At 39.4% G+C, this 288,358-nt stretch overlaps 8 protein-coding genes and 1 non-coding gene across 16 annotated transcripts in view; 7 read left to right on the top strand and 2 right to left on the bottom strand.

The window, feature by feature from the left end:
* The window catches only part of acap3.L (rfGAP with coiled-coil, ankyrin repeat and PH domains 2 L homeolog), a 145,888-nt gene extending 56,147 nt beyond the window's left edge, over positions 1-89,741 (top strand). Inside the window, exons 2-26 of one of the 6 annotated variants that reach the window (XM_018226039.2) lie at positions 18,955-19,012; positions 19,555-19,674; positions 24,113-24,166; positions 39,072-39,130; positions 41,561-41,744; positions 44,557-44,601; positions 46,409-46,504; positions 46,963-47,037; positions 49,756-49,767; positions 57,635-57,747; positions 59,280-59,331; positions 60,926-61,026; positions 62,930-63,041; positions 63,344-63,552; positions 63,872-63,941; positions 64,244-64,338; positions 64,774-64,982; positions 66,102-66,200; positions 68,698-68,799; positions 71,326-71,418; positions 72,987-73,207; positions 75,008-75,117; positions 76,423-76,533; positions 77,922-77,983; positions 88,989-89,741. In XM_018226039.2, coding sequence (XP_018081528.1) covers positions 18,955-19,012; positions 19,555-19,674; positions 24,113-24,166; positions 39,072-39,130; positions 41,561-41,744; positions 44,557-44,601; positions 46,409-46,504; positions 46,963-47,037; positions 49,756-49,767; positions 57,635-57,747; positions 59,280-59,331; positions 60,926-61,026; positions 62,930-63,041; positions 63,344-63,552; positions 63,872-63,941; positions 64,244-64,338; positions 64,774-64,982; positions 66,102-66,200; positions 68,698-68,799; positions 71,326-71,418; positions 72,987-73,207; positions 75,008-75,117; positions 76,423-76,533; positions 77,922-77,983; positions 88,989-89,095 — 2,569 coding nt within the window. In that variant the 3' untranslated portion in view covers positions 89,096-89,741. Of the gene's footprint in view, positions 1-18,954; positions 19,013-19,554; positions 19,675-24,112; positions 24,167-39,071; positions 39,131-41,560; positions 41,745-44,556; positions 44,602-46,408; positions 46,505-46,962; positions 47,038-49,755; positions 49,768-57,634; positions 57,748-59,279; positions 59,332-60,925; positions 61,027-62,929; positions 63,042-63,343; positions 63,553-63,871; positions 63,942-64,243; positions 64,339-64,773; positions 64,983-66,101; positions 66,201-68,697; positions 68,800-71,316; positions 71,419-72,986; positions 73,208-75,007; positions 75,118-76,422; positions 76,534-77,921; positions 78,065-88,988 lie in introns of all 6 variants that reach the window. The other 5 variants (XM_018226038.2, XM_041569361.1, XM_018226043.2 and 2 more) reach the window with 5 other exon arrangements.
* LOC121395856 lies at positions 43,276-43,470 on the top strand. The gene has a single exon (XR_005962735.1). It is a non-coding gene; the product is annotated as a U2 spliceosomal RNA (small nuclear RNA).
* A 3,761-nt stretch (positions 89,742-93,502) lies between the features above and the next one.
* LOC108705682 (speedy protein 1-B-like) lies at positions 93,503-102,977 on the top strand. Its single transcript, XM_041569362.1, has 8 exons — positions 93,503-96,163; positions 97,398-97,502; positions 98,608-98,648; positions 99,343-99,401; positions 100,259-100,344; positions 100,582-100,750; positions 101,773-101,955; positions 102,486-102,977. The coding sequence occupies exons 1-8, from the start codon at positions 96,153-96,155 to the stop codon at positions 102,552-102,554; spliced, it is 723 nt and encodes a 240-aa protein (XP_041425296.1). The 5' UTR covers positions 93,503-96,152; the 3' UTR covers positions 102,555-102,977.
* Positions 102,978-109,944: 6,967 nt separating this feature from the next.
* On the top strand, positions 109,945-117,752 carry LOC108705683 (speedy protein 1-B-like). Its single transcript, XM_041569364.1, has 8 exons — positions 109,945-110,488; positions 111,820-111,924; positions 113,279-113,319; positions 114,008-114,066; positions 114,902-114,987; positions 115,535-115,703; positions 116,764-116,946; positions 117,515-117,752. Exons 1-8 carry the CDS (start codon positions 110,478-110,480, stop codon positions 117,581-117,583), a joined length of 723 nt encoding a protein of 240 aa, XP_041425298.1. The 5' UTR covers positions 109,945-110,477; the 3' UTR covers positions 117,584-117,752.
* An 11,352-nt stretch (positions 117,753-129,104) lies between these two features.
* On the top strand, positions 129,105-136,611 carry LOC121395566 (speedy protein 1-B-like). Its single transcript, XM_041569363.1, has 8 exons — positions 129,105-129,343; positions 130,710-130,814; positions 131,919-131,959; positions 132,626-132,684; positions 133,557-133,642; positions 134,189-134,357; positions 135,629-135,811; positions 136,313-136,611. Exons 1-8 carry the CDS (start codon positions 129,333-129,335, stop codon positions 136,379-136,381), a joined length of 723 nt encoding a protein of 240 aa, XP_041425297.1. The 5' UTR covers positions 129,105-129,332; the 3' UTR covers positions 136,382-136,611.
* Positions 136,612-141,446: 4,835 nt separating this feature from the next.
* On the top strand, positions 141,447-142,812 carry XB5721641.L (provisional ortholog of lysophosphatidic acid receptor 6 L homeolog). Its single transcript, NM_001097150.1, has one exon. It carries the CDS (start codon positions 141,580-141,582, stop codon positions 142,606-142,608), a length of 1,029 nt encoding a protein of 342 aa, NP_001090619.1. The 5' UTR covers positions 141,447-141,579; the 3' UTR covers positions 142,609-142,812.
* Positions 142,813-145,696: 2,884 nt separating this feature from the next.
* LOC108696560 (integrator complex subunit 11) lies at positions 145,697-174,773 on the bottom strand. Its single transcript, XM_018226037.2, has 18 exons — positions 174,634-174,773; positions 171,096-171,192; positions 170,516-170,613; positions 170,311-170,384; positions 169,822-170,050; positions 160,538-160,636; positions 160,366-160,400; positions 158,519-158,657; positions 156,177-156,241; positions 151,915-152,104; positions 151,120-151,203; positions 150,796-150,885; positions 150,279-150,441; positions 150,046-150,153; positions 148,738-148,799; positions 148,393-148,535; positions 146,864-146,993; positions 145,697-146,090 (listed from the first exon to the last, which is right to left on the bottom strand). Exons 2-18 carry the CDS (start codon positions 171,121-171,123, stop codon positions 146,025-146,027), a joined length of 1,803 nt encoding a protein of 600 aa, XP_018081526.1. The 5' UTR covers positions 171,124-171,192; positions 174,634-174,773; the 3' UTR covers positions 145,697-146,024.
* A 92-nt stretch (positions 174,774-174,865) lies between these two features.
* Positions 174,866-180,580, top strand: cptp.L (ceramide-1-phosphate transfer protein L homeolog; the record flags this gene model as incomplete). Its single annotated transcript, NM_001096509.1, is given in 3 exon segments — positions 174,866-174,963; positions 179,425-179,594; positions 180,002-180,580. Coding segments are annotated over 2 exon segments (648 nt in total). The 3' UTR covers positions 180,525-180,580.
* Positions 180,581-190,488: 9,908 nt separating this feature from the next.
* On the bottom strand, positions 190,489-279,505 carry dvl1.L (dishevelled segment polarity protein 1 L homeolog). 3 transcript variants are annotated; one of them, XM_041569360.1, is made up of 16 exons: positions 279,113-279,505; positions 248,717-248,786; positions 247,613-247,734; positions 246,559-246,671; positions 216,122-216,257; positions 212,773-212,866; positions 210,394-210,463; positions 208,086-208,225; positions 206,641-206,717; positions 205,671-205,738; positions 203,830-203,979; positions 200,322-200,453; positions 198,097-198,264; positions 196,529-196,735; positions 194,258-194,305; positions 191,297-191,381 (listed from the first exon to the last, which is right to left on the bottom strand). In XM_041569360.1, exons 1-15 carry the CDS (start codon positions 279,280-279,282, stop codon positions 194,295-194,297), a joined length of 1,728 nt encoding a protein of 575 aa, XP_041425294.1. In that variant the 5' UTR covers positions 279,283-279,505; the 3' UTR covers positions 191,297-191,381; positions 194,258-194,294. The 3 variants fall into 3 exon arrangements, with proteins under 3 accessions (XP_018081523.1, XP_018081524.1, XP_041425294.1); XM_018226034.2 differs by lacking the exon at positions 194,258-194,305 and having other exon boundaries at positions 190,489-191,381; positions 279,113-279,504; XM_018226035.2 differs by lacking the exon at positions 194,258-194,305 and having other exon boundaries at positions 190,489-191,381; positions 203,902-203,979; positions 279,113-279,504.
* Positions 279,506-288,358: the final 8,853 nt, after the last annotated feature.

The raw sequence follows: 288,358 nt of genomic DNA, 5'->3' as shown, positions 1-288,358 counted from the left end.
TTGGCAAGAGACTGATTTGGACTGAATTTGCACTTGAGGACATTTTTGTGTTGATGAATGACCAACGTTTTCCTTTTCCTGTCCAATTTCCTCCCTTTCACTGTTCTTTGCTTGGCACAGTAGCCAGCATGGGTCATTTTTAGCAGCGGCCTGGAGCACTAAGCATCTTTTTCAGGGAGTGTGGGATACGAAGAGGAAGCAAGAACAGCTGTCTAGCAATGTTAGCTTTACATGCACTTCCTTCACACACACACATTGGCAAAAAATCAGGTCAACTTATATAAAACCTAATTTTTATTGATAATCAGGAACTGTGTAAGTTTAGTGTCAGAAAGCAAATAATATAAAGCACTTATAGGCAGCCTTTCTCCACTGTGCTGTCGCAGAGCTACTATTCTCAGACCTAATAGGGATATGGTGACCAATGAATTATGGGAAATACATTTTGCCAGTCTATTCTGGCACTGAACCTCTGGTAGAGCTTAGTGCAAGGAACACCCCACCTGCGGGCCTTCAGCTGTGAAATGTGGAAAGTGTATTACATCTAGAACTGCAGCACTTATGGGATTTGTCAGAATTGTACAGCATTGTACTATATACTGAAATGTGTCCCTAGTAGTGCTACTCCCCTGAGCAAGATTCAGTTGGGTTAAAGTGGACCTGTCACCCAGACACAAAAATCTGTATAATAAAAGTCCTTTTCAAATTAAACATGAAATCCAATTTCTATTTTTTATTTAAGCATTCATAGCTGTTGTAAGCTCATTTAAAAATTTCAGCTGTCAATCAAATATTGTCTGCCCCTCCTCTATGCCCGTGGCATAGAGGCGGGGCAGACAATTACTTTCACTTTCAATTCAGCACTTCTTAGATGTCACTGCTCCCCACACATTCCCCCAGTTCTCTTTACCATATAATTGTGTGGTCAGGGCATGGGGATGGACATCGGGTCCCCCATTCTGGTGCACAAACAAGATTCTGAGATGATACAAGGCTTTTCTTAATAACAGTGTCCACAAAATGGCTGCTGCCTGCTTGCTATAATTTTGAAATCCCAGACTGAAGGAATCAAGATTTAAATAATTTATATAGTGTAGTTAAAGTTCATATTCCTTGACTAATCTGATAAAATAGGATTTTGAATAATTTTTTTGGGTGACGGGTCCCCTTTAAGCAAGTAAGCCAGTAGACAGTGAGTGGGTTTTTTTTACATTGTGCACTGCAGCATCTAAATAAACACAGGAGATGGTGCCTATTAAAGTGTTTATGCTTATTAATATTAAGTCCTGAGCATTCTGGATAACAGGTCTCATACCTGTAATCCAAATGATTTCCTTTTTCTCTGTAATAATAAAACAGTATCTTGTTCTTGATCCAAACTAAGATATAATTAATCCTTGTTGGAAGCAAAACCAACCTATTGGGTTTATTTAATGTTTACATGATTTTCTAGTAGACTTATGGTATGAAGATCAAAATAACAGAAAGATCTGTTATCCGGGAAAACTCCAGGGCCTGAGGATTCTGAATAACAGGTCCCATAACGGTGGTAAACTAAAAAGGTTTGCATTTATTATTTGAGAACAAGAAATAATGCAAATCTACAATACATTGTTTCTCTTCTTATTGTAAGATTGGTTGTTGTTATTTATATTATTGTCACCTTCAATTAACCACTTTCACATTTGGTATTGACCTTCTTTTTTGTGGACCCATATCAATATATTTGTCACCATCCATATTAAAGTCATTTTTTTAGGGTATTCTGTGGCTCCACAGTCAGGTTTTTAGTTGTAGTCCAAGAACGGCCAAGCTTCAGTTTTTCAAGTTCTGTATACACATACCAGTCTATGCATAAAATATTTCATTGCCAGATATCCCACATAACATTGTCTCGCAGACGCAGTAAAAGTGGCCCCTGGTTTCCTGCGATCTGTCAGAGCTGGATTTAGACCAGAGGTAACCCAACAGGAATACTGGGGGGCCCAATTGTAAAGAAAAAAGGGAGACTGAGAATTCCAGAGAAAGCTGGAGGGAAGCAGGCTGGACGTAACTAGCATAAATATTAACAACGTCTCTGAATTAGTATATATGTAATATGACATTTGTAACATAACAAAAGAGACCCAGCCCTAAACCCAGCCCAGGGAAGAAGGATGCAGTCCCCTAGAAACAGCAAGGTTTCTGCGGCTATTTTTTGTGAAAATGTATGCCACAGAAATGTTTAAAATTATATATAGGAGAATGTACAGTTGGTAAAATCAAAGTATGAGGGGTTATATTTCATGGGTACAGAGGGCATAGGAGTGAAAAGTTGTGCCCTTCGGTACCAGCTGGTGCAAGGCACAGAACTCTGCTAACACAAGTGCAGGGTATGGGTTTACTTTTCATGGTGGGCAGTGCACAGTTTTTTGGGAAGACAGATCCAAAAGTAGGGATGCACCAAATTCACTATTTTGGCAGAATCTCGAATCTTTGTGAAATTTTGGGCCGAATCGGAACCCTAATTTGTATATGTAAATTAGGGAAAAGAGTGAATTAGGGAAAAGTATGCTTTAGTTCCTTGTTTGTGTGATGAAAAGTCAAGTGTTTTTTTTGGATCTGAATTAGGTTCAGCCAGGCACTTGGATTCGGAATCTTGCTGAAAAAAGCAGAATCTTGGCCAAATCCAGAAGCCATCACTTCACAATGGAACACTGTGAGGTAGAGGTTATATAACAGTTTGAGCCCAATAGCAAGTCCCTGCAAGCAGAGAGACACACTACCATGGTTTCCTTTCAATTAGGTGTGACTGTGCCAGGGAAATAACTACAGATGTTCAGACCGTATGGTTGCAGGGGGGGCCCAGCAGTGAAAAGGGCCCAGTAAGGCCGTAAAGGAGAAGGAAAGTCGTTTACCACTTGGGGGTGCCAAATGTTAAGTCTTTACTTTCCTGAAGCCCTGAGCCGGTGCTCCTATCAGCAGAAAACTGCACCGGCCCGGGGTTATTCCAGCGAGCACCTCTCTGCCATTGTAATAGAATGGAAGACCACAAAGATGTGATTGAAACATTGGAATTTCTTTTTTTTGTTTATTAAAATCAGTTACTTTGAGCCTTGTGAGTGCGGTATTTTTATATATACATATAATACACAAAAGCCATGAATATCTTGTAAATTATATCCTTATAAACGTTGAGTTCTGATGTCATCAGTTATAAACGGTGAGTTCTGATGTCATTTCTGTCACATGACTCACTGAAACTTGTGTATTATAATAAATAAAGTACTCCCAGTTGCAAAATATGAGGATATTAGAAGTCACCTCGGAGTTCCATGACCTGTATAAAAACACTCGACCTTTGGCCTCGTGTTTTTATATGGTCATGAAACTCCTTGGTAACTTATAATATCCTTATAATTTACAAGAGGGGGTACTTTATTCACTATATATATTATATATTTATAATATGTGGGTTAGGTGTCATTGACTTAATAAACTACGTGAAGGTTGGATTAGGATATATGTCAATATTTATTTGCATTATTATGTGACTGTTTACACCCATTAGGACATGTAAACCTGGAACTCTGATTTCTTGCATCACACAGTAAAAAATATTTCTTTTATCTCTCACCGCTGCTTTGTTAGCCCGCCTTAGTGTGTTTTGTCAGTGACTCAACCTCCTGTATTTAGCATCATCTATACTGTCATTTATTGAGCCCTTTTAACACCCACTAAATGGAACAGTGTGAAGCAAGTACAGATGTTGTTAGATTTGCTGTTGCCTTCTTGCACATTGAGCCATAAATTACAGGTGTGGACATGTGACACTGAAACTGAAAAAGCTCTGCTGATCCAATACAACAAATAAAGTTTAAGTCATTTATTTGGCTGAAACCTCTGGGGGAATCTGTAACTTCACAATGGGATTTCCCATGATAAATATAATGTGGTATATGCATTTCCTTCAAGTTTTTATGAAACAGCTGATCAAGTTCTCACTGCACATTACCATTCCCAATATGCTGTCAGTCTAAAGGGGGGAGATAATTGTTATGGCCTTTTCATTAGAACTAAGATTTGCTATTTTAGTGCTGTTCATGAAATGCTCTAATTACATGTGACAAGCCCCACCCCACGTACTTTATCTCTGTGCAACCTTGTGCCCCATTGCCCTTGCTTTAAATTTGATTGGGAAAGAGAGCTTTAACCTCTTATATGCCATGGCTCCTGCTTTAATGTTTTCTAATAAATTTGTGGTCATGCGATTATTTTCAGGCAGCATAAAAATATTTTCTTCTTCCAGAGATTCTGTTCATTTATCAAACAAAATTGGTGGAGCACTCTCAAGAATTAAGTGCATGTTTAACATTGAAATTGCAATAGAACATAACTTATGAGGTGCAATCATTACATAACACCATTAGGGATTTCTTCTCCTTTATGTTGAAATTAAGTTTATCTGATCACAAATCTGTTAGGAGGGATGGAATCAGAGAATGTTAAACTATATATTTATATTATTATAAAAATTAATGGTAAAATATGATTCTTGTGAAGTCAAAAATAAATCATTTGCATAATTAAAGAATTTATAATTATAAGCAACTTTCCCATATACATTCAATACACATTTTCACTGGCTTTAAAGTTGTTTGCAAATGTAATTGCTGTTGAAATCAGTATTTGTCTGTCCCTTTCTGCACTGCTGGTTCTGGCTCTTGAAACAATACAGTAGGTCAGCCCTCCTCCAACGAAGGCTCAAATTTCAACAGTGCTTTGCATGCTTCATTAGGCACAAAGTTATTTATGTGTTTATATCTCTCCCTGTCCCCAAAATAAATACGGTATTACATAAGGCTTGTCTTGCAGGAGCTTGCAAACCATTGTGTGCTGGAGGGATGGGGGTTAAAATTGGCACACTTGCTGATGCCTTACTACAACTACTCCTACTCATTTCTCTAGCTCCAATAGCTATCAACTAAGTAGGAGATACTGGCAGGGGGATCATATTTGATACTTACACACACACACACACACACAACGTTGCTCATAGCAGAACTTTAGTTTTGGTCTTCTGTAACCAGTTCAAAAGTAAAAACAAAGATTTGATTGGTTGAACTGCACTGGATCAATTTAACATCATCTGAATGAACCAGTTTCTTTATTAGGAATTATGCAAGATAAAAACAGTGGATAAAAAAAGACACCCAGATTTGCATACGTACGATGAATCACGGATAATGACTAAGACTGAAGTAAGGAATAAACAACCTACATAATTGTGGATTATGTAACCCTGTCTAGAAATCCAACCCATTTCCAGGCAAGGGCAAGTATATGCTGGATATACAGGTATGGGGACCTGTAATCCAGAATGCTCAGGCCCTGGGGTTTTCCGGATAATGGATCTTTCCATAATTTCGATCTTTGTACCTTAAGTCTAATAGAAAAGCATGTAAACATTAATAAACCCAAAAGGCTGGTTTTGCTTCCAATAAGGATTAATTATATTTTAGTTTGGATTAAGACAAATACGAGAGGTCCCCTGCACTCAAACCATTATCAATATATTAAGGACATTGAGACATTTTGTGCTTTAAACTACTAAAGTTGGTATTAAGTGCAAGGATTATTTACATAAAATGGAGCCTATGGGAGACAATCTTTCTGTAATTCAGAGCTTTCTAAATAACTGGTTTCTGGATAACTGATCCCATACCATATCTAACAGAGCCTTGCTGCTCTTGGCAGTCCATGACATTTGAATGGCTTGAAACCTGCAAATCCAGGATGGAGCAAGTGACTTCTAGCACTTTTTGAAGGCTTTTGAACAATAAATTGGTTGTATTGACTGACTATTATGCTAGTTGGTTATGGGTGTTATTAGCATATAGCTGTATATAAATGCTTGTGAAAAAGAATGTGGAGCATTTTCTGCCCCCACCATCAGTTGTAAAAAGTCTCTGCAGGGGATAACGTATCCTGTTGCATATTATGGCCCATTACATAGCTTCTTCCCAGCTGACATAGAATAGCTCAAATTGTCACAGATGAGCCCATGACACCCATAACTAATAGCTTACAAACAGATCCTGTTTGTTCCCTGTTGTTTTTTTCCTGGCCCTAAAACAATACTGCATCATATAGAGCCTCACAAAACTTGGCCACTTCAGATATTATTGCATATTCTTTTTGCCTGGGGGACTCCTCTCTAACCTTACAGCAATGCAGAGACTTTCTTATTAAGCCCTAACTGTCATGAAGACCAGTGCAAAGATGGAAATTCTTGACAGTTTGTAATAGAAGTAGAAGTCGGAGGCTTCCTCTGACCAAAAAAAATAGCAAGCTACATTAAAAATTATGGCTCATTAACTAAACAATTGCAAAATGCAAACAAATTAGTGCTGTTTCTTTTTTTAAAATTTTTTTGCCATTAATGCAACATTTTATCCCAGATATCTTCTTATTACCTGGTTAAGGAAGCTATAGTAGTATATAAGTAAATAAGTAGCTAAAGGTACCTTTTTGAATGATGTTTTAATGGGTAGCGCTGTGCCTAGAGATCAGAAATAAGCCTTAATATCTTTTTACTGATTATATCCTATTTTAGTTGGATTATTTACCTATAACATTAAGACATGTGCATGTGCTTAAGATAGCATGGCCATGATGTAGCATATGGCTTAGATGGGCACCCACCAGGTGTCCACAGTAGAGGAGATTTGGATTAATAAGATTTGCTTTAATAAGATTTGAGTTGGCTCTTTAAAAAGCATAGTTCATACACTCACACACTTAGGTTTAGGTTAATTTTTTTAGCTTCAGTCAATTTTACTGGGATGTTAAATTGCAGAGTTCCAAGAACCCAAGGCCTCTGGATAAAATGTAGCTGCGGATTAAAATGTCATCAAAAGTGTAACAGATTGCAAGCAGAGTAAAATAGATAGGAAATAAAGTGCCCCCTCTTGTAAAATACAAGTTTATTATAAGGTAACAAGCAGTTCAATGACTATATAAAAACATAAGGCTGTTTTTATACAGGCCATGGAACTCCAAGGTGACTTCTAATATTCTGATATTTTGCAACAGGGGTACTTTATTTGTTATAATACACAAATATATATATATATATATATATATATATATATATATATATATATAGAGAGAGAGAGAGAGTAAGGGACGCACACCCTAGGCAAAATAAAAACTTGGGTGCCAGTCTGGAAAAAATTCGATAAGCAATGCAGGATGACGGCACACCAAGAAGTTACAGCAACACAAACGTTTTGAAGATAAAAAAGGAGGTTTATTGGACTGAACCAACGTTTCAGTTCCTCACAGGATGAAAGTTCCTGTGAGGAACTGAAACGTTGGTTCAGTCCAATAAACCTCCTTTTTTATCTTCAAAACGTTTGTGTTGCTGTAACTTCTTGGTGTGCCGTCATCCTGCATTGCTTATATATATATATATATATATATATATATATATATATATATATATATATATAGATATAGATATAGATATAGATATAGATATATAGATATATATAGATATATAGATATAATATATAGATATATATATATAGATATATATATATAGATATATATATATAGATATATATATATAGATATATATATATAGATATATATATATAGATATATATATATAGATATATATATATATAGATATATATATATATATATATAGCACAAAAGGAGAGGGATAGAGACCCTTTTGCAATCAGACAAGTTGATAGCTAACATTACCTAGCATATTCGAATAAAACTTAATAAGTGCCTTCCTTTTTGTGAAGGTAGATGTGCTCAAAGGAAAAGTCACACATGTAAGCAAATATTCTCATCTAAGTGTGAGGGTTGTGTCATGGCTGATGACACAATATGATCATCGTGACCATCAGCATCTAAAAACCAGTTAAACACATACATGGGACCTCTCTGTAGAGTCGTGAACAGTAGTGACAGTTCGATTTATGTTTAAGTGTGATGGAAACAAGATTTATTGTGTGTTCCATCATTTGTTGTGTCCTCTTGTCCTACACGTATTGTAAAAAGTTTAGAAATAACTTTGCTGTCTAGTTGGACGTTCTGGGGTCAATTGTGACCCTCAAGTTCCTTTTAATTATGGCCCCCACACTCTTCATGGACTACACAGATGAATATATAATCTAGGTTTCAGATATATGTTGTCTAATATAATGTAACAATGTATTGTTATCACTACTTTTTTTTACTCATCTTTCTGTTCAGACCCTCTCCTATTCATAATCCAATCTCTTATTCATATCAATGCATGGTTGCTAGGGTAATTTGGGCCTTATATGTTGTCTAATATAATTGAAAGGGTTAACTTGTCTCCCATCAAAAGGTTCATCAGGTCCTGATTTAGTTCTTCTGCTCAATATCAGACTGCACACGATAGCACTTTATAAATCAGAACACATATCTATAAACTGTATTTCTAACAGCAACTGGGTTTGCAGAAATAAAGATTCCCAGTCAATAATTCCTCCGTTAATGTCTATATTGGCACAGGATTGGGCCCCAGCTGCCTCTCTTTTAGGAAGAACTTACTTCTTGGAAAAATAAAAATAAAATCCCAGACAGGCAAAAGTTCAGGGGAAGCTGGCTGTGTGACAGGTTTCACAAATTTCTTACACTGTGGAAGAAGTTCCTGAGAAGGAGACTCGCGTATCTCAAAGACTGAGAGCAGCAGCCATGCCAATCCAAGGTTGATGTTGGACAAACGTGGTTGGGTTGAGTGCTTGTAGACACATGATATTAAAGCCTGTGTGCATGCAACGGATATGTGTTAGTGTACATACAGACCAAAAATCTTTCTTAGCAAATGTGCATGTTTATGTTATAGAAATTCAGATGTACAAAAGCTATGCAAACACCTTTTAGTTCATACACATACATACACACACACACACAGCTGTGCACCTATACTACATATACCATTTGTACAGCATTAGGGCAGGTTCACATTTCTATTGCCGACAATGTTTTCTATACTGCACAGTGGAGCTGTGGACCTACAAACATATACTGTAAGCACACAGTTGTCCCATAAGACTAAATACTTTCCCATAAATATACCTAACATAGTGAATAATATATGAACTGCTTCAAAATAGTTTGATTTGTTTTCCTTTAATAGACACATATGCGCAGCAGGTTGTATTCCCCTAAAGCAGCATCTGTGCAAATTTGCAATTATAACTGAATGCTTCTTGCATTAGAAACCCATATTCTGAAACATCCAAGACATCACTCAGATCAAGCTTGGAAATGCAAACAGGCTTTATTACAGATAACACAAGATGTTAACCCTAGCACAAGAAGAATTTTTAATGTCTTTGTCCCCAAAATCCTTTAACATATATTAAAGAGATGGTTTACCTTTAAAATTTTATAGAATGGCTAATTCTACTTAAAGCAACTTTTCAATTGTCCTTCATTTTTCTTTTTTTATAGTTTTTGAATGTATTACCTTCTTCTAACTCTTTCCAACTTTCAAATGTGAGTAACTGACCCCATCTAAAAAGAAGTGCTCTGTAAAGATACAAATGTATTGTTATTGCTACTTTTTATTACTCATATTTCTGTTCAGGCCCATTCCTATTCATATTCCAATCTTTTATTCATATCAGTGCATGGTTGCTAGGGTAATTTGGACCTTAGCAACCAGAAAATTGCAAACTAGAGAGCTGCTGAATAAAATCTAAATAACTCAAAAGTCACAAATAATAAAAAATTAAAACCAGTTGCAAATTGTGTCAGAATTTCACTCTCTACATCAGTGGTCCCCAACCAGTGGCTCGTGAGCAACAATTTGCTCTCCGACACATTGGATGTTGCTCCCAGTGGCCTTAAAGCAGGTGCTTATTCTTCATTCTTGAATCCCTGTCCTAAAGGAAAGTTTTAGTTACATAAAAACCAGGTGTACTGCCAAACAGAGCCTCCTGTAGGCTGCCAGTCCACATAGAGGCTGCCCCACAGCCAATCACAGCCCATATTTGGCTCCCCCAGGGGGAGCTTGTGTTGCTCCCCAACTTTTTTTACATTTGAATGTGGCTCACGGGTAAAAAAAGGTTGAGGATCCCTGCTCTACATCATACTAAGAGTTAATTTAAAGGTGAACAACCCCTTTAAGGGTTAAAACGCACTGTTAGTCCTGCAACGTCTACAGATCCAAGGTTAAGAGACAGAGTTCTATGCCATGTCTCATATTATTCCTGATTTGAAAACCACCATCTTTGTAGGCTATATTAAATACACTGTATATGTACATGTATTTATAGCTTTATTGGATATAGTGCCCTATTGACTGTCAGGAAATATAGGCATGCCAGTGCAGCAGAACAAAGCCTTTTATTTGGATCAAGGATCACATTTGTAGTATTATTAAAAAAATATTAAAAATAATCTGATAAACTGATGTGTGTTTGAAAAAAAAAAAACCTCCTGCTATAGGAAGTTGCTCAGTGATTGTGCCTGGTTTGTCATTGCCATTGGGCAGACAGTGAGAAATCTGTCCTCGCTGGGACAAATCATGACTTGGCCTCAGGTACTGCTGCATTATCAGAAAAAGAGTTCCTTTCCACTTTGCTGCATTATACATAGTGGTGTAATTACTGTATATATAGTGGCAGGGTCGTCTAGAGAGATTTACCATTCAAAATAATTTTAATTACAGAAGTAGATCCTAGAAGTATGGACAGTGCAAGAATGCCTTTAATAAGTAATGCTATGCTAAAAGGCCCCTTCCTTTTATTAGGTTTAATAGCTAATGAAGTTCCTTCTGCTTATTGGGAATCTCTGCTGGCACTGATTATTGAATCAGGTTGAGTGGTTATTTACCGTCATACTTTTTTAGCATTTTGGGCAGCCATGATGGGTTGTTACATTTCACAATGCCTTACAGTGTATTAGCCTTTCTGTTTTACTCCTCCGCTGCCACACACTTCTTTGTATCGTCTCTCTCGTTCTACTGTTGGGCCTTGTTCGTGTCCTGGATGAATTAAGAACTGTTGACATAACACGGGGAAACCCAAGATGACCTTTGGAGTGGAAAAAGGCAGACATTAACGAATTGTGGTTGCCATGGATACTGTAGCCGTAGGAAATTGTTGCCATGGAAGCTCGTGTTCATACATAAGACCAAACAAAACTGAGATAGATGGGAGTAAATCGTTAAAAGTCTGTTTCTTGTAAGACTTTGAATGTTCTACAAGAAATTTCGGTATTTTCGATCTTCCTTTCTCAAAAACATCTGTAAAACAGAGCATGTATTGGATTGATTATCTGTTAACCTATTATGCAGAAGGTTCCAATACATGGTATTAACATTTCCTAATTGCGTTCTTTATTTTGGATACCTTGTGGGTTTGGGCAAGATTATCTTGTGACAAGCCTCAGCAGGGAGAAGGAAAGGTATAATCTAGAAACAACAAAATCATAAACCTCTAGTCTGTAGATTTTAATGACTCACCGTGTTCAGGTTCTCTTTACACTTGCCCCATAAAGAGCAAAATTAATCTTATATATATTACATTAAACAGGAAGTTTATCAATAAATTAGCATTAGCTTTGTAGCATTTTATTGCCTGTAGTCAGTTTAGCAATTGGTCTTTGTTTTTTTAATTGCAGTGGATAGTAATTATACTATACTGTCCGACTTTCTCCCAACCTTTCTGCTTTCAAGAAATCTCTTAAAACGTACTTCTTTCGAGAAGCCTACCCTCACTCTGCTTAACTACCAAACGCAACACCACATACAGTACCACATTTCTCACCCACTTGATTCGATCTTGCCCACTCCCACACCTTGTGTATTACTCCCTTCCTTTTAGAGTGTATGCCTATGCATAGGGCCTTCCTCACCTTTTTGTACCGGTATTGATTGTGATGTATGTAACTCCATATGTTCTATGTATAGAATTCATGTGATTTAGTTGTATAATCACATTTACTTTACAGTGCTACGCAATATGTTGGCGCTATATAAATACATGTTAATAATAGTACTATATTGGAAAGAGAGGGACAGGGAAAGGAAGTTTGCTATTATTAATCCAGGAGACGGAAGCAGGAACACAATATGTGTATGGGCCAGTGTTCCTGCCTGTGTTATGTATAAAAACTGTACATAACACAAAACCCCATAGTCGTCTGAATAAATAATGCTGGTTATAAAGAATGAGTATAGCAGCTCTCTCTGTTTTCTTGTGAGAAAAGCATATATACACCATAAGGAAAGACTTTATCATTTACCGTACATTTAGGGTAAAATAAATATAAATCATCCTAAAAATGAGTATACTTTCCTTTTCATCTAGGATTCGGCATTGCATACATATAGAACATATTTTTCTTTCATAGCCGACTGTGCGCAGAATTTGTGTATGTAATTCTATCTTTACGTCTGAAATGGCAATACGGCACTGCAGGACCTGTTTTACTGCTCTGTAATTAAGATAATCGCATGTGGCTCTTGTACTTAATGACAAGCCAGTCCCTGTAGCGTCCCATAGCTATACAATTCAGTGGGAAATATGTTCCATGTCGAGTTCTTTCTAGTTGCTGAGTGTGTCTATGTGATGATAACAAAGCTTTGGGAATGCATCCATTGTGTGAGGCTGCACGTTGGGACGATGTCCCCTTGTCTGCCAGCTATTGGGTACAATGTCCTGCCTCAGTTGGCAAAACACGAAACCGTTCCAAAATCACTATCAGCAACAGTTTAGCTGCCCCTCATCAAGTTCTCTTTCTGCTGACAGAAACAAACATACTGTACACTTAGGCCAGGAAATTTAATTTACATACTGTATGTTTAATAGATGACCTTGAAGCAATAAGACCTTACTGTGCAAGCACATTACACCGCTTCTTTATACTTGACCTTTAAGTGCCTCTTAAATGTGAATTATATAACAATGTAAACAATTACATATCTTGATAGATACATTTGTGTTAAATAGCTTGTCAGGCTTTATAACTCAAGAATGCGCCTAAACATTTCTACTGATTTTGCCTAATACTAACTAGCATCATATTTTGGGAATGGTCTTTAACGGAACAAAGCATCTCATTGTCTGTGTTCCCCATGAGTTATAATGTGGCTTCAGGCATCTTGTGCGTTTACAGCACAGGTATTTATCATCCTCTTCATAGAACAATTGTTCCTCTTTTTGCAATGGATTGTAGATTTATCAGTGAATTTCTCTGATGTATTTTTGCTCCAGGCAAGTTTAGTGTTTTACAAGACAAATGATAGACTTACTAATGTTTTATTAACATTTATTGTTGGCCAATGTGATAGGGCTGCTGTATGATTTTAGTTATACATGCCTGTTACAATAACTATATCTGTCTTTGGACCAGTGCTTTCTAATGTCCACTCCGGCCACTGCTAATGATTTGTACTTACCTAGTACAGGAGGGCTTCAAAAGAACCATGCTTGGGATTTGAAGAACAGAAGTAAAAAGAAGGGGCTTGGGAAAGGTTGCTTGATTATCATAGGGCCTTGTACTGCAATTATATTATATGGTCCAAAGCCCTGTGTAGAATTGCATTTTTAGTGTCAGTTGCCTCACAGAAACTTTTGCTAATGGTACTGCATGCCCACTTGGCATATAAAAGAAGTTTATGCCCGTTGCAGAAAACTATGCAGAACCCCGATTTTACGGTTTTCAGAGGACTGTGTGAAAACAGTGTAAAATCTGCCAAAGTGGTAAATCGGAGAGAGAAAAAATGCAGTAAGGGGGTGTGCAGTAAGGGAGAAATCAACAAAGCTACAGAATGTTATTCTTTTGTGCTTGTTTTCTACAGTGGCTTGCAGTCTTTATAAAGTACACAAATGGTGATACAGAAGCCTCTTGTATATTCAACATGTTACTGTCCAATACATTAAAAAAGACTCAAAGTAAATAATTACCCTGTTGAAATAACCGTCACTTAATGTTCATATGCTGTGTTCATCCGCAAATGCATGATCCAGAGTGACATTTTCAAACATGTAGATAAAGTGTTATTCCACTAGTTTTTTTCCTAAAGTGGTTGTTCACCTTTCAATTAACTTTTAGTATGATGCAGGGAGTGATATTCTGAGACAATTTGCAATTGGTTTTAATTTTTGCAGTTTTTAAGTTTAGATTTTTATTCAGCAGCTCTCCAGTTTGCAGTTTCAGCAATCTGGTAGCTAGGGTCCAAATTATCCTAGCAACCATGCATTGCTTTGAATAAGAGAGTGGAATAAAAAGTAGCAATAGCAATAAATTTGTAGCCTTACAGAGCATTTGTTTTTTAGATGGGGACAGCGACCCCCCTTTAAAAGAAGAAATGGGAAAATACTTAAAACTATAAATAATGAAATATTGCTTACTGGCCAATTTATAACATACTATAAGTTAACTTGAAAGTTATCCACACTTTTAAGTATCTTTTTCTACAAATATTTAGCATGGCTGTAACTGACGTGTGACGTGTGTAATTAAGGGCAGTGTTCTGGTTGGCCACAATTCCTGTTGACTGGGGTTGAGATTTAATACATCTAAATAATCAAATCTAATATTTTAATTAGGATTTTTGCCCATTCAAACATTCTGATTGGATGTTTGATGTGGACAGCCTTACATCCTGATTGCCTGGACAAATGAGGGCCCCGTTGTCTATGATTGGACAACTACCCAGTCATAGACACGAGGGGCAAATTTGATTTGAGCAAGCCTTTGGTGGTGTGGACTCCTATTTGAGCTAAGCCTGTAAATGTATTAATTAAATTCAGAGAATAAGCAGAGTTTAGTGTTTTTACACAGTAAAGTAAATCTGTCTCCCTCAGGAATTTCACGTTGTCCCAGTTCTGACCATTTCAGCTGACAAATGGGAATTTTTTTGCATGTCCAAAACAGTCTGGACATCATCTGTTCAGCCAATTTAGTAACGTAAATACAGTCATCAGTTTATTTAGTGGTTCTTCCTCTAACATCATAGGATTTAGCAATGTTTACATTCCTCTTGTTGCACTGATAGGAAGCTAAATCTCCGTGACTTCAAATGACTGCTGCACCCAATCTAACAGTGGTGCCATATACTTTAAAAATATAATTTAGAATGGATGCCTGAGCACTAGGATATTTTTAACTGTACATATAACAAAAATAGCTCTATTAATTAACTCGTAATCAGGTTGATAAAGGCATTAACATTAATTTTATAGCAATATGGCATTCATGCAAAGTAACATCATCATCCTTTACCAGGACTGAGCAATGTCACAATTGCACAATGACATCCACTTTATGAGTAATCTTAGCCCACACATGTAAGTATATATATTTCTGCAGGCCTCAAAGCACTGGGGCTTGCATGTTAGTGCCCAGATTAGCTATTTGTAATAAAAGTCTGATTTATTTTAGTAATGTTCCTTTAGAAAACATACCCATTGCACGGAAGACGGTTTCTGTTTAACATCCAGACTCCTGTTTGCACAGACCCATTGGCATATCATGAGGCCACAGTTATTATATTATATTTTTCCATATGGAGAAACGTGCAGAATTTATAACACCATACAGACTGGAGATAAGAAAGAAGGAAGCACTGGCAATGCGGCTATAATGGGGTCCTTATCTAAGGAGGTGGGAACATTGACAAAAAATTGGCATATCCAGCCTGCAGCCCTCATACAGTATGTTAACTTTTTGCATACCACCAACAGACAATGGCTGAAAATATCTAGCAGTCATTATACTACAAGTGCAAGGTTAAAACAAAAAGGGTGCAAACTTTTTTTTCCCCACTTTTGCACCAGCAATTTGCGCCACAGGTTCAGGTCTGCAGCCCTGCATTGCCTATTAATATAATGCTGCCAGCATTTGCAATTTCTGTTTTCTTGGGGGTGGGGGAGACAAGTAGGTGTCTTGTCCCCTGTACTGCCCCCAAAATTGTGCATCATTCAGATGCAGGTTGCTTAGGAGCCTTGTCCTTAAACCTTAACCTTAAGGTTAGTGTTTTTTACAAATATTTTGCTATAGGGCAGGCAGTAAGGACAGGGCTGCAACTAGTTCTGAATTTCATATCCGGCACAAGTTATAGAAATCAACACTGCATCAAACACAAACGCTGAGTAAATCCACATTAAGGGGACATGATGAATAAGTGCACTAACGCCTATTACTGATGCATTGTTAAATGGTCCCTCGTTGTGTTTTGTACATTTGTCAGCATTTTCATTGATCCCATCTGCAGCCACGGCAAATGCTGTCTCTGCAGCACCACCCTAAAATGTCAAAAATTCCCATCAGTCTAGTTGTGTTCTATACCCAGCAAACGTGCAAGATGAATTATCAAAAATCTCTGTACTTGTACTGTATTTGGAAAAAGCAATAGTTGGTACACCTGGATTAGTTTTTTTCTGCAAGAGCCTGTTTCATAGGTTAGTGCGTCAGTGTTACACTTATTTTGTAATGCTTGAATGTTGGACTATGCACTGTTGCACTGTCGGCATTCATAAACAGACCCTGCGGACAGACTGGCGGAATGGGCATCCAGGCATGGGATGAGGTTAAGCGTTTGCCAGTAATAAAGAAAAGTCTCTATCCAATTCCTGTGTCAAATGGCACATTTGAGGTTTACGATAGAAATATGACATGGTCTCTCTTCCTTTCTGCAGGGATCTGGTGATTAGGGATGAGTTAGGAAAGGAAGTAGCTATATATGATGCTATTGGATTGTTTGTATCTCAATGTGTATGTACAGTCTTTGTGCGAAGCGAAGTTACGCTAGCGATGGTTAATATGCATACGGCGCCAAATTCAAATTTCAATGGAGGAATATGTAGCAGCACTACAAATGGCTGGGAAACCTTTAAAACATCAAATAAAATTTTTATTTTGCCCAACACATGTGCCCACTGTATAGTTAAGTTTCCATGAGTTAGGAAATGTAGGGGGGAAGGAGGGGAGCCCCAAAAAATTTTTCGATCTTTTTCAGCCTATCACCCATAATATAGAAAAAACGCCAGCGGTTTTTGGGACTTAGAAAAATTTTTAACTTTTTTTGAAGAAATCCCTATCTACTCTATTGTGCTTTGCCTGGTCTGAGGTGGCGAAGGAAGTCTAGCGTAAAAGGTAGCATTCAGAACAATGCGCGCGTTAGTGAATTTGCATAGTTACGTCCGTTGCGCAAATTCGCCAGGCGTCCGTTAGTGAATTTGCGAAGTAACGAAAATGCCCAACGCTAGCGAATTGACGCTAGCGTTAGGCACTTTGGTGCATAGTAAATTTGCCCCAAATTGTGTTTATGTGTCAGTTATGCCAAATGTATGTGTTGTGTATAGGATACATGGTATAATTACAGCAAATGTCTCATTATCAAGTATTGTTTTAGGCAGTGTATGTGCAAAAAAACACTCTCCTGCAAAGTCACCATTGTAACTGCCCCCACCCCCAAATTGTAAATCACTTGTGCTTCTGTAGTACCACTGTTAATTTATCTCACAGCTGAAGGTGGTGAGAATATGGGGCCGATTCACTAACTTCGAGTGAAGGATTCGAAGTTAAAAAAGTTTTTTTTGGGCTACTTGGACCATCGAATGGGCTACTTCGACCTTCACCTACGACTACGACTTCAAATCGAAGGATTTGAAGTAAAAATCGTTCGACTATTCGACCATTCGATAGTCGAAGTACTGTCTCTTTAAAAAAAACTTCGACCCCCTAGTTCGGCATCTAAAAGCTACCGAAGTCAATGTTAACCTATGGGGAAGGTCCCCAACTTTTTTTGATCGAAGGATATTCCTTCGATCGTTGGATTAAAATCCTTCGAATCGTTCGATTCGAAGGATTTTATCGTTCGATCGAAGGAATAATCCTTCGATCGTACTATCTGCCCTAAATCCTTCGACTTCGATATTCGAAGTCGAAGGATTTTAGTTCCTAGTCGAATATCGAGGGTTAATTAACCCTCGATATTCGACCCTTAGTGAATCGGCCCCTATGTGTTAATGAATTACTTTTATGTATTGATTTCATTTGCCCTAAAGTCAATGAATCATGGCTGCTTTTTCAGTATTAAAGGGGTGGTTCACCTTTCAGTTAACATTTAGTATGTTATAGAATGGCTAATTCTAAGCAACTTTTCAATTGCCCTTCATTTTTGAGATAGTCTCCATGTATAGACTTTAAAGAGATGGGATTTACTGGAAGGTGGATAGTATTTGAGTAAGTTGAGAAGCAAAATGAGTTGGACATGGAATCCAGGAGAAATGGGAGCAATTACTTTACCATTTAATCTTTTAATTTTCGGCAAATCATTTAATCTTACTGTGGGCTCAGACCAGACTCTCTGAAAAAGCTGGAGAATCACTAAATACACACTGTTAATCAACAGAAATCATCATGATCAATTTTTCAGGCAAAACAACTTTTGTTGTGGTTTAAACAGGGTGGTTTTTAGGACCATGGAAGTAATATATTTTGTTTGTACATGCACAATGTTTGTATATTGTGTTATAACTTGTGTGTATGAGCATACTGCTAAGACGGAACATTGCACTTGATTGCCCTAATATTAAACACAATATCCAGTTGTTGGTTTAAATTAGAAACCCTATTAATAAGGTGGACAATCTGAGAATTTATGTCTTCTATTAGTTATCGTCAGTGGGCTTCTAACCTGTATCCCTTTTTTTATGCATTTTTTTTACAGTTGATATTTTTGGTACCTAATTGATGTAAAAAGAACAATGGTTGGGTTATATTATTTCTTAATTCCTCATTAAAGCAACATCCCTCTCTTTCTGTCCTTTCATGTCCTTTATGGTTTTCAACATTATTTGGAATAATGTTGAAATCCCAACTTGTGCCCTCTAGGGCAAGTGCATGAAGCGTGCATCTTTGTCCTGTGGGCACATATATTAACCAATTGTTTTCTTTTTCTCACAGGGCAGCAATAGACGAGGTGGAAACAGATGTGGTGGAAATTGAAGCCAAACTTGACAAGGTGAGAAATATGCTGTTGCGGAGCATCTCATGGTCAACAATGTCAATACTCCTTTACACTACAGCCTCAGTCTCACAGTGAACGAGCAGCAGACTTCCAGCATTGTCTCATCCCCTTAGCAAAGACAGTGTTAGCACCGAAACATTTTGGACCCAAACACATCTGCATCCAATGAGTGGAAAAATTCCTTAAAATGTTTCCAAAGAGATTTAGAGCATGTAGAAATGTATGCTGAGAGTGCATTCCCTGGCACACTTTCCTTAAGCATCCCCACAAGCTTTGTGCATCCACATATAACAGCCCACTGCAGACTTTCTCTCAGTCTGGACTCCAGATGACAAACTCTTCCCACGTCTACACACAACTGACACCCACATTCACTGGCTTTGACATGTACAGAATAGACATATCTAGAGAGAAAAGGCTTTAATCAGTTTGAACAGTTTAAATGTAGTTACCGCATTGTATAAACCCATTTGTCTCCTTTCTTGTTATTAAAGCTTTATTTGTGTTTTACCATGCTCTATTTGCTTTACTCCTAGTTGGTGAAACTATGCAGCAGTATGCTAGAAGCTGGTAAAACCTACCTTACAACCAACAAGCACTTTGTAAGTGGCATCCGAGACTTATCACAGCAGTGCAAGAAAGATGAGATGATCTCGGTAGGTGTATATTAATGTTTCCTATTAAAATTGCACACAAGCAATTTAGAAAAATCGCACACCCTCAAAAAGATCAGCCTGGTGCACAATATTAGAAGATCAGCAACCTCACAATTGTTCATTAAAAAAGAATATCGGCACACGAGGCATTAGTGTTGCAGGGAACACCCTGCTCGTTTATTGTGTGGTGAAGCAACGTTTCATGGACACTCCCCTTTGTTGTGATGCTTGAGTTCTTGAGTATCCCCGAAACGTCACATCACCGCACAATAAACAAGCAGAATGTTCCCTGCAACGCTAATGCCTCGTGTGCCGATTTCCTTTTTTAATGTCCTATTAAAATTGACCATACTTATTATATGTAGGGATGAGCAAAAGATTTTCTGCAATATAAAATGCACATAGACTCTAAGGTATAGTAAAAAAAAATGTGCCGTTTGGAAAAAGTTATTAGAAAAACCGCCCATTGACTTTGAGTTTGGCGAATTTCTTGCCGTTTCAAAATTTTTCAGTGAAGCAAAATGGGTAACACCTGTCCATTAAAGGTATGTGACCTGTACCCAGAACGCTCGGGATTTGGGGTTTTCTGGATAACTGATCTCTCCGTAACTTGGATCTTCATACCTTAAGTCTACTAGAATATCATTTAAACATTAAATTAACCCAATAGCCTGGTTTAGCTTCCAATTAGGATTAGATATATCTTAGTTTGGATCAAGTACAAGCTACTGTTTTATTATTACAGAGAAAAAATCATTTTAAAAAATTTGTATTATTTGGATAAAATTGAGTCTATGGGAGATGGCTTTTACGTAATTCAGAGCTTTCTGGATAACAGATCCCCTCCCTGTACTAATTATATGTCTTTAGATATACCAATGAAAACTGTGTAGTAAAGTTCCTCAGCAACAAATTTTCAGATACTTAATTGAGAAGCTCTGTGCAATATGTTGGCGCTCTAAAAATACGTTAATAATAATTTACATAGGTCCTAATTTTGTTCAGTGTACAAGGTACAGTATAATAGTTAGATTGGGTTGAAAAAAGACAAAGTCCATCAAGTTCAACACCTCCAAACGAAAATCCAGCATCCATACACACACCCCTCCATACTTTCACATAAATTATATATACCCATACCTATACTAACTATAGAGTTTAGTATCACAATAGCCTTTGATATTACGTCTGTCCAAAAAATCATCCAAGCCATTCTTAAAGGCATACTGTCATCGGAAAACATGTTTTTTTCAAAACGCATCAGTTAATAGTGCTGCTCCAGCAGAATTCTGCACTGAAATCCATTTCTCAAAAGAGCAAACAGATTTTTTTATATTCAATTTTGAAATCTGACATGGGGCTAGACATTTTGTCAGTTTCCCAGCTGCCCCTGGTCATGTGACTTGTGCCTGCACTTTAGTAGAGAAATGCTTTCTGGTAGGCTACTGTTTTTCCTTCTCAATGTAACTGAATGTGTCTCAGTGGGACATGGGTTTTTACTATTGAGTGTTGTTCTTAGATCTACCCGGCAGCTGTTATCTTGTGTTAGGGAGCTGCTATCTGGTTACCTTCCCATTATTCTTTTGTTTGGCTGCTGGGGGGGGGGGTGATATCGAACTTGCAGTACAGCAGTAAAGAGTGATTGAAGTTTATTAGAGCACAAGTCACATGACTTGGGGCAGCTGGGAAATTGACAATATGTCTAGCCCCATGTCAGATTTCAATATTGAATGTAAAAAAATCTGTTTGCTCTTTTGAGAAATGGTCTATTCGCGCATGTGCAGAAGCGTCTTTCCACGCATGCACAGAAGCGTCTTTTTCGCATATGTGCACAATCGCCTATTCGCACACAAGCGAACATCTAGCTCACGCGCATGCGTGCACCCAGACGGCGCAGCAGCCGGGCAGGCTGCCTAGGCACTGCTGTGAAGAACCACCTACGTTGCTTCAAATGAAATTTCCTTTCTTCTAATCTAAAGGGGTGGCCTCTGGTACGGCGATCCACTTTATGGGTAAAAAGGTCCCCTGCTATTTGTCTATAATGTCCTCTAATGTACTTGTAAAGTGTAATCATGTCCCCTCGCAAGCGCCTTGACAGTCTTCCCTCATAATTTAAGTCTTCCATCCCTCTAGACAGTTTAGTTGCACATCTCTGCACTCTCTCCAGCTCATTTATATCCCTCTTAAGGACTGGAGCCCAAAACTGCACTGCATACTCCAGATGGGGCCTCACCAGGGACCTATAAAGAGGCATAATTATGTTTTCATCCCTTGAGTTAATGCTCTTTTTTATGCAAGACAGAACTTTATTTGCTTTAGTAGCCACAGAATGACGCTGCCCAGAATTAAACAACTTGTTATCTACAAAAAAACCCTAGATCCTTCTCATTTAAGAAATCCCCCAACACACTGCCATTTAGTGTATAACTTGCATTTATATTATTTTTGCCAAAGTGCATAACCTTGCATTCATCAACATTGAACCTCATTTTCCAGTTTGCTGCCCAGTTTTCCAGTTTAGACAAATCACTCTGCAAAGTGGCAGCATCCTGCATGGAACCTATAGTTCTGCACAATTTAGTATCATCTGCAAAAATAGAAACAGTACTTTCAATGTCCACCTCCAGGTCATTAATAAACAAGTTGAAAAGCAAGGGACCTAGTACAGAGCCCTGCGGTACTTCACTAACAACACTGGTCCAATTAGAAAATGTTCCATTTACCACCACTCTTTGTAGTCTATCTTTTAGCCAGTTCTCTATCAAGGTACAAATACTATGTTCCAGGCCAACATTCCTTAATTTGACTCTATGAACCACTGCACTGGTATAATTTAGCAAAATCAGCCCCAGTGTGTTCTTCTCAGGTTGTGTGGAACTTAAAGGAACTGGGCTAAGGAGAGTATGACCAATTACATTTTGAAATTTTGCAGTTTTCTGTAACGTGTGTTCAGCACAAGCCTTATTCTTTTAACTCATGGTGAACAAGGGCTATATTGCCAAATTAATAATGTATAGGTATTTGTATGTTTTCCACATATCTACATGGGTTTCCTTCAGGTACTCTGGTGTCCTCCCACACTTCAAATGCTTAATAGTGTGTGTGAATGTGATAGGAACCTTAGACTGTAAGCTTCACTGGGGCAGGAACTAATGTGTATGATATATAATCGGGGGGCTCATTTATAAACACTGGGCAAAATTGCACCTGGGCAGAAACCCATAGCAACCAATCAGTGGTTAGCTTTTTTCAGTCAGCTGCAGGTTCAACACTGAAAGCAATCATCTGATTGGTCCAAATTACCCTAGCAACCATGCATTGATTTGAATAAGAGACTGGAATATGAATACGAGAGGGCCTGAAGTATCAGTAATAAAAAGTAACAATAACAATACATTTCTAGTCATACAGAGCATTTGTTTTTTAGAAGGGAATCAGTGACGCCCTTTCGAAAGCTTCAAAGAGTCAGAAGAAAAGGGCAAATAACTATAAAAAATAAATAATGAAAACCAATTGAAAAGTTGCTTAGAATTGGCCATTCTATAACATAATAAAAGTTCCCTTAAAGGTGAACCATTGTGCTAAGGGCCTGTGCTATTTATAAAAAATGCTGATTATATATTGAAATATGCTGCTAAGTAATGTATAAATACTTATCATTTGTATTTGGAACACAAACACTCGCAAACACACACTTACAATTATTCAGGTCGATTTTATTAGAAAACCTTCTTATTATCAGTATGTTAAAGCTTAGTGTTATTTATTACCACACAATAAAAAATGTAAGGCTCATTGTTTGGCTACATGTTCTAGCACCCCATAAAGGCAGCAGTGGTGAGCATACACCAAGAGAAGAAGTGTGCATTCAAATAATTAGATACCTCACAGCTGGAGGTAGAGAAGGGTTAGGCCTCCACAGAAGGCCAATATTTACATCTGGGATGTTCAGCCTCATACCCTTCAGCTGTTGTCTGGACTACAACTCCCAATAACAACAAGGGGAGTAGGAGTCCAAGCAAATGCCCTCTATTATCTGCTATAATATCATTTCTAAGCAAAACTGTTTTCGAACATCAAAAGTATTTGATGGACCCATTTTATTCTTTAAATCAGCAAAACACAAATTACAATGACTATACGACTTATTTACAATGCACCGCTAGTCAAGGGAGATGCTTATTATTGAGAAAAGGATACCATTCCGTCTTCCCTTGGCTCCCTAGTGGGGGCATAAACTCTTCTAAACTATGTTTGTGTATTTATATGCAGTACTTGTATATAAGGAACTTAACATTTTACAATATTTAACTGAACCTGTTGGATGCATAATGATTTCCTGTTATATACCGTTCCTTTAGCCTGAGCATGTATACATAAATAATACTACCATAATATGGGTTTTTATATTTTCTTTCTTTCCTTTACTTCTTGTCAGGAATGCCTGGACAAATTTGGGGACAGTCTACAGGAGATGGTGAACTACCACATGGTAAGTTCTTGGGTAACTTGCTTCATTACTCAAGCACACCTCAAGCTAGCTGCCAGAGGGGTTTGTTAGCTGAAGCTCTATGGTCATTTATAAACACTGTAAAATCTGCATATGGGCAATTACCAATGGAAACCAATTAGACAATAGCTTTCATTGTTCTACCTGAAGCTGACTGAAAAAATCTAATAACTGATTGGTTTTTATTGGGAACTGCCTTGGTGCAAATGTGTGCGGTGTTTTTAAATGAGCTTTGTCTGTGCCATTGCCTAAGCTATACTCACAAGTCGCTTGGGCAATGATAACTTTTTTTTTTGCTTTTTTTGGACATCAAACTCGCCACTATTACTGATCCTCCTTAGTTGGCACCTGGCAGTCCAGTGCAACGGATTGCTGTGTGTCTTCCCAAGATGGCAGATATTCTTTTTTTGCTGCATTTTTCTGCAAGGTACCCTATACTAAAATGTAGAATTGTTGTGGACCACTTCCAGTAATAATCATTAGGGATCAGTTAGTGTCGTACGTAGAATATATATACAATATAGGTATCACTGGATAAGTTGGATACTTATGCCAATGTGCAATACTCACAGGTACTTCTCTTTGATTATGATGGAAAGCAGTTTGTGATAGTTTGGCCCATTTTGACCCAGCACTTTCTCTGAGTAAAAAATCCTGGACATTAAAGAATTGCAAGCACAGTACTTTTTCTATATCAGGAATTCCTGCAATCATTAATATTTGAGACCAATGCTAAATTTTTGAGAACTTTATTATTAGTATTGTTCTTATTAACAATACTAATACATTTGTTCGTGATTATGTTACATCGTGTTATGACTAATGTTAGTTAATAGAAATATATGTCAAAACTCAACAGGCAGACGACACTTCTGGATAAGGTTTATTGGGATTGCTGCTGTAAACACCTAAGGCTATGATCAAGGGATACATTCCCGAAACGCGTTAGGTGTTTTACAGCAGCAATCCCAATAAACCTTATCCAGAAGAGCCGTCTGCCTGTTGAGTTTTGATGTATTTACAGTGGGGACACTGTTGCCGGAGCACCTGGGCAAAAGGAAGTGAGTGGTGAGCTGGAGCGGTCTTTTTTTGTGTTTTACCAATAGAAATATATGCATACATACCTATACCCGAGTATAAGCCGAGTTTTTCAGCATCCAAAATGTGCTGAAAGTCTACCTCGGCTTATACTCGGGTCAGCGGTACCCGACCCGAGTAGCTGAGATTGCAGTCACTTTTAATCATTCCTATACCAACAGTACACTTGGGGAGAGACTGCAATATCTCACACCCACTCAGGGCACTTAGAGCCCATGACTTAACCTACTTGACTTTCCTACCTATATACTATATTTGTATAATTATAAATGTAGAACTTGCACCATACACAGCCCACTGATATAATTGTTTTATGATATTTCGTTTTTTTCCTCTCTTTTCAGTAGTATTGAGGTTAAATGGGCAAGTGGAATTATGAGCTGTGCTTGTTGAAGCACTCATCTCATTTGCCTGTTGAGACTGGATTATTACAGGGATTGCTAAACACATCTGCTCAGTCCAGCTGGATGTTTAATAATCCCACAATGATGGGGTGCTAGAAGCTGCCAGATGTTATGGTATGCCCAGCCCAGAAAAAGAGAGAGACTAATATCACCGAGCTTTCTAGTTACTCACCCCAAATACTTCCTAATTTGTATAGAGGTGAAGGAATGTGAGCTACATAGAAATCTAGAATTTCATTGCTGAAGACCAATTTTAATGTTCCTAGTTTGTGTGTGTATGTTTAGCACATACAGGTACCTTCTAGTATTCATAATATCATGAAATATAGCATAATAAATGTACGCACACACATACGTATGTACATGTGAGTAGAATTATGTCATGCTTAATAAAACTCTGTATAAAGAAAATGCTCTTCTATAGTTGACGTATTTTCTTGTCCCTGCCCTTCTGAATCAATGGCAATATACTTGTCATTGAAGGAGAAATTCTTCTAGTATTTTTTTTTTTTCACTCAAGGTCATAAATATATGATGTTTCCTTTAAGTGGATACATATATTACATGCTGAAACAATATCTTCTTACTGTATTTTTCCATGTGCTGCTGCAATGATTTCCTACCTTCTGTTATTACAACCTGATCCATGGGCTCATTACTAAGCCGACACAACTACACAGCATCACTTTTGGGGTGAGGGGAGTTCATTCTTGTGCCTATGTGTGTGGCATGGGAACCAAGCTCATAATGATGTTGATTGGTATTGGCATGCACAGGGGCCCTTTATGTTATTCCAGCATAGAATGTATAGTAACTATAGGGTCTTTGTGCTAGGACAAGAACCCTGGTTCATTCATTTGACATGTATGAGTAATTAATGAAACAAAACAAGTTATAGAGATTGCATTATAGTCTTTTCCAATCTGGTTTGGCCTCATGTACATGATCATACTCTGCTCTCTGACCTGCTCCTAACTGACCTTTGGCCCAAGTTGACCGGGTCCCATCACTTAAATATGAATGCTAGTCTATGTCACGCCATTGCCTAGTCACTCTCTATTTAAAGCTCTATGATGTGGGGAGGTCTATTTATAAAAGGTTGAATTTTAGTGGTATTAGAGCTCTTTAAAACCATGGTTAAACTCTGTTTCTCTAAAACCACAAATGTCATGAAAGTTATTAAAAGATACAAAAAAAGTAGGTACGAAAAAAAGTGCTGAAAGATCTGAAAAAAAGAATATTTCAAAAACCTCTAAAAATTCACATGTTTTTAACAATTACAAGGGAAAAAAAATATCTGGTAACCTCTAGAAGTCTGAATGTTTAAAAACAATTACAGCAGGATCTCCACAGCTTTTATTGACTTATATGGGACCTTGACTGCTTTTACTTGTATTAGTTTTGTATTAGAGATTTTACACTTAATAAATCTTTAGAGAAAAAACATGATTCGTGAAAAATAGAAAATCTGAATGTTAATAAATAGGCCCCTAAGTGTGTGAATAATATGGTGTATGATTTCATATACACCCAGAAACTGGGGCCCATGGCAAAATTATTCTTGGACTGCATTTCATCCACAGGTTAGATTTTTGTGCAGATGTGAGTTTGTCTCCAAATATTGTTGCATGCGTTGGTAAATAGACTGTGCTGGTTGAACAAATCTGAAGCTCTGCTTGGAAAACTAGCCTAAAGTCAATTGATATTTGACCCTTAATATGTATCAAAATTCCAGATTATTTAGTTAGCTCCCAAGCACCATGCACAGGGTTTATGGATAAATAATTAATGCACACAAAAAATTCTCAAAAAGTTTGAGTTTGATGCTTCTTCTATGTACAGGGGTGGGTACATCTGTGTCTGCTGCATTGTAGCCATTGTGGCACATGTTGCTTCCTATACTGTTTCAGAATGAGAAATTGATAGGAAGTAGCTGCTTCTACAGCAGTGATGACTTGTTTTTGTTATAAAGCCATAGCAATTTTTGGAGCTTTGCCCTCATATTCTGCAGCTTTGTACAGAGTGTTGGCCATCATGCACACAGTATGGCAAACATAAACAAAACAATTTTAAATGATGGGGTAAATGTGAATGGAGACGTGGGTTCTACCTGTGAGAGTTGACACTCAGTGGCAGATGTTCTTCGCTATGAAATGCTCGCACTGCCGAAGTAACGCTAGCGAAAAGTCTCCAGCGTTCGGTGCCCAGGGCGCAACTTCACATATTAGTGAATTAGTGTATTGGTAGTGAATTTGCACCTGGCCAAGTGGTGCGATGTATGTGAACCGGTTGCTGGTGACAATTTGCCCTTTAGTGAATCTGCCCCAAAGAGAGAAGCAAACTATCTAAAACAAAAAAAAAACAGTGTTCTATAGTTCAGTCCAGTATACATCATGCTGTCTGGGCAAATATGCTATGCTGCTCAATCCACTGTCCTGTAATTAACCATAGTATACAGTACACTGACTTAGACTAAAAATACATACAATGCAGCATCCTCACTGTCATATACAGTAGGCACTGGAATGCAGTGCAGTATGCTTCAGTGCCTGAGAGAATCCTATTTCATTGTGATGCTTTAGTTCCCCTTTATTGTGACAGAAACCAGCCTGCTGCTTTGCAGTACATTGGTTGATTCCCATGTGCCCATGAGTCAAGACTCAATCACACAGCGATTGTAAAAATCTCAGAGCTTCATCCTTTTACGTCAGAATGAAGAGCTATATAGAGGCTTAGAGATGGAAGGCAGCGGAAGGTCAGACAGAAAATCCCATCTCATTTCCTGATGCCTTAAAGCAAAGAGTTTAACAGGAGAGTGCAGGCACAGAGGAGGAGGGAGGGATACAGGACACGGATGTCATGGGCTGCAATTTGCTTAGACTCAGGAAACATTAGGATAAGTTCTGTGCATTTACTGATCTTCCAAAGCTTTATCTCTCCTCAGAGCTCAGGGCATTTTACGGGAAGAGGTCTTCCCTATCTTGTCTCAGGAGAAATAATTTATGCAGCAGTGCATTGTGGGGGAAGAGAGAGACAGCTTGTGTGGAAAAGTGATGGAGGCAAATACTGAGGCATGAAATGATTTATTCAAAGGAAAAGCATATAATACATTGTGTCTGTGGGTCATATGTTAAAAAAGGGGGGCAGTGTGATATAAATATCATGATTAGTTGGCAGAAATCAATAGATGTGGTTACTGGGTGCCAAGGAAACAAGCTGCAGATGTTCATCCCTTTGTTTGCAAGTGGTGCACACCGGTACTACATTTCCCTAGAGTGATACTGGCCATAAAATGCTGGTTGCTGGGTGGTCTGAGCCGGGTAGAATTGATGACAACTGCTTTAAACGACAATGTCGAACGTCTAGAACCTCAGCTCATGTTAAAGGAGTACCATCACCCTATGAGACTCCCTTCTTATAAAATGGAAGATTTGAAACAAGCCTTAACTTTCTAAGCTTTCTTATCTGAATAATGCTGCTAAGTAATCCTGGGTGTACTATGAATGCTTTATTAATGCTCTTTATGGCTTTACATGGGCAAATATTGCCTTTAAATGCAGCAATTATAGAACTGTTGCATTGTGGGACAAAGATAGGCGACAGCGGTTACCTTTCCCTGTGCAAACTCAATAGAGATGATTACTTTTTCAGACTGCAAGTAAATATTTTCCCCACAAATGACTTTGGTTGAAAATTAAAATGATTTCAGACTAAAAATATATTTTTTTAGGTTTGATAATGCCCATTTTCTTAATCAGCAGAGAGCATAATTCACTGGCCAGTTTGTCAGGAAAGATGCTAAAATGCTTGCCTTACCTAATTGTAGGGTTGACTAAATGATCCTTGTATTCCTTTCTGCAGTGGGAAGTCCCGATAGGGCAGTAATCCTCAACCAGTGGCTTGTGAGCAGCATGTTGAGCACCAACCCGTTAGATGTTGCTCCCAGTGGCCTCAAAGCAGGTGCTTATTTTTGAATTCCAGGCTTGAAGGCAAACTTTAGGTGCATAAAAATCATATGTGCTGTCAAACAGAGTCTCATTTTGGCTTCAAATCCACATTGGAACTATCGGTAGCAAGTTATATTTGGCACCCCAGGAACTTAAACATGCTTTTGTTGCTCTCCAACTTTTATTTACATTTGAATGTGGCTCCCGGATAAAAAAGGTTGTGTCCCCCGCAATAGGGGAAGCTATAGTTAGTGGACATGGAAAGTTAGGTTTTGGCAAGTATAGGTGGTTCCCCATCCAGTAAGGGCTGTAGCTGAGCGGTATTTGGCTCTGATAAGGAGAGTAGAGGGCTAATGTAAATTCCTTAAAATTACTTTGGTGAGGGCAAGTGAGAAGCGACTTCATACCTGAGGGATGGAACGAATCAGGTAGTGCTTGGCCTTGGAAAATAGTACAAATGAAATGGTAGGGATCAGCACCTGGTGGAGATCTGTCTGAGAGTTGGTAAAACCCAGCAGTGGCGTAATGGCAGGTGGTAGTTGTGTCAAGTGAGAGGCAAGTGAGAGTTCAGGATTACTGAAGGATGCTGGGGTAATGAGTTTCTTAACCATTGGGAGGAAAGGCAATGTGAAGCAAAGCATTGGAGGTGTTGGTAAAACTCCCTGCAAACAAATGGCTTTTGAACTAGAATGCTCTTAGATATTGGAACCATCTTGTTTTACTTAACAAGATAATCTTGGCAAAATATATACTGTTTTTTTAAATGTAAACATAGGTAGTAGTGGGACTGAACAATATTATATTTTCTTGGAGGATTCTCAGTTATGCCTCTGGGGCTTCTGATTCATGGGTTTATTTAAAATATCCTCCCTTTACTGAGCAACCCCTAAGATAACAGAGTATATTCTGATGTCTGCAGAGTGTTCTGGGTGTCAGACTTTATTGTACATGCTGCTTGGTGTATGAAATCCAACTCGTAGTTGTTTACTTGGGGGTAATAAATTGTTAATTTAGCAAAGGGACGTGAAACTACAGCCCAAGTTCCTTTAAAAAGCTGATGCAGTTTTTAGATTCTGTGATTTGCAATTCATTAGTAACTTAAGTACCACAAGTTCCCTTTGAAGCAACCAAAGGATCAGGATGACAGATAGCAAAGCAGGAGGCACAGCATAGGATTCACTTAAAAAAGTCAGACCCAAACACTGCATGCATTAATTAGAACCGAATTGCAAATACACATGGTGCAGAGCAGCTGTTCGGTGCACCCTTGTGCCAACTGCATCTTTAATGGTGCATCAGTCATTGGGGCAAGGTGGAAGACCTCTACTTAATGCTGCCTTTGAGCAGGTGGTATGTACAAGGCTTGGAATATGCCTTGCACCTGCATGAGCTCTTACTTAAATAACCAGTTCAAGTTGTCCCTGACAGTGTATAATTTGTTGTGGGATGGAGATTTTTGCTCTACATGCTGGAGGACAGCACAATTAAAAAAAAAAAAAATCTCTCCGAAGCTACCCTCAGCTCAGCAGTAATTACAGTGCCCGACACTTACACTGGAAAGCTTGGAGAGCTCTTCTGTCACCACTGTATTCAGTGTTTAAGCATTGCCAACTTATTGGGACTAGGTAGTACTGCTGACCTGGGATCTATTTAGGAATTCTCGCCTGACAAACATGTATTCATACAAATAAATATACATAAAGCTCTTGCACATTGTATGTGTAGAACCTTGTGTTAATACTATAGTTGTATTCAGTAGGTACACTGTACTCTATAACGTACCTCTGCTCATTATTTTAAGGGACTACTAGTTTTTGGTGGGCATGTTGGCCTTGTGCCTCCAATGTGAAACTCATGATGCAGATGTAGCTTGAAAGAAGTAAATGTCATACATGCTTCTAGCGGTGGACAAATAAATAACCGGCTAGAATTTTGGGGAAAATGCTGCATTGTGGTGAGAAAAATGGTGGATTGTGCAGATGTTGCTAGTTACAATTACAACCTCCATCAGCAGTAACAGAATGTCATGCAGGCAAGCAAACTCTAATGACTGATGATCTGAAAGCTACAATATTGACTAATAATATTGATCTGCCAGCCCTTCAGTTTGCCTTGCAAAATTCTGCGGCTCCTTACTATCATTGGAGATAAATATCTCCACAGATGTCAGGAGATGTTGCCCATAGCAACCAATCAGATCTTTGCTTTGGTTTTCTAACTTGTAGGTGACTGTTTAAAATCTAATCATAGGCAACATCTCTGGAAATCTGTGGAGACATTTATCTCCAATGTTAGTAAACATGCCCTTAGTAACAGTGGATTGTAGACAAATAAATACTAGTAGTGACAGTAACATGTGTGAAGCTTAGACACCATACACAAAGCTAGCAAGGTGATTGGGAAGACAGAAATTATTGTGGAAGAGGTGGCATACCTTATAATTACAGTTGATTTCTCACAGAAAATGTCACACTGAATTCTGGTAAATTGTACTAATCCCATGACAGTTCTGATCAGGCTCACTCTGCTTCTAACAGTGTTGCAAAGATATGAAAACACTATCACACTAATATCAGAAATATTCAGCACAATAAACATTTTTCAAAATCTTGCCCTAACCGGCCTTCAGGCTGGGCTCTCACAAAAGGAGCCAATCCCACATTTGAAACATTATGCAGTAAAGCAATATGGCCCGACTGTATACACATGGTGCTAATAATATCATGTATATTAAATATTATATTATGTTATATTAAATAAATATATATTATGTCAAAAAGTCTGTGTAACCGTTGGGCAATCTCAAGGCCATAAACATTTCTTTGGGGCCTGCAGCCCACAGGCCTTCAGTCCATAACATGACATGTATAACTTCAATTTTCTTATTAATAAATGTCTTATCTTTTATTAAATCTTGTCTAAGTATTTTTTGCCGACTCTTCCTGCATGTGAGCTTGTTTAGGCATGCTAAAAATAAGGTAAAACACGCAATTGCTGTGCCTGAGATCAAAACATATCTTCCAGGGACTGATCCTTAAATTGATGCAAATTTTAAGAATTCTCGTGATGCTATCAGCCTTAAGCAGAGAAAGTCAATAGTCTGTCTGACCCTGTGATGATCACTGGATAATCAAGTGGAAGCATCGGTGAGAATGACTCATTGGATCGGGGTGTGTGCTATGTACGCATCTATGTTTTTCTAACTTGTATGTCTCATTTGTGTGGCTTCTGGCCTTGGGGATTTTTCTTGGGGAAAGCAAATCCTAGTTAAAACACTTGCTTATTTTGTATTTATTTAAACTGTCAGTGATCCATGAGGGTAGAACATACTGTACAATCAGTAATGTTTCTCTTCACAGCTGTGGCCCATTGGGGTTTAGGTACAAAATGTTAACTTGGGTCCATTTTCTTTTTGTCAAGCACTAGTGACCTTAACTACAACTTTTCTTGTTCGCCTTTTCTTTCCATCTTTACAGTAGTCCTCATCACCCACTTTTGAGTTTCTTTCTTCATTGCAAGTGTTTCTTTTCATATATCTGGTGAATGATGGTGCCCTATCATGTTCCAGGTCACAAACTCAACATAAACTGTATCTATGCTGCTTATACATTTCACGGACTAACAATAGTATTCTACCTGTATCTGACGATTCAGCACTAACAATGGCCGATGTTTGAATGCCTCCAGAGGTACCCGATCAAACTTTTCCGACCAGCCCGATCGACGAGCTAACCGATATCCAAGTCTTCTGCTGATATCAGTCAGCTCTTTTCCCACCATACACTCACCGAATATATATTATCTGTGCGTCTATGGCCTCCTTAAGAACTTTGAAATTTCACTGTAGTAATCAATACAACACATTCTCTTGTGCATTCCAGTAGTAAGGTTCTTACCATTGTTGCCTAATGAGAATTCCTCTTCCAAACCAAACTCTATGACAGGGCCCAAAAGATAAATTTTGCTGTACCAGTAGATCTCAGGGTGGCAACCAGTAGATCACAGCTGTCCACAAACTGCTCCATTCCCCCTTCCAGATATGTCCTATTCAGCTTTTTAAACAATGGCTTCAGTAATTGGTGGTGTGCTTTAGAAATGCAACACTACCGGTAACAATTAAGGAGGTAGACCTTGATTCCGTAACTTCGCTGGTAAAGTCTGGGCACTAGTGCTCTGTGGCAACTTGCTCTTATTTATGTATGTATATATATTCTATTACATTAAAGTGCAAAGCACCAAAGTAATATTTTCCCCTTACGGAACAGTTCCTGAATAGTTCCATCTTGCTGAATCCCTGTATTTGCTAAACATTCATACATCCTTCTGTATTGTTCTGCACTCACCACTTTAATAGGCATGTCTGGCTTTAACTAATTGTATAATTAGACTGCTTTTAGCAAGGCTGAATCTGAAATAAGTCAAAACAGATCCTTCAAAATCCAGAACATCTGACAGATCTGGCCTCTTCCTTTGTTTGCATAATATATGCCCTGTTGTCTGGCAGAACATATGCATGTGCACGTGTATGGAAATGCTTGTGTGCCATTGTGAGACTTCCATGGTGGTGTCGAGTAATTTCGCATTTATAAAATGTTCTATTTCAGTGCTTCACAGAGGAGGTGGGATCATGTCTCTGCTTTCATTTTGCCTGTGCTTTTCTTCTCTGTATAGAGTAAGAATGAAAGTTTGTAGATTAGAGATTATAAATATTTGATTAGTATCAGGTTATAGCTCATCTGCTATCTAAGGGTTTTGGATTGCAGCCAGGCTAGCTGGAGTGTGAGAGTGGGACAAATTGAGCAGGTGGGACAAATTGGCTGTGCTTCAGATATACATTAAATTGAGTTTATAAAGTTCTTCGTGTTCAACGTACAAAATTCATAAATTATACAGTATATATATATATATATATATATATATATTTTTTCTTCTTCTTTTTTTCTTGTAAGTAGTGATAATAAATAGGTTTGTATCCTGCGTATAAAACAAATATCAGGAAAACCAAATAAGAGAATGTATATGTTAGATTATACCATGTTTTATATCGTATATCTAAAGTCACCTGTGATCCTCGTGTGACATCTTACGGATTTCACATTGTTATAGTTCTGGCCTTATTAGGTTTGGATACTTACCATTGGAGAGAGGGACAGATGGTATAATCTCAAAATAAAAACCAAACTCTACAGGTATGGTTAGACCGTCGCCAGTGTCAACCTCACCGGACCTGACTGTTATCATCCAAAAACATGGATATCAGTCGGTTCGTAGATCAGGCTGGTCGGAAATTTTGATCTGGTGCCTTTGAAGGCACCCAAACATTGGCCATAGTGCTGAATCATCAGATACAGGTAGAATTATATTTTTTCTACCTGTATATGTGACGATTCAGCTCTACACACATGTATTGAAACAAACAATCTTTGGAAGATTGTAATTGTTATGTCTATGGCCACCTTAAGAACTTTTTATACTGATTTGTAGCTGCCAGACAATATCTGTCTAAACTCTTTGGTAAACCTCTGCTCTGGGAAGCATCTTTATGCATCAGAGGTAGCAGTTTCTACAGTAGATTGGGTCTAGAGTTTCACTCTCAGTCTCACCCTGTTACTTCTTGTCCTGGGAGAACTATGGGCCATATACATTATCAATGTGTATTGTTGTATACAGTACATACAGGCATATTACAGCTTTGCTTTATCTGGACCCTGATTGCCAGTCAGTTTCAAGCCCTTTTGGGAAAGACTGTTGTTATATTGTACACCTAACCTGTGTAACTATGTCAAAATACATCACAATCCTCTTGTTCCACCACACTCTGACCTGTCCCTTCATAGAAATATCCTCTGAAAAAGAAATCACAATCAACCAGCCACTAAGCCCCCAAGGCAGATCTAAGTGGTTGCAACTTTGCTGTGAAATGCAATTGCTTTTTGGTGGTTGTTCATCTTGCCACTGACAGTCCCATCTGGAGCACTTTCAATGCAGCTGAATTCAGCTGTGTGTGACATACAGTATGGCCCTACAGTGCCGTATCTCTTCTAGCAGGAGCTTTCTATCACTCTAGGAGGTGCCTCAACGCACACCAGGCATAGGCAACCTGACATCTCTCCCATAGTCCCTGCTGGCTCATTGCAATTAACTATGCTCAAATTAAAGTAAGCACTTAACCAATTGGAAGTTCTCGCTCAAACATAGGTGCAATTTAGCATCAGTGCAATGGCTGTTATTGATCTGGTCCATTGAGACTCATGAAAACAAACATCTGCTTTGTCATCATGAGTTACTAAATCAGTGGACCAAAGTTACCGGTAGGTAATTTCACCATTAGTGAGAAGCAAGATTAGATCCCTGTCTGTAAATACTTACAACATTAAAGGTGGAGTAGTGTTAATTGTCCAATGTTACAATTCATGGATAGCACACAGGAGGGGCATCTATGACATCAAGTCAGGATTAATTATCATTCCATAAACTGACCATTCTTAAATATGTGGGTAGGCATCAGGGGCAACCTGGGACCACGTGGGACCAAAACACTTGCCGTCTCATAACTAAATGATCTGGGGAAATTGAAATACCAAAAGGTTGATGGGAAAAACCAAGACACAGGAGGCCTCATTTACGAATTGTAGGGCGGGGTTCAAAGTGCAAAACCCAGGATCCATGATTTTTTCAACTTATTGTTGCTGTATTCATGAGGAGCAGGCTATGAGGGCATGTTGGTATCCCCATCTTACTTGTCAATCAGATGCACCACTTAGGGAACACCCGTGGAAGCAGCATGCAAGGGCAGAATGGCCTGCATAAAGCTTACGAGCATTTGAAGGGCCAAATGATAAGATAAGCCTTTATTAGACCACTACTGAGGTGGCCATGCTGGGCCTGGATCCACGTGTTTGGTGACTGTACTAGATTTGACATTTATGTAATGAGAGCAGCCAAGTAGGAATGATAAACTTTTGTTCCCCAGTAATAAACATACAATACACTGCAGTTATGAGAATCACTATCAGATCAGGGGGCACTTCATCTACTTCGTGCTTTTTGGTGCTGGCAGTATGATATACTTTAGCTCCAGTCTGCATTTACCATCTGGTAATTTAATGTATATTGTACTGTAATATATTGTTCTGGCTGAAAGATTTCAGTGACCTTGAAAGACTTCTGTGATTATTCAGCCAGTATTGGTATGTTTGTGCTTGTGCAAGTCTGTACAGATTTATTGTTTGCCTAGTTATGGGATAGTTTTCTTCTACTACACTATCTAGCAGTAGTTGAATACATGTGCAGCTAATCCCCTCTGCTGCCTGACACCGGCAATGCAAAGGGTGTGCAGTGGGTTTGTAAGACCTTAACAAAACACATATTTGAAATTTAACTGAATTTAGTAATTTTTCATTGTTAAATGTGCCGAAATTTGGTGCCAAAATAATATGTAACACTCTCAGTTGTAGCTAAACTGCATAATGCATGGTTGAGAAAGAATTAACCATATCTTAAAAGAAACAGTGTTGTTTATCACATACAATTAGGGGATTTGTTAGCTGGAAACCCATTATTGAGAAAGCTTTGAAGTACAAGAATGCCATTCCCCATGGAGTCCTATTTATAGAATCAGGTCTTAATTTGCTTTTTATTTGTATAAATATGTCAGTACTATATTCTGTCTGGTGGCTAATAAATTACATTTTTTTTAATGTTTATATGATTTTAGTAGCCTCAAGGCACAATGTTTTAAATTATGGTAAGACCCCTTATCTGAACTCCCCCCCCAAGCATTCCAGATAACAGATCCCATACTTGTATTTCACATTTATGTGTAGTATGGGTTGGGGATGCACCGACTCCACTATTTTGGATTCGGCCAAACCCCCGAATCCTTTGTAAAAGATTCGGAACCGAATCCGATTTTGCATATGCAAATTAGGGGTGGGAAGAGGAAAAAAATTTTTACTTCCGTTTTGTGACAAAAGGTCACCACAATTTCCCTCCCCGTCCCTAATTTGCATGTGCAAACTAGGATTCGGTTAGGCCAGGCAGAAAGATTCGGCCGAATCCGACGAATCCTGCTGAAAAAGGCGAATCCTGGCCGAATCCCTAACCGAATCCTGGATTCGGTGCATCCCTAGTATGGGTATGACACTCACATTTTTAGTAACTGACATGTCAGCTGTCCGGACTTTCCTTATTTATATACCTGACTTGGCTAGAGCAAGGGGCATATCTGGGACATAAAGGGGATGAGGTGTGATGTCACAAGGGCAGCCAAAAACCTCAGAAATTCAGTCCAAATATTGTTAGATTTTGCCCTAATATGAACCTTACAACCGCCAGACAAAAAGGACAGAAACTGTAAGCCTGATTTTATTATGATTTATCTTTAGTACTTATCCTTCAAACTCTCTTCTATTAATCCTTTATTTGAGCATTTATAATTTGAGCATTTATATTTCAATCCATTGCCTGTTTGCTAGTCAGTGGCCATAACAACCAGATATCACCTTAAATTCCAAACTAGAGACATGCAGGACATGCAGGATTAAATAATAAATTGAATAATTGTTTACAAAATATTAATATGCAATTTAGCATTCAATTTCCATTTGAATCTTCAGCAAAGGATGAGGTACCCAGTTGAAGGCACACAACATCTCCTGCATTCTGGCATGTCTGCATTTCATTAGGAACCGCCTTTTCTGCTGACAGGGGTGTTGGAACACATTGTTCTGCAATTTTTAGTGTTTTAGATATTGCTCATGTCCACATTGGGATATGTGGGTTAAACACTGTGTAAAAGAATTCTGTTTCTTCCTATTCTATTCTCTCTTGTCTGTTGCCAAGAAATCCCATTCCTATTGAAGCTGCCGTAGGCAATTCATGTGGAAAGCCTCTTCTGTCAGAAAGATGGGATTTCTACATCCTACTTTAGGTAATGGATTTCTATAACCCCTACACGGAATAAGCCATAAAATTACTTTACAGTGTCGGATGCAATGCAGTTTGAAATGCATGGAATGAATACAGTAGCATTATTTATTTTGGGTGCGTGTGTGGCTTCCGTGGTATACAGATAAGTGTGCTCGCCAAGTTCTGTGTACTCTATTCAACAGGAAAGTGCAGAAAACTTTCCGAACGGGAACAATTTTGAAAACCTCTTAGTAAATCAGCCCCTATTTCAATTTCTGTATGCTTTTTACAATCCACCATCACCTGTTGGCATTAGGACTTCCTAGGAAAATAAATCAGGAGCACACTATTATGTGCAGTTAAACATGATTAGCATTAAGTTCTAAGCAGAATTTACTCTGATCAGTTGTGTAAAACAAAGAATGAAAGTGCAAGAAGTTAAGTTCCCAGATGTTCTATTGGAGCAAGATCTCATGCCGCCTTGTTAATAAGGAATAAACCAATCTTTTCTCTTTATATGTTTTTCAGATCCTGTTTGATCAAGCCCAGAGGTCTGTACGGCAGCAGCTGCACATCTTTGTCAAAGAGTAAGTGAGCTCAGCTTCATATCTCTCTCACATCATACTGACCATGTATCATCATCATCAGCTCTCTGCTTAATAAATACAGTATAAGCTGAATACATGACAATGAGCCAGGCATACCTAAACCACTTCACTAATGCACTCCTTGGGTTTTGTTCCTGTAAAATATGTCTTAGTTCTGTTGACCCTGTATGGTAGCTGATATTTACCCTCCATTACTAGTTTAGAGCATGCTGGGAATTGTAGTTTTAGCAGTAGCCTAAATATAAAAACTCTGCTGTTTTGGAATCCCTGGAGTCCCAATTTTATTTGGTACATGCAAATAATAGCGTGGCGCCTAATGGGTTAAATACAAATGATACTCTCTCCTCCAGTTATCACTGAGGTTCATTTATGAACACTGCAAATGTAACCCATAGCAACCAATCAATGAGTGGCTTTTTTCAGTCACCTGCAGGTTGAGCAATGTAATCAACCATCTGATTGGTTGCCATGGGTTACTGCCCAGGTGCAAATTTGCCTTGTATTTATAAATGAGCCCCACTGACTAGTTATAATTAGACTGCTGAAAAATATCCTTCCATGTTTTTCACAAGGTAACAATTACGCATCCTAGCAAACTGAGTGGGCATAATGTACTTAGGGTTGCCACCTTTTTTGGAAAAAAAAACAGCATTCCTATATATTTGTCTTTTTTCCGTTTTAATAACGTTGGGATCAGCCATCATTTTTACCGGCCAGGCCGGTAAAATACCGGCCATGTGGCAACCTTAATGTACTCCTCAGAGTCAGTCTGTACCCTTTACAGGTTGAAACCTTATGTGTAATGCATAAAATGAGTGTGATAATACTAATAATATAGATGACTTTTATATCAATGATACTACTTGCGATGAGGCACTATACCTAAGACTGTAAGCTCTGTGGTTTGTGCGTGTACCTGTGCTTACAGCTGCATGTAAAACAATTTCATGTTTAATAATAATATTAAGAAGCATAAATGATATTCAGAATGTAGGACGTGCTTTTAGAAAGATGCTTCTGGGCCTACAACTCTTCTGACTGCTGAAGTGCCATAGATTTTGGCGATTGGTACCCCAGGCACAGAAGGACTCAGCAGCAGCAGCCAAACGCAAGCTCTCCGATTCAAACAATGTATATAGGCCACAGAAGCAGCAGAATCCCTGGCAGCCGGGAAGGATATGGTTTCTATAGCAACGGGAAATTAAGTGGGAATCTGTCAGTTGCTAATGCTGTGTGTATGGGGGGAGGGTCTATTACACCATGAGGAGAGCCAGCCCCTACTCCCTCTCACTCTTTATTACGGCTCTTATATGTCATTGGCAACTCTGACAAAAAATGGTTTCCAGAAGCCAAGCATCTTGTAATCTCTTCTCTATGATATTGTCTAAAGCACCTCCTAAGATATCCAACCATGCCTTTCCTTATATTGTACACACAAACATCGACCTTGAAACAGAAAGGTGCACCCCTACCCTTAACTACTGATTCCTTAGAAGTATATGGATTACCGGCACCCATTGTTTCATTATATTAATACAAGTTGTAATCAGTTTTAAATAGTCAGAACCTCTAGTGCAGAGAATAACAAAGGGCAGACAGATACTGCTTTCAATAGCAATTACATTTACAAATCATTTTAAAACTACTGTTATATAATTAATACAAATTGTAAAGTTGTTCATATTTATATTTTGTTTCATTAAGCAAAATAAATTTGTGGGTTTACATCCCCCTTTAAAAGTAGTGGCACATCACAAGATTCGTTATCCGCAATAAATCTCCTCTTCTACCAGAGACTCCTCTTCTCTAAATGCTTTCCCATCAATGAAAAACTGAATCTCCTGATGTAAAAAATATGCAATGCTTCATTTTTTCTAAGACGCCCAAAGTTTTATTTTTACCTTTACATTTTAAAAGGTGTTGAACCACCATGTTCTTGCTAGTGTATGCGCCCATCAGACCAATTGCAAACTTACTATGACAGCCTCTGCCTACACGATATCTAGTTGTTGTCTGTTTACTTCTGACCTTGCCACGTTTTACTCTCTCTTGTCTATTTTTGAATGCAGGGGCGTAACTATAGAGGAAGCAGACTCTGCGCCTGCAGAGGGGCCCAGGAGGTATAGGGGCCCCACGAGGCCCTAATTCATGTACAGTTTCAATAAATATTGGTAAAACAAGTCAACTGCTAAATATTTTGGGGGCCTGAAAAATAATTTGCTGTGGGGCCCAGTAATATCTAGTTACGCCACTGTTTGAATGGGAGAAATTATCGCTGGGATGTGAATATGAACCAAAAAGAGTTGGGGCGAGATTCAGATTAAGGTCATTGGGCCCCAATAGAATTTACATAGAATTACACCTAGATTGTGATGATTTGTCCCTGATCTTATTTCCCTGACATTTCAGTGATGTGAGGAAATTTAAGGAATCCAAGAAGCAGTTTGATAAGGTGAGAGAGGACCTGGACATTGCACTAGTGAAGAATGCGCAGGCACCACGCCACAAACCGCATGAAGTGGAAGAGGCCAGTAGTACTCTGACCATAACGAGGAAATGCTTCCGGCACCTTGCACTTGACTATGTATTACAGGTGAGCACAACTAACCATGCTCGTTCTTGTTCCAAACTCTTTCACCTGAATACAATCTTTGCTTTGCGGAGCAAGACCAAAGGCCAGATTTATGATGCTTCAAGCTTCTGGGTTTGGGAAAATGATTGCAGAGACTGCAACAACTTATATTTTCTGCAGTCATGAGCTGCTGAATGGATTATGCTGAGTGGAACGGGAGGGGGGTGTTTATATAAAATTCCTCTTGGCCTTCGGAAAGCTGCTCCACCATCCAGAGCCAGCATGGCAATGAATTCTAGAGGGACAGGGGAAGCCTCAAACATAGCAAGTTACATGAAATTTAAATCCTCTAAACAAATTAATGTAAAATTGCTCTTCAAAGCAATATTAGCAGTTTTAAACTGCTAAGATAATGAAGTTGAAACAGCAATGCCACCTGCTGGTCATTTTGGAAATGTCTGCTGAAAATTAATTTCATAGGAAAATATGAAGAATACGTCTTGTGAAGTTAAAAATTTAAAATTGACCAGTACACATCAGATCACTCTTCTCTGCTCACTAACTTCATTTTCAAAGGGGGTGGGTGACATGCCTCATGTACATCATTGAGGCATGCGTTCTAGGAAACTCAGAGTTGCAAGGCACAGATGAGCCCTGTATTTATTGCTTGCCAATCAAAGGCAAACCTTGCACCCAACTGAACAGTGAAAATTCAGTTGCGGCCCGTTTTCAAATTTACACCGGCCCTCAGCCTTCATCATGAAATTAATAATAATAAGGCCCCCAGCACAGTGCGATCAGGAATCCCATAGCAGTAATGTTTGGGTACATTAGTGAAATGATCTGCCACTTGGTCTATACTGCTGCCTGTGTGCTGAAGGTGTTAGCAATAGACACGTACTGGCATGTAGAAACCCTCTGTTTTCGCATATTTCTTTAGGGCTGAAGGTGCCAATAGACGTAATGACGTGCCAGTACAGTAAACTAAAGAAGTATGGCATCCCTATGTGCCCTTACGTGTCTATTGCTAACACCTTCAGCACACAGGCAGCAGTATAAACCAAGTGGCAGATCATTTCACTAATGTGCCCAAATATTACTGCTACGATTACTCGATTCCTGTAATTTAATGTTAAATGTTCAAAGAATGTCAGGCTGAATGGTCGGCCCCCACACATTTTCATCTCACCAAATCTGGCCCTCGTTCCAAAAAGTTTGGGCACCCCTGCCCCAGATGCAAGGTCTGTGCATAGGCACTATGTGGCACAAAATCAATCTAGGCAAATAGTATAATTTTGATTCAGAAACCATTCCAGAAAAAAATCAGAGCAAGCAAAATACCTTTTTATTTTGCTGCTTGCTATTTAATTGAAACAGAACATGCTGCATAGAACACACCTTTGTGCTTAAAGGTTGTTATCATTCAAGAACATTCAGTGCTATCCTGCTGGAACTAATGTTGCTATGGTTCTCTACAAGGAGCCTGAATTTAATAGAAAGCCTTGTGTTCTGCTGCCCACTGTATATTACCCACTAAGGTAATTGTCAGATCAATGTTTCTTGGCCTTTTGACTAAGATCAAGTGTTGTATCTGTTCTTATCAGTACACCCCACTGATGGAACAGAGAACCTATTGATCGTATTGAAGTATTGAAGCACAAGCCTTTTTTTGTGCCCAGGACTTGCACACCCTGGGGTGTCAGAACTCACAGGCCTCCACTACTTACCTGTGGTTTTATGACACTATGTGCACTTTAAGCTTTAGCACATTTTATGAAGCAGTTCACCCTGGCACTTCACTTTTTTGAACACTTTTGGATCAGGTGCAATAAACCTCTGGGTTGAGCACTGATCTAGAGGGGAGATGTGTGGCCATTAGGCTCCTTCTCCCCCTGAACCCGGCCCCGCCATGGGCACATACCGTGAACGTAAATATTGTTTATACTGACCCCTTGTAGGCCTTTGGATTGGAGGGGGAAAGGGACCCCCCTAGTCTTGCCTCCTGCTCTGAGGGACTTTTGGCAGCCGATAAAGGGGTCTGCCCTAGGCCAAGACACTTTTTGAACTCAGAGTTTGGGGCTCTGTCTCTTTTGAGACAAGCCCACTGCACCCGTTACACTTTGTGGTGCACTTTTTGTGTTTGTTCGGGCTTCAATACTAAAAGAGAAAAAGTAATATCAGATCAGTGTTACTATTATGCTTTGCATAGGTGAAAAAAACATTAAATGTTTAGAAACCACAAAGTTGTTAGACAGGGAAACTTTGAGTTGACCATTATACAGTGTAACATACTATAAGCGCCAGAAGGTGGCAATAGAGTTCTTTCCTGGTAACTACTAAGCAACAGGATTTGACGAAAGTATAGAGGGATCCTACCTTAGTCTTGAGGTAGAAGTAAGAATCATAATCAGCCAGGGTCACTTTCTTTGTCTTTGTGCTTTATTTGAAATTCTATTTTGTTTATATCTACATGATATGAAATGCACCGGATAGTGTTTTTTTATTTTTGTATGTTATCTTTATGTTCTCTGTGTACATCCATTTATTATACAGATCTAAAGGAAAAGGTTGGTGCATGTGGTAGGCTATCAGAAAGTGCCAAATGGTTCAGGGATCTTGAATTCTTAATGTTTAGATTAACAGTGCTGTGTAAATGCAAAAGATCAAATTTTTTCTGTACAATATTGGTTTGGGGGGGATATATTATCCGTGCTACAGAGTATTAATGATGAGAATATGTATTATAGGGAGGCTGCCTGGTGCATAATGCACATGCCTTAGTGGTATGGCTATTTGTTAGTATTTAAGTTTCTATATCTTCTCCCTGTTCTAGATCAATGTCTTGCAAGCCAAAAAGAAGTTTGAAATCTTGGATGCAGTGAGTATTATTTCAATAGTACATAACATTTTTGTGATTCCTGTATATCCCTCCTGATGTATTGTTTAATTTATTGTTTAAGTGTGTATAGATTATATAAGAAGATTTCTAATTGTTGGTGGCAGCATCATTGATGATCAGGCCACTGCAAGGTTTCCTTTAGGGGGATCTGGCTTTCCAAAGGTCCCACAGTGCAGCAGCTCTATGCAGAGTGGGAAAGTCAATAAGTTGCAGTTTGTGTCACTAATGTGTCCTTTGGCTTTGTAGGCAGAAGTGAGAGGTAAAGTGTCAGCATAGCAACGGCTTTCTTCAAAAATTGTTGGGCTACCAACTCTTCAATTCATCTTCCCCATTCAAAATAATCCTGTCTACAATATATTTTAAAATTCTGAACCATCTTTATAGAAAAACAGTTTTTCTCCTGCACACTCCCTTTGCTGCCTCTTACTGCTCTGAAAGATCTACCACTGGCAGCTGCCTGCAGGGCTTAAGAAAAAGCAATAACACTTTGAGAGTTTGGATCATAATAAATCATCATCTGTTCCTATCTCCTGACATCCAATCCATAGTTCAGAAAGCTGCCAGTAGTTAAGAGTGAGTTTGCTGTGTTTTCAAGGGTTCCAAAACACAGAGTGGTCAGCAGTAGTTGATGAGAGCAATAAAATGTAGTGTACTAGGGAAAGTCAGATATAACCTTTTAGTATTTTATAGAATGGACAGTTCTAAGCAACATTCCAATTGGTCTTCATTGTTTATTTTATAAAAAACGAATGCTCTGTAAGGCGGCACATTTATTGTTATTACTACTTTTTATTATTAGTTTTTTATCTATGTCCTCTCCTATTCATATTCTAATCTGTTATTGATATCAGTGCATGGTTGCTAGGGTACTTTGGATCCAAGCAACCAAATACCAGCTTAAAGGAGAAGGAAAGGTTAAAACTAAATAAGCCTTATCAGAAAGGTCCATCTAAATATACCAGTAAACCCCCATAGTAGTGCTGCTCAGAGCCCCCTGTCAAAAGAAACACTGCATTTCTTTCCTTCTATTGTGTACTCATGGGCTTCTGTATCAGACTTCCTGCCTTCAGCTTAAACCTCATTGCCCTGGGCAAGAGCATGCTCAGTTTGTTTCTCTTCCCCCGCCCCCTCCCTTCTCTACTGTAATCTGAGCCCAGAGCAGAGAGAGACTCAGGCAGGAAGTGATGTCAACCCATGTTAATACTGCAGCTCCTATCCTAAACAAACAGAGAGTTTCTAGAGCTTTTTACAGAATAAATATAGCAGTTTAGCTTGCACTATTGCAGCTAATCTATTGGCAATAAAATGCCTCTGTAGCTTTCCTTCTCCTTTAATAGAGCGAAATAACTCAAAACCGACAAATAATAAAAACGAAAACCAATTGCGAATTGTCTCAGAACATCACTGTCTACATCATATTAAAAGTTAACTCAAAGGACAGCCACTTTTAGTAGATTACAGCCAGACATTTTTGTAAATTTAAATAAATTCCAATATATATTTTTTGACAATATCTCATCTGAAAATCTCATCCTAACAGGCCTTCAATCTGGGCCCCTCAGCTATTACTCTGGGATATATTTTGTCTCTCTGGTACTCCTAGAAGCCTAACTTGAAGGCCAGTTAGAATGAGAAGGGGAGATGTCTTGGTTTTTCTTGGAGCTGTGGCAGAATGGCTAAAAATGTTTTTCTACAATACAACCTGTATGATTGATATGCCCGGGTGCTTTTCCATGACAATATCAGTATTAAAATTTCTCTGTGTGTTATCTATGATTTTTCCCAGATGTTGTCATTCATGCATGCCCAGTACACCTTCTTCCAGCAAGGATACAGCCTGCTAAATGAGCTGAATCCCTATATGAAAAAACTCGCCTCAGAGGTATGTTTGAATGAACCCAAAGGAATGGTAATCCTAAAATATTCTACCATAAGATCTTGTTCCTGTTGTTTATTTATTCATTGAGTTTCACAAACTGGAACCTGTTATATCTCCATTGTTCATTAATTTTAGTTAGTCATGGCTGTGGCTGTGTCTGGTAGGGTTGTTGAGCAGGTGGCACACAAAAAGCAATACTGCTGATTTAGTTGCTAACGAAACCACAATACCAATGCCTGGATGCATAAAGCTGAAGTATTGCTATGATTAAAAACTATATAGAACAGAAAAGCCCATGTTTCTGCAGAAGTGTTTGCAGTCCAGAGCAGTGCTGAGTGTGCTAATTTGTGAGCTACTTATTTATTCTAATAATTCATGGCTTATTCCATGTTTAATAGTAAGGTGCCTTTTCTCATCTCTTTGCAAAGTAAAATGATGCCCTCTCTTGTCTTCCGTCTCAGTTGGACCAACTGGTGATAGACTCTGCTGTGGAAAAGAGGGAGATGGAGCACAAACATGCTACCATTCAGCAAAGAGTAAGTGTCAACTAAAGTGATTATGTTTTGGAAATATCCATTACAGTCAGGAAATTTCCCAACATCCTTTAATAAAGCAAGATATTTGTCTGCCATTGTTGGGATGCAAGTCACTCCTGCAGGGCTACAAATGACATTTATATTTAGTATATAGAGTCAACAATACCACTAGTAATGATTTAGCTCTTTTTGTGAACCTTTTGACTCTATTGCAAATCATTCTCCTTACTTTACAGTCTTTGCAGCTCTGTTTTTAGTGACTTTGTGTTTTTATCTCTGCCACAAATCCCCTCCTCCACTTTATCTTTTTGTTCTCTCTTAATTGTGTTCACTAAAACTCATTATGTTCTAATGCCGGTTTCTGTCTTTCTTGGTGTCTTTTATTAAATTAAGTGTGTGTCCATGTTTATTGCCTTCTCATTTAGAACAATGGATTATAGAAACATCGTAAATCAATTGTCTGTTGTATGAGTTGAAAGACTTGTTCATACTGATGGTTTTGCTGCTACAGTTATAAGTTGTAGGTACTAAAGGTTTCTCATATGGACTATGTCTTCGCTGATTTAGTTATGTGGTGATTTACTCAAAGAGAATGTTGTGTAATTGCATAGAATATATATTTGTAACAGTTGATTTAAAACAAAACCATCAACAAGACCTAAACTGTGACTTCACCTTATCAAGAGTTTCATTCTTTTTAACAGCCCTAGAGTGGACATAAGGTACTACTGTTCCTATTGGATTATGTGAATATTGCATATATGTATTGTCATGACAATGTTGCTACCTAATGTCCATTAATTTGTGTGCTAGAATCTGAATTGCTGACGGGATGGCACTCGGAGCGATTCGCTTTCCAAAGTCGCCCGAAGTTACTTTACGAGGAAACTTCGGAAAACAAATTGCCCCGAGTGCCATCTTGCCGGCGATTTAGATTCTAGCAGACAGGAAGGCATTGCGGGGAGTTAAGTCGCCTGAAGAAGGGATGTCTGGTCATGTGCTCTCAGAAAAAGACAGCACTTTAGGATGGAACTGCTTTCTGGCAGGCTGTTGTTTTTCCTACTCAATGTAACTGAATGTGTATCAGTAGGACCTGGATTTTACTATTGAGTACTATTCTTAGAGCTACAAGGGAGCTGTTATCTTGTATTAGGCAGCTGCTATCTGGTTACCTTCCCATTGTTTTTTTGTTAGACTGCTGGAGTGATATCACTCCAACTTGCAGTAAAGAGTGACTGATGTATCAGAGCACAAGTCACATGACTTGGGGGGCAGTTGGGAAAATGATAATATGTCTAGCCCCATGTCAGATTTCAAAATTAAATATTAAAAAATCTGTTGCTCTTTTGGGAAACAGATTTCAGTGCAGAATTTTGCTAGAGCAGCACTATGAATTGATTCATTTTGAAAAAACATGTTTTCCCATGACAGTATCCCTTTAATGGGATGTCTAGTGACTGGATCACACTTGGGGGGATAGAGTATAAGGAAAAAATATATGAAACTTCAAATTTAACGCTGTCATTTGGAGTGACAGTTGCATTTCAGTCCTAATTTATACTTTCATCTGAATGACGTAAATAATTGAAAATGACAGTAGTTCTAAATTGTTTTAGCTTGCAGTTCCCTAGCCTTTCTACCCATGCTCTGTGCCACATAAGGTTATTAACAGTCACTGAGGAGTTATATGTCTGTATAATGGCACATGGCTGCAAAGTGTGTTAATATAGGTTACAGAATCCCCATGATGTCTCCTACTATCCTTATATTCCCTTGTGTAGGTTACATTTGTTGTTATTAAACACATTCTGAGGAAATTCTAGCTTTGCAAGCTTTATTATTCTGTTTGAGATCTTTGTAAAGCAGTTATTGGGGAGATGTGGCTGTGCAAGCTATGTCTGACATCAGAGAACGGCAATTATATATTATAATGTTCACAAATAATTGTCTTGTTATTGTGTTCTTTTTTTACATATGTATAGGTTTGGGATCTATTATACATTATCCAGAAATACAGTGTCCTGTTTAAACTTTACAATGATTAATATATAATTTGCTTTTTGCCATGATAATAGGACCTTATCTTATACTTTATGTAAAAAAAATCTTAAATCCATGCTGATGGCAATACAATTTTCTTGGAATTTTTAATCTTTCATTCTTTATAGAAACCTTGTATGAGACGTTCACCTGAAACCAAACTTTTAATACAACGTAGAAAGATAGATTCTGAGACAGTTTTCAAATGGTCTTTTATGTGTTTTTTTAATTATTCCATCTTGGAATTTCAGCAGTTATATGGTTTCTAGGGTCTAGTTTACCCTAGCAACCAGGCAGTGGTTTGAATAAGAGACTGTAAGAGATTTGGATATGAAAAGTTGAGGGTATGAATATTAAAAGTAAGTAATAAAGTGTATCAATACAATTGTAGCTTCAAAGAGCAATCATTTCTGGCTGATTGGCTCATTGACCCACATTTGAAAGCTGGAAAGAGATAAAAGCCGGCAAATAATGTATCCCATATATATATATATATATATAAAATTGCTAAATTAGGTGATCAGTTGATCCCTGTCTATAGTTTCTGATTGAAAAATCCAGATCATTATATCTAAGAATAGGGAACAAGTATAAATTAACTTTTATGCATTATAACAATACATTATGTTCTTCTCTTTTTTTTATCTGCATCGTTGACCATACCTTTCCCTTCTACAGACGCTTCTTCAGGTAAGGCAACATTTTGTTAATTATGCATGTATTATTACAGGTCTATGTCTCACTCTTAACTGCTTTCCCCTCTTTGATATTATTACCAACAGGGCAACAGAATACCAGTGTTGCCCTTGCATTGTCTCCCACATTGTCCCTTTATACAGGACAGGACTACCCTGGCTATAAACTGTTAACAGATGAAATGGATAACATCAAGTCATAATAAAATGGGAACACTGTAATGGGGAACAGGGAAAGAGAGCAGGCATTTCTGTTACCTGAACTTTAAACCCTAGAGCAGTTCTATTGTTTCTGGCATATTGTATGCATTGTTGGAGGGAGACAAATGAAAGTGCCTATTCATTGAGAAGTGACTTAGGCACAATGAGAAGTACAAAGAAACGTCTCACTGTCTAACTGTGAAAAAGCACCTCTTAATAAACTCAAACTTTTTCCTAGTGGTTTCCTTTTATTGCAAATGAAGGTTCTGTAATTTTGATGTGTGACATAGGCATACATTTTATTATAATGTTTCTGTCTTAGTGTGGGTGTTGCCTTATCTCTTTAAAGCCCCCATGCTGATTTCCTTATCCATCTGAACCTGCTGGGTCTGTCAGTAGAAGGGGCAATGGCTTTTGGCGTGTGGGGCCATCGCTGGCCACAGGGCCTCTTTTGTTATGTTAATATGTTGTTAAATTGGAAGTGTGGATGTCTCTTTTAGTGCTTTGTTGGAATTTTTGTAGAAGGTCAGAGGTACACGTGGACACATGACAAAAGTTCAACAATGTAGCTCAAACAAGAGATACAAGTAGTATACTACTCAAATTTCCTTCGGCCTATACTTTATTTGATACACTGATTGTACCTTACCTGTGTTGAAAGAATATTTTTAGGATTCGGAGCACCCCCATATTCCGGGTAACCCAGCATTACGGTTCGCTTCACTTCCATCAGTCTTGTTGCCACAGGGTTGCTAACTTTTCTGGAAAAAAAAGTACTTCTTATAGTTTTATGTTTTTTCTTTATAAACTAGGGCATAAAGTACCAATCCTTTATTAGATATGGAGCTGACTTATTCTGCAGAGCTTTACACATATTGCACGCCATTCTCATCAGTTCCAGTGGAGTTTACTTGGGGATCTTTGCCCAATTTGAACATATACATTCTGTGCCCAATTGCTCTGATCATTTGGCCCCTCGGTCTAAAATTGGATCATAATTGGCACCTATGCAGGCCCGTTTGGTGAGAAATGCATCAATGCACCAATGAGACCCCTTTATTAGTGATGTGCAGGTTGGCCCAATACACGCGGGTCAGTCAGGTTCGGCCAACCCCGCACCCCCCTTTGTGGGTGGCAGGCGGGTTCAGGTCGAGCTTTTCCTCCTGCTCTCCCCGCCCGCCACCTTCAACTGGTGACTTCCGGCTTTATAGCTGCTCGCCGAACATGCGGCCCTAGAGCCGAACAATCGGATTACAACGAGGAGCAATGGGCTCTGACTGGTCGGTCGCGGGAAAAATTAAACCTTCCCGATCGACATCGTGGCCAGATATCAATCGGGAAGACCCGTCAGAAGCCCCCATACACGGGCAGATAAGCTGCCGAATTGGTCTAAAGGACCAATATTTGCCCGTGTATGGCCACCTGCAGTGTTGGAGGAAACCAACCTATAGAATATTGAAGAAAAATAATGCTATTCGTTATATATACAGCAACAGTATACAAGTAACTTATTTGGAATTATTTGGATTTATTGTGCTATACATGTTATACTGTTATCTAAATAGTGAGACCACGTGGTGAGCCTGTGCAGGATTACAGGATTGTCAGTTGCTGACCATATACACAGTCTAATGCACTAATTGGGTCAGTGGGGTATTCCTGCTTGCCCATCCTAATTCTGATTAGGGGAATTTATGGCCTATACACAAGCCCATAGGCCGCTGACTTAGTCAAATAGAATGGCAACACCAATTTCACAAGCTTTTCTTGTTGTGGCATGTCTCATTTCTGATACTTGTTATTATTGGTTATCCCTTTAGTTGTTATATGGTTTATAAGTTGTTAAATTTTTTTGAGGCATATTGAAGAGAAGTCTTGCCCAGTATATATGTACACAGACATATATATAAAATGTACAGTAAGAATACACATAACCCGGATGCTGCCATGTTGTGTACCTTTGTAAAGGTATTCTTAATTCCAGTGATGACAATAGGAAACAGATTGATGTTAAAAATGTTACTTTTAGTACAGTATTGGCAGCAGAGAAGGAATTATTGTGTTTCCTAGTTTGCCAATGACCTGTGGAATACAGGTTGCAGCGATACTATTTTATTCTGAATGTCATTCAAGAAGACGCAGCTGCATTGCTTTTTATAGCATTTCCAGCTTTGTCCCACAGGACTGGGTGAGTGTAATGCAGTCAGACAGAGCAGGTGGAAGTGCATTTAAAGAAATGGAGCATCTTGCTCTTTCCTTGAGGATGATGCAACGATGTGAAATAAGAGACCACCAATGGATAAATAGCAAGGAATCTTATCAGACCTGGCACGACTAGAGCTGTATTATACAGGTATTGCATTACTTGCACTTGCAATGTAGTTCAGCTGGTGATGGAAGGGTTAAGCAGAGAAGGCGGCAGGGAGTAGAAAGAAACAGATGGAGTTGGGGTATTTAACACTCCTGGCGTGTGTTGCCTTAGCCTTTCATTACTGATTGCACTGAATGGGCAAAGCAAACCCTTTGTGTATTGAGGAAGAAGTAAAGGAGGAGGGGTATCTCTAAATAGCTCCCATGGTTGAGAAGACATTACCAGAATCACCTCCCTGGTCTGGCTAGTAAGCCAATAATCACTTTTTGTCCACTTCTTTTATCTGTTTTCCTTCCCTCCTGGTAGTACGGAAAGTGACAGCTGTATGCTAATACCCCTCCTACTAGTCCCCGCAGGAGTGGGGAACATGGTGATGAGGCACACTTCATTCATTCAGCATCCTATTTGGGCATAGCTAGCAACTGGGGTCTGCTCATGCTTCTTCCGCTCCATCACACCAAGGGACTTTTCAACAGAAAAAGCTTAAAAGGGCCTCTTTAGAAATTAAGGGGAAAGACATGAGCATACGGGACATGCGGATCCAATAATTTGAGTTTTACAGGCACCATTAATCAGAATATAATGAAGATGAAGATATTTGGGCGCCTGGAGTATCTGCTGGTGAGTCTTAGCAATATGACGCTGGTGGAGAAGGGGATTGGAATGTGAATTGTGAGTTGCAGAGGGAGAATTGTGTATTGTTATCTCAAGGGTAATATAACATTGTGTTAAATATGTACTGCTCACTATGTGGGTATGCAGCAGGCTGTTTTAAAGAGTTACAAAGCTAGAGAGTAAAGGGGCCAAGGGCAGGGGCTTTAGTTTTATTGTCGTAGATGTAGAAACCGAGGATTAGGATCCTAGCTAATCATAGCCTGTGTCTGAGCTACAGTAGAAGGGTTGGTCTGGGCTTCACAAGATCACTTATGATGAAAGGAATTGTGCAGAACTGCCTCTTTAGTGTCCGAAAACTATGGCTAAATTTGGGCAACAAGGAACCCGTGTAGATATTGCCAAGCTGGACCAATGCGGAGAAACAGGTGTTCCCACACTACATTAAACTGGCCAGCAATTTAGTTCACATTCTTGTGCTTTTATTTAGTCAATCAAACACAGTCGAAGCTTGCGAATTGTGCCATGTTCCAGTGATCACGTCTAATAATTGAATATGGGCAGATATGTTTGTTCTTGCATAAATTAACCGATTTCCCATGAGTGCACAAAGGAGGAATCTGTTTCAGTATTGTGTGGCCTCTGTATCATTGAACGTGTTGTCAGGGTAACTATTGTGATGACACAGATGGACGGCTACAAGTATGGCACGGAAAGTAAAGGAATGCCTTGTTAACTCCCACGTTGCTGGAAAGCAGGCTCCTGTAGGGCCTTATTAGCCCAACAATACTGCAAATAAACTCCAGTGGGGCAAAACTGAAATAGTGAATTGAATGGTTACTGTTATTGATCAGAAATGAAATAATATAATGATGGTGTAGTTAATATACTGTCCAGTGTGGCAATGTAAAAAGGTATCTGTGCCTCCCAGCACATAATAAAAATAAAAGGGGCAACTGGTAATAGTTTAGGGTAAGGGAAAGCTACTGTATCACTAAAGTGCTGAATGTTAAATAGAGAAGAAGCTTTCTGTGCATGGGAGAAGACATGTCAATCACACCTTGTATATTCCTGCAGGCACGGGGTAATAAATACAGCATGAGGTGTCCCACAGATATGTACCTACGGGATTATGCACACAAACATTGTTTTAGCTGCACTTTATTGTTTTTAGGAATATTAAGGCACCATTGGGAGGTGTTTATCTGTGGGACTGAGACTGAGAGGTGGGGGCAGAATTTTGCCTTTGGTGACAGATTACCAACCAATAATAACTTGTATCTGGCTCTCAGTTTGCAGTAGTGTAGAGCTGGCATGGTTTTCTTAGGGACTGGCCAGTGTATCAAGGATGTTTCTGCCAGCTGGGTTCATAGCTGATCATCATCACTTGTGTGTAGGGTTGCCACCTGGCCGGTATTTTACTTGCTTGGCCAGTAAAAATGATGGTTGATCCCAATGTTATTTTTTTTTTTTTTGAAAAGATGGCAACCCTACCTGTGTGCCACGCCTTTAGGAACTGGGCATGCATACACACTGTTATTTGCTTAAGGTTGTATCAGTAGGAATTACAGATATTTAAAGATATATAATTGCCCCATTGTGCCATGCGCATGTGCAGTTCCCATTAATTGTTGAGAAAAAAACTACAAGTTATTATGGGCTAGTCACAGCAGGAGTTGGGTCTACAGGCAAATCCCTTATGGTAATGATGAGCAAGGCATGTAGGCTGCCTCTTCGATGATCTTTGGCAAAATAAGTGCCTTACCCTTTCAGCCTGTTGCTGCTTCTCAATGTGGCAAATTGGAACTATGGTGTCCAATCACAAGAAACAGGAATTAGCTGGCAACTAAAAGAATAGTAGTGCCACTATCCATACTCTCACCTAAAAGTGTTCCAGTTCAATATGAACATCAAAATATTTGACCTAAGTAAAGCTGTAGAAGGCCAAACGTGTAGGTTCTTGGGTTCATCATGGTCTTGTTTCAGCCCAATGTACAGCAAGGATGTAACTAGTGTGCTTATGAAAGAATTAAACCAATGGGATCTCAGCGCTACAGAGATGATACGTAGCTGCAGCAGTGAAAAGTTTTGTAGAACTCTGTACACTGTATTTAACACTGTTTTCCTTATGTAAGTGTTGGCATATTAACTCCCACCTACCACTGGTAAGAGCCTAAAAAGCATCAGCTGTAGTATGTCAGGAGCATTTATTTTTGGGAAGTGACAGAAAGCCTGATGCACAGTAGAATGCATGTAGAGTGTGCTACTTGTTTCCTGTGCTGCTTTCAGTGTCAGATTCATTCTACTGAAAATGTGGTACTATACAAGTAACATCTGTGCTATATTGTTCCCTTCATACAGTATCTGTTGATCTTGTAATGCTAGTATATCTTATAGGGGGGGCTCCCTTTCGTAGCAGATGAATTAGAGCTCATTTAAATAACTGATTCCAGTACAAACAAAAATCTAATAAAATAACTGCCTTTTGCACAAATTCTGCATGTAGAAAGACACGATGTCTGGTGATTTTAATAGAGTGAGCTCTAATACATCTTCTAAGCAAAAGGAGCCCCCCTATAAGATATATTGGATCATTCATCTGACACCCAGCTCCTGAATGAAGAGAAACACAATGAGAGAGGAATAGTGAAAACGAACTTGATTATTTCAGAAACTGTACAGAATTTTTAATTGATATTATTTAGAAAGTTTCTTATTTAAGTATGCTGAATCTTATATTACATTTTAATTTTCACGATAGTTCCCATTTAAATTCCCCCATTATGACATACATAATGACTGCAATTGACATCTGCTTTACTCGGCTCACACAGTTTTCATTCACAACACTTGATAGTAGGATCAATAGTTCACACCTAGCAGTCAGACGGAGGAGAATTTTCTTATAACGTATGGTTGCCAATGCCATATTCTCACTGGTAACATTGCATTGTCCTGGAACAGACCCTGACATGATCCTGCCATAGCATTTGTGAACAAGTGGGCAGACTCGCATCTACATGTAGCCCTTAATGTGTTTTTATTCCAAATAGTTCCTTAGACTGTTGTATGCATTGTGGTTCAGTTTGCTGCTGAAGCTGATTGTCTTCCTTCCACATAGAAAGCACTGGAGAACACTAGTTTGGTTTGTAGGCAAATCTTTCAGTATATAAATGCCTTGAAAAGTTGCTTTATGCGATATTAGTTCGTAAGAAACATATCATCATATTATTATATTGTTTTCCTCGAAACCAACTAGATGTGAGGCCAACTTACGGTATCAGCAGGTCAGGTTTTTATAATTTCACTAACATCTAATTAACCAATCAATCCAAAGCCAATTATCCCAAGCTGTGCAGGTAAAGATATTTCTAGTAATTAAGTAATTAACCAAAGTGTAATTATATCTAAAGTAACTTGGTTAAACACAATTTGCTGCAGAGTTGTTGTTGCAACTGTGGAATTGTGTAGGAAATCAGTGATGTGTGTGTGTTTAATTGCGTTATATTGACCTTTGTGTGTGTGCAAAGGTGTGATCAGAGCCCTCTCAGATAAACGGTTTCAACATAAATAACTGCTTTTTAATCATGTAAAAATAATCAAATCAAATATATAGAAATGGAGCGGTAACAAAATGTTGTGGTGGATGCAATAATTCTAGAATACTATGGGGGGGTTGGAAATTGCGGGCAAGCAGCATCTGGAATTGGGCTAATTTTTTTGCACTTAGCTCCCAACAGTTAATAATAGTAAACACAGGCATTGTGCCTATGAGAGTGGTGAGCATGTGACCATCCAAATACATGCATTGTATATTAACATTATTATATTATCGATATTGGCCTTTGTTAGTAGCCATAGTTGCCTGTAAGCAGGCCTGGACTGGGAGTCAAAATAGGCCCTGTCATTCCAAGTACACAGCCTCCTACCAGCCCACTATATGGTAACTTTGTATGGAGCCATACAGCAGCCCCTCTGGCATTTGCCAGAACCCACAGATTGCCAGTGCGGGCCTGCCTGTAAGGCAGGGGTCTCCAACCTTTTTCACTCATAAACCACATTCAAGTGTAAAGAAAGTTGGATAGCAACACAAGCATGCAAAAAGTTCTTGGAGGTGCCAAATATGGGCTGTGATTGGCTATTGGTAGCCCCTATGTGGACTTAACCTAAAGGAGGATCTGTTTGGCAGTACACATGTTTTGTATGCAACTAAAGCTTATCTTCAAGCCAGAAATTCAAAAATAAGCCTTAAGGCCTTTGGGAGCAATATCCAAGGGGTCAAAGAGCTGTTTAGGGATCACTGCTTTAGGGTAAGGCCACACTGGGCGTTTTGGGGAGATTTGGTCGCCTGGCGACTAATTGCCTCGTCTTTGCAGCGACCAATCTCCCCAACAACTTCCCTCACTAGCCAGCTAAAATGAAAAAAAAAAAACGCCAGCGCTAATCACACGTGCCGATTCGTTTTCCGAAGTCGCCCAAAGTTGCACCAACGGTTTTTCATTTTAGCCGGCGCAGAGTGAGGGAAGGCATTTGGGGAGTTTGGTCGCCGCAAAGACGAGGCGATTAGTTGCCAGGCGACCAAATCTCCCCAAAACACCCAGTGTGGCCTTACCCTTAAGGGATCGCTGCTGTTTCTCTTTGGTTTTACTTTGCCATGACATGTGTTTATTATTTTCAGGACTTTTCCTATGATGACTCCAAGGCGGATTTTAATGTTGATGCTCCTAATGGGGTTGTGATGGAAGGATATCTCTTCAAGAGGGCCAGCAATGCATTTAAAACATGGAACCGGTTAGTATGGAGATGCATCCTCGATGAGCTGTGCTACTAACAATGATTCTAAAAGAGCTGATTTACCAATGGTGGCTTTCTATAGTACAGGTATGGGACCTGATATCCAGAATGCTCGACCCCCGGGTTTTCTGGATAAGGGATCTTTCTGTAATTTGGATCTCCATACTTTAAGTCTACTAAAATAATTATTTAAACATTAAATAAAACCAATAGGGTTGTCTTTCATCCAATCAGGATTTATTATACCTTAGTTTGGATTAAAGGGATACTGTCATGGGGAAAAAAGTTTTTTTTCAAAATGAATAAGTTAATAGTGCTGCTCCAGCAGAATTCTGCACTGAAATTCATTTCTCAAAAGAGCAAACAGATTTTTTTATATTCAATTTTGAAATCTGACATGGGGCTAGACATTTTGTCAATTTCCCAGCTGCCCCAAGTCATGTGACTTGTGCGCTGATAAACTTCAATCACTCTTTACTGCTGTACTGCAAGTTGGAGTGATATCAACCCCTCCCTTTCCCCCCCAGCAGCCAAACAAAAGAACAATGGGAAGGTAACAAGATAGCAGCTCCCTAACACAAGATTACAGCTGCCTGGTTGATCTAAGAATAACACTCAATAGTAAAAACCCATGTCCCACTGAGACACATTCAGTTACATTGAGAAGGAAAAACAGCAGCCTGCCAGAAAGCATTTCTCTCCTAAAGTGCAGGCACAAGTCACATGACCAGGGGCAGCTGGGACATTGACAAAATGTCTAGCCCCATGTCAGATTTCAAAATTGGATATAAAAAAATCTGTTTGCTCATTTGAGAAATGGATTTCAGTGCAGAATTCTGCTGGAGCAGCACTATTAACGGATTCATTTTGAAAAAAATTTTTTTCCCATGACAGTATCCCTTTAAGGTATTGTTTCATTACAAAAATAAAAAATGAAAATCATTTTAAAAAACTTGGATTATTTGGATTAAAAATGGAGTCTATGGGATACAGCCTTTCCATAATTAGGAGCTTTCTGGATTGTGGGTTTCCGGATAACCCACAATACCTATATATGTTTTATAATCTAGGAGCAATGTACATTAGATACTACATGCAGAAGGATTATAAATGACGGAGGTGTGCTCACTCTAGGCCCAGCATCCTATGCTCCTGGCAGTTTAGTTTCAGTTGCTTGTAAGTTGCATATTTTATTCATACAGTGTTAATATATTTCTTAGTGATCTCCCCGAATGAATAAATTGGTTCAACCAAATTCATATTGGTAAATCATTTTTGTGTATAATTCTCCTCCTATTTTGACTTTTATACCATTTGGTCATGGAGTCATTCATTCTTAATTCAGCCATTACACCAGGCCTTAATGAGGATTCTGCAAAATGAAATGAATATAGTTACAGTATATCCTGGTTCAATATGCAAAAAGAGGATAAGGAATAATTGGCTGATCCGCACTAAGAAGCCACAGTGGGAAAACCTTTCCAAATTATTGCAATCAGACTATAACTACATTTTATTTTATGCCACAGGAGATGGTTCTCCATCCAGAATAGCCAGTTGGTTTATCAAAAGAAGCTGAAGGTGAGTGTAAAAACCTTAAATTCAAGTGATAAATCTTGGTGTACAACTTATTTCCCAGGCGAGTATATCAGACTTATTTGCCTTATAACTTTCTATTTGTCACTTGGGATGTTAGTTTTAGTGTCAGTTTACTCATAAAACCCGTACCACTGAAAAAAACACAGGTGTTTATTGCTCCTTTAAAGCTCCCCCATAAAAGCTTTACTCTCATTGGCAACTTGATTCCTCCGCACCTTTTGCTACAATGGGACATCAATGGTTGCACTTCCAAACTTGAAATACAATGTGCAGGCTTTGCCGTACCTGCTAATAATAAATGTGAGCCAGGTACACCATTGATTGGCCTCTAAATCGCAGAGGATGTACAGCCAGTGTACAGTACAACTGGGTATGGACCTACTGGCACTAATCGTATGGGAGGTACTGACAAAATAACCCTCAGCAAATTGTACATTTACACACAGGAGGTTATTACAGGGATCCCTCTCTACACAGTAGAGACCTTAGCATTCCATTTTCCTGCACCCCTGCCATCAACTTTTATTTTGGTGGCAGGGGTGCATTTGATAGATAAAAATATGGTTGCACCGTTAAATACACTTTTGGTATATTATACACATATGTATATTTTTATTTATATAGTGCCCAGTGGTGGAATTACATAAGGGCAATCTGGGTGGTCTTTCTGGGACCCCACATTCCAAGGTGTCCCAGCTCCAGGGAAAGATAGCCAGAACAGGCCAATTGAGGGAGGAACCAAGGTGGATTAGTGGCAGGGCAGACTTACAGCTTTGGCCAAATGAATAATGAATCTGCCTCTGCTAGAACCAGTGTTGAATTCTACATTTAACCATAGGCCTTTTTAAAGAAACTTTTCCAATGCTATTCATTTTTTATGGGTTTTAAATTACTAGCCTACCTATTCTGAAATGCACATGATATTGTAAGCACTGAGCTAAAGCTTTCCTGAAGCTTGGGATGTAGGAAATCAGATGGCATACACTCCAGCAATCGTGCTAAATATTTGCAATTTATTGAAATCTCCATGTGCAGATCTCAATAAATTGCAAATATTTAGCACGATTGCTGGAGTGTGTGCCATCTGATTTTCTACATTCCATGGATGATTGGAACCAAAATTTGCAGCAAGGTTTCCAGATTGAGCACCACAGGAATATATATATATATATATATATATATATATACAGAATTTTGTATCACGATATATTTAGGGTTGCCACCTTTTGATAAAATACACACCGGCTTGTGGTGGGGGCGGGAGCAAATGGGCAAACCGTGACGTAAAAGGGGGTGGGCGGTGGCGTAAAGGGGCTGGGACTGTGCACGCGATTGCCCAGAAGACGGCAAAATCGGTAAATTTGGTGCTGGTTGGGGGCCGACCGAGGGCTTTTGTTAGGAGTATTACAAATTTACTGGCAGCTACATTGCCGGTAAATTTGTAATACCGGCCCCGGCCTTGCCAGGTGTTTTACCGGCTTGGCCGGTAAAATACCAGCCGAGTGGCACCCCTATATATATTGGACATTTCCTGAAGCTTGGCTATAACATTTGACGGTAACCATTTTTGTTGCAGGATGTTCTGACTGTGGTCGTGGAGGATCTGAGACTATGCACTGTGAAGCCTTGTGAAGATTCTGAAAGGCGGTTTTGCTTTGAGGTTGTCTCGCCTTCCAAGTAAGTTACAAAAGTGGTCAAACATGGAAACACCAAGACTTCCTCACGTCTTACATTTCTGCTCTTGGATTCCGCCATCAAAAACACAGGATAATTGCCTTTTCATGTTGACTAATGAACATTTTTTTTGATTTAGAAATCTACTAGTGGTACACTGTACTGGAAAATGTTTGTGCTGTGTTAACTTCAATGCAGAAGTGTTACTTAGGGACCTATTTATTATGCTATGTAAAACGAAATTCGCTGTAAAAAAAGGGTGTAAATTGTAACTTCTGGCGGAAATTGTTCAAAGAAAAAGTACATAAAAAAAGTACGCCATTTTTTTTTACACATCGATGCCTGACGATGTATGGCGAATTATTCCACCGTTTTTTACACCACATAATAGATATGCCCCATAGTGTATTAATATGTCTCTTGTAGATTTTCTGGCCAAGGGGAAGCTCCTGTCCCAGATGGAATTCTAGCTGCATTTTGCATTCCCCCACAGTATGGGAGAATCTCCATCTGGTTGGGAGTCCATATGCCCCTGAGTGTCACAGCATGAAATTAGGGGTCTCTCTGAGCCCTTGCATTATTCATTAGCCTCCATAAGCAAATCTGCAGCTTAATATGCCTAGCAAAGCTTGCACTACACAATGGTGAACATATTATCATATATAACCTGAAAGCATTTGAAAAAGAACCATTTCAGTGATAGTCTATAAATTATGTGTTGTTTGTCACTGCTGGCACTTAGTGAAACAGAGGAATCAGTGAGATTCAATAGGCCGTGGAGCTGCTGGGCGTTTTTCGCCCCCTGTTCAGATATCTGCCCACAGATGTTATTTTTGGAAGCCGTGCACATTAAAAAGATCAATAATGAATCCTTCTGGGCACATCTGCCACACATACACACTTTTCTAAACTTTTACAGCTCCGCTGCTATTTGCCCTTTTGGAAATGCATTAAAACCATCTGGAGGGAGAAGCACTTTGAGGTCAACTCCCATTGTCATTGCCAGTCCATAGAATCTTTTCATTGTGTTTCCAGCTAAACCTTTTCACAATAGATAAACTCTAACGCCACCTTTATAGTTTTTTTGTGTACTGCAGTTTAAAACTGTTTTGGCTATTCCATAATTTAGTTGTATAAAAGTTCTGATTTACAGTAACCAATATCCATAATTTGTGATAACTAAGGCTTACTTTAGGGTAAGGCCAAACGTGGCGTTTTTGCGACGTTTTTACGTTGCGTTTTTAAAAAAGAACAGCCAGGTGTAAATACACTACTGAAACCACACAACATTCGTTTTTCATCACGTACGATTATCTTCCCAACATGCACTTCTCATTGTTCTCATTGAATTTGGACGCCATATTTAAAATACGCTGCGTATTTACGTACATTGTGGTTCCAAATGTGCAGATCCCATAGAGTCTATTGATTTGGTAGTTTCTTGACGTATTGGCGTTTCTTGCAATCGCCTTGTGTTAATTGCCATTATGCGTTTTCCATTAGTTTCAGTGGTAGTGCAGTTTATGCGTATTTACGCCTTGCTGTTCATTTTTAAAAACGCAACGTAAAAACACAGCAAAAACGCCACGTCTGGCCTTGCCCTTATTGCATTTTGTCTGGCATCCTGCAATTCCTTGGTCAGGTGCAATTGGATACATCACCCTCTGTACCATTTATATTATACTGTTCTGGAGATTAGATGAGGCTGGCCTTTTGGGCTACATTTTATAAAGCAGCAGGATATTGTTTTCCAATTATATATCATGTGGCACATAAAAGTCGTTGCAGTAGATGACTCCTATCTTTTCCAAAATATGCTTTTTGGGCTGGGATTACACCGTATGTCCGAACAGAGGAACAGCTAAAGTGTGATTGTTATATCTTATTCTGACACTGTTTTTTTCAGGAGCTGCATGCTTCAGGCTGACTCTGAAAAGCTCAGACAATCGTGGATCCAGGCAGTGCAAGCGAGTATTGCCTCTGCATATCGGGAGATTCCAGATAATTATTACATAGAGGTGCGGATCATCCATTACCCCCCTAATATTGGCACACTTTTCTTTAAAATTCATTAAAAATTCATTAAAATAACAGTGGGTATATAATATTTTTGTCAAAAAAGTATTCTGGAACATCAGTGCGTTTCAGGTACACTTATAATAAAAATGCAGCATCTAGTGGGAAAAACACAGCCAATGCTATACAGCAGGGATATGCAGCCTAGGCTGTGCTTGACAAAGTACATTGTAACAAGTATTAAAAAAATATGTGAGAATCTCCTTTAAATCTTCTAATTATTATGATAAATGTCTCCCTTTAGCGGCTTGATAGAACAGCGTCCCCCTCCACTAGCAGCATTGACTCGGCCAGTGATTCCCGGGAGCGCAGTGTGAAAGGAGAGAGCATTCTGCAGAGAGTGCAGAGCATAGCAGGAAATGACCAGTGCTGTGACTGCGGGCAGACTGATCCTCGATGGGCCAGCATTAATCTGGGCATCACACTTTGCATTGAGTGTTCTGGGATTCACAGGTACATAATGTGGAACCACGCCGCACCCATGATCAACAGAAAATGTTTTAAGCAAAAAAAGTTATATTAAATACTGTAACCTACTTTTCCTCTTATCTTAAGGGGTAACATTATGTTCTTGCAAATATTTGTTATATATTCTCACAAGCACCTCTCCCCAGAGAGAACAAACCAGCCTTTGTAGCAGATTCAAGATGCTTACCCTAGTTACTGACTAAATCTGGTCCTTACCTATAATGTGGATTGTAACTCACATGACACAATGCTGAAAATATCAGCATCCCTGATATTTTCCCCTCAAATCTGATTTTTCTTTTAGGAGTCTTGGTGTGCACTTCTCTAAAGTCCGTTCCTTGACTTTGGATTCGTGGGAACCCGAGTTACTGAAGGTTAGTAAAGCATAAGTGATCAAACCAAACAATATATCATTTTGTGCCACCTAAACTAGAAAGCAGAAACAAAATAGAGTGCAGGAATCCTATAATCTGTTTAAACTCCAGAGATAAACTCCAAATAAATTTTTGAGTGAAACCAGTGCACAGAAGAGCAAAACAAGCTGTAATAATTGGAGAAACCAATCAGACCAAAGTGTAATATAATAAAGCAATCAATTAAGAATATATGAATTCAGTTATATCCATGAAGTGTGACTAACTTTGAAATGTTGCCCTTTCTGTTGCTCTTCATACAGCTGATGTGTGAATTAGGAAACAGCACAATAAACCAGATCTACGAGGCAAAATGTCAGCACTTAGGCCTCAAAAAGCCAACGTCAGGGTGTTCTAGGTATGTGTTTCATTTTTATATTTTCACTAGCTGGGGATTCAATTTCAGATGTTCTAAGGAGCATGTTTTGGATCTGTTACCACACCTTTCCTGGTCCATCTTACCTGCACTTCTGCTGGGAAGTTAACAATTTGCATCTGCCATCGTTGTTTATGAGTTTTATGAGCCTATATACTGTAAACTAGTTTAAAGCTGATGCAAATAAATTAGATATGTGATGGTATAAATATGTTGTTTAATTACTTGGTATTTATTATTCGGTCGGTATATTTTTATTTTATAGATTTGCCATTCAGCATGGGCCTTAGCCCTCCATCTGTTTTTTGGAACTATAATAGCCCTCTGGCATTCAAAGTTGTAATGCAACCATAGCCAAAGGCTAGAAAGCACTGGGCTATTTGCCTTCCTAAAATTTGTTTTTGTTTTTTTTTTAAGGCAGGACAAAGAGATTTGGATAAAGGCCAAATACGTGGAGAAGAAGTTCTTGAAGAGGTTAGGGGCAGTGGAAGTAGAAAATGACAGGAAACCACAAAGATGGAGTATGAAGAAATGCAACCGTAACAACAGCACCACCAAAGTGCCCTCTACCCGCAGGAAATACCGACATGAGAAGGGCAGTGCTTCTCCAGCCATGCATTCTTCAGGTATGCAGCTGGGGTTATTATTTTGGACATACCATTTCTGTTTATAGATAGATTTTCATCTTAAGAGATGCTCTTCTTTGTATATAAGTTCCTCAGGGAGCAACCAATGTAAACATATTTTCCTTATTAATTAATATGTACCAGTATCTTTATTAATGTGTATATATATATATATATATATATATATATATATATATATATCTGTCTGATCTCAAACATGCATCTACCATCTACTACATTTTGATCTATTTAAATGTGTAAATTAATTGAAATGAATTACAGGTATGGGATCCATTATCTAGAAACCTGTTATCCAGAAAGCTCCAAATTACCGAAAGGCCCATAGACACAATTTTATCCAAATAAACCAAATTTATAAAAATGATTTCCTTTTTCTCTGTAAAAATAAAACAGTACTTGTGCTCGATCCCAACTATAATATAATTAATCCTTATTGGAAGCAAAACCAGTCAGTTGGGTTTATTTAATGTTTACATGATTTTTTAGTAGACTTAATTTATGAAGATACATATTCCGGACAGATCCATTATCTGGAAAACCCCAGGTCCCGAGAATTCTGAATTACAGGTCCTATACCTTTATTACATTTTTTTATCTTTAGTTATCTCACCTTTCTTTTTATCAGTTACCCCTTTTTTTATTGATGTGTTTTTATGTTTGTGTCTTAAAAAGCCAATGCAAATTATGGATGGCCTTATATTACATTTTTATTTTGGAAAAATATTGCTTATGCTGCTTCTGCCTTCATTGACTCAAAGTGTGCAGTTAGCAGCATAACGGTCCATATATAAATAATACTTTGAGCTGCTTTGCAGCAACAAAAATTAAACCTTTGAGGAAAAAGTATTTTTTAAATTTTAATTTCGGCTCCATTCCTATATACAATGCCTTTGTATTTGACATAATATTGTGATACTAAACTCTATAGTTAGTGTAGGTATGGGTATTTATAATTTATGTGAAAGTAGGGAGGGGTGTGTGTGTGGATGCTGGGTTTTCATTTGGAGGGGTTGAACTTGGTGGACTTTGTCTTTTTTCATCCCAATTTAACTATGTAACTATGTATCTCTCTGAAATATTCCATGCTTCTTTTCTTAGCCGCAACACTGGAGAGGAAATTCCGGCGGGATTCTCTGTTTTGCCCAGATGAGCTGGACTCTTTGTTTTCTTACTTTGATACGGGATCTGGGCCACGCAGTAAGTATACATTGAAAGACCTTTTACTTGCTATTTTTATTGAGCTGCATCTTTGCTAGGGTTTTTTCTTAGACTAGCAAACAGCGAATGAGTGTTTTGGGGGTAAATATTAATTGCTTCATTAGAATTATCCTTTACCATTTGGTCTTAAATTCTTAACTGTTGATGTAGGCCACCCCCAAAATGAATCCCCCACAATCTGCCACTGTATAATGTAGCTATGACCAGCTATGCCAGGGCTTTAAAGCTTGATTGCTTCATTATATCACGTGAAAGACGAGAAGACTTGCATTGGATGAGGTCCTTACATTCTATTAAGCTTTTCCTTGATAAAGATAACTCGTGAATCTCATGAGAAACAAAACAAGTTCTGCCAGATTTGAAGCACATGATTATTATTATAAGAATTATAAAGTGCTAACATATTTCAAAGTACTGTAATAAAGGACAGTGAACACCTCAAACATGAAAATTACATACAAATCTGACTGAAACAGGAGCCCATAATGGGAGCCAGGTTTGGGGCAGTCTTTAGATGTAGAAAGAGTAAAGGCCTATTGTATATTGTTTTTCTTATAGGTCTTTAAAAAAAAAGTATTCATTGCTATGGTGGCTAGCTCAACATTGCTCTTCTGTAATTCTTTTGTAATTCTGCTTTAGCTCTCATTAAAAAAAAAACAAAAAAACCTTTCTTGCATTGATGCAAAAGAAACAGAAATATTTACCAACTAAACTCTTCTATTCTGGTAAAGTGATTCATTTAAAGACTGGTCCAGCTGTAGTAATTGGATATTCCTACTGTCATCAGTCCATTTGCAAAGTATGATAATGTTGTTGTAATCACGTAATGGACTAACTTGGAAAGAGAATAATTAAGATGTATTTATTAATACAGTGGTTTAAATGTCAATAGCCCTTATACCCTAATAATGTTCCTGCTGATTTGTGCTTATTGAGGGGAATACTTACACTGGCATAGTGTTTGTAACTGTAAAGGTTAATTGAAAATGTAGAGAATTTTGTATTTTACACTTTGTTCCTTAAAACCATGATGTCAGACCCGCCCCGCTAGCATTTGTAAGGACATTTGAAGGGGGTAGTTCACCTTGACGCTCACTTTCAGTATGTTATAGAATGACTGGTTCTAAGCAACTTCATTTTTGCCTTCATTTTTTCTTTTTTTTTATAGTTTTTGAATTATTTGCTTTCTTGTTTTGACTCTTTTCAACTTTCAAATGGGGTTCAATGACCCCATGTAAAAAACAATTGTTCTGTAAGGCTACAAATTTATTGTTATTACTATTTTTTTATTACTCATATTCCTATTCAGGCCTCTCCTATTCTCTTCTACAAAGCAATGTATGGGTGCTAGGGTAATTTGAACCCTAGCAACTAAATTGCTGAAATGGCGAACTGTAGAGCTGCTGAATAAAAAGCGAAATAAGTCAAAAACCCCAAATAATAAAAAATGAAAACCAACTGCAAATTGTTTCAGAATATAATGTTCTACGTCATACTTGAAGTTTATTTAAAGGTGAACAACTCCTTTAAGCACGGTGGAAGGCTAGCCTATGGGTGGTAATAATGGTTAGTCAACATAGAACAATAGCAGGAATAAGACACAGTGTGAGATATAAAGGGCAAATAAACGGGCATCACAGTCCCATCACAGCTTGAATAGAACAAGTTTGTTTCAGGGGTTTGGCCCTGAGTGTGTGATTTATGGGATGAGGCAGAATTACACACGTTGTAAACTAAGGGACCAAAAAATCCCATACAATTGAATATAGAGCAGTAAAATTTATCTCTGGTGAACTTATAAAGTAAACCTAAACATAAAAGAATTTTTTTATGAACTATTATAATGTACCTTTTGTTCTTCAATATGAGAGACTTGCTTTTGCAAACTCCATTATTACACGGAGAGTGCAACTGTGTGTTTGTACACAATTATTCATCTTATTGGCAAATGCTTGAAATCGCATTGTTTTGTTGGTTGTATGAACACTGTGCAATTGCCAGAACTGGGGAACCTGCCTCTCACTTCCCAATGCTATGTATTAAGAATCAAGTCTACTTTCCACGGATATATATTGCATGTAACCAGCGTTTGCTAGTAATATTCCACTATTACTTACCTTGACTGTCTGGCATCATTGGAAATGTCTGTACTTTTCTTGTTTTTATAAAACTCAATAAAATGCAAGTTACAAAAAAAAGAATCAAGTCTATATGCATGTGTGCCAGTTAGTTTAATGAAATAGTGTTTGAAGAGTGTTAAATGTGAGTATATAAATATATGTGGATAGCATACTGATGCAAGAAATGTAACAACACTAAATAATGAAGCACAGAGCCAAGTATTACTGGTTGCATATCTGTGAGAGACCAGGTATGTGATCTCAGAGTCCTACAAGACCAATATACTTGCACCCTGTTCCTATATAGGTGTTTATTTCCTCTGATCTCTGTGACAATGCCCTCACCTTCCTCTTAGGTGTCAATCCGCTTCCTGCGCAGCACCCCCTGCCAGCTGTACCGTGGACTGGCAGTGGAGCTGAGCCCGGTGGGAGCGCTATGCCGTTCCTTCCGGATGGAGGTAAGGTCAGCGGCAAAAGACAAATACACACAAATGCACAAGGGACTTCAATCTATTTGCTTTGTTGGCTTGGGTATTGCTATCCATTCAGGCCAAACATATATGCTTGGTTAGTGGAGCATTTTTTAATAAAATCATATATAATTCTACTTATTGATAGGGATATTAGTTCTCTAGCTGCTTTTCTATGATCTCTTACCCAACAAAATGTACATGTACAAAATACTCTGGAGCAGTGCCCCTCATAGCCATATCCCAGGCCAGTAAGCATGTTTTGTGTTTGTGTATGCCAACATGGAGCAATGTTTATCTAGGGTCTTTAGCAATGAAAAGATTTAAGCTGAGAAGCAATACGGTAATGCGTTTCAATCAACCGATAATAATAATTACATTTCCCAATGATAAAGCCTTTAGTTATCTAGTAGCCTATTCTAGATAACTAAAGGCTTGATCATTGCGAAATGTGATTATTATTATTATTAGTTGATTGAAACTGCCTTTTAATAACCAGTACAGCCTTGGCATTATTCTAGGTTTCTCTCCTTTAAAGGATGCCAATATAATTAATAAGAATACTTGTTTCCTTACATAGACCCACCAACTTGCCTGAGAAGCGGGAATATTTTCAGATTTGCAGATGGTTATAAAGCTAACACGTAGGGGCATATTAATTCTATTTTTTTTTAATGGTCAAAACTATCAAATTGTGAATTAATTTGACTTGATTCGAATTCTATTTCAAATTTCAAGATTTATCAAACTCTGGCCCTTTAAAAATTCAAATTAGACTATTTGCCACCTAAAACCTGCCGAGTTCATGTATAAGTCATTTTACTTGGCTTCCTGACATTCAATTTTTTTTTTTTTGGAGAAAAAAACTCGAATCGAATTTAGTTAAATTTCGATTTGAATTGGTAAAATTTGAGCGAGTTTTAGATATTCGATTTTTTTTATTCAATAACCCCCCAATCGAATTTCGAGTACAGGTATGGGATCCATTATCTGAATTATGGAAAGGCCGTCTCCTATAGACTCCATTTTATCCAAATAATCCACATTTTAAAATGTATTTCCCCTTTCTCTATAATAATAAAACAGTACCTTGTACTTGATCCTAACTAATATATAATTAATCCTTATTGGAGGCAAAACCAGCCTATTGGGTTTATTTAATGTTTAAAGGATTTTCTAATAGACTCAAGGTATGAAGATCCAAATTACGGAAAGATCCATTATCTGGAAGAACCCAGGTCCCGAGCATTCTGGATAAAATCTCACATTAATTCGAAAATTCGACCATTAATAAATATGCCTCTTGGTGTGATTACCAGGAAGGAATCCCTTCTATACGCTGCCCAACTGTAAATGTTCTATCTCTTTATCCATAATCTAGAAAATGGTTTCGGGCCAATTATATAAGTGTTTCTTCTGACTGTTTCGAGGGCACATTACAATTGCCATTCCATATTCTCTATGCAATACTGAGCAAAGTCTGCTAGGATGTTATTGATGTTCAGGAATTGCTCCTGATGAAAGTGGTTTAAGTTATAATTGCAACAAGTGAATTGTTTGTGCAACTGAATTGATCATAACTATGGCAATCACGTGTGCCAGTTTGCATAAATTGACATGAGTTTTTTGAGGGTATATACATTCTATTTCTTCTAAAACAACAATAAATATAGAAGGAGGAAGAAGAGAAAAGGAAAGTGAGGTGGGAGGAGGCCAGTTTTTATCTAGACATGAATTATTAGAATATTATGAATATAATATCTTTCAGTTCATATTGGCACTATTCATCTGTTCCTTCTCGGGGTGCAGATTACCCCGCAGACAGATTTTTTGTGCACTGATCACTTTGGAAGGATTCTCTAGCATTTGTTTGTGGAAGTCTTGCTGCTCTCAGTGTTGCTTCATGTTCATTTTGCATGGAAACATGGTGCTCTCTCCTTTTTATTTCTCATTTTATTTAAATATATTTTGCATTTATGTTTTCTCTTTTGGAAAGGATGTGCTGCTGTGTATTAGCAGCCATGCGGCACTGTGTTTTGTTCCATAGTTGCAATTTATGTTGGTTTCACATAGGGATGCACAGAATCCAGGATTCGGCTGAGATTCAGCCTTTTTTCAACAGGTTTCAGATTTGGCCAAATCCAAGGGCCGAACCAAATCCTTAAAATGACTTTTCTTCACACGATCAAGGAAATTGCGCACGTTGTTCTTTTTAATCCTTCCTTGCACTAATTTGCATATGCAAATTAAGGTTCAGATTCCGTTTGGGATTGGTGAAATATTCAGGATTTGGCCAAATCCCAGAAGAGTGGATTCAGTGCATCCTTAGTTTCACGCCACTCTCTCTAATTCCACTTAGATTTTTGGTGTTGTGTGCCTGTTAAGTGATGTGCCATTTTTGCTGTCAGACATACAGTGATGTACAGTACATATCACACATTTCTGGTTTTCTTCTCTTTTTTTCCATGTCTCTGTGCATTCATGTGATTTGTGTGTGTCTTGTTGGCCCTGCAGGTTTGAGCAGTGACAGTGGACTCGGGGGCAGTACAGACGGCAGCAGTGATATAGTGGTATTTGGAGCTGTGGTGGACAGCGTCACAGAGGAAGGTAAATGTGCAATTCTACACTAGGAGGTTACACAGTGCCTTTAGTAGCACTGCTAAATCAACATGGCTTCAACAACTAAATGTAAAGGATTACGGTTTAAATAACCAAGTTGACTAAAAGCTAAGTGCTTAGTTGGTTTAACATAGAGTAAATAGGATAGTGGTAGCAGAGATTGGCAGTGTTTTTATGCTCATTAAAGGGGCTCTGCACCTTTGACTTAACTTTTAGTATGATGTAGAGCAGGGGTCCCCAACCTTTTTTACCCATAAGCCACATTTACATGTAAAAAGAGTTGGGGAGCAACACAAGCATGAAAATTTTCCTGGGGGCACCAAATAAAGGGTATGATTGGCTATACGGCAGCCCCTATGTGGACTGGCAGTCTACAGGAGACTCTGTTTGGCCATAAACCTGGTTTTTAGGCAACCAAACTTGCCTCCAAGCCAGAAATTCAAAAACAAACACCTACTTTAAGGCCACTGGGAGCAACATTTAAGGGGTTGGGGAGCAACATGTTGCTTGTGAGTGGGGATCTCTGATGTAGAGAGTGATAGTCGGAGCCAATTTGCAATTGGTTTTAATTTTTTATTATTTTGGTTTTTGAGTTATTTGGCTTTTTATTCAGAAGCTCTCCAGTTGGCAGTTTCAGCAGTCTGCTTATTAGGGTCCAAATTACCCTAGCAACTATGCATTAATTTGACTATGAATTGAAATATGAATAAGAAAGTGCATGAATAGAAATATGAATAATAAAAGTTGTAGCAATAATAATACATTTGTAGCCTTACAGAGTACTTGTTATTTAGATGGGGTCAGTGGCCCCCATTTGAAAGCTAGAAATAGTCAGAAGAAAAAGGTAAATAATTCAAAAACTATAAAGAATAAATAATGAAGACCAACGGAAAAGTTGGCCATTAACTTGGCCATTCTATGACATTCTAAACCTAACTTATAGGTTACTACCCCTTTAAATCAGTTTGTCACCCTATAGCAAGCCACTCCCACTAAAATATAGGTGATCGCTCAAGAAATGCTCTGTACTTATTTGCATTGAGCTTGCCATAGAAAAGAATAAGTGGACTGAAAGTAAATGCACAATAAAGTTACCCAAACCCTTTCATATTGGACATAAGTCTTCTTTTGCCATATGGCAAACATATACAGAGTGAGGCATTATTTTTCCTGACCTATGACTGATCAGTATACCCCTGCCTATTTGGTGTTTTTGTCTTTGCTTAACTTTGAGGTCCTAATAGTATTTTCAATATACGGTAATGAAGTCAACGGATTCATCTGGGTTACGCATTTTTACTTTGCATGTTGCACCAGTGTTTTTCCATTATGATGGAGGAATATGTGTTTTTGTACATCCAAATACGCCAAAGAAATCACCCCTTTCATTTCACTGAGGCCTCTATGGTCATTGTACATGTTGCAGAAGAATATGTTTGAGAAGGAAACAGAAACAGAGGGATAATTAATTTATAATCTAATAAAACGTAAGATAAGTATTAACTGGTCTTGATCTTTACCTCCAGTAATTCATCTATTTGCCTTTGTCTGCTCAGAGTGTGAGGTTTCAGAAGACTCAAGTGGGGAAGCTGAAACTGAACCGGAACCATCAGATCCAGAAGATCTACGGGAACTACATCCAGGGCTGTTAATGTACAGGGCGTCACGTGCCAGAAACCTTCCATTTACGGCAGAAGCTCTGGCTAATGGCGCCAATGTAAACTGGGTTAATGATGAGGATGAAAGCAAGACCCCCCTAATCCAAGCAGTCATAGGGGTAAGAAGTGTTAACTCTGTTGGCCCTGAGGTCAGCGTATTAATAGGACTTACTCTCTGGTGTTTGAACATGACAACTAAACTGTACCTTTGTTTTATATTGTAGAATTTAGAATTTTATTATGTTAGCTAAGGGGGTATTAATAGTTAACGTACTGTTGCAACATTTCATTGCTTTCCCTAGCCTCTATGAAGATATTACTGACAGATGACTGTCTTGCTTAAAGGGATACTGTCGTGGGAAAACAATGGGAAAAAAAATCTGACATGGGGCTAGACATATTGTCAGTTTCCCAGCTGCCCCCAGTTATGTGACTTGTGCTCTGATAAACTTAATTTACTCTTTACTGCTGTACTGCAAGTTGGAGTGATATCACCCTCTTCCTCCCCCCCCCAGCAACCGAACAACAGAAAAATGGGAAAATAACCAGATAGCAGCTCCCTAACACAAGATAACAGCTCCCTGGTAGATCTAAGAACAGCACTCAATAGTAAAAATCCAGGTCCTACTGTGACACATTCAGTTACATTGAGTAGGAGAAACAACAGCCTGCCAGAAAGCAGTTCCATCCTAAAGTGCTGGCTCTTTCTGAATGCACATGACCAGGCAAAACGACCTGAGATGCACCTACACACCAATATTACAACTAAAAAAAAAATACACTTGATGGGTTAGGAATGACATTTAATTATTTAATAATGTAATTTAGAAATAAAAACGACTCCATAAAAATCATGACAGAATCCCTTTACGTCTTTTTGACTGACCATAATCTTCTGTATCTTTTCCCATATTCTTCATTTTATAATTCCCCAGAAATACTCAGCAAGTGGGTGATTGTGGCCAAGAGGTGTGGCTTGTTGTTATTTGCAAGTGTGTCCTGTCAAAAATAGGCAGTATTTGAAAGCTATAGGTATAGCTACAGAAGGTATTCCCCTTTATATTTTAGAGTTTAGCTACTTTAAAAAGCACTATACCCCCTAAGCTCTGCTATCATAGACTTCTGGTATCTTTGTACATGCTATATACAGTCCCGGATTTGTGGCGAGGCCACAAAGGCCCAGGCCTAGGGCGACAAAAGTTTAGGTGCGGCATGCCGCTCAGCCGCTTCCCTAAGGAGCACTGGGGACTCAAAGTTCCGAGGGTCCGGGCAGGGCCGGCGCTAGTCCAAAGTCAATGCGAGTCCAAAGAAATTACGGTTTCCCCCAAAAAAGTCCAGCAAATCTTTAGGTTCTCCTCTGCCTGTTTGCAATAATCTTCAAAAAACGGGTTTTGCTGTATTCCTCAAATAAGTATTTAGAGGAAGGGGAATAACAGAAGATTTATATAGTGTAGTATATTAAACACTTAAGATTCAACACAGGCATTTGCCCCTGTTATGAAGTACCATTTACTGCCCTGTTCATCTGTCCACACCCACCAATGACATTGTATTATTATTATCACATATTAATAAAGCGCCAACATATTCTGTAGCACTGTACGAAAAAACTAGCGAACACAGATTTACATATGAAAACAAACAATACAATAGGTAAAGAGGACCCTGCCCAAAAGAGCCACATCCCTTGTATTTCAGCTCCACTCCTGGCTTCTTGTAATGGAACTATAAACACAGTAGCAGCCCATAAAGATATTTTAGGTAAACCCATAATAAAAGAATGAAGGTGTGTCGGCAGTTTAGATGGATTTGTGTTTGGGTAATTAAAAGTGTGATGTTTTGTTAAACATGTAAATTAGGATGTTTCATAAGCAGCTTATTTTAGTACCTTTCTTGGAATGTGATGCCTTTCCTTTCAGGGGTCACTCCTTGCTTGTGAGTTCTTGCTGCAGAATGGGGCAGACGTGAACCAAACTGACATGAGAGGAAGGGCACCGATTCACCATGCCACATATCTGGGACATACTGGGTAAGTACTTCCTGTGTGAGTATATGGTTCAGTAGTATATGTAGCAAAATGAAAAATGAGCTGAAAGCCAGAGCCTGCTTTCTTAAAGGGGTGGTCCACAAGTTCACTTTTAGTATGTTATAGAATGGCTAATTCTAAGCAACCTTTCAAATGGCCTTATTTTTTTAGTTTTTGAATTATTTGTCTTCTTCTTCTGATTATTTTCAGCTTTCAAAGGAGGGTCACTGACCCTCTTCTAAAAATGAACGCTCTTTGAGGCTACAAATGTATTCGTATTGCTGCTTATTACTCATCTTTCTATTCTTGCCCTCTCCTATTCATATTCCAGTCTCTCATTCAAATCAATGCACAGTTGCTAAGGAATTTGAGCCCTAGCAAACAGATTGCTGAAATTTGAACACTTATCCCCACATATAATAAAAAGCATTATCATTTAAGCATTAAAGCTTTAAAGGGGTGACCAGTAAATGTTACATGCTGATTGTTTGCTATGGGAAACTGCAACTGAGCAGACTTTGTTTTTTTTGGCATATAACCCCATAAATGATTGTATATGATTATATACTTAATTTTTTTAAATAATTATGTGAACACACACCCAATGTATAGTTTATCAATATTTTTTTTCTTTAAATAGACAGTAGGGCAGCAATCCCTAACTAGTAGCTTGTGAGCAACATGTTGCTCTATAACCCCCTAGGATGTTGCTCTCAGTGGCCTCAAAGCAGGTGCTTATTTTTGAATTCCAGGCTTGGCTGCTTAAAAACCAGATGTACTGCTAAACAGAGCCCCCTGTAGGCTGCCAGTCCACATAGGGGCTACCAATAGCCAATCACCACCCAGTAACATTTTTCATGCTTGTGTTGCTCCCCAACTCTTTTTACATCTGAATGTTGTATATGTAAACATCAGTACAATGTATGCATACATACAATATTTTAGCTACATGGGGTGAAGTTGCTGTCTAGTTTTGCCTAGGCAGATTACGGTTATATGGGCTGGAATCTGGAGGGACACAAAACAGCAGACAATGGATCTTGTGTAAAATGCACATATTTACTCCATGATTTTATAAAAAACATTAAAACATGTATGTGTGTGATATATATATATATATATATATATATATATATATATATATATACACACACACAAGTTTATAGGATTAATTCAAATGATGTTGATTGTTATGTTTTAAGGTTTCCCATTCACTCTGCCAGTCGATCCTAACACAGTCTATGCTTCTATGTTCTGTTCATCCTTTTTTGATGCTGTACATCTAATGGGAGCTGCATCCCTCTCCAGTCAGGTCTGTTTGTTCCTGAAACGAGGGGCCAATCAGCATGCGGTAGATGAAGATGGACAAGATCCACTCAGCATCGCAGTGCAGGCAGCCAACGCAGATATTGTTACATTGTGAGTGTTCCATAGCAGACGTGTTTATTGCATTGTGGTTAAGAAGTAAGCAGCCATTCTGTAGTTTGCACCTCGTTTTCCCCCTTCTGTCAGAATTTCATATAGTTGCCACGGAGTGTATCATTCTCAGACACCTCCCACCAAAGCAAAAATATCCTAAAATAACTAAAGCTTTAGGCACTTTACCTATTCCAGCATCTTTCTGTTATTCAGAATATTCTACAGAGAATGTAGACGGAAAGCAACGTGGATACCCCCTCTCCACTAGGAAAATTATACACCAGCCCTATGTAATGAATGATAGATTACAGGCAAAATTTTGTTTTGGCCATTAGTTTAAATACATGGCACAATTTGAGTGCAGTTATCAAAGTATTACTTCTCCATGCACTTTTATAGCACTGTCTGGTACTGGTACTGCAATAGATGGTCTTTGAAATGCACAGAGAATGTCATCCCCTTTGTAAACATCCACATATAAGGGTAGTTGCACAAGTGAAGATTCAGGAGAGATTAGTCACCCAGCAACAAATCTTCTCTTCTTCGGGCGACTAATGTCCCTGAAATGCCTTTCCGCCGGCAAGATACGAATCACCGGCGGGATGGCATAGGAATCACTTTCCAAAGTTTACTAGTGAGGCAACTTTGGGCGACTTCGGAAATGTATGCCATCCCGCCGGAGATTCATATTCTTGCCGGCAGGAAGTCATTTGGGGAGATTTTTCACTGGATGACTAATCTCCCCCAAATACTCTCATGTGCCACCACCCTAAAGGTGGCCATACACGGGCAGATAAAGCTGCCGATATCGGTCGTTTGGACCGATTTGACAGCTTATCTGCCCGTGTATGGGGGCTTCCGACGGGTCTTCCCGATCAATATCTGGCCACGATATCGATCGGGAAGGTTGGATTCTTACCCGACCGACCCGTCGGAGCCGCTTGGCGCATCGTAATTCGATCGTTCGGCCATACGGCCGAACGTTCGAATTACCCCCGATATAGCCATGCAGTTTAGTGGCATATCGGGGAAAGATCCGCTCGTTTGGCGATGTCGCCAAACGAGCGGATCTTTGAGTCTATGGCCACCTTAAGGCTTACAAAAACAGGATTTTTTTTTTCAAAGTAATGGAAGGTCCCTGGCACCTTCAATATTAAATTAATGAAGAGATTCAGAAATGGTGTCAGACTGGCCCACCAGGGTACAAGGAAACTCCGTGCGGGCCCTCTACCTCACTCCTGCTATGCTTATATTCATGTGAGGGAAGGGAGGTTTTATGGAGGGAAGAATAGATGAGAATATGTAATATAAATAAAGAAGGGGATTAAAAGAGGATGAAAAACACTGCCCGGAATAGCATCAGATTAATAACCCTGTCCTTCTTACAGGCTTCGACTTGCTCGGATGAATGAAGAGATGAGGGAAGCAGAAGGACCATTCGGCCAACCAGGTCAATATCCCAGCAACAGTCCAACTGAGCAGCAGTACAGAAAGTGCATCCAGGAATTCATCTGCCTTAATATAGATGAGTGTTAGTCACATAGATAAACTCTGTTCTCGGGCTCTTGCGTGAATGGGGTGCAGCCGATCCCTACTTATGAACTTTTACAAAACTAGCTGGTCTTGGCATCCTTTTTGGAAACCTGCATGGGGATGGTCCTCTACCACCAAGGGAGGGAAGGATTACATGTGGACCAGGGGGCACAATTAAACCAAAATATTTAAGGGATGTGGACCATTTTTTTTTTTTAATTTTCCTGCCCTCATCACTGCCCCAGCAAAAGTAAAGATGTGAGAATATTTGCATATTTTACGTACTGTTTAGCACTTTTATGAACTGTGATTATAATAAGCTTTTACATTACCAAGATTAGAGTGGGCACAAAGGGGGTTAGATGCATAGACTGTGGTTCATATGCCTCTTCAGTGCCTGACTGAATTATTAGTATGTATTTGTGTGAGCAACTGCCAGCTGAACACTGTAAAAGGTATTCTACCTAAAGAGCATAGATGTTCAGGGAAGATAAATGATACCAAGGTCCTTGAGTGTGTCAGCTGCTTAGGTTATTTAATTCTTTGTCTTGCTGCATCGGCAGCCAGGGATTAGAGTCCTTCTTCCATAAATGACAAATAGGGTGTGGAACGCGGCAGCAGTCTATAGGCCAGATCTGAGTGATATGTAATGCTGCACGGTGTCCTTTGATGCCCACCTTTTAAAGCACTTTCCTATTTTGGCATTTGCTGATTCCTGGTGCTGTTTAAAGACTTCAGAACACCCGGCTTCCCTTACTCTTATCCAGCTAGGCATCTCACCTCCTTCACTGTAAGAGCATGGCTGAAAAGAAGAACATGCACTGAAACTGGATCTCTTACTTACAGTGGTGTTTGCTGTCCAGCTAAAGCACAAAGTCACACTAAGCATCATTTTAATTGTTGGCCCGGTGTTGCTTTTCGTTGGCACCTGAAAGCTAAATTATCTAGTTTACTAATTCTTTAGCTGCCATCATTTCCACGATGATTTTTTCTTTCAGTTGTACATTAATGCCACAGAAATGTTCCGTTATCAGTGCAAGTTCCCATGCTTTAGTAGTGATGGTTATAAAGGACAAAATCTCTACTCTCATTGTGGGGTAACAGAACAGATGCAAAATAGGAGTCTTTATACTTTCCCCCAGTAAAGCTTCATACCAACCGGCTCATGGGGTTAGAAGAATATATATTTCAGTACTAACACTTGTGACTGAAATCATTTCCCTACAAGTATATAGTTAATTTACAGAGGCATCTCCCATACATACATACATACATACATACATACATACATGTCACTCTAGTGCTATGCAATTCCATTGTTTAACGAGATCAGAAAGTCAGGGACACAGACTGGACTGTTAAATAGTTGGGTATTAATATTCACCAAGACCTGATCTTGTCACCAAGTATCCCATTTACATTTGCTTAATCTACAATTCATTCATTCGTGTTATTTTTTTGTGAAATTCAGTTGTATGGTTGAATCATATTATAGATATATTCTAGGGTCTCCCATCCTCTAAAGCTGATATTTTATGGTCATATACTTGGATAAAGATGGATTATCGTATTCTCTACCTTGCATTATGATTGAAGCCACATAACCTCTGATAGGCTTATTTAAGCCTGGGTAAACAAATATGCACCTTATGTCCACCAGACCTTGCTTCCAGGGTGAAGCAAAGGAGCTAACACTCTTTCAGAAAAGCACAGTGAAAATGTAGTCTTATGAAAACAATTGTTCTCATTTTATTGCGCATCAAAGAGCATGCAATAAATTCCTCTTCATCTGATCACCAAAAAATTAAGTGGGAATGGCAGCCATATTTCTATTAGTCTCCAAAGGCCTGTAAAATGCATGAAGATAATTTCCATATCATTGCAAGGATCATTGTAAAAAAGCATTGAGGAGATCGCTAGGGTAGACTTCTGCTAGCAAACATCCAGACTTAATGGACCTAGAATCGTTTCCTACACCAGAATGCACTGCCAAACAGAAGCAGGGGCTTCACAAACAAACTACAGACCAGCAGGAATCCCTCGGAATAGGGAAATGGTGCTATCTTTATTTGGAGGACTAAACCCTTGGCCATTTTTGGTCCTCTTCGTGATTTCTTACACAAGTATACTCTATTTGTAGTATATTCTTTGGCAGGCCAGCAGAAGTCATCTAAGAATAGCGAGCCATAGTCTCAAACCACAGTCCAACATTTAATGCAGCCTATAATGTCAGGATTCTTCATTTCCATGCTAAATGGGACGCGCCACCCTCTTCACTAGAGACGGGGTAAATCATTTCTGGTAAAAGATGTACATTTATGTAAAGAAAATTAAATACTTGTGCACTTTTCCTCCTTCCAGTATTGGAGATATACACACACACACGTTTTGTTTGTGTAAATGTGGTTTTGTATGTGAATTTATTTTGTACTGTTTCCCTTTTTTTTCCAACAGTGAACGTGTTATATTCTGTCTTAATTTATTATATTTTATGCCAAGCAAAGCAGTGCATGGCGTGTTGCCTGCGACATTGTCCATACCAAGTCCCAGTCAGGCTTCACTTACCTGAATTTCTAAGGGACATGGGGGCATATTTTTTTAGCATTTTCTTCTCCCCCCATGTCATTTTAATTGTAATGAACCGTAGAGTAATAACAATGTTTATACAGCTTTGGTGGCTATTTGATATATATATATATATATATATATATATATATATATATATATATATATATATATATATATATATATATATATATATATATATATATAAATATTCATCAATTCCGGATGCACACAAGGATTTTTGGAAATAAAAAACGTAACTTTTATTTAATATATCATTAAAAGAAAACAGGCCCTGTTTTCTTTTAATGATATATTAAATAAAAGTTACGTTTTTTATTTCCAAAAATCCTTGTGTGCATCCGGAATTGATGAATATTTCTACATACCAGACAAATGGATAGCACCTGGGTGAATTGATGAACTAGAGCGTGGGAGTGCTTGATCCAGTACTTTTTCTATATATATATATATATATATATATACCAAATAGCCACCAAATATATATATATAACAAGCGAACTGGAGCACTCACATGAAAAAATGGGCAACTGCCCGGGTGCTGGTTATATAATAATACAAATGACAACAAAAAACAAGCTTTTAGTGCAAACAAAGTGGTTTTATTCTGACGTTTCGGCTCTAGCACTCGAGCCTTCTTCAGGAAGAGAACTGTACAATCCAAACATTTAAACCCCATTTTGGCGCCAAAACCTACAACGTGTGACGTCATTGTGTACTGTATACGTGGGCAGGTGACCAAGTGTGTATATTTAAGTGATACCATATTCCCCATGCGCCTATATAGCAAGTGTTATACATTGCCCCAATGCATATTTAGTGCGATGATATATGTTTATACAGTGCCAAACGTACAGTCACAGCTGTGTGACGATCGGTGCTGATAGCGTGAAACAGTGACAAGTGCAGGTTATTAAAAACACTTACCCTGAAGACTAATATGCAGCTATAGGATAGCGATCGCCATTGTATCGCCCTTCTTTACGGTGATGTTCCCACATAGAGCGCCGGCAACCCTTACTCCAATCACATCCGTGGCTGTGACGTGCGCTTAGCGTCCAACCGATCTGTGTCATGCTGGTTACCGGATCACAAGCCCCGCCTCTATGTCAGTGCGGATCGTGTGCTAATAGTGCTGTGAGCGTAAAACCATCCTCCCATGCAAACATCATCTTCTAGCTCCTGTTCAAACTGCTAGTCCTGCGCCTATATCATCGCACTTAATATGCATTGGGGCAGTGTATAACACTTGCTATATAGGCGCATGGGGAATATGCCATCACATAAATATACACACTTGGTCACCTCTTTGTTAGCACTAATCAAGTCCTGTGAGTGCGTTTTTTTGTTGCTATTTATATATATATATATATATATATATATATATATATATATATATATATATATATATATATATATACACAAAAAAAGACAAAGATGCCCCAGCAGTGTACTTGTGTAAGGTCTCGGTGCTTGCTCCTGTAGGAGACACCAGCTCATCCCCACGTAATAAACAAAAGTAGAACAAATGAAGTAGCACTCGAATCTTTCCAAAATTGTATAAGAAATTCAGTACATCACATAGCAGCGACGTTTCAGACAGACTGTGTGCCCTTTATCAAGCCAAATGACCACAGCATTACACAGGTGAGACATTTTCAAGGCAGTACAGATTTGAGTTTATTAATCCACCAACTTTAATTCTTCATCCTCTCCTCTTTTTAATGGAGGCACTGTTTCCAGTACCAGGAATCTTCATTGATCAGCAGTATGTCCCTTATCCAGAAAATGTTTTGACACAGATAATGTATAGATTAATACTTGAACGATGTTGAGAAATGCGTGACCATTATCCGTGTGGTCTTTCCTATATAGATGAAACCACACAGACGTCAACACATAAATTGCAAATTTGGAGATACAAGTGTGGTGTCCCCATAACTGTATATGTTTGTCCAGTATGAGTATGAATAGATTTCTTACCCTTTAATACGTATGGGTCTTGTACACATCCTAGACAGGGGAACTTACCTTTATAAAGGTCACACAGTCTGTCCTAAACGTCGCTGCTATGTGATGTACTGAATTTTTTATACACTTTTCCAAATATTCAAGTGCTGCTTCATTTGTTCTACTTATGTATATATTATATTATATATATAGCATCCGTTTGGCAAATTAAATGGTTGTCCTTCTTTTGTAGGAAAATCTTTAATGAATTGTAGGCAGGTTGTCTTTTTTTTTTTCTTCTAGAGGCCATTTCTTTTGGAAATGGATGTTTTTTGTATGACCAATGATGTACATTTTTTGAAAAAGAAAAAAAGAATGAAAGTCTTATAACTTCTGGTTTCTGTTTGACTGCTCTACTAGGACTTGTCACAATACTGTTGCACCAATCACAGGAGCCAGATGCTCTTTCTCCTATGATTTAGCTCTTGGAAAGGTGTCCCTGTTACTCAAATTCTGAATCACAGGTCCCATATATATGGGCCCCTTGGCTAGGCCCGGATTTGTGGAAAGGCCACCAAGGCCCGGGCCTAGGGCAGCAGGATTTTAGGGGACAGCATACTGCCCAATCACACCAACATTGGTTCAGAAAAAAATGGGGCCCATGCGCCAATCCACATTTCTCTAGTCTCAATGAAAATTAGCGCGAATAAAAGGGAGGGGATGGGGTTCGCGAACGTCAGCGGTCCTAGGGGGGTCCACTATGTAAACCCAGCCCTGCCCTTGGCCACAGTACAACACCTCTCATTCATACCTCCCAACTGTCCCGTTTTTCACAGGACAGCCTCGATTTTGACAGCTCAGCACGCAGTCCCGGATTTTTACTGAAATATCTCAACTTTTTTAATCTCCTGCACTGAACAGCCAGAAAAAGATACAAAGTTTCTAAAACATAATTGGCTTTTGGCAGAGAGCCCAGAATACTTGGCAGGTGCACTTGGATACCTTTGTAACATTTTAAGATAAGCAAAGAAGCAATTAAAAAAATTTTGGGCAAACTGTGACTTAAGGGTCAGGGCACACGCTCAGATTCAGGGAGATTAGTCGCCCGGCGACAAATCGCCTCTTCTTCGGGGCGACTAATCTCCCCTAACTGCCTCCCGCTGGCTAGAATGTAAATCGCTGGCGGGATGGCACTTGGAGCACTTCGTTTTCCAAAGTCGCCTGAAGTTTCCTGAGACAACTTCGGAAAACGAAATGAGTGCCATCCCTTCAACAATTTACATTCTAGCCGGTGGAAGGCAGTTAGGGGAGATTTGCAGGGTCACATTTTCAATCTTTTTGTCTCTCTATTTCCAAAATGTTGGGAGGTATGCAATCGCGGAGAACTTTATGAGGCCTTCCAGTTTATCCTAGAGAGTGAGAGCAGCACATTCATTTACCTCTGTAAACAAAAGCAACAAAGCAACAACCAGAAAACCACAACTCCTTTTTGTATTATCTTTTTATTGTGTTCTTAATGACGCTTTGTAGTTCAATGTGGGAAGAGATTTATTTTGTATTTTAGGAATATTTTACTATTTGTTTAGATATCAGCTTGACCAGAGGTTCACTTCTTAAGATTTGTATCATTTTATGGATCTCTGTGGTGGGTGGAACACAGTCACGGTTATTTTAAAAACGCCCACTTGCCATATCCCAAGTTACTGACTGCCAACTGCACCAACAGGCTGCCATTCCTGCAAGTGAGTTGAAAAGTTCCAGAACTCTGTGGCCCCCCCCCAAAGCCTTGAGCCAGTTCAAGCCAGTGTCTTTATTGCAGTTCTGCATAGGACAATATGATATGGTCGTGTTTAGGCTTCTGTTTCGGAGGATCTTTTGCGACGAACGTGTTGCAAGCTGAAAATTCGGCTAGTAATGCTGAGGCTTTTAACTTTCTGAGGGAGATGAGTTGTAATTATAATTGAGAAATTGAATTGAAACAACAGGTAAGCCTTAGCCTGTGTCTCTCCAGTGAGTTGTCGCTGCGTCTGCTGGAGATCATTTATTGGAGAGGAGCTGGAGGACCACAGGTTGGACATCCCTGAAATAAAGCAATGTGTAAATTGCATGTCTGTCATATAAGGGATGACTAGTGAAGTCCCTGAGTAAGTGGTGCCTGCGTCCTTTCCTAGGATATAAAGAGAATTGTCAGGGAGCAAAGAGGAATCTGATGAGCTGCACATTATTATTGAGAACCCCATTAGCTGTAAATAGGCCACTGCATATTATGATCTTCACTTCTTGCTTACATCTTTATTGTGCTTTTCTTTTTTTCCTTTTGGCTTGTTCAACTTCTTGGTGTTTTCTGTGAATAGTAAGTAAGTCATGATCTCTGTACTATGAAACCCGGATCTTTTGTGACACACTGCAGGCCCATGTCAGCTAAGGGCTTCTTAAAAGAACACAACGGTGGTGTGTGTGTATATAAGGCTGTGTGTTATGTATGTGTGTGTGTATATATTTATGCACACACACACATATATATATATTTATATGCACATTTACACACAATGCAGTGTTTTTGTTTCTCCCTTAATCTGTCTTTATAAGCACTGTTAATAAAATCATACTCCAACTCTTCAATGTTCTGCTTGGTCTCTTACTGTCAAGTTGTCTGGCTCTCTCAGTCCATATTAACACCTTTACTCTATTGTGACTATACCATTTCTATCTTTGCTAATTTCTGCATGACTTCTAACACTTGCATTTTCCCCCCAGAGTTCTTCACAACATATAAAATATTCAGCTAACAGAGTGGCTCCCTCATACTTACCTGCAAACTGAATCTTTTTTTTTTTGCTTGTTTTTATTATTTCTTTGGTGGAAGGAAAATAATGTTGCTGTGAGTGGACAAGAGAGTGTAAGAAAGTTTGGGCGTATGTTTCTCCCAAGTGGGTCTACATAGTGATTCAAATGTTGCATTGGGGTCTAATAATCAGATCAGCAGCAGGACTGGCTGTAAAATCATATACCGTATTAGTATGTGAGTCTAACACTGCCTGTATGAGTGTCAATATATTGGTTAAAGGTGAGGTTCACCTTTAAAGGGATACTGTTATGGGTCAAACATGTTTTTGTCAAAACGCATCAGTTAATAGTGCTGCTCCAGCAGGCTTCTGCACTGAAATCCATTTTTAAAAAGAGCAACGGATTTTGTTATATTCAATTTTGAAATCTGACATGGGGCTAGACATTTTGTCAATTTCCCAGCTGCCCCAAGTCATGTGATTTGTGCTCTGATAAACTTCAATCACTCTTTACTGCAAGTTGGAGTGATATCACCCCCTCCCTTTTCCCCCCAGCATCCAAACAAAAGAACAATGGGAAGGTAACCAGATAGCAGCTCCCTAACACAAGATAACAGCTGCCTGGTAGATCTAAGAACAGCACTCAATAGTAAAAACCAAGTCCCACTAAGACTGATTCAGTTACATTAAGTAGGAGAAATAACAGCCTGCCAGAAAGTAATTCCATCTTAAAGTGCAGGCACATGTCACATGGCTGGGGGCAGCTGGGAAACTGACAAAATGTCTAGCCCAAAATTGAATATAAAAAAATCTGTTTGCTCTATTGTCTGAATACTTTTTCCTCCCAGGCACTTTGCATCAATAAGTATTCGAGGTCAGTGATTTTACTGAGCTGTACGAAGCACTAACACCCCATAAGAAATCATTTTGGCTACTCAAAGCTGTCATACACATTCTGATTGAATGACACCGGTATCTTTCATAAAAAAGTGTCAGTTTGATCAAATCCAGTTCCATCTCACTAGTTAATAGTGTTTTAGCCATTGAAAAAAAAAAAAAACTCTTGAAAAACACTCAGCCATTTACACGGTTCCACTGGCTCATCTAGCAACAAAGTCTACAGGTTCAATTGTTATATTGATACAAACAGGTCAACGTGAATCCAAAGCACTTGCTGTACCGGCATCTGACTTTTCCTGAGCTTTAGAAGGGATTTAAAAGCTCATTTACAGCAAAAGTGCAGTGTGCAATTCTGGATCAAATTCTCCATGTTTTTTTGCCCACAATGCAGCATTCTCCCCTATAATTCCAACAATAGTTGCAACTGCACTAGAATCAGAAGGCAGATGCGTGCATTTTGGATGCAAGTACAGACGTGAGACAACTGTTGTTGTGTTTCACTATTAAGCCCTATATTCTTATACACAGATGTTTTAAGTACAGTAGAGATTTCAGTACAACATTGAATGTCTTTCCCTAGTTCGCAGGAATGGGCCTCAAGCTGCTGTTGTTAAGGGGGGGGGGGTTCACTTTTCTGCTAACTTTAAGTATGTTATAGAATGTCCATTTCTAAGCAACTTTTCAAATGGTCTTCATTATTTATTTATTTTTTATTGCTTTTTTAATTATTTGCCTTCTTCTGACTCTTTCCAGCTTTCAGAGGGGGGTCACTGACCCCATCTAAAACAAATTATTTGAGAGGCTACAAATGTATTGTTATTTTTTTATTCCTCGTCTTTCTATTCAGTCCCTCTCATATATTCCAGTCTCTTATTCAAGTCAGTGCATGGTTGCTAGGGTCATTTGGACCCTAGCAATCAGATTGATGGAATAGCAGTCTGGAGAGCTGTTGAATAAAAAGCTAACTAACTCAAAAACCACAAATAATAAAAAATGAACACCAAATTCATATTGTCTCAGAACATCACTCTTTACATCATACTAAAAGTTATTTTAAAGGTGAACAACCCCTTTAAGTGCCAGGTGGCTTTAGACTAAATTATATATATATATATATATATATAATACACAAAAGCCATGAATATCTTGTAAATTATATCCTTATAAACGGTGAGTTCTGATGTCATTTCTGTCACATGACTCACTGAAATTTGTGTTTTATAATAAATAAAGTACCCCCAGTTGCAAAATATGAGGATATTAGAAGTTACCTCGGAGTTCCATGACCTGTATAAAAACACTCGGCCTTCGGCCTCGTGTTTTTATATGGTCATGAAACTCCTCGGTAACTTATAATATCCTTATATTTTACAAGAGGGGGTACTTTATTCACTATATATATATATATATATATATATATATATATATATATATATATATATATATATATATATATATAGGATTAACTCTATAGCAACTGGATTTGCTGCGGAATATTGAAAACATTCCATGATTCATCTGGGCAACTTCTGCAGTTGAACGGAGGATGATGCTCACAGAGGTGTTGAACATTTTCAAGATAAGTCCAGCTCCTGTAGACTTTTATAACTGCTAGATACTTGAGATCATCACTCGGGGGCAGATTTACATAGGGTTGAATATCGAGGATTAATTAACCCTGGATATTCGACTGCTAAATGTAAATCCTTCGACTTCAAATATCGAAGTCGAAGGATTTACCGCAAATAGTTCGATTCGAAGGATTTTAATCTATCGATCGATTTTTCTTCAACCTAAAAATTGCTAGAAAGCCTATGGGGACCTTCCCCATAGGCTAAAATTGCACCTCGGTAGGTTTTAGGTGGCGAAGTAGGGGGTCAGAGTTTTTTTAAAGAGACAGTACTTCGACTATCAAATGGTCGAATAGTCAAACGATTTTTAGTTCGAATCGTTCGATTTGAAGGTCGAAGTAGCCAATTCGATGGTCGAAGTAGCCAAAAAAATCATTTGAATTTTTTTTTATTCTATTCCTTCACTCGAGCTAAGTAAATGGGCCCCTCAGTGTCATAAAAATCCTTCATAGGCATTTGTCTTTGGATTTGCCTAAGGGAAAGTAGCCCCGAAAGCTTTCTTCCTGTTGAGGGTATTGAGGTGTTTCTCCTTTATATATAAATGTACACTGTATTTAGTGGCAGTTATGTGTTATCTGCATGCAGCTACAGGTATGGGATCCGTTATCCAGAAAGCTCTGAATTAAAGAAAGGCCGCCTTCCATAGACTCCATTTTATCCAAATCAATCAATTTTTTAAAAATGATTTCCCTTTTCTCTGTAATAATAAAACAGTACCTTGTACTTGATCCAAACTAAGATATAATTAATCCTTATTGAAAGCAAACCCGGCCTATAGGGTTCATTTAATGTTTACATGATTTTCTAGTAGACTGAAGATAAAAATTATGGAAAGATCCGTAATCTGGAAACCCCCAGGTCTCGAGTATTCTGGATGACAGGTCCCATACCTGTATGCAGCAAGAGCAGTAAATGTGTTTGTATTTAATATTGAGAAGCTACATTTTCTGCTTGTAGTAAACTATTTTACCTTCATATTGATATAGTTAAGGGACCCTCAGTCCGGCTCGGTTACAGTTTTTTTTATTCTTTTGGCCCTTGTTTTTATTTTCACTCCGTTGCATTGCAGGTGACACTACTTATTTGGACATTTTCCGTGAATTTTCACACATGGCCTCCAACAACCCTGAGAAGCTGAGCCGGAGAAGTATTCATTTCAGTAATTCTTGCAGATAGTTTATGTGCAACTATTTCCCTGCGAAGATTCATCTCTCAAAAACCAACAGGGACATTCCATAAGGAACGACATTCTCTTTGGAGCAGTACAGCTCTGCATATACCCAAACATTAAAGCCCAGCCAAACAGCTGAATACTGAGCATCTTGCTATAATTGCCCCCAGCAGTCTTTTTCATATGGAGAGAGTGGCAATCACATGATGCACAGTTTGTCTAAACCATCTCCTACAAGTACATATATAAATATTTTTATTGTCAAGTTAGGTATATCATTATCTGTAATATTATACTGTACAATTTGCAAATGTGTGAGAACAATGAATGCCACTATCTTACTTATTGCCAATGGACCTGAATACAATGCACTTAAGAGTATAGGTGGGAAAAGTGTTCATTTCCCTTATGATTGACAAGTATATATCTGAAAGAGTGTTTGCAATACACATGTGTATATATATATATATATATATATATATATATATATATATATCAGGAAGTACCTCTAGTGGCAACACTGCACCTGTAGATGGGCAGGATACATTGGCTTTAATAGGCTGGACTGGAAAATTAATTCTGCTTATAGTTTTAATGGAAGAAAATCTTGTATTGGTCACATATTGTTATAAACATATATATTGTACTTATTCCTATGTGTTGGACTGTGCAGAGTAATTGTGGGAGGAGCAGGGGATGGTTCAGTATGAGTTTCGTCGTGCCCATCTAAATGAACAAATCTCATTGGCTCTCAAGGTTACAGGGGTGGAGCCAGTGCATAAGAATGAAACCGTTATTCACTTTTTCTGTTTCATAAAATGCAGCAAATGGTATTGTTTTCATGTACTTATTAAAACTATAGGCAGAAGACATTTTACACACATTATTCGGTGTTATAGGTCCACCAAAAATGTTTAGACAACTGGCCCCACTCTTTAGAATACTTTGGGGGTTATGTAATAAAAAGCGCTAAATTTGCCCAGAAGCAGCGACCCATAGCAACCAATCAGAAGGTAGCATTTACTGATCACTTGTTTAAAAGCAAACATCCTATTAGTTGCTATGGGTTACTGCTCCTGTGCAAACTTCGTGCCGTTTATTACATATTGGGGTATATCTTCTATTTTCCTCATTATCTTGTATTGCTTTTGACTTCTCTACTCCCAGCTCTGGTCTCCTACTATTGTTCTTCTTCCTCTTCTGACTTTATTTACTTTCCTGCAGTTCCTTCTCTTCCGTTCTGCCTTTCTTTTGTGATGATCTCAATTCCCTGCCTCTTCTTTTCTAGCTGAGACAAAGTATACAACGTGTCACATTCATGTAGTCAAACAAATACTTATATACAAAATTAGCTTGAGCTTTATTGTACGTTGTATATTTAAGAGGCAAATTATGGATACCGATTAAATATGGTAATAAAACCAATTATCAATGTACCCATTGGTTTTATGTAGGGATGCTCCGAATAAAGGATTCCGTTGGGAATTCGGCCAGGACTCAGCCTTTTTCAGCTGAACCCTTGTGCCTGGCCGAACCGAAACCTTAAAATTATGTCACGCAAACAAGAACATTTTTTAACCATGTGGTTCTCTTTCTCCCTGCCCCTAATTACACATATGCAAATCAGGATACAGATTTGGTTCAGTATTCAGCTGAATCGTTCACAAAGGATTCGGGGTTAGGCCAAAGCCCAAAATAGTGGATTTGGTGCATCCCTAGTTTTATGCCACTTCCACTCCCCTGCTTTTCCAATGTACTAGAATCTCATACATGGGACTTGCCTTGAGCTATGAGAGCAAACTCATATCCCACCATCGGCTTCCTTCAGTGCTACATAGGCAGGAGCTAATGAATAAATGGCTCCTACAGCCAATATGCAAGCTATTACAGGTATGGGATCTATTATCCAGAAAGCTCTGAATTACGGATGGGCCATCACTCCACTATAATTAAATAATCCAGATTTTTAAAATGGATTTCCTTTTTCTCTGTAATAAAACAGTAGTTTCTACTTGATCCAAACTAAGATATAATTAATCCTTATTGGAAGCAATACCAATAATATTTATATGATATTCTAGTAGACTAAGGATCAGGGGACCAGGCAGATTCATTGAGATCAGTCACCCGGCGACAAATCTCCTCTTCTTCGGGGCGACTAATCTCCCTTAACTGCCTTCCCGCCCGCCAGCTAGAATGAAAATCGCCAGTGGGATGGCTTCGCTTTGTTTTCCGAAGTTGCCCAAAGTTTCCTCGAGGCGGCTTCGGAAGACTAATCGCGCCAAGGGCCATCCCGTCTGCGATTTACATTTTAGCTGACGGGAAGGCAGTTTGGGGAGATTAGTCGCCCCGAAGAAGAGATTTGTCGCTGGTTGACTAATCTCCCTGAATCTGCCATGTGTGCCCTGACCCTTAAAGGGGACCCGTCACCCAAAAAAATTATTCAAAATCCTATTTTATCAGATTAGTCAAGGAAAATGAACTTTAATTACACTATATAAATTATTTGAACCTTGTTTCCTTCAGTCTGGGATTTCAAAATAATTGCAGGCAGGAGCCATTTTGTGGACACTGTTATTAAGACAAGTCTTGTATCATCTCAGAATCTTGTTTGTGCAGCAGAATGGGGGACCTGATGTCCATCCCCATGCCCTGGCTAAACAATTAAATGGTAAAGAGAACGGGGGAATGTGTGGGGAGAGCAGTGACATCTAAGAAGTGCTGAATTGAAAGTGAAAGTAATTGTCTGCCCTGCCTTTATGCCACGGGCATAGAGGCGGGCAGACAATATTTGATTGACAGCTGAGATTTTTAAATGAGCTTACAACAGCTATGAATGCTTAAATAAAAAATTGAAATTGGATTTCATGTTTAATTTGAAAAGGACTTTTATTATACAGATTTTTGTGTCTGGGTGACAGGTCCACTTTAAGGTATGAAGATCCAAATTACAGAATGATCCGTTATCTGGACAACCCCAGAACCTGAGCATTCTGGATAACAGGTCCCATACCTGTACAATATGAAAATGTGTTATACAGACAAATGAAATATACATTCTGTTTTTAGCACGTTCTTCCGGAACCTTTTACTTTGCTGTATTTGAAATATTTTTAAAATGTTGTTTATCATCTCTGGAACATATACGTATGGCCCTGTGTATTTTATTTCAGTAGTCTGCCTTCTAAATGTTCTAAACAAGTTAAATAGTGTTTTAATGCTAATAATTGTATTTGAATGTCTATACCCGAAATACATTCTGGCTGGACCAGACAATATTAGAGAAACATTTATATGGTTAAAGGGATAACTGGTTGGAGATTGCAGTTGGAACACACTGTATTTTATGTAATAAATAATTTTAGAACGATATTGTCCCCTGAAGAGTTTACAGCAGAGCTTTATTTCTCTTCCTTGAATTAGAGGAAATTTCAAAATAAAATGTTTGTTAGACCCATTGGAGACTATGCATTGTTATAGGGGCAGGTTTTAAAAATTAAGATACAATAATCTAATCATGATGCTTTCTAGCGCTTTAACAATGGACGTCCCTACAGTAACGGCTGAGAATTAAAGGGATTTTTCACCTTTCAGTTATCTTTTGCGGGCAGATTTATCAAGGGTCGAATTTCGAAATAATGGGAGTTTTTTTTTTTTAATTATTATAACTTCGAAATTTGAAGAAAAAAAGACCAACTGAAATTTCTTAAAAAAAATCAAAGTTTTTTTCTGCGGGTGAATAGGCTGTATTTGAATCGTTCTAATCAAAAATCATATTCAATCTACTTCAATTCGAAGTTTTTCGGAAAAAAAAAAGACTTTGATTTTTCAAAGTCCACCAAATGACTCCGAATAGGTTTTAGGAGGTCCCTATAGGCTAAAACAGCAATTCGGCAGGTTTTAGATGGCGAATGGTTGAACTTGAAATTTTAAAGAGACCGTACATGATACATTTCGATATTCGAAAAGTCTAATTTTTTCAAATGATAATTGAATTTTGGCCTATTCGATCGAAGTCAAAGTACACAAAAATAGGTTTGTTTTTTTTTACTTCCAATTTATACTTCAACCCTTGAAAAATCTGCTCTTAGTATGATGTAGAGAGTGATATTCTGAGACAATTTGCAATTGGTTGTCATTTTTTATTATTTGTGGTTTTGAGTTAAACTTTTTATTTAGCAGTTCTCCAGTTTGCAGTTTCAGCAGTCTGGTTGCTAGGGTCCAAATTACCAAATTATTAGAAAGACGAGTAATAAAAAGTAGCAATAACAGTAGATTTGTAGCTTTAAATAGAATTTGTTTTAGATGGGGTCAGTGACCCCCATTTGAAAGCTGAAAAGAGTCAGAAGGAGGCAAATTAAAAAAAAAAAACTATAGAAAATAAATAATAAAGACCAAATGAAGAGTTGCTGAGAACTAGACATTCTATAACATAATAAAAGTTAACTTAAAAGTTGAACCACCCCTTTAATGCCAAAGGAACCTTGGAGCCGCCACCATCTTGGACCAAGCAGTAGCTCCAGGGTTGCATCAGTGCAGTGAGTCTGTAAGCAGAGCACACGTGTCTCTAGAATCAGGTGCAACTCTGGGATTCTGATTGGTTCCTGTCCTACAGTGCATTGAGCGGAGTACTGCAAGCAAGCAAGTCTGAGCGGAACATATCTAAACAGATGCACCTCGGGTTTCTTCTCTTGCACAAGATGCATCACATTCCCTTATGTGGCACCCAGAACCATCAATAGAATGCACAGGTATCAGCATTAGTTTTGCTGTAAAGGACACACACAGTGTTGTGGTTTTTTTTTTGGTTTTTTTTAAGTCGTCCTCATCATACAGCCAATGAGAAATAATATAAAAAGCCTGATTTTAATTTGTACAAAAACAATTGTGTCCGTTCCTCTCCATTCCCATAAACACAGTAGCATATGGGTAGCCAATCACAGAGACCTATATCCCACTAACAGTTCTTCTGGGGCACTTGGGCACAGCGTATTCTGAACAACAATATTTGTTTTTTTGTATGAGGATCTCTTGTTTTCAGTCCTAACGTGACGTAAAAATGTGGATTATAAAATGCCTAAAGTTCATTTAGTAACAACAGGCAGGAGTTACCCGTTCAATACACCATAACAACACAGCGTAACAGAAACAAGTCAAACAACTATAAAAACACAGCAGCAGCCTTCACTGTAATGGTTGCACTTGTAGAATAACATTGGATGTCCTAAGAGAGGTGCCAGTGTGCTGTAGTGCAGTTCTACATAGCTACCAATCAGCTTCATAGCTACGTCATTCCAAATAACATGGGACCAATCGGCAACGTATGGATTATAAGGGAGACCCTGAGTGGCTGTTTGTGTTAATGTGCAAAAAAACAAGTCATTTCTCATTAGCATTTTTATAAGCCACTTCTCTGCTGAAGAAGAGCAAACCCAGCTCAGAGTTCAGTGCACATCACCCCCTGAATACACAGGCACAATATGGCCGACTGTGAGCCAGGCCTCGTCTTCCACTCAACAACTCTAGCTTTTAGTATGTCAGTAGTTTTAATAAAGTGTATAAAGTGCAATGGAGCAGCTCATGGAAACACTTCCAAACACTTCTGCCCCCCTCATCCCAACAAGAGTGCTGCACCCGAAGCTTGGGAACAGCCAAATAATGCCACCCACCTAATAGATATTGAGCTTTAATTGCAAGCCTGAGATCCAGAGCAAAAGAAATACAAAAATACTTGTAACACCAACAACATGCAACCTGCAATAACTCCCACTGTGTTTATACACCTGGTGATTTAGGATCAAGCATTAACTCTCATGTCAAAATGATGAGATTAAATGGAGACAAATATAATGATATGCAAAATATGGGGCTCAGATCTATGCAAGAAACCCAAGTCCAGGCTGAGATTCACAATTGGCCCTGACATTTCAGGAACACAGAGGGAGAAATGTAAAGTGCGGAAAATTTGACCTCACAGGCTCAAGTCTAGTCTGACGGAGAGACAACAGGGAACGAAAAGCAAGATGGTGGCACAGCAAAAGAAACTTCCCTGAGCCAGTGCTATTTTCCTAAAAGGGGCACCAGCCAGGGAAATATCTGTATTTAATGAGGTTTGTAAAAGATCCCAAGGAACCAGCAATGCAGTTATTGTATCACACAGCCCCCAGCCTACAGGTAATGCAAACATCTCCACAGGAGTAGGACCCAGGGCCAATATACAAGTAAAGATTTGCAAAGTCACATGTAGATATATATGATGTGCTAAGGACGGATATAAAACATAAAATATGTGTGTTCATTACAAATTGCAGAGCAGTAACAGTGACAGACACCACTCATTAGCACATAACTGTTAGTCACCCCCAGGGGTTCTCCGTAAGGAACAGGTTGGGGTATCAACTTTAACACAAATGGGAAGCCCAGTGGATTGGCCTGTGGCCTAAACTTCTACTCCCCTAATATCTTACAGTAGGGCACATACCCATATAATCTATTAAGGAAACTGCTGAGATAATAATTACAGTAAAAATCTATGGCACAAGCAGTTCTGACAGTAATTACAGCAGCATTTGAGTCTGATTTGCCTGATTTTACTTTTTATTGAATGAGTTTTTGGTGCAGATAACCATAAAGTTTAGTATCCCAGGGCTTCCTCTCTGCCAGGCCTCACACTGCTGGTGAAGCAAAGGTGCCCACACCCACATCCCATAATGCACTCTGACTGGGAACAACTGGCTCAGTCGGTTAAAACCGTTTAAACTGCATTTGGAGATTGATGGTGGATCAGTGGTGGATCAGTGCTGGAAAAGCGATTGGATTTATTCTGGATTATAAACGCTGAATTATTCCTTGCGCCCCTCACACAATCACACCCACTCACAGACACCTTACACCTTCATCAATAATTGTGCTTTCTGCCATTTATTGTCCCACACAACTTCTGTCCCTACACTCACACCCTCACTCATCTCTTGGCATACTCCTTCCCTCCACATATTTCTTTTGCAGGACTTTTATTTTGCAGGTTGGACCCATCCTCTCTTTATCTACAGCAGACTGAAAATGTCTGGAAGGTAAGTAAAGCAATTTCTCAATCTCAATTATAAGAAATGAAATGTGATGTGATGGAGAGTCAGTATAAACCATTCAGCATGTGCTAAACTGGCAATCCTGGGCCTGTAATATATTTCTTGGTGCCTGAAACTCAGGGATATAGTTATTGTATTGGGGTAATGCAATAAATGTCTCCGTGTCTGCCACAGGTCTAATAGTCTGTAGAAACCAATAATTAGCTTTATCTTTTAGTTTTCATCCATATCAGTCCCTGCACCAGTGGAGCTTACAATCTAAGATCCCTATCACATTCACAAGGACAAATATAATTAGGACAAGTCAGTTGGATGTTGGTTTTGAAAAAAGATTTTTATGGGTAACTAGACCAGTCAATAACAACTATTGTGTTGCAGGAGCCAAGTCAAGTTGCCACATAAAATAAAACATAGCAACAAGAATGGTCAGACTCTCCCCACGTGCTGCTGCCCTTAATCAGACTTACAGCCATCTTTTAGTTTACTATGTCTGTATTTTGCTTTTGCAAGTTTACAGTTGAAATAAGCCATATAATACAGTGTAGATATAAGAAACCAACAGGAGTTAAGGGGGAGGAGAAGGGGAAAGCAAAAGAGAGGAAAACAATTAACCAATATGGATGTGCATAGAAATGCAAAAGAAAAGTGGATTTTAACAGAATATTTTTTGGTAACCGTATAGTAATTCTTCATAAAGTTAGTAACCAATGTAAATGAAGTTGTATATGTCACTCAATAAAGTACATTGATTTCTACAATTTTCACTGTGGTGTTTGCTGCATCAGGGTCTATAACAGTCTTTTTTGCATAAATGGATAAGGGGAAATGGGGTGAGGGGATGGCTGAACATACATATCCTAGTTGAGATTTTCCATTTTAACTGCCCACTATAGTATATTTTTTTGTTCTTGTAGTGTAGGAGGAATATTAATTTATCTTTTAGCAATGAGGCTAATATGTGGTCAGCCAGTGGTAGAGTCAGAAGTATGGGGGCTAGCCAGGGGTCTGGTTCCAAATGGTTAAAGTTTCAAATGGTTAAAGTCTCGTTCATAAGAGAAAATACATTGGCCCAAAGTTGTTTGATAGTTGGGCATCATATTTATTTCGTCAGCAGATACTCTACATCCTCTGGGGCATTGGTCTGTGGTGTGGAACCATTTGTGTAGTTTGTTGTGAGTGAGGTACTAATCATAGTATTCTTTATATATTTTCATTGTAGGTATAGAAAGAGGACCTACAGCGAGGCCATGTCCCCGGACAATGAGAGGCCTTGGAAGAGAATGCGCAGTGAGGAGAAGAGTAGGAGCCCTGCGCATAGTGACAGGTGAAGGATGAACTAATTGTACTGCATGACCCAAGTCCAGTACAAAGAATATTTAGGATCAGTTTTATCAAGTTTATTTATTAGAAACTCCAACTACTTCACCTTCATACATTTTGCAACATTATCAGGGTAAAGGGGAAATGTAATTGAAAACAGGCGCTAACTTTGTACCTATTGGCTGGTCTACCCTATACAGGTCTGCCGTCAGAAATCATGGGGCCCCGTACGGCAACATTTTCTGGGCCCCCTGGTCCCCGCCCACCTTCAAGCCCCACCCCATATCTTGACCACCCCACAGTAAAAAGGCCACACAAACATCAGAGCTAAAACATTAAACCCCCCTAAGCCATTGGTGACCCCCCCATTTTATAAAAAGCCAGTGGTGATCAGGGTACCCCCATGCAAGTAAAACCAATTAAAAATTTTTTTGATGGCCTGCCCCCCCATAAGTTATAAAACGCTATTGGTGGCCAGGACCCCCCAAAAGTTATTAAAATCAACTGGTGATAAGGGCCCCTTCAAGTTAAAAAAAAAAAACTTGGTTGCCAGGCCCCCCAAAATTTTAAAAAATTGCTTGCCAGGGTTTTGCATCTAAGGGGGGGGCCAGGCCCTGCTTCACTTACTTGATTAGCCGGGAAATCCTGCTTGGTTCTTTAAGGATAAGTCCCGGTAAAGCTGCATTGAGATTGGATAAGCTGAAAGGGAAGTTATAACTTCTCCTATCCAATACCTGTACAGCTTTACCGGGACTTATCCTTGAAGAACCAATGAGGGTACAGAGAATCGGAATAGGAGAAAAATCTTGCGTGCACAGAGCTGCTCTCTTATATTCTGAAGCTGGCAGCATGCTGAAAGCAAGGGGGCCTGGCTAATCAAATAAGTGAAGCATGGCCAGGCCCCCTTAGACACAAAACCCTGCGGGGCCCGGGACAACTGTCCCCCCTATGGCTCCCTGATGGCGGCCCTGACCCTATATAAAAGGATACTCAGAACACTGGAAGGGTTATATTAGTGGCAGGGTTGCAGTTCTTGTAGGAATGGCATTGACAAGTATCTACTTCCAACTAAGGGAGACATTCACCTCTTTCCTTTCTGCCCTCTCTAGGCCTGAACCAGCTGCCGGCATGGACTTCTACCAACTGCTGGGTAAGATATTCTCTTTAACTTGCACCACAACAAGCTGCCGGCAGAATGATGATAAATATGTCTGGACTCAGTTACTAATATTGGTGCTTAAGTGCACTTGTGGAGTTACCAATAGCAACCGATCAGTTTATTACAAACTAGAAAAGAAAGTGAAGATCTGGGGCCTCATTTACTAAGAGCAGGCAAAGTACAAAGTGCAATAAAGGGTTCCAGGGTCATTGAATGAAGCACAAACATTGCTTTAGCAGGTGCTGCATATACACAGGGTTAATTTACCTTCTGGGCAATGGAATGGAATGGTTGCTAATTAGTCAGTGTTAGGTACAGGGTTCTTTGCCCATAACTTTGCTCACAGTGCATAGGGATGCCATTTGATACAATATTATTTCCTAACTGCTTTATCTGTAGTATTTGTATTGGCACCAAAGCTGCGCCTACACTAATTAAATGAGACACCTGATTGGTTGCTTTGGGGAACTGTGCAGCACTTGTGTTAGCTACTTCTACAGGATATGAAATCCTTGGGGTTCAGCCCAATAAGTTCACACCCTTAAATTCATGTGATATTAATTCTCAGGACAACTGAATGTGACAATTATTTGCTTGATATGGAAATTAGGGTTGGCAGTTGGTAACCTGCAAATGATAATTGGGGGCAAAGTGCCCACAAGCTCATTTCTATTATTTCTTATAGAAAAAGAAGCAGTCAAAAGAAGCCTGGACGTGGACTCATGCATGAAGACGTCGGACAAGGTAATTTTAGGGATGGGCTGCAAAATACGATCTGGATGAGATAAACTTCCTTACATCTGTCACCATTTATTTTAGTTTTGGCTTTCTATCATATTCATAACGTTCTATTACAAAAGAAGACCAAATCAATAAACATAGTTAGAGAACTAAACAAGTATGGGGCATGGTTTAGGCACACAGTAATTAAAGGGCACCCTGGTGTCTTGTGTCCCCCCCCCTCCCCTCACTCCCAACTCGCTCCTTCTGAATGATGCACAAGAGACATTCCATGGGATGTACCACCAACCTCCCACCCCTTAGGTATAAACATGCTGCATACAGAGTGATGTGCAACTATTTAGGCTCTATTCTAGAAGTCTGATGAACAAATTGCAGAGAGACAACATTTCGCTCTTTGCACACTGCCCCACCTTTAAAATTAAAGCACTCTAAGATTTATTCATACATTTCTGCTAAAATCTCATTTCTGAAAACTGAAAAGGAATTTTATCAGGTCTTGCTGACAGGACCGTCTTCAGTAATTACTGGGTCCCATTCTACTCAGTTTGCAGGGCCCTCCCAACAGGGCACCCTAAATTTATGGTTACCTGGACACCCTGGGTGGTGGGCAACAACTAAAATGAGGAATCAATGAAATAAATGCCCCTCATGTACACAGACACACCCTGATCTGCCCCGACCACTCCCCAATTATGCCAAACTCCACTCCCAATCCACACTGGCCATGTCTCAATTAACAAAACAACACCCACAGATTGCTGATAACTAGAATGAATGCAGTCATACATGAGCAGACACAGATAAGCTGGTGACAAATGGTTAAACACCCTGACCATACTGTGCTTCTCTCTCTCCAGTACCTCCTGGCTATGGCCAAGATATATATGCAGCGTGCTGGACTGCACAAGGAGGAATACACCGAAATGAATTTCATTACTGCCCTGTAAGTATCTTTGCTTTAAACCCATAAATGCTCTATACTAAGATCCCAGGAATGACAATATGTGTTTGTGGGAGATACGAGTCAGTATAGTGGGGCTCAGGCAATAAAGAATTGATGCACTGCAGCCTGGGATTAAGCTCAAGAAAGGAGCAGAGGGCAATTGCTTTGTTCTTTTAATTCTATATCAATGTGCGATTATCACAAAGAGTGAGACTGCTTTATGTATTGTGTCTTCAGGTTACTCGCCAACGACATGGAGGAGGATTTACAATTCCCTCAGTTGATCTACAAATTGGTCAATGGCAAAGATTGGCAGAAAAAATGGAAGGAATTGAGGGCGAGGCGACTAGAGTTGTGGGCCAGAATGAATTTCCAAGGTTGGGTGAACAGAACATCATGTGAAGAGGTGCGTATCACTATATATATACACAAATACAATTACAGCGCTTCGGACAAGTAGTTAAAGGGGAACTATCATGAAAATGAAAATAATCTTCATCATACCAATATAAGACATTTTTTAAGTACCATCAATTATACGTTCTGGGCAGGATAAGTAATCAAAAATATTTGGCCATAGTTCATAACAGTTATAATATGCAGTTTTTGGCCCTCTACATCCCAACATCACTGGTGGAGAAAATCTGCATGATGTACTTCTCTGATAACTGGACAGCTAAAGATTTCCTAGGCCTGGGGTTGGAAATGCTAAGTTATCAGCCACCAAATGTATAGCTAAGAGACAATATAAACAAAAAAGCTGACTATATAGAAGCTCAGATCTTTCAGCTGACACAGATGTGTGCAGACACAATATCCTGAAATAAATTGGCCTGGCTAACAAGCATTAATAGATGTCACTGCATTGTACATTTACTAGTTGACAATACAGAACATAAGGGGGCTCATTTACTTAGTTCAAGTGAAGGAACAGAGGAAAAATAGTTCGAATTTCAAATGTTTTTTTTGGCTACTTCAACCTTCGAATCAAACTAAAAATCGTTCGACTATTTGACCATTTGATAGTCGAAGTACTGTCTCTTTAAAAAATTCTTCGACCCCCTAGTTCGCCACCTAAAACCTACCGAGGCCAATGTTAGCCTATGGGGAAGGTCCCCATAGGCTTCCTAACAATTCCTAACAAGGAATATCCTTCGATCGATGGATTAAAATCCTTAGAATCGTTCGATTCAAAGGATTTAATCGTTCGATCGTAGGAATAGCGCAAAATCTTCCAACTTTGATATTCGAAGTCGAAGGATTTTACTTCGACGGTCGAATATCAAGGGTTAATTAACCCTCGATGTTCGACCCTAGGTAAATCTGCCCCAAGGAGTTTCCCAACTAAAGACAGATGGGTTGTCAATAGTAAATTCATACAGACTGGGCTATACAAAATGTAATAAATATATTTTCTTTTTCCTCTAGGCAATGGTAGATAACCCGACTCACTGGGCGTGGAAGCGTGAGAGACACGAGGGCCATGGACTTTCCATCAAAAGTCACGCCAGAAAAAGGGAATTCTATTATTTCAAGGGCTTTCCCAAACATTTCCCGCAAGAATGTTCTGTGTGCAGAGTGAAAGCCACGGAGGAAGCCCAGCCTGCCAAGGTAATGATTGACAGATATGTTCAGGTGGAATAGACACATTATTATCAACTGCACTTTCATGGACTGATACTAAAGGGCAACTGCATGTGGGAGACGTGTACTGGTGCCAGTAAGACAGGCAAACTGCAGTAGTTACATATGGCACAAAGTACTCAAGGGACTTGCACATTATCTTACACAGTTGCACAGGTCTTGGGCAATTGCTTCTTGTGATATGTGTGTGTATGTATGTGTATATATATATATATATATATATATATATATATATATATATATATATATATATATATATATATATATATAATAAACAACAGCATACTACAATAGTGCTGTACCCCAGCAATCCCCACCTTATATTAGCAACAAGACTTCCAGCAACACAAAAGAAATTATTTAGTCCAAAAATGTTATTAATGTTCCATCAAGCGGCAATTAAATTAACCACTTCATAAATTGCCTCCTAAGAGTTGGAATTTGTGGTTAAAATAATGGTGTAACATGGGCTAATCTTATTTTTCTTACTCGTTTAGGTGCCATTCAAGATAAGAATGAAGAACACCTGGAAGAAAAAAGACCCTCCAGCAAATGATATAGTATAGTACTGTAGTGTAGAGCTGTATATTTAATTATAGATATATATTATCAAAGTATTTCTCATTTAAATGCAGACATTACACAAACAACTTAGAGCGTTAAAGGTAGATATTTTTTTAGAAAACATTTAGTTCTGACACCAAAGTTTTTACTTAGTAATGGGATTATAATGTTTAATATTTACATTTTAATATAATCTGGGTAATTCAGGGCAGTGATTTTATTCACCGCCATTTCACGTCTTTGCATTTAAATAGAGATATTTTAATATGTATCATAGAGTTTTAATTATAAGTAGTATATATTTGTTTTATTTAGTACATTATAGAGCATTAAAGGTAGATATTACTTCAGGAAAGATATTAATTTTCTGACACCAAAATTCTTAATTTGCAATGGGATTATAATGTTTAATATTTAAATTTTAATATAATCTGGGTTATACAAAGTATACTTCTTTGCATTTAAATAGAGATATTTTAATATGTTTCATAGACTTTTATATATGTGTATAGTATAAATATATATATGTTTTATTTAGTAAAAATACTAACATAAACTGTATATTAGTATATATTATTGGACAAGTTAAATATATATATATATATATATATATATATATATATATATATATATATATATATATATAGATGTTTATATTTAAATATTTACATTTTTAGCATAGAGCTTGTCTTTAGTACAGGTATGGGATCCGTGATCGAGATAACCGTTATTCAGAAAGTACCGAATTACAAGAAAGTCATCTCCCATAGACCCCATTTTAAGCAAATAATTCAAAATTTTTAACGCTTTCTTTTTTCTATAATAATAATAAGTACTTTATCCCAGCTAAAATATAATTAATCATTATCGGAGGCAAAAACAATCCTTTTGGGTTTAATTATTGTTTCAATGCTTTTTTTTTTTAGTAGAATAAGATAGAGATCCAAATTATAGAAAGACCCATTATCCGACAAACTCTAATTCCCGAGCATTCTGGATAACAGGTCCCAAAACTATATATCTGTATACATTATAGTATTTACATTTAAATACTGACATTAATAATTAATTCATCTTTTTTTAGAATGTATTAAAATATTAATATTATTATGTGTAAATATGTAGCATAGTTTTCTATAAGTTGTCCTTAAAAATAAATATATATTTATATATGTTATAGTTTTACATAGAGATATTTACATTAATATGCGTTATATTGTTTACATTTTAATTAAAGTGTAATCTTTACCTATGAATATTTTAATATATATAACTATATATTATAGTATTTTATATATTTTCTCCTTTAAATAGATTTACAAACATTATAGTTTTGCAGTTTAATATGTACATGAATATGAATTTTTTTACATTTTAAATATTTATATAAAGTGTAATATTTAGATATTTGATCCAGGGAGTTCTCCGATCGCCTATTTTGGGGTCAGGAAGGAATTTTCTTTCCCTCAGTAAGACTAATTGGCCCCTGTTTTGCTGAGGGTTTTTGTTTGCCTTCCTCTGGATCAATATATAAGGTTTAGCAAAGGCTGATCTAATAATAATTATCATATAATAAAGTCTTTTTATTAAATATAAATATATGTGTGTGTCTCTTAATTGTCGGGTTTGGGTAGATGGTTTGGATGATTACAAAGTGCTTATACCTGATAATAAACTGATCACCCAAAAGGATGGCTGCATATTAGTGGCAATTGGCCACATGTAGAGATGGGCACAATCCATTTATACATTTCTAAAGGCAACATGTGCATAGACAGTTGTACAGTATGGCTGGAAGGTGACTGTATTGTACTAAACATCTGTGAGAACGTGGCAAGGGTAAGGACTTGTATCCAAACACCATTGCACCAGTGCCAAGTCCCTACATCCATGTCCCTGCAGCAATAACATTCAATTTCCCATTTTCTTCAAAAAAAAAAAATTCTATTTCCTGTGTTCTCAATAAAACAAACTGAACCCCTTCTGCAGCAACTCAAGTATTTCAAGCAGATATTTCTTTATAGCATAATGGTGACTACATTAAGGCAAACACAATAATATCCCTTCTCATCCCTTACATTTACTGTATGTTACTTTCCACTCTAGAAATGTATGAAGTAGTAATAAAATATAGTGATGAAACAACAGAAATATATGTTCCTCTGGTATTCTCCCATACTCCAAAGGCATACAGGCAGGTTCATGGATTATTGATAAAAATTGATCCAAGTGTGCGTGAATGTGACAGGGACCATGGATTGTAAGCTCCACTGGGACAGGGACTGATGGGCATTGTGCACAGTCTCTGTGAAAATGTGATGGTGCTATATAAAATACTAGAAAATAAATAAATAATAATAGAAAAATACTCACAAGGAGTCCAGGAGTTTTGGTTTCCATGTCACAGACAGCGCAGGCTCATGGGCTCTACACAGGTGGTCTGCGGCTTTGATGTGAGGATACACAGCACCTACAGAGATCACACAGCCTCGTGATATGGATAATGATTTTAAGGGCAGTGATTTCCAAGATAATACAGTATATATATATATATATATATATATATATATATATATATATATATATATATATATATATATCAGGAAGTACCATTAGTGGCAACACTGCACATGTAGTTGGGCAGGATACATTGGCTTTAATAGGCTGGACTGGAAAATGAATTCTGCTTATAGTTTTAATGGAAGAAAATCTTGTATTAGTCACATATTGTTATACACATATATATTGTACTTATTCCTATATGTTGGACTGTGCAGAGTAATTGTGGGAGGAGCAGGGGATGGTTCAGTATGAGTTTCCTCTTCGTCATGCCCATCTAAATTAACAAATCTCATTGGCTCTCAAGGTTCCGGGGGTGGAGCCAGTGCATAAGAATGAAACCATTATTCACTTTTTCGGTTTCATAAAATGCAGAAAATGGTATTGTTTTCATGTACTTATTAAAACTATAGGCAGAAGACATTTTACACACATTATTCGGTGTTATAGGTCCACCAAAAATGTTTAGACAACTGGCCCCACTCTTTAGAATACTTTGTGGGTTATGTAATAAAAGGCACTAAATTTGCCCAGGAGCAACTACCCATAGCAACCAATTAGAAGGTAGCATTTACTGGTCACTTGTTTAAAAGCAAACATCCTATTGGTTGCTGTGGGTTACTGCTCCTGGGCAAACTTCGTGCCGTTATTACATATTGGGGTATATCTTCTATTTTCCTCATTATCTTGTATTGCTTTTGACTTCTCTACTCCCAGCTCTGGTCTCCTACTATTGTTCTTCTTCCTCTTCTGACTTTATTTACTTTCCTGCAGTTCCTTCTCTTCCGTTCTGCCTTTCTTTTGTGATGATCTCAATTCCCTGCCTCTTCTTTTGTAGCTGAGACAAAGTATACAACGTGTCACATTCATGTAGTCAAACAAATACTTATATACACAATTAGCTACACTCTTGAGCTTTATTGTACGTTGTATATTTAAGAGGCAAATGATGGATACCGATTAAATATGGTAATAAAACCAATAATCAATGTACCCATTGGTTTTATGTAGGGATGGTCCGGATCCAGAATTCAGTTCGGAATTCGGCCAGGACTCAGCCTTTTTCAGCTGAACCCTTGTGCCTGGCCGAACCGAAACCTTAAAATTATGTCACGCAAACAAGAACATTTTTTAACCATGTGGTTCTCTTTCTCCCTGCCCCTAATTACACATATGCAAATCAGGATACAGATTTGGTTCAGTATTCAGCTGAATCGTTCAAAGAATTCGGGGCTCGGCCAAATCCCAAAATAGTGGATTTGGTGCATCCCTAGTTTTATGCCACTTCCACTCCCCTGCTTTTCCAATGTACTAGAATCTCATACATGGGACTTGCCTTGAGCTATGAGAGCAAACTCATATCCCACCATCGGCTTCCTTCAGTGCTACATAGGCAGGAGCTAATGAATAAATGGCTCCTACAGCTAACATGCAAGCTATTACAGGTATGGGATCTATTATCCGGAAACCCATTATCCAGAAAGCTCTGAATTACGGATAGGAAATCACTCCACTATAATTTAATAATCCAGATTTTTAAAATGGATTTCCTTTTTCTCTGTAATAAAACAGTAGCTTCTACTTGATCCAAACTAAGATATAATTAATCCTTATTGGAAGCAATACCAATAATATTTATATGATATTCTAGTAGACTAAGGGTCAGGGCACCAGGCAGATTCAGGGAGATTAGTCACCCAGCGACAAATCTCCTCTTCTTCAGGGCGACTAATCTCCCTTAACTGCCTTCCCACCAGCTAGAATGAAAATCGCCAGTGGCATGGCTTTGCTTTGTTTTCCGAAGTTGCCCAAAGTTTCCTCGAGGCGGCTTCGGAAGACCACTCACACTGACCACTGAGAATTAAAGGGCTTTTTCACCTTTCAGCTAACTTTTACTGGCAGATTTATCAAGGGTCGAATTTCGAAATAAGGGGAGTTTTGTTTTTAATTCTTATAACTTCAAAATTTGAAGAAAAAAAGACCAACTGAAATTTCTTAAAAAATCAACGTTTTTTTTCTGCGGGTGAATAGGCTGTATTCGAATCGTTCGAATCAAAAATCATATTCAATCTACTTCAATTCAAAGTTTTTCGGAAAAAAAAAAAAAAAACTTTGATTTTTCAAAGTCCACCAAATGACTCCAAATAGGTTTTAGGAGGTCCCCATAGGATAAAACAGCAATTCGGCAGGTTTTAGATGGCGAATGGTTGAACTTGAAGTTTTAAAGAGACCGTACATGATAAATTTCGATATTCAAAAAGTCACATTTTTTCAAATGCTAATTGAATTTTGGCCTATTCGATCGAAGTCGAAGTACACAAAAATAGGTCTATTTTTTTACTTCCAATTTATACTTCAACCCTTGATATATCTGCCCTTAGTATGATGTAGAGAGTGATATTCTGAGACAATTTGCAGTTGGTTGTCATTTTTTATTATTTGTGGTTTTGAGTTATTTAGCTTTTAATTTAGCAGCTCTCCAGTTTGCCGTTTCAGCAGTCTGGTTGCTAGGGTCCAAATTACCCTAGCACCCATCCAATGATTTGAATAAGAGACTGGAATATGAATAGGAGAGGCCTGAATAGAAAGACGAGTCATAAAAAGTAGCAATAACAGTAGATTTGTAGCTTTAAATAGCATTTGTTTTAGATGGGGTCAGTGACCCCCATTTGAAAGCTGAAAAGAGTCAGAAGAAGGCAAATTAAACAACAAAAAAAAATATAGAAAATAAATAATAAAGACCAAATGAAGAGTTGCTGAGAGCTGGACATTCTATTACATAATAAAAGTTAACTTAAAGGTGAACCACCCCTTTAATGCCAAAGGAACCTTGGAGCCGCCACCATCTTGGACCAAGCAGTAGCTCCAGGGTTGCATCAGAGCAGTGATTCAGTAAGCAGAGCAAGTGTCTCAAGAATCAGGTGCTACACTGGGATTCTGATTGGTTCCTGTCCTACAGTGCATTGAGCTGAGTACTGCAAGCAAGCAAGTCTGAGCGGAACATATCTAAACAGATGCACCTCGGGTTTCGTCTCTTGCACAAGATGCATCACATTCCTTTATGTGGCACCCAGAACCATCAGTAGAATGTACAGGTATCAGCATTAGTTGTTTTTTTTAAATCGTCCTCATCATACAGCCAATGAGAAATAATATAAGAAGCCTGATTTTAATTTGTACAAAAACAATTGTGTCCGTTCCTCTCCATTCCCATAAACACAGTAGCATATGGGTAGCCAATCACAGAGACCTATATCCCACTAACAGTTCTTCTGGGGCACTTGGGCACAGCGTATTCTGAACAACAATATTTGTTTTTTTGTATGAGAATCTCTTGTTTTCAGTCCTAACGTGACATAAAAATGTGGATTATAAAATGCCTAAAGTTCATTTAGTAACAACAGGCAGGAGTTGCCAGTTCAATACACCATAGCAACACAGCGTAACAGAAACAAGTCAAACAACTATAAAAACACAGCAGCAGCCTTCACTGTAATGGTTGCACTTGTAGAATAACATTGGATGTCCTAAGAGAGGTGCCAGTGTGCTGTAGTGCAGTTCTACATAGCTACCAATCAGCTTCATAGCTACGTCATTCCAAATAACATGGGACCAATCGGCAACGTATGGATTATAACGGAGACCCTGAGTGGCTGTTTGTGTTAATGTGCAAAAAAAACAAGTAATTTCTCATTAGCATTTTTATAAGCCACTTCTCTGCTGAAGAAAAGCAAACCCAGCTCAGAGTTCAGTGCACATCACCCCCTGAATACACAGGCACAATATGGCCGACTGTGAGCCAGGCCTCGTCTTCCACTCAACAACTCTAGCTTTTAGTATGTCAGTAGTTTTAATAAAGTGTATAAAGTGCAATGGAGCAGCTCATGGAAACACTTCCAAACACTTCTGCCCCCCTCATCCCAACAAGAGTGCTGCACCCGAAGCTTGGGAACAGCCAAATAATGCCACCCACCTAATAGATATTGAGCTTTAATTGCAAGCCTGAGATCCAGAGCAAAAGAAATACAAAAATGCTTGTAACACCCCCAGCATGCAACCTGCAATAACTCCCACTGTGTTTATACACCTGGTGATTTAGGATCAAGCATTAACTCTCATGTCAAACTGATGAGATTAAATGGAGACAAATATAATGATATGCAAAATATGGGGCTCAGACCTATGCAAGAAACCCAAGTCCAGGCTGAGATTCACAATTGGCCCTGACATTTCAGGAACACAGAGGGAGAAATGTAAAGTGTGGAAATTTGACCTCACAGGCTCAAGTCTAGTCTGACGGAGAGACAACGGGGAACGAAAAGCAAGATGGTGGCACAGCAAAAGAAACTTCCCTGAGCCAGTGCTATTTTCCTAAAAGGGGGAACCAGCCAGGGAAATATCTGTATTTAATGAGGTTTGTAAAAGATCCCAATGAACCAGCAATGCAGTTATTGTATTACACAGCCCTCAGCCTACAGGTAATGCAAACATCTCCACAGGCCTAGGACCCAGGGCCAATATACAAGTAAAGATTTGCAAAGTCACATGTAGATATATATGATGTGCTAAGGACAGATATAAAACATAAAATATGTGTGTTCATTACAAATTGCAGAGCAGTAACAGTGACAGACACCACTCATTAGCACATAACTGTTAGTCACCCCCAGGGGTTCTCCGTAAGGAACAGGTTGGGGTATCAACTTTAACACAAATGGGAAGCCCAGTGGATTGGACTGTGGCCTAGACTTCTACTCCCCTAATATCTTACAGTAGGGCACATACCCATATAATCTATTAAGGAAACTGCTGAGATAATAATTACAGTAAAACTCTATGGCACAAGCAGTTCTGACAGTAATTACAGCAGCATTTGAGTCCGATTTTCCTGATTTTACTTTTTATTGAATGAGTTTTTGGTGCAGATAACCATAAAGTTTAGTATCCCAGGACTTCCTCTCTGCCAGGCCTCACACTGCTGGTGAAGCAAAGGTGCCCACACCCACATCCCATAATGCACTCTGACTGGGAACAACTGGCTCAGTCGGTTAAAACCGTTTATACTGGATTTGGAGATTGATGGTGGATCAGTGGTGGATCAGTGCTGGAAAAGCGATTGGATTTATTCTGGATTATAAACGCTGAATTATTCCTTGCGCCCCTCACACAATCACACCCACTCACAGACACCTTACACCTTCACCAATAATTGTGCTTTCTGCCATTTATTGTCCCACACAACTTCTGTCCCTACACTCACACCCTCACTCATCTCTTGGCATACTCCTACCCTCCACATATTTCTTTTGCAGGACTTTTATTTTGCAGGTTGGACCCATCCTCTCTATAACTACAGCAGACTGAAAATGTCTGGAAGGTAAGTAAAGCAATTTCTCACTCTCAATTATAAGAAATGAAATGTGATGTGATGGAGAGTCAGTATAAACCATTCAGCATGTGCTAAACTGGCAATCCTGGGCCTGTAATATATTTCTTGGTGCCTGAAACTCAGGGATATAGTTATTATATTGGGGTAATGCAATAAATGTCTCCGTGTCTGCCACAGGTCTAATAGTCTGTAGAAACCAATAATTAGCTTTATCTTTTAGTTTTCACCCATATCACTCCAGTGGAGCTTACAATCTAAGATCCCTATCACATTCACAAGTACAAATATAATTAGGACAAGTCAGCTGGATGTTGGTTTTGAAAAAAGATTTTTATGGGTAACTAGACCAGTCAATAACAACTATTGTGTTGCAGGAGCCAAGTCAAGTTGCCACATAAAATAAAACATAGCAACAAGAATGGTCAGACTCTCCCCACGTGCTGCTGCCCTTAATCAGACTTACAGCCATCTTTTAGTTTACTATGTTTGTATTTTGCTTTTGCAAGTTTACAGTTGAAATAAGTCATATAATACAGTGTAGATATAAGAAACCAACAGGAGTTAATGGGGAGGAGAAGGGGAAATGAAAAGAGAGGAAAACAAAGTTAATACTAATAAATAAAACATCATTAAGGCAAATAATTGTCTGCTCTCGGTCAGCAGACTGTGTGCTATTTTTTTATAACTACCTTCCTAATGATTATTAACCAATATGGATGTGCATAGAAATGCCAAAGAAAAGTGGATTTTAACAGAATATTTTTTGGTAACCGTATAGTAATTCTTCATTAAATTACATTGTAACCAATGTAAATGAAGTTGTATATGTCACTCAATAAAGTACATTGATTTCTACAATTTTCACTGTGGTGTTTGCTGCATCAGGGTCTATAACAGTCTTTTTTGCATAAATGGATAAGGGGAAATGGGGTGAGGGGATGGCTGAACATACATATCCTAGTTGAGATTTTCCATTTTAACTGCCCACTATAGTATATTTTTTTGTTCTTGTAGTGTAGGAGGAATATTAATTTATCTTTTAGCAATAAGGCTAATATGTGGTCAGCCAGTGGTAGAGTCAGAAGTAAGGGGGCTAGCCAGGGGTCTGGTTCCAAATGGTTAAAGTTTCAAATGGTTAAAGTCTCGTTCATAAGAGAAAATACATTGGCCCAAAGTTGTTTGATAGTTGGGCATCATATTTATTTCGTCAGCAGATACTCTACATCCTCTGGGGCATTGGTCTGTGGTGCGGAACCATTTGTGTAGTTTGTTGTGAGTGAGGTACTAATCATAGTATTCTTTATATATTTTCATTGTAGGTATAGAAAGAGGACCTACAGCGAGGCCATGTCCCCGGACAATGAGAGGCCTTGGAAGAGAATGCGCAGTGAGGAGGAGAGTAGGAGCCCTGCGCATAGTGACAGGTGAAGGATGAACTAATCAATATCATTGTTGTACTGCATGACCCAAGTCCAGTTGCCACAAAACATACTCCCAGCCAAGAATGAAGGAGGCTATTTAATTGGATGCACAAAGAATATTTACTATCAGTTTTATCAAGTTTATTTATTAGAAACTCCAAATACTTTACCTTCATACATTTTGCAACATTATCAAGGTAAAGGGGAAATGTAATTGAAAACATGCGCTAACTTTGTACCTATTGGCTTGTCTACCCTATACAAGGCTACCATCAGAAATCATGGGGCCCCTGGTCCCCGCCCACCTTCAAGCCCCACCCCATATCTTGGCCACCCCACAGTAAAAAGCCCACACAAACATCCGAGCTAAAACATTAAACCCCCCTAAGCCATTGGTGGCCAGCCCCCCCCTTTTTATAAAAAGCCAGTGGTGATCAGGGTACTCCCATGCAAGTAAAAAAATGTATGGCCTGCCCCCCCCCCCCCAAGTTATAAAACGCTATTGGTGGCCAGGACTCCTCAAAAGTTATTAAAATCCACTGGTGATCAGGGCCCCTTCAAGTTAAAAGAAAACATTGGTGGCCAGCCCCCCCCCCAACAAGTAATAAAAAGCCATTTATGATCATGGGCCCCCCTGCATGTAAAAAAACAAAATTGGCCTGCGCCCCCCCACCCACAGGTTATAAAAAGCCATTGGTGGCCTCCTTTAAGTTTAAAAAAAGACTTGGTGGCAAGGCCCCCCAAAATTTTAAAAAATTGCTTGCCAGGGTTTTGTGTCTAAGGGGGCCATGCTTCACTTATTTGATTAGCCAGGACCCCTGCTTTCAGCATGCTGCCAGCTTCAGAATATAAGACAGCAGCTCTGTGCACGCAAGATTTCTCTCCCATTCCGATTCTCTGTACCCTCATTGGTTCTTTAAGTGTAAGTCCTGGTAAAGCTACATTGAGATTGGATAGGCTGAAGGGGAAGTTCTAACTTCTCCTATCCAATCCCTGTACAGCTTTACCTGGACTTATCCTTAAAGAACCAATGAGGGTACAGAGAATCGGAGAAAAATCTTGCGTGCACAGAGCTGCTGTCTTTCTGAAGCTGGCAGCATGCTGAAAGCAAGGGGCCTGGCTAATCAAATAAGTGAAGCATGGCCGGGTCCCCCTGAGACACAAAATCTGCGGGGCCCGGGACAACTGTCCCCCCTGTGGCTCCCTGATGGCGGCCCTGACCCTATATAAAAGGATACTCAGAACACTGGAAGGGTTATATTACTGGCAGGGTTGCAGTTCTTGTAGGAATGGCATTGACAAGTATCTACTTCCAACTAAGAGAGACATTCACCTCTTTCCTTTCTGCCCTCTCTAGGCCTGAACCAGCTGCCGGCATGGACTTCTACCAACTGCTGGGTAAGATATTCTCTTTAACTTGCACCACAACAAGCTGCCGGCAGAATGATGATAAATATGTCTGGACTCAGTTACTAATATTTGTGCTTAAGTGCACTTGTGGAGTTACCAATAGTAACCGATCAGTTTATTACCAAATAGAAAAGAAAGTGAAGATCTGGGGCCTCACTTACTAAGAGCAGGCAAAGTACAAAGTGCAATAAAGGGTTCCAGGGTCATTGAATGAAGCACAAACATTGCTTTAGCAGGTGCTGCACTTACACAGGGTTAATTTACCTTCTGGGCAATGGAATGGAATGGTTGCTAATTCGTCAGTGTTAGGTACAGGGTTCTTTGCCCATAACTTTGCTCACAGTGCATAGGGATGCCATTTGTTACAATATTATTTCCTAACTGCTTTATCTGTAGTATTTGTATTGGCACAAAAGCTACACTAATTAAATGAGACACCTGATTGGTTGCTTTGGGGAACTGTGCAGCACTTGTGTTAGCTACTTCTACAGGATATGAAATCCTTGGGGTTCAGCCCAATAAATACACACCCTTAAATTCATGTGATATTAATTCTCAGGACAACTGAATGTGACAATTATTTGCTTGATAGGGAAATTAGGGTTGTCAGTTGGTAACCTGCAAATGATAATTGGGGGCAAAGTGCCCACAAGCTCATTTCTATTATTTCTTATAGAAAAAGAAGCAGTCAAAAGAAGCCTTGACGTGGACTCATGCATGAAGACGTCGGACAAGGTAATTTTAGTTTTGGCTTTCTATCATATTGATAAAGTTAAATTACAAAAGAAGACCAAATCAATAAACATAGTTAGAGAACTAGACAAGCATGGGGCATGGTTATAGGCACACAGTAATTAAAGGGCACCCTGGTGTCTTGTGTCCCCCCCTCACTCCCAACTCGCTCCTTCTGAATGATGCACAAGAGACATTCCATAGGATGTACCACCAACCTCCCACCCCTTTGGTATAAACATGCTGCATACAGAGTGATGTGCAACTATTTAGGCTCTATTCTAGGAGTCTCATGAACAAATTGCATAGAGGCAACATTTAAAAAAAAAAATTTTAGGCTTTACACTTGATTTTAGCTCTTTGCACAATGCCCCACCTTTAAAATTGAAGCACTCTAAGATTTAGTCATACATTTCTGCTAAAATTTCATTTCTGAAAACTGAAGAGGAATTTATTTTCTGCAATTATTATCAGGTCTTGCTGACAGGACCGTCTTCAGTAATTACTGGGTCCCATTCTACTCAGTTTGCAGGGCCCTCCCCCCAGGGCACCCTAAATTTATGGTTACCTGGACACCCTGGGTGGTGGGCAACAACTAAAATGAGGAATCAATGAAATAAATGCCCCTCATATACACAGACACACCCTGATCTGCCCCAACCACTCCCCAATTATGCCAAACTCCACTCCCAATCCACACTGGCCTTGTCTCAATTAACAAAACAACACCCACAGATTGCTGATAACTAGAATGAATGCAGTCATACATGAGCAGACACAGATAAGCTGGTGACAAATGGTTAAACACCCTGACCATACTGTGCTTCTATCTCTCTAGTACCTCCTGGCTATGGCCAAGATATATATGCAGCGTGCTGGACTGCACAAGGAGGAATACACCGAAATGAATTTCATTACTGCCCTGTAAGTATTTTTCCTTTAAACCCATAAATGCTCTATACTAAGATCTCAGGAATGACAATATGTCAGTGGCGTAACTATAATACAGCAGACCCAGCGGTTGCGGGGGGGGGCCCCGTGAAACAGAGGGGCCCGGACCAAGGGGTCTGCTGAATTCCTTGCACACTGTGTGCGGCGACCGCCACAAGTAATTTAACGGCAGAGCGGCGGGGCGGATCGGAGGCTTTCCGAAGGGACAGGAGATGGGTGAGCGCTGAAGGAGGTCAGCGCATGCGTGTATGCGCATGCAGGTACGTGCGTGCAGATAAGCCGGGGCCCCTGAAGATTTTTTTGCAGGGGGGCCCGGTTAGCTGTAGTTACGCCGCTGCAATATGTGTTTGTGGGAGATACGAGTCAGTATAGTGGGGCTCAGGCAATAAAGAATTGATGCACTGCAGCCTGGGATTAAGCTCAAGAAAAGGAGCAGAGGGCAATTGCTTTGTTCTTTTAATTCTATATCAATGTGCGATTATCACAAAGAGTGAGACTGCTTTATGTATTGTGTCTTCAGGTTACTCGCCAACGACATGGAGGAGGATTTACAATTCCCTCAGCTGATCTACAAATTGGTCAATGGCAAAGATTGGCAGAAAAAATGGAAGGAATTGAGGGCGAGGCGACTAGAGTTGTGGGCCAGAATGAATTTCCAAGGTTGGGTGAACAGAACATCATGTGAAGAGGTTCGTATTACTATATATACACAAATACAATTACAGCTCTTTGGACTAGTAGTTAAAGGGGAACTATCATGAAAATGAAAATAAGCTGCATCATACTAATATAAGACATTTTTTAAGTACCATCAATTATACATTCTGGGCAGGTTAAGTAATCAAAAATATTTGGCCATAGTTCATAGTTATAATATGCAGTTTTTGGCCCTCTACATCCCAACATCACTGGTGGAGAAAATCTGTACGATGTAGTTCTCTGATAACTGGACAGCTAAAGATTTCCTTTGTACATTGTATTGTTGCCAGAAGCTGTGGCTGAGCTTCATGTGGATTTTTAATAGCACCCCATACCCCCCCTTAAACTAATGGGGCCCTATACTTTTAAAAATGGGCGTTGGTTGGACAATTCCTCTCCCTTAAAAGCCGCATACTGGCGGGGGAGGATAGATCCTTTTCACTGAAACCAAGGTTCAACAGACACTGATTACACTGAATGCTACTATGCAGTAAGACTTTTTATACTATGGCCGAAAGGCAAGCAAGTTAGGGACCGCCATGTGGGGTTTACCTTGACGTGGTATGGTGGCTTTTCAATTTTATGATCATAACTTTGTAACTAAAAACCCCTGTTTTGTAAACTTACTTTTGAGACAGGGGCCCAGGGAATGTGCATTAAAACTAGCACTTCCATTATACTTAAATATACTATTACTTAGCCTTTAGAGTGCTTCCACACCCCTATTTTGTACAAAGATTTCCTAGGCCTGGGGTTGGAAATGCTAAGTTATCATCCACCAAATGTATAGCTAAGAGACAATATAAACAAAAAAGCTGACTATATAGAAGCTCAGATCTTTCAGCTGACACAGATGTGTGCAGACACAATATCCTGAAATAAATTGGCCTGGCTAACAAGCATTAATAGATGTCACTGCATTGTACATTTACTAGTTGACAATACAGAACATAATGAGTTTCCCAACTAAAGACAGATGGGTTGTAAATAGTAAATTCATACAGACTGGGCTATACAAAATGTAATAAATATATTTTCTTTTTCCTCTAGGCAATGGTAGATAACCCGACTCACTGGGCGTGGAAGCGTGAGAGACACGAGGGCCATGGACTTTCCATCAAAAGTCACGCCAGAAAAAGGGAATTCTATTATTTCAAGGGCTTTCCCAAACATTTCCCGCAAGAATGTTCTGTGTGCAGAGTGAAAGCCACGGAGGAAGCCCAGCCTGCCAAGGTAATGATTGACAGATATGTTCAGGTGGAATAGACACATTTTTATAAACTACACTTTCATGGACTGATACTAAAGGGCAACTGCATGTGGGAGACGTGTACTGGTGCCAGTAAGACAGGCAAACTGCAGTAGTTACATATGGCACAAAGTACTCAAGGGACATGCACATTATCTTACACAGTTGCACAGGTCTTGGGCAATTGCTTCTTGTGATATGTATATATATATATATATATATATATATATATATATATATATATATATATATATATATATATATATATATATATATATATATATATATATATATATATATATATATATATATATATATATATATATATACACACAACAGTATACAATAGTGCTGTACCCGAGCAATCCCCACCTTATATTAGCACTGATACTTCCAGCAACACCAAAGAAATGATTAAGTCCAAAAATGTTATTAATGTTCTATCAAGCGGCAATTAAATTAACCACTTCATAAATTGCCTCCTAAGAGTTGGAATTTGTGGTTAAAATAATGGTGTAACATGGGCTAATCTTATTTTTCTTACTCGTTTAGGTGCCATTCAAGATAAGAATGAAGAACACCTGGAAGAAAAAAGACCCTCCAGCAAATGATATAGTATAGTACTGTAGTGTAGAGCTGTATATTTAATTATAGATATATAATATCAAAGTATTTCTCATTTAAATGCAGACATTACACAAACAACTTATAGAGCGTTAAAGTTAGATATTTTTTTAGAAAACATATTTATTTCTGACACCAAAGTTCTTAATTAGCAATGGGATTATAATGTTTAATATTTAAATTTTAATACAATCTGGGTTATACAAAGTATACTTCTTTGCATTTAAATAGAGATATTTTAATATGATTCATAGACTTTTATATATGTGTATAGTATAAATATATATGTTTTATTTAGTAAAAATACTAAAATAAACGGTATATTAGTATATATTATTGGACAAGTTAAATATTGATATGTATGTGTGTGTGTATATATATATATATATATATATATATATATATATATATATATATATATATATATATATATATATATATATATATATATATATATGTTTAAATATTTACATTTTCAGCATAGAGCTTGTCTTTAGTACAGGTATGGGATCCGTGGTCCGGATAACTGTTATTCAAGATGCACCGAATTACAAGAAGGTCATCTCCCATAGACCCCATTTTAAGCAAATAATTAAAAAATGTTAACAGTTTCTTTTTTCAATAATAATAATAATAATAATAATAATAATAATAATAATAAAGTACTTTATCCCTGCTAAAATATAATTAATAATTATCGGAGGCAAATACAATACTATTGGGTTTAATTTCATTTCTTTCAATGCTTTTTTTTTTTTTTTGTGGAATAAGATAGAGATCCAAATGAAAGAAAGACCCATTATCTGACAAATGAATTCCCGAGCATTCTGGATAACAGGTCCCATACCTATATATAGTGCTACGCAATATGTTGGCGCTATATAAATACATGCTAATAATAATAATAATCTGTATACATTATAGTTTTTACATTTAAATACTGACATTTATAATTAAATTCATTTTTTTTAGAATGTATTATTAAAATATTAATGTTATTATGTATAAATATGTAGCATAGTTTTCATTAATTTGTCCTTAAAAATAATGATATATTTATATACGTTATAGTTTTACATAGAGATATTTACATTAATATGCATTATATTGTTTACATTTTAATTATTTAAAGTGTAATCTTTACCTATGGATATTTTAATATATATAATTATATATATATATATATATAGTATTTTATAGATTTTTTCCTTCAAATAGATTTACAAACATTATAGTTTTGCCGTTTAATATGTACATGAATATGCATTTTTTACATTTTAAATATTTATATAAAGTGTAATATTTAGATATTTGATCCAGGGAGTTCTCCGATCGCCTATTTTGGGGTCAGGAAGGAATTTTCTTTCCCTCAGTAAGACTAATTGGCCCCTGTTTTGCTGAGGGTTTTTGTTTGCCTTCCTCTGGATCAATATATAAGGTTTAGCAAAGGCTGATCTAATAATAATTATCATATAATAAAGTCTTTTTATTAAATATAAATATATGTGTGTGTCTCTTAATTGTCGGGTTTGGGTAGATGGTTTGGATGATTACAAAGTGCTTATACCTGATAATAAACTGATCACCCAAAAGGATGGCTGCATATTAGTGGCAATTGGCCACATGTAGAGATGGGCACAATCCATTTGATACATTTCTATGTGCATAGACAGTTGTACAGTATGGCTGGAAGGTGACTGTATTGTACTAAACATCTGTGAGAACGTGGCAAGGGTAAGGACTTGTATCCAAACACCATTGCGCCAGTGCCAAGTCCCTACATCCATGTCCCTGCAGCAATAACATTCAATTTCCCATTTTCTTCAAAAAAAAAAATTCTATTCCCTGTGTTCTCAATAAAACAAACTGAACCCCTTCTGTAGCAACTCAAGTATTTCAAGCAGATATTTCTTTATAGCATAATGGTGACTTCATTAAGGCAAACACAATAATATCCCTTCTCATCCCTTACATTTACTGTATGTTACTTTCCACTCTAGAAATGTATGAAGTAGTAATAAAATATAGTGATGAAACAACAGAAATATATGTTCCTCTGGTATTCTCCCGTACTCCAAAGGCATACAGGCAGGTTCATGGATTATTCATAAAAATTGATCCAAGTGTGCGTGAATGTGACAGGGACCATGGATTGTAAGCTCCACTGGGACAGGGACTGATGGGCATTGTGCACAGTCTCTGTGAAAATGTGATGGTGCTATATAAAATACTAGAAAATAAATAAATAATAATAGAACAATACTCACAAGGAGTCCAGGAGTTTTGGTTTCCGTGTCACTGACAGCGCAGGCTCATGGGCTCTACACAGGTGGTCTGCGGCTTTGATGTGAGGATACACAGCACCTACAGAGATCACACAGCCTCGTGATATGGATAATGATTTTAAGGGCAGTGATATCCAAGATAATATTTATTTTCCTTACTATCGTTTGGCAAGTGCAAAGCTGTGAATGCTGTGACTCCTGCTCACTGCATTCATGGGAATTAATGAAGTGAACTCAGGGAAGAGGAAACAGATGGAGAACATATTGGGGCTCATTCATAAACACTGCGCAAATCTGCACATGGGCAGTAACCTATAGCTACCAATCAGATGCTTGCTTTCACTAATCAACCTGGTTGCTTGTAAATAATTAAAGCCTTTAATAATTTTTTGCTATGGGTTACGGGTATAAATTTGCCCAAAGTTTATAAATGAGCCAGTGTCGTGAATGTGGGAGAAAATGAAGTTCTAGCGAGGTGGGATAGAGAAAGGGCACATGTAGAAACAAGCTTGGGTTAATGAAATCAACAGGAGAGTAAAGGAGATGTTCACTGTGCTCTGGGCTTACTGATACCTGATAATTAGAAATCAGATTCTGAGTCTGGATTTGTATTGTTATAGTTATTATGAGTTATCTTTATATTCTCACCCTGTCCTGTTCATTATATAGTTGGTCATTTTTATTACTTCCTGGGGTAGGTGGGACCCAAGCAACCAGATAAATGTTTTAATTTCAAGCTGGAGAGTAGTGGAACTCAATACTAATGGCTCAAAAACTGTGTAATGTACAGTTTTCTTTAAGGAATTACTATGATGTGACTGCCCCAAGCATGTAAATACCACAATAGAAATCCTCTTGCCCAACACGTGTCCGATTTGCTGGATAGCCTACTGCTGTATTTTATATATCAGTATCATCTGTTCCATTATTTCTTTTTTTCCTCTTATGATAATCAAACGTACCTTAAAAATATACCTCAAAAACTGCTACCAATATAAAAAGCAGCAGTGACATAAAGTTTATTGGATCCTTTAGCCAGTACAGTTAAATTTAATAGCTGCCGCGCATGGACAACCTGCTTCAAATCATCCCATAGATTTTCGATGATATTCAAGTCAGGGGACTCTGACAGCCATTCCAGAATATTGTACTTCTCCCTCTGCATAAATGCCTTTTTTCGAAGTGTGTTTAGGGTCATTGTCTTGTTGGAACATCCAACCCCTGCGTTACTTCAACTTTGTGACTGATGCTTAAACATTATCCTGAAGAATTTCTTGATATTGGGTTGAATTCATCCGACCCTCAACTTTAACTAGCCACACAGCCCCACAGCATGATGGAACCTCCACCAAATTTAACAGTAGGTAGCAGGTGTTTTTTTTGGAATGCATGGCGATTTTTGTTATGACCAAATAACTAAATTTTTTTTCTCATCAGCCCAAAGCACTTTGTTCCAAAATGACTGTGCCTTGTCTAAATGAGCTTTTGTATACATAAGTGACTCTGTTTGTGGCGTGAGTGCAGAAAGGGCTTCTTTCTCATCACCCTGCCATACAGATGTTCTTTGTGCAAATTGCTCTGAATTGTAGAACGATGTACAGATACACCATCTGCAGCAAGATGTTCTTGCAGGTCTTTGGAGGTGATCTTTGGGTTGTCTGTAACCATTCGCACAACCCTCCGCATATGCTACTCCTGTATTTTTCTTGGCATGTCAGACCTTCGGTTTTACCAAGCCAATTTGGAGAAACCGCACACCTCACAAAACACAAGCAGTGTGTCCTGGTGCTAGGTGGTAGGGGAATCGGCAACCACCCAACCAAGGTACGTAGAAGGGTCTTCGGCACACAGGAGTTTAGTTAGCAGGGCAAGCCCTTGCAATTTTATTAATGCAGTGCAATGTTTCGGGGCTTGCCCTGCTTACTAAACTCCTGCGTGCCGGTGATCCTTCTACAGAACTGGGTTTTACAGCAACTGTGCCTGTGGCCTTTCATTTCCGGATTTCATTCCTTACAGTTGAAATGAACAGTTTAAACCTCTGATATAGCTTTTTGTAGCCTTCCGACTAATTGCAAATAGTCTTAGAAAGCCATTATCTAAATCCTACTAAACATTAGTAAGAAAGTCAATTTGCTCTTTAAGGAATGAGGTTACAGGTTTAGCTGTGGTTTTTATTTGGTGTGGAATAGTGTCAATGAATACAGGTCCTTTTACCTGCTCTCGTGTTGTACCATTGGCATCCGAGAAACTTCCAGTGTTCTTTACTCTGCAATACAAAGGTATGTGCCAGGAGGTTTCAGTGCAGCAGGCTGTGGTACCTGAACAGAAGCAGAGAAATGGAAAAAGAGAATTACCCCATATGTAGCTGTGATGGCACAGACAGATGTAGGTCTTATCTTATGAGTGGAGAAAAGAAAACAAGCTGCTCATATCTGTGGCTGCCCCATCTCCAACTTACTAAAGCAAATGGCTACCTTTGTGTAATGGATTCTGCCCTCACCATGGACAAACTAACCAGTTTAAACAGAACACCTCATTCTCTTGCTAAAACCAGAAGCACAAGATAAGACACAAGGAATAGCGGACATAGGAAAAGGAAATGGAGTGGATTCTGGATCAGGAAGTACCATTAGTAGCAACACTGCACATGTAGTTGGGCAGGATACATTGGCCTTAATAGGCTGGACTGGAAAAATAATTCTGCTTATAGTTTTAATGGAAGAAAATCTTGTATTGGTCACATATTGTTATACACATATATATTGTACTTATTCCTATGTGTTGGACTGTGCAGAGTAATTGTGGGAGCAGCAGGGGATGGTTCAGTATGAGTTTCCTCTTCGTCGTGCCCATCTAAATTAACAAATCTCATTGGCTCTCAAGGTTACAGGGGTGGAGCCAGTGCATAAGAATGAAACCGTTATTCACTTTTTCGGTTTCATAAAATGCAGAAAATGGTATTGTTTTCATGTACTTATTAAAACTATAGGCAGAAGACATTTTACACACATTATTCGGTGTTATAGGTCCACCAAAAATGTTTAGACAACTGGCCCCACTCTTTAGAATACTTTGGGGGTTATGTAATAAAAAGCGCTAAATTTGCCCAGAAGCAGCGACCCATAGCAACCAATCAGAAGGTAGCATTTACTGATCACTTGTTTAAAAGCAAACATCCTATTGGTTGCTATGGGTTACTGCTCCTGGGCAAACTTTGTGCCGTTTATTACATATTGGGGTATATCTTCTATTTTCCTCATTATCTTGTATTGCTTTTGACTTCTCTACTCCCAGCTCCGGTCTCCTACTACTGTTCTTCTTCCTCTTCTGACTTTATTTACTTTCCTGCAGTTCCTTCTCTTCCGTTCTGCCTTTCTTTTGTGATGATCTCAATTCCCTGCCTCTTCTTTTCTAGCTGAGACAAAGTATACAACGTGTCACATTCATGTAGTCAAACAAATACTTATATACAAAATTAGCTACACTCTTGAGCTTTATTGTACGTTGTATATTTAAGAGGCAAATGATGGATACCTATTAAATATGGTAATAAAACAATTATCAATGTACCCATTGGTTTTATATAGGGATGCTCCGAAAAAGGATTCAGTTCGGAATTCGGCCAGGACTCAGCCTTTTTCAGCTGAACCCTTGTGCCTGGCAGAACCAAAACCTTAAAATTATGTCACGCAAACAAGAACATTTTTTAACCATGTGGTTCTCTTTCTCCCTGCCCCTAATTACACATATGCAAATCAGGATACAGATTTGGTTCAGTATTCAGCTGAATCGTTCAAAGGATTCGGGGCTCGGCCAAATCCCAAAATAGTGGATTTGGTGCATCCCTAGTTTTATGCCACTTCCACTCCCCTGCTTTTCCAATGTACTAGAATCTCATACATGGGACTTGCCTTGAGCTATGAGAGCAAACTCATATCCCACCATCGGCTTCCTTCAGTGCTACATAGGCAGGAGCTAATGAATAAATGGCTCCTACAGCTAACATGCAAGCTATTACAGGTATGGGATCTATTATCCGGAAACCCATTATCCAGAAAGCTCTGAATTACGGATAGGCCACCAATCCACTATAATTAAATAATCCAGATTTTTCTCTGTAATAAAACAGTAGCTTGTACTTGATCCAAACTAAGATATAATTAATCCTTATTGGAAGCAATACCAATAATATTTATATGATATTCTAGTAGACTAAGGGTCAGGGCACACAGGCAGATTAAGGGAGATCAGTCACCCAGCGACAAATCTCCTCTTCTTCGGGGCGACTATTCTCCCTTAACTGCCTTCCCGCCAGCTAGAGTGAAAATCGCCAGTGGCATGGCTTCGCTTTGTTTTCCGAAGTTGCCCAAAGTTTCCTCGAGGCGGCTTCGGAAGACTAATCGCGTCAAGGGCCATCCCGCCGGTGATTTACATTTTAGCTTGCGGGAAGGCAGTTTGGGGAGATTAGTCGCCCCGAAGAAGAGATTTGTCGCTGGTTGACTAATCTCCCTGAATCTGCCATGTGTGCCCTGACCCTTAAGGTATGAAGATCCAATTTACGGAATGATCCGTTATCTGGACAACCCCAGAACCTGAGCATTCTGGATAACAGGTCCCATACCTGTACAATATGAAAATGTGCTATATAGACAAATGAAATATACATTCTGTTTTTAGCACGTTCTTCCGGAACCTTTTACTTTGCTGTATTTGAAATATTTTTAAAATGTTGTTTATCATCTCTGGAACATATACGTATGGCCCTGTGTATTTTATTTCAGTAGTCTGCCTTCCAAATGTTCTAAACAAGTTAAATAGTGTTTTAATGCTAATAATTGTATTTGAATGTCTATACCCGAAATACATTCTGGCTGGACCAGACAATATTAGAGAAACATTTCTATGGTTAAAGGGATCTCGGAAGGAGTGTTTGTGTTTATTTGAACTGGTTGGAGATTGCAATTGGACACAGGATAAAAGGTCAGCACTCACCCTTCATCAACAGTCTTTTGGTGCACGTCCCAGGCTGCCACCAACAGCCGAAATTACAGGAACACTTTGCATAAATAGAAAGCACCGAACGGGAATTTTCTTAAAAAGCCTTTATTTCAAGGGCTTTATTCAGACGAAATACAGCACGAAATACAGCAACGTTTCAGGCTTCCATTAGCCTTTCCAGTTATTTAAACCGGTTGGAGATTGCAATTGGAACACACTGTATTTTACGTAATAAATAATTTTAGAACAATATTGTCCCCTGAAGAGTTTAAAGCAGAACTTTATTTTTTATTCCTTGAATTAAAGGAAATTTCAAAATAAAATGTTTGTTAGACCCATTGGAGACTATGCATTGTTATAGGGGCAGGTTTTAAAAAGTAAGGATACAATAATCTACTCATGATGCTTTCTAGCACTTTAACAACGGACGTCCCTACAGTAACCACTGAGAATTAAAGGGCTTTTTCACCTTTCAGTAACTTTTACAGGCAGATTTATTTCTTAAAAAAATCAAAGTTTTTTTCTGCCGGTGAATAGGCTGTATTTGAATCGTTCAAATCAAAAATCATATTCAATCTACTTCAATTCGAAGTTTTTCGAAAGTCCACCAAATGACTCCAAATAGGTTTTAGGAGGTCCCCATAGGCTAAAACAGCAATTCAGCAGGTTTTAGATGGCAAATGGTTGAACTTGAAATTTAAAGAGACCGTACATGATACATTTCGATATTCGAAAAGTCTAATTTTTTCAAATGCTAGTTGAATTTTGGCCTATTCGATTGAAGTCGAAGTACACAAAAGGTTTTTTTTTTACTTCCAATTTATACTTCAACCCTTGATATATCTGCCCTTAGTATGATGTAGAGAGTGATATTCTGAGACAATTTGCAATTGGTTGTCATTTTTTATTATTTGTGGTTTTGAGTTATTTAGCTTTTTATTTAGCAGTTCTCCAGTTTGCAGTTTCAGCAGTCTGGTTGCTATGGTCCAAATTACCCTAGCACCCATCCAATGATTTGAATAAGACTGGAATATGAATAGGAGAGGCCTGAATAGAAAGACGAGTAATAAAAAATAGCAATAACAGTAGATTTGTAGCTTTAAATAGAATTTGTTTTAGATGGGGTCAGTGACCCCCATTTCAAAGCTGAAGAGAGTCAGAAGGAGGCAAATTAAACAAAAAAAAAAACTATAGAAAATAGATAATAAAGACCAAATGAAGAGTTGCTGAGAACTGGACATTCTATAACATAATAAAAGTTAACTTAAAGTTGAACCACCCCTTTAATGCCAAAGGAACCTTGGAGCGGCCACCATCTTGGACCAAGCAGTAGCTCCAGGGTTGCATCAGTGCAGTGAGTCTGTAAGCAGAGCACACGTGTCTCTAGAATCAGGTGCAACTCTGGGATTCTGATTGGTTCCTGTCCTACAGTGCATTGAGCTGAGTACTGCAAGCAAGCAAGTCTGAGCGGAACATATCTAAACAGATGCACCTCGGGTTTCTTCTCTTGCACAAGATGCATCACATTCCCTTATGTGGCACCCAGAACCATCAATAGAATGCACAGGTATCAGCATTAGTTTTGCTGTAAAGGACACAGACTTTGTTTTGTTTTTTAAATCATCCTCATCATACAGCCAATGAGAAATATAAGAAGCCTGATTTTAATTTGTACAAAAACAATTGTGTCCGTTCCTCTCCATTCCCATAAACACAGTAGCATATGGGTAGCCAATCACAGAGACCTATATCCCACTAACAGTTCTTCTGGGGCCACTTGTATTCAGAACAACAAGATTTGTCTTTATGTATGAGAATCTTTTGTTTTCAGTCCTAACGTGACATAAAAATGTGGATTATAAAATGCCTAAAGTTCATTTAGTAACAAAAGGCAGGAGTTACCCGTTCAATACACCATAGCAACACAGTGTAACAGAAAACAAGTCAAACAACTATAAAAACACTAAGGGGCAGATTTATCAAGGGTCGAATTTCGAAGTGTAAATTACTTTGAAATTTGGCCATCGAATTAAAATACTTCGAATTCGAATTTTAAAGTTAAAGTATTTTTCACCGAATTTGGCAATCGAACGATCTAAGTAAAATCGTTTGATTCAACGATTAAATTGTTAGAATCAAATGATTTTAGCGTAAAATCGAACGATTTTACTTCGATGTGTAGAAAATGGTTGTAGAAAGTCCCCATAGGCTAACATAGCACTTCGGCAGGTTTAATTTGGCAAACTATTGAAATCAAAGTTTGTTTTAAAGAGACAGTACTTCGATTATCGAATATTCGAACTATCATAGTAAATTCCAAGTTTCAGTATCCTATTCAATGGTCCAAGTATCCAAAAAATTACTTTGAATTTCGAATTTTTTTACTTCGAAAATTCCATTAAATTCACTGCAACCCTTGATAAATCTGCCCCTTAAAATCTTTAGTTACTGAATTTCTTCCCGTACACAGCAGCAGCCTTCACTGTAATGGTTGCACTTGTAGAATAACATTGGATGTCCTAAGGGAGGTGCCAGTGTGCTGTAGTGCAGTTCTACATAGCTACCAATCAGCTTCATAGCTACGTCATTCCAAATAACATGGGACCAATCTGCAAAGTATGGATTATAAGGGAGACCCTGGGTGGCTGTTTGTGTTAATGTGCAAAAAAACAAGTAATTTCTCATTAGCATTTTTATAAGCCACTTCTCTGCTGAAGAAGAACAAACCCAGCTCAGAGTTCAGTGCACATCACCCCCTGAATACACAGGCACAATATGGCCGACTGTGAGCCAGGCCTCGTCTTCCACTCAACAACTCTAGCTTTTAGTATGTCAGTATGTCGTGTGCCATCAGTGTGGGGTTCAGGGGTGATTATCCCATTGGGGAACTCAAGTACATGTAATGGCTGCTGATGTCTCTGGAAATACTGCAGACTGCTGGGTATCACTGGGCCGTACTGTGTGCTGGATGCTTTCTGTATAAAGTGCAATGGAGCAGCTCATGGAAACACTTCTGCCCCCCTCATCCCAACAGCACCCGAAGCTTGGGAACAGCCAAATAATGCCACCCACCTAATAGATATTGAGCTTTAATTGCAAGCCTGAGATCCAGAGCTAAAGAAATACAAAAATGCTTGTAACACCCCCAGCATGCAACCTGCAATAACTCCCACTGTGTTTATACACCTGGTGATTTAGGATCAAGCATTAACTCTCATGTCAAACTGATGAGATTAAATGGAGACAAATATAATGATATGCAAAATATGGGGCTCAGATCTATGCAAGAAACCCAAGTCCAGGCTGAGATTCACAATTGGCCCTGACATTTCAGGAACACAGAGGGAGAAATGTAAAGTGCGGAAAATTTGACCCCAGAGGCTCAAGTCTAGTCTGACGGAGAGAAAACAGGGAACGAAAAGCAAGATGGTGGCACAGCAAAATAAACTTCCCTGAGCCAGTGCTATTTTCCTAAAAGGGGCACCAGCCAGGGAAATATCTGTATTTAATGAGGTTTGTAAAAGATCCCAAGGAACCAGCAATGCAGTTATTGTATCACACAGCCCCAGCCTACAGGTAATGCAAACATCTCCACAGGAGTAGGACCCAGGGCCAATATACAAGTAAAGATTTGCAAAGTCACATGTAGATATATATGATGTGCTAAGGACGGATATAAAACATAAAATATGTGTGTTCATTACAAATTGCAGAGCAGTAACAGTGACAGACACCACTCATTAGCACATAACTGTTAGTCACCCCCAGGGGTTCTCCGTAAGGAACAGGTTGGGGTATCAACTTTAACACAAATGGGAAGCCCAGTGGATTGGCCTGTGGCCTAAACTTCTACTCCCCTAATATCTTACAGTAGGGCACATACCCATATAATCTATTAAGGAAACTGCTGAGATAATAATTACAGTAAAAATCTATGGCACAAGCAGTTCTGACAGTAATTACAGCAGCATTTGAGTCTGATTTTCCTGATTTTACTTTTTATTGAATGAGTTTTTGGTGCATATAACCATAAAGTTTAGTATCCCAGGGCTTCCTCTCTGCCAGGCCTCACACTGCTGGTGAAGCAAAGGTGCCCACACCCACATCCCATAATGCACTCTGACTGGGAACAACTGGCTCAGTCGGTTAAAACCGTTTAAACTGCATTTGGAGATTGATGGTGGATCAGTGGTGGATCAGTGCTGGAAAAGCGATTGGATTTATTCTGGATTATAAACGCTGAATTATTCCTTGGCCCCTCACACAATCACACCCACTCACAGACACCTTACACCTTCACCAATAATTGTGCTTTCTGCCATTTATTGTCCCACACAACTTCTGTCCCTACACTCACACCCTCACTCATCTCTTGGCATACTCCTTCCCTCCACATATTTCTTTTGCAGGACTTTTATTTTGCAGGTCGGACCCATCCTCTCTATAACTACAGCAGACTGAAAATGTCTGGAGGGTAAGTAAAGCAATTTCTCACTCTCAATTATAAGAAATGAAATGTGATGTGATGGAGAGTCAGTATAAACCATTCAGCATGTGCTAAACTGGCAATCCTGGGCCTGTAATATATTTCTTGGTGCCTGAAACTCAGGGATATAGTTATTGTATTGGGGTAATGCAATAAATGTCTCTGTGTCTGCCACAGGTCTAATAGTCTGTAGAAACATATGTAGAAATATGTAGAAATAATTAGCTTCATCTTTTAGTTTTCATCCATATCAGGCCCTGCACCAGTGGAGCTTACAATCTAAGATCCCTATCACATTCACAAGGACAAATATAATTAGGACAAGTCAGTTGGATGTTGGTTTTGAAAAAAGATTTTTATGGGTAACTAGACCAGTCAATAACAACTATTGTGTTGCAGGAGCCAAGTCAAGTTGCCACATAAAATAAAACATAGCAACAAGAATGGTCAGACTCTCCCCATGTGCTGCTGCCCTTAATCAGACTTACAGCCATTTTTTAGTTTACTATGTCTGTATTTTGCTTTTGCAAGTTTACAGTTGAAATAAGCCATATAATACAGTGTAGATATAAGAAACCAACAGGAGTTAAGGGGGAGGAGAAGGGGAAAGGAAAAGAGAGGAAAACAAAGTTAATACTAATTAATAAAACATCATTAAGGCAAATAATTTTTTGATCTCGGTCAGCAGACTTTGTGCTATTTTTTTTTAGAACTACCTTCATAATGATTATTAACCAATATGGATGTGCATAGAAATGCAAAACAAAAGTGGATTTTAACAGAATATTTTTTGGTAACCGTATAGTAATGTTTCATTAAATTACATTGTAACCAATGTAAATGAAGTTGTATATGTCACTCAATAAAGTACATTGATTTCTACAATTTTCACTGTGGTGTTTGCTGCATCAGGGTCTATAACAGTCTTTTTTGCATAAATGGATAAGGGGAAATGGGGTGAGGGGATGGCTGAACATACATATCCTAGTTGAGATTTTCCATTTTAACTGCCCACTATAGTATATTTTTTTGTTCTTGTAGTGTAGGAGGAATATTAATTTATCTTTTAGCAATAAGGCTAATATGTGGTCAGCCATTGGTAGAGACAGAAGTAAGGGGGCTAGCCAGGGGTCTGGTTCCAAATGGTTAAAGTTTCAAATGGTTAAAGTCTCGTTCATAAGAGAAAATACATTGGCCCAAAGTTGTTTGATAGTTGGGCAGTGCCACCTCATATTTATTTCGTCAGCAGATACTCTACATCCTCTGGGGCATTGGTCTGTGGTGCGGAACCATTTGTGTAGTTTGTTGTGAGTGAGGTACTAATCATAGTATTCTTTATATATTTTCATTGTAGGTATAGAAAGAGGACCTACAGCGAGGCCATGTCCCCGGACAATGAGAGGCCTTGGAAGAGAATGCGCAGTGAGGAGAAGAGTAGGAGCCCTGCGCATAGTGACAGGTGAAGGATGAACTAATTGTACTGCATGACCCAAGTCCAGTACAAAGAATATTTAGGATCAGTTTTATCAAGTTTATTTATTAGAAACTCCAACTACTTCACCTTCATACATTTTGCAACATTATCAGGGTAAAGGGGAAATGTAATTGAAAACAGGCGCTAACTTTGTACCTATTGGCTTGTCTACCCTATACAGGTCTGCCGTCAGAAATCATGGGGCCCCGTACGGCAACATTTTCTGGGCCCCCTGGTCTCCGCCCACCTTCAAGCCCCACCCCATATCTTGACCACCCCACAGTAAAAAGGCCACACAAACATCAGAGCTAAAACATTAAACCCCCCTAAGCCATTGGTGACCCCCCCATTTTATAAAAAGCCAGTGGTGATCAGGGTACCCCCATGCAAGTAAAACCAATTAAAAAAAATTTTGATGGCCTGCCCCCCCATAAGTTATAAAACGCAATTGGTGGCCAGGACCCCCCAAAAGTTATTAAAATCAACTGGTGATAAGGGCCCCTTCAAGTTAAAAAAAAAAAAACTTGGTTGCCAGGCCCCCCAAAATTTTAAAAAATTGCTTGCCAGGGTTTTGCATCTAAGGGGGGCCAGGCCCTGCTTCACTTACTTGATTAGCCGGGAAATCCTGCTTGGTTCTTTAAGGATAAGTCCCGGTAAAGCTGCATTGAGATTGAATAAGCTGAAAGGGAAGTTATAACTTCTCCTATCCAATACCTGTACAGCTTTACCGGGACTTATCCTTGAAGAACCAATTAGGGTACAGAGAATCGGAATAGGAGAAAAATCTTGCGTGCACAGAGCTGCTCTCTTATATTCTGAAGCTGGCAGCATGCTGAAAGCAAGGGGGCCTGGCTAATCAAATAAGTGAAGCATGGCCAGGCCCCCTTAGACACAAAACCCTGCGGGGCCCGGGACAACTGTCCCCCCTGTGGCTCCCTGATGGCGGCCCTGACCCTATATAAAAGGATACTCAGAACACTGGAAGGGTTATATTACTGGCAGGGTTGCAGTTCTTGTAGGAATGGCATTGACAAGTATCTACTTCCAACTAAGAGAGACATTCACCTCTTTCCTTTCTGCCCTCTCCAGGCCTGAACCAGCTGCCGGCATGGACTTCTACCAACTGCTGGGTAAGATATTCTCTTTAACTTGCACCACAACAAGCTGCCGGCAGAATGATGATAAATATGTCTGGACTCAGTTACTAATATTGGTGCTTAAGTGCACTTGTGGAGTTACCAATAGCAACCGATCAGTTTATTACAAACTAGAAAAGAAAGTGAAGATCTGGGGCCTCATTTACTAAGAGCAGGCAAAGTACAAAGTGCAATAAAGGGTTCCAGGGTCATTGAATGAAGCACAAACATTGCTTTAGCAGGTGCTGCATATACACAGGGTTAATTTACCTTCTGGGCAATGGAATGGAATGGTTGCTAATTAGTCAGTGTTAGGTACAGGGTTCTTTGCCCATAACTTTGCTCACAGTGCATAGGGATGCCATTTGATACAATATTATTTCCTAACTGCTTTATCTGTAGTATTTGTATTGGCACCAAAGCTGCGCCTACACTAATTAAATGAGACACCTGATTGGTTGCTTTGGGGAACTGTGCAGCACTTGTGTTAGCTACTTCTACAGGATATGAAATCCTTGGGGTTCAGCCCAATAAGTTCACACCCTTAAATTCATGTGACAATTATTTGCTTGATATGGAAATTAGGGTTGTCAGTTGGTAACCTGCAAATGATAATTGGGGGCAAAGTGCCCACAAGCTCATTTCTATTATTTCTTATAGAAAAAGAAGCAGTCAAAAGAAGCCTGGACGTGGACTCATGCATGAAGACGTCGGACAAGGTAATTTTAGGGATGGGCTGCAAAATACGATCTGGATGAGATAAACTTCCTTACATCTGACACCATTTATTTTAGTTTTGGCTTTCTATCATATTCATAACGTTCTATTACAAAAGAAGACCAAATCAATAAACATAGTTAGAGAACTAGACAAGTATGGGGCATGGTTTAGGCACACAGTAATTAAAGCGCACCCTGGTGTCTTGTGTCCCCCCCCCTCCCCTCACTCCCAACTCGCTCCTTCTGAATGATGCACAAGAGACATTCCATGGGATGTACCACCAACCTCCCACCCCTTAGGTATAAACATGCTGCATACAGAGTGATGTGCAACTATTTAGGCTCTATTCTAGAAGTCTGATGAACAAATTGCAGAGAGACAACATTTCGCTCTTTGCACACTGCCCCACCTTTAAAATTAAAGCACTCTAAGATTTATTCATACATTTCTGCTAAAATCTCATTTCTGAAAACTGAAGAGGATTTTTTTTTCTGTAATTATTATCAGGTCTTGCTGACAGGACCGTCTTCAGTAATTACTGGGTCCCATTCTACTCAGTTTGCAGGGCCCTCCCAACAGGGCACCCTAAATTTATGGTTACCTGGACACCCTGGGTGGTGGGCAACAACTAAAATGAGGAATCAATGAAATAAATGCCCCTCATATACACAGACACACCCTGATCTGTCCCAACCACTCCCCAATTATGCCAAACTCCACTCCCAATCCACACTGGCCATGTCTCAATTAACAAAACAACACCCACAGATTGCTGATAACTAGAATGAATGCAATCATACATGAGCAGACACAGATAAGCTGGTGATAAATGGTTAAACACCCTGACCATACTGTGCTTCTATCTCTCTAGTACCTCCTGGCTATGGCCAAGATATATATGCAGCGTGCTGGACTGCACAAGGAGGAATACACCGAAATGAATTTCATTACTGCCCTGTAAGTATTTTTCCTTTAAACCCATAAATGCTCTATACTAAGATCTCAGGAATGACAATATGTCAGTGGCGTAACTATAATACAGCAGACCCCGCGGTTGCGGGGGGGGCCCCGTGAAACAGAGGGGCCCGGACCAAGGGGTCTGCTGAATTCCTTGCACACTGTGTGCGGCGACCGCCACAAGTAATTTAACGGCAGAGCGGCGGGGCGGATCGGAGGCTTTCCGAAGGGACAGGAGATGGGTGAGCGCTGAAGGAGGTCAGCGCATGCGTGTATGCGCATGCAGGTACGTGCGTGCAGATAAGCCGGGGCCCCTGAAGATTTTTTTGCAGGGGGGCCCGGTTAGCTGTAGTTACGCCGCTGCAATATGTGTTTGTGGGAGATACGAGTCAGTATAGTGGGGCTCAGGCAATAAAGAATTGATGCACTGCAGCCTGGGATTAAGCTCAAGAAAAGGAGCAGAGGGCAATTGCTTTGTTCTTTTAATTCTATATCAATGTGCGATTATCACAAAGAGTGAGACTGCTTTATGTATTGTGTCTTCAGGTTACTCGCCAACGACATGGAGGAGGATTTACAATTCCCTCAGTTGATCTACAAATTGGTCAATGGCAAAGATTGGCAGAAAAAATGGAAGGAATTGAGGGCGAGGCGACTAGAGTTGTGGGCCAGAATGAATTTCCAAGGTTGGGTGAACAGAACATCATGTGAAGAGGTGCGTATTACTATATATATAGAAATATAATTACAGCTCTTTGGACTAGTAGTTAAAGGGGAACTATCATGAAAATGAAAATAACCTTCATCATACTAATATAAGACATTTTAAGAATTATACATTCTGGGCAGGTCAAGTAATCAAGCTACTCTTCACTCTCTTCCTCTCACCATATGCTTTTCTCTTATTCTGTCTTCATGCAGAAATTGGTCTCATATTGTCTGATATTGAATGACAGTTAAGTCTAATACAGCCATTGGGGGGCTCGTTTTGCCGAGAAGATGTTAAAGGGCATCTATTGGTATAGAACCATTTTTCCCAGCAGAAGTGTGGGCTGATAGAGCCCAGATTCAGATTAAGGGTAAAAAAATACAGCAAAATATTTGGCCATAGTTCATAACAGTTATAATATGCAGTTTTTGGCCCTCTACATCCCAACGTCTCTGGTGAAGAAAATCTGCATGATGTAGTTCTCTGATAACTGGACAGCTAAAGATTTCCTAGGCCTGGGGTTGGAAATGCTAAGTTATCAGCCACCAAATGTATAGCTAAGAGACAATATAAACAAAATAAAACAAAATATAAAAAATATAAACAAAAAAGCTGACTATATAGAAGCTCAGATCTTTCAGCTGACACAGATGTGTGCAGACACAATATCCTGAAATAAATTGGCCTGGCTAACAAGCATTAATAGATGTCACTGCATTGTACATTTACTAGTTGACAATACAGAACATAAGGGGGCCCATTTACTTAGTTCGAGTGAAGGAATAGAGGAAAAATAGTTCAAATTTCGAATGTTTTTTTTTGGCTACTTCGACTACGACCTTCGAATCGAACGATTCGAACTAAAAATTGTTCGACTATTCGACCATTCAATAGTCGAAATACTGTCTATTTAAAAAAAATCTTCGACCCCTTAGTTCGCCACCTAAAACCTACCGAGGCCAATGTTAGCCTATGGGGAAGGTCCTAAAAATTTTCTGATCGAAGGAATATCCTTCGATCGATGGATTAAAATCCTTTGAAGCGTTCGATTCGAAGGATTTAATCATTCGAACGATTATTCCTTCCATCATTCGATTGTAGCAATATCGCAAAATCCTTCGACTTCGAATATCGAGGGTTAATTAACCCTCGATATTCGACCCTAGGTAAATCTGCCCCAAGGAGTTTCCCAACCAAAGACAGATGGGTTGTCAATAGTAAATTCATACAGACTGGGCTATACAAAATGTAATAAATATATTTTCTTTTTCCTCTAGGCAATGGTAGATAACCCGACTCACTGGGCGTGGAAGCGTGAGAGACACGAGGGCCATGGACTTTCCATCAAAAGTCACGCCAGAAAAAGGGAATTCTATTATTTCAAGGGCTTTCCCAAACATTTCCCGCAAGAATGTTCTGTGTGCAGAGTGAAAGCCACGGAGGAAGCCCAGCCTGCCAAGGTAATGATTGACAGATATGTTCAGGTGGAATAGACACATTTTTAACAACTGCACCTTCATGGACTGATACTAAAGGGCAACTGCATGTGGGAGACGTGTACTGGTGCCAGTAAGACAGGCAAACTGCAGTAGTTACATATGGCACAAAGTACTCAAGGGACTTGCACATTATCTTACACAGTTGCACAGGTCTTGGGCAATTGCTTCTTGTGATATGTGTGTGTGTATGTATATATATATATATATATATATATATATATATATATATATATATATATAAACAACAGCATACTACAATAGTGCTGTACCCCAGCAATCCCCACCTTATATTAGCAACGAGACTTCCAGCAACACAAAACAAATGATTTAGTCCAAAAATTTTATTAATGTTCTATCAAGCAGCAATTAAATTAACCACTTCATATTGCCTCCTAAGAGTTGGAATTTGTGGTTAAAATAATGGTGTAACATGGGCTAATCTTATTTTTCTTACTCGTTTAGGTGCCATTCAAGATAAGAATGAAGAACACCTGGAAGAAAAAAGACCCTCCAGCAAATGATATAGTATAGTACTGTAGTGTAGAGCTGTATATTTAATTATAGATATATATTATCAAAGTATTTCTCATTTAAATGCAGACATTACACAAACAAATTATAGAGCGTTAAAGGTAGATTTTTTTTTAGAAAACATTTAGTTCTGACACCAAAGTTTTTACTTAGTAATGGGATTATAATGTTTAATATTTACATTTTAATATAATCTGGGTAATTCAGGGCAGTGATTTTATTCACCGCCATTTCACTTGTTTGCATTTAAATAGAGATATTTTAATATGTATCATAGAGTTTTAAATATAAGTGTACAGTATATATTTGTTTTATTTAGTACATTATAGAGCATTAAAGGTAGATATTACTTCAGGAAAGATATTTCTTTTCTGACACCAAAATTGCAATGGGATTATAATGTTTAATATTTAAATTTTAATATAATCTGGGTTATACAAAGTATACTTCTTTGCATTTAAATAGAGATATTTTAATATGTTTCATAGAGTTTTATATATGTGTATAGTAAAAATATATATATGTTTTATTTAGTAAAAATACTAACAAACTGTATATTAGTATATATAATTGGACAAGTTAAATATTGATATATATATATATATATAGATGTTTATATTTAAATATTTACATTTTTAGCATAGAGCTTGTCTTTAGTACAGGTATGGGATCCGTGATCCGGATAGCCGTTATTCAGAAAGTACCGAATTACAAGAAAGTCATCTCCCATAGACCCCATTTTAAGCAAATAATTCAAAAAATTTTTAACGGTTTCTTTTTTTAATAATAATAATAATAATGATAATAATAATAATAATAAAGTACTTTATCCCAGTTAAAATATAATTAATCATTATCGGAGGCAAAAACAATCCTATTGGGTTTAATTATTGTTTCAATGTTTTTTTTTTTTTTAGTAGAATAAGATAGAGATCCAAATTATAGAAAGACCCATTACCCGACAAACTCTAATTCCCGAGCATTCTGGATAACAGGTCCCATAACTATATATCTGTATACATTATAGTATTTACATTTAAATACTGACATTAATAATTAATTCATCTTTTTTTTAGAATGTATTATTGAAATATTAATATTATTATGTGTAAATATGTAGCATAGTTTTCTATAATTTGTCCTTAAAAATAAATATATATTTATATACGTTATAGTTTTACATAGAGATATTTACATTAATATGCGTTATATTGTTTACATTTTAATTAAAGTGTAATCTTTACCTATGGATATTTTATATATATAATTATATATTATAGTATTTTATATATTTTCTCCTTCAAATAGATTTACAAACATTATAGTTTTGCCGTTTAATATGTACATGAATATGCATTTTTTACATTTTAAATATTTATATAAAGTGTAATATTTAGATATTTGATCCAGGGAGTTCTCCGATCGCCTATTTTGGGGTCAGGAAGGAATTTTCTTTCCCTCAGTAAGACTAATTGGCCCCTGTTTTGCTGAGGGTTTTTGTTTGCCTTCCTCTGGATCAATATATAAGGTTTAGCAAAGGCTGATCTAATAATAATTATCATATAATAAAGTCTTTTTATTAAATATAAATATATGTGTGTGTCTCTTAATTGTCGGGTATGGGTAGATGGTTTGGATGATTACAAGTGCTTATACCTGATAATAAACTGATCACCCAAAAGGATGGCTGCATATTAGTGGCAATTGGCCACATGTAGAGATGGGCACAATCCATTTATACATTTCTAAGGGCAACATGTGCATAGACAGTTGTACAGTATGGCTGGAAGGTGACTGTATTGTACTAAACATCTGTGAGAACGTGGCAAGGGTAAGGACTTGTATCCAAACACCATTGCACCAGTGCCAAGTCCCTACATCCATGTCCCTGCAGCAAAAACATTCAATTACCCATTTTCTTCTAAAAAAAAATGTCTATTCCCTGTGTCCTCAATAAAACAAACTGAACCCCTTCTGTAGCAACTCAAGTATTTCAAGCAGATATTTCTTTATAGCATAATGGTGACTACATTAAGGCAAACACAATAATATCCCTTCTCATCCCTTACATTTACTGTGTGTTACTTTCCACTCTAGAAATGTATGAAGTAGTAATAAAATATAGTGATGAAACAACAGAAATATATGTTCCTCTGGCATTCTCCCGTACTCCAAGGCATACAGGCAGGTTAATGGATTATTGATAAAAATTCATCCAAGTGTGCGTGAATGTGACAGGGACCATGGATTGTAAGCTCCACTGGGACAGGGACTGATGGGCATTGTGCACAGTCTCTGTGAAAATGTGATGGTGCTATATAAAATACTAGAAAATAAATAAATAAATAAATAATAGAACAATACTCACAAGGAGTCCAGGAGTTTTGGTTTCCATGTCACTGACAGCGCAGGCTCATGGGCTCTACATAGGTGGTCTGCGGCTTTGGTGTGAGGATACACAGCACCTACAGAGATCACACAGCCTCGTGATATGGATAATGATTTTAAGGGCATTGATTTATTTTCCTTACTATCAACACTATGTTTGGCAAGTGCAAAGCTGTGAATGCTGTGACTCCTGCTCACTGCATTCATGGGAATTAATGAAGTGAACTCAGGGAAGCGGAAACAGGAGAATATATTGGGGCTCATTCATAAACACTGCGCAAATCTGCACATGGGCAGTAACCTATAGCTACCAATCAGATGCTTGCTTTCACTAATCAACCTGGTTGCCTGTAAAAAAAGCCATTCAATAATTTTTTGCTTTGGGTTACGGGTATAAATTTGCCCAAAAGTTTATAAATGAGCCAGTGTCATGAATGTGAATACTAGAAAATAAATAAATAATAATAGAAATATACTCACAAGGAGTCCAGGAGTTTTGGTTTCCATGTTACTGACAGCGCAGGCTCATGGGCTCTACACAGGTGGTCTGCGGCTTTGATGTGAGGATACACAGCACCTACAGAGATCACACAGCCTCGTGATATGGATAATGATTTTAAGGGCAGTGACATCCAAGATAATATTTATTTTCCTTACTATCGTTTGCCAAGTGCAAAGCTGTGAATGCTGTGACTCCTGCTCACTGCATTCATGGGAATTAATGAAGTGAACTCAGGGAAGAGGAAACAGAAGGAGAACATATTGGGGCTCATTCATAAACACTGCGCAAATCTGCACATGGGCAGTAACCTATAGCTACCAATCAGATGCTTGCTTTCACTAATCATCCTGGTTGCCTGTAAATAATTAAAGCCATTCAATAATTTTTTGCTATGGGTTACTGGCCAGGGATAAATTTTCCCAAAGTTTATAAATGAGCCAGTGTCATGAATGTGGGAGAAAATGAAGTTCTAGCGAGGTGGGATAGAGAAAGGGCACATGTAGAAACAAGCTTGGGTTAATGAAATCAACAGGAGAGTAAAGGAGATGTTCACTGTGCTCTGGGCTTACTGATACCTGATAACTAGAAATCAGATTCTGAGTCTGGATTTGTATTGTTATAGTTATTATGAGTTATCATTATATTCTCACCCTGTCCTGTTCATTATATAGTTGGTCATTTTTATTACTTCCTGGTGTAGGTGGGACCCAAGCAACCAGATAAATGTTTTAATTTCAAGCTGGAGAGTAGTGGAACTCAATACTAATGGCTCAAAAACTGTGTAATGTACAGTTTTCTTTAAGGAATTACTATGATGTGACTGCCCCAAGCATGTAAATACCACAATAGAAATCCTCTTACCCAACACATGTCCGATTTGCTGGATAGCCTACTGCTGTATTTTATATATCAGTATCATCTGTTCCATTATTTCTTTTTTTTCCCTCTTATGATAATCAAACGTACCTTAAAAATATACCTCAAAAACTGCTACCAATATAAAAAGAAGACTAATTGCAAATGGTCTTAGAAAGCCATTATCTACACCCTACTAAACATTAGTAAGAAAGTAAATTTGCTCTTTAAGGAATGCGGTTACAGGTTTAGCTGGTTTTATTTGGTGAGGAATAGTGTCAATGAATACAGGTCCTTTTACCTGCTCTCGTGAAATTCCAGTGTTCTTTACTCTGCAATACAAAGGTATGTGCCAGGAGGTTTCAGTGCAGCAGGCTGTGGTACCTGAACAGAAGCAGAGAAATGGAAAAAGAGAATTACCCCATATGTAGCTGTGATGGCACAGACAGATGTAGGTCTTATCTTATGAGTGGAGAAAAGAAAACAAGCAGCTCATATCTGTGGCTGCCCCATCTCCAACTTACTAAAGCAAATGGCTACCCTTGTGTAATGGATTCTGCCCTCACCATGGACAAACTAACCAGTTTAAACAGAACACCTCATTCTCTTGCTAAAACCATTAGCACAAGATAAGACACAATATCATGGGGGGACATAGCATAACGGACATAGGAAAAGGAAATGGAGTGGATTAAAATTAAGCCAAGAGGTGAGCAGAAGAAGCAGAGAAAAAAGTGAGATTCTAAAGAAAGGGCAATACAAAATGAAACTGATGAGAACACCAATGACTGACAGAATAGGGAAACAGCTGGACAGACAGGAAGTTGAAAAAGCAGGAGAAAAGCTGGTTGCTAATATAATATCAGTTCCACTGAGCAGAAAGCCCTTTCAGTAATAATGTGTCAGGGCTGCCCTATATATTGGACACAGGGCTACCTATAAATGATAAAAAAACGTTTAGTCAGCGGATACTTCAGCAATTTTTCAACAGCAACTTAGAAGAAGATCCCAAACAGAGTGGAAAATCTACAGATCTAAAGTAGAAATGAAGCACTTAAGTGCCATAGTGATTTGCATTTCAGCTGTTCCTTGTACATTCATACAGTCATTTGTAGCCTAGAAAAGGGAAACTGATGTAGGCTGCCTGTGCACAGTTAAAGTGTAGGCGTTTCCTATACACAGATAGCAGCAGACCATGTATTTCCTGTGGCTGATGAATATTACCTTTTGCAGAATGACTAATTCATTCAGCTTGCCTGCAATTTCTTACTCTTCTCGCTAAACTTTCATTATTCCTTGAACTGCCAGAAGAGAGAGAGAGAGAAATTGATGGTGCTAAAGGGACATCCAAGAGACAAACTTTGCAGCTTGCAGTCATTTGTGGACTCTTGTCTTTCTCCCAGCATTTATGTCTGGAATAAATAATTCCACCAACTCCAGTGAACAATGCGAAATGCAAGCAGAATTTCAGTATGGATTCTTTACAGTTATGTACAGCCTAGTGTTCATCCTGGGCTTGCCTGGGAATGCTTTCGCTCTCTATTACTTGAGCCAACGTAAACAGCGTTCCAGGAGCACGAATGTCTTTTTCCTGAACCTGTCTCTAGTTGACACTGTATTCATATGCCTCTTGCCCATTCGCATTTACTACCACAATACTGGAAATAACTGGGTGTTTGGAGATATTGCTTGTCGCATTACAGGTGGCCTCTTTTATGGCAACATCTATCTGAGCATCGGATTTTTCACTTGTATAAGCTTGGATAGGTACCTTGCTGTTGTGCACCCACTCACGTACAGAGGACGGAAGTTCAGACGTTACCCCTTGGTATTGACAATCCTTATCTGGATGATATGTGCTGCTATTGTCTTGCCATTGATACTCGGGGGACCACTTAACAACGTCTTGGAAACAAAGAACCGGACATCTTGCTTTGAGGAGTTCTCCCCAAGGAGCTGGCATAATCGACTTGTTCCCTACAATGTATGTGCTTTGATCTTTGGCTTTTTAATCCCTTTCACAGTTATAGCAATTGTGTTTCCACTCATGGCTCGGAAGATTTGCAGAATAAGAAAAAGCATCCACCGGACAGTGGCCTTAAGGATTATTGGGTTTATCATTGCAGTTTCTCTCATTTGCTTTTTGCCTTATAATATCACCCACCTTTTTCACTTTCTCATGAGACTGCACTTTATAGAGCAATGCTCTGCAAGTGTTATCATCTACAAACTACGTCGCATTACATTGGCTCTGGTCAGTCTGAACAGCTGCATCAACCCACTTTTGTACTTCATACCTTCGTTAAGTCGAACATTAAAACTCCCAAGGTCAAGTCGCACCAAGAAGGTGTACACAGTTAGCAAAGAGAAAACATCAAAGCCAAACGTCCTATCTATCTCTCAACCACGTTCAGTGTTGGCCTGCCGACAGGAGACTGGAAACATCACTCTGGTAGCCAAGGCTGAATGGTCAGCACTGTAATATATAAAAATCATATTATGTTTAACTATGGGACTAAAGTGGCTAGGCACACCAATGACTCAGGCATTTAAGAAGCAATAACAGCAGGACTGTATTGCAGCCATTAAACAGGATGAACATAAACTTTGCAATGTGCAATTTAATACTTGTCTGCTTGCCTTTCCTTTTTTACTTAGTACAATAAACCAGTACTGATTAAATGAATAGACTGTGTCCATGTATTTAGCTGGCTAAATGTATAAAATGCTTACAAAAGTTTAAAGAGGTAGTTCACCTTTAAGTTAACTTTTAGTATGTCACAGAATGGCTAATTCTAAGCAACTTTTTTAATTGGCCTTTTTATTATTTGCTGCCTTCTTCTAACGGTTTCCAGCTTTCAAATGGGAGTCATTGACTGATGCTCTGTAAGGCTACAAATTTAATGTTATTGCTACTTTTTATTACTCAATCATTCTAGTCAAGCCCTCTCCTATTCCTATCCCGTCTCTCCTTCAAAACAATCTATGGTTGGTAGGATCATTTGAATCCTAGCAATCAGACTGCTGAAACTGCAAACTGCAGAGCTGCTGAATAAAAAGCTAAATAACGCAAGACCCACAAACAATAAAAATGAAAAACAACTCTAAAGTGTCTCAGCATACCACTCTCTACATTCTACAAAAATTAATTCAAAGGTGAACAACCCCATTTAAATGTTTCATGCGCCGTATACTATAACCCTACTGCTATAAGCACCCCACACTTATGTGATGTAATATATACGCTTGTATAGCCATGCTGCTCTATTGCCCCATAGTGAGAAGTCATACATCTCACTATGCATACTGCTACAAGTCAGTGCTAATAAGTAAATGCTTATTACAGACTCACACAGCAGTTTGCTCAGTTGATAACTGTTTTTGTGGCTAAGCAAATTATTTTAGTGACTTTTAAATTGTTCTGGGCCTTTCGGGTGTATATGTAAGTCTCTGCCATCACGTAACAGAAGCTTTGTGTTTAATGCTAAACCATATATTTAGTCTACATGCACACACATCTACAATGAAAGTTGTTTGCTTAAGTTGCCCTCCACTTTTCCACTGATAGATACCTTATTTTTACAAAACAATGTAGTAAAGCGAATGCTGTGAAAATACAGACATTGCAACCCAAGAGAATCCCCTTGCATTTCCTGTTCTTCATGTCAGTGATACAAATAAAACTACATTTTAAACACAGGTCTATGGTAACAACCAAGGCCATTTGGGGCTCATTTCTAAACCTTAGGCAAATTTTCCCATTGGCAGTAACCCTTAACATCTAACCAGTGACCGGCTTTTTTTTTTTTCTCTCAGTCAATTGGTTGCCATGGGTTACTACCCAGATGCAAATTTTAAGAGCCTTTAAAAATGAGCCCCAAAAGTGTTCTACTGTACCTCTGTGTCATGTTGTATTAAGATTTTAATTATTTGCATGGATATTTATGTTTTTGTTGCTTGCTAAAACCCAATCCAGCACAACCGCAAACGAATCCTGTTACACTCATACAGAAAACCACTAAGATTAAATGCTGCACTTTCATAACCACATTTCTAATAACACAAAAACAACACAAGCTCAGCTGCCTCATGCTAAACATGCAAACTGGTCTTTCCATATTATAGATTAGCATCTCGGTACAGCTCACACATCTGCCTCTTAATGTTGGTTAGTGCAAGCAGATGCTTGGAAAATATATACTACAGTAAATTATGCAACGTGTATGCAAACAATAGAAGGACTGAAAGATGAAAAACAATTGCACAAAAAATGCAGAGGGCAAAGTACTTAGTAGTAAGAAGTTTAAACAACTTTCAGACAAGTAAATGTGTATTGCATGCATCAGCCTCAAGTCTGTATCTTATGGGGTATGGAAAAACTTTCAGCAACATACATCAGATATATCAAACAGAATTGAAGTTAGCAAATTATCACTTGGAAAAGAATCAGTTAAAAACCTCCTCAAGTAATGCGGTCTTGCATGTTTAGTTCTCATGCACTTTATCAAAAGACTAAGAACAAGCAAACTGACTACCAATATAACTTACCTCCATCCAAATCCCGCCCAACAGAAAATTAACTGGTAATATATTTGTTCAGCAGCTTCAAAATGCATAGAATGTGCGCATATCAACTTCATGTAAATTTAGACTCAACATAAAACAAACATGGTCACGCAAAAAAAGAACATTTTGATATGAAAAATGTCTATAACCTAAACGTCTAAAGTATTTCACCATTACCAAACTTCTTTGTGGCAGCACCTATATTCCCTGCTGTTTCTTGCCGATTTATAATGCGTTCTCAATGAGGTGTCAGTCATTCAGTGTACCCCAAAGATCTGTCTGCTATGTTAAGCTAAGATATACAACCTCTGAACAAAACTACAGCATTAGTCAGTTTGGTCCTTTTATATCCGAAGAAACCGAGTATAATAAATAGGCCGGGAACCCATTTGTTTCCAAGTGAATAACTCTAGTCAACAACTCACCTGCCATAATTTTTATTATAGACACCAAACTTACTGTGGAAAGTGAAGAAAAATTACCTTTCTGGGATATTCTGTTTCTTTGTGCAGTGACAGTAGCAATGATGACAATGAGGCAGATTTATAAAAGAACAAAACTAAAATCAAAGAGGATTTTTTACACATTCCAAACAGCAAAATTAGAATAAATAGTACAGAGATTATGTAGTTACACAGGCAACATATTCTCCAACCAGTAAATTGCAGTAACCAGATCACTTAGGGCAAACCTTGCTTTTGCTGAATTAAGGGGGTCCTAATCAAATATCGGACATAAAATTTATACTTGAATCAAAAAAAAGTACAAAAACACTCGGTGGTACAATTTTAAGCCCAATTGACCACATTTATCTGCCTAAATATACACAATTACATGAAAGCAGTCATGGATTTCTCACCTAGCAGGATATTTTAGAATCGCTGCACCATAATTTTGTCTTTTTAAAAAGTGTAAACATATAAAGTGCCCAGTCTCCTGCATGAAATCTAATTTGCCAAAATCAGGTCTTTTGGAGGTCCTCTTATACAAACCAAATAACAAGCTGTGCGTCAAATGAGTTTATTAAAAAAAAATACAGTAGTGAGAATACAGCCCCTTTCTTCCTTGCAGAAGGACTCCAAAGGGAAGGAAGGAGAACTCTACAAATAATTGAGATGTCTCACCAAAACCTTGACACAGTCTTCCTTAGCAAGTGTTCAGATTTTAGAGCCTCGAGTAGCATCACACATTTTAGAAAAATAGTCTTTTAAATTTGGTTTGCCACATCCTGAAATGGGCAGTAAGGTGGATATAAACCAGTTCACCATTGTGTGCCCAGGCTCACTTTGCTTTCTTCACATTGGTACAAAATACACCCCAGGCACAAAGAAATTAACTTGTTCCTTGTGGAAGGCCTTTCTTTAGCAGAGATGTCAAGAAACTTCCCAGTTCCTCATCCTAAATACAGGGAAAAGAGAACAATTTAAAATTGGTGGTTCCCAGTTCTTTCCCCCAACCACATAGCTCTGCTATTTTTTATCTTTTTTTGTATGGATTACAATTCACACAAACTATACTTTTTTGCATGGTGCTGTGTATTTATATTGTTTTAACCCTAACTGTGACCCCGGCATGGTAATGTAGCAGGTTTGGTGTGCTCCTTTAGGTTTATAAATGCCCATGCGGGTTAATATTAAGCAATCCAGCTAACCAGAATGTGATGAAATATGACATCATCAACCAGAATACAGGTACGAGACCCGTTATCCAGAATGCTCGGGACCTGGGGTTTTCCAGATAACGGATCTTTCCGTAATTTAGCTCTTCATACATTAAGTCTACTAGAAAATCATGTAAACATTAAATAAACCCAACAAACGTGTTTTTCTTCCAATAAGGATTCATTATATCTTAGTTTGGATCAAGTACCAAGTTACTGTTTTATTGTTACAGAGAAAAAGGAAATTATTTTTAAAAGTTTGGATTATTTAATTATAATGAAATCTATGGGAGACAGCCTTTCCATAATTCTGAGCTTTCCGGATAACACCTGTATATATTTGTTTGACTTAGTTACACAGTCCTCATCATAGCAAACAGACTGCACATAAGTCTGCACTAGTTAGATTTTTTTCACACGGTCACCCTTTGCCAGTGCATGCCAAAGCAAATAAGAGGTTCATGGCAAACATTGCCAACTGGAGGAAATTGCAACACTAAATAGTACTAACCTGGTATGTCCACGAAATTAACAGAACCTTTGTTCCTGGGTCCTCGGAATGGGTTGAAACTTGCAGCAAAATAGACTCCACCATGATGGAACCATCAGGGAGGTGCTGCACAGAGTAATCTTTAAGTACACTGCAAAGAAACAAAGGTATAGCTTTTACCTTACTTGTAATCAAGACAAAGATGGCATGATGGGACCCTTCAAATTACTGCCACTTTCTTTTTTTTTATTTCCTATATAATCCATCACAGCCATATATACATCACAATACTGTAGACAGCTTCTATTTTTTTTTTTTAACAATTCCTTTATTGATTATACATGTGTACATATTATTGCATCATGTAACAGATCGTCAGTTGCGTGTTATACAACATAGTACATGTAATGAGGCAATACATTTGTAATGAAATAGTAAGGAACAAACAGAAAAAAAAAGAAATCAATAACCAATAATGAACAGTGCGGTGTCATCATACACAATAAAACATAGAATCGCTGTCTGTCTACCTTTATTGCATCCTTTTAAAGTCAAGTTACGAAGTATGTGTACCACATGTGGCTTTTGAGGTGAGGGAGCAGAGTCAGTATTGGAGAGTATCCCCTAGGAGGGCTCAAGATCCACCCAGGGTGCCCATATTTTTTCAAATTTCTGTGGGCAGCCCCGTCTCATATACATAAGTTTATACAGCGGGATAGCTTTATCGATCAGTGCCTCCCAAGTTCCCACTCGCGGGCCAGCAGCTGATTTCCAATGTATCGCTATAGTTTTTTTGGCATACATACATAAAAGGATAATCAGAGTTCTTTGAGCCCTCCTAGGGGAGAGAGACAGCTTCTATTTATTAAAAATCTAAGTTCTACCACCAACAATATAGTGTTGTATTTGCTTGTGTTTACATGTAGCAGCAATTCTCAATATCAACCACAGTATCATTGCCTGTTACTATCAGCATTGTATTGTATTTATATACCACCACAAATGTATGCAGTGCTTTATAAGGTATAAACACAATCAGACTTATAGTTATTGTAAATTAGAAGATGCTACACAATACAACACACAACTGGAATGAGGTTCCTATCATGAAAAGCTTGCAAACATTTATAGGAATAAAGCAGTGATATACTTTTAAAAATATGTTACAGCATATAAAGGATAATAGCAATTATGATAAGGCAGTCAGCATGTTCCTTTATAACATACTGTGAAAAACACTGACCTATAGAGTCATAAAGTGTTCCTGTACAACTTGTACTGTTTTTAGATTTTAATGATAACTTGTCCAGAACACAAAGGGGCAGATTTATCAAAATGCCAGTTTAGATTTTGATAAATAAAAACTCACACACGTTCTATTCATTCCTATGGGATTTTTAGAAGCATATTTATCAATGGGTGACAGAACTCACCATTTGATAAATATTCTTCCAAAAATCCCATAGGACTGAATAGAATGTGGGTGAGTTTTTTATTTATTAAAACTGATAAATCTGCCCTATAACCTGTTCTTTGCTAGCATGCTTTACCTTTTCAGATGATTGTATATCCGCAGCACGGTCTCTTGTTCCTTGTGGGTATCTTGAACATGCAGCCGGCAAGTGAATCGTAGCTGGTGCTCTCCAAGGCCAATTTCTTTCAGTGCTTGCTCTGGAGAAACCAGGCGGAAGCTCTGCAAGGGAACATGGAGAAAATGCAAAAGGAATGCAGATACACAATTTTGTCATATTGTTTGTCATACTGCTCTCTTGGGTCAATTTGTTTGAATATTGGCTAGTACCACCTACACCAGACACCCATCATATTATGAAACAAGCTGAATATTTACATAGTCTGAAATTGTTTAAATATCTGAAGTATATGAGGTTACTTACATTATCTTTCATTATGAGTGTTCCATGCATCAGTCTTGGCTTCTTACAGTCTGGAACCAGCCCTGAAATGCAACAGGTTTAGCTTTCATGGAGTAAAACTGAACCAAAACCACAACTGAACTGAAGACTGTAACATGTAAATTAGTACATGTTTAACCTTACTCCCTGAGAACTATTATTCACTATGATTCCCAATTCTATGATATGAGAAATTTGTTCCATCACTGGACCAAGTTGGAAAGCATTCCTCAGCAGAAAAAGAACACTTCAAATAAAGTGCACTGTAAAGTTGAAAGACATCAAAACAGAAAAATCAATTCAAAGCAAACTGTGAACGCACAAGGAACTCTGATTTGATGAATTAGTTCAAAATGCAGTTCACTTGTCCATGTTGAAGAACAAATTAAGCAGGCTAACAGGATCCTTTAATCTAGAAGTTCTTCTACAGTAAGCAGCAAATACTAGGAATAGATGCAATTCCTAACTATATCATTCAAGAGCTACCAACTGATGGTCAGGATTCCCTAAAATAAAACAAGATGAAAGTAGAGGTTCAAGTTTTCATAGAAGATATTCTGTATTCCTCAACAAATGGAAAAAAAGTCGTTTTTCATGGTAAAATAAATATCCCCTTGTATCTTAAGTCTGCTTTGACAAGAGACAACAGCTAAATAAAAAAAAAAAAAAAGTAGTAGCAGCAGGATAAAATACCCCATGGATCAACACACAATCCAGGAGATATTCTTCATTCTGTTTGTTACCATATTTAGATTACTCTGCTGATAGGCTTGGCCCTTCAGCATATATACTGGTCACAGTCACCAGTGTTTTCAAGACAATGGGGGTCATTTATCAACACTGGGCACATTTGCCCATGGGCAGTAACCCATGGCAACCAATCAGATTGCTGCATACATTGCTCTACTTGCAGCTGGCTTTTAAAAGCTAATCGCTGATTGGTTGCTATAGGTAACTGCCCATGGGCAAATTTGCCCAGTGTTGATAAATGAGCCCCAATGTCTGTTGAAGTAAAGGGAACAGAAAACGCAGACCAGGGTCTATCATATAGAACTTCTCAGATATGTGACCTCTGTCTAGTATCTATTTGCCCTATATATATGTGTAGAGTGAATAAAGATAGAAATTGAGACTGTAGAGCATAAATAATTTATGTAAAGTGTTCTGCTTCCAGTTGGGAGATTTGTGATTCTGGGTCATCGGGAGTAGGTGTGTGTGAAAAAAGTTACATTTTGAGCAACATGCATTTTATAAGGCAGCCTTACTTCTAAAAGAGAAGTGTTTTCTTACCAAGTGAGGTTTCTTTCTTCAGCAGTCCTAAAGATATATCTACAGGGATATTTGGATTGGTGGTGATGGTTGTAGTCTCTCCATTCAGTGGCATAGCACAGTTAATTCCTATGGCATAGGATAAAACATTAAAGGTTATTAAATTTGAATAGCAAATATAAAGACAGCTTGAATTTTGAAAAATTTGAGGCAGGCTAGAAATGCTCGGTACTTAAACATAAAGTGGAACTCACGAAATTCTTGTTCAATTTTAAGTTTAAGGAATTCCATCTTTTTGGCCTCTCCATGCACCAGTAGTACATTACGAGGCTCTGCCTGACGAATCAGCTGCATAATTCCTTTAGCATCCGCATGTGCACTGAAGGACATGTATTCCACTTGCATCTTTACCTCCAGCTAATTTAATGATAAACAAAATACAGATTTTACATAAACTGCAAAACTGTTCATCACAGTTAGGTAATTTGGAATTAGGGATGCACCGAATCCAGGATTTGGTTCAGGATTCGGCCAAATCCCTCTGCCAGGTTGAACTGAATCCTAATTTGCATATGCAGATTAGGGATGGGGAGGGAAATCACGTGACTCACAAAACAAGTAAAAAATGTTTCCCCTTAATTTGCATATGCAAATTAGGATTCTGATTTGGTTCGGTATTCGGCCAAATCTTTCACAAAGGATTCGGGGTTTCGGCCGAATCCAAAAAAGTGGATTCGGTGCATCCCTATTTGGAATAGACAGAAAACTTACAGTTTGTCTTCCTTCCATTTCCAGTTTTCTCTGGCCACTTAATATTTTATGTCCCACTGTACCTTGTACACAGTAACCTGGCATAATCACCTGAATGAGAAAAATGAAGAAATGCTTAAAACAAAGCCAGATAAATAATCTTGAACGGCTTGGTGCAGCCAGTAAATTAGGACTGACAATACATTAAAGTCCCTACATTTGAAATGGAAAATAAATGAAGCACATTAGGAAATAGTCAAATAATTACTGAGGTATTATGTCCTGTTGCAGAAACCAAAATTATTATCAGGCCAGTATTATTAGCTTTTCTGAAATCTCTCTCACCATGTTTTTCTCATTCCCTGCCCATTTGCGAAAGATTTGCAGAGACTGACCAGCGTGCAGCATTCCTGGAGTTGCAAAGACCACCTGTAAGGTTAAATAACCAGCACAATAGGTTATATCTTCAAACAGAACATTCTCATGTCCTATCTACAAACACTTTAAAACCCTGCAAAGCTGGCCCTGAGACATGGCACACGTCTGATAGTAATAATCACCATTCTGTAACCTCTGCTTAGCATGCCTTGGAAAGGCATCAAGACCTTTGAATCATTCTCTTGTTTTACTGAATAACAGATCCTAAAAAGAAGTTCTGTTCTCTGTGATATTTATTACAAAAAAAATGCAACCACCACCATCAAACTTCACATTATGCTTTGTGTTCTATCGTGCACTCATCTTTTCACATGATGAGTGCATGGTCACTCTCATGCTTTTTAACATACTCCAGATATGCTTATATAGCACATTTGCAGAAACAGCTTTTTGTTTGCAGATATATGCATATGACTGACCCATAACTACAGTGACATTTTGTGGTTAGCACTGTACCTTTTTTTTTTTTTTACATTAACAAAACATCTCCTTTATTTGTAAAAGTAAATGCACTAAGCAAAAGATACCACACATATTGTCCAACTGCAGAAACAAAGGCAAACAACTGGCCTCAAGTCCTGATACCGAAGGCAGCCACAAAAAAGTGAATTCTAGGTTAAACAAAATTATAAAATTGCTTAAATGTAGATTTGTAGTTATGTATTAATGTAGCAAATAATATAGTTCTTTATATTGACTTACCATAGGTCCAGGGTTGTCTGCAAAAGCCCTATCAAAAGCTTTGATGTGCTTGAATTCAAACATGTTCCTTTGTACAAAGGTTTTCCTTATCTTCTGATTGGTCCACGTGATAAACAACTTGTAATAATGGTTGGCTTTTTCTGTCAGACCAGTAGAGAAATAAATAGGAGCCTTGAGGTTCATGCGTTCCCTGAATGAAAGAAAGAAAATATTGCTAATAAAACAGCTCAGTGAACATTAACCTAGTACAGCCAAATTATTAATGTTGATAATTCTCTTTATTCTAAACACTGTATCATAAATTACAGAAATTATTTGCATATTCTGTGTTGTGTGACCAAGAAAATAGCCCAGGTTAGCAATTCAGAATAGGTTTATTCCACTTTACGTGATGTATCGTATGACGTTTCTTTCATTGGCTTATGCCATCTAATGTTTTGCACTCCCTGTCATGCCACCTGGGACTTAAATTTATAATAAAATAAAAGGTTTGATTAACTGAATAGGTGAGATGTCCTGTTCAGCATTAGTGGATGTGCTACAGGGTGTATGGTATACCATGTATGGTATTGCATAACAATATTTAATTTACAGCAGAAATTATTAACTATGAAACAGGCTATTTTTGTACTGATTCAAGCAGGATTAAAAGTCATCTTTATAAACACAGACGCCAAAATATTAGCAAAAATACTAGTTACAAGACTTACTCGAGCTGTGGTGAACTTAATACATCCGGACCAATCCGGATTCATGCCAGAAAGGGCAACGGACTTCAACCTCTGTCGCCTCTTCACCAACCTCCAACTCCCACACACAAATAAAGGATCCAGAGTGGTGGCCTCACTTCGAGAAGGCTTTTGAGTCGGTAGAGTGGGACTACCTCTGGCAAGTACTACATAGGTTTAGCTTGGGCAGCAAATTTATCCAGTGGATCAAACTACTATACAAATCTCCAGTAGCCAAAGTGAGGGTAAACAACTACATCTCCTCTCCCTTCCAACTCCGTAGGGGAACTAGACAGGGATGCCCTCTCTCCCCAATGCTATTCGCCCTGGCAATAGAACCCTTAGCTATTATGATAAGGGTCGCCCAACCATTATGGGTTTACAATTTGCTAATGTCACGGAAAAGGTGTCCCTTTTTGCTGATGATATACTAAAATATCTTGAGGATCCCCTCGAATCCCTCTCCACCCTTTTGACCACGGTCCAGCACTCTGCATTTATTAGAAGTCTCAGCTGTTCTGTATTGACCCCACCCCTCAGCTCCCCCGCAGGCACAGTTGACGTGGGTCACATAATTAAATACCTGGGAATATGGGTATAACACCCATAATTTCTTGCAACTTAACCTAGACCCCATAATCTAAACTCTGACCCAATCACTCAAGGGTTGGGCCAAACTACCGCTTACGCTTTGGGGTAGGGTCAATCTCATTAAGATGTTATAGCTCCCCAAACTCCTATATATTCCACAAAATCCTGTTTACCATACCTCGACTTTTCTTTAAAAATTTAAACGGAACTATAATTCCATTTATTTGGGCCAACGGTACTCCACGTATTTCCTGGGAAAGACTAACAGCACCCATCGAAAATGGAGGCTTGGCCCTTCCACACTTCTACTTCTATTACTTAGCCTCCCAAATTTATAATTTACACTGGTGTTTTCCACCCAACCCCTATAACCCTAATACCATACTCCAAGCATCCATCCTTCATTCCCTAGAAGGCTTGGGATCCTACCCCTTCAGACCTGGATATGACCACCCTGCCCAACACTCTCTAAAAGCCACACAAAGCATGGTCTACAGCTGTAAAAACCCTTTATCACTCTTGGCCGCTTCTCTCACCCCACCTCGACTCTATGCCAACTCACTCCTAAAACATTTATGCGAACTACAAGACAACTGTCTATTGGCCACAGTTGGGTGTTAAAAAGCTTTCTGAACTTATCCACGGCTCTTAGTTTCCCACTTATCAAGAACTGTCAACAGGTACAATTCTATAGATATCTTCAATTTAGACACGCCTTTCAGGTGCAGTTTCACACTCTCTCCCCCACAATGGACAGGATACCTCTAGAAGATGCACTTTATTCCCCATCCCCAGCCAAACTCCCGTCTAAGCTATATAGAGGAATTATGGGAGGAATAAAGCCACTCTTTGATCAAGCTTACCTCCTGTGGACCCAGGTTATCCCAGGACTTGAACGTGATCAATGGGAGGAAGCCACGGAAAACTAGTTTTTTAATATCAATAAAGGACAGACTCATACAATACAAATTCATCCATCAAACCTATACAACACCTCTCAAGCAAAAGAAATTTGGTAAGAGGCAAGAAGACTGTTGTCCAAGATGTAAATCATCTGGGGCATATTTTCTCCATATGGCCTGGTCCTGCCCACGTGTACAAGAATTTTGGTCTAAGGTAATGGAAACCTATGCAAACAAACTGGGCACGCCAAAAATAGTGGACCCAGCAGTCTGCTTGCTGGGAATAAAATATGAGGTACTACCCACCACTGCAGCCAGAACTCGATCATGCAGTGATCATGCACTGGATGGGAGAAACTCACACTTCCGTGGTATTCTGGAGACACCAAGTGGGTGGGACTCTTCCCCTAAAATAAACTTATGAAACAAGAAGGGTGCATTATAAGACAAAATTTGGGGGCGGGCTGGTGCGACCTTGATGAATAATTTGTCCATTTAAAATTGTTGTGACCTGCTATGTAATGCTACCTATGATTATTTGAACAATGATAATGGATTTATTTGTGACAGAACTATCCGGTTACTTAAAGCCTACGATTGGCCTGATATCACTTATATGCAGTATTGCTAAACACTGTAATGACATTGTTGTTTTGGATTTGTAAAATCAATAAAAAGTCATCTGTACTGTGCACATTTTCTTGACCTGTTTTGTATCCCTATTTTTTTTTTTTTATAGTAGCTTATTCACTTTTGGGTCACACTCCCTCCATATAATAATGGTAAAATGCCAGTTAGTTATGTGCCACAGGAAAACAATTAGGCTGTCATTTGTTTCAAGTAGCACAAAATTTAACATTATAGGGCATATCAAAATATGAGATTAGACCTTAATAAATAAAAACTCACCCATGTTCAATTAATTCCTATGGGATTTTCTAACTTTCACCTATTGATAAATACAGTTTTAAAAATCCCATAAGAATGAATAGAACGTGGGTGCGTTTTTATTTATTAAGCTCTAATCTCACATTTTGATAAATTTGCCCCTTTATAATTTAATGTCAAATACTTGTTTTTGACACAGTTTGGGTCATTTCCATTCCCCAAGGGCAACTGCAACAGTGTGCACCTTACTGCTCACTTACCATGCACTTGCGTCCCATTGATACTACTCCCTATAACATGCGTTGGATAAAAAAATTCAGTGCTAAGTGCAATAAGCAGTACCAAGACGCTCAGCAGAGCCCAGTCGTTACGGTCTGCCTCAGTGCAGGTGGTAAGGACAGGCCCCTGTTGCAGGCTGTGCCTCATGATACTGGGGGATGGGTAGGGGGAGATGCCTAATGAAAGCAGCACTCTATTTAAGGGATCTTAAACACAAGGGGCATAATTATGAAGAAGGCAAGAATGGCTACAATTATTACGATTTTGCCGGATGGTGAAATACTTTGTCATCCTGAGTGCTAGCAAGGAATGAGAAGAGTACTGCTATATGTACATTATGTTTCTGCTCAGCAAAGCTTTCCTCTGTCCTCATTCTGTTCAACAGGCACTGACTGTATCTATAAACAGTGAAAACAATCCTAGCAAAGCCAAGAGGCCCTCCCTCACCTCAAAATCATGGCAGTATGAGCAGATTGTACCGTATGCTAACATATATTTGTACTTTTCAACAATCCCTACGATTTGCTATAGAGAAAGATTAAGCTGTAGGTCAGTCTAGGTATATGTTATAATAAAGCACCTCTTGTTTCATGCACTTACATTGGGTTCCCTCTCACCCCAACAATCAAAAAGTGACAGAGCAGGGGGAAAACAAAGTATAAAACTGCTGTAAGAAGGAGTGATGTTATTTTCTGTAGCCAGTATGATGGCCATTTCTACACACCAGTAGAGATTATGGGCAGGTTGCTTTTGTACGCAAAGATGAAACGTGTGTGCATTTAACACAAGGCATACTAGAAAACAAATTCTAAACTCAAATCTTTTTGTTAACCAAACTTCCAGTTGAGACAATAAACTGCATTTCAATCCTTACCAGAAGGTTTCCAACAATATGCAGAGTTCCTGAGCTCGTCCGAGCGCAAAAACAGGAATCAGAACCTGTGAGAGAAAAAAAAAGGTCAGATTTTGTTAGAACATTTTGCCAATTACGTGACATCTGAAGAAGCCTGCTTCCTTCGATATTGTGCTGGCGAGTATAAAACATTAATTTAGGACTATATAATGAGGCGTATTATCGATCAGGTTAATAATTAAATGATGAAAATGTGAAACATACCTATGCAAGGGAAATTCACAGGGCAAAATCTGAAATTGAAACCAATGTCACATTTTACTGCTGTCCCTACAAGTAAGGTCAAAGTAAATCAGAAATCCACTAAGAAGCCTCTACATAATAAGATTCTTTTTATATCACAGACTACAAACTGGAGCTGATGGAAGAGAGAAATTATAATGAGCCTTATTAGAGGCTGCTGATTTGTTCTGACCCTGCTCATATGATCAAGAAGCAGAATGTGACTGGAGTACTATTCATTGCACTAATGTTTACTGCTTCTTTATGCGTATGATGAAAATGCCAGTGGGTTAAATGTGGGTTTAATGGTTCCCTTCCCTTGGAGTTTAAATATTATACCAGAAAAACAAAAACACATCATAAAAGGGACTGGGGGAATCTCCTCATACAGAAAGTGACAAAAGTTTGGGAATCACTCTCAGCCTACATAATAATTTACTCCACTTTTAACAAAAAAGAGAACAGTGGTATGTCTTTCATTTCCCGGGACATCGGAGTACTGGGGTATTTTCTGAACAAAGATTTTTATTGAAGCCATATTCCGTTGTATGAAATTAAATCAAATGTGAAAAACTGGCTGTGCAAAAATGTGGTACCTTTGTAATTTTGCCAATTTGAATGCATGTAACTGCTCAATACTGATAACTGGCAACACCAAATTGGTTGGATTGGCTTGTTAAGCCTTGAATTTCATAGGCAGGTGTCTCCAGTCATGAGAAAAGGTATTTAATGTGACCAACTGCCTCTGAAGAGTGACAGATTGGGATCATCAAAGCAACTCTCAAAAGATCTAAAAACAAAGATTGTTCAGTATCATGGTAAAGGAAAGGTTACAAAAAGCTCTCAGAGATTTGAACTGTAAAGGTGGCCATACACAGAGCGATGTCGCCAAACGAGCAGATCTCTCCCTGATATGCCCACATTGAAGTGGGCGATATCAGGCTGATCCGATCGTGGGCCCTAGGGCCCAACGATTGGACCAGAATGGAGGCCATAAGGGTGGTCGGATGACGGACCGCATCAATGAACAGATGCGGCCGCGATCCGATGTGATTTTTTTTACCCTGCCAGACTTTCTACCAGATATCGATCTGGGAAGCCCATCAGAGGGCCCCAGACATGGACCAATAAGTTGCAGACTAAGTTTGTTTGCAGCTTTTATTGGCCCGTGTAGGGGGGCTTTAAGGAATGTAATCAGGAAATGGAAGGCCACAGGCACAGTTGCTGTAAAACCAGGTTCAGGTAAGGCCTAGAAAAATACAGGAGCGGCATATGCGGAGGATTGTGAGAATGGTTACAGACAACCCAAAGATCACCTCTAAAGACCTGCAAGAACATCTTGCTGCAGATGGTGTATCTGTATATCGTTCTACAATTCAGCGCAATTTGCACAAAGAACATCTGTATGGCAGAATGATGAGAAAAAAACCCTTTCTGCACTCCCGCCACAAACAGTCGCTTGTTGTATGCAAAAGCTCATTTAGACAAGACACAGTCATTTTGGAACAAAGTTCTTTGGACTGATGAGACAAAAAATTTTGCTATTTGGTCATAACAAAAAGCGATTTGCATGGTGGAAGAAGAACGCACCGAAAAAAAACTACAAAAAGGCATTTATGCAGAGGGAGAAGTACAATATGCTGGAATGGCTGTCACAGTCCCCCGACTTGAATATCATCGAAAATCTAAGGGCTGTTAATGCTTGGCAGCCATCAAATTTTACTGAACTGGAGAGATTTTGTATGGACAAATAGTCAAAAATAGCGCCACCCAGACACGCATCAAGGCAAGAGGAGGCGTCTAGAGGCTGTTACATTTGCAAAATGAGGCTCAACTAAGTATTGATGTAATATCTCTGTTGGGGTGACCAAATTTCTGCACCTGTCTAATTTTATGATGCATATTGCATATTTTATGTTAATACAATCAACTTTATGTCACTGCTGAATTACTACTGTTTCCATAAGGCATGTTATATATTAAAAGGAAGTTGCTACTTTGGAAGCTCAGCCAATGATAAAATAAACTACAAAGAATTAAGAGGGGTTCCCAAACAATCATGTAATGAGAACAGATATCACCTTTCCACCTTTCTCCACTGTCTCATGGACTTTCTTCAGGAAGTCTCTCTCTCTGCAGCGTTTGGAATCTCTGATTGTTGTTGCATACGTGGATTCAGTTATGAGCAAATCAGGACGGCACTTGTCAATCCATGCAGCTCTAAGGGACCGATAAGTTAATTTGGCTTTGCAGTAGTTATCATGCAGACATTGCAGCGTATACTGTAGGTGTTTCTTTTGCCTGCCAATGATGTATGTGTTACATTGTTGACAAGCAAAGTAACAGCCTACTAATGGCACAGAATATTTCCAGGTTAAAGGCCACACTACATCAAAAACTACAAGCAATGCAAACATCTATCCCAGAAAAGCTTGTAGACAACTTTTACTCTGCTCATATATTACAATGTGATACAATATCAGGACAGTGAAGCATCATCCTTCCAAATAGCTTAATTTGTGGCTTGCCATACTTCATAGTAAAACAGAAGATGTTAATTAGAATGAAGCAGCTTATTTTTTTCCCTTAGGTGCCCATGACAAATTCTAAATATCTGCTGCATGTTGCATAAATTGTGCCCTGCAGCTATGAACCTCCAGCTTGCCTAAGAGCAAATTATGTAACAGCATGCTTTATTTGTACCTAGCTCAGTGTTCAGCCTCTCAGTCCCTGCAAGAGGGAAAGCAAGTTGTGCACATCAATTTCCACAGTTGGTAAACAGAGTTTAATAAGAACTGTGAGTGAGTCAAGGGGCATGATGCTCTGATGTGCCCTACCCTGTCTTATAGTAGCAGATACAATTTCTTTTCAAACAGCAAGTGTCTGGGAGGCACCACAGAGATGGAAATGTAGCCTTGTGTCGACAGCTTTCTCTGATTCAGTATGAACATTGGTTTTGTCAGTAGATACGATTATCCCCTTAAAGCAGGAATGTCAGACTGCTTTGGGGCCGCTGTGTCCTCTGTCTTCAATATTCAGCCATTCTATGGCTTACAATTTGTATCAACATAATTGCAACCAAGAGCATGCAAGATGAACCATGGTCTGAACAAAGCATTCATGTATATGCGGTCTAAGATGTTAAAAAATTGCCAATTCGAAGCAACTTTTCAATTTGTCTTAATTATTTTTTTTTAATTGTTTTTTCATTATTTGCCTTGTTCTTCTGACTTTCCAGCTTGAAATTTTTTTCTAATGGTTATTAATATATGCAACAAGATTTTGCAAGGGCTGGAATTCTCCTCTGTAATTCTCTCCCATAGTCTGTGGAATTTCTCCCAACCTTTCTGCTTTCAAAAGATCTCTTAAAATACACTTATTTAGAGAAACCTACCCTCACTCTGTTTAGCTATCAAATGCAATACCATATGCTACATCTCTCATCTGCTTATTTTTGATTTTGCCCACTACCACACCTTGTGTCTCATCCCCTTCCCCATAATGATTGTAAGGTCTTTTGCACAGGACCTTCCTCACCTTTTATACCAATACTGGTTGTTATGTATGTAACTTTGTATGTTCTATGTATGCATTTCATGTGATTTAGTTGTATAAAACATTTATTTTACAACGCTGTGCAATATGTTTGCGCTCTAAAAATACATGTTAATAATTTTCACGGTAGTGGAAAAATGTCAGGACATGGAGATACAGCTTAATTTCTAACAGCCTCATCTTTACAACAAGGGCCCATTTTAATGGGTAATGACGAGTGACATCACTAAGCTCCAATTTAACTAGTAACATCAATAGGATACATTTAATGTGTTAGTTATGGCACTTGAGTACTATCAGATTATAGATGAAGGGAAGCACCAGTAATATAAGACTCAAGTATTATATGGCAATAAAGGCAAAAAACTCTCACCCTAAGTGGCGATCTGGTGTCATGTTATAATCACCCTGCATGCAAAGAAAAATGAAAATCAGTTGGATTCAGGATCAGATAGTTACAATACTTAGAATGACAATATATGTAACAAAGCTCTTAATTCATTTTAAAGTACAGGATTACACAAAAGCTAAAAACATATACTTACAGTGTATACCACTGACTCTGATCCAACTTTAATTTGAAACATGGCAGCTCCCAGAACATGCCCTGCATAGTATGCCTTTATTTCCAACTCATCATCTACCTGGAAAAATTAAAAGTGGATAAGACATTGTTTTTAGCCAAATAGTATATGCACATAATATTTCTGTAAATTAAAACAGCTTTTAAGATAGCAATAAAATGCTAGGTCTGATTTTTGGACACCCAAGCACAGGGCCCAATTGGTGATAACCTGCCCAACTGATATTTGTGAGCTCCATGAACGGACAATAAGCTTCTGACTCTGTTGTGTTGGCAGCTTTCATAGGTCTGTGTATGGCAATCTTTAAGCTGGACAAAGAGCCCTATTGATTAATCAAACAGCCCAGCCCTGAGCTGGTTCATTAAGATGACTAGTTTTCCATACTGAAAAAATATAATTACACACGAGTATATCAGTCACAATTCTATTTCAGAGGCCCACAAACAGATGGATGGCTGCACAGTTCAGTTGGAATTGACATGATTGCATGGCCTCACTGGTCTGTAGGTTTGTTCTCAAGTCAAATTTGTATGTAAGTTGAAACATATACATTTACTTATTAAATGCAACAAGAGAGATGTCTGCCTTAAAGGAAAACTATACCCCCCAAACAATGTAGGTCTCTATTAAAAGATACTGAGTAAAACAGCTCATGTGTAAAACCCTGCTTCATGTAAATAAACCATTATCATAATAATATACTTTTTTAGTAGTATGTGCCATTGGGTAATCAGAAATAGAAAATTGCCATTTTAAAAAATAAGCGCCGCCCCCTGAGATCGTAAGATTCACTGTGCACACATACAAACCACATGTAAGGTCACATGAGCCAATTAACAGACAGAGTTCTGCCTTTTGCTTCCTCACTTCTTCCTGTTACAGTTAGTGTTGTAGTATTTCTGGTCAGGTGATCTCTGAGGCAGCACAGATAGAGTCACGAAATGGTGGTTCAAGGCAAGAGATGTAAAAGGACAATATTTATGTAAATATATATTCCAGTTTGGTAAGATTCTTTAATATGTCATTCAATTTGATATAAACTATCTATTGCTTAAGTATTCATTTTGGGGGTATAGTTTTCCTTTAACATAGTATTTATTTTTACTTTTCTGTGTTCTGCAGTCGACAACACACACAAGAGCGGATTGGGACAGGTGTTTATTAAAGCTAAATGCTAATAAAAGGCCAAGCAAACCACAGTACATTACTGTAATAGCCTCTGCGTGTAAGTATGAGTTGTCTGTAATTCGGGTGTATGTAATGCAAGGACTCCCTGTAAACAATATTTCTCTGTCGTCTTAGGGGGACACAGGGAACCATGGGGTTAAGCTCCATCCTCCAGGAGGCAGGACACTTGAATAATTAAATAAGGGGCGTGCCCATCAGGCTTTACCCCATACACTGTACATTCCTCTTCAGTTTTTTAAGTGTCCTGCTCCCGGGAGGATGGACCGTCGCATGTCTCTACGTTCAGTCTTGAGCTGATACCCGGGGTGAGGCCTGAAAAGCAGGGTTACCTGTTTTCATAGAGGCAGCCCCCTACGAGGAGCTACACACCGGGGTCAACAATAGCATTAGCTAAGACCACCTAGACGTTGCCTGCCTGAATGTCTCAGAGCAGAGGGTCTGGCCGGTGTGGGGGGGTAAGTGGCACAATGTCTGCACTGTAGCAGGTCTGTCTGCCTAAGAGTTCTTAGGAACTACCCCTTTCCCCCCCCCTCTCTTTACCCTAGTCCTCCCTCCTGTAGCTCTCCCTGCCTGGCTATCATTGGGCTTGAATTGGCTCCTACCTGGTCCGTTTTTTGTTCCCTGCAAAATGGGGCAGCTCCTAGGATGTGCGCTGTAGCAGGCGCATTGAGGCAGGCTGCTGGAAGGGGGGATGCTGGTGCAGGCTGCGACGCTGCTGGCAGCCATCTCCGTGTTGTGCAGGAAGTGGAACGCATTGCGTTCCATCTCCAGTCTGTTCGGCGGCCATCTTGGTTTGGCGCGAACCGGAGCGCATGTGCGCATGCGCGCGCACGCAATGGAACGCATATGCGTTCCAGCGGCCATTTTGAGTCACGAAAAGCATAGCAGCAGCAGCACAGAGCAGCTGAGAGAGAGAGAGAGACAGAAGCGACTCAGCTTAAAGTCTCATAGGTGTTATCAGGCAGTACCTAATACACTCTACCTTTCCTTATGGCAGAAGGTAAGTCAGTGGGACTGTTCACGAGGGCTGGACGGAAGGGGTCCTTAACAGCACAGGTGACTTACCTAGCTTGTTCTGTATGCCAACAAAAAATTCCAGGGGGACAGGGGGAGCCGCTGTGCAGGTCCTGCAACAAGGGGCAGGGGGAAACCACTGCTTCAGGGGGGCTTCCAGCAAAAGCAACTGGGGCAACAGTTATGTCCCAGGAAGATTTAGGAGCAGCAGCAGAGCCTCCTGCCCCCCCCTATGGGCAGTACAGCTCTCACAGTCATTGGCAGCGCTACAAGGTTTACCTGCTATTGCGGAGAACCTAGGCAAAACACTAGTGAGGCTAAACCACAGGACTAGTGGCAAACGTAGACGAATGGAGGATGCTAGTGTGGATGTTAGGAATCCTAATGCGTCTGACGACTCATCTCCTGAGTTGCTTTCATCTCAGTCAGAGGGGGAAATTGAGTCTCCTGGGTCTGTCTCTGCTGATGAGGAAGAGATTCAGGATGAAGGAAAGGATCGTGACAGTCTACATGACATAGACGGCATAATCAAAGGGGTTCTTGAGGTGCTTAATTTTTCTCAGAAGCCTAAACACACTGCAGAAGCGTCAAACTTATTCAAGAGACAACACAAGTCTTCTGTTTGTTTTCCGGAGAATGACCAACTCCAAAGTTTGATTCAGAACGAGTGGGACCTGAACACAAATTTCAGACGAATAAAAAGTTTAATAAACTATATCCATTTCCTAAAGAACTAGTGAATGTTTGGTCTAACCCACCAGTAGTTGAGGCTCCTGTGTCTAGACTTTCAAAGTCCACCACACTGCCAGTCACAGATGCAGCAGCTTTTAAAGATTCCTCAGACAGACGGCTGGAGGGGTTTTTACGTGCAATTTACTCATCTGCAGGTTCGACGCTGCGTCCATGTCTGGCGTCAGCATGGGTGTCCAGGGCTGTTCAGGCATGGTCAGAAGCTCTGGTTAAAGACATTCAGAGTGGTACCTCGCGACAGGAGCTGTTAGAATCGGCACAGGCTATTGCTGAGGCATCTAGCTATCTTTGTGATGCCACTCTGGACACTTCACAAGTCACGGCCCGGACGTCGGCCTTGTCCGTTGCGGCACGCAGAACTTTATGGCTCAAGAATTGGTCGGCGGATGTCAGCTCCAAGAAGTCGCTGACTTCACTTCCCTTTAAGGGGCAAAGACTGTTCGGGGAGGAGTTAGAGAAAATTATCTCCCAAGCGACGGGGGGTAAGAGTACCTTCCTACCGCAGGCCAGAAGTAGAGCAACCACCTCAAATAGAAGGGGAAAATGTTTTCGTGGCCAAAGTGGCAGATTTAATAGACGAAGCAACTCCCCACAGCGATCTCACTTTCGGTCAAAGACGGGAGACAAAAGTCGGTCCACATGGAAGACCAACAGGCCACACATCAAACCCACAGGAGAGAAGCCCGCCTCAGCCTGACGGGGCACTCCCTCCGGAATCGTTGGAAAAAATAGGGGGCAAGTTACTTCGATTCCGGGAGGAATGGATACATCAATCTTCGGATGTATGGGTAAAAGAAATTGTGACAGAAGGATATCACCTAGATTTCAAAACCATGCCCCCCAAAAGATTTTTCATGTCCAGGGTTCCTCACAGTCCGCAGAAGGCACTAGCTTTCCTAGAATGTATAGAAAGACTGGAGCGGTCCGGAGTAATCAGTCCAGTACCAACTACGGAGAGATTCTCAGGTTTCTACTCAAACCTTTTTACAGTGCCAAAGAGGGATGGATCGGTCAGACCAGTGCTCGATCTCAAGGGTCTCAACAAATTCATCCGATCGGTAAAGTTCAAGATGGAAACATTGAGATCAGTCATTCGGGGGATGGAACAGGGGCAACTGTTGATGTCCCTGGATATAAAGGATGCATACCTTCATGTCCCGATATGGCCGCCCCATCATCGTTATTTACGTTTTGCCTTCAAGAACAAGCACTTCCAATTTGTGGCACTTCCGTTCGGTCTGTCGTCCGCCCCCAGAGTCTTTACAAAGTTGATGGCAGCAACAGCGGCCACCTTAAGGCTAAAGGGGATTTCAGTGACACCTTATCTGGACGATCTCCTTCTAAAAGCCAGTTCAGTGATGAGGGCCAAAGAGGACCTGAACAAGGCGGTGCGATTACTCCAGAGCTTCGGATGGACTGTCAACTGGTCCAAGTCCAACACGGAGCCCAGTCACAGAATGATGTTTCTAGGCCTGGAGTTCGACACGATAGAGCAAACTGTGAGCTTACCCACAGACAAGCAGACCAGAATCAGAGACCAAGTCCGCTACTTAATCACCAGTCAAACCACGACGATACACAAAGCAATGCAAGTGTTGGGAACAATGGTCTCAGCCATAGAAGCAGTTCCATTTGCACAAATACACCTGCGACCTCTTCAAGCCAGTATCCTAGCAACATGGAAAGGGGGATCTCTTTCTCAACTCCTGTCGCTGTCGCAGCAGACAAGGATGGCACTTCAATGGTGGTTGAGCCCCGAGAACCTAGCCAGGGGTCAATCATGGGCAATTCCGGAATGGGTGGCGATATCCACGGATGCCAGCCTCAAGGGATGGGGGGCGACATGGGACAAGCAGTCAGCACAAGGTCGATGGTCTCCGGAGGAAGCCAGACTACCAATAAACATTCTGGAACTGAGAGCAGTGAAGCTGGCCCTAATTCAATGGGAAGATCACCTCAGAGCATGCCCAATACGCATTCAAAGCGACAACGCGACAACAGTGGCGTACATAAATCGTCAGGGAGGAACAAGAAGTCGGGCCGCGCTGACGGAAGCCAGGCAGATTCTGCTCTGGGCAGAAATCAATTCAGTAAAGTTGTCTGCAATACATATTCCGGGAGTGTTCAACACAAAAGCGGACTTTCTCAGTCGGAATCAGCTGGACCCCGGGGAATGGGAACTACATCCAGAGACATTCCAAGAGCTTGTAGATCAATGGGGGACTCCCAGCATAGATCTAATGGCATCAAGAGACAATCGAAAAGTAACAAGGTTTTTCGCCCGCTGCAGAGACCCATTAGCAGTGGGGGTGGATGCCATGACGCAGCACTGGCAGTTCAACCTCGCATATGTCTTTCCGCCGCTCCCCATGCTGCCAAGGGTTCTGAAGAAGATCAAGCAATCTCTATCAACAGTAATAACAGTGGCCCCATACTGGCCTCGGAGAACTTCGTTCACCGACCTGCAGGAGATGTCCGTAGCGCAACCACTTCGGCTAAAATGCAGGCCAGACCCACTTCAGCAGGGTCCCATAGCTCACCACAACCCGGGTCTCTTCGCTTTGACGGGATGGCTATTGAGAGGTCCGTTTGGCAGAGACAAGGATTAGATGAGAAGGTCATAACCACTATGCTGAAGGCTCGAAAAGCTTCATCGGCCAAGTCATATCACAGGGTTTGGCAGTCCTACTCCAAGTGGTGCGAAGAATCACATTTTCCGTTTCTGGAACTACAATTGACTAGGATATTATCCTTTCTACAACAGGGGCTACAACTGGGTCTCAAGCTCAGTTCTCTTAAAGTCCAGGTGTCGGCCCTGTCAATTCTGTTTCAATCTCAGGTTAGCGAATGAAGACTTCATCCGCACGTTTCTACGAGGAGTGGCTCATATCATGCCGCCTTTCAAGCCACCGGTTGCTAGCTGGGACCTCAATGTAGTGCTGGAGGCAATGCTGGATTCTCCATTTGAGCCAATGCATGCAATATCTGATACATGGATAACCTACAAGGTGGTGTTTCTAGTAGCAATATCATCGCCTAGAAGAGTGTCTGAGATTAGCGCCCTGTCGTGTGTTCCTCCTTACCTAATTTTCCACAAGGATAAGGCCGTTCTCCGCACGATTCCTGAATTTCTACCCAAGGTAGTATCGGCGTTTCATGTAAACCAAGAAATTGTTCTTCCGTCTCTATGCCCAGACCCTAAGAATGATAAGGAACGTAGAATCCATAATCTGGATGTTGTTAGAGCACTAAGATGGTATGTGGAACGATCAAAACCTTTCCGAAAGTCTCAAGCTCTGTTCGTCATCCCATCCGGCCCCCGTCGGGGTCAGGCAGCTTCCAAGTCGACTATATCAAGGTGGATTAGAGAATCCATAAAACAAGCATATTCCGCAAAGGGAAGATCACCGCCTGAAGGACTCAGGGCTCACTCCACCAGAGCGGTGGGAGCCTCCTGGGCATGGCGAAACTCTGCTTCCTTGGAACAGATCTGTAGGGCGGCTACCTGGTCCTCCGCTCACACATTCTCTAAATTTTACAAAGTCGATACATTTTCTTCCGCCGAGGCTGCCCTCGGACGTAAGGTGTTGCAGTCAGTGATTTCCTAACTCTGCAACCACGTACTTTACTGTTAGCTCGTTCCCACCCTGCTGTTTGGGACTGCTTTGTTAAGTCCCCATGGTTCCCTGTGTCCCCCTAAGACGACAGAGAAAACAGGATTTTTTGATACTCACCGTTAAATCTGTTTCTCTGTAGTCATAAGGGGGACACAGGGCTTCCCGCCCTTGACGAGCTTTGACCGGTTTGGTCGAGTTTTTGTTCAGTTTCACTGATTACTTTCTGCCTATTAGGAGAGTTTTTTTGAAGTTAACTACGATAGCAGCTTTTGGAACAAACTGAAGAGGAATGTACAGTGTATGGGGTAAAGCCTGATGGGCACGCCCCTTATTTAATTATTCAAGTGTCCTGCCTCCTGGAGGATGGAGCTTAACCCCATGGTTCCCTGTGTCCCCCTTATGACTACAGAGAAACAGATTTAACGGTGAGTATCAAAAAATCCTGTTATGTTACAGGTTAAAGATCAATGTCCTATACAATACCAGATATGCAAATATCGATACTAGTCAAGCAGCTTATAAAGAGAATAATGTACTGTAATTAATAAGGTCACACAGGAGTTTCATAACCATATAAAAACACATCACTCATACATTTAAAAGCAAGGGGTATATTAAAAAAAACAAAACAAAAAAAAACATTTTTTAATGAGACACATGACACAAGTACCATTACTAAGCACTGTTTATAAGTATATAATCTACAGTCTGGTCATTTCCCTATGGGACCAGACTGTAAATTATATCCTTATAAACGGCGCGTTCTGACGCCAGAACGCGCCGTTTATAACTTAACGTGTCACCAGTAGTCAATGACGCATTCGCCCTACAGTATTTCCTCCTGCCTGTGTGCCTCACTTCCCCACTTCCGCCTTCACCCTGCGAGTCTGTGAGATATCTTGCGCCTCCTATTAAGGTCTTGCTGCCTTTCCTTACCTCTAGCTTCTCCTTTTGTCTCCCACCCTCTGCTGCTTGCTCCCTCAGTGTTCCCCCTCCATGTCTACTCTCGCTGCGTCTGTTTCTCTGTTCCGCTCCCCCTTCTCTTTCCGTCAGCCACTCTGCCCCTCCCACACCCTGTCACTCTTGCTCCTGATCCTTCTGCGCTCCGTCTGCCTGTCACTCGCTGTTCCACTCACCGCTCCTTCTGCAACCACGCTATCATGCCGTAGAAGCACACAAATTATGAGCTAATCTGCATTTGTGTCAGATCCCTGTGTCGTTAGATGAAGGATTCTGTTCCAATTACACCTTGGTTTGGTATTATCACCAAAAAACAGATGCGTGTTGGCCGTTTGTATTAGTTTGTTGTAGAGGAAATAATGGATTTAAAACAAAATGCAGATGTTGGCAAAGGTGTAAAACGAAACCAGGTTAGAAATGTTTTCTTTTCCATCAGAAGTAAACCAAGAAGAGTCATGGAAACTGCAGTATTTAACTGTTAACTAGTCATCATAATAGACGTAGTTAATTTACTGTCAAAATAAACATGCCATTGGTGAGCACATCTCATGTTTTTCCCTATGCCCCTCCCCCCACACCCTGTCACTCTTACTTCTTGTTCTGCTGCTGCTCCGAACCTTCCAGGTATCAAACTTCAGTTTTCCCTCCCCCCAGGTTCCTCTCCAGTCTTGTGTGTCATCAATCTCCTCTCTCTCCCTCTCCCACTCTCTGTTCATCTCTGCTGTTGGCCTCCCCCCTGCATCTTTGACCATTCATGCATTTACCCTTCTGTCACTTACTAAAGGGGTGGTTCACCTTAAAATTAACTTTTAGTATTTTATAGAATTACTAATTCTAAGCACGTTTTCAATTGATCTTCATTATTTATTCTTTAAAGTTTTTATATTATTTTCCTTTTTCCTCTGACTCCTTCCAGCTTTTAAATGGGGGGGTCACTGACCCCATCTAAAAAACAAATTCTCTATTAAGCTATAGATTTATTGTTATTGTTACTTAAGTTACTACTCATCTTTGTATTCAGGCCTCTCCTATTCATATTTCTGTCTCTTATTCAAATCAGTGCCTGGTTGCTAGGGGAATTTGGACCCTAGCAACCAGATTGCTAAAACTGCGCACTAACGAGTTGCTGAATAAAAAGCTAAATAACAAAAACCACAAATAATGAAAAATTAAAACCAATTGCAAATTGTCTCAAAATATCACTCTCTACATCATACTAATTTAAAGGTGAACAACCCCTTTAACCTACAGCAATAAGAGTGCGACATGGCATGGTCAGAAACTTAGATCACAGGAGAAGAATCACGCAAAAATACCTCAGCGGTTACAAATGGGCTACAGGGAGACACAATATTAAAATGAAAAACCACAAGGGAAACAAAGTGTGGCATTGGGTAGACCAATATAGAGCAGAGGCAGAGAACTCCTTGAAACGCTGCACATAGAAACACTGTAGATTATAATGAATAATGCACCCCCTACCGAAAGTTATAAAGATATTGGAAGTCACCTCGGAGTTACGTGACCTGAATAAAAGCACTCGGCCTGCGGCCTCGTGCTTTTATATGGTCACGTAACTCCTCGGTGACTTCTAATATCTTTATAAATTACAGTAGGGGGTGCATTATCCACTATATACGTATATTTTATTACATTATTTATAGTTCTTATGTTTAGCTAAGAGTTCTGCTTTTTCCTCAAGTGCAGACGTCTTACCTGCACTGTCTGGTGAAGATTCACAGCAACCACCTTTTTCATACAGTCCTTGATCATCTGGGACGTGAAGAAATTAGTCTCTCCTTTTTTATCCACAGTAATTTTCCTGTAATCCTCCAGCAGGATGGGGCAAATAGCCTTAGTGGGGTGAGTCATGTAAATGGGTCCATCATATCCAACCATTTCACTCATATAAGGCAGTGCTCCACAATGATCTAAGTGAAAGTGACTTTGAAGAGAAAGACAAACATATCAGTGGAGTAAAATGTATTATTTAAACCCAAACGAACAAGAAGATAAGAGTTGGAACTATGAACAATCTAATGATTGCATACATTGCAATGTATGCGTGTAACTGGATAATAGTGCAAGTGGTAAACTACAATTTTGAGTAAACTCTTATTTCTTATTGTTTCCCGTGATTTTTGGCTTTGCTTATCAATACAGTCTAGCCATGCATCACACTAGAACATCAGCAATTCTCTTTACCTGATAATGACACAGTCTAGGAATTCAGTCAGACGTCCATTTTGTGTTATGTATGAGAAATCTGGAAATCGACGCTATGTGAAAAAAAACAAAAAACACTTTATATACATGATTCATAAGGCCAATAGTTTTAGTTTAGTTTAGCAAAATTAGGGGACACCCTACAGCTTAGCACAGTTTTATTGCTCTGGCTTTTAATACTCACATCATCATTGTATCCCATGTGCATGCCACAATCCAGCATTACATTCTTCCCTCCAATAGAAACAAGAATACAGCTGCGCCCAACATCCTGCCCAGCACCTAGAAGCCAATGAAAAGGAATTACATTTTCTTCCACAAGCTTGAAACTAATTTTGAAAGAATTTTGCATCCTAGCTAAATAAATGCAAAATACAATAATAAATGTTGAAAATATAATACAGTAAAAGAAACAGGTCTGCTAAAGCATCCATATATGTGTCTTACTTCACTACTGGCCAAACAGACAACAAAATAATATTATTTAATTTATCTATGTAGACTTCTCTAGTTTTACCAGTATCAATACAGACGAACCATACTGAGTTTTTGGTTGGCTTATACATTTATCTTGGGAAAGACATATCTTAGGTTTATTGTTTTTTCTTTAATAAGGTTCCAATCCAAAAAGTGGGATCCACCAGCGAATGATGCATATGGACTAGTGCTACATTCTACAAAAAGTCTAGACTCGGTTGCCACTGTGTTGAAAGGACCAGCACACCTCACTAGATGGCACGCTTAACGTAACAGTCAAGTCTTACCTAAAGGAGTAACCTTAATCTCAGGCATCTTGTGAATGCTTCAGAAGTTGACTCACACTCTATAAATTCAATACAAGTTCAATACAGCATCACGCAACTGTAAATAAAAGAAGGGAAGACATTTTGTACTTTACACATATAAAAGATATGCATGAACACCATATCAGGAAATGGTCTGCACAAAAATCAGGGATCATCAGAAAGGTAAGCCATTTATAATTCTTGTAAAAGGAGTCAAGTCAGCTTTGTTGTGGCATTAGGTGACATCATGGATGCAACAGAGCAATGATATTTCTAGGAAGTGCTGAATGGAAAGTGAAAGTAATTGCTTGCCCCGCCTCTATGCCTAGGCTTAAGTCAAAGTGTCCAAACAGTGCATGTTAATAGGGGTTGACTGATCAGTATAACTTGTTAAGGAAGCTAAATATAAGATGAACCACCTCCTTTGAAGAAAGATACCATTTCATTTTTTAATAAAACCTCAACCTACAAAATGATCACAGGGGCATGGGTCAGCCAACCATCATGTATAGTACAGGTATGGGACCGATTATCGGGAATGCCCGGGACCTGGGGCTTTCCGGATAATGGATCTTTCCGTAATATGAACCTTCATAGCTTAAGTCTACTAGAAAATCATGTAAACATTAAATAAACCCAATAGGCTGGTTCTGCTTCCAATAAGGACTAATTATATATTCGTTTGGATCATGTACAAGGTACTGGTTTATAGATAAAAAGGAAATCAATTTTAAAAATTTGGATTATTTGGATAAAATGGAGTCTATGGGAGACAGTCTCTCCGTAATTCAGAGCATTCTGGATAAGGGGTTTAGGGATATCGGATCCCATACCTGTACTCTGTTTACCATCCACTGGAAAAGGGAAAGAAATGCCTGAAAATGAGACTACTTCTAAGTTCAGTGCACCCTTGCAGTACATTCTAACTTGGAAAACATAAGCAAACTATACATTAAGAAGGTTATTTATCAAAGGTCGAATGTTAGAGTTTTTTTATACCTCAAATTAATTATTTAAAGGGATACTGTCATGGGAAAAAAAAATTTTTTCAAAATGAATCAGTTAATAGTGCTGCTCCAGCAGAATTCTGCACTGAAATCCATTTCTCAAAAGAGCAGATTTTTTTATATTCAATTTTGAAATCTGACATGGGGCTAGACATTTTGTCAATTTCCCAGCTGCCCCAAGTCATGTGACTTGTGCTCTGATAAACTTCAATCACTCTTTAATGCTGTACTGCAAGTTGGAGTGATATCACCCCCCTCCCTTTCCCCCCCCCCAGCAGCCAAACAAAAGAACAATGGGAAGGTAACCAGATAACAGCTCCCTAACACAAGATAACAGCTGCCTGGTAGATCTAAGAACACCCCTCAATAGTAAAAACCCATGTCCCACTGAGACACATTCAGTTACATTGAGAAGGAAAAACAGCAGCCTGCCAGAAAGCATTTCTCTCCTAAAGTGCAGGCACAAGTCACATGACCAGGGGCAGCTGGGAAATTGACAAAATGTCTAGCCCCATGTCAGATTTCAAAATTGAATATAAAAAAAATCTGTTTGCTCTTTTGAGAAATGGATTTCAGTGCAGAATTCTGCTGGAGCAGCACTATTAACTGATTCATTTTGGGAAAAAATTTTTTTCCCATGACAGTATCCCTTTAAGGAAAAACTTGAATGGAAAAAAACTCTAATCAGTGAGTTCGGGATTAACAACCTGAAAACTGGAATTGATCAAGTTTTCGGCTGGAAAAAACTAGAATCGCTCAAAATGATTGAGTTTTCTGGCACAACCCTCTGAATAAAACTCAAAAATCATTAAGGCTATTAACATCTTCGAATTGAAAAGTTTTCACTCAAAAATTACCTTGAAAACTCAAATTTCTTGTGGAAAACACAACTCAAACCTTACTAAATCTGTCCCTTTGTATGCTGCACAATTAAAATGGGTAGTGATGAAATGGTCTGATTTTATAGATTTGGAGACATGGCACAAGAACATACACACTCAGGAATGAAAGGGAGTTACCTGTGGGAGAGCACAGAGCATAGCACCAAAAAACACAAAGAACTGTTCTTAGAGCTAAAAAAGGTAGTTCTGCCCCAAGACCAGGGTACTAGTGACTTGCCTATTGGCTGCTTAGCTCTTTTACACTAAAGGAAAAAGTTAATAATCTTCCAGTGTCATTTATAAAGAAGGAGTACACAGTACAGTAGGGCCTAGTACTTAATTCAGACACATGTTCACACTTTAAGAAGACCTTAAGAACATAAGTCATCATTTTTTAAGGGGTAATTCACCTTTTAATTAACTGTTTGTATGAGGAAGAGTGTGGTATTCTGAGACAATTTGCAACAGGACTTCATTTTTTTATGATTTGTGGTTTTTGAGATATTGAACTTTTTATTCAGCAGCTCTCCAGTTTGCAACTTCAGCAATCTGGTTGCTTGGGTCAAAATTACCCTAGCAACCATACACTGACATGACTAAGAGACTCAGCTATGAATAGGGGAAGGCCTGAACAGAAATATGAGTAATAAAAAAATAGCAATAAAAATACATTTGTAGCCTTACAGCGTATTTGTTTGTTTTAGATGGGGTCATATGCTCATATGAAAGATGGAACGAGTCAGACGAAAAAGGCAAATCGTTCAAAAACTGAAGTTCAACTGAAAAGTTGCTTAGAACAGGTGATTTTCTAACATTCAAAAAGTTACCGTAAAGTTGCACCACCCCTTTAAAGGACCAGTAACATCAAAAAAAAATTTTGAAAATTCGTTAGTATACAACGAAAAATAAACCCTAAGACAAATTAAACTTTTAAATTGCAAAACCTTTATTAAGAAATAACTTAGCGAAAGTCCACTTCCTGTCCTCTGCAAAAAAGGCGAAAGGGCGACCATCCATCCTGTCGAGCTCGATTTCTCCTCCTGGCTATTCTAGTGACAGTCTGCAGCGCTTCTCCTATTCCCAGCAGCAGCAGCAGGTACTGAGAGAGCTGGATCAGTGGGGTGGGCATGCCAAGTATATTATTATGAAAATGGTTTATTTACATGAAGCAGGGTTTTACACATGAGCTGTTTTATGCATTATATTTTTTATAGAGACCTACATTATTCGGGGGGTATCGTTTTCCTTTAAGGACTGCAAGACTGGATTAACATTAACAGCAATAGGAGCAATGTAACCTAATGTTGTGCTTATTGTGGGAACCTGCACACAACTAAAGCTCATTCTTGCGCACACGTGTATAAAGTGTACTCAGTGACCGAGGAGAAATGAGAGGGGACGCTGAATAGAACAAGTCACAAAATGTCAAACACCTGGCGAAAGATCTTTTTTTATAGTTCTGGAAATAATTGTTAATATTGAAGCAATTTAGAATAAAGACGGGCACCACATTGCAAGCAGATAAGAGCTGACACAAGTGAAAGACGCCTCAGAGGAAGTGCCAGTCCTGTGTGCCTGCCCCGCATATAAAAAGAAGAATTCAGTGCCCAGTCCCACAACAAAACATACCTGCCGATCCTGCACATCAACATCATTCGATATCATTGGGATGCGCCACGCCGCTCCACGCTTATTGCGTCACTAGGTCAGGGGTGAATTCTAACCAATCCGCTGTCGTTGCAATACCTCACTGAAACAAAATGAGAGCGTCCGTCAGGGGCGTGGCTTAGTGCCGGAAGAAGCCGACTTCTACACACAGTGTAGAGCAAGGGTAGCGAAAGCCTTGCCATTGGTGAACGAGCTGCGGTAGGCGTGGCGCGGAATGGCTTGGCAGTCTGATGTGCGGGGAAGGAGGTGATTTACGGTGGGGCCGGACTGTCAGGTGGAAGGAGAAAGAAGGTAAGTACGAAACTACCTGGAAACAGGCTCCACGTCAATTGTTCTGACTTACACCCTGTCTGGCATAGGACACCAAGTGAATGAGGAATCCTGTATGAGAAATGGGACTGCCATTCCGATTTAGGGGAAACTCTCTTTAGGAGGCTAATGGGCAGCCGTCCAGCTGTTTGAAAGTACAGCTCCTACTGTGTCTCCCTTTACTCAAAATACTTGCACTGCTGTAAATATGGCCTGGGGAGAGAGAGAGTGTGAATAGAAGCAATGGTTAATATACATTTATAACAATAACATTTTAGCCAGGTCTGGACTGAGAATTAAACTAGGCCCTGGCATTTCAGGTACACAGAGGCCCAACAGCCCCCACAGAGGCCCAACAGCCCCCACAGAGGCACAAACAGCCGCCACCAACCCACTAAATACTGATTTTCTATTGCACCTTATAGCAGCCCCTCTGGCATTTGCCAGAACCCACAGATTGCCAGTCCGGGCCTGATTTTAGCTTTAGAATAAATCTACTTGCTGGCAGCCATGATCACTGACCACAATAACTCTTGAAGCCATAAGGCACCCCTCCCCACTCTGAGATCATTATTTACATTGTAATGTACTAAAAGTTCATAATTAAGGCAATGGCCACACACAATACTATTCAGCTGTGTGAAAAGAACCCGTCCACCTCCAGTGGTTCCAGTTATTCAGACAGCATATACATGTATGGGATCCTTTATCCAGAAAGCTCCACATTTCGGGAAGGCTGTCTCCCAAAGACTCCATTATAATCAAATCACTCAAATTTTAAAAAATGATTTCCTTTTTCGGCAGTAATAAATAAAACAGTACCTTGTACTTGATCACTAAGACTGGAGGCAAAACAATCCTATTAGGTTTATTTCATATTTCAATGATTTGTAACTATACTTAAGGTAAGGACATCCAAATTACAGAAAGATCTTTTATCTGGAAAACCCCAGGTCCTGCACATTCTGGATAACAGGTCCCATACATGTACAGAGAATTTGGAGTGCAAAGTGCATGTAACTCAGTGTTCCTTGCCTCCACTGTGTTGTGTAGTTATGTCTGACTCAGCACACGATACAGAGGGACAGGTGTAAGTGTTTAGAGTGTGACAAATGTGTGACTCTAGAACTTAAATCTACCCAAAGTATATGAGCCCTAGTATGATTCTAATAACATTTTCTTATTTTCTTTTTACATTGAGAATGTCACAGCCTACTGGTTTTCTTTTAAATGTCAGGGAGGGGCACGCCCAGGTTTGTTTCTATCTCTGTGTGTACGTGGCAACCTTTCAACTGCTCATTTACAGCTCGATTGATCACTATTCTGCTGTGTCAGTGGCTCACAACTTGAGTTGATCTTAATCATACAGCTTCTATCCATGCAGCCTACATATATCACCTACATGATTGGGTTATATTGGGGTTTTTGTTTTGGGCAGTTGTGTATGTAGGAGGGTGGAATAGGTTTACAGGTTACTGCCCTTGTTGCTCTTGCTATATCATATTCAACTTTATAATATAACCTATAACTTCCTTACGGTTTATTTTAACAATGGGCAGTCATTTCCGACAGATGTTTCATTCATAGTTTTTTCCATTTGACAACAATTACCTACCAATTCCATACCTACTAGTGTTCTTTAACAGGCTTATGGGAACAGTCACTGCTGATAGTAATGGTACTGCAATTAATAAGAAAGGGAGTTTTGCTATGAATTTTATCAGCAGATGTAATATAAATGGCAGAACCCTTTGTTTGTCAGATGACAGAGCTTTATCATTTAAGTTTCAGCAAAATTTCCCATTTCATTTGCACAAAATTTCCCATTTCATTTGCACATTTGAACATTTTGTGCTTTCTCTCACTTTAGGGGCATTTCCTGCGGGGATTTTTAGTTTACCTAGGAAAATTTGACATTTTGTTTTTCAGGAGAACTTGAACTATGTAAATCTGCCAGAATATTTTTGTATTTCCACTACTGGAGCAAGACTTAGAGCTCTAAATACCAAAGAACATTTTAAAAAATTGCAATTTTTCATATTATAGGGATGTATACCTGAAAAATGTTTTCATTTTATGTACAAAAATGTAACTGATTTGGAAAGCCTCATGTCTCTCGAACGTGCCAATACTAGAAATGTATAGTTTTATGGAGATTTTGGACAACTATAGTTCAAAAACTCCAGCAGAAAATTAACGAATTGTCAAAGCACTACAGTAGAAAATGGTATAATTTAGATTCCAATGCCAAAAATCCTGGGACAGCAGGTTTACCCCAGGTAGCCACATACTTTTGAAAAGTATACATTCTGCCGAATCCAAAATGGGTAGCCATGTCTTTCTACTCCTAATTACCAAACATCAAAGCTTTTCTGAACGTAGTCGTTTTTTATGAAAATTCTAAAAAATCACCTCAAAACTTCATCTCCACAAAGTATAAGGTACCAAGAAAAAACATCCTGAATATGAATGCCAAGGGTCCACTGAACAGGTTAATGCCCATTGTGCATAGGATTACTAAATATCTGGCACTCAGAGACCCCAAAATTAAGTTAGCGAATACACATTTCATAGCGTATATTTCTACTACCAAAATATATCCTGCCCAATTTATGTTGGGTAAAAGCAGCAAATTAGTAAGTCAATGCAAGAAAACCATATATTTTCCAAAAGTACGCATTCTGATGAATCCAAAATCAGTAAATATGCCTTTCTACAGCAAACTACCAAACTGCAAGGCAATACTAAACATAGCAGTTTTTACGAGATTTCTGAAAATTGTCTCAAAGCTTGCACTTCACCCCATTATACACCGAAGATTTTTTAAGGTACCAACATAAAATATCCTAAATAAGCACACCAGGGGTCTACTGAACACTTTTATTTTAAATATGCATAGATTTATCAAACTATGTGGTGTACAGAGTCCCTCCAAATGAAAATAGTGTATACGCATTTTCACACCTGATACTGTGGCTGCTGCAATATAAGCAGCCGGTGTATGTATTATGTGCCGTAAGAACCTAACAATATGGAGACCCTAGAAAACCACATATTTTCAGAAAGTACACATTCTGATGAATCCAAAATGGGTGAATACATCTTTCTACTGCAAACTACCAAACTGTAAAGCTATGTTGACTTTAGCAGTTTTTATGAAAGCTTGCACTTTTTCCCATTATATGCCCAGAATTGTGTAAGGTACCAACATAAATAATCCAAAATATGCATACCAGGGGTCTACTGAACATTTTGATGCCCAATATGCATAGCTTTATTAAACTATGTGGAGTAAAGAGACCCCAAATGGATATATAGCAGATAAAATTTCCATGGGCAAAAACAAGTAACAAAGACCACTAAAACCAATGCCTTTTTTTTTTCTTCTTCCCGCTTTGTGTAATCAGCCATCAGAAAAACACCTACGCAGAGCTGAAAATGTAATAAAATGGCTAAAAATGCACCAAAATCACAGAAATTGTGATAAAATCACAGAGCTAACATACAAAAGGTATTGCACAGTGCAGTTAGCAAATATGCTATTCACAATGGCAATAAAAGTTTTTTCAGGTAAAAAAACACGATACAGTAGAAAAAATAGTGCGTATAAGTGTGCGTGCACTTGCATGAATGTGTGAGTGCTGTGAATGTGTGGAACCCCCCCCCCCCCAATTCCCCAAAAATGTGTAAGTGTAAATGAAAGTGTGTATTCGTGGAAAAAGTGTGTGTGACACTAACCTGGGGCTTGCAGGCTGGAAATTCTGCTGGTCTGCGGAGAAGGCATAGAGAACGAAGAGGTGTGAGCCATCCTGTAGGATCCTGGTCGGGGCAGCATATGAGAGGCCCAGGATTAGAGGCCACAGTAGACATGTAGATTTCACATGCCTGCTGCAGCCTAGGGGCCCCTCATTCCCCTGCTCTGCTCATTGCCCATTGGTTTCTATTTTTGGCCACTCCAGATACCCAGAATTGCTCCCAACTGCACAACTTGCTCTGTTTGTGAGTTAATTACCTGCACTGCGATGGATGTCACTTTGCAAGTAAATGAAAAGGCCAAGCATGCGTTTGGTTTTGATGAAAAGGAAGCAGACCTGCCATGCTAGATTATTGTGTATGCTGCTTTGTATGTGCAGAGTATACACATAAACATCTGATGATATGTCTGAAAGGCTCCGATTGCAAAGCCACAGCCAAAGGCAAATTCATATCCCGGATGCATCAGGATGTGTCTGTACTTAGCGTTGTGTCTTTGTGCTGTAATGTTATGTGCACATATTCTCTGCTGCTGCTGGAATACAAGCATTACCAGTATTAGCAGGTGAGCCTATCTTTCCAGTGTGGGGGGCAGGACTGTGCTCCATAAATACTCATTCTGCATTCCACTGTGGGGGGGGGGGGTTCTGTCTTGGCATAATACTAATAATAGTGTAATTTTGCCCCAAGCAGAATAAGCTGAAAGAGAAAGGAGATCTGTTGGCTAATTTTAACATGTCCAGCACAGAGGAGAAGTTCTCTCTCAAGGAGGTCTTGGTGAGCTTCAAGGCTTGCTTAATAGATGATGACAAAGATGTTATTTTGGAACATTACGTGAATGGTTGGAAAGGACTTGTGAGGTGAGTTTGATTTATATATTTGCACCCTGCACTCCTTCTTCTCATATTAAATGTGAGAGAGTACCAAAGTGCTATCAATTCACTACTGTACATGTTATCCTTCATTTAAACAAAGTGCATGTCCATGCATAAATAATGTTATTCTGGTAGAAAACGTTTAGAACAATATCACATGGAATAATTGTGCAGCAATGGTCTGGAAGCCAAAGCACAATGGGTACATTTGGCACATTTTGCCCATAGCAGACTAATCTTTTATTACCTGCACAGTCTGGTGCCTGTTGTCGAACTGTAGCTGCTAGTATCATTCTGATGTTTTTAATTGTTGCAAGTTCTAGTTTGACCGCTATAAATCACAATGGGGCACAGATTAAACACCACTGACCTTGTGCATGTCTTTATTTCAGATTTATGAGCTCCTTGGGAACCATCTTCTCCTTTGTCTCTAAGGATGCTGTAAGTAAAATTCAGATAATGGAAAGCTATTTGGCGGGCCCAAATGGAGAGAGATATCGGACTCTACAGTCCATGGTTGAATACGAGCTAAGTTCTGACTTGGTGGATCTGACAAAGCGCTCTGATCACACAGACTCAGGGTGCCGTACTCTATTGCGCTTACATCGTGCCCTGCGCTGGCTGCAGCTCTTTTTGGAGAAGTTAAGAGTGAGCAACGAGGATAGTAAAACATCAACCCTATGTACAGAGGCATACAATGATTCTCTAGCCAACTTCCACCCTTGGATTGTCCGCAAAGCCGCAACTGTCTCATTCATTGCCCTTCCCTATCGCAATACATTTTTTGAAATAATGAATGTGGGCACAACAGAAGAGGTTGTGGCTATGCTCGGAGAGTCCATGCCATATGTCACAAAAGTATATGACTTTACACAAGAAGTATACTCCCAGCATAATCTGCTTGAGTTACCCTAACTGAAGGGTTCAGTCCAAGATGTTTTATTTAATAAAAATATATCCTGTGTTCTCTACACTGTAACCAATGAATAGAAGGAATATCAGATGCAAACCATGCTGCATATTTCCAGAACTGTTACTTTGTGACATACAATACCTGTTCTACTAGAAGCCATTACCAAATCCGTTATATATACTCAGGCATTCAAACATCATTGTAAATATTTATAACAATACACTTTTCTGCACACCAAAATGTGGTATGGGCATCAATTTGTAATGTGTTCATTAAGGGGCAGATTTATTAAGGGTAGAATTTAATATTCAAATTTTCAAATTTTTTTTTTTATTGTTAAAACTGTCAAATTCGACTCAAGTTTTTAAAAAAATTCTAATTCCCTTCAGGAATTCTAATTTGACTATTCGCCTCCTAAAACCTGCCAAATTACTGTTTGTCAATAGGAGGGGTCCAGGGATCAATTTGGAGATGTTTGCAGTTTTTTTTTTTTGGAGAAAAAACTCGAATTGAGTTTGATCGAATCGAATTTGATTTTTCGGGTTGTTTCAATTTGTTTCAATTCGACAGAGTTGCAACAATTCGATTTTATTAATACATTTCGACTAGTAGAATTTCCAATTTATGGGAGTTTATGAATTCAAAATTGGACCCTTGATAGGTGTGCCTCTAATTATGTAGGAGGTTGCATAGTAATATTGATCAAAATTGTGCAGTTCAGGAACACATTGCAATCATGAATTTGCGTTCATCATTCTGGCTGCACCCATGTTGCAAACACCATTTACTGGTTCTTCCACACAAGCCTGTTATTACCATTGACTAACATGGATAAGTGCCGAAGTAGTGGCAGAATAATTATGTGAGAATATGCTTGCAGATGCAATATCAGTGAAGTCTTTTTATGCAATAACTGTGCATCTAACGTGCAGTAAAACCACACAGCAAATTAAATAGGGGCCTCTGTGTATGACATGGGAGAAGCTGTAGAATCAAATGATAGCAGCCTGTAAGTGTCTAAATACAGTAGCTCAAGTAGTCTAAATTCAGAGCTTAGTGCATTGCTTAACAGTAACACCAACAAATGAAAGTGTTGTAAAGTAATGAAAAGAGCATCTAGTGTTGCCCTGCACTGGTAAAACTGATTTGTTTGCTTCAGAAACACTACTATAGTTCATATAAACAAGCTGCTATGCAGCATTGGCGGGAATTTTCTCCTTTGAATGGCTGCCCCCCATTGCTACACAGCAGCTTATTTATATAAACAAAAGTAGTGTTTCTGAAGCAAACACAGCAGTTTTACCAGTGCAGGTCAAAACTACATTATATAGTGAATAAAGTACCCCCTCTTGTAAGATATAAGGATATTATAAGTTATCAAGGACCTTTACCATATACCACATGACCATATAAAAACACGAGGCCGAAGAACGAGTGTTTTTATACAGGTCATGGAAACCTGCGGTAACTTCTAATATCCTCATATTTTGCAACAGGGGTTACTTTATTTATTATAATTCAGAAGTTTTAGTGAGTCATGTGACAGAAATGACATCACTAGTCACCGTTTATAAGGATATAATTTACAAGATATTCATGGCTTTTGGTATTATATTTGTATTCATTTAAAACACTTTCAAAATATTACTGTTCCTTTAACTGATATTGGTTGGTGTGATCTCATGAACGTCATATTGTCTGGTGCCTGAGTTCATAGTAGGTTTACATTTACATATTTAGATTTTTTTTGGCAAAACATAGTGTAGAAGTTGGTGTAAAATGGATGGTGTAATTTTGCCTTGTTGTCCTTACATGTGAAGCATCACCTGGAAGTAATTCACTGCTAATTAGGGGCATTTATTTAAAACTGTTTCTTGTAACCTAGCCTAACCAAAAACTATGCCATTATTTTATACCACTTTACACCTGACATAAATTCAGGTGGGGAAGAATATTTGATGTATATGCTGTGTAAAAAGGCAGCCATTTAACACAAGTTGGGCTTTTGTTTTTAAAGGGGAACTATCACAAACATTTTCAGCATAGTGAAGATAAATTGATTGTATTTAGAAAGTTTCTTATTGTGTACACCAGTGGCATTAACCTGAATCAGGACTCCAGCTTTCACCTGGCCTCCATGCCAGAAACCTAAAGTGGCAGTTGTGCAGGACCAGTTATTCTCCGGCAGACCATTGCAGTGTTGTTGTCGCACAATGGACTGTACTGGGGACATCGCTGGACCCTAAAATGACACCTAAAATGGTATTAATGAAGTGAAACAGTGCCGCTTATTTACTTGGCTTTATAGATCGCTTGCTAATTTATATATATAAAGTGCACTACATGGCATAATAAAGACATGGCACAGAGAGCACAATAGATGGAAGTCACATTCACAGCATATTGTTTATGTCCATTCTAGAGAAGAGGGTGTGGCTAATTGTGCCAGATCATTAACTTAAGTATTCTCCATCTTTATTTGTGCTACAAAACATACTGACATAGTTGTTTGTGTTTTATTTACAGCAGGAGCCCCCAACCTTTTTTTACCCATGAGCCACATTCAAATGTAAAAAGAGTTGGGGAGCAATACAGGCATGGAAAAAGTCCCTGGGGTGCCGAATAAGGGCCATGATTGACTATTTGGTAACCCTGTGTGGACTAGCAGCCTACAGAAGGCTCTTCTTGGTAATAGCTAGTTTGTATGCTAGTTTGTAAAACCTAGTTTGTATGCAATTAAAAATTGCATCCAAGCCTGAAATTAAAAAATAAGCACCTGCTTTGAGGCCACTGAGAGCAACATCCAAGGGGTTGGTGAGCAACGTGTTGCTTGTGAGCCACTGGTTGGGGATCACTGATTTACAGGGTTGTACAGAAAGCTAAACTATAAATGTTCCATATGTTCTGTACAGGGGGTTCTTTTTAAAAGGATCCATAGGTTGTTAAAGGGGTAGTTTACCTTCCAAACACTTTTTTCAGTTCAGTTGCTTTCCATCTTTTATTTTTTACTGTTTTCCCATAATTAAAGTTTAAAAGGGAACTCCACAAAAACATAACTTGAGCTTTTTCAAAAGTAAACATAATATCAAGTAACTTTGCAATATACATGCAGACTTTTCATGATTTTTAATCGTTTGGAACAGTTCCCTAAGCCTAGCCCCCTGCTCTCCTGCTGATCTGTCTGACTACTTTGCTGAGCTTGCTGACTACTGTTACTTTGTATCAACAGCCATCTGTCCTTAGCCTGCATCCTCCAAACCCCACAATTCCCTGCACACGTGAATTCAATAAGGAGCAGAACAGCACAGTACAATGCATTGTGGGTTATGTAGTTCCTGCATGCTGTCTGTAAGCTGTGGAGAAGTTGTTACAATTTGTAACATCAGTGTTTAGTCCCTCCTTCCCTGCCAGGATTCAAATGATGCAGAAAGAGAAGAACTGTTAAACAGCTGAATTGCAGCACAGAAAATTGCATTTATTCATACTTTTTGAAGAAACCGGTAACTGTGATGGATATATTAGAGATTTATGTGTTATGTGGGCCTCTTTATTACATTTTGGTTAGGAACCTGGTGTTCCCTGTTAATGTTCCTGTCTCTGGTGTTTCAGTCTGGCACCTCAGTGATCCAGAAGAATTCTGTGACAATTTGCTACATTTAGTTGATACATTTCTCAGCAGTATCTGTGGAACATTAGCTGCCTGTAATTAAACTCCAGGATTCTGCTCAGCAGGGAGAAAGATAAGAAAGGTATCAACTAAATGTATTAATTTAAAACAGTTAAAGAGTTGGCAACCCCCCCCAGCTGCTTTAGGAGGTGAAAAATTAAACTTTACACTTAAATATTAGAAAAACAGGCACAAAAAGAAAATAGAAAGTAATTGGGAAAAGTCTTTATTTCTGGTGAACTATCTGAACAGCCCCTTTAAGGGAATTGGGAAGCCACTGTTTTATTCCTATTTGTTATTTTCAGTAACGCTACATAAAATATAAATATACTTTGCTGGGTTTTTTGTTTGTGTTTCCATTAACCTGCTGAGCCACAGAGGGGCAACACATTGTACTGAGCTCAGTTTAGCTAAAGTTCGATGAAATTCCTTTATAAAAGGAATTCTATTACTTGAATCTGTGTTTATTTCTGGCGTAGTCCTGTGTATGGTGTAATCTGATCTGGGGGTAGATACAGTACTTGAACGAAAGAAACTCTGGCACTCAAGGCAAGTGAAATGCAGGGTTCCCCCTTGCTTTTATTTCTTGTGCAGACGTGCGACGTTTCGGGGTTACCCCCTTTATCAAGCATGTTCCTGGTAGATACAGTACGTCATTCTGCCCTAAATAAAGGTGTTTAAAATGTTGTGATTTGTTACTTTTTTGATGCCTGTGTAGTACAGTCTACCCGTTCCATTTAGTGTAAACAGGACATTCATGGGCAGCCGACACCACTGGACAAGATTAGTGTATCTGCTACACCAGTGCTGTCCAATTCATATGGTACAGAGGGCCCGAATTTTTTCTAATCTTTATGGTGGAGTGCCAATAATGGAAGCCAGTGTTAGCCACTCCCTGTTTTTAGACCACACCCACTTTAAACCACACCCATGTTACTGCAAAACCATATCCACATTAATAGCACACCAAAAAACCAAATGGTTGGTGCTCACTGCAGGGATCAGGGCCGGAACTAGGGGTAGGCGGCTGTCTAGGACACCATCATTGAGGGGCACTTTTAATGGGTTTTTTTTTAAAATTTTATTTAAGTGTTTATTTAATAATTTATTTCCATAATCATGGTCACTCAGTCGGGTGGACTCCCCCTCCTTCACTTTCTCCCTCTTGCCAGCAAGTATTAGCTCCTTCTGTGCAGTGCAGTGCAACGTGCGTATACGCATCAATGATGTCACTGATCGATTGGATGACAGAGAGCTGGGGGGCTGCTTGGTGTGACTCTCGCTGCTCTCAGCCTTGCACAGTTGCACTGAACTCAAGACATTCTTTCTATTACTGTTAAGTGTGAAGCTTCCTGCTGGCACAGCCAGGTACAGATTTGGGGCCCATATATTTGCTGTTGCTGCTGGGCACTGGCACAGGTACATAAATACTTGGGGCAATATGATGTAATCAGATTTATTTATGGCTGCTGGCGGCACAGGTAAAGATTGGGGGCAATATGATGGCTACTGAGCTTGCTGGTACAGGTATGGGGGGCAGTATGATGGATGGCTACTGGCACAAGTACAGGGGAGACCGTATTATGGATGGCTGCTGGGCTTGCTAGTACAGGTACAGGGGCAGTAATATAAATGAAAAAAGTGTTGTACGTTTTCTTGCTTTCTTTATTTAAAAACCATTGTGATAAGGAGGGAAATGGTAATGCAGGACAGGGGGCACTGATCGAAGCAGGGTGCCAAACTACCTTGGCCCAGCACTGGCAGGGATGCCACTCATATGTGAAAAAAGTCATATGAAGACATACCCTTAAATCCATATGCCTCCTCCTCCCCTGTGTATAATACACTACCCCAGCATATGAGTAAACCCCTTAGGGGCCACTAACAATAATTTCCAAATGCTAACAAACCCCTAGAACAAATACCAGGCTTATGTTCCATAGGGATCATAGGTCAGGCAGAGTATGACACACACAGGGAGCATAGGGAAGTCAGAACAGAGCAGGAGACAGGAATCAGGACCAGTCTAATATGTACTACATACAGTGATTTTGTAGAACATGTGAACAGGTGAACAATGTGGGCAGTTTCAGTCTGGATCTCAGGTGTGAATAGTACAGGCCTTTAGGATATAAACAATGCAGGGGATTAGTCTGAATTGGATCTCTGAACAATGGGGGGGCCAGTTAATCTCTGTAGTGATACCTTTTAAAGTTTACAAATGGTAAGCAGACACAGCCGTCAGACTGGAGGGCCACATAAAGGGCGGTCGCCAGTTGGACAGCCCTGTGCTACACCATTATCGGAAGATGAAATACTTTGTCAGATGAGATTGGAAGTATTCAAACTTCTGTAGTGACTTAAAGTAGAATTAAACCGTAAAGTAAAAACCCCTACCCTAAATAGACTCCCCTCCAGTCTAGCTGCTACCCCGGGCAAATGCCCTTAACTCATAAATTACCCCTAACTGCAGATTCTGTTCACGGCAGCCATCTTCTTTTCTTCCATAATCTTCGGGAAGTAAGTGGCATATCGGCTAGGGATGCGCTGAATCCACTATTTTGGATTCGGCCGAACCCTCGAATCCTTAGTGAAAGATTTGGCCGAATCCTAATTTAAATATCCAAATTAGGGGTGGGAAGGGGAAAACATTTTTTAGTACCTGTTTTTAAAAAAAGTCACACAATTTCCCTTTCCAGCCCTAATTTGCATATGGCTGAAAAAGGCCAAATCCTGGATTCGGTGCATCCTTAATATCGGCACATGCGCAATTGGAGCAATTTTCTGTAATTACAGTGCAGTACAGAGCTTTACAGTGCATCAATGCAGTGCCGTAACTAGATGTTATTGGGCCCCACAGCAAATTAATTTTAGGGCCCCTCAAATATGCATAGGTTGTCCTGTTTTGCCAATACATATTAAAATGGCTCATTATTAGGGTTTCACAGGGCCCCCTATAACTCCTGGGCCCCCTGCAGCTGCAGGGTCTGCTTCCTCTGTACATCTCTGCATCAAGGGAAACTATGACACTGCGACAACTGTATATGCGCCGAAAGTCACGGAAATTGCCAAATCGACGCTCTCATTCCGAAGAGCTGTAAGATGACTGCTGTGAACTCCGCTGGACAGAATCTGGACCGAGGGGTAAGTAAAAGGTTAGGGGCATTTGCCCGGGGTAGCAGCTAGGCTGGGGGGGGGAGGGGGGTTTATGTATGGTGGGAGGGTAGCGTTTTTTACTTTACAGTTGATCTACTTTAAGGCAGTTCTGCAAACATGTCACCTTGTCACAGTTTGCCCCACCTCACTCATTCCCACACATCCCATTCTCTGTTCTGTGCAATTTGTATCCACATGGAATTTAAACCCTGCCATTGAAAATCAACTTGAATTATTTTCAACCCCCAATACATTGAATCACTTTCAGACTCAGGCAGCATTGGGCAGAGCCAAGCGTGTGATTGGGGTGGAACAGGGTGTGGCAAAGATGCACCCAAAATATATAAATACTTAGTTGGCATCTCTGGTGCTGTGTAAAACCTTCTGTGAAATGTGACAAATTTCCTCTATACCAAATTGTTTGGGTACTGCATACCATTTAAAGGGTTGGTTCACTTTTCGTAGAATGGCCAATTCTAAGCAACTTTTCGACTGGCCTTCATATTTTTTAAATAGGTTCCTGTCTTCTTCTGACTCTTTCCAGTTTTCAAATGACCCCATCTAAAAAAACAATGGCTCTGTAAGGCTACAAATGGATTGCTATTGCTACTTTTTATTATTCATCTTTTTATTCAGACCTTCTCCTCCTATTCATATCCCAGTCTCTTTATCTATTTAATGTATGGTTGCTAGCAGGTCCGGACTTAGAATTAAAATAGGCCCTGGAATTTCAGGTACACAGAGGCCCAATCAGCCCCCACCAGCACACTAAATACTGACTTTCTATGGCACCTTATAGCAGCCCCTCTGGCATTTGCCAGAACCCACAGATTGCCAGTCCAGGCCTTGTTGCTAGGGTAATTTGGATCTCAGAAACCAGATTGCTGGAATTGCAAATTGCAGAGCTGCTTAATAAAAAGCTAAACAACTCAAAAACCACGAATAATAAAAAATGAAAACCAAATGCAAATTGTCTCAGAATATCACTCTCTACATAATACTTAAAGTTGATGCAAAGGTGAACATCTCTCGGCAAGCTGAAGGCAACATACATCTGGACACCATATATCTGTTTTTTTGGGTTCAAACTGACATCACTGTCCTAGGGTAAAAGGAGAGTTTGAATGCTGCAAGGTCAGCTATATTATTAGATAAGATGAGACACAATCTCATATCCTTGAACTCTGTATGTTCTGGGTATTCAATAAACTGGCGTCATACTTTGCTTGTATTCCTATATCAACGCTTGATTCATCAGTCGTCGTTTTCATGCAAAGTACAGGAAATAATTACCGTTATTATAATGGAAAGGAGGGCTGTGCTGCCACCAAACCACAGTGCAGGTACCCTTAAGGGCAAGTATATGATTTCAGTTTGAAAAGTGTGCACAAACGTTGGTCAGCACTGCTATAACCCTTTGAGTTCTGTGTTTAGCCAATTAAAATCCAGTTAGGCATACAGTGCATCCATGCAGTGCTGTAATTAGATGTTATTGGGCTCTACAACAAATTCATTTTAGGGCTCTCCAAATATGCATAGGTTGTCCTGTTTTACCAATACATATTAAAATGGCTCATTATTGGGGTTTCACAGGGCCCCCTATAACTCCTGGGCCCACCAGCAGCCGCAGGGTCTGCTTCCTCTGTACAACCCCTGCATCATTGGGAATCTCTGACACTGGCCTGCTCCTTGTGATCCATGGCACTTAAAGGATTAAAGTGTGTGCTTTTGCTTTGAAAAATAATATATAACACAATGTTAACATTTTCCAATACTTTTATTTTGTGCATTTTCTCATTAGGAGGCCTCACTCAGTAGTGTATCACATTGGTCACCCACTGCCAGTACTGCTGTCAGAAATAACAACACCGATTAAGGCCAATTACTGTGGCCCGTTCCTCCTGCTTTTCAAAGTCCACACATGCTGCTCCCTAGTGAACTTGGCAGCAACCTTTACACTTTATGATTACTCTGTTGTTGTAAACGTCTAGTTGCAGCAAGGATCTAGGCTGCTGGGACAGAATGAAGGGGACTAGAAACGATGGCCTCTGTTTTTGGTATTTACAGAAATATATACATATTCAAAAAAAAAAACCATTAAATTAAAACACAATATTTATACACAGATTAGCTGTACAATTCATTTGTCAGTTGGCAGGATGAGTAGCAAACAATCGGTGGTCTGTGAGCAGATGTGAAGTGCTGGCCAAGCCCTGGGGGGAAAGGGAGTGGGGTGATATCACTCAACTTGCAGGACAGCAGAATAAGTGACTGAAGTTTATCAGAGCACAAGTCACATGACTGCGGGCAGCTGGGAAACTGACAATATGTCTAAGCCCATGTCAGATTTAAAAATTAAATATAAAAAAATCTGCTTGCTCTTTTGAGCAACGGATTTAGGGGCAAATTTACTAAAGGGCGAAGTTACTAATGCTGGCAAAAATTCAACAGCGTGACGTCATTTCGGGCACAGGCGCACAGGCGTAACTTCGCTAGCGAAAAGGACTGCCGCTCATTCGCACTCAATCGCCAGGTGAAGTTGCGCTCTGGCAAAGGGACGTGCACAAATTCACTAAGATGCGGATTTTACTGAACGTTACCTCTTGCGCCAGACTTGCCTTCGCCAGCTCAGACCAGGCGAAGTGAAATGGAGTAGATAGGACTTCCTTAAAATTTCTAAGCCCCAAAAAAACGCTGGCGTCTTTTCCTTTTTTCAGGGCGATAGGCTGCAAAAGAGCGTAAATAACCTGCTTCCCCCCTACATTTCCTAACGTATGGCACATAAACTATACACTGGGCTCATGTGTAGGGCAATATAACAACTTTATTTTCTTTTATTAAGGTTCCCTGGGTTTGTGTAATGTAATGTATTTGCTGCAACATATACGTCCATTCAACTTTAACTTCCCGCTGCATGCAAATTAGCCAACGCTGGCGCAACTTTGCTCATGGTTGCCAAATTAACGCTAGCGCAACTTCGCCAGAGTTTGGCGTCCTGGAGGCAACTTCGCATGTTAGTGGATTATCGTTGTCTGAGCAAAATTTCCCTGCGAAGCTATCGCTGGCGAATTTAGGCCGCTTAGTAAAAGTTTCCCCATAATGTGCAGACTTCTGCTGGAACAGCACTGTTAACTGATGTATTTAAAAAAAATGTCCAATTACAGTATCCCATTAAGTGCTTAACCCATTAACAGGGGGAGTAGGGGCTGCCACAGAGAATGTGACAGAGAAGTTAATCATCACAAAACGGTCTAAAAAGGATTTAAAACTTGGCCTTGACAGAAATAATGGCAGGTTTTAGGGAGAAGAGATCTGTGTTTCTGTGCTTTTCGTATAAACCATTCTGGAACATAGATCTCTGAAAACAACAAATAGCGACATTATTTTCTTTTGTACATAGACCCATATATACGTTTCATGTTAGCAGTGGATCTGGCCTTTCGTATTCTATTCTGAGACTTAATACTAGTGGTTTTGCGGTTAATAATACTGGACATCTGGTCCTAGCAAACTCTGCATTCTCAATGACATAGCCTTTGGGCGTGGCAGTCGTGATCCTTTCTGTACTGGGGTATCCCAATCATTTTATGAGAGTCCAGTGAGTGACTCAGAAGGCACTTTGGCTGTCACATGATGTCAACAAAGAATTCACAAGGGTTCCCCATGGCCTTCTGGAAGGACTGCCTGCTTCCGGTCAGTTCTGGGGGGACATTGGCAAGCTCTCGAACTGGAGGCCCACCTGGCGGTCCACTAGTACCGTACACCTTGCTCCCGATCTTTGGCAGGCTGAAAAGAGGGGGAAGACCAGGTGGACCGTGGGAGTGGTGGCTGTTGCTGCGGTGACTGCGTTGACTCCGTGACACTGAGCTGTGACTGTGGTGACTGTGCTGACTCAGGGGCCTCTCGTTTTTGCTGCCTCCACTGCGAGGTGCGCGGTCTGACCCACTGCCACTGCCTGTGGACCTGCGCTCCTTCTCTCGGCCAGAAGACCTTTTCCCTTCTCGATTGCTACGGCTGGAGCCACTGCTTTTACTACCTGTGGGGAGAACAAGTAAAGAGTTTTATAGTAAGAGTTAAATACATTCAGTTTCTATGTATCCAGTGTTCAGTGTCAGAGTATACCAGTCATGAAATAAATCTATAAACGAATACATTTTAAGAAAATATCAGCAGAGTTTTCTTCGATGGTTGCAATTCTATGTTAAAGGAGAAGGAAAGGCTAAAATTAAGTAAGCTTAATTAAGCAAGGTCTATATCAATACACCAGTAAACCCTCAAAGTAATGCTGCTCTGAGGCCTCTATCAAAAGAAACACCACATTTCTTTCTTTCTAATGTGTACACATGGGCTTCTGTATCAGACGTTCTCTTTTCAGCTTAAACCTCCAGGGCTAGGGCTTGAGCATGCTCAGTTTGCTCCACCCTCCCTGATGTAATCTGAGCAGGGAGAGACTCAAGCAGGAAGTGATGTCACACCAAGCTAATATGGCAGCTGCTATCTTAAATAACCAGATAGCACATCTAGAGCTGTTTACTCTGGTATGGTAAAGCATTCTACAGAATAAATATAGGGTTATAGCTTGCATTATTGTGGCTAATCTATTGGCAATAATTTGCCAAGGGTCAGGGCACGAGGAAACTTCGGGTGACTTCGGAAAACAAAGCACTCCCAGTGCCATCCCACCGGCGATTTACATTCTAGCCAACGGGAAGAGCAGATTTGTCGCCGGGCGTCAAACCTCCCCGAATCTGAGCGTGTGCCCTTACCCTTAAGGAACAGACATTACTGGGACATTGGGACGGCCTTCCATTTAATACTCTGCTACACAAAAACCTATTTGGTTAATCCTTCTAATTGTTAGTTCTGTGAATACATTTTACTCCTATACTTTTGTAGGATGAGATATTGGAGGAGGGGGAAAGAGTTGTGAGAAGGTGCTCCTCAGCCCTACTGCATCATTTCTGCAATTGTGAGAAAAATGTATATGTGGGGGGAAGTTGGATGGGGTTGCGGAGAGGGTTTTTTTTCTGCTTTATAAACTTTTTAGACAAACCGAAAACTTTATGGAGAAAATATTAAACTGCTTCGAATTTTCAGGATTCCCTAGTTCAAGATTTGATAAATTAACCTTTTAAGCTATATATTGTATTATTATAATATCATACCTCTTTGGAAATACAGTCTCTAATTAAGGGACCAAAAAGGGCTGGGATTTACCAGGACATCAGGGACAAGGGTGTCTGTGTATAATTAGGCCTGAGCTGGGCCTAATATATAAAATACCATTATATTAACAGGTATGTCTAGTATAACTCCAGATGTTACACTGACAACTCCCAGCATCTTCCCATAGATTCCTGCTGTAACACCCAAGATTATCTCCCAGTGCTGAACATTTATAGATGTTGTTCATCTCCTATCAGAACTAGCTATCGACATCTGTGATCAGTAACAAAGCCATGTAGCAGGAGCTTGAAGAGGAATATACACTTCTGGTCGTGTTAATGTTGCATCAACTTTATCGCATTAAATATAAAAGCATGAAGATATAGCTTAGTGTGTGTGTGTGTAGTAAATTCCAGTTCTGTATATTTGCATGTACTGTATAATACACATATGGCTAATGGGGAGGTTGTTTGCCTTCAGTTTGGTGTATGTCAGCAAATTAAACTTGGGCGGCCACATTCCTTCTTCTTCTTCTGACTATTTCCAGCTTTCAGATGGGAGTTACTGACTTCATCTAAAAAACACATGCTCTCTATGGCTACAAATATATAGTTATTGCTCCATTTTTATTACTCCCCTTTCTATCCAGGTCCTCTACTATTCATATTCCATTCTCTTATTCAAATCAGTGAGCAGCTGAATAAGCAAAATAACTCTGCATCCACAGTATCCCCAGGACAACAGACTACTGCAAACCTCAATGGCAGTTAAAGGAGTAACAAACCATTTATCAAAAAAAAAAAACCCTACCCCCCATCCCACGTAGACCTCCCACCCTCCTCCCCCCCAGCCTAGCTGCCCCCCCCCCGTGGAAATGCCCCTAACTTTTTACTTACCCCTCGGTGCAGAGCCACAGCATCGGAGTTCACCACAGCCATCTTTTTCGTGTCTTCTTCCGGCACTTCGGCAATTTCCATCCATTTCGGACGCATGCGCATTTGACGCAAACTGGTAAATTGCGTGCGCGCCACTTCACCGGGCTCCATCTCAGCTTGCCGAAGACCCGGAATATGGCTGAGGTGAACTCCAATGATGTGACTCTGCACCGAGTGCCATTTCCCCAGGGGGGCAAGCTAGGCTGGGCGGGAGGAGGGAGGGGCGTCTACGTGGGGTGGGGGGTAGGGTTTTCTTGATAAAGGGTTTGTTTCTCCTTTAAAGTGGTCAATGTATGAATATAAAGCAGTATCATATCAATAGAAGCCACAGAGTGAGTATTTCATGAGAGGGAAGTAATGAGGAAACATATAGCACATAAAATTTGGGTATCCATGCATTATGGAATACAGCAATGAACATGATTCTGGAGTACATGTTGCAAAAGCTAAACATATCAGCCAATGCCATCGGAGGTACCATGATGTAGTGCTAGAAGACTGCAGTTTCAGACCTTATCTATCTGACTTTATATCTTTAAAGTTCAGTGATATGCTAATTCAACCTCAACCATAACCGAGGTTAAATAAACCTTAATTCGGCACCAACAAGGACTTTAGAACTAGTTCTATTTTAATCACTGCAGGTCCCTGTTTACTGTTTATTACAGGAGTGTTTGAATTCTGCTCCCTGTCTTTGTGTGGGGGGTAGTACTACCTGTGATGTGAAAAGAAACCTGTTGTATCTAGCGGATGACATATTTGGAATGGACATGCCATGACTCTGGTGTTAAGGTCAGAGGTTAAGGCTTACCGGTGACCTAGTTGCCTGCATTCCTTCCATGCATCCTTCAGTCTAATGCTTGCTCAGCACAAAATAAGGGAATAAGACAGTTACTTGAAGGAAAGGACACAACAAGGAATAGGGGGGAATCGTTAAAAAACACACACAGAGTTGTGCATTACCTCTCAATGAAAACCAATGCCCAACATGCGTCTTTAGACAAGCACCTAAAACAGTATATTGCTTCTATTTCCATTCTTTAAAAGGACAATACACACTCATGTCCACCCTAAGGCTTGTCTGAGGAAGGGGCACGCCCCCGAAATGTTACATCATATGACGAAATAAACGTGCAGGGGATTTCCCCACTACACAAGCCTTTTGTGTTTGGCAAATTTCTTATTGGATACAATTGGGAGAGGTGCCGACCCCTCCAGCCAACACTAGGCAATTATAGACAGGAGAGAATCTAGGGGAAATAGGAAGTGTTTTGCACCCTAAGGCTTGTGGCATATATTCTCAGCTCCTATGGTCAGTCCTGCTGAGAAGTCTGCTATTAGTTGTGATAATAATCCATTAATACTAACAAGTATAGGTGCTTCGCTGCCAGCTGAATAATGCCAGAAGAGACTACGTCTTAACTGACAAGAGCCTTGTCCCAAATAGACTGAAACTGGTACCTCTATTATAGTTTTAGTTAAAACTAATACTGTTTTATTTTCTAAACAATATACATGGAACAGGAACTTGTAACATAAACTCTTTAACCCTATGTTTGAAGTCGGTGTAGGAGCTGAGGGTCGCAGTCAGTGCAATACCATGTTGAAATTCTAATACCACATGTCCATAGTGGCTGTCATGATATTATCATGCAATACATGCAGATAGGGCAAGTTATAGATTACCAGAGGATGTCCATCAGGATAATATGATCATTAGTTTTTTTTTAAAAAATATAATAAAAGGAAAGTGTGTGTGTGTATATATACTGTATGTATGTATGTGTGTATATATATATATATATATATATATATAATGTCCAGACAGTACCTGCACTCTTTCCGTTGTTGTATCCGTGGGTGCTAAGGTCTAAAGAAATATGTAGCCTTCAAAATTGACCAGCACACCAGATTCTCAAGTGTTCAAATTCGTATTTCAATATGCCTAGCTGGTGCACTCTTAACAATCCACAGCTGCCTGGGCGCTGGTCAAGACATTAGTATACAGTGAACAAACAAGCCGCACTCCAAGGACTTCATTTTGAAAAATTAAAGTGAAGTTTTATTCTCACCGTTTCGGCTCCTTAACTGGGGCCGTCTTCACGTCTCCTGAAGACGGCCCCAGTTAAGGAGCCGAAACGTGGAGAATAAAACTTCACTTTTATTTTTCAAAATTAAGTCCTTGGAGTGTGGCTTGTTTGTTCACTATATATATACACACACACTTTCATTTTATTAAAAAACCTGCACCAAGGGTCTTTGCAAAAAAACTTGTATTATAACATAGTATGTACAGCAAACGATTTTTTGGTCCCCATTGGAATCTTTTTCCTTGAAAAAGGTCCCAATGGGGACCGAAATGTCGGCTTTACATACTATGCTATAATACAGGTTTTTTGCAAAGACCCTTGATGATGGTTTTTTATTTTTATATATGCATTGAATTTCCGAGTATGAGGGCAGCTACACGGTAGCTAAATTGGAATGTGGTGCTGTTCGGTGTGTGTGTACATCCAAAAATTAAAATGTTTCAAAGTAATTCAAAATATTATGTTGTCCTGCACTGGTAAAACTGCTGTGTTTGCTTCAGAAACACTATTATTGTTTATATAAATAAGCTGCTGTGTAGCAATGGCTTTGCAATTGCTACACTTGCAGCTTGTTTATATGAACTATAGTAGGGTTTCTGAAGCAAACAGATCCGTTTAACCAGTGCAGGGCAACACTACATGATATTTCCATTACAATAAAACACTTTAATTTTTTTGGTGCTACTGTTCCTTTAAGGCAGTGGTTCCTTAACTGTGGAGCTGCCAATATGTAGTTTGTGATACCTTCTGCTACTGCACTCAGCAGGCACAATTTAAACAAGTGCAATTTTTATTTCAAGGAATTAGAAAAGACCAAAATCAGTTGATATGCCCATGCAAATGTCAAAACATGAAAAAAGGTTCAGAATGATTAACCTATGAATGCTCAGTGAAATGGAGCTGATGACAAGCCATGCATGCACCTCTGAAACACACAAAAGCATGGAGCAGGGGCAATTAAGGGAAGGAAACCCCAGAACATGTTTACTTACCTTCGCTATGCTGGCTCCCAGCACTGCCACTGCCATAGCTAAAGCCTGGCTCCTGGTAGGTTGGTGGAAAGCAGGGCGGGGCTAGAGGATACTGATAAGAGTAACCCTGTCCTAAAGGCCACGGGGCAGCTGGATGGGGGAGTGGAGCCAGCGTGTCCTGATCAGAGGTACCACTCGAGCCGTCATTAAGATTCAGTGCTGCCACATCTAAAAGCAAAAGTAGTTGCTATATTAGAATATAAACTATTTTTAGAAATCAGATTTTTATGCTGCTATTCCAGAGTAGAGGTAGGGAATCATGCTGTTTAGTACAACACACTTTAAAGAAGAACTAAAGCTTAACTTAAGAAGTAGGCTAGAAATGTTGTACATTATATTTCTGTACCAGCCCAAGGCAACCACAGCCCTTTAGCAGGAAGATCTGTGTCTCCAAAGATGCCCCAGTAGCTCCCCATCTTCTTTTCTGCTGATTCACTGTACATGCTCTGTGCTGATGTCACTTACTGAGCTTAGGGACCCACTCACAATATACAGTACACTAGAATATAAGTGTCACAATATAAGGCTGATTAGTAATTAATACAGATAATTACTACATGACAGCACAGAAACCAGTGCAACTAGTACCAGAATTTAATAATCAGCCCTGTAGCATCATCTTATATTACAGGCCAACCTCATTTTCTGCTTGATTATTTGCGACGACCCCTAAGTTTAGCTTCTCAACAGCTGCTCAGAGTAGACTGAGCATGTGAGTGTCACAGACACTTTCCAAGATGGTGACCCCCTGTGACAAGTTTGATGTCCTGGATCATTGCTGCTATTGACAAGCTGAAACTTTAGGCTGGTGCAATAAGTTCAGTATATAAAATATTGCATATTTAACCACATTAATTTTTAGGTTTAGTTCTCCTTAAATGGCAGTGTCTGTATTATAATATAAAGGTATTTGTTTAACAACAGAGGTGTCCAACCTGCGGCCCGAGGGCCGCATGAGGCCCAGGATGGATATGAATATGGCCCAGCTTAAAGGAGAGAGAAAAGGAAGAGAAGTGAAAAAAAGAAATTTAGAAATAAATGTATTGAAATACAGAGAAAACGAGAGTGAAATAACACTTTGTGCTCTCTTAGTCCAGACACATTAACCACCTCAGTCTGTCGTCTAGTTAGGAACAGGCTTACTATGCCAGGTTGTAACAATGTGGGGACCTATGGAGTAGGGAGGATGGGGGACTTTGCCCATTGCCCAGTTAGTAATAATAATATAATAATAAGTCTGTTTAATATCCAGGTGTCCCATATTCCAATGTATAGCTCCATCTGGTTATCCAACTGGTACTGTAAGTTCTTTTCTGTGTATTTTCTTTAATTTTACAAATCAAAAGTGTTTGTGTATTTCATGTGTGGCCCCAGACATTTTTTCTTTTTCCAATGTGGCCTAGAGAAGCCAAAAGGTTGGAAACCCATGTTTTACACAGTGTTGAATGCAGCATTATTTAGGGGCATGTTATTTTGTACAAACACATTTGGGGAACTCTAGCACAGAAACTATCAGCAAAACGACTTACTGCCACACAGGTCTCCAAATACATAGTAGCACTGCTCAGAGAAGGTGATTTTGTTCACTGTGTGCCTGAGGTAGCCATGTTTTAACATGCTGCTGGCATATTTCCTGGCCTCTCTGCGTTCTTTGAAGCCTTCAACATGTGTGTAGAGCCAGTCCACAACGTCCGCTCCTGTAAGTAGAATTAGCAATGAACGTGCAACAGGCGACTATGGAAAGGCAAAGGACAATAAATTGGTACAACTCACCATTTTTTATACAAAATAATTTGCTAGAATCCCAGAATCCTAGCTGCAGCTGCCATGAACTGATGCATATTTTTGCACCAAATGAAGGATGTTCAAATAGAAAGTAAGCAAAATGTGATCCAGACCTGGGTAGCTGCACGGCCTTCGATTGTCTAAGTGCACAACACTGAGTGCCTATTCTGTAGGTACAGCAAACTAAGGGAGCTCTGTACCTAATGCTAGGTTAATGCAAGTGTGAAGAGTAAGAATTTACTTCCGTGTTATTGCAACTTACCTTTATTATTTGTGGTTTCTTAAAAGAACGTTATCAAATGCAGGATTTTTAGAAAGTAATTTTCTATCTATTTTTCTTTATTAACTTTTCCATTTATGTTTAGATTAGAAGTTAGAGGGAAAAAAAAATAAATATGGAAAATACATGACTTTTGGCAATAAATCAATGACTCTTATTCTCAGTTGACCGAACCAGTTAATACATCGTCCAACCAGCGCTTTAACAAATTTTTCCGGGCATCCCCGGGCTAGGTATACCAGTTTCTGTCTTGGAAGAATGTCAATATAAGCTGTATCCAATATCTCAGAGTAGGTGGTTCCATGGCTTTCCATGTCAGGAGTATTGCTTTTTTGGTGTAATGGAGAAGCTGATGGAGGTATAACCTGTCTCCAGAAGGGAGACTTAAATCTCCAACCTGCCCCAATAATCAAAATTCCAAAGCCCAGATATTGGGCAGACCCAAAGAAGTGTCCATAAAGGTAAGTATTGAAGTTCTATCTATTTTAATGGGCTTTTGGAAAGATGCAAGCAATATAAGAATACCTTTTAAATCTGTTTCCTTTAATAGATGCATTTGTCATGGTGTAATGAGAACATAAGTTAAATTCTGAAGGCAGAGTCTGCATTCTCTTTGAAAGTTATTTTGGATATTGATATTGATGATGAGAAATGTAGTTGTTGGATCTTCTATCTACAGACTTCTTAAAGGGATACAGTCCAGCAGAATTCTGCACTGAAATCCATTTCTCAAAAGAGCAAACAGATTTTTTTTATATTCAATTTTGAAATCTGACATGGGGCTAGACATTTTCCCAGCTGCTCCTGGTCATGTGACTTGTGCCTGCACTTTAGGAGAGAAATGCTTTTTGGCAGGCTGCTGTTTTTCCTTCTCAATGTAACTGAATGTGTCTCAGTGAGACATGGGTTTTTACTATTGAATGCTGTTCTTAGATCTACCAGGCAGCTGTTATCTTGTGTTAGGGAGCTGCTATCTGGTTACCTTTCCATTGTTCTTTTGTTTGGCTGCTGGGGGGGGGGAAGGGAGGGGGGTGATATCACTCCAACTTGCAGTACAGCAGTAAAGAGTGACTGAAGTTTATCAGAGCACAAGTCACATGACTTGGGGCAGCTGGGAAATTAACAATATGTCTAGCCCCATGTCAGATTTCAAAATTGAATATAAAAAAATCTGTTTGCTTTTTTGAGAAATGGATTTCAGTGCAGAATTCTGCTGGAGCAGCGCTATTAACTGATTCATTTTGAAAACAAAATTTTTTTACCATGACAGTATCCCATTAATACTCCCACTGTGTAATAACGATAATTCATTCCAAGGCAGTATGTATAAAAGGGAACTATGAATATATTTCACACAGACAATTCCTCTATGGATATGTTCCCTTGGAAATATGCAGTCAAATTCCATGCTGAAAGACCACACTTGTTGGTGTTTAGGTGTGTCTCCTAATATGGCAAATATGTCATAGGAATTGAATTGCAAACTTTGGCTGACTTTAATGCACATTAGAATATTTCTTGAATACAATGAGTATGCAGCTGATGTTCTCTCACTTAAAGGGATAAAAGATATGCACCAGTGATATAATAAATGTCAAAAATAAACTATTTTACTAGTATGTATGCTATTTTTGACTTCTTGGCCAAGTCCTCAAACAGGTCCTGCATTCAGTGATGAGAGCAACTCACCTATAACTGCATTGGATATAGTTATTTTTAACCACATGCGGTCCCGGATCTCCAGACCTGAATCAGGCACCTGCATCACCTTTACTATAGTGGCCATGTCACTCTTTACAGACAACGGAGAATCTTCCTGTTCTGAAATAAAATGTCAAAACGCATGTTAGATAAATATTTTTAGGCCGTTAGATAGATCACTGTCATGCAGGCAGTCATGCAAGAGAAGCAATGCAGCCACCCCCCAGAAAAGAAGGTTTATAATGCAGTATGCAGCACATAGGTCCAATGTGAACCAGTCACAAAAAAAGAAGCAGAATACAACCCTTTGTCATGGAGGGCTTGTTCCTAACAGAAAGTTATTTGGCTTAATAAAGTGCTGGAAGATTTATGTGAGTGCTGTTTCTATTGCTTCTGTATTTTAACCACAGGGACAGCCTCTCAAGTTAAAATTGGACTATAGGGTAAGTTTACATGCTTGGGACCTGGAGTTTTCTGGATAAAGGATATTTCCGTAATCTGGATCACTAAAACCATGAAATACCATGGTTTTAGTTCCTTCACAGAAAGATAAATAGGCCAAATTCCATATGAAGCAGATACAAGTTACAAAAAAGTTTTACTTCATAGTATTGCTGGTCCTTTAAATTAAATGAAAAACAATATGTTTATCTATCGCAAATGAAAACATACACTACGGGGCATGTTTACGAACAGTGGAGATAAATATCTCTGGAGATCTCTGAGATCTCCGGAGATGTTGCCCATAGCAACCAAACCGTATCTTTGCTTTTGTTTTCTAAGCGTCAGGGCACAAAGACAGATTAGTTGCCGGCGACAAATCTCCTTTTCTTCGGGGCAACTAATCTCCCTGAACTGCCTCTCCGCTAGCTAAAATGTAAATCACCGGCGGGATGGCACTCAACGCGATTCCTTTTCCGAAGTCGCCCGAAGTTGCCTCACGAGGAAATTTCAAAAAACCATGCGCCCCCCGAATGCCATCCTGCCAGCGATTTACATTCTAGCCGGCAAGAAGCAGTTTGGGGAGATTAGCTCCCCGAAGAAGAGGAGATTTGTCGCCGGGCAACTAATCTCCCTGAATCTGCCTGTGTGCTCTGACCCTTACTTGTAGGTGACTGTTTAAATCTAATGGCTGGTTGGTTGCCAAGGGCAACATCTCCGGAGATATTTATCTCCAGTGTTAGTAAACATGCCCCATATTTTTCTTTGTCTCAACGTTATCTGGATCTAGCCTATTTGACACTGTTTTGAGTCATAATGCTCAAGTTATACTAACTGCAGTGTACCAATCTGGCATTAGTACTGTTTTTATTGCAAATAAAAACATACATATAGTTTTCTTTGTCTCAACTTTATCTGGATGTAGAATGATCCAAAGTATCTTGAGCTTATATCTTTTGAGTACTCGAAGAATAAGTTGCTTTAACACATTTCCCTGATTTTACATTATCCTGGATTCTACATAATTTTTTCTAGTCCCCTGAAAAACATTAAATGGAGTTTCTATTGTATACCAGTCTGGCATTAGTACTATTCTCATAGATATCATATAGCATCCTGCTACACATAAATACAACCCACCAAAGAATTTGAATGTCACTAGCCTGCAGATGGGTTCCTTGCACATCTTTGCATGACTTCATTTTTATGTATTACAGCTTGCCAAATGTGTATATGAGGATTTTCATTCATCCAGGTCATGGTATATCTAGTATAAGTAATTCTAAAACAACTGGACTTGCTGAGTAATCATTGACGTTGCACGATACAGTTATTTTAGAATTACTTATACTAGACATTCCAAGAGTAAAGTTGGACAGTGCTGGCACAACAATCTGTACAAATCACTCTATTGTAGGTAGGTCGTATCTTTTCTTTCTGAACAAGTACCCAAGAAGCATCTTGAAAAGGTTAATCAGCTGTGAAGAACTTGAGGTTAATAATAAGAAGGAAAGTTACTTCCACCACACTGTGAAAACAGTGTCCCACATCAAAAAGAAGGGTCTAATGTTCATGTAAAATTATATAGTTATGCTTCCCTAACTGACTTCAAAAAGACCTACCCATGGGTGGTCTTCTCTTTGAAAATGTGTCATCTGAACCTAGTATAGATTTTCCTGGATAATCAGTTGACCATGATAATTAAAACAGAAACTGACCCTGTGGTTCTTTCAGTCTTCTCTTATCAGGTAGAAAAGTGCAGTCTTCGAGTGCTATACCTTCATCTAATCTGTTATTCATCAGGTATTCTCTAAATTAAGGTAAGTCACGCTTGATTACTTACAGCTCCTGTGAAGTAAATCTCCTGGAATCTTAGAAAAGGCCCAAGTGGTTTGTGAAGCATGCAACTGCACTACACAGCTACTGAAGGTTTTCACTGCAATTGTATTACAAGGTGCACTGGTTCGCTCGTTCTGGAAAAACTGATTTTGCCAGGGGATGCGATTAACAGATCAACATGTTGTATAACTATAATACAACTCTTTATGCAGGAGCACATTTCATTTGTGCTAGTGTGCTCTGTTTGTTTTAACAGAAAAGCAGCATAAGTAAAAATGATTGCTGCTTTACTTGCCCTTTTTTTAAAAACAGCAATCTGTTTCTTTTTATGGTTCATAGTCTAATATCAGTTAAAGACTGCTTATCAGAGATATGGTTCTAGGCATTCTCTTATTAGGGATGCACTGAATCGACTATTTGGGATTCGGCCCAATTCATGAATCCTTCATGAAAGATTGGAGTACCAAACCAAATCCTAATTTGCATTTGCAAATTAAATCCGGGAAGGGAAATGGTGGAAAAATTATTTTTTTGCTTCCTTGTTTTGTGACAAAAAGTTACATGATTTTCCTTTCTGCCCCTAATTTGCAAATGCAAATTAGGATTCGGTTCAGTATTAAGATGAATCTTTCATGAAGGATTTGGGGATTCGACTGAATCCCAAATAGTGGATTTGGAACATCCCTAATAAGAGGAGAACGGCTAGAACCATATCTCTGATAAGTAGTCTTTAACTGATATTAGTCTATGAACCATAAAAAAACAGTGTTTTAAAAAAAGGCAAGTAAAGAAGCAATCATTTTTACTTATGCTGCAAAACTGACTAGCACAAATGATATGTGCTCCTGCATAAAGAGTTGCATATGCAAATTACGATTCAGTTCGGCCAGGGCACAAGAATTTGGCTGAATTCCGAACCGAATCCTGGATTTGGTGCATCCCTACTTCTTATAATTATGTAAGAGAAACAACATTACTGAATGGAGATGGTAAAGGGTCAAACATCCTAACATATCTTTTAATGGTCTCCTTATTAAAGCAGAATTCACTACATACTGTATGTTCTAATCAGATTATTCAGCATACCAGACATGGAATCACACCTGCTGCCTGGTTAAATTGGAAAGCTATTTGTTTGGGTGGGGTAAGGCTGTACACTGCTGCCCCATAGCAGGATGGGTCCTGCTAAGAGTGGGGGGGCTGCAGTGTGACTTACTTTCCGACTCAGGTTTAGAGCTTGTTAATGAGGAGCTGGTGCATGTGATGATGCTCATGGAGGGGCCCATACCGTAACGGGGGTATGCTCCCGTCAAGGCTGAGGTATGAGTGATCCAAGCAGCAGGGTCGATTGGCCTCACAGGTTCCGCTGCAACCAGAAAAATTTGATTTATTAGTTATTAAGCATTACTTCCATCATGCAGGAGACATCTGCTTGCTTTGTTTCTAAGCTCCATACTATGGAATTTAAAAATTGCCCTTGAATCTGTCTTGAAATATCCATTAGGCAGAATACACATTCCCTATACAGGGAATAAACTGAGTACAGTACTCTGGCAGTATGATAACATACCTCCACCCCTTGTCATAGCACCCAACTAGCATCTAAACAAAAACTTGGGCAGGATATAAAGACACTGGGTATACTTATTTATATAACATAAAAAAAGTACCTAAGCAAGTATCTTGCTTGCATAGTTGAAGTACAGTGTAACAATCTGGATAACGCTGAGCAGAACAGATCTCAAGAGAATTGGAAACACACTACTTTACCCACTACTGCAATTTGTCATTTACTGTAAGGTCCTGGCTGTCTCAGAAAGGCACTTTATGATGTATTGTATCCGTGTTCCAGGTGGCTTTGTACTACAGTATAAGTTTGGAACCTAATATGAGTAGTTACTGACTGTCATGCATTGTTTTTATATCTATTGTCCAAATTACTGTATTTAAAGAGGATTCTTGCCTCTTCTGATTAAGATAATTTCCTGGCACGTGCATTTTAAGTTATTGGCCGTGTCACATCCCACCTGGAATTGAACTGGGGACCTGCTGTTTTCTGTGCAGCCTGCTATAAAATATAAAAACCCCTGCTCTGCACTCTCACATTGCCCATTGTAGTCAGGCTGGCATGTTCCTTGGTGCTGATTTCCTGTTTCTGATTCCTGCTCCTGAATTCTGCTTTTGTGATTTTCTGGTTCTGACCCCAGCCTGTTCCTGAGCTAATTTACCTCACGCCTCAGTAGTTGATTTTCTGGTTCTGACCCCAGCCTGTTCCTGACCTAGCATTTACCTCACGCCTCAGTAGTTGATTTTCTGGTTCTGACCCAGCCTGTTCCTGACCTAGCATTTGTCTCTCTTCTCAGTGTTTGATTTTCTGGTTCTGATTCAGCCTGCCTGACTACAATTATTCTGTCTCTATTGGCTCCTTCCCTTCTGTACGTTTGGCTCCTTTGCTTGCCCCTGAGGAAGTTGCTGGATTTTCTCTGGCGGCACCCAAGTAGCCGAGGGCCAGGCCCGAGGCCCAAGGTGGCTGTTATAGGCAGAAGATCACGTCTAGACTGGAATCCAGTGACTTCCTCAGGGGTTTGGGTTTGCCACATGTGACAGGCCAACCTTCTTATCCTGACTAGCGCTGGGTAATCCAATAAAACTGAATGACAGCTGCCTTCTAAAAATGTCCAAAAAGAGATCACACACACAATAATCTTTAAGCAGATCATGCAGGAAGGAAGATGCCTGACTATATTCCTCCATGTTTGGCCAGCTTAGCCCAAATGAAACTACCCATCACTCAATTGATGACACACGGGGATGGACCAATATATTCATGTGGTATATCCAGCTGCTCCTTTCAAATAAATATTAATGAGATTAACTACATGTAAATTAGAAACAAAAACACAAATAAATGTTTTAAGTAAGAAGCTGTGCATGTTTCTAATTTACATGTAGTATTTGAAGTGGACCTATGCACGGCTCTTACTATAAATCTAGCATCTGCCCTAAATTTCATAATTAAACTAAAAGATATTAATACCTTTGTTTTCATTTACTTACCCCGGGGAATGGTGAAATAGCTTCTAGGTGTTGGATCCCAGCATTTTGCCACAGTCAGACTGATTGGTCTGTAAATGTATCATAAAAGAACTGTTAGGGGCACATTTACTATTGGTCGAATATCAAGGGTTAATTAACCCTCGATATTCCACCGTCGAAGTAAAATCCTTCGACTTCGAATATCGAAGTCGAAGGATTTACCGCAATTCGTTCGAACGATCATAGGAAAAATCGTTCGATTAAATCCTTCGAATCGAACGATTCAAAGGATTTTAATTCATCGATCGAACGATTTTCCTTCGAAATACTTAGAAAGTCTAGGGTTTTTTTAAAGAGACAGAACTTCGACTATCGAATGGTCGAATAGTCAAACGATTTTTAGTTTGAATCGTTCGATTCGAAGTCGTAGTCGAAGTAGCCAATTCGATGGTCGAAGTAGCCAAATAAATACTTCGAAATTCAAAGTATTTTTTATTCCAATCCTTCACTCAATCATTCACTAAGTAAATGTGCCCCTAAATGTTGCTCAGCTGAGAAATGGACACATACAGCATTCATCAGCAAAAAATACCAGAACAATTGCATTCTAAATCTGTTATCACTAATGCAAACTGCGCTAACATGGCCACCCTTGCTGATGAAACCAGACTAAAATAATGGTATTTGAGCTGCTGAATCAAACAGTTTTACGGGGGGCAAGTATACAGATTAGATGTTGCTGGTTCTTTAATGGTAATGAAAATCATTGTCAGATGGTACTAAATTTTCTGGTGAGATAAATTAAAGGAATAGCTTTTTGCATTTTGTATAAGGTATGATATCGGTTACTGCAGTGTACCACAACTACAAATCGGGCATTGCTTAAAATAAATGTTAATATTTCATTTGCAGTCCATTGCATTATTTCGCTTGCTGCTCTTTGTTGAATGACACTTTAATGAATTCCCCCCGGAGAATGACGCACTCTTACCCTGGCTTTGAGACAATTTCCCGAAGGACTCTCACTGCATCATCATTGCTCATGTTCTCAAAGTTGACATCATTCACCTGCAAGACCCAAGAAATCCTTTTGTATAACCCAAGTCAGACAAAGAGCTGTTCTTCTTATTCAGAGCTTTCTGGATAACAGATCCTATACCTGTACTTATAAATTTGCAGGGGCACCGCCATATGAATAGCATGAGTTGTCTGTAAATCTTGAAAGGCCGGAGACCAAATACTGGTCCATCTCAATTCCATTACAAGTAAAAGTAATCTACCTAATCATCATTTATTTATATAGTGCTGTCAAGATACACAGTCTAATAGACTATAGTGACTGTACATTGGGGGGGGGAAACAATAAAATGACCCTTGACTGAAAAACTAAGGGCTGGGTTGAGTTTGAGCTTCTGAACAAACCTTGTTTTGATATGATAAGAGATGCCACAACTGTCTGTCTCCAATGACTATCAAGTAATAGGGAAATAGTATAATCATTTACTGTTGGTTTATACGTCTACTGACTGTCACAGGTGTTAAATGAGACCAGTGCAGTAACCTACAGCTATATCACACAATTAGACCTAGAACTAACTGCTGATTTGTTACCATGGCACTGATGAAGTTTAGCACCCATGTTATGCTGATTGCATATGACCTACTCATTTGCTCAGCTAACAAAAAAAGTGTATTGAGGGGGCCATCCAAGGTTTGATCCCAATGAGACTGATCATCCAGGTAACTAAATGTACAACTTGAATTGTCCCTAAAGGAAAGCTGCTGACAAAGTCGTCAGCTTATAAGCCAGTGTACGGGGCCCTCCAATGGGCTTCCCTGACTGATATCTAACCGAAAATCAGCCACATGTCAATCGGGCAGGCTTAAAAATCTCCTCAGACAAAGGTTAGTTGATAGGGTCCTCAATCCTACCCCCTGCATTCCTGGCCTTGCAATCTGATCGTTGGGCCATTGGCATATCTCCAAACAAGGGGCTCTGCCACGTATGGCCACCTTTCGCTGGTAACACTTTCCACCATGCCTCATCAATATTTGAGCCCTAATCAGACCATGTTCTTGGGGGGCATTGTTTTAGGACTATACACAGGCAAATAGGTTCCTGCCTCAGTTAGGAGAGGCAGACTTTCCAACTAATGTCTACCTGGGTATGGGAAACTTTAGTAAATGAACCCCACAGGTCTCAGCTAACACTTGCTTAACTGTTACCCATATGCTCTGTTTGTAAAAGAATACACATCCTCTATTGGTTCTATAAACACAGTGGTTACTTCAAGGGTATCTCACAAAAACTTCATATGTTGTGATATGAAAATTGCATTAGTGCATATGGTCAAACAACAGTGAAGCTAAAATGAAATCTACTGTAAAATATATTATGTTGCTTGCCCAGTTTTTATAGGGAACAACCTACTGTACCTGCAGAAGCATATCTCCAGGTTCAATACGCCCATCCGCTGCTACAGCTCCTCCTTTCATTATAGATCCAATATAAATCCCACCATCTCCACGATCATTGCTCTGTCCGACAATACTGATGCCTAAAAAGTTGTACTTCTCTGTCACAGAGAAAAAAATCATAAAAATGCAATCAGTATGCAGTGCATTAATTGGAATATTGCCAAAACAGATCATTTTTATAAAAAGACAAAAAGTAAGTCTGATGATTCCAGTTTCTTTTGCGTTCATTCTTTAAACCTTTATGAACAGACCATTAAATTATAATGACTGGAGACATTTTCATCAGCTGTTTAATTTAAAGACATCCTTAATGTGTGCTAATTGAAAAATGCGGCATTCACTTGCTGCAGTTTACATTAATAAACCATCCTTTACTCTACATGTATGTTGGTTAGCCTTATAATACACTGGAGGGGAAATTTAGTGGAGGCATCACAGGTTTGATTCCAGCTGGGGCAAGGAGTTTGTATGTTCTCTCCATGTCTGTATGGGCTTCCCCTGGGTACCCCAGATTCACCCCAAAACAAGCAAGCTAACTGATTCCTGATAAAACTCAAAGAAGAAAGGATTACAAGAACACAGGACTAATACCAATACTTTGGTATTTATTGTAACCATGATATATCAGACTATTTACTTGGCTTCTCACAAAAGACAAGTTTATGGAATCACTGCAAATGAGGTGCAGCAATCATCACAGCCCCAGTAAACATGCCAAACAGAGCTTACTTCGCTGGATTTACTAACGGGCGCTGGCGTAAATTTGCTAGCGAAGTGGACCTACTCTAGCGCTACTTCGCACCCTTACACCAGGCGAAGTTGCGCTAAGGTGAAGGGACGTAACTACGCAAATTCACTAACTTGCGGATTTTCATGAACGTTAACTCTTGCGCCAGACTTGCCTTCGCCAACTGAGACCAGGCGAAGTGCAATAGAGTAGATAGGGTCCCAAAAAAAAACGCTGGCGTCTTTTCCTTTTTTAAGGGTGATAGGCTGAAAAAGATCGTACATTTTTTTGGGGGTACCCTCCTTCCCCCCTACATTTCCTAACATATGGCACCTAAACTATACAGTGGGCACATGTATAGGGCAAAATAACAACTCTATTTTATGTTATGAAGCTTTTCCAGGCTTGTGTAGTGTAATGTATTTGCTACTACATATAAGTCCATTGTACTTTAACTTGGCACCGTATGCAAATTAGGCATCGCTAGCTTAACTTCGCTTTGCTTGACGAATTAACGCTAGCGCAACTACGCTACCGTTCGCCTCCCTGAGCGCAACTTCGCATTTTAGTGAACTTGCGTAGCGCTGGCGAAACTACGCCTGGCGAAGTGCGGCGGAGTGTGGCGAAGGCATCGCTAGCACATTTTCGCTGCTTAATGAATTTGCCCCATAACATGAACAATCCTGTTCACACTTGTAAAAGGCTGGTGTTTCTCCTATTGACGTTACTGCTGGAATCTAATACAGAGGTAAATGGTATATATACCAAGTCAAAGCTGTTTTGCAAGCCCAACAAATCACATTGGATGGAGGGCAGACTACAGGACCATTCAGTAAGCTAGACACCAGCATGGCCAAGTGCAAATTGTGATCAACATATTTAAGTACAAACACAAATATCGTAAAGGAGAACTAAAGCTTAACAAAGAAGTAGGCTAAAAGTTTTGTATATTATGTTTTGTGGTTCTGTACCAGCTCAAGGAAGGCACAGTCCTTTATTAGTGAAGATCTGTGCTTCTGAAATGCTCCCAGTAGCTCCCCATCTTCTTTTTTTGGAAATTCACGGAACATGCTCAGTACTGATGTTAGTTACCTGAGCTTAGGGGTTGACCCAAATTATATAATAAATATAAGATATAAATGTTATGATTAGGGAATTTGGCCCCGGCAAAATGTCACCGACGCCCATTAAAGTCTATGGTGGTCAAAAAATTTTTCAAGGCGAAACAAGGTGAAAAAATTCACCCATCCCTAGTTATGATACAAGGCTTACTAATAATGCATTAAAATTCACAATATATGGCAACTCTGAAACAGTGCAATCTGGGGGCGGGGTGGAAGGGTCAGCCGGCAAATTCTGCTTGACGTGATGTCCCGCAGTGCACGTGACATCACTTCTGCAAGCTGTGGGGCACAGTGAAATCTTTAGAACCTTTAGATTGGCGCAGAAAGTTCTGTATATAAAATATGGCATTTCTAGCCATAGTCATATTTTGGGTTTAGTTCTCAAAAGTTTAAGTTACAAAAAAAAGACACTTACCCATATTTAATGTTACTGTGATAATATTCAGGGACATGGTTGAGTCTGTGATGCTGCTGAATGATGATGACTGTAAGAGAAAATTAAGAAACTCTTGAAAAAGAAACATCTGGTTTATATTCTTAATAACAATCTTACTAAGGGGCTGTTAGTTTTACTCTTCCATACTCACCGCTTTCTCATAATGGGGCATATTTATCAAAGGGAGAATACAAAAGTAACCCTTCCATAAATACATCACATAATGAGAAGGGGTTGAATATAAAGGGTAAATGTTTAGTAAATAAATGAACATGGACGTGATGGTCGAAGGGTAGGGTTGCCACCTTTTTTTAAAAATGTTACCGTGACTTTACAGATACTACATAATTCTTATCTCAACCCACTCAGAAGACACCGTATGGGTACTTTAAATTCAGATAATTGTTTGAGATGTCACCAGGCTAGAGCGGACCTCGTACACTGTCTTTGGCTATGCCCACAGATTCAACATTTATGGGGAGAAGTTCAAGAATATTGGAAATCCCTAACACAACGAACCGATACATTTACATTAATCTGGGCAATTTTTGGTATACCTCCCCCACAACTAAAACTTACCCGCTCTGAGAAACTCTTAGCGGAAAGACTAATGGCAGCAACGAAAAAATCCATCCTACACCACTGGCTAGCTATAGTTACACCTCCATTATCTCTAATCAAACAAAAATTGCACTTTATTTTCCATATGGATTGGTTAGATTCTACTACAAATATGGAAAAATCTACCGAAAAATTCTTTTCAACATGGATGTGCTACATTAGCTCACTTCCATCACATATCAGACACCTCACAATATATGTATTTCGACACACCACGTGGTACGATACGGAATTACTACTAAATAATACTATGGTTCAAGAAGCAGAACAATACATTCACAATTTACAGCAAGGTTCAGACTTGGGTCCCCACTCACCCCCCAGGAGTCATCACATAAATCAAAGGCTGAGTTCAAGATGCTATTAATGATTGACCATTAATCTGACATATGGAAACAGGAATATATAGACTATGATCTGATAATTGACATAAATGATGCCGAGATGTTCTCTATTATCGTTGTGTATTTAAACTATGCCGATACTGTATTTCAAGTCCTTTTTGTCAGACTTTCCAAATTGCTTTATTTGTTGATTTTGTATTTTATTTTATTTGTTATGAAAACTAAATAAAAACTTATTTTAAAAAAAAAAAAAAGGGGCATGTTGTGACATCAAAAGGGGCGGGGCCTCGCCACGGACGCTTGAAGAAGTAAAGAAAAGGTATTCTCCAGGGGATTGGGGGCAGGCCAAGGGCTCCTTTAAATTGTATTACAAATTTACCGGCAGCTACATTGCCGGTAAATTTGTAATACCGGCCCCGGCCTTGGCAGGTATTTTACCGGCTAGGACGGTAAAATACCGCCGGGTGGCAACCCTATCGAAGGGTGGGAAGAATAGTGGGCAAAAAAAGTTAAAGGCAGATAAGAGCTGGAAAGCAATAAGTTTAGGACAAAGGCACAATGGGCTGATTCTCAGCCTGTGTATAAACACAAATCAGCTTAAATCAGCGATCTTTTGTGCCTGCATAAAGAACCACTGCATCAGCCCGGGTGAAAGCACACAGATAATCATCCCAGTGGAGATGGAGAGGATAGGATATAGGCATAGAAATAAAATGGCAAGAATTAAAAGGCATATTAAGGAATTCGTTGAAAAGATACAATTCAAAAGTTGAAGAGGCATGGACACCTAAGAAAAAGGGTAGTAGGGAGCAGAGGAAGAAGGGGAGGAAAATAGGTGGAGTGCAGGACAAGCTAGAAAGGCAGACATAAACTGGCAAAGAGAAGAGAGACATTGCCTCGCATAAAAATCTGCTATTGTGCCTACATAAATACAGGCTTTGTGAATACAGTGAAACCTCAATTTTACATACCCAGATTTTTACACCATTTTTTGTAATCCAACCAATATAAAATGCATAATGTATTTTCCTGATTTTACAATTTCCTGGATCTGACACCATTTTTTTTCTGGACGTCTGAAAAACGTAAAATGGGGGCTTTACTGTCTGCCTGTCTATCTATCTATCTATCTATCTATCTATCTATCTATCTATCTATCTAGAGTGACTGCTAAAGATCTACATACAATTATTTGGATGGACGCAAATTCGGTTTAGGCAAAGGGGGCCAATTACAGCATTCTCCATCTTCATTTACCCATTTGAAAGATAGGAACTGTTTTAGCTGACTATTTTTTTCATTACTCTAAATAAAGAACAGTAGTCATACCTTTCTACTCTAAATATGCCTGAAAAAAACTTATATATAAATCTTTATTAATACCATAACTTACTCGATCAATCTGACGCATCTTTTGCTTCCGTCTTCGCCGTTTGTGTTTGCGGATAAGTCTAGACGATGTGCTCTGTTCTGTGGAGCTGCTTAACCTACAATTAACAACATTAAAGTAGGCAGTGATGAACAGATAATATATGGCTTAGGAATGTTCCTGTAAAGAAGCACATTTCTTTATCAATCACAGAGACAGCACAAATGCCAACATCTTGGGTGTTTTTCATAAACCTAACAACAAACAAATAAAAAATGTGGATACATCTCCTGAGAGCTGTGGTGTAAAACAAATATATAAAACACTGTCACCCAAAGAACTTTTACCCACTGGCCTTTGTTATTAGTCTTCAAAATGCATTGAGCTACTATATGTGGAAGTGGCATCTTGAAAGTGCAGTAACCGCAAGGCTGTGCAATGAAAATGCACTTCAGCCAAATTGAAGTTGCAGCACAATAGCTGCATAGATACGGGAACTATTTTCCAGAATGCTTGGGACCTGGGGTTTTGCAGATAAGGGATCTTTCCATAATTTGGATCTCCATACATTAGGGGGGTTATTTAAAGGTTGCGTTTGTGAGTTTTTTTTATACCTCAAATAAACTCACAGCTCAAATATTTGCTTATTTATGAAAAATGATCGCGTTATCGGCAAAAAAAGCCTAGAAGTGCTCGAATCGAGCGAAAACCACAGAAAAAGACCTGAACATCATGAAGGTTACAAACATCTTCAAATGGTTCAAGGGACTGCTGACATTTACTTCTACATGACATCGACAGACATTTGCAGCTTCAGGGTATAATAAAGCTAAATCGAATTATAATTTTCACTAAAACTACCTTTAAAAAACTTGAATTTTTCAGGAAAACACAACTTGACCTTTGATAAATCTGCCTTTAAATCTAATACTTAAATTAATCTAAATATTAAGTAAACCCAATATGATTGTTTTGCCTCTAATAAGTATTAATTATATTTTAGATGGGATCAAGTCCAAAGAACTGTTTTATTATTACAGAGAAAAAAGAAATTCAGTTGTAAAAATCAGAATTAAGGAGTCTATGGGAGATTGCCTCCTGTAATTCAGAGCTTTCTGGATAATGGGTTTCCGGATAACAGCTCCTATACCTGTATTTACATTTGACATGCTCAAAGGCAGGTAAAATATTTGTGCTGCAGATACAGTCTGGCCCAAAGGGGTGTTCCCATTATGGCAGCTAATACACCAGGCTGAAAGTATCAAAGGGAGTGAAGATATCAGCAAAAATCATCTTAGGGGCACATTTACTTAGGGTCGAATATCGAGGGTTAATTAACCCTCGATATTCGTCTGTCGAAGTTAAATACTTCGACTTCGAATATCGAATTCAAAGGATTTACTCAATTCGTTGGATCGAAGGATTGAAGGAAAAATCGTTGGATCTAACGATTAAATCCTTCGAATCGTAAGATTCGAAGGATTTTAATCCATCGATCGAACGATTTTCCTTTGATCAGTAATTTTTTAGAAAGCCTATGGGGACCTTCCCCATAGGCTAACATTGATGTTCGGTAGGTTTTAGTTGGCGAAGTAGGGGGGTTGAAGTTTTTTTCAAAGAGACAGTACTTCGACTATCGAATGGTCGAATAGTCGAACGATTTTTAGTTCGAATAGTTCGATTAGAAGTCGTAGTCAAAGGTGGAAGTAGCCAATTCGATGGTCGAAGTAGCCAAAAAAATACTTTGAAAATCGAAGTATTTTTTATTCTATTCCTTCAGTCGAGCTAAGTAAATTTGCCCCTTTGTGTTTTACTGTCTTCCAGCAATCAAATGATCTGGTAACCCATTACTTTATGAAGGCAACAGTATGGGATCTGTTATTTGGAAATACAGAAATCCCCAAATTACAGGAAGTGCATCTCTCACAGACTCAATTTTAATCAAATAATAACAACATATTTCCTTTATTCTCTGTAATATTAAAACAGTACCTTATAATTAATCCTTATTGGAAACAAAACAATCCTATTGGGCTTAGTTAATGTTTTAACTATTTTAGTAGACTTAAAGAATGGGGGTCTAATTTACAGAAAGATCCCTTATCCAGAAAACCTCAGGTCCCAAGCATTATGGATAACAAGTCCCATACCTGTATTTTAGTCATTACCAGTCTACTTATTTACCAAAACATGATGATTCAAATGAATAAATAGGAACAAAACTGCTAAATGCCTAATCTGAAATTATCAGTGGAGCAGGGAATGAAGTAACTGAAGCATGTACACTACAGTACCGTATTGAAATATATAACTTTAAAAGCCCCTTATTTACAAAACCATACATCAGAGACTTGTCTTCTTGAAATTCCTGTGGCAACTAATCTGTCCTGATGATGTAGAAGACTTGTGCTAGCAGCAATGGTTTACCATGGATCATTTAACTACATGAATGCTGATCGGAGGCAGGATACAGTATTGCTGCCGTTTTCTAAGCAAATCATTTGGTGATTACACGTCCTCTAAAGATTATTCTGTGGAAGAATTGGTTATTGAAGATATAGGTATGGGATATATTATCTGGAACGATTGGGACCTGTGGTTCTCCAGATATGGGTTTTTCCATAATTTGTATCTTCATACCTAAAGGCTGGCATTCATCACAGAAGATGACCTTTAGAAACAAAACTGAAATGCTGCTAACTGAATGTTGCTGTGGACTTTTATTATATATTTTATGTGTCAGTCAGGATTTATCTTTCAGCAGCATCAATTCCACCCAACCCACAAACAAAGTGCCAGCATGCTTCCTTCTCACATTTCCTAGCTTTGTCTTGGGCTCCAGACATAGTGTCCCAGGGAAGATGTTTTGGTTTCAGTAAAATTCAGATGGACAGTAAGAGCCAGGTTTACTGATGGCAGACTTCTTCAATGCATGGATATTTTAACCAATGAAATTGGAGAATTACAGAAATTTCTGAATTTTACAATGTATTTTGCTTCCCCAATATCACTTCGGTTTTACAATACAATTTGTACAGACAACAACAGTGTCAACATTTTCCTATTGCTTTGGTTATATATATATATCCCTGACGAAGGCTTCTGTGCGGAGCCGGAACGTTGGATCACCAATAAATCTCCACTTTCATTTGAATTATTGACTTGATGTATTTCCTTGGAGTGCTGTCAATCCCTGCATTTTGTCTACATACTTCTCAGACTAGCACCCAGGTTTCTGCATACTAATGGTTGTGCATTCCATTCTGTTTGATTTTATATATATATATATATATATATATATATATATATATATATATATACATATGTTTAAAGGGCCACATTACATATAATTCAGCATCCTATGATATCCCACCTGCTTGTGTTCTCATCCTCATCTGAGTCAACAAAGCTACTGGATTCAAGCTCACTGCTCATCACAGTGGAAGCACTGTCATATCCTCCTGGGTCCCGTATTCGATCCAGCTTTGGGTGACCATTGATCCTGGGAACTATCAATGAAGAAAAGAAAATGATTAGTTTGGAGGCAGTTAAAAAAACAACAGGCACTGAAGACATGAATACAACTAATTCTCTGCCAATTTCACATTATAGGCGGGACTGTAACATCAGTTTTTCTTTTGATCAGAGTGAAAAATGCAATGCAATGACCATGAAGGGCACAAAAGCTGTGATAAATATTCTATTTCATCTATGCTACCCAAAAAGACTAGGAAATGGATGAAATGGTCCCCAAGAAAGCAGATCTCCTTTTGTTAACTTTAACGTAACAGTTATAGAAAAGAACATGATAGTAAACTCTGAGCACTGCACTGTAGGTCAAGTTACTATAACTCAATGTACACCTAGCTGAGTAACCCTTGAGACACCAGGGTAATATAAAATCAATTCTGTGCAGCACTGGCCACATTTCTCTGCAGTAAACAACATCCGTATGTGTTGCCTCACGAGAAAACTTCGGGCACCTTCGGAAAACGAAGCGCCGCATGTGAATTGCCGCCGGCGATTTTCATTGTAGCCGGTGGAGGGTAGTTTGGGGAGATTGTTGCCCCGAAGAAGAGGTGATTTGATGCTGGGGCGACTAATCTCCCTGAATCTGCTTGTGTGGCCTGACCCTAAGACCAAAAAAAAATTTACGTTTCTGTTTGCAGAACAGGAAATTCAATTTAAGAACCTAACGACAAATTCATGACCATTTTGGCAACATACAGTACATGGTCAAGGCACAGATTCAGTCTTATAACATTTTGACAAACAGCCTGAATACTGAAGAGACCTTAAGGTCAGTCTGTTCACTTGTTCAGACAAACAGTGTCGGACTGGGACGCCAGGGACCCACCATAAAACCTTAGACCAGGGGCCCACTCTCAGTACTAATATTCTTCATCTCCTCAATCAACCTCTATTCTCCTAGTTTGTTTTCTTTACATACTATAATCTATTATTATTTGTTCTCATAGAATAGCGAATGGCTATGAAATAGGCCAAAAGTTTAGCAGCATGAGGCCCCACTGACACCTGGGCCCACCCGGAGTTTTCCTGGTATCCCGGAGGGCCAGTCCGACACTGCAGACAAAGGCTGAAAGATTATCAGTAAAACAGGTATATCAAAATGTTTTTTCAAAATGTAAATTCTGACCAGAATATCCCTTGGTTTTGGCTGATGTTGGGGCATTTCCAGTGAAATATCTTAAAGGAGAAGTAACGTTATACTTACCTAATACATCTGCCCTATGTATTTCTTTGCTTCTACCACTTCTTCTTTCCTCTGTTGAGTGGGCCTATGCACAGTAGAGTTCATCTTTTCACTCTATTGTGCATGTGCACTGGTACAAAGAGCGAAGAAGAGGAAAAAGAGGATCAACCCATGGTGCAAGCATAGAAGTACCCTGGGTCGATGCAGTTTTCTGCTAATAGGAGCACGAGCACAGGGTATCAGGCAAGCTATTAAAATCACTGGGATGACTTTCCTTTTAATTTAAAGTAGTGACAATATTTTAATATTGTGGCCAGTAGTGACATGCAGGTAGAGTTTCCCTCATGCTTCCAACCCCAACCTACCTGGCCAGCTCCGTCCCCTCTATTTATAGACCCGTACCTGCCCTGCCCTGCGGTGATGTCATGAAAGGGGCAGGCGCAAGTCTATAAATTCAGGGAACGGAATCCGGAAGTGTGAGTCCCAACACCCAAAGATGTTCTGCGTTAGCCGGCCCGAACCTGCCTGACCCATGGGTCTTGCGGGTTTCAGGCCAGCCCTCATATCACTAGTGGCCAGCACTGCACAGAACTGATGTGGTGTATATCACCAACAATCTATCAACAGTGGCCAAAACTCATCAGTCCGGGTTCCCCTTTGTCCTGGGTCCCCACGCGACGGCAGGGTCTACATCCTCTATAGTTACATCACTGTCCATCAGCCCTTGCTTGTTATTATTAGCTGAACATGTTGCATGGGTTCCCTTAGTAAACAATTCTGCTTGCATTTACAATGCATCTGACCTCCATTCCCCATTAAATGTATGGGGGTCCTGCTTTGGGCACACATTCAAAGTGCACTCAAACGTTTATGCTTTTATTCAAAGTGAATATAACTGCCTTATACACCCTTAAAGCAGCCCGCAGAACATGCCAAGGACACTAAAATCACATTCTCAGGTTATGCAGACAGTTGTGCACAATGCGAGTCTTTCACATAAACTGCACATAATCAGATAGGCCCTGGAACAAAAACAAGTACAGACAATTACTAAGGCATCTGCCTGTGTGAAGAGAACCGTATAAATCTCGATCATTCTGATAATGCAGAGATAATATTGTTTGTCTTTTAAAGGAAAGGCAGACTTCCAGGTTGGTCTTGGTACAAGGCAATGCTGTATCTTGTTCTGCTTTGAAGCAGTCATGGGAAAACAATATCCTCACTTTCTATTTGTCGTCATCAGAAAAATAGAATCATATGTACACAGTAAAAGTTTTTTTATACGTCGAATGAACTCAAATGAAATCCACTAGAATGGTTGTTACTTAAAGGAGAACTATCACGAAAATAGAAATTTAATATAAGCTTCCTCATACTGAAGTAAGAAACTTTTTAAATATCAATCAATTAAAAAATTGATTTCTGAAATAATCAAGTTTATATTCACTATTCCTCTCTCAGCATCTGTTTCTCTTCATTCTGTCTTCATTCATGAGTTGGGTGTCAGATGAATGATCCAATATATCTTATAGGGGGGACTCCCTTTCCTAGCAGATATATTAGCAGATGCCCTTTGCACAGTCCTGCATGTAGAGAGACATGTTGAAAAAGAAAAGAGAGACATGATGCCTGGTGATTTTAATAGAGTGAACTCTAATACATCTGCTAGGCTATAGTAGCCCCCCATAAGATATATTGGATCATTCATCTGACACCCAACTCCTGAATGAAGAGAGAATGAAGAGAAACAGATGATGAGAGATGAATAGTGAAAATAAACTTGATTATTTCAGTAACAGTACTGAATATTAAATTGATTGTATTTAAAAACTTTCTTATTTCAATTTGCTGAAGCTTATATTAAATTTTAGCGATAGTTCCCCTTTAAGAAAAAACTGAGTTTGAGTTGTGAAATCCTCTGAACAAACCTTTAACATCAAGAAGGCTATTAATATCTTCAAATGGTTCAAGGGAACTCTGCCACTGACTCCTACATGACCTTGACAGATTTTAGGTGTATTTTCGGATTCAAGCTATTTCCAGGGTCGGGGTATAATAAATCTCGAAAAATTTAATTATTTTTTTTTTACCCGAAAATGTAAGTTTTGAGCAAAAAAATAACTTGAAAAACCCAAATTTTTATGGAAAACACAACTTGATCCTTAATAAATCTGCCCCCTAGTATTAAAGCAGTGCAACCGCCTATACAACATACTGGTTGTCTCTATTATATGCCTGAGATTAAAAAAAGGGACGTGCCCCTTGAAAGTCCCCTTATTAGCAGTTACTTTAGCATTTCAAAGAAGGAGACACAGATGAGGCAAAGTAAGAAACCAGGAAGAAATAGGGCATGAAGAGATACCTGAATATGCCCGATTGCTTTCAGAAATAAATATTGGATAAATGGTTGATTCCTGAATAAAACAAGGACACTTTCTAAAGCACGTTTAATACTAATGCCTTGTCATATATACTTGTCAGTATATGTAGTATGGCAGATCAAACTTACACATGCAGGCATAATTGACACACACGCAGGCATAAATGAAACACATGCAGGCATAAATCACACACATGCAGGCATGATAGGAAAAACAGCCACAGTCCCTTTGTTATATTAAATATGAAAAGACAGAATTAGGTGAATGTGAACCATAGCTGTACATGAGGGGGCAGATTTATCAAAGGTCGAAGTGAATGTTCGAATTTATAAACTTCGAATTTCGAAGTAATTTCTGGGTACTTCGACCATCGAATAGGCCAAATTCGACTTCGATTCAAATTGAAAATACTTCACAAATTCAACCATTCGAAAATCGAAGTACTGTCTCTTTAAAAAACTTTGACCTCGACACTTCGCCACATTAAACCTGCCGAATTGCTATGTTAGCCTATAAAGACCTCCTAGAACCTATATGCAGTATTTGGCTAAGTTTTGTGAAGTCAAAGGATTTTTTTGTAAAATCGTACAATCGTACGATTCGAAGTACGGTCGTACGATCTTAAAAATCCTTCGACTTCGAATGTCGGACTACCCTATTCGATGGTCGAATTTTGACGTTTTTTTCACTTCGAAATTCGACCCTTGAAAAAACTGCCTATTTTCAAGGGAAACTATACACACTACATACTTTAGAGCAGGGGTCCCCAACCCTTTTCACCCATGAGCAACATTCAGATGTAAAAAGAGTTGGGAAGAAACATGAAAAATGTTCCTGGATGGTGCCAAATAAGGTCTGTGATTGGCTATTAGTAGCCCCTATGTGGACTGGCAGCCTACAGGAGACTCTGTTTAGCAGTTCATCTGGTTTTCTCCCGGAATGCCTCCCTTTGCTCTGCTTATTACACATGGCGATTCGTTTTCCGAAGTCGCCATGAAGTTGCCTCACGAGGAAACTTCGGGCAACTTCGGAAAACGAAACGCCACGTGTTTTTTAATTTTAGCCAGGCGCAGAGTGAGGGGAGGCATTCGGGGAAGATTGGTCGCGGAAAGTCGCGGCGATTAGTTGTCAGGCGACTCAATCTCCCCAAATCGCCCAGTGTGTCCCAGCCCTTAGTTGATACATTTCTCAGCAGCATCTCTGGAGTATTAGCAACTATTGTATCAATTCTAACAGCTGCCTGTAATGAAACCCAGAGATTCTGCTCAGCAGAGACAAAGATAAGAAATGTATCAACTAAATGTATCAATCTAGAACAGTTTACAGGGTCAGTGAACCCCCTTCCCAGAGTTGCTTTAGAAGGTGAAAAATTACACTTTACACTTCAATATTAGAAAAACTGTGACACATAGAAAATAGAAAGTAATTGGAAGAAGACGTTATTTCTGGTGATCTATCTGAAAACAACTAGTTGTTTGAAGGTGAACAACACCTTTAATAAACTCAGTTGTAACTAATCACTTTAAATTACATAACTATTTTTCTTCTGGAAGCTATAAGCATTTAAAATGGTTATTTATCAAAGGTCGAATTTTAGAGCTTCGTGAGGTTTTTTTTAGGGATGCACTGAATCCACTATTTTGGATTCGACCAAACCCCTAAATCCTTTGCGAAAGATTCGGCTGAATACCGAACCGAATCCTAATTTTTACTTCCTTGTTTTGTGACAATAAGTCATGAGATTTCCCTCCCGCCCCTAATTTGCATATGCAAATCAGGATTCGGATTCGGTTTGGCTGGGCAGAAGGACAGAATCCAGGATTCGGTGCATCCCTAGTTTTTTTATAGCTCGAATTTGAATGGAAAAACTCAGTGAATCAGTGAATTCAGGGTTAACAACCCAAAAATTCAAATTAATCTAGTTTCCCGCTGGAAAAAAAACTCGAATTAATCGAGTTTTCGAGCGATAAACACCCAAAAAAAACCAGAACACCATATTTCCAGCTTCGGGGTATAATAAATCATGAAAAATTCTAGTTTTTTTTTTTTTTAAAACTGAAAAAACTCAAGTTTTTATTTAACTGGAAAATTCGAGTTTTGACTGAAAAATTCACTCGAAAAAATACCCTCAGGAAAAAAACAACTCAACCTTTGATAAATGACCTTGTAAATATAATACAGGTTGGTTCCATTTTTTTCTCTTCCACAGCTCTAGCTGACTTGGCCACCAATACAGTGAACAGATCTGGATTATCCAATCATTTAACCAATGATCAGATCATAAAGTGACTCTAGGGTGGCCCTTGCCCAAAGCAATATCCGGTTGATTTTTAAACCAGATTTCAATGGAGCAGGATCTTGCTTTTATCAGCACTTATATGACCAGTTTTAGTTTGCATCATCTAAAAGTTAGGTTTTCAGTTGGACAAAATCAGTATCAATATGGGTTGCCATGTATGTTAAAGCTTACATGGTAAGTTTAGATATATAAGATGGATATATGTGAATGCTGATCAAAAGACATATGGAACTCATATTGTAGTTATATCCTGAATGGTTAAAATAAAAAGTAAATACTAGGTATCTGATTGTAAATGTAAAGGCATGGATCAGAAACCTCAGCTGCTAAACTGCTCAGATATTCAGCAAACTAAGCAAATTCTAATCTATTTTTCAAGCATTTCATTTCCACGCCCATATCTGGTTTCTTCCCAGCACATCTCTCTGCATTCTTAATCCCTAATGGGATAAATTTCCCTCCATCGTTCCTTTTCCATAATGTGCATGGCAATTGCAGCTGTACACACCATGCTACCATGTAATCACAGCAAAGATAGTGGATTGTGCATGAAAGGCATGCTTTTTTTAATTAGAATTCTAATTATTAAATCAGAATACTATGTTTTATACTGGAGCCAATGTTGCACCATGTGTTTAGATGGCTGTACCTTGATTGAGAAGAATGTGGAGGATGGACAGCTAACAGTTCATCTGACACACAGCACTTCTGATGCTTGACACATTCAGACACATAGCTAGCCATATACATACAGCGTTATTGTTCAAAAGGGGATGTAAATTCAAAAATAAGATTTTGCTTACTGAAAGAATTTGCAATTCTGAGCAAATTTCCGTATGCAGTATACATCTATTAAAATTTTTCAGTAGATATTTTTTTAAGGGATTTGTAAACATATCTTCCGATAAGAGAATCTATCTCCTTTTATTTTCTTCTGCTGCCGTTCTGACTCAAACAATGTAACAGAAGCCTCCTGATTAACAGAACTGTGGATTTGACATTCAGCTAGTGTTAATGTTACCCAAGGAATTACCAATAAAATTACAGAGGAGTTTCATGACCATATAAAAACACAAGGCCGAAGGCCGAGTGTTGTTATACAGGTCATGGAACTCCGAGGTAACTTCTAATATCCTCGTATTTTGCAACAGGGGGTACTTTATTTATTATAATACACAAGTTTCAGTGAGTCATGTGACAGAAATGACATCACTACTCACCGTTTCTAACTGATGACATCAGTACTCACCATTTATAAGGATATAATTTACAAGATATTCATGGCTGTTGTGTATTTTTCTGGGTTTAATACAAACTGTTGCTCTTGTTTCGAAGGAAAGAATGTAGAATTCTTGTCATTTATTGAGCAGCTGAGCACCATTCTGTTCAATAGGGTGGTAGTGCTCAGTGTGCCGGTATTTATTTGTTATCCTTTATTTATATAGCACCAACACAGCACTTTACAGAGATATTGTTCATCATCAATGACCCACAGTACCAGTCTAAAGTGGACATGCATGTTTCAATAAAAACTGCCTACTTGGACCATGCAGAAAGTCGTATTTGTTCCTATATAGGACTCTACCGATTGCTTGCCTGGCCGAATGTTGGTCAGGTTATAAATCCTGGTAGAAGGACAGAATGGGCGTGATCATGCGGTCCTCTCCTCACGGATCTTCCTAGGCCCCATCTGAATGGTAGCCTGGGAATCAAATGATTGGATCATCCTGACTAGTGTGTTGGTGGCCACATTAAGTGGCCCATTTACTTAGCTCGAGTGAAGGAATAGAGGAAAAATAGTTCGAATTTCGAATGTTTTTTTTGGCTAGTTCGACCATCGAATGGGCTACTTCGACCTTCGACTACGACCTTCGAATCGAATGATTCAAACTAAAAATCGTTCGACTATTCGACAGTCAAAGTACTGTCTCAATAAAAAATTATTTGACCCCCTACTTCACCACCTAAAACCTACCGAAGTCAATGTTAGCCTACGGGGAAGGTCCCCATAGGCTTTCCAAGGTTTTTTTGATCGAAGGAATTTCGTTCGATCAATGGATATATAATCCTTCGAATCGTTCGACCGATTATTCCTTCGATCCTTCAATCGAACGAATTGCGCTAAATCCTTCGACTTCGATATTCGAAGTCGAAGGATTTCAATTCGGCAGTCGAATATCGAGGGTTAATTAACCCTCGATATTCGACCCTAGGTAAATTTGCCCCTAAGTGAAGACCTAAAGTGTATGCTTACCTTTAGATCCTTACCATACAGTATATACCTAATGATCAATTTCAACTGACTCCAGTAAACAGACCAGCATGCTTTTGGAATGCGGGAGGAGACTAGAGCACTCAGATATAACCCCAGAAATGGGGAAATCATACAAACACCACACTACTAATAGATACATTTAGAATCAAACCCAAGAAACCAGTTACAGCAAGGCAGAAAGGCTAAGCACTTCTCCGAGAAGTTCACTAAAACCACAATTTCAAGCAAAAATATGAGATCCTGGTAAGCAGCTGTACTCATACTACAATGTTCCTTTATAATACTGTGCACTATTCTCTATCTAATCATGAAATAATTCCAGATACGGTGACATTCTTTTGATGACAGATTCCTAAGGGTGAATGGTTTACAATTCTACTGTAGCTATAAATTGGGACAGGACAGCTTAATGGGGCACCAGCCTTGAATGAATAATTATTTCTATTCTATTTCTATCAGTGAAATAATGAGCAAAGAGTAGGTTCTACTGAGCATTATGCATTTTTGTATGAATCCTCTCTGCATTCAGATGTGAACAAAGGATTCCTGGATACTGGGGATGTGCAAAGGTCAGGCCATAATAGTGTGTGTGTCCAGGTGGTTGTGTTCATATAGCTGCAGGCTACTTGAGTTGGCCCACGTCTCTGTTGAAAGGCTCCAACCATGAAGAAGAAGAAGAACACTGGATAAGTGCATATGGCTCAACACTGAAACCCTTCATTATCATGCACGGCTAGCGGAATTGTTCAACTCCAATGATCATTATACCTTATTCATTTCATCACACAAGGCCTCATTTCCTTTAAAATTCAGTATTTCGTTTTAAAAAAACTGTATATATTGTAACTAGAAGGCCACAATATTTAATAAAAAAAAATATATGAAGAGCAGTGATCATCCTAAGCCTTCCCAGAGACAAAGCTACACACACACACACTGTACAGTTGGTACAACTAAACATAGATAGGGATGTGCAAATTATTCCCCCTTGTTTCGCCGCAGAAATGACGCCCATAGAACGCAAGTCAAAAAATTTTCGCTGCGCGTCAAAACATTTTTGACCCCCATAGACTTTAATGGGCTTCGGCGATATTTCACCCGCGGCTAATTTTTGGTGTAATGAAACGGGTCAAATTCGCCATCCCTAAACATAGATGATTACATGCAAAGCCTGTGTGACAATTAACTGTTCATTTCTTTCATTGGGAATAAAACAAAGGCCACTGTAGTCCAAAATAGTACATTGTCCCTTTGTCCTGCTGACACAAGCCGTTCTTTTTTTAGAAGCCCTTGATTCAGCAAAGAATAGGAATGGACACTGTCATGGAGCATGAACCACAAATGGGATGGTGAGATGGACAATTACCTATTTAAACTAAACCCTAAAAATGAATATGGCTAAAAATGCCATATTTTATATAATAACTTTATTGCACCAGCCTAAAGTTTCAGCTTGTCAATAACAGCAATGATCCAGGACTTCAAACTTGTCACAGGGGGTCACCATCTTGGAAAGTGTCTGCAACACTCACATGCTCAGTGGGTTCTCAGCAGCTGTTGAGAAGCTACGGGGTCGTTGTAAATTATCAAGCAGAAAATGAGGTTGGCCTGTAATATAAGCTTAAGCTACAGGGCTGATTATTAAATTATGATGCTACTTGCACTGGTTTCTGAGTTGCCATGTAGCAATAATCTGAATTATTTACAAATCAGTCTTATATTGTAACATTTATATCATATGCATTGGTCCCTAAGCTAAGTAAGTGACAACAGCACTTGGGCTGGTACAGAAGCATAAAACATAATGTACAACATTTCTAGCCTACTTCTTTAGTTAGGCTTTAGTTCTCCTTTAAAAGATTTTGTACCAGTTGATATGTCCAGTGCAGGTCTTTTCTGTGGTCTTTATATCATATGACATAGTACCAGCACCTCTTGACATTTATATTTATGATTTGATCATTTGTGGCTGCTTAACATAGAATTAACCACATATTAATATATTACTTGATTATTATTATTACTATTAAGGTTATAAACTCTTAGGGGCAAATTTACTTAAGGTCGAATATCAAGGGTTAATTAACCCTCGATATTCGACTGTCGAAGTTAAATCCTTCGACTTCGATTATTGAAGTCGAAGGACTTAGCGATATTCGGTCGATCGAACAAAAAACCGTTTGATCGAACGATTAAATCCTTCGAATTTTAATGCATCGATCGAACGATTTTTGTTCGACCAAAAAAAGATAGCTAAGCCTATGGGGACCTTCCCCATAGGCTAACATTGACTTCGGTAGCTTTTAGGTGGCGAACTAGAGGGGTCGAAGTTTTTTTTTTAAAGAGACAGTACTTCGACTATCGAATAGTCGAACGATTTTTAGTTCGAATCCTTCGTTTCGAAGTCGTAGTCGAAGGTCGAAGTAGCCCATTCGATGGTCGAAGTAGCCAAAAAAAACATTCTAAATTCTAAGGTTTTTTTCCTCTATTCCTTCACTCAAGCTAAGTAAATGGGCCCCCCAAAGTGCAGCAGTGTGCAATAAATCATAAGGCATAGGCAACAATAAAAATATACGGAAACAGTAGCCAATACAATTGAGATTCCTACAAATCTAAATGTATGCATGTACTTTCGGTTACTATTTGTGTATTTATGAGACCTGTATACAATAAAGGCTTTTTTGCACAGCGGTATATTGTACTGATCACTCATTGGGCATGGCTCAAATGGGAAACCTTAGACGGAACACAAGTCACTGCACCATCTGCTGCATATTTTGCAGAACAGAAGCGCTTTTCTCCACTTAAGGAAACAGTTATTTCCTGTGATTTTGTCCCCCCCCAAAACCTAAACTGCCATCTGCTCTAACTGAGCAACTCCTATATGCTGGTAGCCATCTTGCTCTTGTTTGAGACAACTCCCAGCATTCCTAAATAGCCAAAGGTTGTGGTGCAACACCAAATGAATGGTTGAAGATTTTAAAATTCATTGCTTTTTTTGTATGGGGCAGCCCGGGTACCCAAAAAATTTTTTACTGACTTTTGCAGCCTATCACCCTGAAAAAAGGAAAAGACGCCGCCATTTTTTGGGACTTAGAACATTTTTCAAAATTCGCCTGGTGATAGAATGAGTGCTAACGTATGTCTCTTTCGCTAGCGAATTTTCACCTGCGACCGTTAGTAAATTAGTAAAGTTCTGAAATGACGTCACGCTGGCGAATTTTCGCCAGCTTTAGTCACTTCGCCCTTTAGTAAATTTCCTTAATAGAGGGAACATGACCAAATATTCATTTTCTAAGCAACCTTTCAATTAGTCTTCATTATTTTGAATGGGTTTTTTTGTTGATTTTGCAATCCTGCCTCCTTACAGACAACAATTAAATGTGTGTCACTGACCCAGCAACCAGAAAACAGATTGAGCTTTTATTGTTATTCTTTATAGATTGTCTTTTTTTCCAAGCTCTCTACAATTCTTCTATTTTGAGTTAAATATGGTTTCCTAGTTCCATGTCATGACAGCCAAAGAACAAAAGAAGCAAATAATTCTAACTTCACGTGGAAGAAATGTAGAACTATTGCAGAAATTCTGTTGGTCACACTGTACAAAATGAACAACCCCTGAAATAGCACAAACAGGGCCCTACACTTGGGGGCAGATTTACTATGGGTCGAATATCGAGGGTTAATTAACCCTCGATATTCGACTGGGAACTAAAATCGTTCGACTTCGAATATCGAAGTCGAACGATTTTGCGCAAATCCTGCGATCGATCGATCGAAGGATTTTTCGTTCGATCGAACGATTAAATCCTTCGAATCGAACGATTCGAAGGATTTTAATCCAACGATCGAAGGAAAATCCTTCGATCAAAAAATCACAGGCAAGCCTATGGGGACCTTCCCCATAGGCTAACATTGACTTCGGTAGGTTTTATCTACCGAAGTAGGTGGTCGAAGTATTTTTTAAAGAGACAGTACTTCGATTATCGAATGGTCGAATAGTCGAACGATTTTTACTTCGAATCGTTCGAATTCGATCGAATTCGATCGAATTTAACCAATTCGATGGTCGAAGTACCCAAAAAATACTTCGAAATTCGAATTTTTTTACATTCGAATTCTTCACTCGAATTTTGTAAATCTGCCCCTTGATGAATAGGAAACTTTGGGATTACTCTTTTGTTATATCCCTCTTCGATATCAACAATGTTGTAATAAAGTGCGAGAAGTTCACTGTATATCAATCTATTAACACAAAAGGTCTGATGTTTAAGCAGTCTCTGAAAACATTTCCGTGCAGTAATCCAATCCCTATGTACTGTATATTTCTGCAATATTTTGCCAATGTCGCAAATAATAATTGGGTTGGGTTGACTATAGAGAGGAAATACAAGGCTGGTTTACAGGCTGTGTAATACAGGCGTGGGACATATTATCCACAAACCTGTTATCCAGAAAGCTCCAAATTATGGAAAGGTCATCTCTCATTGACTCCATTTTATCCAAATAATCCAAATTTATGGACAGGAAAGACAAGATTGGTTCCCAGGCTGTGTAATACAGATGTGGGATCCATTACCCGGAAACCCGTTATCCAGAAAGCTTAGAATTAAGGAAAGGCCATCTCACTTAGACTCAATTTTATCCAAATAATCCAAATATTTAAAAATGATTTCTCTGTAATTATGAAACAGTACTTAATACTTGATCCAAACTAAGATGTAATTAATCCTCATTGGAAGCAAAAACAGCCTATTGGGTTTATTTAATGTTTACATGATTTGCTAGTAGACTTAAGGCATGAAGATCCAAATTACAGAAAGAGCCGTTATCTGGGAAACCCCCATCTCCTGAGCATTCTAGATAACGGGTCCCATACCTGTACTGTCATGAGCAGAATATTCAAATGGGGAAACCAATATTTTTATACGCAAAATCGCATGGTATGAAATCATCTTATGAGTAAAAACCAAACAAATATTTTTAGAATGTATTAGACTTTACAAACCCATATATCCTTCAAAATGTATGCAGGGTGTGAGCTGCTTTTCTATACTATGAAGATCTTTGTTTTTCATACGGCTACAATGCATGGGCTAATAAAGAGAGTAAGGAGTTTATCTCATAACTGATGCATAGCTTTTCAAGGTAATAAATGAATACCTACAGCGACCCACGCGAGGCTGGGCTTCTGGATGACAGCGAATGGGTTCCAGAGGCCATGGCAGGCGGGCAAGGCTTCTCTTCCAGGCATGGCTGGACACAGGGAACGAGTAACGTTGACGCTGTGGAGCACTTGTTCTCCCAAAACAATCCAGGAATGATGAAGTGACCATGAGTTCCACTCTGTTTAAATGCCTATTAATCCAAAGGAACTACCACTACCTTGGTGAAAACAGCTGCCACTAGCATGTGTGTTACAAATCTTATGGAAGACACAGTGCTGAGTACAAAGAAGGTTGTTAGGGGAAGGAATATGGCTCAGACATACTTCTCTTCGTTTGGATCTTTCTGCATCTGTTTGATGATCTGCAATGATGGTAAAATAGGAAATCAAGTTGGCACCTATTTAACCTTCTGTCTATCAACCATTGCATGCTGGCTTGTCTGTGCTTACAATAAAAGAAACCTTCCAGGACAGTCATTATATCATATCTCTTGGGCACCTTCCTACTAGATAATATATTAAACAACTGATTTCCTGGTTATACACCATGCTGATCTAGGCATCCGTTAGAGTCCCCTGCCCTGTCCTTCTAGATATAATCGAACAAATGCCAGCTAAATCTGTGTGCATCAAAGCATTTTCAGTTTGTAGACAGCTAGCGAAAGACCTAAAAACAAATTTCAATCTTATTTACTTTAATCCCAAGATTTAAATAAAATCTAAATTATAGCTGAGAAATATCAATCAGTCTGGCAGACAGCAACACGTACGACTAAGGTTAGGTGCTCCAGCTAATACTGAACTATACTTTCCACTCTGATGGTCATATTTTTTAGAAACATGACCCTTCCTATTTAAGCTTGAAATATTTTCCCACTAAGAAAATAACATATTTATCATGCTGTGAAATTCATCTCTAATCAAAAGAGATGAAAATGTGTGCAAAATGTCTCAATTTTGAGTAAGAAAGTAACAGTTAATGCATTAAAGGGATAAAAAAAAGTAGCACCTTTTTTTGGTGTAACGCTAAATAAAAAAATAGGTTTTTTAATATTTCACAGTTTGATAAATAAATGAAATATACCGATAAATAGAAAACGTAGCCCTGCATGTTATTATGCCCTTGCCGTATATTTAAATCCTGTACTTACACAGCTTAGAGAAGACCCACAGCACAAACTCTTTCCTCCTCTGTAAAATAAAGTTGCAGCCAAACTGATACCTGCAATCACTGCCCAAACACAGCCTCCAACTCTTACACCTCCCTTCCTCCCCTCACACTCCGAAATTCTTGCAACCAACCAAAGCAAGCTATGCAAATGGTTGAGCTGCTAGATAGAGCCCTAGGCAGACACAGTTGTTGAGAATGATAAATGACCACATCAGAGGTGGGTTCCCTGAGGCAGCATGAGATACAAAGCAATGCTCTGATTGTTTCTTTGGTGGTAGAAGCAAAAGTTAATGATCTGTGCTGGCCTTTCTGGTGATTTCTTTTTAAAGAAAGTCATACAACTTTCTGTTTGATGACTACAAAGCATATGTTATTGCCACTCTGCCCACAGGACTTATTCTGCCTATAGTATTTCATTCACAGTCATTATGGTACCAATTTTTTTTAATCGATACTCCAATATCAAATTGTTCAAAATATCATTAGTATAAATAGGGCAACTTACTTTTTACGCACAGTACAATCCAACTTTTGCTATACAATGGGACTACTTGTTAGTTATATAGCATGACTCCCTAACCCACCAATTCTTCTTTGCTTGGCCATATCCCTGCCAAAGACCATGCCAAGAGTGGGGGGGGGAATCTGTATAAAAAAATTTTTTTGTCCCATTCCTGCAAAGAGTCATCCACTGAGTAAAGCTGGCCATAGACGTGCAGATACAGTATCTGACGCATGATCATTCGTTGTGACCTACCACTAATCAATCAGATTAAATCAAGTGCTACAATTAAGAAATATCAGTCGATGTCATGTCTGACAAATAGTAGTGACAGTCACCCATGGATATTGTCAGATAGGAAATATATGCAGAGATATTATTGTTAGCCAACAGAAATCTTCTAAATGACTAAATGACTGATCGCCATGGCACGAATTCACATACTGTCCAAAAATCGCTCAAAATGAAGATCCGTACAACTTTATCTTTGCTTCTATGGCTGGCTTTACTTTTCTTTATGTGAAGGCCCCTGCCATCAGATGAATAGTAAATAAAAAAACAACGTGATCCCAGGCAAACCTAAGTATATCAATCCCCAAAAAAGCAAGGTAGTCGAGGCTCGTAAGACCTCTCTCTCCCCTACTTGCCAGTGGTTATTAGATGCAAGACCTTGAATCCTTGAGTCAGGATCCATGATTTGAATTGATACCTCATTAAAAAAACATAGAAGCTTGTAGTGGGTCTCTCCTGCTCAGCTAACACAATAGTATTCATCAAATCACAGATATGAACTCATCTGTGATTGTCCACAATACAGTCTACTTTGGATCTACAGCTGACTCTAGACCCTAGGTATTTTCTTCTCACTCCCATATATCACCAAACACCAGAAATGTTGAGCGAACCTTCATTTAAGAGGTTATTTATTAAAATCCAAATGTTAAAATCTCGAAAAATGTTAGTTATTTTCCCTAGAAAACTAAAATTTTTAGAGGAAAAAACACGAATTTTTCAAGATTTATTATACCCCGATGCAGCAAAAAGCCAGAATCCAAAAATCTGCCATCTCAGACCTGTCAAGGTCCTGTATAAGTCAAGGGGAGAGGCACCAATCTCAATTTGAAGTTTTCATGGTCTGTACGGGGTTTAGCCCAAAAATCAGACTTTTTCAGGGTTTTCAGGCATAAACTTTAAAAATTCGAGCAATTTGGTGAGAAAACCTGAAAAATTTGAGCAATTTGGGGGAAAAACACAAAAAATTTGAATAATTGGAGTTTTTCCGCAATCCGATTAATTTTTTTTTGTTACTAATAAATAAGCTAAAACAGGGCATGGGAGTTTGGTTGTGGTTTTTTTAAATAAAATATGAGATAAATTCAGATTTTAGTAAATAACCCCCTTAACCTGGTGTATTTTATATTTGCTTAAAATGTACATATATTTGAATCTATGAAGCTTTGAGCGACACTTTGTTGCCCAAGACTTTATTTGCCATCTATTATATCGTTGAATTGGTTGTTACGATTTACAGTATCCTTAGTTCTTCTTCAGTTAGCTTGTTAGACTCTTAGCTGCTAATTCAGACCACTAAAAGCTCTTGAGCATGGAAAGCATTAAGAGATATTTCTGCCTGGTTCTTGGGATCCTTCACTGCTTTATTATTGACTTAACACTTTCTTCACAGGGTGAGAGGTTGCTTTTAAATGCCTGGAACATTACACCGGCATGCCTTCCCTTGACACTGAGCTTTTAGCAGAGCCTTTCCTAACCCCGCAACTTCCAAATGCATTAACAGGTGATAAGGTTGCTTTTAAACAGCTCTGATGGTAATGAATGAGTGCAAGCCAGCTGGGTAAAATTATGAAAGGGTCAAATGGGTTATGATAGAGAAAAGCAACAGAAAGCTGATCCGATCTAGTTAATTAATGTGAAAAACTAAACAAAAGTCACAATGGTTATCTTCAGCAGCCACAAAGTGATGGCTACAGTCAGTGACACAAGGCATCTTGCAGCTGCCTTTCTTCTTAGCAAAAAAACCAGGAGCTATGGGTGAAAATAAATAACATTTATATATATATATATATATATATATATATATATATATATATATATATATATATATATATATATATATATATATATATATATATATATATATATATATATATACACACCACAAAAAAAATATATGTATATACCTATAGTAAACTACCTGTTGATCCCGAGATCACTATACCCTTGAATTTAATGGTAATTTACATTTCCCCAGGGGCAAGGGCAAGAGGACAAAGGGGTGCAAGGACCCCCCCACCCCCCACCCGCTAGCCACAGGTCCTCTTCTCTCCTTTTGGAAGACAGAGGCCTGCGGCCATTCTATGGCAGAATGCAAAGTTGCAGAATGTGGCCATTTTTTGTCCCTTTGCACACTGCGTTCTGTGATGTAAATGACCCTATATTGTGATTAGAGTGCTTGTGGCAGACTGATCCGCTATGGGCCCTTCCTTAAAATTCCACACAGCAAGTCATGAGACTGAACAGCTCATCTGAATATTAAATTGCATTACAGTCCAAAAGCACAAACATTAAGTTTTACATACAGATAGGGCTCAAAGATGAGTAAAGATCAGGAAAGCTCTTTCAGCTGGGAAATTCAGATGTCAAGGTAAGGAATGAAGAGAAAACAGAAGGCTCTTGGGTAATAAAGGTCTGGATGCAGGAGATGCAGCGAGGGCAAAACAATATTTTTCCAGACAGCCTGAATGTGTGGACAAAATGTAGAGCAGAGTAAAATGAAACTCTGAGAGAGCAGTGAAGTTTAACTGACGAAAAGTTGACAGGGAGGGGGACCAGTGTGAGAAAGAAGAAATATTTTGCATTCATCAGTTATGTATTCCTGCATGAATGAAGCAACATCAGACTGGTAATGAGTGACATCAATTAGCTGAAGGGGGGGGGCGGAATAAAGGTTAAAATGTCATCACCCTAGAAATGACACAAAAACTTGCTAACAGTAAATAGAAAACATTAAAGGAGTTAAGAGAACAAAAACTACAAGTACTGCATGACCAACTAAGCGTTCAGTCATCTAGACCTTAAAAAATAGTTAAAGGTCACACGTTGTCAAGACCGCCGGGAGCGCGAGGAGTCGCGTCCGCTCCCGGCGGCGAAGAATTCAAGATGGCGGCGCCCAGTCAACCCACGTGGGTTCCGACGCCGGCGCCGTGGCGTCAGCGCGGCGCGACGGTCGCAGGCGCGCTGACGCTGGCGCAAGGGCGCCAAATTCAAACAAAAGGACGCCTGAGACGCCAAGATGGCGCCCGAAAATAGGATTCTGTTCCCTGAGAGTTTCCTGGGTTCCCTTGCTGTTTTCCCTACTTATATCTGCCTGATTCCTTGTTGTGACCCCTTGCCTGGACCTGGACTTCGCTGATATTCTGCCTGCCTTGTGACCTGTAGCCTGAACCCGATTACCCTTTCTGCTTGATCCCTGGATACCACGATCCTGATCCCTCCTGAGGGGCTTCCTCCTAGATCCGGACTACTCCCCAGAGGGGGCTCCTGGCTCCCTGACATTATTTTCGGGCCATGGATCCTTCTGAGGAAGCCACACCTCATGTCGGACGAGCGCTCCGCGGACTGGCATCCCGCATGGAGGACTACGAAAACCAGCAGGTTCGCATTGGGCAAGCACTCGATGTCCTGCTAGCTCAAGTGCCTTCTGAGCCTTCCAATGCTCCACCTACTGGAGATCCCCCATGGCGGCAGCCCCTACGAACGCAAGCTACCCGACAGGTGAGCCTCGCATTCCACCTCCCCCTCGCTTCAGTGGGGACCCACAAGCCTGCAGGGGGTTTGCCACGCAATGCCAAATTCAATTTGAGTTCCAACCCACACAGTTTCCAAGTGAGCGTTCCAAGGTGGGGTATGTGATGTCTCGATTGGAAGGCAAGCCACTGGAGTGGGCAACGTCTCTTTGGGAGAAGAATTCCCCGCTAACTTTTGATGTTAAAGACTTTCTCCAAGCTTTTCGTTTAATCTTTGATGCTCCAGGTCGGGTTACGAACGCCCCTGCCCGTCTCTTGCAGCTCCGGCAGGGAAGCCGCAGTGTCAATGACTATGCTATAGACTTCCGAACACTGATGGCGGAGACTGCCTGGTGTGATGACGCTTACAAGGCTGTATACTACCAAGGCCTATCCATCCGCATCAAAGATGATCTCGTCTCCAGAGAGACTCCTGACACCCTGGAAGGGCTGATCGCTCTATCCATTAGAGTGGACACTCGTCTCAGAGAGCACCAGGTGGAGAGAGAGCGCAGCAGACGATTTTCTCCCTTGTTGGCCCCTCGCTTTCAAAGGCCGATTCTGCAAACACCCGCTGTTCCTGTGACTCATGTGTCGACGTCCCCCTTGGAGGAACCTATGCAAGTAGGAAAGACTCGCCTCTCCGAGCAGGAAAGACTCCGAAGACGTATGGCAGGTCTCTGTTTATACTGTGGTGGGCATTCCCATTTTGCCAACGCCTGTCCTGCCAAAGCCAAGAGTTTTGTACCCCGAGGTATGTCTCAGGTTTCTCATGTAGGGGGCATCACTCGAGGTCCTCAGGAGAAGTATCAAGAAAGTTCACGCAGACTTCTTCTTCCTTTGCAGATTCACCTGGCAAGTAAGTCTATCTTCGAAAGGGCCTTCCTCGACTCCGGAGCGGATGGCAATTTCATGGATGCCTGTTTTGCCGAACGCATGAAGATTCCCCTGCTTCCCTTATCTTCACCCCTGCGAATTACCGCCATAGATGACAAACCCCTGGAGTTTGAATTCGTCACAAAGTTCACGGCGGAACTATCTGTACAAGTTGGGGCGCTGCATCAAGAAAAACTTTCTTTCTTCATCATCCCCTGTCCTTCTACTCCAGTAATATTGGGTCTTCCGTGGTTACGTCTGCATAACCCCACCATAGACTGGTCCACTGGGCAGATCTCTCGTTGGAGTTTATTTTGCCTGCAACATTGCCTTCCGTCAAAACCCCTCGAGAAGGTGAATGTCTCCTCTGCGGAATTAAAGACTTTGCCCTCCACTTACAAGGGATTTTCCGATGTGTTTTGTAAAAAGTCGGCAGAGTTCCTTCCCCCACACCGCTCCTACGATTGTCCGGTTGAACTCCTGCCAGGAGCTATGCCCCCCAGAGGGCGCACCTACCCTCTCTCTCCTGCAGAGACTACAGCTATGAAGGAGTACATCCAAGAAAATCTCCAGCGGGGGTTTATCCGCCCTTCTACCTCTCCTGCAGGGGCTGGGTTCTTCTTTGTGGAGAAGAAGGACGGAGGCCTTCGGCCTTGTATAGACTATCGGGGTCTGAATAAGATCACCGTGAAGAACAGGTACCCCCTGCCCCTGATTGCCGAGCTCTTTGACCAGCTGAAAGGGGCAAAGATTTTCTCCAAGTTGGATCTCCGGGGGGCCTACAACCTCATTCGCATCCGGGAGGGTGACGAATGGAAGACGGCATTCAACACTCGGGATGGGCACTATGAATATCTCGTTATGCCCTTCGGCCTATGCAATGCCCCTGCCGTCTTCCAGGAGTTTGTTAATGATGTGTTCCGAGATCTCCTAGGAAGGTTCGTAGTCGTATACTTGGACGACATCCTGATCTTTTCCAAGGACCTTGAAAGTCATCGCTCCCAGGTAAAGGAGGTACTCTCTCGTCTGAGGAAGAACTCTCTCTTCGCCAAGTTGGAGAAGTGTGTCTTCGAGGTATCCAAGATCCCCTTCCTAGGATACATTATCTCTCCAGAGGGATTTGAGATGGACCCCGTGAAGGTGTCGGCCATCCAGGAGTGGCCTCTCCCACTGAGTACCAAGGCAATCCAGAGGTTCATCGGATTTGCTAATTATTATCGACAGTTCATCCGGGGGTTCTCTTCCCGCATTGCACCTATCCTGGCCCTCATCCGGAAAGGGGGTAAACCCAGCCTGTGGCCTCAATCCGCCATAGAAGCCTTTCAGTCCTTGAAAGAGGCCTTCACGTCCGCTCCTGTTCTCCGACATCCAATCCTGCACTACCCTTCTGCATCGAAGTCGATGCTTCTGAAGTCGGAGCCGGAGCTATCCTGTCTCAGAGACACTCCACTGATGGAAAATTGCACCCCTGTGCGTTTTTCTCCAAGAAGTTCTCATCCGCAGAGCAGAACTATGATGTCGGAAATCGAGAACTCTTAGCAGTCAAGCTTGCCCTTGAAGAATGGCGTCACCTCCTGGAGGGCTCTGAAATTCCTGTCCAGATTTTCACAGATCACAAGAATCTGGAGTTTATACAGTCCCTCAAGAGGCTAAATCCCAGACAAGCCAGGTGGGCCCTTTTCTTTTCCCGTTTTAACTTTGTTTTGACTTATCGCCCAGGTTCCAAGAATCTGAAAGCCGATGCCTTGTCTCGTAGCTTCACTCCGGTGGATCGTGACCCTGAGAGGCAGGAGCCAATCATTCCACCAGTCAAGATCATTGCCTCTCTGTATCCCCAATTTGCCGACCAGATTCTGGCTGGGCAGTCCTCGGCTCCTCAAGATACTCCGATTGGCATGGCCTTCGTCCCTCCAGAACTTCGCCTGGCCATCCTGCAACAAACCCACTGCTCCAGACAAGCTGGACATCCTGGTCCGGCCAAGACCCTTGAACTCTTGAGGCGCCTAGTCTGGTGGCCTGATATCCGCAAGGATGTAAAGGACTTTGTGGCTGCTTGTAATGTCTGTGCCACTTCTAAGCCTAGCCATTCCCGCCCCAGCGGGTTGTTACAGCCTTTGCCGGTCCCCTCTCGTCCGTGGACGCACCTCTCTATGGACTTTATTGTCGAACTTCCTCCCTCCGGTGGGAATACTGTGATCTGGGTTGTCATTGACCGCTTCAGCAAAATGGCCCATTTCATCCCTTTGAAGAAATTACCCTCTGCGGTGGAATTATCCCAACTCTTTATTAAGTACATCTTCCGCCTGCATGGTTTCCCGGTGGAGATCGTCTCCGACAGAGGCACCCAGTTTACCGCCAAGTTCTGGCGTTCTCTATGTAAAGACTTGGGAATAACACTTAAATTTTCATCTGCCTACCACCCACAGACGAATGGGGCAGCTGAACGTGTGAACCAAGCCTTAGAACAGTTCCTGAGGAACCACGTGTCTCTTTGCCAGGACGATTGGTCTGACCTCCTCCCGTGGGCAGAGTTTGCTCATAATAATGCATGTCATTCCTCCACAGGAAGGTCTCCATTTATGGTGGTGTATGGACAGCACCCTCAAGCCTTTCCTCAGGACTTCGTGTTGTCGGACGTCCCGGCTGCAGATGATCTGACAGCCCATATGCTTGCTATTTGGGCTGCAACCAAGTCTAATCTGGAGAAGTGTGCTCTAGTCCACAAGACTTTCGCGGATCGCCGTAGAAGGCCCTCTCCTCCCTACAAGGTGGGTGATAATGTCTGGCTCTCTTCCAGGAATATTCGCTTGAAGGTGCCATCTCCCAAGTTGGGTCCGAAGTTCCTGGGTCCGTTCCCCATCTTGGAGATAATTAACCCTGTGGCCATCAGACTTCAACTCCCACCAGAGATGAGAATCCCCAACGTGTTCCACGTCTCCCTGGTGAAGCCCACCGTCTCCAACCGTTTCTCTGGTGTCCAATCTCCTCCTCCTGCTGTCTCTGTGGAGGGTCAACAAGAATTCGAGGTGGAGAGAATCCTTGATTCCAGAATCTCCAGAGGGTCCCTTCAGTACCTCATCCATTGGAAGGGCTTTGGCCCCGAAGAATGCTCTTGGGAGGCACATCGTGATGTGCATGCTCCTCGTTTGGTAAGAGACTTCCACTCCAAGTTTCCCCAGAAACCAAGTCCCGGTGGTCCTGAGGCCCCCCGTGAGGGGGGGGGTACTGTCAAGACCGCCGGGAGCGCGAGGAGTCGCGTCCGCTCCCGGCGGCGAAGAATTCAAGATGGCGGCGCCCAGTCAACCCACGTGGGTTCCGACGCCGGCGCCGTGGCGTCAGCGCGGCGCGACGGTCGCAGGCGCGCTGACGCTGGCGCAAGGGCGCCAAATTCAAACATAAAAGGACGCCTGAGACGCCAAGATGGCGCCCGAAAATAGGATTCTGTTCCCTGAGAGTTTCCTGGGTTCCCTTGCTGTTTTCCCTACTTATATCTGCCTGATTCCTTGTTGTGACCCCTTGCCTGGACCTGGACTTCGCTGATATTCTGCCTGCCTTGTGACCTGTAGCCTGAACCCGATTACCCTTTCTGCTTGATCCCTGGATACCACGATCCTGATCCCTCCTGAGGGGCTTCCTCCTAGATCCGGACTACTCCCCAGAGGGGGCTCCCGGCTCCCTGACACACGTATATTATTATGTTATTTACAGAAATGATGCTTCATTCACATCAGTACCTGCCTCAGTGGAGCTTAGAATATAAGGTCCGTATAAGATAGAGAACTGCCCAACCCAAACCCACTTGCCGTATCCCAACCTGAACCCAATTACCTGTGCAGAACCTAGAATGGCTGCTTACAGTGTAACCATCTACATCTAAAGGGTGCCCAAAGGCCATCCACATGGTTGGCACATGAAAAATATTCTGACCCTGTCTCAACCGCTGTTCAGATTCCGCGGGAACCCGACCCTGTGCAGGACTCTACTATAAGATTTACATACAGTAGGGCCAATTTACCTGCCTGCATGTTTTTGGAGTGTTTGAGGAAACCCAGGGAGAACATGGAAACTCTTTGCAGTTATGCACCACCATAGCATCTATGTTTGTGAGTCGAGTGCCAGTAGGGAAATGACTGCTCTGAAAAAAAAAGAATACAGCTATACAAAGTTCAGCCATATTTGCAAAAAATATGCTATATCTCCAACACAACCTGCTTTCATATAACTCAAGGAAAATTGGAAACATTTATCATGACACTCCTCATTCTTCACATGTCACTTAAGCAGATAAAGAAGTCGGTGAACCTGTACACAGAACAGCTGTGCTGGGCACACTTGCTGCTATCTCACAGCTGGAACCAGTGCTTCCCCCATAGTTCCTCAGCTGCATACTGCCCCTATGGAGACACTTGATAAGGTCCAATTAGCATGGAATGTAGGGTGGCTTTTCATCTTCTGGAAACACATAAGCCTTTAGTAAAAACATGCTTGTTTTGCTAACAAGTTAATGGTGTGCTGAGTTCATGAAAGCTATTTAGCACACTGAGCCATCCTGAGAACGATGAGCTTGTGGTGCAAAACCATGACCCCATATGTCCTGTTTTCACAGTCACACTCAAATGGCTTCAAGTGATAACTTAGCTGCAATACCACCAACAGGAGTGTTAAACATACAAACTAGGGGCAATGATAAGATACATTTGCCCTTTCACTAAACTGAAATCGGACACAATTGCGGCAAATATTTTCAAAGACTGGTTGTCTGGTTCCAGTGTTCAGCGTGTGTTTTTCTTTAGACACAAGTGCAATGCTGCCATTGATAAAGGGCATTGATGAAACCCCGGAGCTACTGCCTGGTTTAGAGGAGCCTTAGCATCAATAGGCACAGGAGCAGATAAGAACATCCAAAAAGCAGGTGGAGAAAAATAGATCCCCAGCCTCATGTGCCATTAGCCTTAGCATTTTAAAACAAATGTTTATACATGTACAGCTTGAGCAATATTGGCTATGCAAAAAAAAACACCTGATTATACACAGAAAAATGTGATCTATGGTTAAGCATTTTAAATTGTTAGCTCTTTTGGGCATGGGCTCTCTTTACTTCTTCTACCGGTTATTGCTTTCTGTATATAACCAGTATATTCAATGTATACAACCATTTATTATACAGTACTGTGAAATATGTTGGCACTTTATAAATAATAAAACTGTTTTCAAAATGGCTTCGCTGCTTCTTAACAGATCAGGGCAAAATGTCATCAGTGCATCAGGGCATCAGTTAACATAACCCCTCTCCTCCTTGAAAGAGTAGCAGAAGGCTCTATCCCAAGAGGGTAGCCGAGAAACCGAAAACAAAATGGAATACCTAATGTATGAAATATCATGGGCTGCTACCATCAGCCATCTGCTCAGACAGCTTTAACAGGCCCAGAAAGGAGATCTGACACCCTCCCCCCCCCCATGAGAAATACAAGCAATGAAAACTCGTCTCTTGTGTATATATATATATATATATATATATATATATATATATATATATATATATATATATATATATATATATATATATATATATGCACACACACACACAAGAGCCATGAATTAGGAATGCACCGAATCCAGGATTCGGTTCGAGATTCGGCCAGGATTCTACCTTTTTCAGCAGGATTCGGATTCGGCCGAATCCTTCTGTCTGGCCAAACCGAATCCAAATCCAAATTTGCATATGCAAATTAGGGGCAGGGAGGGAAATCACGTGACTTTTTGTCACAAAACAAGGAAGTTTAAAAAATTTCCCCTTCCCATCCGTAATTTGCATATGCAAATTAGGATTCGGATTCGGTTCGGTATTCGGCCGAATCTTATGTGAAGGATTCGGGGGTTTGGCCGAATCCAAAATATTGGATTCGGTGCATCCCTACCATGAATATCCTGTAAATTATATCCTTATAAAAGGTACTTAGTGATATCATCTGTTATAATTGGAGCTAAGTGATGTCATTTCTGTTTCATGACTAACTGAAATGTGTGTATTATAATAAATAAAGTACCCATGTTGCAAAATATGAGGATATTATTAGAAGTCACCTCGAAGTTCCATCACCTGCATAAAATTGAAATTAAATCAAAATACATAATATCACACAGATTTACTGTAGGAGCCTGAACCCCCCCCCCCCCCCCATTGCTTTGGGCCCTGCTAGGCAGCCACACAGTTTTGGAATTAATGCAGATATGACTTTAGCCTTCTGTTTAGGATCACTTTGCATTTTTGTGCAGCTACACTATTCAACTGATTTGTAGTGTACAACTGCAAGGCTTTCCAATGCTCAGGTATTGTGGGTGTAATCACCCACAAGGAGTACAAGTTCAGTCGTCCATTACCCTTAAAGTGACTGTTTCAGCAAAATGCAAGTTTGAGGAGAGAGCTTTAAATGATGATCTGTTCTGACCATTGCTTGGGAGGTTTTATGTAGCATCCGTACCCACTGTTGTACCAACAGTGCCCACTGGGATATGCAGTCAATTGGATATTGTTTTGTACCCCTTCTTATTTATACAATTAGTACTTTATTGCTAATCTATTTGCAGTGCTTTTCTGTTCATTTTCACAGCTGCCACGGGGGATTTTATCCAGAAAATGTATCCCTTTTGGGATACAAACATTTTATTTTTCTAACGTTAAATAACATCTCGTTTAAAACCTTTAGGTGCTTTGAAATTAAATATTACAGAGATACATTTTCCATGTTATTCAGTAAAATAAAAGAATTGATTTATGGTCTGAATATTTTTTCAAGGCACATCACTGTTATAATATTGCATTGGTGATTAATCTATTCGCACAGTTTGGGCAGTTCCACATTAGTATATCTGGTATATCACTCATTCTAAAGGTGGCCACACACGACACAGATATTATCATAAGAAACATTGTTTTGTTTGATATTTGGTGCATGTATGGTAGGAAAGAAGACGACCAATATTGACAAAAGAATTATCTAACGGTCAGCTCAAATTCTGATTGGACAGTAAACACAGGTGACCTGTGTTTACTGCTGAATCAGATACAGGTAGAATTCTATTGTTTCTACCTGCATATCTGATGACTCAGCTCTAAATGTCTGTAATGAAAACAAACAATCTTTCCAATATAAGATCGTTATTGTAACGTGTATGGCCACCTTAAGACTGCAACTCCAGGGATGCAAATGACTGTGCCAAAGGCCCTTTATTGTATGACTACTTGCAGTTCTGTTGCCAGAGATTTGAAGAAATGGCCATTAATTAATTAATAGTTTTGATGCAGCACTAACAGGATAGCGGTGCAAAATGGTGTACTCAGCTTTTTTTCTGTATGGGGCAGATCTGTGTCAATGAATCTTAGTTTTAAAAAGAATACTTTTAACAGTATTAATAATGACTTTAATATCTTATGTTACGTTCCCTAAGTTCAGGCGATTGGCACACTATAAAAACAGGATGCGGCTAACATTAAAGGGAAAGGAAACTCAACTTCACAGGGGGAAAAAAAACATATGGCATCATTTGTATGCCAGTTAAACTTTTGTGGCGTGCATTTATCAAATACAAATGAATGTAGTTTTATATTTCCCCCATTAAGGAATTTCATGAGTGCTGTGATCAGTAGCATAACGGTATTCATATAGGGTCCCCAGCAAAAAAAAATAATTCAGGGCCCCTTATGGCAATGACTCCACACTCTTGACATACTTGCTTGTGAAGTGGATTACACTGGGACAGACATGTGAGCAGGCAGGCACAGGTAGGATAGAGGGTAAAAGTAAAGTAACCTGTCCGGGTCCCTCTCTTGTTGTGGAGTCTGCTGTTTCATAGTTAAACCTCTGACAATGCTTTATTATTTACCATGTAGTCATACACAACATCAATACATTGCTGCCCAACAATACTGATTAGTGTTTGTCTAAAGCTGGCCATAGACACAAAGATCCGATCGTACGAATCATCGTACGATCGGACTTCCCCATCTCCCGACCTGCCACTAACCATTCAGATCAAATAAAGTAGAAAAGAACAGATCAGCCGATGTTCTGCCCCTGACAGCAATCTTACAAAAGTTATGTCCGACCAAAGCTGGTGACAGTCTCCCTTTGAGAATCGTACGATCTGCAATATATGCAGAAAAATTATCAGCAGCCTACAGAAATCTTTTAACCTGTCCAATCGACCAAGCGTCCCATCTCCGCTGGACGAAAAATGTCGTGACTCTCCACATACGGGCCGAAAATCGTACGAATCCTCAATTCGTACGATCAGATCTTTGCGTCTATGGCTAGGTTTTTTTTGTTGTTTTGTGGGCTGCCACTTATTCATTGACTGTAAACAGATTTCTATTAATATTCACAATCATTTTAGACTGATTAGTTCCGGCACTTTATACACTAGGGATTTGTTTTTAATCTATATTGGTGACTAGATTTAATTGACTTAATATTAAGTTTAAATTTATCCTTATTATACATATGCATTAGTAGATGAGAAGAAGCTATTTTGATCTCTCTGTAGCCCTTTGACCCTTCTTTTTATGAGGACATACTTTTTGCATTTGCAGATGATTCCAGCTCTGCATATTTGCATTAATACTGAGCATTTGCTTGCCTATTTTGCCTGTTTAAGATAATTTCTGTATCGTTTTAGAAGTGAAATAAGTCTTTCATATTATGGTTTGACAGCCTTTTAGATAGGTTAGATAAGCAGAATGGTAATTATGGGGCAGATGCAATAACACTCATGAATTCTTTATGAGCAATACAGCTGCATACCATTAAAGAGTTAATGACAGTTTGATATTTGACAATTTATTATCCAGGGTAGAACAATTTGTTCCAGCACAGAAAACAATTATCCGAATCCTTTCTCCTCGCATGAGATACAGTCACGATTCAAATAGAAGACCCTAAACTGACACATCCCATTACAGGCAATTCGAGCTTTCAAAAAAAAAAAAAAAACAGATTATACCTTGTACAATGAGAAACTGAAATCGGATACATGATGTCAGTCACCTTCATGCTTGTGTTTATTTTGTCAAAAACTCAATGGTGCTATAATCTGTAAGGCTAACTCTGGGCTAACTCCACATGTGAGAAGTTTTTTCTAATATGAGAGAAAGCTCATCTGAGAAATACTATCTGTCCATGTGCTTGTTCATAATCAATTATTTCTTTTGACAGCTGCAAGAATCCTATTCCAAGTCTTCAAACAAGCCAAGTTTCATTCAATAAAAAACAAAATCTATTTCTGGTAGAATTCTTTTTGATAAAACAGATTTTGTAATGTACAATGTATGTATTCCATGATATCTGTGACAAACTAGACTATCAAAAAAGACTATCATCAAGTCTTGTTATGAATAAGACACAGAAACACTCATTTACAAAGCACTGGAATAGGGTGCAAAGAATGGGCCCAAAGAAGCATGTTTTTGCATTTTGCATACTAGCCCATGCTTAGTGCACATAGGTACAAAGTTTGATTGCAAAGGTCTACTTTTCTTTCTTGAGCACAATACTAATTGCATTTGGCATGATGCAGGATTCCCCTGGCTTGCATGTTATTAAAGGAACAGTAACGTCAAAAAATAAAAGTGTTTTAAAGCAATGAAAATATAATGCAGTGTTGCCCTGCACTGGTAAAACTGCTGTGTTTGCTTCAGAAACACTACTATTGGTTATATAAATGAGCTGTTGTGTAGCAATGGGGGCAGCCATTCAAAGGAGAAAAGGCTCAGATTACACAGCAGGTAGCAGATAAGCTCTGTCTGTCTAATGGTGTTATCTATTATCCATTAGTTAACCTGTGCCATATAGCCGTTTGTCAATTTCCGCCATTGCTACACAGCAGATTGTTTATATGAACTATAGTAGTGTTTCTGAAGCAAACAGATCAGTTTTACCAGTGCAGGGCAACAGCACATGATATTTTCATTACTTTAAACCACTTTTATTTTTTGACGATACTGTTCCTTTAAGACATGGAGGTTAGGGAGTATCATACAATTCCTTAACTGGCCATATAAAGGTATGTTATTTTGCTCAATTCATACCTGAAGGAATTCATTGTTTTTCCTGCATTTTTTGTTAGAAACTGCTCCATATGAAAGACCCAGGTGGCACCAGTAATCTGCACAGCACACATGTAATGTTTGCACCCTATAGGTGTGCCAATTCTGTACATGTATAAATGCATGATAACAACATTAAACCAAGGAGACTATTTATCATGCTGTGTAAAAAGTGGAGTGAAGCATTACTGGTGATGTTGTCCAGAGCAACCAATCAGCAATTAGATTTCAACAGTTAGAAAACAAAAGCAAAAATCTGATTGGTTGCTATAAGCAACATAATTTCACTCCACTTTTTACGCAGCATGATAAATACAGTAGACAGCCTAGTGTTGGTACCTAGTGGAATGTGATACAGTATTTTTATACCTACTGAAGACATATCCTTGCTTGGGAGGTGGGATACATTCTGCAATTCAGTTACTGAAAAGTATTTTCACTTAATGAATTTGTTAGTAAGCCATAGTTTATTATTGTTATTAAATTAAGTACTATGCAGTACAATGACAGTGTACAGTACCATCATCATGTGTCTCTCTGTTCTTTCTCCGGTGTCGATCCCTTCGGTGGCTAACAACAGAGTCTGTGCCAGTCTCATTGTCTAGTCCATCTCGACTGCTACTGGCATTTGGGCTGTGACAAATAAGGAATATAATATTATACTGCTGCATTGTATTGTATATATTGTACATGTATTTTGTTACATTTTAAAACTGCTGTGCTCAAATGCCAATTATTACATCAGTGAACACAAAACTGTAGTACACAGAACATTTTTTTAGCACACAAATCATTCAGCAAGTGGCTGGAGATTTCTGTAAAAGTTTTTTAAGCCACACAAAGGCTCATTTATTAAGGAGTAGATGTAAGCAATGGATCACTCATTGGTGCAAAATTGTGCCCTGCAGCAGGCCATACACCATACAATTACACCTAATACTGGTGCAGTGCAACATCATTTTGTGACCTTGGGCCAGATTCAATTCAATGAGAAAAATGTTTATCACATGAATCAAGGAGATTCAATTTAATATACAATTGAATTCAGAAAATTTATCTCACGGTTTAACACGTGAAAACTCTATTGAAGCCTATGAGAAAACATGAACTGAATTAGGTTAAAACATTTTTATCCTTAAATTTAATCGTATGATTTTCAAATAACCACAATGTCAAAGCACAAGTGTTATTACTATGAAGTGCAAGTCACCATTTTGCTTCAGGCATGACACTTTGCTAAATGATCAAACTACTGTACTAGTAGACATAGTGAGCTGGAGGCAGAATGGCAGCTTATGCTTTAACCTTTAAGACATAAAAATTGTAAATAAGAATATATTTTAAATGTGCTTTTTCTTAAATGGCCACTATACCTACATATCTGTAATGCAGAATTATGCATACTACATAGGAATATTTATGTCCTTCCATACCTCAGCTACTAATTGCTCAGGGAAAAAGCACTCAAAATCCTCAAGTGTGCCATTAATCTAAATACAAAACAAATGAACCTTACTTATTCTTATTACAATGCATCAACTTAATAACAAGTCAGAAATCCCTAAATCTCTTACTGAAAAGATGGTGGGCGTGAGTCCCCGATGCCTCCCGTTCTCTCTATAGGAAGAGGAAGGTCCGTGCGACTTTCAGTGCTTTGAGATCCACCATCTGAGTGTGAGCTTTCTGCCAACACCAACTAAAAGGGGAAAAAGTATTTTAATGTAGAAAGCAAAGAAAAGGAATGGAAAAGAAAGTAAACCATAGCTAAAAGAGGGAAAAGGAAGTAAATACAATGTAGGATCAGGGAGAAATTGTGGCCCCCCTGGTGGAGGGTTTCTCACAGATACACATTCAGCAGTCACTTGAATGTTTTAATGGCTTAAACCAATAATAACGTTTTTCAGCTGATGAAGGGAGGTTGTACGACCCGTAACGTTGATGTTGGTGATGATATAAATCAATAAAGAAGGGGCACTTTCCCGACTGCAGAAATGTGTGTGCGGATCCATGAACAAAAAGTTGCTGTTGCTAAGGGACCAGGCCGGGTCAACGGAGGACCAGCACCACTACTGCAGAGTGAGTAGATTCGGGGTGTGCAGTGTACTTATATTAAACCAATTAGAATAATAGGGATGCACCGAATCCACTATTTTTGATTCGGCGGAACCCCCGAAACCTTCATGAAAGATTTGGCCAAGTACTTAACTGAATCCTAGTTTGCACATGCAAATCAGGGTGGGGGGGGAAGAGTCGGTCGCGCAGCGTGTGGCTAAAAAAATGTTATTTCCTTGTTTTGTGACAAAAAGTCACATGATATTAAGGATTCGGCTTCAGTTTAGCCAGGTAACAGGATTCGGACGAATCCTAGTCCTGCAGAAAAAGGCCAAATCCTGCAGAATCCTGGCCGAATACCGAACCAAATCCTGGATTCGGCGCATCCCTAAAGAATAATGAAGTTGTCATTATTCTACCCAGATAACAGAAAAATACATTTTATTAACACATTCCTATACATGCAGTTTTGTTTTAGGCATACTAATACTTGGTCATGAAGCTTTCAATCTATTCTCTGAAGTTCAATAAACTGACCCATGTCCCCTTATGTCTGATTACTGTGCAGTATCTTATACCACCTACTATAATCTCTTACAAAATGAGTGCTAAATGAGAACACTTACCCAAGATACCACTCTGCCATTAAAACATGGGAGCTTTGCATTGTCATCCGAGATTTCCTCTTTAACCACCCTGAAAGACAGAAGGTGATAAACTAGTTAGAGACTGAATTTTACCTGCTCAGTTGTCATACCATGTACTTATCATAGTCCTAGGTGTAGTGTGTTTATTTATTTATTTATATATCTACCCAATGTGTCCTGCAATGCAAAATGATTATTTCTAGCAGTAACCTCACTGATTTGCTTATTAAAATGAAAAGCCACATTGCTCTTAAAGGGAAACTTCATCCCTTGTTCCCTCCAGTGACCAATCTGCAAAACGATAGGAACATTCTTCTTGGTTTTACCAAGCAATAACTTTGTAACAAAGATCTATAAGAGTACCTTTATTTACCTATGGTAGAAAAGGCATGCAGAACATGTATAACATTTATTGTTTTAGCATAATGTCCATTAAAAAGATATGGGTTTTTAATATGCTTTTACAAATATGGTTGTATTTCTTTAACACCTCTGTTGTCATTGAAGACTCTTTAAAAATCAATAGCACAGATCCACTCTATAGAAAGATTTAACAGAGGATTAAAAGAACAAAAGGGGCATTAACATTGCAGTGCCGGAGCAATGTCAAGTGAAAGGAATACTCTCCTGGGACAAGCTTTACTACCGAAGCATAAAGTGAAGATACTCGTGTACCAGTTACACATGAGCAACATACAGTCAATGGAGTTTGAGAAAAGCAAAAGAAAGATTTTACCTCTTATGAAGAATGCATTGTTCAGGTTTCAAATATATGCAGGTTTCAAATATATGCAGCCTTACTGCATCCTCTTTCACTGAACTTGCATGACATGTATTATTATTACTATTATTATTTATTAGAAAGAAAATCTTTTAGATACATTTAGGTCACAGGTTGAATGGAGGTGAAACCTCTTGAACCTTTTAAAGGGGTTGTTCACCTTTAAATATACTTTTAGTATGATGTAAAGAGTGATATTCTAAGGCAATTAGCAACTGGCTTTAATTTTTCATTATGTGTTTTTTGAGTTATTTAGCTTTTTCATCAGCAGCTCTCCAGTTTGCAATTTCAGCAATCTGGTCATTAGGGGGCAAATTACCCTAGCAACCATGCATTGATTTGAATAGGAGACTGAAATATGAATTAGGGATGCTCTGAATGATCTATCTTAGGGGATTTAAGGGGAAAACATTTTTAACTTCCTTGTTTTGTGACGAAAAGTCAATTTCCCTCACGCCCCTAATTTGCATATGCCGAATCCTTCTGAAATAATCCTGGTAGAGTCCCGAACTGAAAGAGGGCAAATAATTCACAAACTATAAAAAAGAAAAAATCAAGGCCAATTGAAAGGTTGCTAAGAATGAGCAATTCTATAACATACTAAAAGTTAATATAAAGGTGAACCACCCCTTTAAGAAATCAGGAAGCTTTTAGGTCTGCAGTGAACCCCTTTCCAGTTCCCCCTGGATTGAGAAGTGGCAAGAGATGGGGAACACAGGTCCTTATGGGCCCCTCTCTTTGTATGCCTCTCTGCTTGTGCAGACTGCTCTAGAATGCTGCAGTTGGTCAGGTACCTGCAAAAAAGTGGGTAATCTTTGGGTTGTGTGTAGGACATTCAGCTGTGGGTATGGGTTGGCAAGGTCATATATAGCAAGGTTTATTCATTTTTCCCTATTTTAATTTTTTGTCCTTGGCCACTACTGATGATGCCACTTCTGATGATGCCACTTCCAGTTTGCAGCCCATCCAGTTTAATGGTGGTAGCGGGTGGGGATGCAAGTACAAGTGGAAAAAAATGCGGGTCCGGGTCAGGTCCGTCTTTCAAGATTGATTTTTGAGGGCCCTTGTAAACTGTCACCAGAGGCAAGGTTCTCACTTTGCCTCATGGCAGGAACGGGGCTGAAAGAAATCAATATTGTGCTACTATTAGTGGACCCAAATAAAGTTTGCATCCAACCGATGCATCAAAACGTGCAAATACCTGCGAGTGCTAAGTACGCCATTTTTGTAAATAATAAAATATACAAGAGTTAAAGTTACCTATGCCTAAAATTTGCCTCAAGCTTTGACACCTGTAAGATCCCATACACACACAGACACACAGTCATGGCATAGACACTGCATAAAAACCTGCAAACAGGCAAACTGTTTACCCTTCTTACATGACAATCTGTACACATCACAGTTCCTGGTATTCTTATTTAAGCATGTTTGCTATACCATTTGTGCACATTTCGTGTGTGTGTGTAAATTGTAACAGCAATATTGTGACAACAGATCTTATTACCTGTTTTGTAATGGACCGTTGAAAAGAAAACCTGGTCATGGTAGTGAGTATAAAAGAAAAAGCAATGCTAAATCATAAGAACAAACATTAGCAATGCTGGGTAAAGCCAGAAGTTTGTTATCCTGGAGCGGTGAGAATATTCTCTTATCCATAAAGAAATGTGTTTTTTAGTAAAAATGTGTCTGCAGACATCTTTAATAAAATGACTCAAAATAAAAGATGCAGAGACTTGCTCAGAATTTTTTTTTTGTGCCAAATCATCACAAATGAACTTGATTACTCTTTTTCCTAATGTGGGGCAAGGGAGAATGAAAGAATCTGAGATAAAGATATTTCACTAAGTTATATAGCACCAAAGGTACAGAAGGACTTATCTGTGACATAGAGTTGTTGCTGGAATAGGTGGAATAACAACCCATATGGCCACTATACCGTCAGGTTTTCTGGTGCTTACTAAGCTAAATAGGTTTGCCAGCATAGCATTATGTTGTCTGTGAGAAAGCCTGGAAAGCTCTATCTCTGGCATGGACATTTACTCTTCAGTTGGGTATCCCATATACTCCTATGTCCTAAAATATCCCTTTACTGCTTGGTCTTGCTGTCTTCTAGGATTAAAACAACATAGAAGACATAGGAGTCCTGTTTGGGGTGATATGGAAACTTCAGGTCAGAGGTGTAGTACCATAGAAAGGGGAAGACCACCCCCCAAAGGTATGCTAATATGTAGGGATGCACTAAATACAGGATTCAGTTCGGGATTCAGCTTTTTTCAGCAGAATTCAGATTCGGCCGAATCCCTGTGCCTGGCCAAACCGAATCTGAATTTACATATATAAATTAATGGCGGGGAGGGAAATTGTGTGACAAGGAAGTAATTCCTTTCCCGTCCCTAATAAGCAAATTAGGATTCACATCAGTATTCATCTGAATCTTTCACGAAGGATTCGGCTGAATCCCAAAAAGTGGATTCAGTGCATCCCTAGTTTTGGAGCAGCCCCCCTTCTTATCAACCATTAAAGCAGTGGAGTTAGTAGGGCAGGCCCGGATTTATGGCGAGACCACAAAGGCCCGGGCCTGGGGCAGCAATATTTAGGGTTGGAATGCCGCCCAGCTGCAACCTACAGAGCACAGCTTTTTCATCCGACAGTCGGATAAATGTAGTTCTTGCCTGTGATTTCTCCTTCACTTTCTGTTATCTTCAGAACATCCGACACGTTGCATGCGTTTCGTCGCATGGCGACGCATCGGCTCGAGCCGCATCGTGGAGTTCCTCCCTTAACCTCCGGGCCCTGGGTGTGAGCAAGCTCATTTTGCTCCTCTTACCCCCCTCCCTTCTCTGCTGTAATCTGAGCCCAGAGCAGGGAGAGACTCAGGCAAAAAGTGATGTCAAACCAAGCTAATACTTCAGCTGCTATCCTAAACAAACAGAGAGCTTCTAGAGCTTTTTACTCAGGTATGATAAAACATTCTGAGAATTAGTATAGCATTCTAGCTTGCACTATTGCAGCTGATCTATTAGCAATAAAATGCCTCTGTAACATTCCTTCTCCTTTAAGGGTTTAAATGCCCAGGCATTTAACGGAAGAAGCTGCTTGAAAGAGAGGTGAAACGTTTTCAAGAAAACTCAGAAAGTCCAGTTGCTAGATACTATATATCATGACCTGGATGAATGAAAATCTTCATAGACATCCCCAAAAATATGTTTTTCCCGAGATGCAGACAACTGGACAAAATTAGCAGCAGGTGGTGCTGTTGCTACAAATCCATTAAAATACCATTTAAAAATGTCTAATATCTTTAAAACAAACAAAAAATGTATGTAAATTGACAAAGTGCTTAGAAGTGCACTCTGAGCAATTTTACATACACTTGTTTTAAATGTTTATATTTCTTTTTACCAATTGTAACAGTTTTTTAGCCAAATACACTGTAATTCTATAGATGCGTTAGTCAATTCATACGTATATTTGCTTTAACTAAACTAATTTGTATGCATCACTGTTGCCACTTTGCCTATTATTAAACCAAGTGCATTCTTGTTCTGTGGCACTTAAATGGTTAAAGGACCATGACACTGATTTATGTTTGTTTCTTTAAAGATAATAGAAAAATGTGGTCTGTTTCATTGTCTTCACCTGCCGGTAATTTTTTACTTGAAATGAAGCTCATGTTAATCATTTACAGTATTGCTTTGACCCCATTTGCACTATTGACTCCTATTTACGTAAGCATATTATTCCTATATGAAATACGAAAAAAAAATTGTCTTTTGGGGTACAGGTTTGTTCCTTCATTTTGTGTTGCCATCAACAAGTGGTATATTAAAGGAAAACTATACCCCCAAAATGAATACTTAAGCAATAGATAGTTTATATCAAATTGAATGACATATTAAAGAATCTTACCAAACTGGAATATATATTTACATAAATATTGTCCTTTTACATCTCTTGCCTTGAACCACCATTTCGTGACTCTATCTGTGCTGCCTCAGAGATCACCTGACCAGAAATACTACAACACTAACTGTAACAGGAAGAAGTGTGGAAGCAAAAGGCAGAACTCTGTCTGTTAATTGGCTCATGTGACCTTACATGTGGTTTGTATGTGTGCACAGTGAATCTTACGATCTCAGGGGGCGGCGCTTATTTTTTAAAATGGCAATTTTCTATTTCTGATTACCCAATGGCACATACTACTAAAAAAGTATATTATTATGATAATGGTTTATTTACATGAAGCAGGGTTTTACACATGAGCTGTTTTACTCAGTATCTTTTAATAGAGACCTACATTGTTTGGGGGGTATAGTTTTCCTTTAAAGAATCTTACCAAACTGGTATATATATTTAAGTAAATATTGCCCTTTTACATCTCTTGCCTTGAGCCACCATTTTGTGATGATCTCTGTGCTGCCTCAGAGATCACCTGACCAGAAATACTGTAACTCTAACTGTAACAGGAAGAAGTGTGGAAGCAAAAGACACAACTCTGTCTGTTAATTGGCTCATGTGACCTAACAAGTATAGTTTGTTTGGTATGTTTGTGTGCACCGTGAATCCTATGATCCCAGGGGGAAGCCCTTATTTTTCAAAATGGCAATTTTCTATTTATGATTATCCATTGATGCATACTACTAAAAAGGTATATTGTTATGAAAATGGTTTATTTACACGAAGCAGGGTTTTACATATGAGCTGTTTTATGCATTATATTTTTAGAGACCTACATTGTTTGGGGTGTAGTTTTCCTTTCAAAGCTGAAAGAAATCTGCTTCTCATAAAACTTTATCCCTGGCATGTTCAGAATAGCTAAAATGACAAGACAAATATTATATGAGAAATGCAGGGCTAGTCCTATGAACAGCTTAAAGGAGAACTAAACCCTAAAAATTAATATGGCTAGAAATGTCAAATCTTATATAATGAACTTATTGACCCAGCCTAACGGTTCAGCACTTCTATAGTAGCAATTATCCAGGCCTTCAAAGTTGTCACTGACGTTTCCCATATTTTTTTTTGTTACTAGTATCTGCTACATGCACATGCTCATGCTTTCATCAGGTGGTGAGAAGCTAAGTTTAGGGGTTGTCTCAAATCATCAAGCAGATGAGGTTTGCCCGTCATATAAACTGGTGCTACAGGGCGAATTATTAAAGGGGAACTCCACAAAAACATAACTTAATTGTTTGAAAAGTAAACATAATTTCAAGCAACTTTGCAATATACATCAATTAAAAAATATGCAGAATTTTCAAGATTTTTAATAGTTTCTGACAGTTCCCTAAGTCCAGCCCCCTGCTCTCCTGCTGATCTGTCTGACTACTTTGCTGACCTGGCTGACGCGTGGGACTTCGCTGAAAGAATCTGCGGCGAGGAGTAAGTATGGAGTATGGGGCATCTCCCGGGGGGGGGAGGGACTTAGCCTGGAGAGGAGGGAGTTGGTCTACCTAGGTAGACCTAGGGGTATGGGTTTTTTTTCAGGACAAGTTGATTTCTCCTTTAACAGGAAGCTCCATCGTTGGTCCCCTTCAATTTCGCCAACCGCAATTAAGACACCCTTCACCCTTCACTGGCAATGCTCTCCAGTCCCAATGGTACAAATGAAATGTTGCACGGGGGAGGGCAGCCACCATGCTTGATTTCCAGTCCTCTGCCCTCAGGTACTGATCACTGATCAAGAACATTTACACTTGAGGCAAGTGGCCAATACCCAAGAATTTATGATTACCAAGTATAATGTCCTTTAACACGTGTATTTAAAAAAAACAGGTATGGGACCTGTTATCCAGAATGCTCAGGATCTGTGGTTTTCCAGATAATGGATCTTTCTGTAATTTGGATCTTCATACCTTAAGTCTACTAGAAAATCATTTAAACTATAAATAAACCCAACAGGCTGGTTTTGCTTCCAATATGGAATAATGATATCTTAGTTGGGCTCAAGTACAAGCTACTGTTTTATTATTACAGAGAAAATGGAATTTTGATTATTTGAATAAAATGGAGTCTATGGGAGACGGCCATTTCGTAATTCGGAGCTTTCAGGATAATGGGACTCCGGATAATGGATCCCATACCTGTAGTGCTTTAACTGGGCCACACTAACAGTGTCTGTATCTTCCCATTTAAACCCTACAGTATCCTATGAAAAGTATAAGGTCTTATGCTCTCCAAACCAAATATTTTTGATGGAAGAAATTGTCTTTGCCATAAACCAGCCATTGTCTTCCAGAATCTGCTTGTCTTAAGGCAAACATTAAAAAATAATCCCTTCTGTCTCTTTCCAACATGGGTCATTTCTCCTCTAAACACAGACCAACCAACAGCATTGCTAAACCTTACTGCACCTCTCACTGTGCCAATAGGTTATCAGTTCCACGCACACATCCAGGCACATTATTTCTGTGGTACCACGTGTTTTACTTTGCTGGGGGTAAAGGATCTAATGATAACAATGAGCTGATTCTCAGTAATTTATCTAATACGGAAATCCTCTTCTAATCATTATACTTCATTTTCAAGTTCACCTTCAAGTGTGTTATAGAATTGGCAATTGGTCTTCACTTTTTTTTTTTAGTTTTTAAAACATATGACTTCTGATTCTTTCCAGCTTTCAAATGCTGCTCACTCATCCCAACAGCCAATAAATATTGATCTGTGAGGCCAAAATTTTATTGTTACTTTTATTACTTATCTTTCTATTCAGCCCCTTTCCTATACATCTTCCAGTCTATCATTCAAACCATTACCGGGTTGCTAGGATAATTCGGACCCTAGCAACATTAAAATTAAATTTTAAAAAATCAAAATAATTCTGAAACTGCAAATAATAAAAAATGAAGAGTAACTGAAAACTATCTCAGAATAACACTCTCTACGTCATAATAAAAAATAATTTAAAGGTGAGCAACCCCTTCAAAATAAATTATTAATAACTAATTTCATTGAGTTCCATATACATCAAACAAGAGACCATTTGCAGAGATGGCACAATTAAATAAAAAAAAACTCAGATACTTTCCTTCCAGGACCGATAAAGGATTCCATGGACTGGGGAAAACCATGTAGATACAAGGAGAACATACAGAGTCTAGAAATCTTCACTATACTGATATAACCTGCTTTTTGGGGTAGGGTGTACAACCATCCTTCCTGTGCGAGGATCATCCTCTTGAATCTTAAAGGAGGAGGAAAGCTACGGAGGCAATTTATTGCCAATAGATTAGCTACAATGCTATATTTATTCTGTAGAATGTTTTACCATACCTGAATAAAAAGCTCTAGAAGCTCTCTCTGTTTGTTAATGATAGATAGCAGCTCCAGTATTAGCTTGGTGTGACATCACTTCCTGCCTGAGTCTCCCCTCTGCTCTGGGCTCAGATTACAGCAGAGAAGGGGGAGGGAGAGGAAGAAGGAAAGAAATGCAGTGTTTCGTTTGACAGAAGACTCAGAGCAGCACTACTTTGAGGGTTTATTGGTGTATTTAGGTGGAACTTTCTGATAAGGCTTACTTATTTTTAACCTTTCCTTCTCCTTTAAGGGCACGTGGGAATTTTCTTTGCCAGTATACATCAGTCAGCAAATATCATCTCTACCAACTCTAAGGGCCCGATTTAAGAATGCCTGAGCCTTTGTGCTCGAGTCTTCTGGTCCAAAATATTCTGGTTCCTAAAATATAGTGTGGTTTCTTTATTTGAATAAATAAGCTACCTGATGAGCAGGTTTTTTCCCCAAGTGGGTTTTCCAAACAAATAAAAAGCTCAGCACCTAAAACCTGCCAAGCTTTTAAATTTTTAACTATTTTAAATAAAATAGTTTAGGAACTCTCATGTGGTTCTTATAACTGAAGGCTTGAATGTTTTTAAATCAACCCCCAATAACTTTAGTGGGAACCACTAGTACAGGCAACAATGGGAGGCAGCAGGTGTATTTTGGGTGCTTCGCTACTAGTGGATTTGGGCTCCATTCTGTGTGCCATTACCCTTTGTAGCTGCAAACCCAGCCAAAATGTAGACAACTACAAAACTTGTTTTTATAAAATGGAAAAGGAAACACTGATAAATCTCCAATTAGTCTCTGTAGGGATTCAAAAGTTCTTCACAATTGTACTAATCTGGAAGATATCTGAAACATCTGTGGTGCCTTTAAGTTATCAGCCAAAAAGCAACTAGTTCCTTGAAGAACTGCACCCTGACAAGAATTTTCTTCATAAGTCTTATCTGTACATTCCTGTGGCATATATGAGTAGTACGCTGGCACGAAGAAACGCCAATAAATGTCACGGAAATGCAGCTTTGCTGCCAAATTATTCAGGGGTTGGTTTCATATTAATATTCTTTACAGCTTTGCTCTAGCTCATGTGCCAAATCTACAGAATGGTTATTTTAATATTTTCTTTAGTTGGGAAGATGTAGGGGAAAACCGAGGGATGAGATATCAAAACCACAAGCTTTTATTTCCACACATTCCTAAGTTTCAACAGCGATAATGGCAACACACACCTTGTAAAAGGCTTGCAGTGATTTCCATTGACAACAGCTAGAAGTGATACCAGGAATTTGCATTGGCCAAAGGTCTAATTCTAAAGCTGGCAATCATGGACCAAGTGACTCAATTTGACTAATATGGTGGGACAAATAAAACTGATTTGATAGTTTGTCTTCCCGGGGCATTGATCAGATCATGATTGGAGCCTACAGAGTCGAGAGAGGACATCGCCCAATGGAATTTCCAAACCAGCTTCCAAGAACCCCATTTATGGGCCAATAAGCTGCAGACTCTGGAGGGGCACAGCCAGTAACTTTTATCGTCTCATGCATGGTCAGTCCAGGGAACTTTGTCCCTCACTTGTTCAGATCAGGGTCATAACTAGTCGGCACACAGCAATTCCATCCCTCCCCTCTGACTGTCTTCTAGTGAGAAGACGGCTAATACTAGTCCACAAAACTGTTATAGTAACTTGTGAAGCTAATCGCAAATACAGAAATGTATACATACATTTTCAGTTTTTAATGTTTCCATTATGCAAATACAAACAGAAAATACTATAAAATTTATTTTTTTCTTTTGAACATACAGTATATACTGGGGAAAACCGTCTCCCTTTTAAAGGGGACCTGTCCAAAATACTATATTATCACGTTAGTCAAGCAAAAGAAACTTTAATTGCACTATATAAATTATTTGAATCGTGTTTCCATCAGTCTGGGAACTCATAATTATAGCAAGCAGGCAGGAGCCATTTTGTGGACACTGTTATTAAGACAAGCCTTGTATCATCTCAGAATCTTGTTTGTGCACCCGAATTGGGGACTTGATGTCCATCCCCATGCCCTGGCTACACACTTAAATGGTAGAGAGAGAGGGGGAATCTGTGGACATCTATTAAGTGCTGAATAGAAAGTGAAAGTAAATGCCTGCTCCACCTCTATGCCTAAGGCATAGAGGAGAGGCAGGCAACATTTGATTGACAACTGAGATTTTAAATGAGTTTACAACAGCTATGAATGCTTTAATAAAAAAAAGAATTTGGATTTCATGTTTCATTTGGAAAGGACTTGGAACGTTGGTAATAGTATGTATTGTGAGTATATATCCATTTTTTAAAATATAGTTGCTCCTGAAATGTTCACTTTTCATTTAGATGCTGTAAGTGTTATTTATTGTAGCTATTGATAACCTACCCGCAACATTTAAATAATATTCTCCATTCACATTCCCAGCAACTTGACTTGCTGGTTTCTCTTCCTGTTGTACTCAGTCCTAATGCAATCATTCTTTGCAAAACTACAATATTTACTTTGCTGTGTGTGCATAGCTTTATTGGCTCCTTTTGATAAATAACTGAAAGCCACAGAATCTTTGGTTTTAGATCACTCAAGTGACTAATATATGAAGCCTGTAAAAAGCCTGAATGTTACTTCCATTTGACTGGCTCTAGAATCAAGGGCCATCATTTCCTTCAGGTCCGAATGCTTTTAATTCTACCTGTCTTAAACTGTCCAGCAATGAAGCAAGATAGAACCAACCCAGCTGCTTGTTTTCATACACATTTGCAGGGGATCCTCAGGTGACAACTAAATGTAAGGAAATCATAAATCTTTTATTTACCAGTTGCTCTAAACATCATATGGGTTCTGCCACAATCCAATGTTTTCCCCATAATTCCAGCATAATTTTGGGTATAAGGGTGAGTTGTGTCTGACAAGTCACACACGGTTTTAGACAAATGGGATACACTACTTGTGTTAAAAACTTTTATATCTGATATTGTTTTATTGCTAGAGATGCACCGAATCCAGGATTCGGTTTGGTATTCTGACTTTTTCAGGAGGATTTGGATTTGGCCAATTAGTAAAAAAAAGTTCTTGGTTCAGGCACCAATTTTGATTCCTCGTGGCTGCAGATTCAGGTGTCTGTGTTACAACTTAAGGTACAATATTCAGGAAAATACTTAAAGTGACAGTGTGAAGTTAAAGGAACAGTAACACCAAAAAATTTAAGTGTTTTAAAGTTATGAAAATATCATGTACTGTTGCCCTGCACTGGTAAAACTGATCTGTTTGCTTCAGAAACACTACTATAGTTCATGTACACAAGCTGCTGTGGAGCAATGGCGGAAATTGAAAAACGACTATATGGCACAGGTTAACTAATGGATAACAGATAACACCATTAGACAGACAGAGCTTATTTGCTATCTGCTGTGTAACCTGAGCCTTTTCTTCTTTGAATCGCTGCCCCCATTGCTACACAGCAGCTTATTTATATAAACAATAGTAGTGTTTCTGAAGCAAACACAGCAGTTTTACCAGTGCAGGGCACTTTATTTTTTGACGCTACTGTTCCTTTAACACATCTTTTTTCAAAAACTTTTCACAAAAAAACCTTTTTAGTCCAAATTTGGCCAAATTTAATCTTTAAAATCATGTGACTTTTCATCACACAAACAAGGAAGTAAAAAAATGTGTAACCCGCTTTATGTACAGTTCTCTTTCATCCTTCATGTTCGGATTCAGTTCAGTATTTATCCCTAGTTATTTCTGAATGCATCATTTCATAAGCTTTGAACTTTATTCTTTAGGTGCAAATATTCTGCTCCTATGGATGGAGTCCATTGTGCCCTCCCCCATCGATTTGCAACAACAGGTGGGACAAATACACTTTTAGTGAATGCAACTATATGGAAGGACAAGGAGCGACTTTGGATGCAATAATCTTGGCATCACTTTAAATAACTCTATTTTTGTGTGAATGGCCCCTCATTCACCCATATTTTAGCACAACATTTAGTGGCCTGTTTATTAAGCCTCAAATTTTTCTGGTCGAGTTTTTAAAGGGATACTGTCATGGGAAAAAAAACATTTTTCAAAATGAATCAATTAATAGTGTTGCTCCAGCAGAATTCTACACTGAAATCCATTTCTCAAAAGAGCAAACAGATTTTTTTATATTCAATTTTGAAATCTGACATGGGGCTAGACATATTGTCAATTTCCCAGCTGCCCCAAGTCATGTGACTTGTGCTCTGATAAACTTCAATCACTCTTTACTGCTGTACTGCAAGTTGGAGTGATATCACCCCCCTCCCTTTCCCCCCAACAACAGAACAATGGGAAGGTAACCAGATAGCAGCTCCCTAACACAAGATAACAGCTGCCTGGTAGATCTAAGAACAACACACAATAGTAAAAACCCATGTCTCACTGAGACACATTCAGTTACATTGAGAAGGAAAAATAGCAGCCTGCCAGAAAGCATTTCTCTCCTAAAGTGCAGGCACAAGTCACATGACCAGGGGCAGCTGGGACATTGACAAAATGTCTAGCCCCATGTCAGATTTCAAAATTGAATATAAAAAAATCTGTTTGCTCTTTTGAGAAATGGATTTCAGTGCAGAATTCTGCTGGAGTAGCACTATTAACTGATGCGTTTTGAAAAAAACATGTTTTCCGATGACAGGATCCCTTTAAGGGGAAAATCAGAATTTTTAGAGTAGTGCTGTCCAACTTCTGGAGGATGGGGGAGATGAATGGCACCAAACCTAGGGGTGCCCATGATATAAATCTGTCCCTGTTCCCAATTGCAATTACATTTATAAATAACGTTAAACATATGTTGTTAATGCATATTAGCAAGCTACGTATGGGTATAGGTTTGTTTTCATTATGCAAAAACGTTTTTTGGCTAGAGATACCTTTTAAACTTGAAATTTATGACAAAAATCATATACATCAGTGGACTTGACACATGAATACAAACCAATTAAACTTGCATAGAAACCTGAGTAAGAACTTATTGTACAATAACTCAGTTTTACTAGCTACAGTAAAAGTTTCTATCCAGCTTTACTAGATTTTCTCCAGTTTCTACCAGGGTTTTTATTCACAGCTTTCCAGTCATTCAGCTTTTACATGCCAATGAGATGTCAAAAAAAGCAGTCCATAAAAGTGTATGTGTGCACTAGTGTTGAGTGGGCCTGTCCAAAACCCACAGGTCAGCCAAGCTGGAGACAGCACAACACTCTTCTAGCAGATGTTAGAGGCAGGTAGTGGGTCTGACTCTGCCCATGACCGACCCTCACACAAACGCAGGTGTGGGATTATAAGTAATGATGGCATGATGTGTCAGAAAGGGTACAGGTTGGGTTCGGGCAGGTTAGGGTCAGACAAATACCGTAGTCCACCACTGATATTACAGGGGACGGGAAAACTGCTTACTCGTACTTTAAAGTTCTTATGTGGTTTGTCTGTGCAGGTAAGGGATATCTTATCCGGAAACCCGGAATTACGGAAAGGCCATCTCCCATAGACCCCATTTTATGCAAATAATTCAAGTTTTTAAAAATGATTCCCTTTTTCTCTGTAATAATAAAACAGTACCTTTTACTTGATCCAAAAAGCAAAAACAACATATTGGGTTTATTTAATGTTTACATAATTTTCTAGTAGACTTAAGGGTAGGGACACACTGGGCGATTTGGGGAGATTTAGTCGCCTGGCGACTAATCGCAGCGACTTTTCTTCCGGAATGCCTCCCCTCACTCTGCGCCTGGATAAAATGAAAAGTCGCCGGCACTAATCACACACGCGATTCGTTTTCCGAAGTCGCCCGAAGTTGCCTCACGAGGAAACTTCGGGCGACTTCGGAAAACAAATCGCCGCGTGTGATTAGCGCAGGCGATTTTTCATTTTAGCCAGGCGCAGAGCGAGGGGAGGCATTCGGGGAAGATTGGTCGTGGAAAGTCGCTGCGATTAGTCGCCAGGCGACTAAATCTCCCCAAATCGCCCAGTGTGTCCCTACCCTAAAGGTGTTGTTCACCTTTAAATGAACTTTTAGAATGATGTAAAGAGTGATATTCTGGGGCAATTTGCAATTGGTTTTCATTTTTTATTTGTGGTTTTTGATTTATTTATCTTTTTATTCAGCAGTTCTCCCGTTTGCAATTTCAGCAATCTGGTTGCTAGGGTCCGAATTACCTTAGCAACCATGCAACATATGAGATGGACTACGAATAGGAGATGGCCTAAATAGAAAGATGACTAATAAAAAGTACCAATAACAACAAATGTGTAGCCTTACAGAGCATTTGTTTTTAAGATGGGGTCAGTGACCCCCATTTGAATTATGGAAAGAAGAAGGCAAATAATTGAACAACTATAAAAAATTTAAAAAAAAATGAAGACCAATTGAAAATATGCTTAGAATGGGCCACTGTATAACATACTAAAAGTTATCTTAAAGGTGAACCACCCCGTTAAGGTATGTAGATCCAAATTACGGAAAGATCCATTATCCGGAATACCTCAGGTCCAAAGCATTCTGGATAACAGGTCCCATGAAAATAAAAACTGGGTAAATAGATAGGCTGTGCAAAATAAAAAATGTTTCTAATATAGTTAGTTAGGCAAAAATGTCATGTATAAAGGCTGGAGTGACTGGATGTCTAACATAATAGCCAGAACACTACTTCCTGCTTTTCAGCTCTCTAACTCTGAGCTAGTCAGCGACTTGAAGGGGGGGGGCCACATGGTACATTTCTGTTCAGTGAGTTTGTAATTGACCTTCAGCATTCAGCTCAGATTCAAAAGCAACAGATATGACCCATGTGGCCTCCCCTCAAGTCTCTGATTGGTTACTGCCTGGTAACCAGGGTAACCAGTCAGTGGAAACCAAGAGAGTTGAAAAGCAGGAAGTTGGGCTATGTTCTGTTATGTTACACATCCAGTCACTCCAGCCTTTATACATTACATTTTTGGCTAACTAACTATATTAGAAACATTTTTTATTTTGCACAGCCTATCTATTTACCCAGTTTTTATTTTTACACTGAACAATTCCTTTAAAATGAACACAACAGGCTACTTGGAACAACGGATAAAAGATGCCCGAACACATCACAAGGTCACTGCAATCCTTTAAAAGTAATGACAGATGACAAATTGGAACTAGCTACTGTATTTCTTTTCATAATTCTCCTATTAGGGCAATTTTTCTCCTGGTTTAAAATTTCTCTTTTGCAATATATTGACCAAACCAAACTATTAATACCTAAGCAGTATCTGTGCATAGATTTGTGTCATTGCGTACATGTGTAACACAAAGGAACCACTGGAATAGATGTTTAAAAACAGCAGGAAAACATCAAAGGAGCCTGAACATTGGATTATGAAGAGCCTCGGCAGAAAGGATGGATTAAAAGGGAAGTACAGTTTCCCCTGTGCTTTTGAGTAAGCGTCATGGTTTATTTATAGTCTCTGCTAAACCTCGTGTCAGGATATTGGTTGAGCTGGAAAAATTGGCAAGTAAATGGCAGATGACTTTCAGTGTATATTAATATAAGGTTGTATATTTCAGGATAAAAATAAGGACTATCTAAAAATAGTATAAATGGAAAGGGACCAAGGATTATTAGCATACAATTGACCAAATAACTCATGCAGCAGTGTAAAAGGCCAATATAATCTTGCCTTCCATAACTTGGGGTACAGATGCAATAGACAGAATATTGCAGTACAATATGTACGGTGTACGTTTTGGACACTGCTAGTATTGCTAGTAGGTATGGGATCCGGAAATGGTTCTGGAAACCCATTATACAAAAAGATACAGAGAGATTGAGCAGTGCAGGGGGCAGCCGGGGGAACCCCCGAGGGAGCTCGGCATCAGACAGCAGCAGAGGCAGTTCCCTAATTATTTTCAGATGGATCACCAGAAATAACGACTTTTTCCAATATTGAAGTGTAAATTGTCATTTTTCACCTTCTAAAGCAGCTCTGGGAGGGGGGGTCGCCGACCCTGTAAACTTTTCTAAATTGATACATTTAGTTGATACATTTCTTATCTTTGTCCCTGCTGAGCAGAATCCCTGAGTTTTATTAAAAGCAGCTGTTAGAATGTATACAATACTGCAGAGATGCAGAGAAATGTATCAATAAACATTGCAAAATTGTAACAGTTCAGAATCTGCACCTGAATTACTGAGCTGCCAGACTCAAACACCAGATACAGGAACATTAAACTTTAAACTACCCCTTTAAGGTATGAAGATCCAAACAAAAAGAGCCGTAACCACAGAATCCCAGGTCCCAAGCATTCTGGATTACAGGTCCCATACCTGTATATATAACTACAGTATTTAATGCAAACTGGTGCTCATACTGAAGACTAGAAATTCCAATGAGAAATAAAGTCACACTTAAAAAGAAAAAAAGAAGTTAATGGTTTGGCTGCATTATGTAAATATCATAAATTAACATTTTTCTCACAGTGGAGGGATTTGTAAGATGACTAGTTTACACCAAGGAGCATCAGGCTCTTGGGGAATACATTTCATAACTGGAGCTGCACAGATGTTTTTATTAATCTTTTTCCATAGCTCTGACAATGCGGAGGATTTGTCATGGAAATTAATAGTCCAAACTTCACTTAAATTCTACAAGCAACCAGGGAATAAATAAGAGCAGATTTAAATTGTTGTGTGTGTATGTGTAAGTTATAGGAGATACAAAGCATCTCTATGCACAGGTTTCCCCCATTGAATTACAGTTATTTCTCACTTCAGCCCCCCTTTCCATGTAGTTTGCAGTGATTGGGGTACAGTAAATGTGTTATATTGATAAAAGGCATATACGGGCAAATTCACTAACCTCTGAAAATTCACCAGCGATGGCTTCGCTCACAGCGCAACACTTCGCCAGGCGTAGATTCGTCCGGACAATGCTAATTGACTAAAATCCAGTTGCATCCAGGGCGCGATACACTGGCAAAGTTGTGCTAGCGTTACTGCGCCAATCGAAGCGAAGTTGCGCTAGCGTTGCCTAATTTGTATACGATGGGAAGTTAAGTTCAATGGATGTATATGTTGCAGCAAATACATTACACTACACAAGCCTGGGAAACCTTAATAAAATAAAGTTGTTATATTGCCCTACACATGAGCCCAGTGTATAGTTTATATGCCATATGTTAGGAAATGTAGGGGGGAAGCAGGTTAGCCCAAAAAAAAATTTACGCTATTTTTCAGCCTATTACCCTGAAAAAGGAAAAGAAGCTATAGTTTTTAGGGACTTTTAACTATTTTTTGAGGAACTCTTATCTACTCTATTGCACTTGGCCTGGTCTGAGGTGGCGAAGGCAAGTCTGGCGCAAGACGTAACATTCCGTAAAATCCGCATCTTAGTGAATTTGCGTAGTTGCGTCCATTCACCAGAGCACAAATTCACCAGGCGTTATGGAGCGAATTAGTGCTAGAGTCTATTTCCTTCGCTAGCGAAGTTATACCAGCGAACGTTAGTAAATCGGCGAAGTACAGTAATGACGTCACACTGGCGAATTTTCACCTGCGTTAGTCACTTCGCCCTTTAGTAAATTTGCCCCATAGAGTCTGTTCTTGTATTATGACTCAATAAAATTTCACTTTCTCCCAAAGCATTTATTGATGTGCAACATTCTGTTCGTGATTAATAAATTATAAACCATGCAAGTTAAGACTTCTCTTGGACTCTTGGCCACACAGGTTGAATTGAGCAGATGAGAATTCCATAATTAGACATCACGCTGGGATCTGCAGACAGTCTAGCTAACATGAATAATCTAGATATAGCCAACCAAAAAGCCTATAAAAATGTATATTCCATGGCTGCACCCCTCACCTTCAATTAGGCTCTCTGACTGTGAACTGCTGTCACAGATGCTACATCATTACCATTTAGGGTTGGCACAATATATATTCCAGTTTGCAATTTCAGCAGTATGGTTGCTAGGGTACAAATTACCCTAGCAACTATGCACTGATATGAATAACAGACTGGAATATAGCCTGGCCTTAATAGAGTATTATAATATAATAATAATATGAGTAATACAATGTAGCAATAACTATAAATTTGTAGCCTTACAAAGCATTTGTTTTCAGATTGGGCCAGTGACCCCCCATTTTGAAAGCTGAAAAGCGTCAGAAGATAAAGGCAAATAATTTAAAATAATACAAAAAAGAAAAAAATTGAGGCCAGTTGAAAAGTTGCTTAGAATTAGCCATTCTATAAATTAAAGGATATGCTTTGTGAAGACAATGGAACACAATGCATTTTGTCATTTACATCAGTGCACAATGTCTTGTGATAATATGAAAATACTGTAAAATGCTTTTTTACAATATGTGTAGGCTTTGCCAATTTTAAAGGGATTCCTCAAACCCAAATAATACAAAAAATGTATAATGAAAGACAACAGTAACTAAGAATTTTAAGTCTAAGTAACTTTCAAATATAAAGTAATTGATATTTGTTTATTAATGTATACCAGAAAACTGATAAGAATTCTATTTCTTTCATTATAGGGGGCTAAGCAAACTATTGCTATTAAAAGTATATGGCCAAAGATTTATATCCACGTTGACTCTGGTAGCTGTAAAATAATTCTTTGTGAGAGAAAGATTATTTTTCCTCCCAAAATATTTAAAGGTTTAGTAGAATAGATATAAGGAGTGTCTGTGATAATGACCCTGGCAACATGCTTGTGTTGTTAAAAAAAAAAAGGAGGATGAAATGATAGAGCAATTGGCAAAGCTAAGGAAAGTGAAAAGCTATTGAAGAGAAAGTCATAAACAGGGCAAAGGCTTGTAGGCAGAACTTGAAGGAAACAGGCTTTTCAGAAGCCAAACCCTACCTGGAAACACTGCCAAGGTTCATAAGCCTGCAAGTGCAAAAATCCAGATTGTTCTGTATGCCTCCCTGATCTAGGTATGCTACAAATGCCACCAATGTCCATGCTGTAATGCAGGGATCCCCAACCTTTTGAACCCGTGAGCAACATTCAGAAGTAAAAGGCGTTGGGGCCAACGCTAGCATGAAAAATGTTCCTAAGGTGCCAAATAAGTGCTGTGATTGGCCATTTGGTAGCCCCTATGTGGATTGTCAACCTAAATTGAGGCTCTGTTTGGCAGTGCACCTGTTTTTTATGAAACTGGAGTGTGTTTGGCACCCCTTTTGATTATAACTTTAGTTCTACTTTAAAGTTGGTACTACATAGGGCTGTTTCCTGACCTACATATAAATGCAGGCTGATCCTCTGGCCTCCATACGCTTCTTTCACTCCTCTTACTCGCAGGCAATAAGCTGACTTGGGTGCAGACACATGGAGTGCATATAAGAGGATTTGGCTAGCTAGCTTTGATAGATTTCTCATGCCCGGGTATACTGTATGTGCATGTGGTGGTTTACCTATTAAACCATTACTAATAAAGTTCTAATAAAGTACTGTGTCATTCTAAATAAATTTGTAGCTTAGGGTGACAAAATACATTTTTTTGGCCTATTCTCTTTATGCACTAATAGTCAGTGACAGAGATGATATATTAGCGATGATACCAAGAAGAACAAATCTAATGGCTCACTCAGATGCTTACTGGAGCCTTCCCCTTTGGGGCTTTCACATTTTCCTCTCAGGCCCTAAAGTTGCGTGTTTTGATGCGTTGTCCTCTCCTGAGTGGTGGGGGAACTGAAAGATCATTATGGAGAAAGGTGACCACCTCCATAGATTGTTTAGGTAACTGCAAGTAAACCACAGCATAGAAGAAACCCATGTAAATGGTTAGGAATTTAAAGGATTTTTTACAAGGATATATTCAAGACATTAGATAAAATTAATGTGTCCAGTGTTAATGAATTACTTGAAAAACCTGTTGCAGTTGTGCTTGCGACACGAGAAGGTTGGCAGTGTCACCTCCTTATTGCTCGCTTCCAGCAATCACCTGTTGTTTTCCCTCTTGACTTTTCCTTTCTATCCCTCCTGTGTTCTCAATATCTTTCATTTTTGTCATGTTTATTTTTTCCAGATCACCCCCCTTTATAACCACATCATTCCTCTAACTGGGGACACATTAAATGTATCCTGTCATGCAGCAACAATATGAATATTTCCTGTTCTGAATGTGTCCCTAGTTAGGTAGGGATCTGTTTTGCTTACCCATTCTGGCAAGCTGGTTTCGTCACATCATGTTCATTCTGTTTTCTCTTTGTTTTGTTTAACAACCTTTCTGTTTATTAGTATTTGCCTTCTATCACCATCTATAAATCACCTTCTAATGGGTTGGCTCCTTTCTTGCTGTATTTGCACTTCACCTTCTCTTATCCTTCCCTATTAGCTTATTTATTAAGCAGCAGCCATTGCAAGTATTGGTGCCATTCATTTAGGTCAATTGCTTCTAAAGCTGCTCCTTGCACCACGTCAAAGGCGGTGGTAGCTCTGAGGTCCCCACAGTGACCTGTGTCAATAGATAAAGTACATTTATGCCTAAAGAAACATGGGCAGACATATAAATTATGAAAAGTTTGCAGTGTAATTGCGTTTAATTCACATTGCAATCAGGCTGAACTTATAGGGAAAAAACAATGGGTTGTGGGTAAAGTACATGGCGACAAACAGATCTCCCAATTCTCTGTTATGAGAGAAATGTGGAGAGTTTTCAGATGAGATACTTTCTCTGCGAAAGTTCACCAGTGTATTTTCCCCATATAGTTGTCATTTGACTGTTGACTGCTGTCCAGGATCCCTTTAAATTCTGGGCATGCACGGGTGACATCAAACAGATGAAATGTCCATAAAGGGGTAACATTCAGTTATCCGTTTGCATGAGAAATCTATAAAAGCTAGCTAGCCAGTGTACAGCTATCTTCCAAAGAGGCAATAAGATAATGCCCCAAGATATTTGGTCAAATTAACAATAAGAATAATCGAATTGAGAGGTAGGACTGGTAAAAGGTTTATTAACCCCCCCCCCTCACTCTGGTGTGATAATAGCTATATTATTTGTTCCCCCATATATTGTGTTTTATTTATCTATTAAGTGATAGAGACAGGGTTGCCACCTGGCTGGTATTTCACCATCCTAGATAATAAATGAGTATTATGAATTTTCTGGATTTTTAAAATTTTCTGTTGTTCTGCCCCTGCCTTGCCCCCTATTTCAACTTCTATCTTGTCCTCTTCTCCACTGCCCCTCCCTACTAACACAAATTGTCCCTTTTACTCCACTTCCATGCTCCCTTCTGGGTTCCGCCTACTACCCTATTTCTAATGCTGGAATTTGAAGGTTGCATCCCTAACTACTAACCAAACATCAATTTTCCCTGATTCGCCACCCTTTATGTCACTATCCAACCCCATGTACATCACTGCAGACCATTTCCATTCCCCCCTCTATCACAATGTTTTTCTCAAAAAAGGTAGAGACCCTAGAGAGGTATAACTTTTTAAGCCAACAAGAACAGTCATATGCAGCATGTGGTTAGAGTTCATTACTGGTTACTGTAATCAACATGGGAAGGTGCACTTGCCACTATTGCGTACAGGGCCGGCCTTAGGCCAATTGGACCAATTGGGCCCAATTGGGCCCCGCACCTCTGGGGGCCCCGCACTGCCCCTTTCCTTTCTATTTTGTGCCTGTATGCCCTTATTTTCCTAAATACTTGCTGTGTCAGTAGCCAGCAACACTTTGTCTAGGGGCCCCGCCAACATGGTCCCAATTGGGCCCCACATTTGATAGGACCAGCCCTGATTGCGTATGTATGTGGTACCAAAGTAGATGTGAGTTGCAGATAACATTTTAACTGTGAGTCATTTCCTACACTCTGCTCTAAAATTACATCTAAGCTCTAGGGTTCCAAAGAATCAATTGTCCACTCTTACCAATAATATACAAATATATAATTCCAAGAAGATTATCTAACACATCAGTGCAGTGCATTTTTTGTTGCCCATACTACCCCACACAGAACACATGATATGTATCACAGGCGACTAAATCTCCCCATGTGCCACCACCCTTAGAAGGACCCACCACTGCACCAATGATTATGTTATAATGACCCGTAAGAAAAGAGCTGCAAAAGATTGGCAACCTTTATGTTGCACCGCCTTCACTCTTATCAGTAAATATATTGCAATACATGGACAAACAATCCCTGTTTGGTTTAAAGGGTAAGGCATTTTTTAGTAGCTGTATGCACAAAATATCTCAATGTCTTAAATATATTGATAATGGGTTGAGTGCAGGACCTCTTGTATTTGTCTATAAGTATTTTGTGGTCACAGAATCATTGCACCCCCACCTAATGGTTTTAAAAATGAGTGGTGAGCACAACTTTCCCTTGTTTGTTATAGTTATACAGGAGCAGTGACCAGCTCCATGTTGTAGCTCCCACCCTTCCCAACTATAGTCAGGTGATCCCACTGGTGTCTAATAAAAGGGCAACCAAGTTTAGGAGTTTTACTTTGAAAGCAGCAAGTGAATTAAAGGTAAAACTTAGTCCCTGTGTAAAATGTATAATGAAGCAATAGAATTCTTAATGAATCAGATGAAAATTGAGCATAGGACTGGCCAGATATGGGATGACTTTGACGTAGTTGGCCAGCTTAAATATATTGCAATATATGGACAAACAATCGCTGTTTTGTTTAAAGGGTAAGGCATTTTTTTAGTAGCTGTATGCACAAAATGTCTCAGTGTCTTAAATATATTGATAATGGGTTGAGTGCAGAGGACCTCTTGTATTTGTCTATACCACCTTCACTCTTATCAGTAAGATAATCTTTCAGCGTTATCACTTAAAGTACTTTTATTGTATTCCAGATAAACTGCAAAATATTACATGCTTATAGTGCTTCCACAGAAAATCAAAAGCTGTCTGTCATGGGATAAACTGAGCACTGATTACAGAAGAATAGAATGCCATTCATTAGCTATATTAAACACACGTTGAGAAGTGAACAGTCTATTGACCTTTTGTAATAATGACACTAGGGGATTCATAAAAATGATGGAGGCCACAAAGGTCAAGCCTGACCTTTAGACTATCTCTGTCTCGCTATCAGATTTTCTAATTGCCTGACATGAGGCTACATTCAGTTGAGGCACGTTTCAGAGCTAAACATCCCTCCTCCCCTATTCTTTACCACTGACCACACACCAGCTAATCACTTTAGGCTTGTCGAGTGCAGAACATCAGATAGCAGTTTTTCTGCATCTTACTTGTTCCTGCAAAAAAAAAAAAAAAAAAAAAAACAACACCATAATTGGCATTTCCATAGGTTGCAGTTTCATTTCTAGGGACTGCACTGAATTTGCAGTTGAATTGAATTTTGAGTTGTTTTTGGATCTAAATTAGGTTTATTTCACTAAATTGCCAGCTACTAAGAGCTCGGGCTAAAACTGCATCTCCATTTCTGAAATAGGTTAAAGCAATATGGCAGAATTTTTAACCTTTGAGCAGGGACACCAAGATGGGTCCCTATACAGTTTAGGGTGGGTCCACCTTCTAAATACAATAGTCATTAAGACAAGATGCATACTTAAATGTAAAACAATAGGCAGTAACAGAACTAGTAGTTTCTGGGCCGAGGTAAAGGCTGCGCACCCGGCTCCCCCTCGCAATCACCCCCGACGCACCCCCAGTAGTTATAGGATCTGGAAACCCATTATCCAGAAAGCTTCCTTTTTTCTGTAACAATAAAACAGTACCTTGTGGTTAATCCTAAATAAGATATATCATTATTATCCTTATTGGAGGCAAGACAATCCTGTTGGTTAAATAATTTTTTGTTGATGTAAAGTATGGAGAGCCAAATTACAGAGATATCCTCTTATACAGAAAAATCCAGGTCCCAGGCATTCTGGATAACAGGTCCCATACCTGTATGTGGGTTGCAAAGCTGAGAAAAAGTTACATTGTAATAGTATGAAAACGTTCAGTCATATCTAGTGAGATCAGTACAGACAATGGCAAACAATATATAGCCCACATGAAAAAAAGTTTTTTTTATTACAATGTGTAACGACATAGGCCTTTAATTGGTCACTTAATATTCAGTAGGAAATACAGTGTATCCCAGCTGCACAAGCTGAGTCATTCAGAACCTGATTGATGACTGCGGCCCCTGTCAGTAAAGAAAAACAGGCTTCCTGGAGCTTTTCTTGGTTTCCACACTATTCTGCATTCACTTCATTCAAAAATAGGATTAAAACTGTTCCTGCCTTTTACGATGGATCTATCCTGTTTGGTACAATTGATAATACAAGTAAATGTTGATTCACTGGGGTCTGGTCTGGCATCATTAACTTTATGGCCTACAATGTGAAGAGGACACATATATATGGCTGCCCATAAACGAAAGCTTAGAAGAGGAAAGGGAAGTGATATTTTAGAAACATTTCAATATCAAAGGCAAATTTAAGGGAACACAACAACATTTAAGCATTTAAAGTAGTGGTTCCCAAACTTTCTGGCCAAAGCATTAGGTGGGGGGTTTTAGGCAAAATGCCGGTCTGATCTTACTGATACTCCTGGAAGCCCAGATTAAAGGCAAATCGAAGGAAAGTCCTGTTATACTTGGAGGTGCCAAAAGTTAGGCACCCCCAAGTGATCGCATTTACTTACCTGAAACCCTCGGCCAGTGCACCTATCAAAAGAAAACTACACCGGCCTGGGATTCTTCCATAAATCACCCTTGGGGACGATCGTCTTCCGGCTTCTTCTTTCTTCTCGCGGCTGCGCATGCACCCTGACGAGCCGATCTTTAACGAAAAAGTCGGATATTTTGTTCTACTGTGTATGCGCCTGCCCCAGGAAATTTGTAAAGAGAAGCAGCCAGAAGACGATTGCTTAGTGGCGCTCGCAGGTAAGTAAATGCAATCACGTGAGGGTGCCTAACTTTTGGCATCCCAAAGTAAAAAGACCTTTCCTTCTCCTTTAAGGTGAGATATGGTATACATATACGGGTAAGGGATCCCTTTTCCGGAAACCCATTATCCAAAAAGCTCAGAATTACAGAAAGGCCATCTCCCATAGACCTCCATTTTATGAAAATAATTAAAAATTTTCAAAATGTTTCCTTTTTTTCTGTAATAATAAAACAGTAAATTTTTTTTTGATCCAAACTAATATATAATTAATCGTTATTGGAAGCAAAACCAGCCTATTGGATTTATTTAATGTTTACATGTTTTTCTAGTAGACTGAAGGAAAAATCCATTATCTGGCAAACCCCAGGTCCCGAGCATTCTGGATAACAGGTCCCATACCTGTACTTTGGTTGAATGGCTGATACAACAATGTTTTCATATATTGGTATCCTTGTTATAAGCACACCAGGAGCCCCTGTCTAATTTAGGTTCTGGGAACTGAGGCACAACTGAAAAAGGGTACAAAGAGTGCTACTACTGTGCATGGTGTATGTGTGTAAGAAATGTTGTGCCCGTTAATAAATGAGCATCAAGGCCACTTTAATGTAAGACCAGCCAGTTGTTTCTGATGTTAAAATCCCTGTTTGACATTACACTACCAAATGTAGTAACATTTTGATGTACAGATGTTTTTGCAAAATGCAACTTTCTTCCCTGCATTTCATCTCCGTGCAGATGTTTCGAACTATGCGACTGATTGTAACATTTGTTAGGAACAAACCTCTTTAAGATCAGTACAGGTTTAGGATTTGTTATCCTAATTACGGAAAGGCTGTCTCCCAAAGACTCATTTTATCTAAATAATCCAAATTTCTAAAAATTATTTCCTTTTATCTCTGTTATAATAAAACAGTAACTTGTATCCAATTTATGGAAAGATCCATTATCCAGAAAGAACCAGGTGCTGATCATTCTGGATAACAGGTCCCATACCTGTATCTAAAATATGACATAGCAGCTGCATTATGTGGCACTGCTGGAACACCAATATTTACTCCTCTTTATAAACCACTTAATTGAAGGAGAGGGCATGAAAACTTCATTTGTTTGTTAATGGCAAATGCATAGCCTGCGGACATACAGATAGAAAAATTAAATTTGGGGTCAATTTTGCTTTTGTCCTTGGTGTAAGCTATAATGTGTCCTCCAGAGACTGGACTAGGAGAGACAGGACATAAGGAGTGAAAAGTTGATGCTAGGCCTTGAACTTTAGCACAGTGATAAGATCAGATCTAACGCCTTTCAGTAAATGTTCTGGATGGAACCAGCCTGATATAGTAAGAAACCTTCACTATCTGCTCTGTAGTATGTGCTGCAATTAACAGCTTTCCTATTGTGGTTATATTTTTACTTCTGGCGTGACCTTCCATGAGCAGACTGAGCCTCGGTCACACCTTCCTGTTAAACCAACTGCACCCCATACACCTTTCCCCGAGCACAACGCATATTACACACACACGTAGTGAAAAGCCATTTTTATTACAAGTATGGGATCTATTATCTAGAATGCTCGGGACCTGGGGCTTTCCGGATAAGGGGTCTTTCTGTTATTTGGGTCTTCATGCCTAAATAATCATTTAAACATTAAAAAACCCAAAAGGATTGTTTGGCCTCCAATTATGATTAATTATATCTTAGTTGGGATTAAATGCAAAGCACTATTTCCCTATTACAGAGAAAAGGGAAAGCAATTTAAAAAAATTAGAATTATTTGATTAAAATGGAGTCTATGGGAGATGGCTGTCCCGTAATTTTACAGATAACAGATCCTAAACCTTTACATGAACATCGCTCAACAATTCATATTCTGTAAACCATGTTTGGTATAGCTATAGCAGCAGTTGTACTACTTCCTAAGAAGGCCTGCCCAAATTTTCGTCTTCTAAAAATACTACTATACACTGAATCCATTTAGCCCAGACAACCCCCTTGTTACAAAGGAGAGGGAAGCAGACAGAACTGCCTGCAATTGTAGTCCTGTCAAAAAAATGGAGGGGGTATATATGGCTGCCTTCTAGCCCTACTCCCCCATTGCACCCTGATTACGAAATAACACATATTTAAAGGAGACATAATTTTGTAGGCAATTGTGAATAATATGTGATGTTGGTGGGCCCCGGCTCTCGTGGGCCCTGTCGGCCCAGACCCTATGGATCAATGGCAAAAAAAAAAGACACGTGTGTGCGTAAAGAAAAAAAAAACACGGGGAGGGAAGGGGTCTGGAGGGGGGGACCCTGGGACAGGAGCAACAGTGGGCCCCGGGTCCTCCAGTCTTCCCTGACTGATACATTCTTGTTTTTTTTTTACATAAAATGTCTCTTTTACAGCTAAAGGTTTAAACTAAATAATAATTATAAAGTGCAGTCAAATTTCTTTTGTGTTCTAGCGTGAATAAAGCCTATGTTTTATATAGGTGATAGCACTGTAAATGCTCTCAGCCCTCCACTGAATATGACCACTGACAAATAATCCACCTGTATGTATGCACACAATACTGTTGCCCAGGTGTTCAACTTATTCATAAACAATACATTTGTATGTATGTGTATATATATATATATATATATATATATTTATATATATATAGCTCAATACAATGATCACTCTCAGTATGTGTATATACTGTTTCTGCATCCATGTGTTTCTGCTTTCCTGCCTTCCCTTACCTTGGGAGCAGAATTGCAGTCTAAGTGCAGGCACAGAAAGGGTGTAAGCTGACATATCTGTTCCCTGCGTCATATACATGCTGTTCTCTTTGCTTCCCCACCCAGAGTTTGCAGACTGTGCGGGCCAGCCCAAATGGAATGTAGGAGGAAAGCGATGACTTCCAGAAGATGACAACAAAGTGCTCTGATTGATGTGAATTTGCTGCGGGACAAAATGTCCATTACTTCCCCGCAGAGGGTCAGCAGGTACTTATGTGAAGGCATAGTGTAGAGGTAGCTGCACAACTGACAGGCAAGAGCAGTTAAAACATTGCACAACCTCTACAAGTGGGGCTGGTATAAGTACATTTTCCCCTATATATCTGTGTCCCTGCCACACAAATGCCCTGGCCTTCTGCAACAGGCTGGGCACCTGGTTAACATCTGACTGACAGCTACATTTGCTTCTGGGAAGCGCTGGCATCTGCAAACAGGAAAAAAAATAATCAACGTACATTCCCTGGTCCCTTGTTTCACAAATGAATTTACTATCTAAGCTAATGCATGTATTTTGCAAAACAGGGGCTTTTAGTTACAAAATTATGATAATAAAATAGATAAGCCACCATACCACGTCAAGGTAAACCCCGTACGGTGGTCCTAACTGTTAACCTCTGGTCAAGTTTTTTCTGTTCTGGCATCTCCCTGCAGAACTACATGTCTCAGAGTCAGTGTCTCCAGACCAAGGCATCGGCTTAAATGGGCTTGATCCTACCCCCATGTCAGTAGCATTTTATAAGGGGAGAGGTTTGCCAATACCGAAGTATTGATTATTTACACAGGCTTGTTCCTTGCTCCCCGCTTAAAGCTTGTAAAATTGTGTGATTATCCTGCACCAATTTTATGATCATAATTTTGTAACTAAAAACCCGTTTTGCAAAATGCATGCATTAGCTTAGATACTAAATTTATTTATGAAACGGGACCAGAGAATGTGCGTTTCTCAATTTTTTCCTTTTTGTATGTTTGTAACTATCCTGGCCAGATCAGCTGCACTTCCATTGTATTTTTTTTTGGCCTTGGAGTGCTCCCACATATCCCCCTTTTTTGTATGTGCTGGCACCTGGCTCAGTGCCAATAAATACCTATGCCAAGGCTTGCATGCCCCTCTGCCCTGTCTCTCACAGTATTGGCTCATGATGTACCGTCATGTTATTCACTGCGGTAGAGCCCTTATGTATCTGTTCTCATGTAAAAGTCAGCCACCCTGAAGTTCATATACAGAATATGATACAGTCTGGGGGCAGTATGGCAGGCAACGCAAACATACTACATACACCAGCTAGTGAGGAGGTGGCATAATATACATAAACAGAACACAAGGGCCACATATGAGCTCTTCTTACTCAGGAATTCCCGACTGACCTGGAAGTGACCTACTGAGTGTAGCAACAGGGAACAATAACATAACACACCTTTTTGGCTGAAACCCGTATATGATGCCCCTTCCTCCCCATTGTACAAATCCCTATGACGATTATGGTTGAGGGTTTCCAGGCTCCAGCAGTCTCCCTTTCCATGCCCAAAAATATAAACCTACCACTGGTACAAAACACCTTTATTAGGTGCTATTTCTCGCATATATGACATTTATATTTATTTTAATAACTAAACTGGCTGACAATAATAACTAAGAGAAAAAGAGAGATTAAGTTAATCCCCAGTTACACGAGAGGTTTAAAGGGGGTTCCCTTGTGGGAAACTTCACTTATTTATTTTCCCTCCACCCAGGGATATGTGTCAAATGAACTGACCCATACGTCAGGGCAATTGCAACAACACTAAAAACATTAGGTTTCCTCAAACTGCACCAGTATCTACTAGATGCCATAGCTGCCAGCATTCTCTTTCATTTACAGCTATGTGACAGTTTGGCAATGACTGACAGCTGCTAAATGATCTGCAGCGGATGAACTCTTGCCAGCACAATTAACAAATCTGTGCCATATTGCTGAATAATATGAGAAATTACAATCCTGCCTTCCTACAACCCTCCTCCCCATTGTGACATTCACCCTGCACAGAAAATGACAGTAAAAAACCCCTTTGAAGCAGTGACATTAGAAGGATTAAATCCCTGTTTCTTATATGTTATCTCTGTGTCTGCGTGGGTTTCCTCCAGGGTCTCCAGTTTCCTCCCACACTTCAAACACATACAGGCAGGTTAATTGGCTCCTGATAAAATTGCCCAGAGTGTGTGTGTGACGGTGATAGGGACCTTAGATTGTAAACCCCACTGGGGCAGGGACTGATGTGAATGATTTATAATCTCTGAAAAGCATGCATATGTCAGTTCTATATAAATACAGGATAATAAATATTACAGTACAATATCTGGCATTGTAATTTGTCTCGCTTCTTACACAGTGCCACGCCAAATGATTTGCAGCATGCCATTCTACATACACACCCATGACAAGCTGCACAGGATAAAGATCTATAAACATGAATAGATTCCATTCTGCACCCAGCACAACAGGACTGACGGGCACTAACAATTCCCAGTACAAAAAGGGCTTTCTTCTTAGCAGACCTGGTATCTAAATGGCACAGGTTGGCACAGCATAAAAGCACTGCAAGCAGATTATTATGGCACAGACATATATCCTCATGCTTCCCAGAGAGGAGAGGGGGCTTACCCAAAATCCTGGTCCATGGACTTGAAGAAGAATTTGTAATGATGCACAGGTCTGTTGCTGAGGACATTTTTAAAATCCGCTAAGGTCACTTTCTCAGGAGGAACAGGCAGTTTCACCAGATAAGGGGTTTCTTCTTCATCTATATGGTAGATGATTTTGGTCTCAGCCATGAGCAAGAAAATAGCAAAGGGGGGTTACACCCCCCCAAAATGGCAATGCCCTCTCCTTTAAATTAAACCTGGAAGTATCATACGCAGAATGGATCCATATGTGAAGTCTTTCCCTGTGTCAGTCAGTCAATTGGCAATCACAATGCACTGCTCCATGGCTCCTCTAAACAGGAAGGGAAATGCACAATCCTGAGCTTGAAAGGGGAAATGGCTGAGCGCTGGACATTCTGCTCCCTGGACTGCCATCTACAGGCGGATAGGTGAAACGCAAACACTGAAAGACCAGTATTTTTCCAGACTGTAATATTCCAGACGCAGCTGAGCTGTTTCATTTGTACAGAGTAAATATTGTACATTACCTGCAGGCAACCATTCGCCCTTGTGTGAACAGTATGGATAACAGAGTTGCTATTAATACAATGTAACAAGCAAAATGCCTTATTTACTGCAAATATTGGTCAAATATACTGGGTGAGAACATAGCAGTGTGAATAGTTCAAAGACTCCTGTTTTTGTAATATATGAGGATTTTGAAGGCACTGAGTAGTTTCATGACCATATCAACAGTGGTGGTTAATAAAAGCTAGGGCTTCCCTTAAGCTGGCCATAGATGCAAAGATCCGATCGTACGAATCAACGTACGATCGGACTTTCCCATCTCCCGACCCTCCACTAACCATTCAGATCAAAGTCTTTACCATTCCGATCAAATAAGAACAGATCACCCAATGTTCTGCCCCTGACAGCAATCGTACGATACTTATGTCTGACAACACTAGTGACAGTCTCCCTCTGAAAATCGTACGATCGGCAATACACGCAGAGATATTATCGGCAGGCGACAGAAATTTTCTAACCTGTCCGATCGACCAAACGACCGATCTCCGACGGACGAAAAATGTCGGGACTCTCCACATATGGTCCGAAAATCGTACGAATCCACGATTCGTACGATCGGATCTTTGCGTCTATGGCCAGCTTAACCATGCAATTTTGCCCACTCTCTATAATAGTGGTGTATACACAATAAATGCAACAATCAGCTAAGAAGGCAATGGTAACTGGTACTAGTTTGGTGTGCCAGTAGGTGAGCAAACAGCTGGGGGTTATAGTAGAAATAGGAAATGGCTGATAGAAATTGTCCTTGGCTACAGCCCACTGACAGATCCACTGGTACTCTGGCGGGCCATTCCACACTTGAGATTATAACCAGGAATCCTTGTCCTTTGCTGGAATCACTAGAGTGGCCTTCCAACTAAGTGAACAAATCAAAGGCAGAACCCTGGGAAAGGTACCAAGTAACTTAATAATGATAAAGTGAATGCTGAAAGAATTATATATGCATTAAAATAGCCATTCCCCTACTGTGAACTTGTTTGCGGGTAAATTTTGGTATTAGAATAAGCCTCCCCATAACTTTTCCAGGATAAAGGGGATGCAGAATGCAGTCTCAGTGTCTATAATGGACAGATACATGCTCCCGCCACTAGCTGCTTAAAGGGCACCTATGAAAAATTGTTTCCCCCCCACCAAAAGAGCAAATCTAATAGAGCACTTTGTTTAAGGGGAACAATATTTTTTTCCCAAAAAATGCACCTTGATGCAGCAGCAGCAGACCCCAAGATGGTCAGGGTCCCCATCAGGTTTGCTTTATGGTAGTTACACCAGTGACTATGACTACATATTAAAATGGTGATGTAATCTAATGTGGTGAGCCGTGTTCTTAAGCAGTCTGGGGGCCATACATTTCTCTTTGAGGGTCACATCCAGCCTGCAGGCCTCTAGCTGGACAGTTCTACTGTAAAAGACTGCTGGAGTTTCCATACTAAAGATAAAATAAAGATATGTATAAAGCTGCATAGTTCCCAGCTTCCCCTCCGTTGTAAACTGAGAGATGGTCCATGATTGCAAAGTAATAATACAGATACAAGAATTGCACATGCCACAGCCAGCCATCACTAACTGGAAAAGAAGAGGGAATATGGAAGATTTTGACGCAACAACATGTCTTAATTTGCAAAGGGAGTTCAGCAATACCAATCTTAGTTCTCTGCTCCCAAGGCTTGTTCTGCCCTGGGGCACAGTTTAATTAGATAGATGAGGATGCAAGTGTACATTATATATTTTCATTACATTTCTTCCAGTTGTTTAAAGGATAAGCAAACACAATGTTTTACCACAGTTATGCATAGCAGCACTCCCTTACCTCAGCTGCTTACTTTATTAGGTCCTCCAACTCTGTGCGACATATAAATCCTAATATGCTAATTAGTGTTCCTCTTCCTACTCAAGTACACAACATAATCTGTTGTTCTGGACTGCTCATACAGTATGTGCATTGGGGGCTGTAATGGGAAGTGCATGGGAGAATTGCAATGAAATACCCATTACAGCTTCCACTGTAAAGGGCAGGAAAGATGGGGACACATTGAGGTCGAGGGTAGAAGCGTGTGTCCACTAAGGCTCCAAATGAACTAACCTACTGTATTAGTTGCCCAACTTTAACATTATGTGCAGTTCCTTTATTTAATTGCAGTGTCTCTGTGAGTACGCCAAGGAGGATGCTGGACTTGGTACTGCAATGGCAGGTATTTTACCCATTTGTCTTAAAAGTGTGTGCATCAGTTAAGACAACCTTTTCCAACCAGTCAGAATTTTGCTTTCATTAGTCTTGCCACAGATGAACGACAGACAATAATTTTAATTATTTGAAACCCTGGCACTAGTGTTGAGCATGTAATCCCAAAGCAAGTAGGAAATGCAGTTCAGGTTATAAATGGCAGATTAGGCTCAGGTGTCACTTCCTATGGTATTTCTCATTTGGGGTTGAAAGGGGCCAGCAATCTCTCCTTCCCCAACAAAAAAAGCCCTAGCGAGCTCCGGGGGATCTCGGAGAACCTCAAGTGCAAAATTCCTTGTAGAAGACCACTTGTTTCTTTCCACCCCTTTAAACAGGATATGTGGCAAATTTACTTGCAGAGCATGTCAGAGAAATAGCAGCAACACACTGAGATCATCGGGTTTCTGCAACTGCAGTAGTATCTTCTATTCTAGATGGCATAGCTGCTAGCATTCTCTTCACTCATAGGCACAAGTTTTCTGCATGGCAATGACTGACAGTTGCTCACTGAGAGATTCTGCAGTAGATAAAGACTTCAGTGATCAACAAATATGTAGAAATTAGAAATATGTACTGACCATGTCAATTCAACATTTTATAAAGACTTCAGTGATCAACAAATATGTAGAAATTAGAAATACGTACTGACCATGTCAATTCAACATTTTCTGCCACCAAATTGATGAATAACATGAGAAATTACATTCCTGCCGTCCTACAAGTGCCCCCTCCTCCCCATTGTGACATTAATCTTGCACAGAAAAATGACATTTGAAAACGCTTAGAAGCAGTGACACTGGGAGGAGTAAACCCCATTTCTTTTATATATATATATATATCTCTATATATATATCTATCTATATATATATATTATACACAAAAGCTATGAAAATCTTGTAAATGATAGCCTTATAAACGGTGAGTTGTGATGTCATCAGTTATAAACGGTGAGTTCTGATGTCATTTCTGTCACATGACTCACTGAAATTCGTGTATTATAATAAATAAAGTACCCCCAGTTGAAAAATATGAGGATATTAGAAGTTACCTCGGAGTTCCATGAGCTGTATAAAAACACTCGGCCTTGTGTTTTTATATGGTCATGAAACTCCTCAGTAATTTATAATATCCTTATATTTAACAAAAGGGGGTACTTTATTCACTATATAATCTACATAATCTAATCTACAGTCTGGTCATTTCCCTATGGGACCAGACTGTAAATTATAAACCGCGAGTTCTGATGTTATAAACCCCTGTTTATAACAGGGCTCCCCGGCCGCCGAATTTGACGCAGCGAGTCCGAATTTGACGCCGCTGCGTTCAAATTGAACACAGACGAGCCCGAATTGGACGCCGGCACACCCGATTTGGACACCGGCGACCAGAATTGGACGCCGACCCCTTCCCAACATTTCACACAAAATGTAGATTATAATGCATAATATACACCCTACTGAAATTTATAAAAAATATTAGAAGTCACCTCAGAGTTATGTGACCTGTATAAAAGCACTAGGCCTTCAGCCTCGTGCTTTTATATGGTCACATAACTCTGAGGTGACATATTATCTTTATAAATTACATTATCCACTATATATATATATATATATATATATATATATATATATATATACTGACATTATTTGGCATTGTAATGCCACATGCCATTCTACATACACACCCATGACAAGCTGCACAGGATAAAGATCTATAACCATGAATAGATTCCATTCTGCTTAGCAGCCCAGGTATCTAAATGGCACAGGTTGGCACAGCATAAAAGCACTGCAAGCAGATTATTATGGCACAGACATTTATCCTCATGCTTCCCAGAGAGGAGAGGGGGCTTACCCAAAATCCTGGTCCATGGACTTGAAGAAGAATTTGTAATGATGCACAGGTCTGTTGCTGAGGACATTTTTAAAATCTGCTAAGGTCACTTTCTCAGGAGGAACAGGCAGTTTCACCAGATAAGGGGTTTCTTCTTCATCTATATGGTAGATGATTTTGGTCTCAGCCATGGGAAGGAATATAGCAAGGGGGCTACACCCCCCAAAATGGCAATGCCCTCTCCTTTTAATTAAATCTGGAATAATCAAACGCAGAATGGATCCATATGTGAAGTCTTTCCCTGTGTCAGTCAGTCAGTTGGCAATCACAATGCACTGCTCCATGGCTCCTCTAAACAGGAAGGGAAATGCACAATCCTGAGCTTGAAAGGTACTGGGAAATGGCTGAGCGCTGGACATTCTGCTCCCTGGACTGCCATCTACAGGCGGATGGGTGAAACGCAAACACGGAAGCACAAGTTGCTGTATTTGCTTGAGGTCAATATTTCACATTTACCTTTATTCACATTTACCTGTAGACAGACGGCTTTTTGTCCTTGTGTTAATATTCTCAGATAAATGCAACGTAAATAATCAGAACATTTCTTTTTCATACGTATTGATGACAAATATAGACCTGAAGGGAACCTATGCATTAACTGTACCTTAATACCCACAGAGCACGTCTGAATAAAGAGATCACAGACATTCTAAAACACCAGCAACATTTTATTCTGTCTAAATCAATAGTGATAAATGTAAAGATTCCATGGGTTAATCATAATTTTGAATAGCTGTATGATAAATGCCAGACTAGTTAGTTCCCATGAATATACTAATGCTTTAGTAACATTTGGTCAGGGCCACTGAGACCCCCACTGAGAAATTTATAGTATTTATTTTATATTGTTTGTGGTTTTTGAGAAAGTTCGATTTTTATTCAGCAGCTATCCAGTTTGCAAGTTCAGCAATCTGTTTGCTAGGGTCCAAAGAACTATAGCCAGCATCGGACTGTGCCGGCGGGACGCCAGTAAAAAACCTGGTGGGCCCCAGGCTAGCCCTCGTGGGCTATGCTTAGGGTTGCCACCTGTCCGGTTTTGACCCGGACAACCCGGTAATTTGAAGGGCCGCCCAGGTCAAAACTGCCTGCCCGGTTTTCCAAATTAGGAGAAAAGGGCAGGATTCTCTAAGATTGACAAAAAGATCAGCCAACCATTGCATCATAGCCCCGCCCCCCAATGTCACAGTCCGCACCTCCATGTTTGGGCCCCATCCCCTATGCGTCACAACCCACCCCCTCCACATCACAGTCCCACCCCCTGCCCAGTCTCCACTGGGCTAAATGGTGGCAACCCTAGCCCTGCTGGCCCAGACCAGCTCCACAGTGCCTGACCTCTTCCCCAGAGTCTGTCCCCCTCCATCCGATCGTATTGTGTACGTGCCAATGAGCGGGGCAGAAGGGGGACAGAGGAGGGGTTTGCGACTGAGGAAGGGGGCCTTGACCCCCCAGTCCAACCCTGACCATAGCAACCATGCATTGGTTTGAATTGACTGGAATATAAACAGGAAAAGGCCTGAATAAAAAGATGAGTAATAAAAAGTAGCAATAACAATACATTTGTGGCATTACAGAGCATTTGTCTTTTAGATGGAGTCAGTGACCCCCGTTTGAAAACTTAAAAGAGTCAGAAGAGAAAGGCAAATCATTCAAAAACTAAAGACCAATTGAAAAGTTGCTTAGAATTAGCCATTGTATAACACAAAGTTCACGTAAAGGTGAACCACCTCTTTAAGGCTACACAGGGGCAATTCTCTGCCCCTTGCCACCTGTGGCTCCTGTGATGCCGCCCCCCCCTTGCTCGACCAGCGCTTACCGTTTTTGTGCAGGAGTGGGTCCAGGGGGGCCGCATCACTAATGCAGAGAGTGCAATTGCACTCTCTGCACTATTAGAGCCGAATTACCGGTTTAATCGCCGGAAATTTGACTCTTAAAGTTAACAGGAGCTGCTTTTTTTTGCTACCCCTGTTAACTTTGGGCCACAGCCACCTGAGGCTATCTTTCCAATTAGTAAATTGTCTGGGACATTTCATGGTGCAGTACACAGGGCGTAAGTACAGGGGAAGCATAACCTGTGGCTGCAGGGGACCCAGTAGGTATAGGGGGCCCCATGTTGCCCAAATAATGAGCAATTTCAAAATATATTAACAAAACAGGACAATCTCTGGATATTTTGGAGGAATAAAATTAATTTTCTGTGGGGCCCAGTAACATCTAGTTACTCCACTGGCTGTACATAAAGAGTGCCACCAATAATTCAACTTCCCTTTGTTTTTATCTTTCTAGAGTCTTTCCTGTTAATAACATTGGAATCAAGCATAATTTTTAATGGCCAGCCGGTAATATATCGGACAGGCTGTACATGTATCCATTAACCCTTACATATTTGACCAGCGCTTAGTTACAGACCCAAACATGCATGAGTTGCAAACTGAACATGTTTAAGGTGTCACAATTTGGCAGGACACCAGATGCAGTATGGAACCAAGGCATGTAAGCTGGGACAAAAAGAAACGGAACTAATGTTACTTTGGAATGCTCTACAGGCCCGGACTGGCAATCTGTCAGTTCTGGCAAATGCCAGAGGGGCTGCTGTAAGTTTCCATAGACAGTCACTATTTATTGGGCTGGTGGGGGGCTGCTTGGGCCTCTGTGTACTTGAAATGCCAGGGCCTATTGTGAATCCCAGTCCGGGCCTGATGCTCTATATACAAAAGTTATATAACAGAACTATTCAGTACCAGCCATTGAAAGCTTAGGCTTTGGACATAGGATTTGCAACCTTTTATACTCCCCCTTGTAAGCATGTCAGACATAGTTGGAACACCTGCTTCAATACAGTTATTCAGGACTTTTTTTTTTTTGTCAGACAGAGTTAGATACACTTTTGCTTCAAACAAGACAATCACATGTCTGAGAGGCTCAAGTTATGGTGAAAAGACTCCTGAGCTTGCCGGGCACAGTGATAGCCAGAGTGGACCATACATCTGACTGCATGTGGAGAGAGAGGAGAATACTTTAAAGTAACTTGATTATTTTCAGAAAGAGTACAGAATTTTTAATTGATTATATTTAGAAAGTACCTTTTTTTCTATAAGAAGAAGCTCATGATACATTTAATTTCACAATTGTCATCCTTTAACCCTGTAACATCACTCACAGGTACAATAGAAATGGCAGCAGCAGGGGGCACTGTCATAATAAGTAGGCTTACGCACTAATGTGAATGTAATGTGAATGACCCTTTCAGACATCAGACATGTGACATTTATAAGAATATAATTTACAGTATGGGTCACTGGGACATAACCATACTGTAGAATATTTATATTACAAAGATAATGTAATGATGTAAAAATACATGAAACCTTAATTTTACATACTCTGATTTTAGGTTTTCCGGCATTTAACTTTATTGTGGTTCCACCAATTTATAATGCATTTCATTAGGTGCTTTCCCCTAATTTGACACCATTTTCCCTGGATTTTGCACCAAAATTTTGTCCAGATGTTCCCAAAAATGGCTTTTTGTCCTCTGTGAATATTAGTGAACTTAAGAAATTTAAAATACTAACTAGATGCATATTTTGCCAAGGTTCCAAGTCCAATTAGTGTGCAGCTCATACAGTCATGTACCAATCACTTATTGCTTCAGGTTGTGCTTGTGACTGGCAGAGAGGCCTTGCACCTGCCCCCCCCCCCGTGTAACATTATTACTACAATGCAGCATTAATATATTTTACAGTAAAAACTGACTCCTGTGCTTTTTATCCTTTGAGTACTTCAAGAATTTGTTGCTTTAATACATTTCCTGATTTTACATTTTCCTGTATTTTACACTATTTTTTGTTGGTCCCCTGAAAAACGTAAAATGGGGTTCTACCGTATCGATATATTCACAGAGAGTGCTGATCCCTGGATAATAGTGCAGGCACTTTGGGACTAATATATAAATATTTCTATATTCACAGTTGTTTTGTTTCAACAGACCAAATGTCAAACCAATAATCCTTTATTTCACTAATGTACAATGCTCTGTAAATTCGTCTTTTGGTCAGCCGGGTTCTCTCAATCAGAATATTGAAAACATCATGCCAACATTTCAGAGAGGCTCTAGTTACAGTGAAAAGGCTACAGCTCTTGCCGGGCACAGTGGCGCGTGCCTGTAATCCTGTTGTTTGGGAGGCTTAGACTGAGGGATTGCTTGAGTCCACGAGTTCTAGTCTGCCCTGAGCCATGTCGATCGGGTGTCCACACTAAGTTCAGTATCAATATGGTGTTCCTGGGGGAGCTTGGGATCACCAGGTTGTCTAAAGAGGGGTGAACCGATCCAGGTCGGAGACGGAGCAGATCAAAGCCCCCATGCTGATCAGTAGTGGGATAGCACCTGTGAATGGTCAGTGTGGAATAGCCTGGGTGATAAAGTGAGACACAGTCTTTTTGGATTCACTTAACTAACAAGTTTTTTCTTACAAAAATCTATATCTCTCTCTCTAGTATTTTTATTTGACCTTATTTAATAATACCCAGAATATTTGTCTTTGACTCTGACTGCATTTGGAGAGA

The sequence above is a fragment of the Xenopus laevis genome, chromosome 7L (genome assembly GCF_017654675.1).
Source record: "Xenopus laevis strain J_2021 chromosome 7L, Xenopus_laevis_v10.1, whole genome shotgun sequence".
Classification (NCBI taxonomy): domain Eukaryota; kingdom Metazoa; phylum Chordata; class Amphibia; order Anura; family Pipidae; genus Xenopus; species Xenopus laevis.
The sequence above is the reverse complement of the archived record's forward strand: the minus strand, read 5'-3'. Positions and strand labels throughout refer to the sequence as shown.

Bases quoted from the DNA above. Each gene is read 5' to 3' on its own strand.
- LOC108705683 (XM_041569364.1), top strand. The intron at 111,925-113,278 runs GTGAAGGATGAA...TGCCCTCTCTAG, and splicing joins AGCCCTGCGCATAGTGACAG to GCCTGAACCAGCTGCCGGCA. The intron at 116,947-117,514 runs GTAATGATTGAC...TTACTCGTTTAG, and splicing joins AGGAAGCCCAGCCTGCCAAG to GTGCCATTCAAGATAAGAAT.
- dvl1.L (XM_018226034.2), bottom strand. From the start codon at position 279,282: ATGGCTGAGACCAAAATCATCTACCATATAGATGAAGAAGAAACCCCT. The intron at 247,735-248,716 runs GTAAGTGTTCTC...TTCCCCTTTTAG, and splicing joins ATGGCAGAGTGGTATCTTGG to TTGGTGTTGGCAGAAAGCTC. The intron at 206,718-208,085 runs GTACAGTAGGTT...TGGGTCTTGCAG, and splicing joins CTGGAGATATGCTTCTGCAG to GTGAATGATGTCAACTTTGA.
- LOC108705682 (XM_041569362.1), top strand. The intron at 97,503-98,607 runs GTGAAGGATGAA...TGCCCTCTCTAG, and splicing joins AGCCCTGCGCATAGTGACAG to GCCTGAACCAGCTGCCGGCA. The intron at 100,345-100,581 runs GTAAGTATCTTT...TTGTGTCTTCAG, and splicing joins ATGAATTTCATTACTGCCCT to GTTACTCGCCAACGACATGG.
- LOC121395566 (XM_041569363.1), top strand. The intron at 130,815-131,918 runs GTGAAGGATGAA...TGCCCTCTCCAG, and splicing joins AGCCCTGCGCATAGTGACAG to GCCTGAACCAGCTGCCGGCA. The intron at 134,358-135,628 runs GTGCGTATTACT...TTTTTCCTCTAG, and splicing joins ACAGAACATCATGTGAAGAG to GCAATGGTAGATAACCCGAC.
- XB5721641.L (NM_001097150.1), top strand. From the start codon at position 141,580: ATGCAAGCAGAATTTCAGTATGGATTCTTTACAGTTATGTACAGCCTA.
- LOC108696560 (XM_018226037.2), bottom strand. From the start codon at position 171,123: ATGCCTGAGATTAAGGTTACTCCTTTAG. The intron at 170,614-171,095 runs GTAAGACTTGAC...ATTGGCTTCTAG, and splicing joins GATTAAGGTTACTCCTTTAG to GTGCTGGGCAGGATGTTGGG. The intron at 146,091-146,863 runs GTTAGTACTATT...CCCTGTATTTAG, and splicing joins TAATTTCGTGGACATACCAG to GATGAGGAACTGGGAAGTTT.